At 48.4% G+C, this 270,358-nt stretch overlaps 12 protein-coding genes across 27 annotated transcripts; 4 read left to right on the forward strand and 8 right to left on the reverse strand.

Moving 5' to 3' along the window:
- Nucleotides 1–686: 686 nt before the first annotated feature.
- On the reverse strand, nucleotides 687–49,666 carry WDR59 (WD repeat domain 59). Of its 6 annotated transcripts, none has more exons than XM_069026755.1 (27): nucleotides 49,549–49,606; nucleotides 47,238–49,246; nucleotides 45,308–45,357; nucleotides 43,613–43,748; nucleotides 40,401–40,486; nucleotides 39,412–39,492; nucleotides 37,328–37,365; nucleotides 35,316–35,404; nucleotides 34,730–34,846; nucleotides 33,684–33,761; nucleotides 32,772–32,928; nucleotides 30,986–31,065; nucleotides 28,682–28,814; nucleotides 25,494–25,618; nucleotides 24,451–24,615; nucleotides 23,775–23,870; nucleotides 22,218–22,374; nucleotides 20,871–20,940; nucleotides 20,455–20,608; nucleotides 10,738–10,871; nucleotides 9,248–9,329; nucleotides 7,289–7,401; nucleotides 6,121–6,268; nucleotides 5,956–6,028; nucleotides 4,780–4,906; nucleotides 4,272–4,414; nucleotides 687–2,383 (listed from the first exon to the last, which is right to left on the reverse strand). In XM_069026755.1, the coding sequence occupies exons 3-27, from the start codon at nucleotides 45,346–45,348 to the stop codon at nucleotides 2,148–2,150; spliced, it is 2,859 nt and encodes a 952-aa protein (XP_068882856.1). In that variant the 5' UTR covers nucleotides 45,349–45,357; nucleotides 47,238–49,246; nucleotides 49,549–49,606; the 3' UTR covers nucleotides 687–2,147. The 6 variants fall into 6 exon arrangements, with proteins under 6 accessions (XP_068882856.1, XP_068882855.1, XP_068882857.1 ...); XM_069026757.1 differs by lacking the exon at nucleotides 47,238–49,246 and adding an exon at nucleotides 3,803–3,839 and having other exon boundaries at nucleotides 2,313–2,383; nucleotides 49,549–49,661; XM_069026754.1 differs by lacking the exon at nucleotides 47,238–49,246 and having other exon boundaries at nucleotides 49,549–49,660.
- Nucleotides 49,667–50,105: 439 nt separating this feature from the next.
- Nucleotides 50,106–70,636, forward strand: ZNRF1 (zinc and ring finger 1). Its single transcript, XM_069026500.1, is given in 6 exon segments — nucleotides 50,106–50,600; nucleotides 50,602–50,953; nucleotides 68,137–68,232; nucleotides 68,904–69,009; nucleotides 69,103–69,193; nucleotides 69,342–70,636. Coding segments are annotated over 5 exon segments (705 nt in total). The 5' UTR covers nucleotides 50,106–50,507; the 3' UTR covers nucleotides 69,161–69,193; nucleotides 69,342–70,636.
- LDHD (lactate dehydrogenase D) lies at nucleotides 70,617–74,435 on the reverse strand. 2 transcript variants are annotated; one of them, XM_069026499.1, is made up of 11 exons: nucleotides 74,322–74,435; nucleotides 74,082–74,194; nucleotides 73,655–73,796; nucleotides 73,430–73,571; nucleotides 72,998–73,157; nucleotides 72,721–72,920; nucleotides 72,514–72,642; nucleotides 71,697–71,824; nucleotides 71,528–71,618; nucleotides 71,328–71,439; nucleotides 70,916–71,251 (listed from the first exon to the last, which is right to left on the reverse strand). In XM_069026499.1, exons 1-11 carry the CDS (start codon nucleotides 74,433–74,435, stop codon nucleotides 71,086–71,088), a joined length of 1,497 nt encoding a protein of 498 aa, XP_068882600.1. In that variant the 3' UTR covers nucleotides 70,916–71,085. The 2 variants fall into 2 exon arrangements, with proteins under 2 accessions (XP_068882599.1, XP_068882600.1); XM_069026498.1 differs by lacking the exon at nucleotides 71,697–71,824 and having other exon boundaries at nucleotides 70,617–71,251; nucleotides 74,322–74,428.
- A 603-nt stretch (nucleotides 74,436–75,038) lies between these two features.
- On the reverse strand, nucleotides 75,039–77,153 carry LOC138116967 (chymotrypsinogen 2-like). The gene is made up of 7 exons (XM_069026839.1): nucleotides 77,082–77,153; nucleotides 76,865–76,968; nucleotides 76,688–76,767; nucleotides 76,494–76,572; nucleotides 75,802–75,982; nucleotides 75,291–75,424; nucleotides 75,039–75,216 (listed from the first exon to the last, which is right to left on the reverse strand). The coding sequence occupies exons 1-7, from the start codon at nucleotides 77,146–77,148 to the stop codon at nucleotides 75,055–75,057; spliced, it is 807 nt and encodes a 268-aa protein (XP_068882940.1). The 5' UTR covers nucleotides 77,149–77,153; the 3' UTR covers nucleotides 75,039–75,054.
- A 2,785-nt stretch (nucleotides 77,154–79,938) lies between these two features.
- Nucleotides 79,939–82,051, forward strand: LOC138116945 (chymotrypsinogen 2-like). Its single transcript, XM_069026799.1, has 7 exons — nucleotides 79,939–80,010; nucleotides 80,124–80,227; nucleotides 80,325–80,404; nucleotides 80,520–80,598; nucleotides 81,110–81,290; nucleotides 81,668–81,801; nucleotides 81,876–82,051. The coding sequence occupies exons 1-7, from the start codon at nucleotides 79,944–79,946 to the stop codon at nucleotides 82,035–82,037; spliced, it is 807 nt and encodes a 268-aa protein (XP_068882900.1). The 5' UTR covers nucleotides 79,939–79,943; the 3' UTR covers nucleotides 82,038–82,051.
- A 592-nt stretch (nucleotides 82,052–82,643) lies between these two features.
- LOC138116833 (probable D-lactate dehydrogenase, mitochondrial) lies at nucleotides 82,644–84,084 on the forward strand. The gene is made up of 4 exons (XM_069026578.1): nucleotides 82,644–82,770; nucleotides 82,898–83,010; nucleotides 83,296–83,437; nucleotides 83,521–84,084. The coding sequence occupies exons 1-4, from the start codon at nucleotides 82,657–82,659 to the stop codon at nucleotides 83,779–83,781; spliced, it is 630 nt and encodes a 209-aa protein (XP_068882679.1). The 5' UTR covers nucleotides 82,644–82,656; the 3' UTR covers nucleotides 83,782–84,084.
- Nucleotides 84,085–84,188: 104 nt separating this feature from the next.
- BCAR1 (BCAR1 scaffold protein, Cas family member) lies at nucleotides 84,189–91,042 on the reverse strand. Of its 2 annotated transcripts, XM_069026577.1 has the most exons (7): nucleotides 90,945–91,042; nucleotides 89,413–90,102; nucleotides 88,029–88,190; nucleotides 87,696–87,800; nucleotides 86,121–87,269; nucleotides 85,823–85,912; nucleotides 84,189–85,469 (listed from the first exon to the last, which is right to left on the reverse strand). In XM_069026577.1, the coding sequence occupies exons 1-7, from the start codon at nucleotides 90,954–90,956 to the stop codon at nucleotides 84,954–84,956; spliced, it is 2,724 nt and encodes a 907-aa protein (XP_068882678.1). In that variant the 5' UTR covers nucleotides 90,957–91,042; the 3' UTR covers nucleotides 84,189–84,953. The 2 variants fall into 2 exon arrangements, with proteins under 2 accessions (XP_068882678.1, XP_068882677.1); XM_069026576.1 differs by lacking the exon at nucleotides 90,945–91,042 and having other exon boundaries at nucleotides 89,413–90,481.
- Nucleotides 91,043–97,361: 6,319 nt separating this feature from the next.
- CFDP1 (craniofacial development protein 1) lies at nucleotides 97,362–159,759 on the reverse strand. The gene is made up of 7 exons (XM_069026462.1): nucleotides 159,483–159,759; nucleotides 159,309–159,417; nucleotides 158,324–158,555; nucleotides 156,457–156,557; nucleotides 142,160–142,264; nucleotides 103,073–103,231; nucleotides 97,362–98,101 (listed from the first exon to the last, which is right to left on the reverse strand). Exons 1-7 carry the CDS (start codon nucleotides 159,739–159,741, stop codon nucleotides 98,011–98,013), a joined length of 1,056 nt encoding a protein of 351 aa, XP_068882563.1. The 5' UTR covers nucleotides 159,742–159,759; the 3' UTR covers nucleotides 97,362–98,010.
- A 168-nt stretch (nucleotides 159,760–159,927) lies between these two features.
- On the forward strand, nucleotides 159,928–164,090 carry TMEM170A (transmembrane protein 170A). Of its 5 annotated transcripts, none has more exons than XR_011154431.1 (4): nucleotides 159,928–160,047; nucleotides 160,137–160,307; nucleotides 160,447–160,585; nucleotides 160,895–160,976. XR_011154431.1 is itself a non-coding variant. In XM_069026872.1 (4 exons), exons 1-3 carry the CDS (start codon nucleotides 159,930–159,932, stop codon nucleotides 160,533–160,535), a joined length of 378 nt encoding a protein of 125 aa, XP_068882973.1. In that variant the 5' UTR covers nucleotides 159,928–159,929; the 3' UTR covers nucleotides 160,536–160,560; nucleotides 160,895–160,980. The 5 variants fall into 5 exon arrangements, 4 of the variants coding, with proteins under 4 accessions (XP_068882973.1, XP_068882974.1, XP_068882970.1 ...); XM_069026872.1 differs by having other exon boundaries at nucleotides 160,447–160,560; nucleotides 160,895–160,980; XM_069026873.1 differs by lacking the exon at nucleotides 160,447–160,585 and having other exon boundaries at nucleotides 160,137–160,346; nucleotides 160,892–164,090.
- Nucleotides 164,091–164,734: 644 nt separating this feature from the next.
- Nucleotides 164,735–173,354, reverse strand: SLC12A3 (solute carrier family 12 member 3). 2 transcript variants are annotated; one of them, XM_069026461.1, is made up of 26 exons: nucleotides 173,031–173,354; nucleotides 172,621–172,779; nucleotides 172,320–172,395; nucleotides 172,093–172,188; nucleotides 171,806–171,945; nucleotides 171,494–171,604; nucleotides 171,195–171,306; nucleotides 170,810–170,940; nucleotides 170,464–170,548; nucleotides 169,953–170,107; nucleotides 169,519–169,626; nucleotides 169,157–169,280; nucleotides 168,964–169,065; nucleotides 168,714–168,869; nucleotides 168,537–168,636; nucleotides 167,999–168,110; nucleotides 167,313–167,453; nucleotides 167,024–167,130; nucleotides 166,792–166,874; nucleotides 166,539–166,607; nucleotides 166,258–166,359; nucleotides 165,974–166,085; nucleotides 165,592–165,678; nucleotides 165,366–165,501; nucleotides 165,188–165,255; nucleotides 164,735–164,894 (listed from the first exon to the last, which is right to left on the reverse strand). In XM_069026461.1, the coding sequence occupies exons 1-26, from the start codon at nucleotides 173,334–173,336 to the stop codon at nucleotides 164,753–164,755; spliced, it is 3,120 nt and encodes a 1,039-aa protein (XP_068882562.1). In that variant the 5' UTR covers nucleotides 173,337–173,354; the 3' UTR covers nucleotides 164,735–164,752. The 2 variants fall into 2 exon arrangements, with proteins under 2 accessions (XP_068882562.1, XP_068882561.1); XM_069026460.1 differs by having other exon boundaries at nucleotides 166,258–166,362.
- Nucleotides 173,355–179,418: 6,064 nt separating this feature from the next.
- On the reverse strand, nucleotides 179,419–258,313 carry NUP93 (nucleoporin 93). Of its 4 annotated transcripts, none has more exons than XM_069026709.1 (22): nucleotides 258,256–258,313; nucleotides 251,796–252,009; nucleotides 251,132–251,249; nucleotides 210,083–210,145; nucleotides 208,252–208,380; nucleotides 201,721–201,795; nucleotides 199,488–199,577; nucleotides 198,003–198,142; nucleotides 195,778–195,910; nucleotides 194,611–194,768; nucleotides 192,979–193,144; nucleotides 192,122–192,215; nucleotides 190,876–191,067; nucleotides 190,519–190,645; nucleotides 190,334–190,406; nucleotides 189,995–190,039; nucleotides 188,399–188,515; nucleotides 187,658–187,776; nucleotides 185,608–185,725; nucleotides 185,151–185,234; nucleotides 184,308–184,436; nucleotides 179,419–179,655 (listed from the first exon to the last, which is right to left on the reverse strand). In XM_069026709.1, the coding sequence occupies exons 2-22, from the start codon at nucleotides 251,972–251,974 to the stop codon at nucleotides 179,545–179,547; spliced, it is 2,460 nt and encodes an 819-aa protein (XP_068882810.1). In that variant the 5' UTR covers nucleotides 251,975–252,009; nucleotides 258,256–258,313; the 3' UTR covers nucleotides 179,419–179,544. The 4 variants fall into 4 exon arrangements, with proteins under 4 accessions (XP_068882810.1, XP_068882812.1, XP_068882811.1 ...); XM_069026711.1 differs by lacking the exon at nucleotides 258,256–258,313 and adding an exon at nucleotides 258,135–258,156; XM_069026710.1 differs by lacking the exon at nucleotides 258,256–258,313 and adding an exon at nucleotides 257,824–257,918.
- Nucleotides 258,314–262,558: 4,245 nt separating this feature from the next.
- LOC138116827 (metallothionein-2) lies at nucleotides 262,559–263,646 on the reverse strand. The gene is made up of 3 exons (XM_069026568.1): nucleotides 263,516–263,646; nucleotides 263,344–263,409; nucleotides 262,559–262,799 (listed from the first exon to the last, which is right to left on the reverse strand). Exons 1-3 carry the CDS (start codon nucleotides 263,544–263,546, stop codon nucleotides 262,705–262,707), a joined length of 192 nt encoding a protein of 63 aa, XP_068882669.1. The 5' UTR covers nucleotides 263,547–263,646; the 3' UTR covers nucleotides 262,559–262,704.
- Nucleotides 263,647–270,358: the final 6,712 nt, after the last annotated feature.

A 270,358-nucleotide genomic window follows, 5' to 3' on the forward strand; every position in this document is an offset into this window, starting at 1 on the left:
GCACAAACAGCCACGGCAAGGGCTTTTCCACCTTCCTCTGAAGTGCTGGCCCTGCTCCACCTCAGGGGCATTCACATACTATGGAGATGGACCGTAATGGACTGTAATAACACACTAAATACCACGATTTATCGGTCCGTCACCTTTAAATAACAAATCTCCTCTCCCTTCCAAGCTACAGGAGCACTCAAGCATGGAAATGAAAATACTTCCAAGCTGAATGGCTGTCACGCAGGAAGGCGGAGGGTGGGAGCCCTCTCCCTGCAGCTCCTGGCAAGCAGCACCCTGGCCCTGGGGCTGCTGTGGCGCCGGGCAGGACCCTGCTGCACCCGCCTGTTTTCCTGGGGGGCAGACGCTGCCCAGGGCCTCCCCACGCTGCAGGATGTGGGCTTTGGTTTGCCGGCAGCTCAGACACCGCCCGGCTTTGCTTTCCCAAGAGGAGCCTCACAACTGCGGGCAGTTCTGAGTCTGTTCCCAGGCTGCCAGCACAGCGTCCCAGCCAGGGCTGGGGGACCCAGCAGCCCCACAGCTATTGCAGGGCTCTGCTACCACCGAGCCCCCTGCTTTGGGGTGCAGGGACAGGGCCATGGGTGCAACATTCACCACCCACTGGGAGGGTGAGCTGCTGGGGGCTCCCGACAGAGGGAGAACCAGCAGAACAACAGCAAATTCTATCAGAACAGCACTTAAAAAAATAATTTTAATGTTTTAATTGTTTAAGATACATTATCTGTTTATTCCACAGCAGGATCCCACAGCCTGAGCTAGCACGGGTTGGGAGCGGGCATGGCACATGGCCCCACTCAGGAGGCAAGTGTGGGAGAAGGGATCAGTGCTGGTACAGGTGGGGGTAGCTCCAGCTGGCTCATCCCTGACCACACAGTCACCCAAATCCAAAGCTCAGGCTGAAGCCAGCCCTGGAGAGGCACAGGCTGCAAGCTCCAGGTGTGCACGCACTGCACAGCAGTGTCCCTGCACTGGGAGTGCCCAGTAGGCACGGCCCCAAACACACAGATCCATCAGTATATTCTCCAGTTGATGCTCCACAGAAAGAAAAGTCATAAACCTTTTGTGTCCATGGATCCCACCATTCTTCTAGACCCCCTTTTTCCCTAGAAACTGCTGTTCAAGAGCCTCATCACTCCAACAGCAGCAAATCTCAAATTATCCATAATTTTCCCCATAGAGCTTGGAGACAACAGTCAAAAGGAGCTGTATGGAATAAGTGTCCTCTTTGTGTTTTCTCAGTGAGGGAGCAAAGGCTTTCCAAAACACCTCATCTATGGAGAGATAGTGTGGATCCCAAACTCAAAAGGCAGATGCCTTTCCCAGTCACCAGGAAGTGTCACCAACAAGACAGGAACAAGTTAAAGTGCATTTTATCACCTGGTGAGAGCAGGAGATGCAGACACCTTAAAGCCTAACAGTACTAAAACTACTGGAAGCAACTAATCGCAGGGACCTTGGGTGCCTGGCTGAGCTTCTTATGCCAGCCACAGGTACTGACCAGTGAGCAGAAAGCTATTTATAAAGTAATCCTGAAAAATGCCATTTCCTTCTCTTGCTGTATGGGGAAATCTAAACAATGTAAACAGGCATTCAAAATAAGGACCCTGCTGCTTCCAAAGAAACTCTGAGCAGTTCCATGGACTATTTCCTCTTCAAGTGCCATTTACAACTCACCTTTAGAGCTTACTGTTGCTTGAGAATTATTTCTGCCTTAATTGTGTAAAACAACTGTTTTGCTCAGTATGAGCCCATGTGAGGAGGCACCTGGAAAAGACTCTACATTGCTGCAGTGAGTTTGGCTCTGCCAGGTTGGCCCTTTCCAGGGGAGCTTTCAAACACCTCTTCATCCCAAACTAACCAATATTCACACACCCTTCTGCAGGAGAGAGCAATTTTTCTGGTCTGGCATCCATGGCCAGCAATGGACACAGGGAATTTGGTCAAATTGGTCTGAAAGCAACCTGGGAAGCTTAGGAGTAATGGAAGCACTTGTAAACATCACCACAGCACATTACCAGGACATCCTGCTTCAGCTCCTTGTGGCAATCTCCTCCAGACAGAGTGGAGCAGGGCTGACTCAACACAGCTTAGGAATTAAATATCCAATCAGTTCCCGGGTGCCCCGCTGTCCCCACCGCTCAGAAGGTGCTCTCGAGCAGGCAGTGGCACCCACAGCCCGTGGGACAGACCTCCTGGGTGCGAAACCACTCCATCATGTGGCTGGTGTGGCCTCCGTGGCCACACGTCAGGCAGAAGTTGGAGGAGCCCCGCACGGCCACGTGGCAGATGGCGCACTGGAAGGTGAAGCCCTTGCAGATGGCGCACTGGGTGCCGCGCACCTCGCTGCGGCAGTGGCTGCAGTACACGCCAAACTCTGCCGGAGGAAACACACGGAGAGCAGGACAGTTAGTGCTGGAGAATTATGGACAAAGCAGCCCTGCATACAGCCCCTTGCTCAGCAGATCAGCCCCTTAAACTGCCCACGGATCTGCTTCAAAGCTCCATCAGGATGGGATGGCATTTAGAGATCTTGGTTTGTTCTCCATATGGCATTAAAGGAACAGGCAACGGAGTGTTGGGGCACTGACTGGCCCAATTCCTCAGCTGTCTGCTGGAAATGTGGGTTGGATTTCAAGCTTTGGAGACACTGACACATGAAGGTTTCCTGCTGGTCTCATCCACCTCTTACCACTAGGAAGTGTCACTAAGCAAGCAAGAACAGCCTCCATTTCTCATCAGAGAGCCCAGAGCACACCCAATGCCTCCTGTATCAGACTGTCAGCCATGGAGCTGCAAAGGCATTGGGGGTTAAGTCACCTGTTTTCACTTCAGTTACTCCTCAGAAGTTGTCCTGGATGACAAGGTGAGACTACTGCTTTTTCTCTGGCATCCCTTAGCTGTTTTTCTCCTCCCAGGTCAAGCACATCTGTTCTCAGAGGTCTGTGAAGAAGACAATCTGGCAGCTGTCCTTAAGCTGGGCATCTACTCTACTGAAAGTATTTTGGGAGAAAAGTCCTCTTTACCTATTTGCTGGCAAGATCTCTAGTTAGAGATCTTGCAATTTTAACATAAGGACACTTCAGTCCAGGATCAGAGATGAAGACAGGGCATTTCAGAGGGAATAATGGACATTCATCAGCACAGAGCTGAGCACTGCTGGCATGGCAGTATGTGCATTTCCAGCTTTGCTGGAGAAACGGTACAGTCTACAAAGCCCTTGAACCAACACCTGCAAGCCTCACCTCCACCCAGAGCTGTGAAAAAGTCAAACCCATTTACTAGCAGTGCTAACCTCTGTCAGAGGTTAAATGTCACATTTTCAGTGATGTTTCAGTAACCAATGGATACTTCCTCTATGTAGCAGGATGCTCTGCCTAAGCCAGAGCAAAACAGCTTGGATCTTACCTTACTTGCAAGCTGTCAGTGACAGATTGAGGGGGGGGGGCTGTTCTTAAGTGCTGAAGGATGCTGAAACCAGCTTGATCACACTACCCCAAATTAGACCCATCACATGGATAGGTAAGGCAAATGCTTCCTCACCAAGGCTGGCATCAACAGGGATATAAAAGCCCTGGTAGGGAAGGGAGAGGCAGATGTTTACAGAAGAAGAAACCAAAGAGCTGATAGCTTCTAACTCAAAAATAAAGCACGTTCTGCTGAGCAGGCAGGACAACATTTTATCTAAAATTGTGTGACTGACAGTCAATCACTTCATACCATAAAAGACCAGTTCCAATTTTAAATGGTGAAAACTTTTAACACACCTCCCTTAGGTGTGTGTGAAGATCCTTACCTTGGGTGGGGACACCCTCAAGGGTCACTCCTCAAAGCTGAGTGAGAGAGATTTGCCCATGATCATTGCTATGGGTGAACATCAGTGTCTACCTGATAATTATTAAGCTAGCCTTGCTATTATTAATAACCAGTGCACTATTAATTTTGTATACTGTGTGGTAAATAATTCTGATTAAGGTCTTTTTAGTCTAATGACTATCATTATATTCATCAATTTAAATAAACTCTTCATATTTTATTCATATGAAATAATTGGTTTGCCATCACTAATCCTGTGGAACAATTGGTACCAAGGTTCAATTACACCTATATAACAATTTTAAACCCTCATGACTCCCTTGGGTGGGTCTCTCATATAAACTTTGTCTATTCCATCCATGACACATCGCACCCTGCAGATTGCACGTTCCTAAGCTCCCGAGGCAGAGCTGTGGCTCTGCTTGGGCAACACTGGACCAGACACTCACCAATTCCCTTGTGGGGATCAGGAGGACATGAGACAAACTTCAGAACCTCAGCCCGCTTCTCTCGCAGGCCCCAGCGATAAAGGATTTCTCCATAGCACTTCTTAAAGTCATCAAATTGCTGAGTGTTGGCAGGATCCAGCAGCCTAGAGGAACAAACAGGCTTGTGACTGATTGACTCTCAGAGACTCTGGATGCAATCCTCTTTCCAGCAATGGCTATGCAACCAGCTCACATTGATGGAAGTAGGGTACTTCCCATGTGTTGCTGAAACATTGCTGAACACAAACTGCTCTGGCCTTGACTTGCTCTACGCTCCAGGGTGCACACTCTGTGGGTGGACTCGCCTTTGGGGCCCCCACCATGGCCTCTTACGGATGTATCATGTGTAATCCCAGCAGTGTTGATCTGCAGGATGAAGCTTCTTCAAGTAATTATGTAAATGACAAGGTCTGTGACTGAGACACAAGTAAGGCACCTCTGAACATCCCCAAGGCACGTGATAACCTACCTTTTGTTTTTCTCATGCTGGTCTTTCTCCCGCTCCCGATGATCAGGATACATTAGGTTTCCGTAGCGGAAGTCATCTGGAGAAGACTCGCACCAGGGAGTGGAGGTCTGCTCCGTGTCTTTGTTTGCTGCAAGCACCAAGAGGCTGTGAGTGCATCTCCCCCTTCAAAACTGGGGTCAGGAAGGGACATGAAAGACCACAGGTTTGGACACCCACGTTTCTGTCCTGTCTCTGTCCTACCACCCTTGCATTTCAACAAACACTGTCCCACCTCCAGGAACTAAGTGCCAGCCTCTACTTGCCAAGTGCTTCTACTACACTTCTGGTGACAAGACGGGAACGGGGATCACCAGGCAGAGAAATCTGATGTGGAGGAATCCCTTTTGCCTGCTGCTTTAGACAAAAAGTAACCAGGCAATCAATCCCATAAAGTTTGCTTGGGAACATTATTCTGGGCAGACCTGGGTTCCTCTTTCCGAGACAGGGAGGACTCTCATTACCTGGTGTTACGTAAAGGGGCCTCTGGATGCAAGGTACTGCCCCAGGGGCAGGGAGACAGATGACTGCTAATAACTGCTACAAGAGATTATCCACTCCCCTAACCCCCATCCTCTCCTCTTCCCCATGTTACAGGTACCTGGATATCACACTGAAACTTGGTGCTAATAGGGATGATGCTGCCCCAGGCCATGTATATCACTAGGAATCAGCCAAAAGCTTCAACTCTGACACCACAGCCCCTAGGAGTGACTGGTCTTTATCACCTTTGCAGCTCAGTGAAAAACCTCTGCAGATATTCATAGCACCAAGAACCCAATCTTTCCAATTGCTGCTGTTTTTCCAGTGAGAGGAGAAAGCACAGCACTGCTTTTCCCCCTGAACCCTGTGAAATTAGCTGGCTGATGACATTTTGAGGCCAGTTTCGATACTTGTTGAATGAAGTATCTACTAAAGTCAGAAGGTGCAGGTCTCCAGGAGCCTTGACATGGATACTGCAAGGCCTGCTCACTTCCAGCCATGGAGTCACACCTTGCTGGCCAAACCCCACAGAGCTGCTCTGGCAGAGCACATCTGCAATCACAGCCAGCACTAACTCTCTCCTTTCCCCACCATAGGAGCCATCTAAAACCTTCAGAAGGGAGGGAGATTCCTTTATTTACTAGCCAGGTCTCATACCTATGCTCCAGCCTCCAGTGCCAATTCCAGGATCTGACATGCTGGAACAGGAGCCAGAGGAAGTAAAGCTGGGCTGTTGAGAGGGAAAGGAGAATAAATCATGTCATCTATATGAGAGACGTTCAAAGATATCCAAGACAAACGGGAAAGAAATGGCAATCATACGTATCGGCTGTGGGAGGCCAGGTTGGAGGCACGCTGAGGAAAGGGAACACAAGAGTTGGGGCACCCCTGGAGCCTGGATTGGGCTTCAAACACACTGCAGAGCATGGCCAGGGTCTGCACGTCATGGAGCTGTGAGTAATGAGCCAGCCTGGGAAATGAAAAAGACAGTGTGAAACCAGGCAGAATTCAGTGGCAAAACCATTAAGACTCCAGGGCAGCTAATTTCAAGCCTGTTGCATACATGGGTTTGGGTGTATGTCTGCCCACAGGAGACACGTGCACTGAAGAACTGGGTTGGCTTCTCTGTCACACCTTTGAGGAGCCAGGTTCGCCTTCTGAAAATGCTCATGCCCTAACTGGTGGGAGAAGGATGGGAGCTCTGGGAATCCAGCAGTACTCATGCTCTGATGTAACATTGGAGCTATTAGATTCACTCCCAGCCACAACATCTTTTTGACAAAGCCCTCTGGGTGCAAGTGTCCTGCACCTATATCACAAGGAAAAAGCCCACTGCAAGTTTTCTGGAAGGCTAGGAAGTTTCCAGTTTGCTCTGAAGGCCAAGAGTGATAAAGAACAACCTGTGCTGTGCTCCCACTGCTGCCATGCAGCAGGAGAGAGCTCAGCCAAGCAACAGTATGGAAAGCACAGCACACAAATCCTGCACTTCCAAATAGCATGGATGGACAAATAATATCAATTACTAATTATGTGCCCTCCTGAGCAGATTCACCACCTGGAAGACATTTGTAGCTAACACCTGGCTTTGAGGCCACTGGAATGACTTCCCAGTAAAGCTGGATGAGAACAGGAAACCAGAAAGTGAAAAAAGGTGTTGCACCAACAGGCTCGTTTAGTGGGGAGCAGGAAACCCGAATCTCCAAGTCAGGCATTGTGGGCATAGAAAGCAGAGCTCCACCCATGTCTGGCCTATTGCTCAATGCCGACCAAGGAACACCTGAGTGATAGGTGGAAGGTCAAGGGCTGCTTCCTGAATGCCAGAAACACATTTGGAGCTTCCTTTTGTGATGCACTGCAGGCTTGAGACAGAAAAAAATCCATGCTGTGGCACTATCCCGAATCTGAAATGACCCCTTACACATACATAGTTTACGGAAGGCTCTGCTTCAGCAACCGTTCCCCAACCCCCCCCCAGCATTCAGACACGTACAAGGACTCCAGTAATTGACGTCCAAATGGATGTTGTGCCCAAGGTATCTCTAAATCTGGGTCGGACTTCGGTCCAAGACAGAGATCAGTGGCTACCATGGCCAGTGACCAAACCTGGCAGACAGGAAGGAAAAGCAGCAAAGCTACAATTAGGATTAACCACACTCCCAGGGCATAGGTGTGCACAAATTCACACACAGACAGACAGATAATAATGGAGCTTGTCTGTTTTGCTAGGTTTTTTTTCCTCTTGACAGCAGGGAACAGTTTCGGTCTCTGTGTCACAAATAATACAGAGAATAACACAAAACCAAAGCTTTCCCTGTCCCACTCACTTTGTGTTTGGGTTAAATGCAAAAGCAGAACAGTCTATAGTCTACTAGTGCATTTTATATTCAAAAGCCTCAAAAGGGTTTAGATTTGATACAGTTCTTGGGTTCAGAGATGTTTGGTGGCAGAAAGTTTACTAGTAAATCATTATTTGCATGAGAAATATCCTTTGATTAGTTGTGTCACTGAGCACTATTCTCCTAATGCAGACTGGCACAGACAGGACACAATTTGCCATTTCTGCTTCAAAAGTTTAACCACTTCACATGAAATTTCTCCTTCATTTATCATCCTCTACTCTGAAAACGGTTCCATCTTGTCAGTTTCTATACCACCGATCTAGGACTGTTTTTTCTGCTGTGCCTTTAAAAATGGGACAGAATATTCTAGGGAAAAGGAAAGCTCCTAGTTTAGCATGAAAAAAAAAAAGAGCAGGAAAGGAAAAAGAGCATGGTGCTAAAAAGACAGCAGAAATCAGAGAACTGACAACATGGACAATAAAGAAAAACCACATGCTCCAAGTACAAAGAACAGACAGAAAAAGCAGTCCCAAAGCTGCTCTCCGTGAAACCAGAGAGAGAAACAGGAGAGAAACCAAAACAAGGACTGAGCTGAGTAAGAGAGAGCACAGAAAGGAAACAGGAAAGATGCCACTTCCTACACTGCTACAGAGCACATGAAACCTGTAACTTGCAACTCAAGCCTCCATGTCTGCTATGAGCTGCACTACAGGCTGGAGTTACAGGAGACAGGGAAAACTAAGCAAGAAACTGAGTTATCTCAGAGAAATCTTGCTGAAGTTACTCCACCCAAACTCTGGTCCAATGTGGACAAACCAGACTGCAAGAGGAAGAACAGACAAAGGGGAACTAGACCTACTTTCTCTCTGCTGGTCTTGCAGAACCCCCCAAGAAGCAAGACAACAGCTTGAGTCAGCTTCTGCTTAGGTCAGGTAAGCCTATGCATGTTCCTTGTCCAGCTCTAGGAAGAGCCAAATGCTGAGGAGATATGCACAGCTCCTGTGGCACTGCCAGTTCCCATCTCTTTCAGGTGCTCCCATGTCCTGTCAAATGTCCTCCCTGTTGCAATGGACTAATCACAGAGGAAAGCATAGGCCACAATAGCCATTTTTCTCCTATTTTTAGCCAAAGGCAAATAGCCAGCCCCATTTTGGGGCCCCTGGGCCCAGGCTCTCTTGGGAGAAAATAGCTGCAGTTAGCACCCAGTGCCAGCACAGATGAATGCCAAACAATGGGAACAATTACATAAGTACCAAAAAAATTACGGATCAAAATGCTGACAGCAGCTAGGCAACTCTGTGCACAGTTACCCCATTTGATGACTCAAAAGCAGGCTGCATTCCTCACTTTGCCTACAGGAAGTCCCTGAAAAATGTGTTTCACTCAGTTTGGCAAAAGGCATAAAAGAATCTGTGTGTAGCCCTGGGAAGGAATCTCTTGATGCCCAGAGTCAGGGAGGTGAACACCACCTTGGTGGCTGTTCCACAGGTCTGGTTCACCAAGCAGAGACTCCTGGTACAGCTGCTGAACCCTGGTGGCCATTTGGGTGTCAGTGAGCCATTGGAGGGTAGCACAGCATGCTGAGGAAGAGATCTGATTCCATGGCATACCTGTACGAGATCCCTCCGCCCCACAGTCAAGGCTGAGGCAGCATTCTTCTGGCAAGTCTCCTGGATGTTATTCACGTTCAGTCTGAAAAGACAGGAGGTAACTCAGCTCACATTACCTACAAAGGTGGGGAGGAATGGGGGGAACGTGGTTCTGGCAGCAGTGAGCAGCCCAGAACCTCCAGATCAATGTAAGCCTCTTTGCATGGCCAAGATTCCATCCCATCCTTCTCTGTTATTCAGGGATCACTGCCATCCACCTCCCACTATTCATTTTTGCTAATACACCACACATCGAGTCCAGCTCCACACTAGCTGGGATTGATTCTAAGCAGCACCATTTCCAAGAGGGTATCAGACCAAACTTCTGCCAGGATATCACGAAGTCCGGAATCATTCTTGTCCCTAAAAGCTGGTGCCATTGGTTACATGGTCCTGCTCCCATTCAGCCCATCAATCTGCTCTGGCTGACTCAGAGGGAGGTGGGGGCACACTGGAGAGAACCAAGCCTTCAGCCTGTTCCCCAGGGGGTAACACACCCACTGGGAAGCCTCGACAGGCTGGCAAGGTGAACTGAAGAAACCCACGTGGACTTTTCTGCCTCTCATCAGGAATCTTCCGAACACTTCAACTGCTTGAGATTTTACAGTACATGGAAAAGGGTGAGGCTGTTTATACAAGATGTCCCAAGAAGAAAGGTCCAACGGGTGTTTTTAAAGAATATTCTTTTTAATAACATAGAAAAGGAAAGAAGGAAGGGGTTTTTTCCTCTCTTTCTTTCCTCAGAAAGGAAACCTGCTTCTTTCCCTGGATGTCCATAGACTGGAAATTCTGTTAAGGACCAGACAATATTACCAAAGCTAAGAAAGAAAAAATTCAGGAACAGAGGTTTTGTAACTATGTGATTTAGAAAGTCTGGAAAAAGGAAGCCCTTTGTTGAAAAAAAACACAAAACCAACAAAATCACAAAAATGCCCACAGAACTCCATCCTTTCCATTAAAGTGGAACAATTTGCAGTACAAATCTGACACGTGCAACCAGGACTTCAAGTGGGAACATATCAGATACTTCTGAAAATAAAAAACTTTATGAGCTATTAATAGTTTTACAGAATGAAAATGTGCCTTTACTGAGATTTTTAAGCCTATGCATTTAACATGAGATTTGAAAAGGAATTTCTACTGATAATTTCTCTCTTTAGCAGGTGAAAACCTCAGCCTGTGACATTTGCAGTGACAATGCTGAAGCACCACTTCAAACTCTGTTTACCACACCCCATCACAAATTTCTTCCCTCACACTTTTCAGATTTACGGGAGACAGGTCCCCTCTCACAGGCAGTGGGATACCAAAAAAAGCAGTGAGGCAAGAACAGAGGAAGAAGGTAGAGAAACATTCAAGGATCCATGCTGACTGATGTCAGGATTAAAGCTCAGCAATGCCAAAGACAGCTGGTTTCATTTGGGAAAGGATGAAAGCCTGTGTGTACTCACATGTAGAGCTCTCCCAGCAGCTTGTGGACAGGCAGCAAGCAGGAAATATCTTGGATAATAACTTTCCCAGCAGCTTTGATGGGTCGGTTGTTGGCATCTGTCCCCTCTCGTTTGCCTTTCCACCTCCTTGATTTCTGCAGAACAAATGGCAACGTGTTACTGGGGAAGAGGACTGCTTGGGTGGGCTGCTTGGGACAGGGAACAAAGCACTAGGGTCAGGAATAATGCAAGCAGCACCCAAACCTGCCTTTCAGAAGGCTCTGTGTTACCCTGGAAAACATCCATGACATGCCCAGGAGAACAAGCATCTCCATCTGTAGGAAGTGAAAAGCAGGTCAAGGCAGCGAGCTCAAGGTCAAACTCACTCAAAAAATATTTTGTGAGTTTTCCTGTGAAAGCCAATAGTAGAATAAATCAGCATCGGGATGCCAATCAAACCTGGGCAAATTTGGCAGGAGGACCGTTCAATTCTCATTCTCTGGGAACCCTTTGCAGATAGACCACTGCTGACTTCAGCCAGCGTCAGCATGGAGACATGCGGGAGGCAGCTGCTGCTTGCCCTTCACCTCAGGGCAAGCCCACAGCTCCAGTCTGTCTCTAGGTCTGCCCTCTCACGGTGAGAACAGCCCTGTTCAGCGCCAGCACAGGGCTCCCACCTCCTGCTTTATCAGCAGCTTCAAACAAACAACTGGCAGATGATAAAGCAGGGCCCAAGTTTTCCTAGCAAGGATCCCTAGCTACTGTGCTCATAGCTACTTACAGCTGCTGAAGAACATAAAAGGTGGGAGAAGAAAGGAGAGGAAACAACAGAAGGCAACAGAAACAAGAAGCCAAGATTCCCAAATACTCCCTGTAACAGATACAGAGGCCAACTTAAAGCCAAGCTGCATAAAGCTACCTTCACTATGTGAAACACCATAGAGTATTTGTCTGGTATCCTGACCTCTTCCAGCTCCTTGCTCTCGGAGAGTGAGGAGGAGGGATGAGAGGATGTGTGGCAGCACGACAGGCAGAAGGCACTGGTGCTCTACTGAAGGAAGCACTGGCTGCTACACAGGGTTCCAGTGCTTTGCAATGCTGCTCTCCTATGGCGTGTTCCCTCACTGCCACACAGAGCAGTGTTGGACCAACACGGAAGCGCCTGCTCATGCTGAGTTAGGGCGGCTCTCCTGGGGCACTCATGCTGGGGCTTCCCACACCTCATCGAAGCAGAACAGCCCCTCTCTCAAGGGGCCAGCAAGGCAGCCCTGTGCTGATGGCTCTGCAAGGCAGACATGGCTCACACAGGCTCACACAGGTGCTCCTAAAGAGTAGACTGGGATACAGGAAGAGCAGGACTTGGATCTGCAAGCAGGGTCACCTTTACTGTGGGTGTAAGGCCAGCTCTGGGATGGCTGAGAGCCAAATGGCTTTTGACCATGACCATGCAGTCCTGTGAGAATCTGGGCAGGCTTATCAGACACAAAATATCCTTAAAAAACTCCTCACGACCTTAAGAAATGCCACTGCCTGCCTGGCCCAAGCTTAGGCCAGTGTGCTGAGGAGGTCTTGCCATGCTGAGCATACTACTAACACATGCCACAAAAAGCAAAAAGGATGAGCTCCTAAAACTTCTCTGAACACTGCACAGCTGAGGATCAGACGGTCCAGCTTGACAGTAAATGAAGAAGGCATTTCAGCCTCAAAGGAGGTGAAGGTGGGTTTTTCTAGGGATGCCCATGTTACACAGCATCACCATTCCCCTGATCTTCCACCACTCCCCAGAGTAAAGAGGAGCAGAGATTGCATGGTGCCCAACATTCAGAGGTGTGAAACACTGGTAGAAACAGGGTTGTCAGCATCCAGTGCTCTGGAAAAGCTGACTGACTAGTTCTCTGACACATCCCCACAAACCCTAATTCATCCAAGAGGAATCCGCCTGCAATACTTATCTGTTCCCTGAAGCTGAAAAGCACTATGCAGTGGAAGGTGGCTAGAATGGGGTCAGGTGGGAGACCCACCTCTCTTCAGTCCATCCGTTCCTAATCAAAGCACAGTCTGGATCAGCTCTGCCTCTCTTGATGTTGGGCAGGCTAATCCTGTTTTGATAACACCTTAAAGTTTAGCTGCCCTTCCCATGCTGCAGGATGTGGGCTGTATTACAGCAAGGTTCCCAAGTAACAGTGGCACCTGTACCTCATTCCTTCGCAGGGCAGCAAATGCTGTCTCCTAGGTACGGCGAGGAGCTGCTGATGCTACCAAAATCAGGATATGAGCAAAGCTTGGGAGCCCCAGCACAATTACATGCCAGGAGGAAAGAGCTCAGGCACTGTCCTGGAAGGGCTACCAGGCTTTTCGCAGCAAAAACTCATTTGTGCTGTGTCTGAACAGATATTTGAGCTCAGGCTTGCAGACACAGAAGCACATTCTGCAGGGCTATCAACGACAGTTTCTAGAGCCTGGCAGGTAATTTGGAGAGCAGCTTGCCACCTCCTGACCATCTGTAAGCCAGCTACCCCCAGGACTCAGAGTCGATGGAGAGCTCCCTCTGCCCAGTCTTTGGGAACAGATTCAACCTGCTCCTGTCCCCTGCAAGAGCGGACTGAAGAAGCCTCCCAACAGGCATTTCAAGACTAGAAACATGGACAACACATATCACTTTCCACAGGCAATTGAGTTTGGTTTTTTTTTTTGGAGGAGAATGACAACAAATGAAGATGAGAATGAAAAAGAGCTCTCATGAATGGTTTCCACTGCTTGCTTTTAGCATATCACCAGACAAATGGAAACACTAAATGTATCAGAACACCCTGAAAACTTGGACTCAAAACAAAATTGTCCTGTTTTCTTCCTTTTAACACTGCTTATTTACTGACAAAAAGGGAAATCCTAATTCTTTACTGGTGCAGCTCCAGGAGTGGAGTTAGTTGGTAGCCACAGGCCCTGCTTGTACTACACTTCCATGCCCACCACTTCCAGCCCCTAAAGCTGTGACAGAAAAAAATCATAAAGCTACAGGTAGAGTCACCATTAAAAATGTCTGGGTTTTTTGCAATTCAGGTTTACCTCAGCTATAGCAAGTAAGAGTTAGAAAAAAACCCCCACAATCAGAAGTATGGGAACCATAATGGAGTGGGTAAAGTTCATCACCATTGACAGCAGAAGTTCTACTTTGAATCCAGGCATTGCTGGTGTTAATTACAGGACTAGCTCTCCACCAGGTGGTATCTGAGTGGTTTTAACAGGGATTACCAGAGACAAAGAAAGCTCTAGGCTGGGTTTGTCTGGCCAAGGTCCCTCCCATTCTGCCTCTTCTCCCAGGAGGAGCTCCCACTATGGTGTAATCAAAAGGTGCCGCCAAGGCTCAGGGGCATTAGGGTAGAACAGCAAACACATCTCTTCCTAGGGGCTTGAGCACAGGTCAGGATGGAGAGCAGGGAACATAACAGTTGGAGCTGAAGCAGAAATCAACATGCACCAAGCTAGCTACTGGCAGCTGAAGGACAAAGGCACAGGTCTTCTGTACTGCCCACGACATTTCTAGCTCTTTCTGAAGCCTAGAATCCATGCCAAGGAGAACTGCATCTACCCAGCTGCTCCTCAGTTTAATGAGAGGAAGATACGAAAGAAAATAGCTACAGTGATAAGTAAATTAAGACTCATCAGTTCCTCAGAGCACGAGAAAGAAAGAAACCAGAGCATTTACGGCAATCATGGGGTTGGAGGTGACAGCAGGGAACAGCACTGAATAATGACTAAAAAAGCCAGCCTGCACCTGCACTACTATACCCAAGGCTGTAATTTGCTGCAATCTGAGGTGATAACAATGGCAGTAAATGGGTTACATGTAGAAACAGATAGCCCAAGAATAAGCCACCAACTGCTTTGTAGCAACCACCATCATCGCTGCATACTCAGCAGCAGGAGTTGCGAAATGCTTCGTGCCTGCTCGGAAAGGATGCTGAACATTTGGGTGTGTGTGCCTTTGGATCCTGCTGAGGCAGGCAGTGCTCTAAGTAGGATCCTGAAATGTAAAGTGCCTGTTTCACATCAGCATATGCAAAATTTCAGGGTTTGTGGTATAAACTGGCATTAGTAGGGCAAAGGTAAAGGTTGTGAACAGAAGAGAACAGACTCGATGACAAGAAATTAAGCTGCAATAAGAGATGTACAAAATAGTTAAACCTGCTCAAGTCAGGTTCAAGCTGCTTCTCATTTTAATTTTTTTTAAGTAAAATGCAAAAAATGCTTCCTCCCCATAGAAAGCTATGCTCCTTTATTCTGAACAACTGCCTACAGATTAACTCCCCCGTGTGGCTCATGCAGCACTGCCTGGATTTTCTCTTCAAAATAATCAACATTTACTATTTGCAGCATCTCCCACAGTATCAGGCACCTGCCACAAAGGTACTAAAAATATCCAAGGCCCTTTTGAATCAAGTGCCCCACAGCAGGAATATTTCTTTATAGCTTCCATCAATCAATAGCTGGCACCTGCCCTGAAGCATGGGCACTTCAGAAGAGGAGGCTAGAAAGAAAGAGGAATTACTGCTTCTTGTAAACTTGCCAAGTTCTTGCTTCCCCAAACACCTTGAGCAATGCTGAGCTCTTCTTCCAGAAGGAAGGCACGTGATTTGCACTAATAACCTATACCTTGTGTATGCCCATGTCTTCACCCTAGGCACTGCTGCCCACTTTAGAGAGTCAGCTTAGCCTCTTCCAAAGGTTATCCACAAATACAATCAATCCTTCAAGGCTTGGACTAACCCCTGCATCCCTTTTAATTATACATTACACAGTATTATAACTTTATCACATCACTACTTGCTCTTCCTTCCAGGCCAGTGGTAAGGGAATTAAACGGTGGCTTTTGTGCTCTACAATTTACCACACAAGCTGGCAAGTTCCTTGCTTGATTTTCTTTCTTTCAGTCTGCTCCTGATTCAAGAGAGAACTTCATTTCTTGCCTCTGCTGCTCACATCTCCTTACTAGCTCTTTGCAAAAAGCCTTGATGGAGACAAGTAAATTACTTCTGGTTTCTTTCACCTATTACTTGCTAGTACAGTCTTAGAACTGTTGTAATTAAGAAAATTTGATCCTATTATACCAAGTTAAATCAGGTGTTACAGGACTCTATTTTATTCCCTGCTGTCTTATGAAGAGAGCATGAAGGACAGCAGCTGTGAAAAAACAGTTGTTCATGCAGACATTAAGACAAACAGACTTAAAAGAGATCATCTTTAAACTGAAATGGAGTTTTCTGAGCTTTGTCTATGCTTGGAAGATGAGTGATGAAATAGTAATTGCCCAAAGGCACAGCACAGCTTGAGCAATCCTGGTATCATCAAGATGTTCATGAATGATGTTGGAGCTTGAGGGACATGTGGACCTGGCTAACAGAAAACAACTGTCAAAGCAGACTCAGAAGGGCAGGTGCCAGGAGGAGGGAGTACCTGCCAGGGTGGCTGAAGTGCAACCACTCTAAATGAATGCAGGGTGGTGCAATTCCAAGGGCTGGGAGAAGATCACAAGTTAAGAAGAAATTCTATTTATTGATCCAGGAAATAAGACTGTGTGGTGGATTGCACTGGGAAGTGGCAGCTCATTTTAATGAGATGACAGATTGTTGTCAGAAACTCAACCAGTTTGTTTCTTCCACAGCTCTTACGTGATCTTCCCTCCCTCTCCAGCAAGGCTTTGTCTTTTCTGAAATTAGGTGCTCTAATGTCAGCCTCACCGGTTGGTTGATGATGTATAATAATCACTCAGCTCCTCTACAGTGAGCTCTGTTTCTTAGAGGTTGATCTTTTCTTACACTTCAAATTACCCGTTGGCATCCTTTCCTGACCACAAGGCCAGGTGAAACAGGCATCTTGTAGGTCAGTAATTGCACCCTGCAAACTACTGTCTGCCCTGCCCACTTACACGTGCATCTGCTCTTGTGAAGCCCTAGGCCCTGCATGGAATGCGAGTCCCCCAGCTCTGTGCAGGTTACTCAAAGGCAGGCAGGTGGCATTTTATTCTTGGGCCCTTGGGCAGAAGACAGGGTCATATCAAGGACAGTATTAGCACAGCACACAGTACCGGGAAGTCGTTAATTGCTTGTATGGACCAACGCCGCCGGGCAGAGCGAGGAGACATCTGTACGCGAAAACATTATACCCAGGAAAAGGGAAGAAAGACACCAAGAAAATTAAAGACAAAGGTAAATAAACTGAAATGAAAAGTGCCCTGAACCAGCAGAGTAAAAGATATTGTTCCCAACGGTTCTGGTACACAATGAACAGTTGCAAACCACGATCCCCACTTTCATCCTCATACAATTGTACTACACAGCATTACCTATGGCTCTGGCAGAGCAAGGGCTGCTATGTCTGTGCCCCACACCAGCCTCTACGAAGACTTTGGCAAACACAAATCTGAATAAAGTCTTCCACACAGAGTTGTATTACTGCAAGAAGCACTGAACTGTTTCATGTGACCTTGCTCATACCATGAAGTGAGGAAAAGACAACACCTAAGTGCCCCACATGCCTAAACTCCAAACAGTTTTAGTCCTCTTGCCTGAGGAGGAAGGCAGCTAAGTGTAAACTGCATCATTTTCATTTTTAACACAGCTGCCCAGTGCCATGGCACAGATACCTGCAGGAAGCTAAATAAACACTCCTGCTTACTCAGATTCCCTTTAACATCCAGCATCCTCCAGAACTTCATTCACTGGAACCTGCTGTAACTGTTCACTTTCATTTTAAACAATATGTCAGAATATTAGAAGGGATGTAGAGGCCTTGGCAGGGCCATGTGGAAATTGTCATAATGGGTTGAGAAACTCATTCAGATTGCTCACTCAATCAAATTCACTGATTGACTATGCTGAATAGCTCCAAAGTAGGCTTTCATTAGGAACTTGAAGATATTTCAGTAGGTAGTCAACACAGTATTATAGCAACAACAAACGGAATCTTTCAAAGCACATTACTGTACACTCACTTGAAAAAAAGTTCTGTGTACAGATCTAAGAGTCAACACAATAAAAAGGGCTATTTGGGTCAGGTACAATGTATTTTGCATTTGTTTTCAGCTGATGATAGACAGTCAGGACCATCAACCATGCCTTCAGCCTCTATATCCCCTTGCATCTCACTGCTGGGAGAGCTCTACAGCCAGAAAGTCAAGGCTGGCTGCAGGGCCCCATGGAAAAAGAGAGTAGAAGGCTGCAGCCATGTGCTACAGGTTCCTCCAGCAGGCCTCACAGAGAAGGAGAAAAGGGTTAGTTAAAGGAAATTCAGTATAGTGGATAAGCAGCAAAACCAAGCTCAGTCCCACCACCAATGCCCTGATGGGAAGCATAAGGACACCACTGTCACCATCCCCATGTACAGCAAGGCTGAGCTGTCCCCAGGTCCCCACTGGCATGACCCTCTAACTGCAGGGGGAAAAAACAACTCCATGGCACCTTCTTTAAGAGACACCCAGGTTCAAAACACTGACGGCATTGCCACGGTATAGATAAAGCTCCTCCTTTCTGCTGACTACTGCTCTTCAGCAGGGTTCTTTTGAGAAATGAAAAGGAGGGAGGAAGAAAGGAGGAGTGTGCGTGTGTGAATAAAAAGTGAGAAAGAGATATATATATATATGTGAGTGTATGTGTGTATATATATACATATATTTAAATGAGCACAGAAAGGCTCAGAGCCAGATTTAGTTTCATTTTGGCTTACTAAGGAGCTCTCTGCTGGAATCAGCAGCTCCCCTGCCTTTATGGGAACATGACATCTTTCCTGTCTAGCAATGGGCAAATTTCATTTGTTTGCTAATGGTAGTGATGCCTGTGGTTACTACATGGGATTTAAATACTTGGTTACAAATTCAGTTTTGGGGCTGAAGTTGTCTGACATCAGAGTTTGATGCACAAAATTGCAACTTTTATTTAATGCAAACATAAAATCCAAGCTTCAGAGCAAGGAGTTAACTAAACTCAGGGTCTGGGCTTTTTAAAACTGTCACAGTGAAATAACAAAAATATGTAGCATTGATCTAACAGAGGCCCTGACATCAACTCCTGACGAATCAGAAAACCTCTGCTGAAGGGAGATACAGGCTTTTGGGGGTTTTTTTTAAAGACTATTTCATCTGCAAGAACATTTGAACTAGCTCCCTGCTAAGGCTCTTACATTTATTCCAGCATGCAAGGAGATAGCTCAGCAGGGGAAGGGGAATACAGGACTTTCCCCTGGCTTTCAGCAGACATGGCTGCACACATGCTTTTGTTCTCTTGAATTCTTTTACACTGTGACAAAAATCTTGTTGCCATCAATACAAAGGCTGGGGAGACAGGTCACATGAAATTGCACCAAGCTGGTTCCACATGTTATTTTAAGCCTTGTCTGTCATCTTAGAGAGGCTGTGTGTCAGAGACAAGCCCGCTGCAGAGGACAGAGGTAGCTCTTTAAATAAACACTCCTACAAAGACTAGGACAGGCTGTAATTCTTGTACCAGGCAGCACCATTCTCTCTTTTCATCAAAAAAAAGTTTGTGTGGGGAAAAAAATTCAGAATGGGGACTCAGTCTTCTGGGGTCTGTATGGAAGCAGAACTAGCACTGGGGACAGGGGCTCTCCCCGCAGCTGGGAGGTGTAATGACATCACATAAGCAGGACACAGTCCCACAGACAGGGCTGGCTGTCACATCCAGCACCACCAGAAAAACAAGACTTCTTTCAGTGCCCAGGAAGGATAAAGGTTCAAGGCTTTGACGTCCTCTGCTCCTGGGACACAAGTTCTGAAACTCTTCTGCCAGCAGAGTGAAGACAGCTTTTGGCTTTCCCTGGGGTACCTGGAAGCTCTTCACTGCTGCAGGAGGTTCATGTCCTCTGCATGGGCAGTGAACAAACTACTCAAATGCCCCAAAGGCTCTCAGAGGAAGGTTACTGCATTTTTGCAAGCCACTTCACCCCCTGCTGAAGCACAGTTTGTTTCTAACAACCTGCTCAGCCTACTGCTCCCACAGCATCTGCTCCAGGCACATCAGGCCCTCACAGCTGCTTCACAACTACTCTGCTGCCACCCTACAATTACAACAGGTCTTCCTCAACCATCATGTCCCAGAAGGAAACAATCCCACTCTTTTCCAAAGCCTTGTAAACAGGAACGACAGCAAAACCTGCACCTAGACCAGAAGTATGTGGATCGGAAGAGAATGTGGATCTTTGGAGAATCATGCAGTAATTATTTTTGTTTAAAAAAACCAAAAGGTTCAAAGTAGCGCATATCCCTGAAAGAGACACCTGAAACAGAAATAGCCAACCACATCCCACAGTCCAGGAGAGGTTGACAGTGAGCTGCAGAGAGCCCCAACCCTTTGCAGTTATATTGTCAGGGAGTACCCAGAAGAGCAAGAGCTACCTACATGTACTTATCTGAAGACTACAACTTCCTAAAGGGTGAGATTTTAACCCTATATAATGCAAAGGGAGACAGTATACAAACACTGTACAATGCACTGAAGGGAACTGTGAAGGGTCAGCATAGAGAAATATCAAAATAAGCAGGTCAAATGCTAGAGAGGATCGGTAAATAAGTTACTAATAGGAGATAAATCCATTTGACAGAGCTGCCTGTAAAAAGATGTCTTTTTGAGAGGAATATAAAGCTTTTGTTACTAGCAATGCTAAAAGAAAGGAAAACAGATCATGAAAGTTGAAGTGTTGGGAGCAGTGCTTTGGTCTGGTACTTACCCTCTCTTTGTAGTAGAAGGAACTAATGGAGACCTGCTCCTTCTCGCTGCGTGTTGGGCTCCCACTGTACAAACGCAGGTTGCCCGGAGTCTCAGTGCGGATCTTCATTGGAGTAATGAGGCCACTGTGGTATGCTGATAAAGCTGACAGAGACCTGGAAAAAAGGGAATACACTTTCAGGGGCTTTTCCCACCAAAACATCCCGCAGACTCACACTTGACATCTCCACTAACCCAAGCTGCCAGCAGTGGTGCCACTGTCTCAACAGAAGTCTCTGCTGAGACCCAGTGGTGTAATGGCCCAGGCTCTCTGCACAGCTAACACTAGAGGGGAGTAGCTCCAGTGTAGGACCTGGTATTTTCCTGCTTTCCTGCCCATGACAGTAGCACATCTCAAAAGCCACAAAGGGCACTCACCTGGGTGTGGGTTCCATTGGGGACACGGCGCGGTGCATGGTCATGGGCCTCGTGAAATACACCAGGTACCCTGAAGAGACAGGACATGGCATAAAGATCATGCAACAAGGAGTAGATTACTCAGGGGTGGTTCAACTTAAATGACCAGATTTCCCCATGTATCAGAGGCAAGGGGCCGGGTTCTTATCCACTACCCTTAGTGATTTTAAACTGAAAGCAGACAACCACATTCTCTCAACCCAAATCCACTCCCTGCAAACCCACTACAAAGCACGGGGTTTTTGAGATGCTTCTCTCAAAACCACAATTTGAAGTGGCTTACAGCTGTTAGAGAAAACACGGGAAAAGAAAATGAGCAAATACATGCTGCTGTTTTAACTCTCCACCAGAACATGCCAAGCACTGTTACTCCAGAGGTAAGTGAGGTGATGTTTGGCAATGCAGAGAAACCACTGCAGCTTGTACAACTCTCTTCTCCAACAGGAGAGCCCCAGCCATCTAAGGCCAACTCCAAAGCACTCTCTCACAAGCCTTACCCTGTTTCTTAGCACCTCAAGTGTCTTCAGCCACCTACTCTTGCAAGAATTTCAGGACTTAGCAGGTTTCACTGAGCCTATTCAATACAGTATTATTCTGTTTTGCTTGAGAATTCGGTGAGGAAAGCAGCTTTCAAAATGTTCTCAAACTGGGATGCAGTCAGATCCAGAGAAGGCACGTGTGCATCTGAAACAGCTCAGTGAAACTTAATAGCTTACTCAGATCTTAACCTGGTTTTTAATGATCTTTACCCCATATATGCTCTCCTGGAAACCCGGGTGTGATTGTACCCCATCTCCCATTTAGGAGAAGTTTCTTAGTGAGCTTGGGAAAGCTATTTTGGACAACAGAAAAAGTGTGCAATGAGAAAAGAGTGGTTAATAACGTGAACAGGATTTCAGCAAGGGGTAAATTCAACCCCAAATCACAGGAATTTTGTGAAGACTGACTGCCAGAATACACCCAGTAATGTGATGATGGTAGGAGAGAACTAGGCAAGGAAAACAGCTATTCCCAGTGTTCTATAAAAAGAGATCTGTCAATACCTCTGGCATGCCACAAGCCAAAGGTTATCTCTTCAGCTAGCCCTGCATTTCCAAATCTTAAAGCCCCACATGCAACACCAACTGCATACAGTTGCTAACTAGTCTCATCTATAAATTTACCACAGTATCACTACTTTAACACCATTCCTTACTCCTTGCATGGCAGTGACCAAAGCCTCATCGTGTTCAGAGGCAAGTGTTCCCCAGAACATTTAAAGGACCATTCCCTGGGTAGCTGTCTTAATGTATCAGTGACAGGGCTGACCTGCACCACAGAACCTGGCTCCAGAGGTCCGTGGAAATGGGATGTTAGAGTCCTGGTAGGAGCCATAGGCATTGGAGACCCGGGCGAACGTGGGCAAGGGGGGTGTTACGGAGTTGGACAAAGCGTAGGGATTGCTGGACGTGCTGTCCTCTTGGTTCTGAAACAGAAGTTACCCAAGGTCACACTCCTGCTGCCACAGGAGAGAAATCCAGCCGGAGCACCAGACATGGCAGTGCCAAGCAGCCTCACAGGAGGTGCTCATCCTTTGAGCCACAGCAGACCAAGCTCAGAGCAGTTACTACCTTAACTGCAAAGGCACTTGCAGGCATATTTGCCTTTGAAGAAAAAGCTTCTCTGGCTGCTTGTCCAGAGATTTCTCTCCCACCATAACCATGTAGAAATGCAGAGCTTAACTTGGGGAGAAACAAGAGGAAACTATACAGAAAAATCTGACCTTCAACTCTGGATATGACTCTCAAGACAGCAAGCTGAGCTGAACATGATACCTCAGTGGTGCACAAAATCTCCTTGAGTGGGAATACCACACAACTGTGGGGTGTCAAATGCAGGTTGGGAGTCTTCAAGTGAGCAAGGCAGGTGGTGTAAACTACCGGGGGGACCTCAGGCCTATCTATAGGAATTTTGACAGAAATCTATTCGGATAAAGAATACTACAACTTTGGTCTAAAGGAATTCTTTGAAAGCAGTGGTGCCTTGAATCATCAGATTTCCATACAGAGCAGAGAAAGTTCTCACTTTTACAATATTACTGCTGAAACCAAGCAGAATTAAGCCCTTACATGTAAAAAAAAAATCCCAGCCCTTTATTTGTGATTAATAAACAAAACCTCTCAGAAAAGAAACTTGAGGAGACTCTCCAGTCTTTTCCTGAATGTTAAAAACACCCACTCCAGTACACTTCACCCACACAAAGACCTACTACCTGACACTGGGATGCTGAGTAGGTATCACAGATCTCTCAGTTAAGAGCAGAGTGTGGCTCAGATTTATCTGCAGTATCATCCCTATAAAACCTCAGCACAAGGCTGCAGAAAAAACCCAGATTTTCACAGTTCGGGGGTTTTATTCAGGGAAGAAAAGAAAAACCCTAGAATAGGACTAGGAGGATCTTTGACTAAAATTGAGGAGGTAAAGACATCTGCCACTACCTTTCAGAATGAATCCATCAACCTGATGCCTCTTATCTTCTCTCACAGATGACAACCATGCCCTGGCAGTCAGTGAAATATATTCTGAGATGGGAAGCTACCATGCACCACTAAGATGCTCCAATCTCCAGGCACTCCTGGTAACCTGGATATCAGAGTTCCCCAAAGCAGCAAACCTTCAGGGCCTCATTTGTGGAAAACAAAACACATCTAATCATCCACCCAGCTCTCTTCAACATTAACCAGAAGTGCTCACACAAACATAATGGCCGGTCACAGGGGTCTATTTACACATCTAATGAGGCCAGACTCTCACTGCAGAGTCAGAAGTGTGGGGCATGGGAAAAGACAACAAACTAGGGCAGAGAGCCCACGGAGTTCTCCATACCACGACAGACTCCAGCCAGGACACCAGCTGACGCAGGCAAGGCTCCAGGCAGCTCTGGTTCCGCTTCACTTTCTGCAGGGAGGTGTCTTTCAGTATCTGGAATACAAGATGCAACTTGAACTATGGTTACCTCCACACTTTGCCCACATCCTTTTTGTCTGCAGAACAGCTTAGATGCCAGGACCTGAACAGGCCACAGACATCCTCTAACATTCATTGGAGCCACTGGTGTGCTGTCTGCTCTGAGGAGTGGCTGGTCTGAATTAGCAGGGCCTGTGTAAAAAAAATACCCTCATTTTTAAAGAAGCTTATGTAGTAGAGCAGGAAGCAACATCCGAGCTCAAAAATAGTATCATTCTGCAGCTGGATGCTTAGCTGGTCATTTTGTCTATTATTGAGTTGAGGGCAACTGCATGAGGAGCAGGATGTTAGGGATCCTCAGGCAGTACACATCACACTGGAACACAGCAGCAATGAAGAAGCAGTTGAAAAAGGCAAACACTGGGCTGCAACATCAACAAAAACCTCATCCTATAGGTTTCACGATTTATCTGTTCAGCATGACCTGTGGTATGTCTTCAGCAAGGTCTGATGTTCGGTTATGTGTCAGGAAAATCCAGACATCAAGTAGCCATCATTTGTACATTTATAAAGACACTCTATACTTCTCACACACCTTCAGCAGCTTTGCCTTCATGGAAGCTGTGATGGAGGTTGGGTTGATGAACTGGAAGGACGGTGCAGCATTATTGGGATACTGGACAGGGAACATCACCAGCATCCTGACTCTGTGGTTGCCGCAGTGCACCGACACCGTACAGCTGCGACTCACTGCATCCATCTGTGAGGAAAAGCAATTGCTCTCTAGTTAGATCTCCCAGGACTTCCCAACTTACAGTGGCTTAAATTTATGCTGAGGGACTGATTCCTCTGCACATAAGACAAAATCATGCTGTTCTCAAGGGCAGGGAACACAGTGACAGCAAAAAGCCCTAGGCAGATGGGGACAGACTCAGCTCGCACCAGCAGACCAATATTCCAGAATCCCAGCATCTGGAGATCATGGCCAGCCCAGGTAGCACCACGAAAGGGGCTCTGCTCCCAACAGCCACTGCACCCCAGCCCACCTCAACTGGCCATGGAGAGCTCCAGGCCCAGTGCAGCAGTAACAGGTACCTTCTATGATCCTGCTCCATGGTCTCAGAAAACTACATCTGGATCGTGCCATGAGCTGTGAAACCACCAGGGTGGGGAAAGGAGACAGGCAGCTGCCTCGAATCTCCCAGCCCAGTTCAATGCTGTGCCTCCAGTCAGCTTCCACGCACAGAGGAGAGTTTGGAGTGCAAGGGAGAGGCCAAAACTGAGGGACAGAGTTCAGGATAGGGAGTGCTCAGCAGATGGGATTCAGAAACAGTTGAAATGAGATCAACTGCATGGAACAAGTCACCTTCCCCTCTCCAGTCTAGGCAGAGAGGAAAACACTATCCAGCCTTCTCAAGATCAGCCAGTATACCTACTCTGCTGAAACATTTCTCTCACACCAGTGTCTGGGATTATCCTCTTTTTTACTACCCCTGGCCAAGAGGATCTCTACAGCTCAAAATAAAACTTATTTACAGACAGCAGTCACTGCAGCAAAGAAGGTTCCTCTCTAAAGGCTCCAATAAGCCAGCCTGCCCACATCCCCTCCTAACAAGCCAGTAAAAGCAAACTCTGTACCTCCACATTGACATTTCGGATCTGCACATTGATCAGTGAAAACTCCTGCTGCAGTGTTTGAGGCAGCCCCAGTTGGTCCGTTTTCTTTCCCACCAGGGCGTCATTCAGGAAATCTTCTTTTAAGGCTGACAGGAAAGATGGAAAACAGGTTGAGACAAGCCATAACAGGCAGAGTTTTTCACAGGATGTCAGGAGGCAGCCAAGGCAGCAGGTTTTCCTCTGCTCTTCTGACACATGGAGGTATGAGTTTTACCTGGCAAAGACCTGAGAGCTGGAGGGTCTCAGCTGTCGTTTAGAGGCAAGTTTCTGACCCTTCTCTTCAAAAAACCAAACCTGTCTGCACACAGCGTTCCCAGGAAGGTTACAGAACCTACCTGTACTCTGTACAGTCCTAAATGGTCCTTCTCTTCTCATGTGAGACCCTTTTTCCTCCCTACACAGTGCTGCCAGAGTCACGATCGGCTGAAGTGGAGCGTCTCAGCTCAGCAGGAAAGAACTGCAGCCAAAGCAGTCTCCAGGAGGAGCTCTGGTCTTTGGGACTAACACTCCACCACTCCTGACTTTTAGGGAAAGCTTCCAAAGCATAATGCTTTGGGAGACAGCAGGGAGTATTTCTGGTCCTAATAGAAGCCTAATTCATTTGTAACAGCCGTTTTCATTTAATGTTGCGAAGCACTCTAGTGCTTTAACAGCCTTTAAAGACTCATCAAAATACTGGGTCTAACTCTCCAGTTGCAACAGTTTTCAGGAGGACAACAACCCCTGAAGGCCAGAACACATTTAAACAGCCAGACAAGCGCTGCAGGACACAAAGAATTACAGTTAACAAACTTCACTGAGTTTCGGAAGAACTGGACTCTGCCTGTGGTTGTGCCTGGCTTTTTCCTCGTTTCTTGCTATGTACCTCTATTGGGGCATTTTGCTGTGGCACCACTTCTTAAGAAGGCTAAATATATTTTTTTATGATGGTTCCAAGGACAGAAGGGAAGTCCTGATTTTTCAGCTGTTATTTTCACACTTGCAGTATCAAATTGCACAGACTATTCCTAGCAAAAAAACCCCAAAAAACCAAATGAAAAGAAATGCAAAAAGTTGACCTTTTACAGGCATTCGCCGAGAAGTTACCGACTTTGCTGTTGGGACAAATATCTGGTATTACCACTGCCCAATGGGTTGCTGGATTTGGTTAAGTAGGATGCTTAGCCAATCATTCTTGTTTGCAATTTTATTACAGTGCTTAGATATACTCCAGAAAAGGGAGCTGAAAAGGAGATTAAAGGAAGATCAGTGGCTCTCAGGAAAGATAATTATTTCTAGCTCAAGACAGCATATAGCTTACTGAAAAGCCATCTCTGAGGTTCCCAGTATGGGCAGTACCCTCCCTTTGTCTTCTCCTCCCATTCCCTTCCAATTAGTTTTTAATCCTCCAAAGCCACGCATTTGTACAGATTCCTAAAGCTCCTCTATAAGCAGCAGGGAGAGCTTGCACAGCGAAGGCACAGCTGGGGCTCTCTCATTCACCTGCAGAGTGCTGTTCTCTTCAAAGATCCCCCAAAGTGCTTTACTAATATAACATGAAGGCTTTGTCTGCAGCTTAAATGCAGCCATCCCCAGGGTGAAACATCAAGAGTCCACAATACCTTTTTGGCTAGAAAGAACTGAAATTCCTAGCTAGGGATTTGCTTGTACATTAATCCTGCAGTTGTGTTATTTGCAGCAAAATCTACCCTGCTACAGAAAAGCCATATTCATTCCCTTTGGCCGCAAGGAAAACCATACCAGTCTGGACCAAAGAAGAAACCACAGAGAAACCAGACACACACAGAAACCACATGGGATGTATGGATGTGCCTCATCAGGGACAGTGAAAGAGTTCACTCTCTCCTGTGGAAAAAAGAGAGATCAGGCAGCCAGAATGCTCCCAGCTGGAGCAAGAGAGGTTGTGCTGCCTCAGAAGTACTGCTCATGGTGAGCACAGGTAGCTGGGGCTTTTCCATCATCTTCTAAAACCCTGACATAGACAGAAGTTCTGATGTCTTTCAGAAACTTGTTCTGTTACCACACAGGACAGGAGGCAGAGAGGAACTTCACTAGCGATTGCTGAGCAGGAAACTTCCAGTAAGGAAGAGATGCTTTCACTAAGGGACCTCACAACTGCTCCTTTATTCAAATGACAGACATTAAACCACTTCTTCCCTTCTCTGCAGTTTATTGGCAAGCCAAAGGGAGAATCAAATTGCTTCCCCATAAACCCATCACGTGGGGATCCATTTGTGGCATGGCTACAGCACAGAAAGGAGCTGTGAATTTAAACCCAAACTGGCATAAAGGCATTGGTGCACCCAATTCTTCTTCCTCATGGTAGCTGTAGAAATCTCTTTAGATACCTTTTTTCCATGCACATCACCACCATGTGATGCCATAACCTCTTCTATTCTTGTACTTACACTGTTCAAACACTAACTCTGAATGTTTAACCTGGCCAGAGCCTTAACCACACAAACCCTCCTTCATGTTCCTTCCTCGCATGCCTTCTTTTCTGTAGGGACAAACAAACACTTTCTGTCAAAGTCTCTCCCATCCACCCTTCAGTATCTCTGAAGCCAGAGATACTATCCCTCCCGCTCTGCTCTGCCAACCTTCAGCCACCTCTCATCAATACATGACCAAAGATGCATGACCTGTCTCTCTATCTACTTCTGGTGAAGACACCAGCAAACACCTCCTGGTTAGATCAGTTCACACAGGGACCCCAGCAGAAGTGTTTAGGTACCAGGTGTGATGTAAGCAGCTTGTGTCAGAGTGCCTTACTCACACACTCCCTCTTCTGTGGGCTCATCTCTCGGCTTAAACTAATCTATCTTCTTAAAAGGCAGAACTTACTTCTGATTGCCTTACTTTTGGCAACAAGCCACAACTACAACCTAAAGAGAATGCAGTTAAATTAAAATCATGACAAGGAAGAGCTTCATTTTACAGCTAGAATCATTGTGTTAAAAGAGAAAATACTTGGGAGGACCATCCTGAGGAACCCCTAGTGCTTTTCCTCTGCCCTGATGAGGAATCCATTAACCTTTGAAACAACAGCAGGTTGCGCTTTGCCTGTGATGTTTTCTTATGCCAAAATGTATCTTCTTCCCAACACAAAGATGCTGGCGTTTGAGGTTCCACAAGCCATCACTTCTCACCTTCCTCATCCCCATGTCCAGAGTTATGCTGGGGCTCTGCATCCTGAGGGTGAAGGGTCTTGTCTGGCTCTGGCAGATGAGAAATCCCATCGATGAGGTCCTCGACTCCATCCAGGATATCATTAGCACAGAGCTGAAAAGAACAAACACACCCACATGCTGCACAACAGAATCCAAGCTGTGGGAAGAGCCACCACTAAACAACTCACTTCTCCAGACAGATGGATTTGCAAGGTAGGTCTGTCCACGCAACAGTCATGACTAAGACTGCATTGTTCCTGTGACAAAGACAGGTGATCTTCCACTTTCCAGCACCTTCAACTATGTCACCTCAGACAGCCTGGCCAAATCTCCTGCTCACTTAAAAAGCCACTTAATTGACAGGGCCAGTCTAAGTAATTGAGGTTTACCTTTAGTCAAAATTAAAACTGATATGACTTTAATTCCTTGAATTAATTTGTTAAAACTAGTTTAGTTTTTTAGATCAAATTTAATAGTAGCACAGTTTCGGCATTTGATATTTACACTCCAGTAGGATCTAGAGACCCAGGTGCATACGTGGGGCCCTATTGTTCTAGGTCCTGTATCAAAATGAGACTGTAAAACCCTGGATTTTAAGTTCAGCACAGGAAAACTGGGAAGATGAAGGGAAGAGAAAGGGTAAGGGTGTGATGTAGCAAATTACATCATTGATCACCAGCAACATGCCATCATCATGTGTGTAGTTTGATCCAGACAAAGACAAGGACAAAAGAGCAGGAGCCAGCAGAGGAAAAATAAAAGGAAAAATAAAGGCTCTGACATGAATGAACAATTGATTTAAAGACAGGAAAGAAATCAAATGTTCACAAATATATCAGGTAGGAGTAAAGGGTCATTTTTCACAGAGAAAGTTTGTTACAGACCTGCAGGACTCCTGCAGGATCTGTGCTGGGACACATGCTTCTCAAGATATTCATTAAAAACCTGGAATAGGAGGTGAATAGCGAAATGACCAGGTTTGCTGACGCCACCAAGTTTTTCAGGGCAGTAACAAGTGTGGCTGATGGCAAACAATCACAGAAGGACCTTACCAGAGTAACTGTATTAAAAGGTGAACTTTGGCTCAGGTAAATATAAAGCAACACACATTGGGAAAAAATGGCAAGTTCAAGCTGAGGGAACAACATGTAGAGAAGCCAGACTAAGCTGATGATTTCATGGAATTATGACAAACAATTTAAAAACTAAACTGAGCACTGAGAATTCTTTGGAAAGAACAAAGCTCAGATCCCCATCCCCAAAGGTATATAGTAGAATTGAAAAAGGGTCGTGAAAGGCAAAAGGACGATCAAAGAGAATTCTAGTACAAAGGACAAATTAAATCAAGACCTCTTGACTTGAAAAAGGAGGCAGCTGAGAAGGGATATGATGGAGGGCTGCAGAATCATCAGTAACACAGAGAATATGGCTCATTTAATCTTCAATGGTATGAAATTAGGTGGCAAAATAAACAAATGAGCTGGCTTTCCACACAACATGCAGAAAACCCTTGAAACTCCCTGTTGCTAAGATGTTTAAGGTGACAAAAATGTACACAGGTCCAAGAAAAGACAGAACAAATCTGTGGAAGTGAAACTCATCAAGCTTTACCAAATAACAAAGACGCCAGACTCAATGAGCCTCTAAGCTGCAAACAGCAGGAGGTTGACAGGGCGTTTGAGAGAAACATCACTCCATGCATGCCTCGTTCTTATCCCTTCCCAAGACATCAGCTGAAGGTATGACAGGGCTATGTGGCTCACTGTGGCCATATGAACCTCTGCTATGAGCCAGCACAGCTGTTCTAGTAATTGCATCAGAATCTGTAACTGCTGCAGATCCACACACTCACACCACTCACTCCAGGCTTAGAGGCAATGGACACAAGGTGAGGGAGAGGAGGGTACAATCCCTACATTTACCTAGCACCTAAACAGCCAAGAAATACAGCCTTGCAGCCACGGACATGGCATTTTAGAGGCAATGCAGGCAGCAACTGCCCTCTACCTTCCCCAAACAAAATTCTGCATTTAATGTTAGACAACAAAGCAGCTTCACACAGCCACAGAAACTTTTGAGACACAGGCTCAAAAGAGAAGCCCCATCACAGGTCTCCCTGGGGATGTTTTGGGGCTGGAGCAGAAGAGGAAAGTGAAGCAGCAGCTGGCTGCTGCGTCTGCAGGTCTAGGATATCAGAGGAGTGACTGGGAGTGCAAGGAAGGGGAGGTGAAGGCAGCCTGTAAGAAAACTGTCTACTGTTAAAGAGCCAGGGTGTTCACGTACCCTCTGTAGCTGAGAGTCAATCCGCCACATCCGCAGGGTCTGATCCCGGGACCACGTAACCAGCTGGTAATCTTTAGAGCCTAAAGAGGACAGAAACAATTAGAGACCCTGCTGGAAAACAGAGACTATCTCAGCCCTGTGTTTAGTGCAAACAGATTCAAACCAGCCAGCAGGCACATCCAATGGATAAGGCACTAAACTGAAAGGCAGAGCAAGTTCTTTTCTACTTGGAATTGACCCAGGTACATCAGCTTTGTGCCTCCCCACACCACAGTTACCACACCCCTAAACAGGCTGTGATTTACAAGCCAAAAGCACAAAGTATAATGAATGTGGCACAAGTTTTCCAACCAGGAATGAACAAGATCCACAACAATTTTTATTTAAATAGAAGAAATAGTATTGTAAAAATAAATGTTTCTCAACTATAACTGTAAAGTGAAAATGTATTTTAGTTCATCAAATCTGTTTCAAAAAGTAGATATTTTAAAACATTTCTAAGCTAAGAGAAAGTGGTTCTGCCCTTCCTCTTTTTGCTTCTGAAAGAGCTGGGTGATGCCAAGTTCAGGTTGTAAGGAAATAGATCTAACCACATACTATCTATCAACAGGCAGAGGCACACAGACCTATTTATGTCCATGTTTAGGTCTTGTGATACAGTTTTAAGTTTCCCTTGTCAAACAGCTGCCATGCTTAGGAATTTGCTGCTGCACAGCTGCTTCCTACACCCCTCTGCTGAGACATAGGGGCTGTCTAAATACAGCACAACGGACTCTGTGGAAGGAAATTTCTGCTATCTTGGTTGTCTCCACACTGAAGCAGACTTAGAATGTTTGTGTGATTGATTTACGTTGCTTGAGACAAGCAAGACATCCAGTCTCGGGTATGTATCTATTAACTCAGCTAAGAAAACCAACTGTAGCTCAAGCCTGTTTCAGTGTTCATTCACAAACTGTCTTAGACTGTGCCTCCAGATCCTAACATAGTTCTCCACTGCTCTCCTCTTTTTGAAAGAGGAAAATCAAGATATGGAGGTGACTTAACTGAATGGCCCCAGCAGCTGGTGGCCGAGGGCTGGACCAGCAGTTTTACACAGCATTGCAAAGTTGTAGCACAAGTGACACCAAAGCCAGACACACACATTCTGGCAGTGGCAGCCAAGGTGCTGGAAACAAAGCTGTGCTCTGTGTGGTTATGCAACCTCTGGTATGGAATCTCCTATTCTTAGCTGCTTACACTAGAAAATTTAGTCAGCACTGAACTCTAACAGCAGACTCTCTATCCCATGTTATTCCTCCCTTGCCTTGTCCAGCAAACAAGTAAGGTGAGCTTGCTGGGTCTGTGGTCTGGGATATGCTGGAGGCAGCTGATCCAGGCCATGATATGAGGGGTTGACTGGTTAGCCTGCAGCTCTGAGCAGAGGCAGGGTGCCTGCACTCATGCACCTATCTAATGATTTGCACAGTTTATTCTGAAAGATTCATTTAAAAAAAGACTCCCAGGAGAGTGGAAGCAATGAGAGTCACCACTGACCCATTCAGCATTTGTAGATTTGCTTTGTTAGCATGGAAACAAGGCAGTGCTTCCGTGGGCACTGCCATAAAACCAGTACAGAACAGCTGTAGTTTGAGGTGGGCAGTGGGGGCAGGAAGGTGAGCAGGAGCTACTCCAAAGAAAAGCAAGAGTCAAACAGCAACAGCATTGCAACCAGAAGCCAGGTCTCCACACCCCTGGTTAGCTGAGAGCCACTGCGCAGGGAAGAGAGCACATTCAGCCCTGAACTCACCTTCTTTCTGCTTCCTCCACTGAAACTCCAGCACCACATCATCATGTCCCACAAAAGTGTGGACAGGCGTGTTCAGGTCAAAGACATTCCAGAGGAGGAGACTGTTTTCCCGACGGAGTTGGGGGACCATCACCGTCACCAGCCCATTGCTGAAAGGCTTGAGAGAAAAGCATCCTTCCAGTTAACCAGGGGAGAGTTATGTTCCCACCCTGCTATTATACTCTCATTTTTCCCTTTTCCCACTAACACAAATACAAAGGTTTTAAATGAACTCAGCACAAAACAGAATCAGGCCAAAAACTGGGAAGGTCCAAGGCAATTGCAGTGCAAAAACACCGTATTTCAAGGGGTAAGATGTAGTACACTGAGATACTCAATGCAGCTTACTTAAGATGAGTAACTTCTTTCTGCTGCTTCCTCACTTTTCAGCTGTGAGGCTGGAGGGATTTCACCAGACTTTTCACTGGGGATCCTTACTGCAATCTGCCTGGAGCTGCAAGGACTGCTACCTGGGGATTGAGCCCCAGCAGCTCCTCAGGGTCACAGTGCTCAGAGGAACATGGAACCCAGCCCTACACCCCTTGCTGTCAGGACAGGGAAAGGCGATCAAAGATTCAAGGCACAGCACTGGCTTCAGGCCACATTCAGATCTCTGGGGAAGAAAACAGTTATGACTGATGTAAGGAGCCTTAGCTTCACATAGGTGGGTGCTTGCTCACTCCTTCTCCTGAATGCCCCCACTATGGATGCTGCTTTTCTAGGCCTTTTAGGCACCAAGAGGGATTTTTAAAATCAACTTAATAATGTCCACAAGTAGAACTGGTGAGAAGCTCTTGGGCGGTTCTTTATTTAATGTCTCTTTGTGCATTCTTCTCAGAACACAAGTGGAGCTTGTGGGAGTTTCTCACTCACCGTGTATCTTGCCTTCCAGACAGGAACCTGGCAGGGAAGGATATTGAGGTATTTCCGAGGCTGACGGTAATCCCAGAACTTGAAAAAAAAAAAACAACAAACCAAGAGAAAGGCAAGGAAAGGCAGGAGTCAGCTGGCTATACTTTCAGGCTGTAGTTTTCCACATGGCTTGCAGATAGAACAGACCAAAAAGCATGCCAGGGTGCCCACAGCATCATTAGTAATCCCATTCATTAACAGCAGAGACGGCCCCAAAGGACAAATACCAAGCTATCAGCGTCTGGCAGCATCCCTTAGAAAATGAGTGACTTGGGGTCATATTCACAGTGATCATAGCTTGAGTAATTAGAGCAGGGAGACAGGCAGCCTGCTTGGGCTTTCAGAGCTACAAGGTACCCTGCAGGCTGCCAGCCAGTGTGCCAGTCCAGGCTGGACGCAGGCCCACCCTGCTGTTACTGCTAATTTTCTAATGAAGAATCTAACCTTTTGCTTTGCTAGAATACACATCAATTGCACTCGCCTCAGAGCTTAGCTCAATGTGAATGAACTCCATTTGGCTGACATACAAAGCATGCTATTTCCCCTCAAGTAAGAGGCCCTGCACAGCAGTGCTTGTGGCAGTCTCTTATTGATAATCCTGCTCAATATGAGTTTGGAAACTCCAGGGGCTGAAGTATGTCTCCCCTCAAGTTGCTGTAATCAGCTTGAGGCTGGCAACACTGCATTTCGGGAAAAAGGCTCTTCTGGCTATTTGTGGTCTGTTCCTTTCTGGCAAGCAACAGGCAGAGGGAGTTGTTTTCAGCTTCAATACTGCCCTGATCACCACAGATATGTGGCAAACATATGTGCACCCATTCTTCAATGACCTCTTGGCCTGTTCTGAAAGTGCAGTCCTGGCTCAACACACCAGGTGGCCAGAAACCAAACAATGAAGATCCAGATCTTGCCAATGGCAAAGCACTCCCCCAAACTTCAGCAGCAGCAGCAGGGGATCTGCTCCACCATCCTTCCACCCCCCTAGCAGGAACTGCAGAAGCAACACTTACCCTGACAGAGTTGTCCTGGCTGGAAGTGGCCAGTGTATACTCATTGTCAGGATGCCAGTCCAGACCGTGGATTTTGGAGAGATGAGCTGCCAAATACTCCACTGCAGTGCTGGGTTTCTGCAAGGAGAGACATTGTCCTTTTCAGCGCAGGACTCCTGAAATTTGGTCTAGTTCTTTGGCATAAAAAGAGACACTGTAACAAGGGCAAGACAGTTAGAACAACCACTCCTGCTGGGGAACAGCAAATAGCTCAGCAAAAGTAGTTGAAGAAAAAAATCCTTTAAAGGTATGGCAAATTCCAGTCACCAAGCACACCTAACCTTAAACCATGCTTTATACTCAGTTTAACAGTTAAGTACTATGACATCAAAAGGAAAATGTTAATGGGCACAGTTTCTGAGGAAGGAGGCTACCTAGATACTCTCTTCAGGCTCTTGGACTCCCAATTCTCTCTAATTTAAACTGACCCATGAGAGAGATTTGGGATAAAGTAGTACATTTCCTCAGTATTTATCTGTCACCAGAGGAATGTCTGTATTGGGTAGGTGGGAATATGCACAGACTATTCAAAAAGCCCTCAGCTTACCCTTTTGTCCCATATTCGGACATCCCCATCATGGCTTGTTGCTAAACAGTTGGCATTTTTCTTGTTCCATTTCACCTGGGAAGCTCCAGCTGCAGCACAAACACAGCAGGCCAAAACAAGCAATTAAAGAGAAAACAGCACAGTAGTCCCATGGCCTGGGCCAAGAGCTGCTCTCAGCCCAGGAAAAGCAGTTCAGAGGAAGGGTATCCCAGAAGCCATCATAAAGGATGGCATGAAAATTATTAACTCCTGATTCCTCAGTGTATCATTTGTATCCTCAGGACAGCAAAGCAAGTGTTCCAGCTGCATGCCTAGAGATCTTTACCACATCTTCTAGCCAGGGGCTGTACCTGATTAAAATACTCATGTCCATTAGCTCCAATGGAGCAGCTTCCTCCAGACCAGAAATGTAGGTTCATCACCTCCTTCCCAAATCCCCTCTCTTTATTCAAGTTACTTCCAGGTGCTTAGTGCCTGTTTCATCTCCCCACCACCCTCCATACTATCAGCTGCTACACAGGCAACTAATGCCATTGATCTATGATTAAAATACAGGTGTAGAAGAAGGCTGCTGTGCAGGCGACCTTGGGCGTGGCCAGCTGGAGGTGGACTCACTGGGTGGACCAGAAGGCCCATCTGTCAAAATACACCACAGAAGTCAAAGACATCAATGATGGTGTAAAGAAACTGGATGATGGTCCAGATATGACTCATATGTGGTATTATGAGGGACTCAGTCAAATCAGAAGATGGGTAGTTATTTCTATGAAGAAACAAAGCACAGCTTCAGTTAATGTGGATTATTCAGATATTGTAAGCATAATGCATCTGTTCATCCTTATTCTGCCAGTATTTTCAAACCTTTTGAGCTATCAGAAAGGTGAGATCCATGAGAAAGCTAAACAGATCTCAGCCTGCTGCTATTCCCCACCTCCACTACCCACCTCCTGCTGCATGGTGAGCAGATTCATCCTGACAACCTGGCAAAAAGCTATTCTGGGGGATAAAAAGCTGCAAATAGACTGCCAGTTGATTGACTTGATCCACTCACTGAAGGGTACACAAATGTCTGGACCAGCATTAAACAGCATCAGGCACAGGAGGAAAGAAGGAAGCAAGGAAGCTTTCTGGGGAGCAGGCTGCTGGGCTGGCTCAGCCGTGAAACCTCACCCCAGACACCAGAACCGACCACTGCTTCTCTCTGACTCAGTAAGGTTTTTGAATTTCTGTGACAGAGAGGTTTGCTGGCTGGGAGGGGATTGGGAGCTGCTGCAGATGTGTAGCCTAAGGAGATGTAAGCAGCAGAGCACAAGAGTTACACATTGTGAGGACTGCTCCAGTACTGGGGACAGTAACTCAGTGAAAGGACGTTCTGCTCATCATCCGTGCCCAGTGCCAGCTCCAGCCAGCGAGGACGGACACGCAGCACCTGCCAGTGCGTGGTATTGCAGGGGCTGGACACTCACCCTGCCAGCAGCCAGGACAAGAGCACAGCCCAAAGACAGCACCTTGCATGCTACTTGCACGTTGCAGGTGCCCCAGGGAAGCGGATACAGCCAGCTGCTGTACCCAACCCTCAGTGAGCAAGGGGGACAGGCTGGCACAGTGCTGCCTGAGGTGTGGTTCAGTTCCTCAACTGATTCAATCAAACATAAAAGGACGTGAGGAAATTACAGACAGACAACCCAGGAAAAGCAGTGCAGCAGGGTGGTTAAGCACAGAGGAAGCTCCATGTAGCTGTTCACCAATGTCACGACAGCAAGTTCAAGGACCATAACTGCCCTCCATGCCTGGGAACCTCAAGGGGCTCCACATCTCTTCTGAATTCTGCTTCTCTAAAAGGAGTTGTGAACAGGAGCCTCTCAGGCTGCTCCTACATGCGACAATCACACATGGTGGCACTTCTGTACTTTGCCATGCCTGGCCTTGGAGCATGAAGGGAGGGAGGAGTAACAGTAGAGGCATGCAACAATAACGTTGTTTATTGCCTACATCATACAGGTCAGACTTACCAACTGCGGAGAGCGAGACTGTGGGCTTCCTGGTGTCTCTGAAATACAATGTGGCCACTGTGAGTATACACAGCATAGTCCAACCTTCCCAGTGAGCTCCCTGCTGTTCCAGTGCTAATGTTATTGCTGCCTTCAGACCTAAAGTACCTTCTGCTTACCAAAATATACCAGCATTAAATGGAATAAAGGTGATCAGCTGGAGGACAACAGCCATCCTGGAAGTGTTCAAGGCCAGGTTGGATGAGGCTTGGAGCAACCTGGTCTACTGGAAGGTGTCCCTGCACTTGGCAGAGGGATGGAAATAGATCTTCAAGGTCCCTTCCAACCCAAACTATTCTATGATCCTTGCCACCACATGCAGCAGGAAGTTTAGGACAGAGGCCAGAGCTGGACAGGACTAGAGAGAAGAGAAACATACACAAAGTGTGGCATATTGCAACTGGGTAGGCAAGGAAACAGGGCTCACAAATTGTTGCTGCAGGAAGCAACAAAACAGCCTTTCCAAGGAGGATTAAACGAACAAACAGAGCTGTGGAAACACTCGACAAAAGCCACTGATGCGTTTGTCGAGCCTTTGCAGATCCTGATTTAAAGCAGATGGAGCAGTTACTACAGAGCAAAAACTTCATGTCTAGCATATAATAACAAAATTAGTAGGAAATCAGCCCAGCTGTGTGCAGTCCAAATTCTGTCTGTCTACAAACCAAATTCCACAGCAGCAGGAACCAGTGAGGCACCACGACAACTCCTAGCAGCCAGGGCATAGATCAAGGTAATAATTTAATTCCTGGCCTGGCTCCTCAGGAATTCACCTGCTCTTTATGAAAAGTGCCAGTGAAAATAAGGAATATTGTCTTCAGCTTTTTCTGTTTGCTGAAAAGCAGAGCATTTTCTGGAATGGACCGCACCTCTTCCTCTAAGAGTTTCTGCCTAATCAAAAAGTCATTTTGTATGAAAAATTAAGTGGGGAATTTCCAGCTGCCCTTACTGCAGGACTACCTCCCTAGGGTGTCATTAGAGACAGTCACTTCAGCAGGATGTTAATTTGCTGGAGGCTAGCAGCGCCAGGACCTCAGTGCCACAGCAAGCTCAGAGCCTTTCCTAGCACAAGTGGGATGTAGACACTTTCAGAGACTGCCTAAGGAAGCATTTCTGGGCAAGTGATACAGGCAGACACAAAACAATGGAAGGGCACAACAGAGTTAAAGGAGGACTTCTGATAACAACCTTCAGAGAACTCTATTTTTTCTGCTTGGTGATAAAATAGTATCACAGGAAAACAACCAGCAGTTATTGTATCTACGTCTTTTAATTACACATTAATAATATATTGTCATTCTGAAGCACCGTTTAACCAAGGATCTAAGTGGTTGTTCACAGGAGCTAAGCAAGCCTCCAAGTAGCCTGGTGCAGGGGGGTTATATAATTATCCTCCTATTATAACTGAGTAAGGGAGGCAGAGAGGAACAAAGTGATTTGCTGGGGGTGATAAAGAGTTATTGTACAGCCAGCAAGAGAACCCAGAAGTCCCAGTGCCAGCTCCTTGCTTCTCAGGTGTAAAATATGGGGCTTAAATTTGGACATATAGTTGGAACTATCTGCTGAAAATACTCACGGCAGAAAGCAGCACCAGGAAACAAGGGAAGGTACAAACAGGAAAACCTTCCTGAATACCATTGTCAGTCTTCCCACCACTGAGGGAGAACCAGCAACAATCACTGAATTTTGCAGAAAATGACTACAGGACCATGAAATGGTGCTCATTAATTCAGCTAAAAAAACCCAACAGGTTGAGGAACACCCTTGGGCTCCAAGAAAAGCCTGCAAGGAAATATCTAAAGTGGGCAGGGAGTGAAGCCAGACAGTTATAGCTTAACTGTACCACTCTACTGCCCATCACTGACTCTGAATTGGCTTGAAAATAGGGGAGCAGAAGTCATCTTGGAGACAATGGGAGTAGCTGAAGCCCTTGCAAGTACAGCTAAAGAGCAGCACCCATCAGGGTGTGCGCTGCCCTGCAAGCTTATAATTATGGAAAGGAGTCCAGTGATTTCCCCAAAATGCAGAAACATACTGATTCTTACTTGATGTCCCAAATGTAGATGTATGTGTCCACTGAACTGGTGACCAGTAGATCTGGCTCAAACACTGCCCAGTCCAGGTCACTGCAAATGCAAAATCATAGTAGATCAGTAAAGAAAAGCACACACAGAGTTTGCATCAACTTCTCACAAGCCACCAGTACATTTTCCAACAAATTCACAGCAACTCCGTGACATCTACTGAAACTTTTAAAGTAAAAAGCAAGATCTTAATAATTTCTCTAAGTAAATTCCAAGAAGCAATGAAATGCTTCTAAGTAAATTCCAGTGAAGCATCCTCCTAGCCCTGAACTTTACAGCTACCGTGTGTGTGCTCTTTCCCCTCCAGGCAAAGGGACACTGTCTCAAAGAGTTCTCAGTAACCACACATCCTTGGCATCTACTCCTCACTCTGTGATGCCTCCCTGTTGGGTACACCAAGTGCACCTGGGACACAAACAGTCTCCAGCCAGCCCAAACAACTGTCCTTTCAAGGGCTGCAAATACTTTCCACAGTCAGAAGCTTGAGTAAAAACAGTCCTTCAACTGCATTTCCAACCCAGCATTGAAATACAACCTTAAAACATCAGGCAAAAATCTCCCCTGCACCATTGTAACACTCTCTAAACTTGGTCTTTGGGATTACCTGGTTTAATTAAGCTGCTATCACACAGAAACACAGCTGGGATTCAATTTAATAAACATGCTGCTATCTGTTTCCCAGACGATGGCTGCTGCTCTTTACAAGGATGGCAGCCTAAGGCAATGACACTCAAGCCATCAAGGGCTAAGGTGATATACTGAGGGAGCCATGAGAGGGTGAGCTGCTTCACACATGACATCATCACCAAATGGGAAGGCAGTCCAGTCTAGAGAAGTGAATAAAAACAGGCTCAGACAGTGCCTGAGGGGGCCAGGACCGAAACATTCCGCTTCTATGAAACGATGCATCATTTTCCACTCAGCAGCCCACAGCATTGCTTGTTCCTCACCTGATCACACGTGTGTGTCCTTGCAGAGATGTGCAGACTTCCCCATTACCTTCCTTCCACTTATACAGGTCAACGCGCTGGTTGCTCTGCAATTAGATGGAAGAAAAGAGAGACAGTCTCAGGCCAACAAGGCAGTACAGGGATCTGTGTGTTAGGACCAGGTTTCCTTCACTTTGAACAACCTCAGTTAACAATGAGTCATGCTGTGATTAGCAAAGTCCTTGCCCAGAGCAGGAGAGCAAAGATGAAATACAGGCTGCAAGGACTTTCAAAAGCTTACACTTTAATTATACCCACTAAAAATTGGAGATAAACTAGAATGAGAGGAAAAAAAGCCACATTGCAAAATGTATCCACAAAATTATGTTCTCAGAGCCTTTATTTCCTAACAACATGCCGTAACTGCAGGCAATAGGCAGATAAATTCTCTCTGCAGGAATACCCTGCCCGTCTGTTAGACTCACAACTGGAGTTTTTGGTGAGGGGGATGAGGGATTACCACTGGTCGTCCTCAGCTCTCTCTCAATTCCCTTCTGGGATAATCAGGGCCATTGCCAAAGACAAACAATACAGTCTAATGGCTTCAAGGTCACCTCCTCAAGTGTACTCCCCCCATCCCTGCCAGCCCAGAAGAAAAACCTTAAGTGTTTATCACTAACTGTAAAAAACAAAGGCAAACCAGATGTATCAATGACAACATTACTTAGGGTTCCTTCACTCATTCCAGGAATATGCAGCCACACATGAAGTTACTTGAAACTAGTTATTGTGCTGCAAGTTCATGTTCTGTCTCAATCAAGGTTCACTTCAGGCCAGGTCAACTCTAATCTTTCTGGGGCAGGAATTGCCTTTGTGAGTGCACAGAGTGTCAAGTACAGTGGATCATGACTGGAAATTCATGCTGATTTTTCAAAACCAGAAAGAACATAACCTTAAAATGTTATTTTCATTAGTTCCTCATTTTCAGACTTTTAGGCAGATGAGGGAAAAGATAAGAGACTTCACAGAAACACACAGTTGTTGAGGTTGGAAAAGACCTCTAAGATCACTGAGTCCAACTGTTACCTTGCAATTTTTGTGGCAGGTTTTTTTTGTGGTGGTGGATTTTCTTCCTACCCCACAGCTGCTTCATGTGAATTTCAACTTGCAGATAGATAAAACGTTACAGCCTTCTCTGAAATGGAAGGTCTCGTCCCAGCTCAGCAATAATATATGGCATTTCTCTAACTGCTCACAGCAGGGCTGCACAAGAGCTTAGGGCAAAAACCAACTCTTTGCATGTTTCTCATTGACAGAGGTATTTAAGGGGTAGAGTGAAATTACCCCATGGGCTTATCCAGTACTGCAGAGACAAGATACAAGACAACCATCACCAGAGAGACTGCTCCTCCCAACAGGAGCATTTTCTAAAAGACTGTGATTTTACTAAGTATCAGTATTCACTTCCAACAACTTCATCACCCCCTTGTTCAAGAATCTGTGGCCACACTAAAGAACAAACAAGGACCTAGGATTGAAAACAACAGCATTTCTGAAACAACAGCTTCGGAGTCCCCAGAAACATGCATGAGCCAGAGGGCAGACACAGCCAAGCACAGCAAAAGGATTTGCTCCAGCTCTTCTGGAAAGAAGCTAAACACAAGGACAGATTCCCCTCTGCCTGAACCACTTCCAGTTAACAGGATTGCATACCAGGCAAGGCTGCTAGCAAACAGGATGGCTGCCTTTTACACTCCTTTTCCATCCACAGGAATGAAGAGGGATAAGACCCTTGGGCTGTCTACAACACAGTGAAATGGCTGAAAAGGTGGTGGTTTTCACCCAAACTGAAAAAGCTGCCTTATCTCATCTTGGGGAATTCCTCAACCCGTGTGTGTCAGCAACTATCTTCAAATCCCCAGAGCATCACAGCATCTTTGTTTATAAACAGAAGCAGCAAGGTTTGATGCCAGCTACACCTGGTTTCAGTCTGAAACAAGATGGGTTCCTGTGTCCACTCAGAGCAGCAAGAGGCAGGAGTGTTCAGATGGGCACGATGGGCACAGCCCCCCTTTGCAGCACGGTCCTGCTCAGATCAGCATGAACTCATCGCTGGATATTGTCTTCAGAGTGTGTTTGAAAAGAAGCTTTCCTGCTCCACTTGTGGCCTGCCCAGTGCATTTCCTTACTTGGTTTTGATTTCCACAAACTGTACCCAGAAGTGGCACTGAAGGACACCTTTTTGCCAGTTTTACTAACTCTCCACTCAGAAGCAGACTGCTGCTGAAGGCACCTTTAAGATGTCAGTCATGTGCCAGAGCAGGGAAGAGAGAGGCTGGGGAATGTTAGAAAGCAAACAGGTAGAGGCTCCCAGCTGACAGCACCAGTCCACTTTTAAAACTGCCTTTAATTGAAATCCTAGCCAATCCAGAAAGCAAAAGGAACAAAAATCCTAAGAAATCACCTTCAACTAGGTGTTTTCTCAAAAAAAAAATAGATGAAATCTCTCCTATAAAAGCAGACACAACACAGCAGAAAAGGCAGCTCACCCAGAAAACAGTCTACACCTGGCTGGTGCAAATTGCCACGGTGCTGTGGGTGATGGCTGAGAGATCCACCAGCAGAGCTCAGGGCTCTGGGTGAACAAGCTGCAGAGCATGACAGACCAAGCATAGAGAAGAGCCAAAAACTGCACTCAGTCTCACACAGTCATTACTGCTTCTTCAGCCCAACCCACTGCCTCATGGAACTCCTCACTGATCCAGTCCATGCCCAAATGCTGCAAATCCCAATTGTTACAGCACTGAGCCAGTATTGACCTGTGCTATTTACAGGCTTCCTGGTGCACCACAGCTGAGCAGCAAGGCAGGGAGGTGAAAACAAAACAGCACAGAGCGAGACATTCAAGAAGTGCACAAATCTCAGAACGGAAATCAGAAAGAGAACACTTCCCTCCAGAAAAGGACCATTTGGATGCTTGATTTCTTTGCCAAAGTATTTTGTAAATGACATACAAGCAAAATTACATTCAATCCTGACTGCCCAATAACTGAGAGCCATCAAACCAAACACCTCGCTGGCAGTAAATCAGAGTTAGGCCTTGATCTTGTAATGTGACTTGCAGAAGCATGTCTGTGCCAGCTCCACACAGCCTTCCAGCTCTGCAGAGGCTCACCCATGAAAGAAAGACCAGGGAAGACGATGAGTTACAGCTTTTAAATGAGTGAACTTACTGAAGCTGCAAAGTAGTAGGCGTAGCTGTCGTGGGGGTTCCACTGCACCGCCCCAATGTCCCACTTGCTCTGCCGGGAGATCTTCCGATGACCCTCATTTGGTGCATCCAGGTTAACGATGTAGAGGAAACGGCGGCTGCAAGACACACAGACACAAAGGGGCTGCATCTCACAGGACTGATCTCAAAACCCCAAGCTCACACAGAGCTCACAGCCTTGTGTTTAGAGGCACAAGAATCAAAAGAGAAGCATTTCACAAGACAAGTGAAAACACTATTCCTGAAAATGCTACATTTGACTACATACTTCAAAATTGACTTAAAAAAAAAACCAACGCAACCCCCCAACAAAGACAAGACACGGTGAAAGCAGAAAGGACCTGCAAATGTAATAGATAGCTCACACCACAGGAAAACCCAGATAACTTGGATACAAAAGGAAGTGCTGGAAAATGGTGCAAACACATTCAAATAGGCTCTGCTGACCTAATGCTGCTGCTGCAGCAAAGTGCCACAGGCCTGGGAGTGCAATGCAACAGCTTCAGCCTGGATAGGTTGCTCTGAGCAAGAGTTAATGAGCCTTGACAAAGATGATTCTACGTGGGTGCTTCTTTCCACACCAGTCTGAGGGCTTGGTTCCACCAACAGTACAAGAACACCTGCACAGAGCTGATACTCAGCTGCAGCAGCTTGTTAACGTGGGTGGACACAGTCCTGCACAGATTTGGTTCCATTACTTACCTGAGCTAACTCTGTATGCCACAGAAATAATTCTGCATGACGGCAAACCTGAGCTCATACATCCTGCTGGATGTGGCCAACTCCCCGCAAAGCAAGGCATCCTGTGTGATTCATCTTACAAGCAAGAGAAACTGCCCAGAAATAATTGTGAGCCAGCTGAACCCTATGGAAGACCAGCATCAAAACATGTTGAACCCTACATAATTAACCACATGAGCATCATCTTTCAGCTGCATAATGACTATACAGCTGCTCTGAGCACTGGCCATTCCTCCTGTTATTCCTGTGCAGAGCTGCCAGTCTAAGAGTTTACACGGAAGCAAGCACCCCTCCGAGTTGTACCAAAGGACTTGGTTACTTGAAGGCTGACCAAAGATCAGCTACACTCACATGATTCTGAAGTTAACATCCTAATTGGTGTGGCAATTGTGTCACTGAGAGTGGGACAGGAATAGCTGTTAGTAATGAAAGGCAGGAGCTGGAAAGGCCCTGCCAAGCTGGTTGAAGACCTGCCCTGGAGGTGGATATGTAAGACCAAGCTCTCCTTGGAGCTTGGGCAACTTGGGAGTCTGTGGCACCGACTGCTCTTTGTATTATCCCACACTGAACCGGCAGAGAAGCACATCAGAGAGCCCCATGGGCACACTTTGGGGCAAATTTTGTTAGAAAATAATCTAATCTGTATTTCAGCACAATCCAAATAGGACTTCATGATGTTCTACCTCCCATATGGGGATTTGGGAAAGAATTTACCAGGAAAGCCACAACAGTATTTTACTGTGCTCTTGTTGCTGTCTCTCCACTCTGTATCCCATTGGGAACATGACCCAGAATCAGTTTCATTAAGCTTTGAACAGAATTCAGCTGCACCTTTCTGAAACAATCCATCAACAGCTCAGCTGAGGTCAGCCTGCAGGTTGCTGGTCTGACTTGTGGAAATGACTGTCACACTCACCCCGAGAGCACGGCGCGCTGTCCCAGGCAATCCACTGACATCGCAGTCGCCTGTTAAAGAGAAACACAGACCAAAACTAAATAATACCTCTCAGGTCAGCTGCTCAGTCAAACACATGGCTTCAGGGAGGAGTTCAGGAAAGTAACATCCTTTTAAAGTAGCACAGAGGGGCAATGGAGTGTAGTGGTCGATTTTGGGATGCAGGACAGCACATATAAAACATCTTTGTTAGCGTAAACTGAAGACAAGACCTGGCAGACGACATTATGAGCACTGAGACCTTGCTCCCTTCTCCCACTATGGCAATCACAGCTGCAGCCTTTCAATCAGCAATCTCTAATAATGTGTATTAATCAGCCTCTGCTCCTGCTCAGGAACTTTCTCAGTCTCTCTCTTTCATTGCAGGGCCAGATTTAATTATATATGTACTGGGAGATAGAAGTGCAACCATTTGTGTATGGCTGTTCTCCAAAAATGAGAGATGGCCAAGAGGCATCAGAATTTACTTTGGCATTGCTTGTAAAGAAGGCTATAAGATAACTTAAAGGCCATTAGAAAAAAAAAATTTAAAAAAGGACTGTTTGGATATTGTCTCCCCTTCTTTTTGTGCAGAATGAACTGGCTGATCAGCTTGTTTAAATGCCAAGAGAATAAAGGAAAATTTTACTTGGAAAGCTGAACAGTTCAGCCCATAAACATAGATATGACTTCAATAGAGTTTTGAGCATTCACAGTACAAAATCAGAATACGCCCCACATTCTTCACACTAATTGCTGTCATCTTCAAAGGTGCCTCTCTGAAGGCTCAGGATGTATCTCCTGCTGCTGTTCAGGATTTTAAGTGCTCTCAGCATGGATGTAACAAGATTTCAGGGTGTCCCACAGTTACTACTTACAAGCATCACTAAAACCTGACAGACAATACAGAAATCCCACTCCATTTCAGTCAGATCTGATAGTAAAATAACCATCACAAATTCTGAGCTTTTTCAGCCAGGGCCCATCCCCTCCTTGCAAATAGCCCAAGTAAGAGAAAAACATCATCACAGACCCATACTTCTCTAGAGACCACACGGCAAAGAGCTACAGTTGCCCACAGAGTTTCAGCTCATGATAAACCAAGACCAGTTTCACCACTTTTACTGTTCCACAAACAACCCCCTTTCATTACTTTTTACTAGGCAGCAAATCCAATCTGCTGACAAGGTTTCCCTAGTCCTAAACCTAATGCTGTAAATAAGGAGCTAGTTTTAAGATCTCTAAACGATAAACAATTCCAGCTTTCTAGACTCCTTGGCACCTTGCAAAACACAGAAAAAAACCTATGAAAAAAGTAGGTTACTAAATCCATTTAAAAAAAAAACACAAACAAACAAAACAAACCAACAGAAGAAAGAACTTTTCCCAGATGTTACACATTTTTCTTCTGAGAAATTAAAATGAGGATCACTAAAGCCATTATTGTAACTGGAGTTTTCTCATGTGATGAAGAGCTAGTCAGGAGATATATTTCATACAGTTGGGGCCATCTTTCCTCAACACAGAAAAAAAAAACATGTCAATTTGAAGTGATTGATAATTTTATATACAAGTTTATTTTTTCTGGTGTTGGCACCAGGATCTCATAAATCCTTACAAATTGTTTTCAATAGTGAACACTGGTAAACTGTTTTTTTCCAGGCACCAAACATCATCAAATGTAATGAACAATAAAAATGAAGTAAAAAGTTTCACATCTGTCAGACTGCTACTCTGATGGGTCACAAATTAAGTTGTTTTACAGCAACAAACAGTTCCCTAAGATACAAGAGTCTTATCTAGGCACAGGAAAAAACACCAAACAGCTGCCATTTAATGTGCTTGGCATAGCACTGTCAGTCTTCACAGCACAACCTTCTAGAAGGGGGGAGTTGAAACTGAACAAACCAACCTGAAAGCAGTTTTTGTCCTAAAACAACACTGTGGATAGCTAGAACTGCTGTTCATGAATAACAATGACATGAGTAAGCACAGGGAGCACTGCACATTTGAGAACCTGCTCTGAGCCTACAGCCCAGGTAGCATCTTCTCAGACTTCAAGCATCTACTTTGGCATTTCACTCGATTTCTGCCAGGCAAGCCAAGGAAAACTCCTTTTCATGTCTGAGCTTTCATTAGTTTTCAATTTAGCTTCATTCTCTCCACCTGAGAGTTAACAGACCAACCCAATTTGACATGGCTAGGCTGTTTTTCAAGAGCTGCGAACTCCTTAACAAGCAACACCAGTTCCCTACATACCTAAACCCCCATCCACACACTGAGTTGCTACAAATGGTTCTGTTTCAGCAGTGGATGAGTTTTACTCTCCTTTTTATAGTGCCAACAGCCCAAGAAGAGCCCATGGGTCTCATCTAAATCAGAAGAATACAGAGATTGCCACCTCTGTCAGCTTGTACAGAAAAATGACACTTGTAGGTAACACTGGCCCCAAAACACACAGTGATTTTCTGAAGTGTTACAGGTTGGGTGCTGTAGCTTTCTCATGACACACCCCAGCACGGTGAACAAAGACAACTGCAGTGCTTGCAGAAGTGTACTGGCTACAAATGTAACAGCTGCCCACTCTTTTGACTCATTTCCATTTAGGTTGGTTTAGGGATAGGGATTTTGGAGATAGTCTGGCCTACATGCAGAGCTCAAGCCTGGTACTGGATGATTTCAGCCAAGGTGCTCCAATTTCTCAAGCTCGTGTTTCCCACCTGCAAAAATGTTCCTGCAGACTCCTAAAAAAAAACCTCAGGCACAAACATATAAATGAGTTTAGCCTGAAGCAGCAGTCTGGCAGCCCCAGCAGTTCTCTGGTTTCATACAGGAGAGCAGGCAGGTCAGAACAGCTCCAGAAAGATCACACCATAGTAAAGGAAAGTGACCAAAACACCCGTGTTCACCCTCTGCCAAGGCTTGTGCCAGTGCAAGAGTGACACTGAAACCAACTGCTGCAGCAGGGAATGGCAACACCTGCCCCTTCTTCTCCCACACACCAGTCATTATGAGTAAGCAATAAAGTCATGGGGCCTCCTATCTCCTAAGCCAGATGCAATGTGAATCTGTGATGTAGGAAGATGTACCCTTGTATTTCATTACTGGTTTCCTGAGGGCAAATCCTCAGTAGCAGACGAGACTGCTTTAATGCTGCTGGGAGGAAAACTGATACAAAAGCTTTTGAGGTATAAAAGTGAAAAGCTTTGTGAGGTTACAGAGGGTAGGCTGGCAGCAGCACACAGGATTCAATGCCTCTGTTTGCAATGGTGAAGCTGCTACTGCTCCAGCACAAGAGGACAAATGAAACGAGAGAGCTTCCATTCTAGAAGAGCTTCTATTTATTTTAATCTTTCTGCATTTCCTGCTGAAGTAGTTCATAGTTCACCCACTGTATCTAGCTTTGTTAAGCAATTACCAGCACCTTAAAAACCCCATGTTTTTTAGAACAGAATCATAAAATCCCACAATGGCTTGGTTTGGAAAGGACCTTAAAGATCATCTTGTTCCAAAATCCCTGTCATGGGCAGGGACACCTTCTACTAAGCCAGGCTGCTCCAAGCCTTGTCCAGCCTAGCCATGAACACTTCCAAGGATGTAAGAACAACTTCTATGAAAGCATGGGAGCAAACTCTGAAGGGAGTTCTCCTGTTACCATCACCTTCAAAAACAAAAGCTGACCTTTTTGCTAATTACAAAAAAATATAACCCACTTTTCATTTTAATCCAGCAACACTTAGTAATTTATTTGGCAGTGAGACAGTAGCTCTAACAGTCTCCGGGAAAACTGACAGAGCCATAGAATGGTTTGGGTTGGAAGAGACCTTAAAGCTCATCTCGTTCCAACCCCCTGCCATACGCACGCAGTTTTCTCTAGACCAGGATGCTCAGAGCCCCATCCACGCTGGCCTTGAGCACCTCCTGCAAAAGGAAATGAGGAAAGACGCGTGGGAAGTGGCAATATCTTACACAAGGCCTGACAGTATATTTTAAAAATAACATACAAGACCTGATTAAGATTAGAAATTAAGTGCCCCGTAAATTAAGGCGTTATCTCCGCGCAAACGACTCCAGACCGCCTCAGCCCCGTCCATCGTCGGCGAAAGGCCCCGCGGGGCCGCCGAGCCCTCCCGGACCGGGACCTCCCCCCGCTCCGCTCAACACGGGCCGGCCGGGGGCTGCCCCCGCGGCGCGGTGATGCGGCAGCCCCCGGGCCCCCCGACCTGGGCGTCGCGGAACTCCACCACCACATTCTCGCTGCTCCAGCGCGCCGCCATCTTGGGCCGCCCCGGCGGAGCCCGCGCGGCGCCTGCGCACTAAGGGGAGCCGTGCGGGGGCTGCTGGGAGATGTAGTCCCACCGCTCACTACCCCACCACCCGCCCCCGTCCCGGTGAACTGGGGCAGCGAGTGCCGTGGAGCCGCTGGAGGTCCCACGGCCCGAAGCGGGTTCCAGGGCGGGTCCAGCCTCCCTGGAGGGGCTCTGGTCGCGGAAGCCTGCGGGTGGTCGCAGCCCCGCTGCAGAGCAAGATATGTGCGTGGCGTGGGTCGAGGGTTGTGTTCCGCGGGGCAGCGCCCGCCCGCCCGCCCGCCGGTGCAGCGGCGGCTCCGCGTCCCGCGGCGGCAAGCGCAGCGCCGGGCGGCGGCGGTGCAGGGGTTAAGGGCGGCGGGCCGGGGGGGCCGGGGGCGGGAGCATGCGTGCTGCCGGCCGCTATTGTCTCCGGCGCGGCGCCCAGCACCAGGCGGCGGCCGCAGCGAGGCCGTGCCCGGCGCGGCGCAGCGCAGCGGAGCGGGGCGCGCCGCCCCCGCCGCCCCCGCCGCCCATGGGCCGCAGCTGATCCGCGCCCGGCTCCCGGCCGCGCCCCGGGCACCAGCGAGGCGGGCGGAGCGACCCTGCCGGCGTCCATCCCCCCCCTCCCCCGCCGCTCCCTCCCCGCTCCGCGGCCCCGGAGCCCTCGGCGGCCTCCGCCGGGGGTGACGGCGGCGGCGGCGGCGGACTCGGGGCGCCCTCGCCCCTGCGGGCCCGGCGGGGGGAGGATGCCTGGGGCGGGGATGGGTTTTCGCCCGTAGCTCCCCGCGCCCCCCCGCTTCCTTCCGCCCCCTCTCGCCTCCCAGCGGGGGCGGCGCGGCCCCGTTCCCCGCGGGGGGCTGTCGCTCGGCTCCCTCCGGCCCGGCGGCGCCCACATGGGGGGCAAGCAGAGCACGGCGACCCGTTCGCGGGGCCCCTTCCCGGGGGTGTCGACGGATGACAGCGCCGTGCCGCCGCCGGGAGGAGGGGGGGGGGCCGCCCCCCTTCGGCCATTACCGGGCGGGCGGCGGCGGCGGCGCGATGGGGCTGCGCAGCCGCTCCGTCAGCTCGGTGGCCGGGATGGGCATGGACCCGGCGGCGGCCGGCGCCGTCCCCTTCGGGCTGTACGCGGCGGCGGCACGGGCGGCGGGGGAGGCCGAGCGGGCCCCGGGCGGCGGCGGCGGCGGTCCGGGCTCCGACTCCACGTACGCCCATGGCAACGGTTTCCAGGAGACGGGAGGCGGTCACCATAGAGACGGGATGCTCTACCTGGGCGCCAGGGCCTCGCTGGCCGACGCGCTGCCCCTTCACATCGCACCGCGGTGGTTCAGCTCGCACAGCGGTGAGTGCCGGCTCCCCAGAGTCTTACCCCGGCTTCCCCTCCCTCCGTGGGTGCCCGGGGGCGGCGGTGGGCGCGGTTCACCCGGGAAGGGGGAGCTGCCCCCATCTTGGACCCTCATCGCCATCCCCTCCCCGGCACAGACGGGTGGGTGCGTGCTGGAGCTGGCATCTGTGTCAAGGTCAAGGGAGGAAGGGGCTGTGAAGGGAGGAGGCTTTCTAGAAGGGAGGTGTTCTGGCTCTGAGATGTGAAGTATGTGGATGTGGTACCCCCACCCTACCCCCCTTGACGTGGGGGATAGTGGTCTTGAGGTCTCAAGACCATGGCTTTTGCAGACCAGGATGAGCACCTCATGTCTTTTCTGAAGGTGTTTGGGGGTTGCCAGTCAGGTATAGCAGTTCCTGGCCTTAGAAACTGGGAAAGAGGAAGCCTTTGGAAGCAAGGTGTGGGGATTTTCTTTTTCCTTTGTTTTGTCTGATAAAGGGCCAGGGAGAGGCCAAAGTGGGTTTTCTCTTTGAAGCCAGCTGGCAGTGTTGTGGTGCTGAGGAGGAAGCAGAGGAGGAACTGCCTGCCTCTTCAACAGGGCCAGCTGGGTTCTCTTGCAGGAAACGTGTCAGGCTATGGAAAGGGGCAAGGTTACCCCCTTCACCCTCCTGGCTGGACTCTTCCATGTGTCCTGGTGTCTGGAGAGGAGCTCTGGCTGTGAGCAGGGCTGTGTCACTGACCTAGTTTTGGCTGGGTACAAGGAGCGAGGTGGGAGGTCCTCCCTTCCCCTCCTGGCTGGAGGGGAAGTCATTTCAGGGATGTCTCCTTGCATTTCCTGGAATAGTCTGGGATTTCTCTCCCACCCGTCCCCCTCGCAAATGCTGTGTTCTCCTTGTGTGACGTGGTCTGGGAATTTCATAATATGCCTTGGGACAATGCCTCATTTTCAGGAAGGCCTGAAACTGAACCAGTGGATGAGAACAAAGTGCAAGAAGAATCTCATGGGGCCCATTTTCTTACTTCTTGGAAAAAAAAAAAAAAACTTGGGATTTTTTTCCCTATGCCCAGTCTCCAGAGGCTGCTCTTCTCCATTCAATCAAAGCTGTGTGTCTTGTATTGCATCCTCAGTGGCAGAATGCCCCAGGTCTGATTTCTATTGATCCGGATAAGCCAGGCACTTGCCCTCCTCCCTGGCAGATGGAGAGGGCTGGCGTGTGGCACCGGAGTTGAGACCAAGAGCTCCTGCAAACTTTCTTGCTCTGTGACCTTGCACAGGCTGCGCTGCTGCTCTGGTTTCTAAACACAGAGAGAAATGAAGGCGCATCATCCTTCCAGGTATTCCACAAGCCTCTGTGGGAATGAGGGCCATGGGGGCTTCTGCAGCGCCTGGTGCTGGAGTGAGGAGGGTCTCATTACAGAAACACCCTGCAGCTCACAGTGGTTGGTCAGAGAGTATCAGTTACATTTTAAACTGCAATGCTTCGAGGCAAAAACCTGTTCAGAAAAATAAACCAGCTGCAAAATGGAGTAAGCTGGTTTTCAGCCACTTGAGTGAGTTAGTGCAGTGCTGCTAAGTTAAACACAGTGCCCTTGAAAGATTGCAGCGTGAGCTGTGGGAAGTGCTGCAAGAGCTGGGTTTCTCTGGTGCCTCTTTTGGGGCCTTTTGAGAGCATTTGAGCTGAGCCGAAGCATACGCGGGCAGCAGTGAGAGCTGTTCAGTCTGTGTTGAAGCCTCTCCCGGTGGTGGTTCTTCCTCGTTGCTAATTAATAGCAAAACGTGTGGAGGATGCTTAAAAACCCTTCTGAAAACTTGTCAGAGCTCATTTAACTTTTGCACTCTTCTTTTCTTAGTGTAAGAAGTTAATGAAGGATTTGGAGACTGCAGGGAAGGGGGGAAGTAAGCCACCTCAAGATTGCTGAAATTCTTGTTAATCTCCCATTGCAGCTGGTTAACCTCCAGCAGGGCAGTCAGGAGCTACTCGTGTCTTCCCCGCTGCCTCCCCATCGACCTGCTCCTCTCGCGGTGCTGAGCCACTCCATTAGCCACTGGAAAGTGCTGAAGCAGCAGTGCTCTGGTAAATGGAGAGGAGCTTTGACATTGCTGCGCGTGACTGTCCCTGCTTCCTTTGAAGGATGACTTGAGGGTGGGTGTGAGGGGACCCGCCGACGTACCAAACCCACTCAGCACGAGGCATGCCTGGGGATCTCTGGGATCTGCCTGAGCTGCTGTACTACCAAGGAGAGGAGCCCCCCAAACTCTGTGGCTGACAGGGCTGGAGAGTGGATTCTTGCCCTGCCTGCCCCTTTCTGGAGACTCCAATGGTTCCGTTTTCTGCATGTGGGGAAGGAAGGTTGCATTCACGTTTTTCCAGGAGCATTTGGGTTTGGGGCATGAGCTGGGAGCTCCAAGTGCAACCTGAGCCCTGTGGGGTCCTCAGTGGGACAGGGAGGAGTCCTGACTTGAGGGCAGTGATAAGGTGCTGTTGTTGCAGCAGCATGCCTGTGATAAGGGGAGCACACAGTCTTGGCGCCTCGCCGCTCCCTGTATCTGCCATGCAGAGTTTCTGTGCCTCTCCAACTGCTTCATGGCTCATCAGGCCCCTCATCAGGGACCCTGAGGAGTGAGCTGGGGCAGGCTGAGCTCTCTTCCCTGGTTGGTGTCACTCCTTCTCCTCTCTGCAGTTGAAGGCCTGCAGAAGAGCTAGGTGTGCCTGCAGAGGAAGGGAGGAGGACTGTGCTGGGAAGCCTGTGCAGAGGGAGGTCACAAAGTGTCCCCAAGGCCAATGAATGCTGCAGCATCCCTGTAAGGTGCTGTGCATGGGGTTGGTCAGTGAGAAGAGCCCAATGCTGAATCCCTCTGGGCTTCACTGTGGCTGCTGGGATGCCGGGATGGGAGGAACAGTTAGATACTGATGGCCTCAGCCTGTCCCAGGATGAGGGCAGGAGAGCTGCTGCTCTTGTGAACAGTGAAGCCTACATATATCTTCCAAATGGGGTGGACCTTTATGGTGGAGCTTGTCCCTCCCTTTGAGAGGACAGCACCTCTGTGGATGAGTCTTGTTTCCTGATGGGGATTTTCCCAGGCATGCCCACCATATACACAAGCAATATAGCTGTTCCAGCACCACCTGAAACTGCTCTGGGATTTCCCTGTCTGCCCAGGGTTTCTGAGATCCACTTCCTGCCTCCATGAGTGGAAAATGACACATCTTGCACAACTTTGGAGTTTGCCTGTAGCACTTGACCCTGCCTCTGTAGGTTTATGACTATGAGGACTTCTCAGTAAAGCCAAGGCTAGTGGGAAGAAGGGAAAAAAGGGAGATGTGTGGTTTAGTGCTGCATGTTTCCAGCTTTGTGTGGTTCTCTTAGTATCTCTCATGTTATTCATCTTCATCAGAGGATCTAAGGGAGTTTGCAGAGGCTGTAAGTAGCTTAAAGTTTATCTGGAAATCCCACTCATCACCCAAAGCCCTTGAGTGTTTGAAGCTTTAATAAATCCATATCTCCTTGTCTGTTGGCTAGGCCAAGGAAACACCTAGCTCATCCTCCTGTGCAGTACCACCAGGAATGTCACAGGCTTTCCGTGCACTGACAAAGCAAACTGTTTGTCCTGGACGCTGGTAGCACCAGTGTCAGGAGGCCTTCTTTGCCATATGAGCTGCTGGGTTCTCAGCAGCTGGGTTCTCAGGGCAGGAGGGCCCAGCATGGGGAAGATGGGAAGGTTTTTAGTGCAGAGATGGCAGCCAGCATGCTGGGCTGGGTGCTTCTCCAGGCATGGTTAGAGAGCAAAAAAGGCTGGAAGTGCTCTTCAATCTGGCTCCAGAGTATGGGGAGGGAAAAAGGGGTTGTTGGAGGGTGAGCTGAGGATGTGTGAACACCTGTGTTGGGCAGCCCCAGTCTCTGCAAGCGGGGAAGAGGCCTGTCTGTGGTGAACCCTTGCTGTGCTCCAACAACTTTGAGTCCTCAGCCTTTTGTCACTGGTACCTGGCAATTCTTGCTCCTCGCATAGTCCTGCCATTGCAGTCTCTACACCAGAATGAGAAGGCTGAATTCTGGCTTGTAGTCAGAAAGCTGCTCTCAGCCCTGACTGTCCTGCCACCAACTTGTCACCAGTGTGTTCTGGCAGCCAAAAAGGGCCCCCACTGTGTCCCATGGTTTGTCAGGCACAGCACTGCCAGCCGGTCAAGGGAGGTGATTGTCCTGCTCTGTACTGGTTTGGCCTCATCTCTAGTCTGGTGTGTCAATTTAGGTACCACAACACAAGAAGAATATAAAGCTGTTAGAGAGCATCCAGAGGAGGAACATGAAGATAGTGAAGGGTCTAGAGGGGAAGCCATATGAGAAGCAGCTGTGGTCACTTGGCTTGTTCAGCCTGGAGAAGAGATTGAGGGCAGAGCTCATCATGGGCTGCAGCTTCCACAGGAGGGACAACGGAAGGACAGCACCAATCTCTGCTCTCTATGACCAGTGACAGGGTCCAAGGGAACATCATGGAGCTGTGCTAAGGGAGGTTTGCACAGGATGTTAGGAAAGATTTTTCATCCAAGGTGTGGTTGGGCACTGGAAGGCTCTCCAGGGAAGTGGTTGCAGCACCAAATCTGACAGCGTTCAGAAAGTGTTTGGACAAGGCTCTCAGGCACATGGTGTGATTCTTGGGGTTGTCCTGTTCAGGGCCAGGAGTTGGACTTCATGATCCTTGTGGTTCCCTTCTAACTGAATCTATGAAGTTTTCAACATGCAGACATCATATGTGCTTCCCTCCCCCCTTACAGGAGCCAGGCCAGGGGAAGGGCACCCCAAGGTCTGCACAAACTTGCCATTCTGAATCTATTTTTGCTAGTGGAAATTTCCAAAGATGACTGTCCTCAAACCATCTTTTTGTGGGTTTGGTGCTGGTTACTGTCTGACAGCTGGGTCAAGCACCTGCATCATTGCCAGGCCTGCAGATCATTTGGGAAGTGGGTGCAGAAGTGGTCCTGATGACTCCCCACACTGGTGATGTTCAGCTCTCCAGGTCTGGAGGGAATGCTTTTCTGCCTCTGCCTTCTCTGAGCCAGCTGCCAGGGCAGCATCCACCTGGGACGGGGGGAAGAGGCAGCAGCTACCTCGGAAGAGCAAAGTGCTGAACACCTGAAGACAGTAGACTCGAAGACAGCTTTAATGCACACCAGAGCTGGAGATGAAGTTTAAGTGCGTCAACGTTGGCGTTGTGCGTGAGAAGCCGGCGGTGGCGGCAGTTATCTTCAGTCTCCGCAGCGAGAGCTAGCGCAGGCTGTCTCTGCGCTGCCTTGCCTCCCCAGTGCCCTCTGAAATCCCGGCTGCTTTCTCCAGGAACAAGGCACTAATTGCTGTGCACATTAACTGGGCTGTCTCCTCTATAAACCTGTGCATAAATCAGCATAGGGTAGCTGGGTGCCCTCTCCCCCTTCTGCACATGTATCTTCCAGAGATGCTGAGAATGATGCTCTCGTGCTCCTGGGCTGACCCACTTCCCAGCCAGGATTGTCTTCCCAGCCCGTGACGTAAGTTTATCCCATGCTGGTTTGTTTTGCTGAGATGTTTGTTCCGGTGACTGGAATAAACGTAAAGGCTTCTCTTATTTATTAATGTGCTATTAAGGCTCCTCTCTCTCTCTCTCGTTTGCTGGCCGGAGGATCAATCAGATACAGACATCTTTGGTGGAGGAGCAGTATCAGGCTGGCGCCTGGCCAAGGCAGCCGCACAGAGTCATGGGAAAATGCTGCTAAATGCTGAAAATTAATTTCAAGAGCAGTGCAGGGAGGGAGAAAAGCCCACTTTGGAGGAGGAGAAAAAAAAAAAGGCTTTTTTTTTCCCCCCTCCAATGTAATCTCCCATGTGACAGATCAGACAGGCAGCAAAGGGCTCTTCAGATAAATTCTCTTTGCAGGGACCAGTGTTATGGTGCCCCAAGCAGACAGTGGGCAACCACGAGATGCATTTTGTGGCATCTGCTGCTGGTACACAAAAACCCCAGATATGCTGAGTACTTGGTTTTGAGTAAATGTGACCTGACTTTCTCCTGGTTCCCTTTGAAAATTGAAATCATAAGAGCTTGGGAATGATGTACATGAGCAGTCAAGTGATGCTGTAAAGCAGGAGGCCCTGATGGAGAGCATTTTGCCCACCTGCTTTGGCCTGGCTGTACACTGGGGTACAACAAGCCTCCCTCTGTAGAGACACCAATTTTTTATTTCAGGTAGAGCAAAAGTGGTTAAAGCTGGGCCTTAAATGTCTCCCCTGCACCAGTTCCACCAGGCAGGTTTCAAATGTGGGTGAACCCACTAGGTGCTTGAGTACCTTCCAGGGGTGCTCATGCTGTCCTTTGCAGGTGCTGCCTGACCAAATGCTTTTGCTTAGTGCTTTTTGATGGGAGGCTGTTGGAGGTGCAGCTTCAGGAAGCTGTGCTGCCTGGGGCCTCTTCTCGTGCTGTTGCACAGCATTTCCCGTGGGCAGAGCCTGCCTGCTGGCAGGTTTCCTGCCCTGCTGGCCTGCAGGCAGGGGAGGGGAGTGCCTGTGGTGGGGGACAGGGGCTGCTTCTTTCTCGTCATGGTTTAACTTTCCAGCCTGCTGCAGGTCCGTACAACCTGGGATTCGAGGAAGGTGGAAGGAAAGGCCAGGGAGGCAGCAGGCAGATCTTCATGGCTGGTCTCTGTGCTGCTGGCACAGGACTTGATACCTTGATGCTCCCTGCTGTGGTCCCTGTGCCTCCACACTGCCAGGTTTGTGCCATGTGCAACCAGCTGAGCCTGAGCAGATGCATCGCTCAGACCCAACGCCATGTCTGTGGGCAGCTGAGGGTGTGCTATCCAGGGTGTATTTTGCCAGGATGGTACCTCACCACTGGAGAGGCTGTGTACTGCACCTCTGAGGCGAAGCTGACTCTTCTCTCCCCTCCTTCCCTATAGACCATCAGCACCAGGTTGACCCTGGGATAATTGTGGTATCATGGGCTGAATGAGCTTGGGAAATCTGTGACTCCCTTGCTCGTGCATACTCGTGGCTGTGGCTTCCCATCAGTGGCATGAAACTAGACTGTGTGCCTTGGAATGGTCTTGTGGCACTTTGTAGAGAAGCAGAGAGATGCTGTGGAAATATTTGCCTTTTTGCTAGTTCTAGCAACCCCAGCAGAAATTTCCCAGGGTTGTATATTCCCAGTTAGCACCCTTGGTTCATTGAGTCTATGTCAAGTTATGGCCATAGTTCCTGAAAGACTGTCACCTGCCAGGCACAGAAGAGGGGCTGGGACAGATCCTGGTGAGGGAAGCACAGCAGTGCAGATGAAGAATGGAACTGAAAGCTGCTCAGAGCTGTTTCCTGACCCAAGCAGGCAGGACGGCGTGACAACAGTGGGTATTTTTAGAGGCCAGCTGCCTGCAACACAAGAGGGGGAAAGAAGCACTCAGGCAGGAGAACTGAGTGATGCTGACCCTGTCCCACATCCCTGCCCAGCATTTTATTTCCTTCCAGGATGAGGCCACTGACATTTCCATGTCCTCTGTGCCTCTTTGCCTGTTGCTGCCTCGAAAGACAGCTCTCTTCCTTCTTCCCCTGGCTTTCACCATGGCTGTGAGTTTCTCTGATCAGAGCTTAGCGATTCAAGGGTGGTGCTGGGGGCTCCGCTCTTCACATCCTGGATGGTTGCATTACAGCTTGGGGTGGTGGGCGTTTGGGGAATTGTTTTTTGGAGAAGTCTTTGTCACCAGTGAGGGGAAAACCTTCAGTTTCTCCTGCAGCTGGGGTAATTGCAGTAATTCACCTGGAAGCTCTTCCTACAAGGCAATGGAACTGCACTTTGTCAGAAGCGCTGCAGGGGAATTAGATCCACCTTTCAATCCATCCATCCAAGGCCTGTACATCTGTAGCTGGGGAAAAGGAGGAGGGGTTTGGCTCTAGGCAGATGGCTTAAATTACTGTCTGCAGGGAGGTCGAGTCAGTATGGGCTGGGATCAGTTTTGGGGTCAACCCTCTGTTAAGCTGGTGCTGAGCAGGACAGGCTGAGGCTGAGCACCATGCCTTGGCATTTCGGGTTATCCCCAGTCAGATCTTGTGGCTTTGAAACGACTGTCTATGTGCTTATTTATGGAGCCACTGATTCATAGCCCTTGAAGTCTGCTGTTTTCTTGGATCTTACCCTTCTGAGGGGGTTTGGAGATGCCTTTGATTTCTTTTTGCTCCCTGTAGGCAGGTACAAAACAAGTGGTACCCTGCACCTCGTCCTGGGTGAATGTTTCACGGGAGAATGCTGCTTCACAAGGCCCTGCCCGGCTCTGGAAGTGGGGTTATACTCTGCTCCTCTGGGTGTTGCCTTTTGTGATGGGGAAGAGAGATCTTCAAATCCCACAGCTGGGATTTTTGTCATCTGCAGCCCCACTATGTCCTTCCTCAGAAGGAGCCCTTCTCACGTTGGAGGTTGGCACATGTTGAAGCAAAGAGGCAGAGAAGGTGGGATACCCAGGCAGGGTTGTTCCTGCCTGTGGCACAGAGTGTAGCCCCTCCTGCCTCCTCCAGCAGGATCCAGCGTGGGCAGACCCTGCTGCTTGCTGAGGGGCTCATTCCTCTGAGACGCTGTGCTTTGTGTTTCGGAGGGCTCCCAGAGCTGCAGAAAGCTGGCTCTGTCTGCCAGCCGCCTCCATGTTGCAAAGGTAGCTGGGAAGCTCTGAAGTGGTGTATCCCCATCCTCAGCATAGATCTTCCTCCCAAATCCCCAGCCTTTGGCTGTCAAAGGGGAGTTCATGCTGCCTGTCCAGGCAGCTTGGTGCTGTGGAGAATCCCTCCCCTTCTGCACCATGTACGACAGAGAAGTGGGATCACCCCCCAGCTTCGCACCTGCTTTTTCCCCTTCCTGCTGTTCTGGTAGCCTGGGGCATTCACTGGGTATCCCTCAGCAATCACAGTCCCTCCTGGGGAGCAGGGAGATGCTCTGTGCCATGCAGCCCTTCCTACCCACGTGAGGGGCAGGTGAGGTCAGGGCTTGCTCTGCAGCGTGCTCCTCACTAAGATATTTTTTTTCCATTGGTGGAAAATTTTTTTTTCTATCTTTTTGCAGAAACAAACAGTGTGAACTGGCCACAAGTGTTTTCCAGCCATGAGCTGCTTGTGGGTGCAGCTCTATGTGCCTTTTATGCTCTGTTTGCTGGCCACTACATAAAAATTGCCTTTTCTCTACCCCAAAAAGCAATGTCCTTTCCATGCACCCCAGGGGTTGGGGGTGTGGCACTGATGAAAACCAATTGCCTCAGTGATCCTGCCACCATGGCCCAGGCACAAAGAGACACTCCTCCGTGCTCTTTGTGCAGTGCTGCTGTGGGATGCCTAGGGAGGAGGTGTCTCAGGAGCTGGTTGGGATCACTTCCTGGCAGGAAGAGGTACTTGGGTGCAATCAGTGCTTGGCCATACTCCCAGCATCACAAAGCCAGGGCATGTCATCATGTGCCTCTGGAGTGTCCCATCATCCTTCCAAGAGATCATCTGAAGCTGAGGTATGGTGGAGTCTCAGCAGCATCAAAGCACAAGTTTTCTGCTTTGGAAAAACCCAGGGGTCAGGAAGCAGATCACCCCATGGGGTCAGATCCGGCTGTGTTTGGGAGTGGCTCAAGTTGGGCTTTTGTGTTTCAACCTTTCCAAAAGCGGGAATTCCTCTGGCAGCTCTGCAGTGCTGGAGCCTGGCAGTGGGGACTCCGTGGGTGCCTCCCCAATGGATGTCTTAGTCAGAAGTGACTCACCCCACCAGTCCCCGCGTGACGTTGCCTCGCTGCCCCCTCCCAGCCCTTGCCAAGCCAAAGTGTCGAACTCTGCTGCTCTGATTTCCAAATGGCTGCGTCCCACTGTGCTGCCAGTGGATCCCCTGCACTCCTTCATTTCAGCACCTGGGACCCCCTCATTACCCTGCTGGCTCTGTGCATCTTGCAGATGATTGCTGCCCACAGCAGGGCTTTGGCTGGTCTTCCTCCTTCCTACAAGAAATATGTGGGAGGATAAAAACAGGCATGCAGGCAAACCCCTTGGAAATTCCCAGATCTGCCTGCAGGATCATTGTCCTCTCAGGGCAGTGAGTTTGAAAACCTGATCATCCCTTGAGGGGTGTGGAGGCAGCACCAGAGCATTCCTGCAGTTCTCCTGAGCAATGAGATGGCCCCAGACCTGTTTTGTGACTAGCAGGAGCCCTGAATGAGCTTGTAACTTGGTAAATTGGAGCCCTGCAGCCTGGCAGCAGGAGTTGGAGGTGTTAATGCCTTCACTGGGCCATCACCCAGGACCCCTCTGCTTAACTTCACTCTTCTCTGGGATGCTAAAATTAGCTTTGGGCTACACATTCTTCCTTATGAAACCTGTTCCCAGCAGCTGGGGGAGTGTTTCTGCAGTAAACTAGGACTTGCCAGAAGACAGGGTGACCCTGGGAAGTTGCCTTTTTCATCCAGGTCTGGGGGAACTGATCCTGCAGCCTGAGCTGTAGGAGGGAGATGATTTCTGCCTTAGCATAGATACTTCTGTTCAAAAATTGCAATTACAGCCATGAAAGGGGCAATAGTCAAACAATGACAGGCAAGGAGGGTACTTGGTGTCTGGATATCCTGTGACCAGGCCTCGTTGCCCTCCTGCTTCTCAGTGTCTGTGGGCTGTGCTGGAGGTGTTTTGTAAGGCTTTGGTGTGTCCATCTGCTGAGAATCGATAGCTTCGGGTGCTCTGGAGGAAACGTTCCTGGGGGGTTCCCCCTCCTGTGTCTCCTGCTCCTTTCCAACTCTCCAGCTTTCCTCAGCCCCAGAACTGCAATCTGTTCTCCTTCTTCCCATCCTCCCCCACCACCTCCATAAGAACCCAACTGGCTAAAAAAAAAATAGCTCTGCCTCCTGGTGATGCCATGAAGATGTTATACCAGATCTTTGGGGGGGGGGCATTGCGGTGTGCATTTCAGTGCATTCGACCTAGATGTAGTGCACCTAAAGATCTTAAAATAAATACCAAGGTAAAATCCCTTTTTCCCTTCTAACCGTGTTTGACTCTTGATTTTAAGACCAGGAAAAGGCATCACTGGCTTGCAGCAAGCCAGCCTTGGGCTTCTGTGACGTGGTGCCACCCAGCCCCTCCGCCCTGTGTGCTGCATCCCTCTGACCCCTATGGCTTCCCCACGTCCCACCTGAAGCACTAATGCCTTGTCCTTGATGTTACATCTCTTTGTGGTTTCAGTCACATGGGAGTGGACAGAGGTGTCTCCAAAACACAATGTCTTGAGCATTAGGATGGTGTGCTGGCCTTGGCCAGCTTCGTGTTCCATGGCACATCCCTGCCACCCTTGGCTGGTGTGTGACTGACCTGACAGCAGACACTTGCCACATGGGGACTTTGCCAGGAGCTACTGCACACCAGGGACAGCTTTTCTTAGACCTTGAAAAACCTGGCCTTGCACAGAACTAGCTTCTTTTTGAGGTGCTGCTTTCACATTACAAACATTTATTTTTTCCCTTCTCAGCAATCTGAACTGACTCAATCAGCAAGGAAATGCTGGGGTGGGATGGGGATGGAGCAAGACCATCCCTCTGCCAAGGCAGCAGAAAGGGTCAAGTTTCTTTCCAAGCGCTGCCATCCAGAGATGTCCCATCCAAGCCACATCTCCTGCTTGGCTGATCATCTGGGGCTGTTTCACTGGCCTGTCTCCCTTCCATCTCCAGAAAGGTGGGATGTCTTACTTCCACCCTGGAGCCGTCCTTTATGCTCTCCCACCTCTCTGCAGCCTTGAATCAGGAGGAAGGACGCTCGCTTTTTCAAAGCTGGCAAATGTGGCAGCCTAAGTACTTTACTCCTTCCTGCCTACGTGTCCCTGCTCGTGTCAGCCCTTGTGCTACACAATAACCCAGCACCATCCTGGAGTTCACTTGGTGCCTTGAGTCCTGCCGGAGCAGCAGGGCTGCCTTGGACCTCAGCTCCTGGCTCTGCCCATGCAGCTGATGCCTTTTCTTTCTGCAGGGGGAAGTGGGTTCTGTCCTGGTTCTGCTGGGTGCCCTGGCCTGCAGGCACTTGATGCTGCCTCCTGCAGCATTGCCAACTGCATCACTGAGCCTGGTAGAGCCTCACTTCCATGGTGGGCTTCCATTCGTGAGGAGACACTCAGCTGCCAGGTCCCTGTTGTGCCCCAGTGCTGGAGACGTGCTCTGTGCATCCATGTGCCATCTCCAGTGTGCTGCCCTCTGACCGTTGCTTTAAAAAAATGAGACTGCTTTAAACCCATAGGGAATTTATTTTCCAGGAGATGTTGGGTCTGAATATCTTGTCTCGTCAGGTTTCCTTCACTTGCTGGCACAGAGGACAACTCTCCCTGATCCTTTCTTCCCTCCTGGGGCTGTGCTGGAGCCTTTGAGGGGTAAGGGAAGGGGAGGACTTGGAGCCCCTTTGTGTCACCCAACCCCACATGCTTCAGATTGACCAACTGGTCTTTCAGTCTTTCCCTCCTCTTCAGTCACTAGTCTAGGTTTTTTCAAGGTGACCCATGTGTTCCGGCTTCCACCTGGTGCTGGTTCAGCTGGCAGTGTTAGGGAAGCCATGGGGGTAGGTGGGATGCTCGTAGGTTACTCAGCGAGGAAGAGGCACCAGGAGTGCATGCTTGGACCAAATATCCCCTGGTTTCATCTCATGCTTGGATGCATCCTCACCTGGTATAAGCCAGCTCCCTTGGCCAGGAGCCCAGGATGCTCTCTAGAGACATGGAGATGGGCTGTGCAGCCAAGGTTTCCAAATCTTCGGTGATCATCCGGCAGTCTGAGGCTTACCCAAAGCTTCCTGTTTCTCCAGGTGTCCTGTGAGATGGCTGGGCACAGAGAAGGGACCCCTCCTGGGGCAGGCACGTTTTGGGGAGTTTGTGTTGCCACTCCCACTCACAGGGCACTGGTTTATCCCATGGCAGTAGTGGGAGACTGGGTGACCAGGGATGCCGTTGGTGAATGCTGTATGGGGTGGGTTGCTTGCATTGTGCCTGAGCTGTTATTTCCTCCTGCCTTCAGGGCACGTCATCCCCACCAGTGTCTTCCTCCCATTGCTGGAGGTGCTGTGTAGTGGAGGAGCTGCTGCTCTCCATGTTTCAGCCACCTGCCAGTGACAAAGCCAGGGTGTCCTATTGCTGGGGCTACTCCTGATGGCACCATGGCCTGTAAGCAATCTGCATGGAGGCACACCCATCTGGAGGAGGGTTTGGCAGGTGAAGGTAGACATGGCACATGGATCCAGGGCAGGCTTGCAGCTCCCATGGACATGGTCTCACCCACTCCCAAGGGGAGCAGCCACTTCCACTCTCAGGACAGTGTGTGGTTGACCCTGTTGTAGCGCTCAGTAGACACAAGTGATGGGAATTTCCTATCCCAGCGCCAGAATCAGCTCTGTTTGGGATACTTAGAAATGGGTTGGAAAGGTGTCTCAACCCTCCCACCACCAAAAAATTCCCTGCAGTTCTGTGGCAGTGCTTTTGGCACTGTGAGGGTTAACCACCAGGCTTTTTCAGTGTGCATAGGACTGTGTGGAGATTTTCAGAGATTCCCAGCTCTACTTTGCCCAACTCTCTAAAATTAACCGTGTAACCTTCCTAAAAATACTCAGAGGGCAGTAGCCCCTGGAGAGCACCAGCACCACTTGCTCCTGGTTTCTAGACCAAGCCATTGGAGAGATTAAATCACCTGCCAGCCTGTGTCTCGCAGCCCTGGAAAGCCCTTGGCTTTCTCAAAGTCTCCTGCAAGAAACAAAGAGTCCAGGTCTTGACCTGAACCTGCCTTTCCAGGCCAGCCCCCTTCCTGCAGCACCCTTCTCTTCTTCACTTACTTTTGTCGGGCGCTGGTACCTGCCCACACATCTCTGCATGAGGTGGCAGTGCCAGCTTCAGGTTTAATGTGCCATGGGATAGGGGCATCACCAGCTGCCCCAGATGCCTAGGGAGGGAGGACGTGTCCATGGCCTTTCCCTGGAGCAACCCCTGGGCCTCCCCATGGGTGTTGGAGGCCCAGGCAAGGAGGAATAGCTGGGCCCTTCCTCTCTTTTTTTTTAAGCATGTGGGAGGAGGACAGAAAGGGCTCGAGGAGGAGGGAGGGAGCTGAATTTTCCATGAGCAGCTGTCAAAATGTAATCTCCTGCGTTGCTCCGGCTGGCAGCTTAGGCAGGATAAATTAACGGGGATTTCGGGGAATGTGGAAAATACCATGGCCCGGAGGGGGCTGGCCATGTGGAGAGCAGCTCTTTCATCTACAGGACAGGCTCCTGCCTGAACTGTGAAGGGATGTTCCAAGGCACTGGACTTGGTGCCTGCTGCTGTTGGGTGCTGGCTGTCCCCTGGTTCTCTGCCCACCACCTTCACCCAAAGGTCACATAGAGAAGGGGTGAGGGAGTTCACCTCTGTCTCCCCTTTCCCGCTGGTGGTGGGCTCCTGTGCCTTCCATGGAGCGAAACACAAGCAGTTGCTTTTGCAATGTCAAGTATTTGTGCCGACAGCTGGGGTGCAGGGCAGCCCCCTGCCCTGGGAGCCTTTCCACACCAGCTTCTTGCTCCTGCTCAAACTTGGGAATTTATACAATTGCTTATTTACCTTTCCTTTTTTTTCCCTCTCCATCTTGTGAAATGCAGAGCCAGAAAAGTGTGTGTGCTTCTGCACTTGACTCAGCCCCCAGACCCGTCTGGCTGGAGGATGCCACATACGTGCTGGGGCTTGAGCCTGGGCCCCTCCGTCTGCCCGATGTCCCCACGTCCTTGCCATGGGGCTGTGGCGGCGTCAGGAGTCCCAGTGCCCCAGCCAGCTGCCCAGGGAGCAGTGTGGAGCATGAGGAGTGTTCATGCCAGCTATTTATAACCGTGCTAAAGCTATCCCAGCTAGCAAAGAGGCCTGGAGATACAGCAACAGCCGCTCGCTGGAGCCTGCAAAGGGCCCTGCTCTTTGCCTGGCCCTGCTGCTTTGCTGGCGGCTGTGCCCTGGCAGCCACAGACCAGGCAGTTTCATCCGGGGCCTTTTCCCTTTACATCGGTTGCACGTCTCATAGGATCCCTTCGGGTGCTGCTGGAGCTGGCAGATCTGGGACAGCTGTTTAAAATAACACATTGGCACAGAAAAGGGGGGACCAGAGGAAACGAGGTCTGCCCACACACTGCACAGGGAACAGTACGGAACCTTTACAAATGCCTTGCCCTGACACAGAGTTTGCAGACAAAATGCCTTTTCCAAAGGGAGCCCTTCACAGCCGTTGCAGGCACTTGCTGCTGGAAAGCAGTCCCCAGAGCTCCCCTGGTAGGGACCGGTGCCCGTGGCGCTGGCACACCATCCGCTCCAGGCGGGATCAGTTCAGGCAGGGACGGGGCAGGCGGGCTGCCAGGGGAGCGGGGCACCGGGAGGGTGTCTCACAAGGGGAGGCCAGTTGGGTCTTGCAGCAGGCAGGCTGGGAGGCTATCCGAGCTATCCACGCTATAAATACACCGGGTGGGTAAACACTTGGGAGGAGGAAAAAATCAGTGCCTTCAGCTAATGGGTACGGCTGCCACAAGGTATAAATCGGTCAGGAGTAAAATTAGGCTGGAGAGGAGAAGGCAGATTGGTGCTGCTGCCCATGAGGCCCTGGCTGCAGCGCTGCCCTATCTCCTGGGGCTTGGTGCAGTTGGGGCCAGACTCAGAGCAGAGACCCCATGGCTCGGCCACGCTGGGGCTGGGATGTGTTCCCAGCGTGGCAATGCTGCAGGCCAGCAGGACAGCCCACTGGAGGGACCCCTGGGCTTGAGGGCTCCTTCTTTTAGCAGGTCCTTTTAGAGCCAATCCCATACCATCCATGGTGCTCATCCTTGCTGCGCCCTCCTGGGAAATACCACACTCTGGAGGGGCAGGGTCCAAGGACCTGGGAAGTAAACTGTATTTATCACTGCTGCTAATGAGCACTCGGGTGTTGAGCAGTTACCAGGGCTGTTTGCACAGCAGAGGTCTGAGCTGCCTCTCCTTAAAGCCACCCTGTACTTTCTCCCTTCCAAGAAGCAAAAAAATTGTCCTGTCCACATCCAGGTGGTGGCAAACAAGAACCTGATTCATCCTTAGATAATGTGTACATTCCTTTTCTTTCCTGAGCAGCCTTTGCATATATATGAAGAAAGCTCTTAAGCGGCACTGCAGTCAAACCTGATCTGCTTTTAGAAGGCAGATCCTTAAATTACCCTCTCCCTCTCTGCAGGCAGGGAATTGCGGGATATTCTGGTGCAAACCCGTGGTGGTGGCACACGCGTGTTCAGCTCAAGCTGCGCAGCTCTGCTGGGCAGTGACAAACCACATGGCCTGGAGCTGGCTGCAGTGGAAGGGCAGGGGGTCCCAGATGGGTGACCTACAGGGCTGCTTGGGGTTCTGCTCCTTGTGAGTTTGGGGCTTACAGAATGGGTTTGGGGCAGCCTCACTCAGTGGGGCTGGGGATGATGCCGTGGTGGTCTGCATGGCTCGAGCAGGTGACGACACTGGTGTGACACCACCCCAAGTAAGGTCGCAGAGCAGATCCATCTTCAGGGCAGGGCATCCCATCCATCTTCATCCAAGAACCCAAGTCACCAGGCAGGGCCAAGGTCAAGCTGCCTCATGAGCCTGCAAGGTCCCCCTGCTTCTGGGGAGGCAGGCTGGCATCGGAGGGGTGAGCATTCACTTCACTCCTGCAGAAAGCTGGAGAAAGCAGCCGTTTGTGTTTGAGGCTCCAATCTGCCAGTCTTCTGCTGCAGCTATACAAAAAACTCCTTCGTTGCAGCTTTTCTGGCTCAGCCATGCGATGCTGAGCTCTGGCAGCAGGGACAGCACTGTCCAGGCACAGGGACATGCCCCTGCACTTGCCAGTGGCTGGGTGCTGTGTGCCCCAGGCTGCTGCTCGCCCTTTAAGGCCCGGCAGCAGCTGATGGCCACGTGTGCACTGCCTTGGCACGCTCTCCGTGCCCTCTGTGCAGCGGGCACGGGGACAACCAGCGCACCAGCTCGTCGACTGTCCCCTGTTCGGTGGCTGTCCCCAACGCTGGCGCTGCTGGTGGCCGGCACAGGATGAGTGGGTGCCCAGTGGGTGCAGTGTGGGGTGAGGGTCACCATGCAGGCAGCAGGTGAGGGGCTGCCCGCTGCCGTGCCTCACCATGGCCCCAGAGATTCCCCAGGATGCAGCGTGGACTCCTGCTGCCCTCGCTAAGGGCTCATCTCTCTGCTCTCCTTCCAGGTTTCAAGTGCCCCATTTGCTCCAAATCTGTGGCTTCTGACGAGATGGAAATGCACTTTATCATGTGTCTGAGCAAACCTCGCCTCTCCTACAACGGTAAGGGACAGGCTGTGTTGGGGACATCGTGTCCTGCTGCCCTGGGATGGCTCCGGGCAGGCTGGAGAGACATTTGCTGCGGGCAGGCAGCTTGGCTGGGCTTCCCAAGAGGGCTGTGCTCTGGTGGGATGGTGCTGCTCCATTCCCCTCCCCTGTGATGGCTCAACCCTGCTGCTTTTGCTTTCAGGCTCCTTTGTAACACCTACGTCAGGGTGGCCCCCTCCCCACCCCTCTGTGCCCGAGGGAGCCCTGCTTGGCCCTGCATCCTGCCTGGTGGGGGAAGGGGACGCGTGTCCTCCTGGGCTACCCCCACAAAGGGGCATTGCCTTCCTCCCCTCCTCGCTGGCAGGCCGGCTCAGGAGGCTGAGCACTGGGCTGTAAGCTCCGGCATCTCCCACCTTTCTCCTGACCACTGGTGTGGGAGTGATGCTCACCCCCTAGTGGTTGGTGATTTTTTGGAAGCCAGGGATGGGGGCTGTGTTCACTCCAGATGCCCCAGGCCTGTGTCCCCCCTGTGCCTCCACGTGAGCCTCCTGGCAGTGTTTTCCAGCGCTGTTGCCATTCCACCCCATCCCGGCTGCCTCTGAAGTGACGCTGGGTTTCCCTCCATCCCAGGGAGGGGAATGCTGCAGTGGTCCCTGTCTCACTGCTGCCCTGTCCTCCCCTCCCAGATGACGTGCTGACCAAGGACGCTGGCGAGTGCGTGATCTGCCTGGAGGAGCTGCTGCAGGGGGACACGATAGCCAGGCTGCCCTGCCTCTGCATTTATCACAAAAGGTATCATGAGGGGACAGCCAGGCGGGTGGCAAGGGGACAAGCAGGGACACCTGAGGCTCAGAAGCATGGTGGTAACATGCTCTCCTCTTGCAGCTGTATAGACTCATGGTTTGAAGTGAACAGATCTTGCCCAGAGCATCCTTCTGATTGACCCGCCGGGCGTGCTTGCTGACTTCTCTCTAAGGTGAGCCTGTAGTGGACTGCTCAGAAGGGATATTCCCATGCCGCGTTTAAATCCAGGGCTGAAAGTGGAGGATGGGGTGGGATAGGGTGGGATGTGACAGCCAGGGCTCCTGCTCCTCACCCGGGACGGTCTCTCTCTGCCTTTGCAGGGCACCTTGCTATACCTGCTGTACCTCCTCTCCCCGTCCCCCCCGCCCCGCCTGGAGTTTTGGGCTGACTTTAAATTCCTCAAGAAGACAAAAATAAAACCCAGAAACTTGAATCCACTTGGGACAACGGCGCAGTTTTTATTTTATTTTGTTATTTTTATTTGTTCTGTTGTTTTTCTGCTTTTTGTTTTGTTTTGTTTTGTTTTTTAATTTAAAAGATTTAAAACAAAAAGAAACATCCAGGAGAAGACAGTGTGAGAAAAGCGGAGCGACCTGCTCTCCCCTCCACAGCCGCTGGTCACCAGGAGAGCTCTGCCCGCCAGGGAGGCCCCAGGGACGCCCTTGGCCAAAACCCTGCCATGATGTTTGGCTTTTCTCCCCGAACCGAAAGGGGAAAGCTGCCGGGGGACAGCCGGCCAAACGGAGCACGCGGCATTTCTCACCGGCAACCCCCCCACCTCCCACCCAGACTCGCCCGGGGGCTCTGCTCGGTTTTTTTGCACTGACTAAACGGGAAATTTCTCCTCTCTCCCATCTCCCTTTTGGAGATCTCCACCCCGGCCCCGGCAGCGTTGAGATGGGGACTCTGCCCCACGCCGAGAGCGGGGCCACTGCTCCCCCCTGCTGAGTCGCAGGGGTCCGTCTTTCAAGTGTTTACAACGAGAAAAAAAAGGAAAAAAAAAGGAAAAAAAAGAAGAAAAAAAGAGAAAATGGACAAAAAAAAAAAAACACCAAACAACAAACCACAACTGAAGCTTCGTGTTGACTGGCGTGTTCTTCAATTTGAGCTTCCCTGCCCCGGTGATGTTTACAGACTGGTCACTCTTTAACTCAGCTATAACCACTCAGAGACTGGAGAGCTGCAGCATCCCCGCCGCCCCTCTCGTGCCCCCTCGCCGGGCTCCTCTTGCCAAAACCACCCCCCCTCTTTCTTTTCCATCGGCTTTGAGTTGGACCCTTTTGAGGAGGGTATGGGGAAGGCCCCAATGGCCCCCCGGATGCCCCTGGCCACCCCTAGTCACAGGGGTGGCTTTGCTGGAGGTGCCAAGATGGTGTCATTTCATGGCAGTGACCCCCTCGCCCATCCCCATCCCCTCCTGGCGCGGCGGGCGCATTTTCGTTGGTGAGACCTCCCCTGCCGGTGGCCGTGCCCCTGCGGGAAACCTTTCTGTATTTATATATTAAAAACCGGGGGAAAAAAAGAGTTCAGAGCTTGGGGGGAGCTTCCTTCATTAGTCAAGGTGTTTTGATATGGTATTAAAACAATGTTCAATAAAATATTCACTGTTATTTTATTTCACTGGCTTTCTTGGTGAAGCAGATGGTGCCAGTGGGGTGCTGGAGCCCCCCACCCATGCCAATTCCCCCTGCCATGTGGGGATGGATGGCCACAGTGGTGCTCGGCAGGTCCCAGAGAGCTCCCACCTGGCACCAGCAGCACTGCAGCTCAGGGGAAGTGGCTGAAGTGGGATGCCAACAATGCCCTGCCCTGTGTGTGCTGTCTGGGACAGGGGCCTGCTGGGAAGGGGCTGGGCGGTCCTGTCCACCCAAACAACTTCACAGCACATGGACACTCTGAGTGAAAAGGGTTTATTGGGGCTTTGAGGATCCCTGACCCCCAGAAGTGGGGATGGGGGGATTTGTAGGGACACATACAGTGGCACTGGAGGGCAGCATGGCCACTCTGGCCCTGACACCAGGGGCTGAGGCCCCCTCACCTCCAGCTCAGTGCCGGTGCTCCCCCTCAGAGCACCTTGCCAGGGTTCATGAGGTTGTGGGGGTCGAGCGCAGCCTTGATGGAGCGCAGGGTGTCCAGGCCCTCCTGGCCCAGCTCCTCCTGCAGCAGTGCCCGCTTGCCCAGCCCCACGCCGTGCTCCCCGGTGCAGGTGCCCCCCGCCGCCAGTGCACGCCTGCAGGACAGGGAGGGGCAGGGCATGGGGACGTCTGTCCATCCAGCCCTGCTCCCCCAGCGTACTCTGGCCCCACCTGCCCAGGCGCTGGGTGAAAGCATGGATGCGCTGGGCCTCCTCTGGGTCCTGGGAGTTGAAGATGAGGAGGCAGTGGAAGTTGCCATCGCCCACATGTCCCACCATGGGTCCTGCAAAGCCACAGGTCAGATGGTGTGTGGCATGAAGGATGGTGACCCCCCAACCTCCTCTGTCCCAGGGGGCTGTGGCCCTGCTGACCAGTGATGCTGGAGGCCTGCAGGTCCTGCTTGGTCTCCACCACCACATCGGGCAGGCGGGAGATGGGCACGCAGACATCCGTGGAGTAGCCCTGGGACAGGGAGGGCAGAGCTGTGGCACTCACAGCACCATGGGCGCTGCCGCCATCATCCCCATCCTTGTGCCTCACCTGGCAGCCAGGCCGCAGGGCCAGGGCAGCGTACCAGGCATTGTGGCGCATGGACCAGAGCTGCTCACGCTCCTCCAGCCCCTCTGCCCAGGCCAGGCCAGAGCCACCGTTCTGTCGCACGATCTCCTCTGATGGTGACCAGGAGCTCTGGGACAGGACCCACAGCACCCCCGGGCACCCAGCCCAGGACCTCCAGTGCCCATCCTGGGCACCCATCCCACATCCTGGGATACTCCTGGTCCCTCTGCCCCTTGTCCCTGGGTCCCTGTCCACCACCCTGTGACACCCCTGGTCCCCCCCATCCCATGTCCACAAGCCCCTCAGCAGACCCTAGCGCAGACACCCAGCCCTCACCCTAGTGTCTTCCCAGTCCTCATCCCAAGCCTCCATCGCTGGTCCCCCTCTCCCAGGACCCCTGACCATCGCTGGACCCCCTCTCCCACTTATCCCCCTCCTCAGCACACCCCTGATCTCCCATCCCCTATCCATAGGCAGCCATCCATGACACCAGTCCCCCAATTCTAGGCTCTGGGCACCTGTCCCTCAACCTGATGATCTCAAGGTCTCCAATCCCCACCCAGCCCTGAGCACCCATCCCTCACGCCAGGACATGCCTGGTCCCACTGTCCCATGTCCTGGACATCCATCACTCACCCCAGTGACACATCATGGCCCCCTAGCACCACACTTCACTCCAGAACACCCTGGTCCCCGTGTCCTGTGTCCCATATCCCTGGGTACCCCTCCCTCATCCCTGGGTATCCATCATGGCCCCCAGCCCCAGACACCCTATCCTCACCCCTATTCCCAGCCATACCCGTCTGCTGCTGCTGCTCAGCCAGGCTGTGCCGGGAGCCGTGGAGCTCCAGGAGAAGCGTGGCTGCTGCTGGCAGCCCCATCCCACTGAAGCGGCCACAGGCATCTGCCATCACCTCATCCAGGAACTCTGGGTGGGAGGAAGCAGTGCTGAGCTCCACCACTGGCACCTGGACCCCCAGCCCCACCTCTGGCTGCGGGCACCTACCGATGCGGGCCACGGGCACAGCGGCCTGCAGCACCTGGACTGTGCAGGCCACAGCCGCCCCCACACTGGGGAAAGAGGTGACAGTGGCAGCAGTGGCCTCGGGCAGTGGGTGCAGGCGCAGCGTGGCCTGAGTCAGGAAGCCCAGGGTGCCCTCAGAGCCCACGAAGAGCGAGGTCAGGTCGTAGCCAGCCGCCCGCTTCCTGCACAGAGCTGGTGAGCAGGCGCCCACGCGGCACATGCCCAGCCCAGCACAGCCCCCCGGCATCCCAGCGCCCACCTGGGCTGGCGCCCGGGGCCGGCGGTGTGGAGCAGGCGCCCGTCCGGCAGCACCACGCGCAGGTTGAGCACGTTGGGGCGCATGGTGCCGTAGCGCACCGCGTTGGTGCCCGAGGCGCCCGTGGCAGCCATGCCACACAGCGAGGCGTCTGCCCCCGGGTCTGTGAGCAGGGGATGGGCAGGGGAGGCAAGTGGGGATGGTGTCCACTCCCACATGGACACCACTGGGACCTCAACCACAGCAAAATTATGGGCATTCCCAGAAGCACAGGGGTCATGCCACTTCCATTCCCATGGGAACCCCTGGGAGTGCAGTGCACCCATGAACACCACAGCACCTCCAACACTCCCAACATGCCCAGGCCTACAGGCATCCCCAGCACCTCCAGTGCTGTCACCCCCAGCCCCATGACCCCCCTCATGCCTATAGTACCGACAGGGAACCAGAGCCCGGTGCCACGCAGGTGCTTGTTGAGGGCCTTGCGAGTGACACCGGGCTCCACTGTCACCGAGAAGTCCTCGAGGCTCAGCTCTGCGATGGCGTCCATGCGGCTCAGGTCAAAGCAGACACCGCCCTGGCACAGGGGCACCCGGGGCTCTGGGCGCGGCCGGGCACCCAGAGCCCCCGGGGGGTCGGAGGTGCCGGGGGAGCCGATACCTGCACGGCATTGACGCCTCCTTCGAGGCCGGTACCGGTGCCAAAGGGCACCATGGGCACGCGGCAGCGGTGACAGAGCGCTGCCAGCTCCTGCACCTGCCCCACCGCCTGGGGCCACACCACGACGTCCGGGGGGGCACAGCTGAGGGACAGACAGCACCACTGACCCACTGACTTAAACCACTTGGTCCTCCCCATGGCCCTCCCCCAGCCCGGGACTTGCCATACGCCCCTTCCCCTCCCCACGGCCCCTTGTCTACCCAAACATTTCCCATGCCCACAGCTGGCCCCTCCCCGTATGACCCTTCCCCTTCCCGTGCCTCTTGTCCTCCCTAGATTTCTTCCCTTCCCTATGACCCTTCCCCTTCCCATGGTCTTTCCCCTCCCCAGAGCCTTCCCCAGGGGTCCCAGCTCCGGAGGCACTCACGGGTGCATGGACTCATCGTGGCCGTGCTGCTCCCGCACCGCTGTGGCCGTGGAGACATTGGGGGCCCCAACCACGGCCCTCAGGGCCTCCACGAAGTCCGGGGGCAGCGAGGGCTGCGGGGGGAACAACGAGGGCCCTTCAGGGACGCAGTGGGGAGGGTCTGATCGCGGCCATGGGCCAAGGGCACAAGGCCAAGTGGCCGCGTCAGGACCTGAGTGCCCTTCGGAGCCCCGGCCCCACCTTGGAGCAGCAGCTGCGGCGCCCCAGGGCTGCCCCGAGCGCCAGCACCCTCCGCAGGGCCATGTCTTGACGGGACAAGACCGGGAACATGGGGACTGCACAGGACCAGGACATTGCCCTCCCCCGCAGCCTGTCCGTCCCTCCCCCACCCTGACACCTTAAGGTGGCTCCAGCCACACGCGAGTGTGTCCCTGACGGGGGGAACTGGGTCCCACCCGTGCCTGTGGTCATGTTCCCCTGCTGTCCCCTGCCTGAGCGGAGTCACTGCATTCGCCGTGGCCCCTACCCTCCCACGCATCCCCATGCCTGCTCAAGTATCCCCACAGCTGGTCAGGGCTCCACGACCCCACAGGAGACCACACGTCCCCATGCTCCTCCCCTCCCAGCCAGGAGTCACCATGTCCCCCTGCCCATCTGTCCCCATTCCCAAGCAGGTGTCCCCGTGCCCCCCTGCCCCTCTGTTCCCCCGCGCAGTCAGGTTTCCCCATTCAGGGCCAGGAGTTCCCATGCCCGTCTGCCCATCTGTCCCCGTTCCCAGCCAGGTGTCCCCATGCCTCTCAGCCCTCCTGGACAGGTGTCCTCATGCCCAGAGAACTGACCCCAGCCCACGGCCCATCCCCATCCCCAGCCGGCCGTCTCCCGGCCACCCGCCTGCCCCATGCCCCGCTCCTGTCCCTCCCGGCATGGTGACAAGGACACAGTGCTCAGGGGGTGGCAGCGTTTATTGCTGGCCTCAGTTGGCCTCCAGGATGGAGTCGATCCAGTCGCGGAGCTTGGTGACGCGGGCGTACACGCCGGGCGTCTGGGTGTCGCAGGTGCTGCTGCCCCAGGAGACGATGCCCACCAGGTTCCAGGCGCCGTCCTTCTGGCACACCAGCGGGCCCCCGGAGTCGCCCTGCACGGGGCAGCGGGTGAGCGCCGGGGCGGGGCCCGGGGGCGCCGCGGGCAGCGGGGGCCGGGGGCACGTACCATGCAGGAGGAGGCTCCGTCGGCGCCGGCACAGACCATCACCTCGCGGATGCGGAAGCCCCAGAACTCCTTGCACTGGTCGTTGGTGAGCAGGGGCAGAGCCACCTGCTGCAGCACCGCCGGCGTGTTCGAGGCTGCGGGGAGCGGGGGGCGTCAGCACCGGCACCGGGAATGGGGACAAGGACTGGGACGGGGAGGGGGGGGGACGAGGAGGACAGGACCGTGGTGATGATGGTGGAGATGGGGACAGGACCGGGTCAGGGTTGGGAACGGGTGATGGAGATGGGGAATGGGACAGGGATGAAGATGGGCATACGGGAACGGGATGGGGATTCAGATTTGGATGGGGATCTGGATGGGAGATTGGCATGAGCATTATGATTCAGCTGAAGACAGGGACTGACAATATGGATGAGGAAGGGGACAGGGAAGACAGGGGACAAGGGCGGGGATGGGGATTTGGATGAGGCAGGGGACAGGAATGGGGATGGGGCCGAGAAAGTGCAGTTACCGCTGGGGTCAGTGAGCCCCCAGCCAGTGGTGACGCAGGTCATTCCCCCCGGGAATTCGTCAGTGGCCTTGGGCAGGCAGACGGGGGACACGCGATCCGACAGCTGCGCCGGAGTGGCCAGTTTGATCAGGGTGATGTCGTCCTGGATGGTCAGCATGTTGAACTTGGGGTTCTTGAAGACCTGGAGCAGGCAGCACTGCTCTCAGCACCTGCATCCTCTGCCAGGGTGCCGGGCACCGGGCACTCCACAGGGACCAGTAGGGACCCCGGGGAGCAATGGGGACCCCGGGGATTGCTCCTGTGGATCCCGTGCTGGCAGGGTGTCTGAATTGCAGAGCCCAGTCCCTGGGACGCAGGGGAGCAGGGACACCCCAGGTCACATCCCCTGCAGGGACGAAGTGGACCCTGGAGGCTGAACCCCCATCCCCTGGGAGTTCCCGGGAACATGGGGACAAGCCAGGGGACCTGACCTGAAGGTTGAATGGGAGCAGGGACAGACACCCCAGGGGATTGCAGTGCAGGGATGTGGGACACCACGGACACCCCAGGGAACCCTGACCCTCAGGATAAGGGGAACCGGAAACTCCTCAGGAACGCAAACCCCAGGACAAGGGGGACCCGGACATAAGCCCCCAGGCCACGCGTGGTGGCCGTGGGATCCCGCGGGCACAGGGACCCCGCCCCGGAGGTACCTTCTCGATTGTGAGTTTCTGCTGGTCAGGGCCCGGTGCGTCCTGGTCGTAGGCGCCCACCACCACGGTGTCGGTTTTCCTGGGCACAGGCAGGCGCTGAGCACGGGGCACCGGCACGGGGACACGGGGGGTTCCCTGCGCACCCCGTGCCCGTGCCCAGCCCCGGGCCGGCCGGCAGCAGAGCCGGTGCCTACCTGACGCCGCAGTGGGCAGCGGTGACCACCCAGTTCTCGCTGATCAGGGACCCGCCGCAGAAGTGGAAGCCGTTGTAGCGCTGGCGGGGAGAGCTGCCCTCAGCACCCGGCACCGCCGCCGGGGTGCTCCGGGCCCGGCCCCCCGCACGGCACCCACCCCTGCCCCCGGGCTCTCACCTGGAGGGACACCTGCCATGGCCAGGACCCTGGCACCGCCGGCTCCCCGTTGACGATGCGATTGTAGCCGCGGATGACGGGTGTGATGGCGGGCACGCCGCAGTCTGCGGGGCACAGGCAGCCGTGGGACGGCGGCTCCGGTCAGCCTCGCCCTCCCCACCACTCCCGCCTGCCCGAGCCCCGAGCCCGCCCCGCCGAGCCCCACGACCCCACGCACTCTCAGGGAGGGCGGCACGGGCAAAGCCCGCCAGCGCCAGGCAGCTCAAAAGCCACAGCAGAGCCATTGCCACTCGTGAGGACAGACCTGCCTGGCACCCGGCGGCTCTTATATGCAGCCCTGGGCACCTCCCCACTGCCTCGACACCGCGGCCTTGGGAGATAGCGTGGCACCTGGTATGCCTCCAGGACATGGCCTGAGAGCCTGGCACCTGGGGCCAGTATCCTTGGCTATGGCTGTGGGACAGCACTGCTCTAGACTAAGTGCTGGCTTCAAAATGTGCTTGTCCCAGTGCATTGGGTGAGCTGTCACTTGGTCATGGAATCATGATAGACTGATGATGGTGGGAAGGGACATCATAGAATATCTTGTCTATAAAGGCTCTGCTACCTTTTTTTAAATCTAGTGTGGAGAAAGGACTTGGAAGAAGAAAGATCCCCATTCAGAGCAACAACGAAACTTAGCCCAGATATCCACTATAATAGGAACAAATGGGAATTGTAGGCCCACAGGAACATCAGAGAAGTGAAACAAGAGTTGATAGAGACAGGTTATGAATGGCATGTGGGAATTCCAGCTCCAGCACTGAAATTAGTCCATGCCAGCCTGGGTCCTTATCATAGTATCACAGAATGGTTTGGATTGGAGGTCTTAAAGCTCATCTTGTTCCAGTCCCCACGCCAAGGGCAGGGACACCTTCCACTAGAGCAAGTTGCTCCAAGCCCCGCCAAACCAGGCTGTGAGCACTTACAGGGATGGAGCATCCACAGCTCCATCAGAACAGCTTCTCTGGTTCCTCACCACCCTCACAGGAAATAATTTCTTCATAATATCTAATCTAACCCTGCCCTGTCACTGTGAAGCCATTCCCCTTTGTCCTGTCACTCCATGCCCTTGACAAAAGTCTCTCTCCAGCTCTCTTGGAGTCCCTTTAGGCACTGCAAGTTGTTCTAAGATCTCCCTAGAGCTTTCTTTTCTCCAGATTGAACAGCCCCAATACTTCCAGTCTCCCTCCATAGCAGAGGTACTCCATTCCTTGGAGAACTGCTGTGGCCTCTGCTGGAATCACTCCAGGAGGCCCATGTTCTTCGTAACTGGGGTCCCACAGCTGGACACAGCACTGCAGGCATGGTCTCAGCATAGCGGAGTAGAGGAGCAGAGCCCCCTCCCGTGACGTGCTGCTCAGGCTGCTGTAGGATATGATGGGGCTTTCTGGGCTGCCAGCTGTCATAGGTTAGCAAGCATAGTCCCAGAAGGGATGTCCTTGCTAAGGGCTGCTTACAGTTTCCTCTGGGACCTGATAGAACCTATCAGCTGGCCAGTTTGAATATGGACAATTCTTTAAGCCACTTAAAGTTGTGACCGCCTCTGTGATCCACACTTAAGAATAGACAAACTCCCCCCCCAAGCTCTCTCTCGTTTCCGGCGCTGGGACAGGTGGCTGCGAGCCCCGTGTGGGGGCCAGCAGGCCCGGCCAGGCCCTGCTTGGGCCAGGCCAGGCTGGGCCACGGCCATCCTGGAATCGATGGACCTGTTCCAGCTGTGGAACCCCCCCACTGCCTTGCCGTGGGGAGCCGGAGCGGCTTGGCTCCCCCCCTCTCCACTTCGGTAAGAAAAATTCAACATTCCAGCTGCAAAGCTGCAAGGCCAAGGTGAGATTAACCCTTTTATTGCTGTGAAGAGCTGAAAACCTGAGGGAAGAGAGAGAGGAGATGCTTAAAGCTGAAATTCTGTTGTGAAGCTATGATATATCAGAGTATCCCATTGTAATTTCATGAAGATATGGGGGGTGGAGTGTTCAACTCGTAAGCAACAGCACCTGCACTGAGATAGGCAGATGCTGATGCAGCTGTAATTTCATGAGAAGTTTGGACAGGGAGAGATAGACCAGATGAGGACTTTTGCTCCAAACGGGAAAGGAAAAAACCTCAGTTCCTAGAGATAGTCCCTCAGCTCCCAGAGATAGTCCTAACGATGAAGATGAGGAAGACCCTTTGCTCCCAGGGAAGGAGGAGGGCCACTGTTTTTTTGTTTCTGAACGGCTCAACCTTAAAATTGTACCCCAAAAAACTTCAAGAGTGGACCCTCGAAAGCAGTTGTGGGAAAAGCTGCAAGTCGGGGAAGGGACTCGCATGCGAGCAGAGAGACTCCTCCTCCTAAATGGACTGAACAATATTTGGAAGTGGGTGGCTGTCTCGTTGTGATACTGTTTTCATAGCACGAGCAAGAAGAGACTTCTCTTTCTAAATGGATTGAACAAGGTTATTATGGAAGTGGTAAACAGACTGAACATCTTAAGGGTTGTCTTTTTACACTGTCAGTGGGAGAAGAGAGGAAGGTGGGGGGAGGAGGAGAGTTCTGAAGGTGGTATAATTTTTTTCCCCCTTCTTTTAGGTCTGTTAATAAACTTCTTTATATTCTTTCAAGTTTGGTGCCTGCTTTGCATTTCTCCTAATTCTTATCTCACAGAAGATAAACAGTAATGAGTATTTTAGACCAAACCACTACACTAAATCGGTGTTTCTGCCCGGTTACAAACCCAACCTGCTACACCAGCACACTTTGTCATGCAGTGGTGGAGTTTGAAAGGACCATGGCACTCACCTAGGGCTGGATCTGCAGAGTCCTTCCAGACTGCCACCCAGATAGGGGCGTAGGGGTCCCTGCTCATCCAGCGGTCCAGGGGCCCAGGACACCAAGGAGTTGAGTGACAAGAAAGTTTCAGGGCTGGCAATGTGCCGATGGCACCATACCAGGTGCCACGCTATCTCCCAAGGCCGCGGTGTCGAGGCAGTGGGGAGGTGCCCAGGGCTGCATATAAGAGCCGCCGGGTGCCAGGCAGGTCTGTCCTCACGAGTGGCAATGGCTCTGCTGTGGCTTTTGAGCTGCCTGGCGCTGGCGGGCTTTGCCCGTGCCGCCCTCCCTGAGAGTGCGTGGGGTCGTGGGGCTCGGCGGGGCGGGCTCGGGGCTCGGGCAGGCGGGAGTGGTGGGGAGGGCGAGGCTGACCGGAGCCGCCGTCCCACGGCTGCCTGTGCCCCGCAGACTGCGGCGTGCCCGCCATCACACCCGTCATCCGCGGCTACAATCGCATCGTCAACGGGGAGCCGGCGGTGCCAGGGTCCTGGCCATGGCAGGTGTCCCTCCAGGTGAGAGCCCGGGGGCAGGGGTGGGTGCCGTGCGGGGGGCCGGGCCCGGAGCACCCCGGCGGCGGTGCCGGGTGCTGAGGGCAGCTCTCCCCGCCAGCGCTACAACGGCTTCCACTTCTGCGGCGGGTCCCTGATCAGCGAGAACTGGGTGGTCACCGCTGCCCACTGCGGCGTCAGGTAGGCACCGGCTCTGCTGCCGGCCGGCCCGGGGCTGGGCACGGGCACGGGGTGCGCAGGGAACCCCCCGTGTCCCCGTGCCGGTGCCCCGTGCTCAGCGCCTGCCTGTGCCCAGGAAAACCGACACCGTGGTGGTGGGCGCCTACGACCAGGACGCACCGGGCCCTGACCAGCAGAAACTCACAATCGAGAAGGTACCTCCGGGGCGGGGTCCGTGTGCCCGCGGGATCCCACGGCCACCACGCGTGGCCTGGGGGCTTATGTCCGGGTCCCCCTTGTCCTGGGGTTTGCGTTCCTGAGGAGTTTCCGGTTCCCCTTATCCTGAGGGTCAGGGTTCCCTGGGGTGTCCGTGGTGTCCCACATCCCTGCACTGCAATCCCCTGGGGTGTCTGTCCCTGCTCCCATTCAACCTTCAGGTCAGGTCCCCTGGCTTGTCCCCATGTTCCCGGGAACTCCCAGGGGATGGGGGTTCAGCCTCCAGGGTCCACTTCGTCCCTGCAGGGGATGTGACCTGGGGTGTCCCTGCTCCCCTGCGTCCCAGGGACTGGGCTCTGCAATTCAGACACCCTGCCAGCACGGGATCCACAGGAGCAATCCCCGGGGTCCCCATTGCTCCCCGGGGTCCCTACTGGTCCCTGTGGAGTGCCCGGTGCCCGGCACCCTGGCAGAGGATGCAGGTGCTGAGAGCAGTGCTGCCTGCTCCAGGTCTTCAAGAACCCCAAGTTCAACATGCTGACCATCCAGGACGACATCACCCTGATCAAACTGGCCACTCCGGCGCAGCTGTCGGATCGCGTGTCCCCCGTCTGCCTGCCCAAGGCCACTGACGAATTCCCGGGGGGAATGACCTGCGTCACCACTGGCTGGGGGCTCACTGACCCCAGCGGTAACTGCACTTTCTCGGCCCCATCCCCATTCCTGTCCCCTGCCTCATCCAAATCCCCATCCCCGCCCTTGTCCCCTGTCTTCCCTGTCCCCTTCCTCATCCATATTGTCAGTCCCTGTCTTCAGCTGAATCATAATGCTCATGCCAATCTCCCATCCAGATCCCCATCCAAATCTGAATCCCCATCCCGTTCCCGTATGCCCATCTTCATCCCTGTCCCATTCCCCATCTCCATCACCCGTTCCCAACCCTGACCCGGTCCTGTCCCCATCTCCACCATCATCACCACGGTCCTGTCCTCCTCGTCCCCCCCCCTCCCCGTCCCAGTCCTTGTCCCCATTCCCGGTGCCGGTGCTGACGCCCCCCGCTCCCCGCAGCCTCGAACACGCCGGCGGTGCTGCAGCAGGTGGCTCTGCCCCTGCTCACCAACGACCAGTGCAAGGAGTTCTGGGGCTTCCGCATCCGCGAGGTGATGGTCTGTGCCGGCGCCGACGGAGCCTCCTCCTGCATGGTACGTGCCCCCGGCCCCCGCTGCCCGCGGCGCCCCCGGGCCCCGCCCCGGCGCTCACCCGCTGCCCCGTGCAGGGCGACTCCGGGGGCCCGCTGGTGTGCCAGAAGGACGGCGCCTGGAACCTGGTGGGCATCGTCTCCTGGGGCAGCAGCACCTGCGACACCCAGACGCCCGGCGTGTACGCCCGCGTCACCAAGCTCCGCGACTGGATCGACTCCATCCTGGAGGCCAACTGAGGCCAGCAATAAACGCTGCCACCCCCTGAGCACTGTGTCCTTGTCACCATGCCGGGAGGGACAGGAGCGGGGCATGGGGCAGGCGGGTGGCCGGGAGACGGCCGGCTGGGGATGGGGATGTGCCGTGGGCTGGGGTCAGTTCTCTGGGCATGAGGACACCTGTCCAGGAGGGCTGAGAGGCATGGGGACACCTGGCTGGGAACGGGGACAGATGGGCAGACGGGCATGGGAACTCCTGGCCCTGAATGGGGAAACCTGACTGCGCGGGGGAACAGAGGGGCAGGGGGGCACGGGGACACCTGCTTGGGAATGGGGACAGATGGGCAGGGGGACATGGTGACTCCTGGCTGGGAGGGGAGGAGCATGGGGACGTGTGGTCTCCTGTGGGGTCGTGGAGCCCTGACCAGCTGTGGGGATACTTGAGCAGGCATGGGGATGCGTGGGAGGGTAGGGGCCACGGCGAATGCAGTGACTCCGCTCAGGCAGGGGACAGCAGGGGAACATGACCACAGGCACGGGTGGGACCCAGTTCCCCCCGTCAGGGACACACTCGCGTGTGGCTGGAGCCACCTTAAGGTGTCAGGGTGGGGGAGGGACGGACAGGCTGCGGGGGAGGGCAATGTCCTGGTCCTGTGCAGTTGCCATGTTCCCGGTCTTGTCCCGTCAAGACATGGCCCTGCGGAGGGTGCTGGCGCTCGGGGCAGCCCTGGGGCGCCGCAGCTGCTGCTCCAAGGTGGGGCCGGGGCTCCAAAGGGCACTCAGGTCCTGACGCGGCCACTTGGCCTTGTGCCCTTGGCCCATGGCCGCGATCAGACCCTCCCCACTGCGTCCCTGAAGGGCCCTCGTTGTTCCCCCCGCAGCCCTCGCTGCCCCCGGACTTCGTGGAGGCCCTGAGGGCCGTGGTTGGGGCCCCCAATGTCTCCACGGCCACAGCGGTGCGGGAGCAGCACGGCCACGATGAGTCCATGCACCCGTGAGTGCCTCCGGAGCTGGGACCCCTGGGGAAGGCTCTGGGGAGGGGAAAGACCATGGGAAGGGGAAGGGTCATAGGGAAGGGAAGAGATCTAGGGAGGACAAGAGGCACGGGAAGGGGAAGGGTCATACGGAGAGGGGCCAGCTCTGGGCATGGGAAATGTTTGGGTAGACAAGGGGCCGTGGGGAGGGGAAGGGGCGTATGGCAAGTCCCGGGCTGGGGGAGGGCCATGGGGAGGACCAAGTGGTTTAAGTCAGTGGGTCAGTGGTGCTGCCTGTCCCTCAGCTGTGCCCCCCCGGACGTCGTGGTGTGGCCCCAGGCGGTGGGGCAGGTGCAGGAGCTGGCAGCGCTCTGTCACCGCTGCCGCGTGCCCATGGTGCCCTTTGGCACCGGTACCGGCCTCGAAGGAGGCGTCAATGCCGTGCAGGTATCGGCTCCCCCGGCACCTCCGACCCCCCGGGGGCTCTGGGTGCCCGGCCGCGCCCAGAGCCCCGGGTGCCCCTGTGCCAGGGCGGTGTCTGCTTTGACCTGAGCCGCATGGACGCCATCGCGGAGCTGAGCCTCGAGGACTTCTCGGTGACAGTGGAGCCCGGTGTCACCCGCAAGGCCCTCAACAAGCACCTGCGTGGCACCGGGCTCTGGTTCCCTGTCGGTACTATAGGCATGAGGGGGGTCATGGGGCTGGGGGTGACAGCACTGGAGGTGCTGGGGATGAGGCCCCATGACACTTGTGGATCCGTAGATCATGGGGTATACATAGGTGTGCTCTGATCCCAGGGCAGTAGCAGAGGTGCCTCTTGGAGTGATGGTGCCATACTTCCTGAGGTTCTGGAAGGGATAGGCAGCCAGTACCAGGAATAGTTGGGATCAGGGGCTACCATCCTCTCTGCCACACCAAACCCATAACCCCCGTGGTGGCCATGACCCATGGCAAGGTGCTGTGAGAGACACCCACCCCACACTGGCTCAGGGCCAGGGTAGCCCCACTGCACTGCACTGCTACCCCTCATTTCATCCCAGCCCTCTTATGCCCACCACCCCTTGTGCCCCATTAACCCTTTGTGCATCAGCAATCTCCGAAGGCTAGGAGATCTTTTAGGAGGACAGGAATTCCCCAGCCCTGCCACAGGGCCTCTCCCTCACCCCAGCAGGCACACACAGATATCCAGGAGATGGGGGGTGTTTCTAGGCAAATCTTTATACTGCTGGGGGACTTGGGGCCAAGTTTTGGAGGGGGCTGCCACTTGGTAGCTCCGGGAACCAGCGGAAGCTTCCCCTGTGTTCAAAAGGCACCAGTTTTGGTTCGCGTTTCAGTTACAGCTGGTACTGTAGCACAACCTAAGACGTGAGAACGCATAGCTTAGCCCCTTCCTGCCCCAGCAGCTCCCCACCACCCCTTACCCCCCTGGGGACCCCTATCCCCAGCCTCCAGCACACAAGGGGACAGTACAACCCATCTCTGTCACACTGTCCCACCATCACGGGGGATGGCTTCCACATCATTAGAATCTCCTGGCCACTATAGAGTGCTCCAGAGTGCACCATAGAGTCCTCCCAAGAGCAGAGCAGCCACAGCATCACCTCAAATTGCCAGGCACATCCTTGTCTCAACAGGGACATGGCCCCATGCCCTTCAGCCCAGGACTGACTGCCAGTTTTGTACGGAGAGAGGACAGCGGGGGAGGAGTGGGCATAGATCCACCTCCCAGCTTTGCTTCATTACGGGCACAGCTCAAACCATTCCTGGCCCCTGGCCAGAGGGAAGAAGGGGTATGCTGGCTGCAGCCCCTCACCTCTGTCCCCACAGAGCCCCAGCCACCCGGTGTGCATGGGAGTCTCTATGTACATGTCTGCTTACACCGGGCAGAGAGGACTTGCATGGAGGGAAATGCATGTCTGGGAAGGGTGGGGGCCTGAGAGAGGGGACAGTGGCCCTGAGGCCATCACATGGCTGCCAGCTGGCCCAGCACCATCCTGAACTGCTGTGTGCTGTTGGCAAGGTCCTTGACACGCTCCACCATGTCCTTGGAGGCAGCAGGAGATGGGTAGTGGAGGGCGGCCGCCTTGGTGGTCATCACAATCTCCTTGAGCATCTCACAGAGGAGGTTGCTGTAGTGCATCACCTTGTGCTGGACATCCTGGGCCTTGGCCTGGCGGGACAGCGTGTCCCCAATGAAGACGAGCTTGTGGGCGCTGAGGATGACAAACTTGCTGTGGGCCACGAAGATTTTGGGAGGTTGGTTGGTGCTGACGGCGGTAAAGAAGGCGTCGACAGCATTGGTGAGCGTGGTGAGGTTGGCCTCGCACTGCTCCAGGTAGAAGAGGAGGAGCTGGCGGTCAGCAGGACACAGTGTCCCACCACCCCGCGCGGGGCTGTAGTGCTGGGGGGGGCTCCAGTTGGACAGGTCGTTGTCGATGGGGCGCGTCACCTCCTGCTCCAGCCGCTCAAACTGCTTCAGCTGTGGAAGAGACAGGCGTGAGGCAGGGTGGCCATTGAGCCAGCACCTGCTCCCCTCCATGGAGCCACCAGCACAGATGGCCATGGCCACCAGCCCCAGGGAACACAGTGAGGGACAGTGTCAGCCCCAGGACAGCCATGCCAGGCTCCTCTCCAGGATCAAGGTGCCTACGCCCCTCTCCACTGGCACAGCACTGGTATGGAAGGCAAGGTAAAACACACCATGGGAACATCCAGGGAAGAGGGCTGTGGTCAGATCAGCAGCAGAGGTTACAAGGGAAGCAAGATGTGGGGCCCTGCCTGCCCCAAGTGCTGTGCCCAGCAGCACCCACCTGCCTGCTGCAGTGCCCTTACCTGCTGGTGCTCTAGCTGGTCCTTGCTCTGCCTGATTATGTTGCCTTTCTCCAGCAGCTCCTTCTGGGTCTTCTCAAACTCCTCCTTGCCCTGCAGGGGCATGACATGGAAGGGGTCAGCAACATCAGCCTTTCCAGAGAGTCCCCACCTGCCCTGGGACACCCCTGGTCCACACAGCCCTCAAGCTGGAGGGTAAAAGCAAAACATAGGCAAAAGCAGAGCAGCCTAATCCCCCTGTGCCACGGAGCCACCATCACAAATGCTCCCTGTGGGAAGCAGCCCCCATACCCACGCCCACCTGGAGATGGACATAGTCATAATCCTCCATCCAGCCGCTCTCACTGTTCTCGTAGGGCCCATCAGGTGACTCCTGGGCCAGCAACTTGGGGGGGGAGGGCAGGGGCCGTGACTGGATGCTGCTGGCCTTATCGGAGGGGTGAGGGGGCCCATGGCCACCGCTCTCCACTGCCGGCTTTGTCCGTTTGAAGAGGAGGGAGGCATTGCCATGCAGGAAGGAAGCCAACTGCTTGGTGTCATCAGGAACACCACGTGAGTGCATGATGAAGTGCTCCAAGTCATCTGTGCCCGGCTTGCTACTGGCCAGGGTACTGGGGGCCCAGTGGCAAGCGTCCAGCGCTTGGCCGTGCCGTGCCAGGGCCTGGTAGACCTCCTCCATCTTCTGCAGCTGCTTGCTGAGCTTCGTGTAGAGGGAACGGTCGGAGGCCTGGGCAGCATTGCCCACTGCCCCCCGGGCAAACTCCAGCAGGTCCCGGAGGGCTGTCCGGACGCCCTCGGCTGCCCCACGGATGTTGGCAGCATTGGCCTCCATGTACTCAGGGCTGCGCCAGTTGGTGCTGATAAAGGACATGAGGTAGGAGACAGCGCTGCCGACGCCACTCTGGAGCTTGGCCAGTGTCTCCATGGCGGCATCCAAGTCCAGGGAGAACTCCTTGCCGGCTCCCTTAGCCGGCTCCTTCACAGGCACCACGTCCAGCGAGGATGTGGAGATGTTGCTGCGGGTGCTGCCTGTGCTGGAGGCCGAGAGGCGCTTGGCATCGGCGCCCTTGGCCTCGCGGTCTACTTGTGGTGGGACATCGTAGATGTACTCGCCCTCCGTGTCCACAGAGCCCTTGCCTGGGGCGTGCAGATCCCGGGGCACATCGTACACCTCTTGGGAGGGGAAGGTGGATCCCCCCAGCTTCTTGAGGCTGGGGGGCACATCGTAGATCTCGTGGGAGAGCGGCAGCTCAGGAGCACCTTTCCCAGCTGCTGGGGGCACATCATAGACATCCTCTGGCAAGTAGGACTCCTGCTGGGCCAGGATGAGGGGGTGGCGGGACGGGTCAAAGGCTTTCTGCTTGGCAAAGGCAGGTGGCACGTCGTAGGTCTCCTCCCGCGCTGGGCCATCCGGCACGTCCTTGCTCACTGACGGGGGGACATCGTACACCTGCAAGGGCAGAGCAGTGGCACCGTCAGCACTGCTGGGAGAACTGGCCTGAGGCAGGTGTGGAGGTGCAGGCTGACTGCCCCAAACTGTGGGGCATGCAAGTGCCAGCACTGGGCATCCAAGACGGCACTGGGTGGGCACCGGGATGAAGCCGTGCACCCCAGGAGTTCTCCTGCCCTTTGGGACAGGAATCACAAAATCCTAGAGCAGCCCAGGTTGGAAGGGACTTCAAAAGATCACCTGGTCCAACCTCATCCCCAGGATGTGAACATCCAGCAACCTATTCCTGGGCATCCTGAAAGCCTCCAGTGGCCAGGGACATCACCACATCTCTGGGGAGACTGATCCAGTAAGTTATTTTTCTCCCTGTAAAAATCTGTTTGTCTTTCTTACACAGAGAAGCTTGGAGCTTCCAGCAGCACTTACAGTTTGGTGCAGGTTCTTCTCCACACTGGGGGGCACATCATAGATCTCCTGCCCCGGGTCCTGCCCACTGGGACCCTTCACTGCCATGGGAGGGGTGTCATAGACCTGTAGTGGGGAGGACACGGGACAATGTGTCAGAGATGGTGTGGCCACCCACCTCCTCTCAGGGACCAGCTGGGAATGGTGGAGGTGCTCAGAAGCAGCAACAAGGTCTGTGAAGTACAGTTTTGGGTACAATTTGGCCTGGTAATGGATCTCAGGCTGTGACAGATCATCTCCCATTCTTAAGGGCAAAAACCAGAGATTCCTCCTTGACACCTCAAGCAGCCTCACCTCCTGGCTGAACTGGCTTGGGACCCCTCCTCGGACAGGCGGCACGTCATAGATCTCCTGGGAGCCCGTGGAGATGAGGTGGCGAGGGAAATCGTATTCAACCTGCTCACCCTTGGGCGAGTCATAGACGTACACCTGCCCCACGCGGGTGGGCACCAGCACCTGGAAAGATGGAAAAGACATGATGTGGGCACTGCCGAGCATCTTCCACCCTGCATCACTCCCTCAAAACCCAGCCATGGGGCCAGAGAGAGGATGGTTGCTGGATTCTGTACTGGATTGCCTGAAATTAGGGTCTGGCCGGTGCCACGGGAGGGCGCTCCCCGGCCGGGCGTGCGGCGATGCCGGGGACGGGATGATATCACCGGTTATTTATAGCGGCGATAGAGTCTCAGCGAGAGACAAAGCCCGGCCGGCACGGCCGTGGCATGCAGAAAGCAACGGCCGATCCGCACGTCCAGGCGTGGGCCGGGGTCTGCCAACGCCTGGAGATCCCTGCCCACAGCTCCAAGCCTGAATGGGTCATTTCATGGTGACACCAGAGCGGAAAATAACCAAACCCAGAGGGTAACAGCACCCGGCCCAACCAGTGCCAAGGAGGGCTGAGGTGTTGGGCTGGTTCTTCCTTTTAGGATGTTCCTTGTGCCCTGGCTGTGATTTGGCAGTTCCCTCCCCTCACTGGCTGCTTCCCAGGGGTATGAGTTGGAGTAGCCTTCCCAGAAAACACAATACTGAAAGCACCTCACTCCTCTTCCCCAGGATGACGTGCCAGGGAAGAGGCAGAGCCAGAAGGAGGCTGGTGTCCGGGATGGAGCCGTTAAGCTCCATGCTGGGGACAAGCCTGGTGGCTCACCCTTGCCTCACCAGTGTATCTACCAAGTACTGGCAGGCTGCCTGGCACAGTTGGGAAATGCTGGCACTGCCTGTCTGTTCCTGTGTGCGCTCCCAGGAGGAACGAAACCTCATAGCATTGTACTGGGTACCACAGCTACTTCCACAGTTCCAGAATCTGGCACCCCAAAACAGCTCTTGGGTTACCAACACCCTGTGCCCATACCAGACACACTGCCATGCCGTGGGTGACACTGGCAGAGCCCACACAAGAGACCATCAGGACCAGAATGCTGAATGCTGTGCCAGCCCCAAGAGGGGCAGCCCATGCCAACTGGGGCACCTCAGTGACTGCAGGGACTCTCTCAGTGCACGCACTCCTGCCAGCAGTGCGGGCAAAGATGCCCACACAACCCCAGCAATGGGCACATGGGCTGCCGTCTTCAAGAGTGGCAAGCTGAGAAGCCCAAGCTGTGCCAGCCACTCACACCCGTGGACCACAGAGCACCCCACAACCACAACACACTCCCCAGTTCCAGTCTCCCCATCCTACCTTTCCCTGGGGCTTGTGCCCTTCCCAGCTCCTCATGTCCAACGATGGTGGCACCTGGTAGATTTCTTGAGCCTGACCAGCTGAGGGAGGAACCTGGTAGACATCCTGAGGGGGACTGGCAGACCCCCCTGGGTAAGCCTCTGCTGCCTGGCCCAGGGACGGGGGCACCTGGTAGATCTCCTGGCCAGGGCTGGGGAAGGTGTGGGGAGGTGCCTGCTTCGGGTAGGTGGAAGGCTGCTTAGCTGGGGCAGGAGGAAACTGTCCAGTGGGTGCTGAGCCCGGGTACAGACCCTGCTGTCCCTTGTTGGGGACCGGCATCAGGTAGACATTGTCCCCTTGGGGGGCATAAGCAGGGTGCATGGGTGTGTACTGCGAGGCAGGTGACAGCGGGGTGTAGCCCCCTTGGTGGTGGAAGGGCAGAGCTGGCTGGGGCACCGATGGCTGCGGTGGTGCCTGCCCCTGTGCCGGGCCAGGCGCTTGCTGCTGCGGCTGCTTCTTGTCGTACATCCCCACCAGGATCTTGAGGCGGTTCCCGGGAACGATGCCCTGCCGGCCATGGAGCGAACAGAGCCACCAGCCGTCCAGCCCCTGCGTGTTGCGCTCCAGCACCGTCATGATGTCGCCCTTGCGGAAGGAGAGCTCGTCCGGGGACTCGGCCACGTTGTCGTACAGCGCCTTGGCCAGCACGTTCTGGAAGAGAGCCCCGCGCCGGGGCGGTGAGCCGGGCCCCGCCGGCCGGTGGGGCGTCATCTCGGCGGGCGACAGCGGGGCTGCAGCTCAGCACCGGGACGGAGCCCCACGGGCCGGGGGCTTCGCCGAGCAGTTCCCGCCAGCTGGATCTCCCCGCTCCAGCCACCGCGGGATTCCCCGCTGGAGCAAAACCCACCCTTCCCAGAGGTGGTGCTGGGAAGGGGCCGGGCCCTTCCGCCTCTCCGGTTTCGGGGGGCCTCCTCTGCCTCTCCCGCCCCTTCCCTCCGCCGACTGGGAGGAAGTGCCGGGGCGGTGAGTCAGCCGTGGCCGTGGCCATCCCACGGCACCCGTCGCCGGGCCCGGGCCCCTTCCACCCCGCGGGGTCCCCGAGCCGGGCCACGGCAGCACCTGCCAGCGCCGCTCGGGGCCGTGGCGGCGGGACAGGTCGCGGCCCGCCCGAGATGGCAGGGCCGGACTCCCGGCTGTCCCGCGGCCCTGCCCGCCGCCGGTGCCGCCCCGCCCGCTGGGGCGGGGGGCGGAGGCCTGAGGAGGCCCCTGGCCCCGGTGGGCCCCCCGCAGGTCCCGCAGCGCCCTGACCCGCCGGGAGGGAGGGAGGGCAGGCAAGGCCTGGCCGCCCCGGTGCGGGGGAGCTCGGCCAAGGTCACGCCAGTGGGATCGGCCGCACAGGAGAGGCCCTGCCCGGGGCGAGCGGCGAGGGGGCTGCGGCCTTCCTCCTCGTCCTCGTCCTCCTCCTCCTCCAACGGGGCCCCGCAGCAGCCGTTCCCCCGCGCCCTACTTGTCCCCGCACACGCCCCCGTGTCCTCCCCTGTGTCGCCGCTCACCAGGTAGTTCATCTTCCCGCGGGGCCACTCCGGCCGCAGCGAGGGCGGCGGGCCGGGTGCGGGGCCGAGGGCCGGGCCGGGCCGGGCCGGGGGCGGCGGGGCCGGGGCGCGCGGGCGGCGGCGGCGCCGTAGGGATCGTTATAGCGCCGCGCGCGCCCGGCCCGGCCGCTCCGCCCGCCCCCATTGGCTGCGCCCGCCCGGGGGGCGGGGCCGGGGCTCGGGGCGGGGCCGGGGCGGGGCCGGGGCTCGGGGCGGGGCGGGCACCGGAGGGCAGAGGGGCTGTGGCGGGCGAGCGGCGCGTGGGTAAGGGGCGTGAAACGGTTGTGGCACATGCCACGGGGGTGTGACACCTGCCACGGGGGTGTGACACCTGCCACGGGGGTGGCCAAGTGCGACAAAGGGTACGGGTTGTGGAACCGGCGTGCAACAGCTGTGTACGGAAGGGTGTGCAACAGGTGTTGTAGTGGGCCTGCACTTAGTGTGCTGCAAAGGCTCTATGGGTGTGTAATGGATGTGCGAGTGAAGGAAAAAGACTCTGCAATGGGTGTGTAATGAGCAGAGGTCATCAAAAGTTAATGGGCAAGTGTGCAATGGTTGTGCAATAAAGGGTAACAGGTAACTGGGGTGTTCTGGGGGTGTAATGGGGATGGTGTGTAATGGCAGGGAGATATAAGGGGCAGGTAATGGGTAGCTGTAGGTGCAGTGGCTCACATGGCACACCCTGGCACACATGGGACACCTGGCACACAGGGCACACCATAGTACCCGTGGCACACCATGGCTGGCTGCCTGGCCTGTTCCAACAGCCGGGCCACATGGCCCATGGGTGCCCCCACAGCCGGTAAGCCTGGGTTTGGCATCGCTGTATGCTGTGCCACAGTCCCTGCCATCATGCAGAGAGCTGGGAGCAAGCTGGGAGGGCAGCTGCAGCTGGGAGCTGTGGGAGGCACATGTGAGCTGCATGGGGGCACAGGACCTATGGACATGCAAAGGCTGCACAGACACCTACGCTGCTCCCCAAGCGTGTGAGAGCTGGAGCACACAGGGAACCAAGGGAAGGGACACAAGTGGTGCCTGCAGCCAGTGGGCTCAGGGGCAAATGGGCAGTGAGTGGGCCTGTGTGAGACCATGGGCCAGTGAGCAAGTGGTGCATGTGGAGACAGGCCAGGAATGTGGCCCTGACTGTGCACGTGCCTCCCGGCCGCAGTCCCCATCACGGCATTCTCTCTCGCCCTCTGGGGTTACTTTCAGGTGACACCAGGGTATGGTGGCAGAGTTGAGGCCAGATTGCAAACACACGCCCTTCCCCAAAAAGCAGTACTTGAGCCACCACCACTGTCCCCAGCTTGGAGGCAAGTGTCCCTGTGTATCACTGGCAGAAAGGGAAACTGAGGCACAGCTGTGGGTTGGAGACATCCGGTGGAGGGACTGCGGTTGTGCCCACAAACCGCAGTTGCCCTGGCGGGCGCAGCCTGAGGACTGTGGTTTCCTCTTGGTGACAGTGGTGACAGTGCAGGCACTGAGCATCGTGGGCATCCTTGGGATGGGCTCCAAGCTCCCCAGCCTCTCTCCCGCCACTCTACAGCTGATCCCATGAAGCCACGTGTTTGCTTTGGAGACGCTGAGCCTGGTGTGGACCCACCAGGCCAGGGTCTCATGGGATCCCCGAGGTGTCCCCAGGGTGAAGCTGCTACCACATGCCTTCAGGCAGGTGTTGAGGGGCCAGAAGCTTCCTGCTTTTGGACTTAAAAACAGTGGGGATTTCACTTTTCCCTCTCCCTGTGTTGATGCTCAGTTGACAGTTCACTGTCAAACTCTATCCCATTTCCAGTCCATCAGAGCCAAAAATCACCGCTTGCATCTGCTGAGCACTCTGAGCTGGAAACAGCTCCTGCACATCCCTGCTTCCACAGCCAAGCGCCCATGGGGCAACAGGCACCAACAGGTCTCCCTTTGGCTTCTCCTACTTTCGAGAAAATGGAATGCCAAAGAGAAGATGAAAAGTGGAGCATTACAGGGGCCCTGCAGCACTGGGGATGCTCAGAGCTGAACTGGCTGCCGGAGCATCCCTGTACTGCTGCCAGTGGGGTGCAGCGAGGGTCCCACCAGTCCCATGCTGTGATTCTCTGCCAGCTCCAGTGGACACAGGGCTGGGTGTTTCGGGATGGATGGTCCTCGGGATGCAGGTTGCCCCAGCAACGGTTGCTATGGAAAACACTTCAGTGGCAAAATTTCCAGCCATATTCATGTGTCCGTCATTGTCTTCCGGAGAGTCCCTGGTGTATGGTGAGCCAGGCACGGCTGGCTCCGCACGGGCAGGCTGCTGCTGCGGCTGCAGGGGACTGGCTGTGCTGGGCCCAGCTTTTCCTGGCTTTTTGCAGCTTTTCTTGCTGGGTGTGGTATGAGAAGGTGCAGGAGGACTCCAAAGTGAGATTTGGTGGAGCATAGTAGATGTACAATGGACAGGGTGAGCAGGCTGTGCCATGCCATGCCATATTAATTGGCTAGCTGCCAATTAATGTCCTGTTGGCCCAGCCATGTCCCAACCATTGGATGAGATTCATTTTGGTGAATCAAATGCAGGGCACAGCTCTGGGACAGTGGGACATACCAGGAAATGGGCTGGCATTGGGATGTTTGCAGGGACCAGCAGCTTCGGCTGGGGCTTCCTGCTCCTGCCCACAGCCCTGCTAGGTCTGTGCTTCGGAAAGCCGCTCCCCACCTCCTGGAGCAGCAATAGGATTACACGGGACTGAGTCTCCTAGCAATGAATGAGGAAATAAATCCTATAAGGCAGGACAGGATTTATTAGACTTCAATATTCTGGAAATAATGAGGACATTTCTCTTGGCTTGTAATATCACGGGACCCAACAGGATCACAACCAGGATTTATCCCCATGCTTCTCCATGGCACTGGGTCAGTTCTTAGCTGTGGAGAGAAGATGCTGGGGGAGGCTGCTTGCCTTTCCGAAGAGCAGGATGGCAGGGCACACCCTCATCTCCAGCAAAGCCAAGGCGGGCTGCAGGCTGCAGGCTGCCCCAACAGTAGTGGCTCTGTTTGTGTCCCCATTCATCCCCTAGTGAGGGCTGGCGCTGATCCTCGCCCCCGGCTGGGGCTCACTGCTGGGAGCGGGAAGGGCTGACAGCGGGAAGGGCCGGCTGTGCCATCATCATCAGCTGAGTTTCAAATGCCAGTGCCAGCACCCACCACCAGCGCAAGGATGCCCTGGGCTTGGGGACCCTCAAATGGGGTGGAAGACCCATGGGCCACTCCATTACTCCCCATTACTTTTGAGCATGCTGCAAACAGAATCCCTCTGTGCTGCTGGGTGAGACATTGCTGTGCAGGAAAGAGGTGGGAAGAGGCTGAAAACAACATCTTGGAAAAGAGGATGTGATGCTGCCAGCATCACCTTCCCGGCACCAGCTCTGCCCTTTGGGGAATTGCTGCCCTGGCTGTGGGCAGATGCTCCTAGGACAGCTCCACACTCTGGTCCCTCCTTCTCCCAGCTGCCATGCTTTCCCCCATGGCAGCTCTGTCCATGAAACCTGTTGTGGTCCTTAGGACAGTCTGGGGCTATGGGATGCACCCCCAGGCAGCCAGCATTCAATCTGCTCCCATGTCAAGAGCCAACATTTATTCCCGCATCCCTTTCACTGAAGCAGCATTAAATGCAGTGTTACCTCCCTGTCACGATTCATGTGGCCCTGTAATAGCCCCCACAAACCCCAGCAGATCAGTGAAGCTGAGCCTGTGGGTGGGGGTTGGACACAGCTGGTTTTACCATGGCCTCAGCACACGGACACCACAGCAGAAGCTCCGACCATCAGGACACACAGACACAATCGGAGCCTTGTTTGGGGCTCCGCTGCACAAGGGGCCCCTTCAGGCAGCCAGGGAAGGGGGAGCTCCTTGGGGCAAAGTGATGCTCTGGCCATGAGGGACTGTTATAGGGCCAAAATTACCCCAAGCAAATGCCCAGGGCGGATCCCAACCCATGGATGACATGTGAGCTTCTCAGAGAAGACAGCTCAAGGTGGGAATGTCTCAAAAGACAGTCTCCTGAGAACATTGTTCCTCACAGAAAGTGTAGGGCTGCTGGGGACATCAAGGGCTGGTGGGGACACTGAGGGCTGGTGGGTCCTGGGGCTACCACCCTTCGTGGGAAGTTGACTGGGCAATGGAAATAGCAAGCAGAGAGGGGGTTTGGTTGGGTTTTTTTTTCCCTTCTGAAGCAGCCAAGCTGTGTTTTCTGGAGACCTGTAAATCACTCCTCGTCTTCAGGAAAGAAAGGCAAGGAATACATGATCCAACCAAGCAAAAACGCAGGACGCTTGGGAGCATGGAGGAAGTCAGGAATCAGCCCAAGCTGGAGGCTGCCTCCTGGCTGTCCCGCCAAGCCTGTCCCAGCTTGCTGGGCCAGGAGCTGGCACTGTAGTCCAGCATCCTCAAGCCGAGCTGGGCACACCATGCTGCCACGAGCTGGGGAGCCCAGCAGAGAGGGGAGTTGAGGCTCTCAGCCACTGCCTTAAACTGCACTTTTCCAGCAGGTCAGGTCGCTTCCAAGATTTCAAGATTTTCCACATTTACTCAGCTGAAGAGAAGAAAAAACTCCAGAAGAGAGGCTGGAGGGTTTGCGGACAACATAGCTAGGGCTGGCAGGCAGAATCCCATAAATTGGGGGTCATCAATTCTCCCAGTTCACCAGCATGCTAGGGGAGGTTTTGCTGGCCACATCCCTCTAACACACTGTTAGCGTGCATGTGAATCCAAAGCCACCCCTAAGCCAGCCAGAGCCCGATGCAGCTGCAGGACTCACTATGGACACAGCCTGGAGCTCTTTAATGCTTTCAAAAACAAGGCTGGGTTTGGTGCCTCTGGCTTTTGGGATCTCCAAGGGTACTTGTTGCATCTCCATTCTACTCTTGCTCATAATACAATGCACAGGATTATTTTCCATTTCTTACCTACTTGGTGCTGCCGAGCTGCTGGAGCAGAAAGGGCCCTAGAATGCAGCAGGGATACGCACTCTGTGGCAAAGGTTTTGGTTGTCAGCCCCCAGAAGCCAGATGCCACAGCTTCTGCAGGGGTGACCCTTCCTGCCTCTGTCCAGCATCAGGGTCATGGGGGACACAGGGCAGAGAAGTTCCCAAATATTCCCTCCTCTCCTCTGAGCAACAGAAGAGCAAAAGGCAAATAATTTCCCTGGCTGCTTGCTCAGCACTCACAGCAGGGCCAGCCCTCCCAGCCCTGCTTGTGGCTGCCTTGGCATCTCACCATCTTCGGGGGTCTGCAGCAAAACAAGCCTGGGCTGCCTTGGGGTCCCTGTTGGGAGGGACCCTGTAAGGAGGGCAGGACAGCACATAAGGAGAGAAGGTGCTGGAAATGGTTCAGCACTACCATTCGGAGCAGGAGAGCAACCCAGCTACTGCAGCAGCACCTGCCTCGCTCCACTGAGGTCCAGCCAGGGCCACTCACTGACACTCAGGAGCCGGAAGCTGAGATACCCCCACAAAAGTACCCTGCACAGAGATTCTGGTTGTTTTTGCAACCTAAGCCAGAGCAGCAACTGGCTTGGAAGTGTTTGGAGATGAAAACATGCCATCACTCTGTTGTTTTGTTTCTGTCCAATTTCAGGCTTGTTTAAGCAGGTCCATTACAGCTGATTCTGTACAGAACAGGGTGCCAAAGGCTGCAACTCCCCATAGCACGTGGTGTTTTTTCTTGTCTATCCTGCAGCACGGCCACAGAGCAGGGGCTGACTCAGCAGTGGACACATGAGCCCAAGGCTCAGACCGTGCTCAGAGCCGCAGGCAAGGGGCCATCGGCAGCAACGGCATCGCTCGCCCGGTGGGCAGGAAGGATGGGGCTTGTGCTGCTCTCCCCTGGCACAGCACCAGCGTGGGCTGCCCCACCAAGCAAGCCCAGAGAATCCTGGGGGGAAATGCTGGTGAGTACCTCTGTTCCAAGGATGTGCACAGGCCAGACATTGGGAGCTGCCCAACTCCACCAGAGCCAGGCCAGCAGGGATGGCCAGGATGATGGTGCGTTGCTGGTCTCCAGCTCCGGCTGCTCGTTCCACACCCAGGTGCCTTGGCCTGCCCTTCCAGGCAGCTGCACTTAGTCCCTGCGTGGCCATGCTTTGGATGGGTTTCCTTACTCCTGCAGCACTGCTACAGGACTACACTGACCTCGTCACCCTCAATTCTGGATTTCATTGCACCTCCAGCCCCAGTACTGAGGAGGGAAAGTGATTCAAGCACTTACTCTGACCCCCAGGCTGCTATCAGGGCACACACTGGGCACCTCTGAGAGAGGTTTTTATGACTGCAGTCAGACACTCCTTACTCTATGTGATCCTTAATTTCTTTGTCCTCTGCTTCCCACACAAACCACACTGTCAGCATGCAAGAGTGTTGGGATGGAATACTTTATTCACGTGAACACTCAGATCCTGGCCCTTCCTGCCTGCTGCAGCTGCTCCCATCTTCTTAACAGGGTGAACAAGGAAGGATTTCTTCACCAGCTTGCTTAACCCCCCCAGCATCATCAGACCCCACAAACAAGTACAGACAGTTTGGCTTTGTCTGGACAGGAGCAGAAGGCGGAGGGGCAGGGAGTGCTGCGGGGCTGGCAGAGCAGGGAGAAGGGCTCCAGCCCACAGCTTGCGTATGCACTGCAGCCATGAAACCTTCCTGCAGCCCCACTCTCACCACCAAACATGCCAGTACTCTCCCAGCCTTGGTGGTTCCTCCTGCTGCCAGAGGCACCTGGGATTGGTAAAGGATGGGTGCCACCACCTCTTCTCCTTGGAAAGTTGTTGCCAGAATTACACCAGTGTCTTCTATCACCTGCTGGGCCATTTAACCCTCAAAGCGCCCCCATTGACAAATACCCTCCCCAAACTATTACAGTAAAAGGAAAACCCTGTATATTGAGACATACAGGCTGAGTCTTGGGTAGAGAACAGTTTCTGTGCTTGGTGGTCGTTGGTGGCTGGCAGCCCCCAGCCAGCCCTGGGGCACAGAAGGGAGCAGGATCCCCCACGGCCACCCCTGGCACGTCAGGGCTTCATCCTGCTCAGTCTGATGTCACGTTCGATTTCGAACTGCCTGTGATCCACGCGCTCCAGGAACGCTTTCCTCTCGATGTACCTGCAGGGAGGCAGAGGCAGAGGCTGTGAGCAGTGCCTGTGGCAGCCTGTGTGGCTCCCACCGTGGGGCAAACCCCACCCGAAGGGACGAGCAGAGAGGGAAACCACCATCTCCCTCCCTCCCTCTCTTTCCATGAACTGATCACTCCACTGAACATCTCCTATGGACACCAAAACTGCTCTATGGCCTGCTGGCTGTCATCTGAGGGACTCCCAGAGGTCTGGTGGTTCCACAGGCTAGAGAACTGAACTGGCTGATTCTGGTTCCAGCTCTTCTCCTACAGCTGAGAAATGTCCTCCACAGACACCTTGAAGGGGATTAGAGTAGGCCTTTGCACCACCCAGCAAAGCATCTCAAACCCAACCACAACCCTCAATACAAGCTCACAGGCCCATGATAAAAGCCAGGAACAGACACATGGAGCAATAGGGATGCAAAAAGCATCACCCAGCAAGCCTGCAGCAGCTCAGGGATGCAGGCCAGGGGCTTCCCAGCCACAGACCAGCTCCTAACCACCACTGAGTATTTAGTGCTGCCCTTCAGCACAGCACCTGAGTGCTGCGAGGAAGAAGGCACGCCTGCGCCTGGAAAAGCACCTTGCTGCTCATTAATGGCATGCAGCTGAATTTTAATGTATTTTGCTGCAAACCCTTGCCACAGACAGCCCGGGGCTGTGCTACTAATTAACCTACAGAGGGAGTGAAATTGCAATTCAAAACAGGAGCTGTAACTGAATCATCACAATTGTTCTGCATTTGTTCCAAGGCGGCAAACACTGGACTGCCATCACAAGGTCATTAAACTCGTGTGCAAGATGCACAGGGAACCACTGAATTTGGCTGTTCTGTCAGTCGCTGCTTTTCCTGCTCACCAGAGCAGCCCACTGCTTGACAGCAAGACAAAAGCCTAAGGGAAGATGAGCGTTTCAGGCTCTGCGGGTTTTCCAGGCTGCTGGGTGGCTGGCAGTGTGCATGAAGATGCCCAAGAACTGCACAGGAAGGTTGAAGGCCTCTCCTATCAGTGGTCTCTCTGAGACAGATGGACATTTGGTGATGAGGTCCCTGCAAGGTCAGGCTGGATGGGCCTCTAAGCAATCTGATCTAGATAAAGAATCTCTGCTCACTGCTGGGGGTTGGATTAGTTGGCCCTTAAAAGTCCCTTCCAACATGAACCATTCCGTGATTCTGCAGTTCTTTATGCTACAACTACTGAACCAGTACTGAATGTGTTCCCAGTAGGGAGCATTTGCCCTTGCTGCAAGGGACAGCCCTGACACTCCTGCCCATCCAGTCATCATTGGAAATGAATTAATCCAGATTCTTTTCAGCGAGTGATTCCCCCAAGCGAGTGAATGGCCCTATGCATCCCTGCTGCCACCCCCTTCCCATCGCAGCTCCAGCCTGTCTCGTGCTGACACAACTGGGTCAGCTCATCTCTGCTGACTGTGAGGGGCAGGGACCAGCATGGCGCAATGCAAGCAAAGAGCTCGCTGGGAGGAGGTATTTTTGTGGCCCCTGCCCCTCACCGTTGGAGAAGGGTTGTGCAGAGGCCCCCTCCCCACACTGGTTCAGGAAAGGCAGGCAGGGGAGTGTCGCTTCCCTTTATCCCTGCAAGCGGGGAGGCGACCGGCTCCTAGGGCTGGGCTCAGAGAGGCCACAGGAAGGAAGCTGAGGGGTCATGCTGTATGTGCTCAGTGTCATATTGCTGGGTGTGTGGCTTTTCTCCCCCTCCACTGCTAAACACCAACCACAACCCCAGCTGGGAAGACAAGGACAGGAGTTACTGATGTTCATCTGGGAACACCCCAATGGCCTGGGCAGTGACAGCCCAACCTACTGAATCTGAAGCTCCTTTGGCCCCTCTGCGACACCCATCTATCAACCCCAGCAAGGAGTCAGTCTCTTTCTCCTCCTCTTCCTCCCTGACTGCTGTGCCTCTCTGGTGGGCAGGGCCTGGCTCCTGGGGGATCGATATGGATCATGAACCAGGAATGCGGTCTCACAGCTGCAGCCAGCAGCGCTGCATGGAGGAGGAACCGCGACGTCATCCCATGGCGTTGTCCTTGGCTGGTCACAGCAAAGAGCTGTAGGTGACAGAGCAGACCTCCCAGGCACTACCTGTGCATACACTGGGGCTTGTGGGGCCTGGCCGGCTTGTGCTGCAGGCACACAGGGGCTGGAGGTGCAGATGGAAGCTGCAGGGTCGGCACAAGCCCCTCTGTGCTCTGAAGCCTGTGCTGGAGCTGCAGCTCTCTTTGTGCTCAGCCAGCTCTGTGCAGCCGACAGCAAGGCACCACCCAACATGGTGCAAAGTGCGTGAGCGAGGCACAAACATCCGTCCTGAGCTTGTCTAAACAACCTTTGCTACCTGAATCAATACCTTCCTGTAAATTATCAACCTGCCTGGAAACAGGGCAGCTGTGATCCATGGCAAAGTAAGTCCATTGGGAGCAAGGCTGTCTCTGCTAACAAGGGCAGCTGCAAGCTGCTCTGGGGAGGGTCTCAGTGGTGCTGCCTGTCCCCTGTCAGTCACCATCAGTCACCCGGTGCAGGAGTGCACGGGGCCGGCTGCTCCCCCACGGGGCTGCCCTACAAAGGTGGCCCAATTAAGAGGCCACTACACATTTCCATTTATAAAGCACATCAGAGAGATGAACAGCAAAGGGGATAGCTGCCTCTGCTCCTTACTCCAGCCCCTCCTGTCAAATCCAGGACAGGCCCTCAGGACCTGAACAGCCAGGCTGTAAAAGCCCAGATTCTACTCCTAAGGAAATGCAAATCACTAGATGGGGACTGGTGGTACAAGGGGTGGAAAATCAGGCAAGGGAGGATAGAGCCATTGGGCGGCACATGTCCCCTCTGTCTTGGAAATTCTAGGCCCAGGCTGTGGCTGGCTGATAACCAGCACTGGCAGCAGAAAGATGCCACAGCCCCACTGCTCCACTGATTGCCAGTGTTCTGGCCAAGCATGTGCAGCTGCTGGAGAAGGGCCAGGGAGGTACGAGGAGCTCTGGGCTGCAGCAACTTCTACAGGGTTCGCACAAAAAAGAAGTTTAGCCTGTCTTCGCTCCTGAGCAAAGCATAAAGCTTCCTGCCTTCCTTGAGACACACATGGACCATCTCTGTAAGTGCACAGGATGTGTGGCATCAAGCAAACATCTCCAGGAGTGGGCTGTAGCTTTCCTTGTCAGGCAGACATTTACAGTCACACAGCAGAACACATGGGGAGCAGAGGTTTCTAACAGCACCAGGGATTAAAGGCAGTGCCCTGCTCTCGCCTGCCTGGGTTGAAGGGTTAACAACAGCTCATTACAATTTTTATAGAGATGTGTAAATGATTGCCCACTGAAGGGTGAGCACGGTTGACATTATTAAAGGAGAAGAGGCAGCTGCAGAAGGCACAACAGGCTCCTGTGAAATGACCTGAGGCTGGCAGCAGCTGTGTCTGTGTGACCTGCCCCCCAGGCGGGCTGGCTGCTCCGTGACGATACTGCACCCTTAACACTGAGGTGGCCTGTAAGCAGAAATGCAATGGGCTGTGCCTCCATTGGTGCTCCTCCCTTCTCCCTTTACCTTGAAGGTGGAAGTAATTCCTAGTGAGGAGATACTCCATTGATCCCCTCACATTACATGCCTGACTAGTATAAACATATTTGTAAGGAGCGTCTGAAGTTATCCTGGCATTATGTTCCTCATTTGTTTAATGACAAAAACTGCTTGCCAAGAGCTCAGCAGATTTTCTATCCTGGGATGTGACAGGCAGCAAAACCCAAAGCTGTCCAAGATTAAAGATGCTCTTAAAATTGCTGCTCTGCTTTGCTCATCTTTTCCATGTGCTGATCCTTTCTTTAGCCTTCAAGGACCATTACGTGAATCTGCAGAAAGGTTTGCCAGGCAGGAAGAGCAAGCTGTCCTGCTTGAATGTGGTGGGAAAGGAAACAGCACTGGCCAAGAGCAGTCGACATACTGGGTTTGGGCACACAAGAGATGACATGAAACACTGCTCTGCCACACCTGTATGTGGTGTAAATCATTCACCTCCTGGGACTTCAGGGATCTTGGAGGAACAGCTGCCCCTCTCCAGCACTCCGACTGAATTGCTCTACTTGTTCAAGGGCATGGAACCAGCAACAGGGGAGATCTGATAGAGAAGGTGTGTTGTGGAAGGGTGCAAGACCAAACTGAAAATATCTATTTAACAGTTATAAAATACCTGTTTAAAATAGAAAAACCAATCTGTTGGAATGCAGAAGCTCTGAGTTTTTCCTGTGGAGTAGAAGAACAGCTTATAATAAAATATACATTTTACGAGCTGTCCACTAAGCTGGTTATGTTTTCCCAGAGCTTAGCAAAGCATTTGTACTGGAAATGCCACTTCTGATCTCATTATCACTCCCCGCAGTGCATGTTATTAACTTTCTCTTTTATTTACAGCATTGCCATTTACTTTTATGATACTTCCATTAACTTCATTGGAGTGAACATTGCTTGATGCACACAACCAACGCCCAGCGCTGCCATAATCCTTAATGCACCTTGCCAGCTGTTCTGGGCTTACATAAATCTTTATGCGGGAGGAGGGAGGACAGATGCAGCTGAAATGCATCATTTGAAGAACAGAATAAAAACCTCCCAAATTCAAAAAAGAAAACAGGACAAAGGCAATAGTGTTTCCTCATGGGGCAGCTGCATTAGACTGGTTCATGCTCTGTGCCACAAGCAGAAGAGATGATAAAGCCAGACATTGGCTGGACTTAGAGAACTCACAAGGTTGTTAGCAGAGAGTGATAGGTGTTTGCAGACTTACCTGTCTCCCTGTGATGCTTACAGCAGCTACTGGCTTTATGTATCCCTAGAATAAATCCTTAAGAAATCCCATGGGTTTTTGAACTCTGTAGCCAGCAATGGGCTTCCCACATATAAAGGAAGTGGTGAAAACTGCTGGACTACTATTAGGTAAAGTCCCTCTTACCCGTCTTTCCCTCGGTTATGGATTGCCAGCTCCTCCACAATTCCCTCCTCCTCCTTGAAGTTCTCCCAGTCCAGTTTAGATTTCTCCAGTGTGCTCATCTTCTGCTTTTTGGCACCAATCTTCCCCAGGAGGCTACTCATACCACTTGGCCTCTTCACCCTGACGGAGATTAGGGAGCAAATGTTGGTTAAATTCAGCGAGATGGAAATAAAAAACAGAGATGAGAAATGTCATGTGTGAGAGTGGTGGCCTCGGTGGTGGTGAGCCACCGCCACCAAACAGGGGGCCACCAACCCCAGGCAGCCTGCAGGCGGCAAGGTCACGCTTCCTGCAGATCCTGCTCTGCCGTTCCCCTGGAAGCAGCAGAGTTCATTACACACATATCTCAAGTGCTTGGTTTTTGTGAAAGGGCTTTTTCATTTATCTTCTTAAGGGAACAGAGAGCTTTCAGGCCAAAAGAGAGCATTAAATCATCTAGTTTGACCCCTTGTATATACCAGGCCAAGCCATTCCACTGATCACCTCTGTGCTAAGTCTGGTTCTTTGTCTTCAGTTAAAGTGTTGTTTTCTGGAAGGCATCCAGCCTCAGTGCGTCACCACTGCTGACAACACATCTAGGAATTAACCATTTCATTGGTATTAATGCTTGATTTTCTCTAGCTTTAGGTTCTGGTTGCTGCTGCTTATTCTAAATCCAAGAACGCTTTGGTCTCCAGGCAAGTCTCATTAGTGACGTACTTGTCCACCACTAATGAACCCACATCTGAATTATTTTTATGCAAACAGATAGAGCTCCTTATGCCTCTCATTGAAATGCATTTTGTCCCAGACCATACGTCACTTCTAAGGTTTAGTCCCCCTGCTCGTGTTTCAGTGCTCTCTGAAGATGGTAGCACAGAATTGCCTGTAGCCCCCACCCTTCTCCTGATCTGTTTCTGTCCAAGCATCACCTAAATCCTCTTAGCTGCACACTGAATCCCAGTGCATGTGCACTGTGATCCCATACCATCTCCCGGGTCCCTGTTTGGCAGGAAGACCCCTTGGTCTTTCATCTCCTTGTTCTTAGAGGAGTGAAATCCCACCCGCGTGGTGGGGCCCCCTAATCTCCCCTTTATGCTGGGAAATGCATACACAGGGGCTCAGGTCAGCGGGGTTGCCCTCCAAGGAAGACAATTCTCAGGGATAGGAACCCGTAAAACAAACTTGTATTAACCCTTCTTAAACCCCCCCCCAGGAATGGGGGGCAAACAGCATCCCATTGAACTCGTGTTTACACACATTCCAGAGATAACTTCAGGTCTGCAGGGCCTTTGCCTCTGCAAGAAGCCAGAGAGGAAATGATTCTCGTTCCTGAGAGATGAAGGAATTTGGGAAGGGGGGCCCAAGGAAGGCAGCCAGGTGAGCATGGCAAATTGCTCTCCATCAGTGCTTTCTGAGCACACTCCTGCCCAGGGTTAGCCATTCTTGGGAACGTATCCAAAGTTGTCCTTATCGGATCATTAGCATGGTTTATGCTTCCGTAATTTGCAAGCCTCTAAAGGAAAATAATTCTGCAGTTTATATGGAATTAAATCAAAGAAAACGACAACTCTGTAAGCCTCAGCCAGAAGACTCTCAGTGAAAGAATGACTGGCTAGAGTCACTTGGGGTTGCAGCTTCCTGACATAGATATATTTGGGATTAAGGATATCTTGGCAGGCTCCATAGCAACTGGACAAGGCTGCCTATCCCTCCTCAATACTAGCCAGAGGAGCAGAAACATCCTAGGACCCGGCCCTTTTATTTCCTTCAGTCCCTGCCCACAGCTGGAGCACAGGCCAACAGCCAGCAGTTTTTCACTCTGCAGGTACACAGAACAAGCTGGATGCTCTCTGATTCACCTTTATCCCCAAACATCTCATCAACATGTCTAGAGCCCTTCACACCATGATCACACAATAAAACCTTGATCCTTGCTCAGCCCCCAATTCTCCCTTACTTTTCAAGGCATGATGGCTCTAGGTATCCTTATCTGCAGGTAGCAGGAAAGTGGTGTAAGGGGGCAAAATGGGCAAAGATGTTCTCAGCACAAGATAAAATTGGAGAAACTTGGTTCCCACATCTGGCTATCCAGGACTATACAAGCCTTGCTCAACCACCAAACCCAGTATCAGATGCGTGTTCAAGATGTAAGGGAGTCAGAGGAGAGGAGATATGACAAAGAATAAGGACAAACCAAATAAAATGTTGGACAAGCATCCCCCATGGGACTCCCTGCTGCGCAGCTGCCTGGAAAGCAGAGCCTGGTGGTCGTGCACAGCAGTTCCTCAGGCTGCACTGGGAGGCCTTAAAGATGCCCTGAAACAGATCTAGGGAAGTGCTGTGGCTGATCCAGCTGGCAAAGCTCCTCTGCCCCAAGCCTGGCAGGCAGAAGGTGCTTAAATTAACACAAGGTATTCAATAACACATTTCTCTGAATACACTTAACTTTCCAGACACACTTGGGCTTAAGATTTTCCTACCTTTGAAGTGGGAAAAGCAGGGATGTAGAAATGGAGGGTGTTGTTCCTTGTCCCTAGATTTCTGCTAAATATTTTTTTGGGGCAAAAAAAAAGTTTTTTGGCCAATGACCCAAGAGCCATCTCACCTATCCAAGGGCACCCACACTCATCTGCATCCACTGACCTTTCTGTGGGTGGAAGCCCACAGCCACTGCCAGTTGAAATACAGACAGGTCTGACTGCAAAGGACACAGCAAACCCCTGGAAAAACCCAAATGAAAGTTCTGGGATCTTTCCTGGGTGTTAGAGGAATCCCTGCCCTGCAGAGTGACAAGCAGGCTCAGGGGCAGGCTCACACATGCTGAGACTGATGCCTTTTTGGCTGAACCTTGAGCTGTTGGCTGCTGCTGGGGAAGAGCTGAGCTGGGACAGGGCTCAATCAGCCAAGCTGGGCTGCCGAACACGTCTCTGCATGAAACACAGACTGGGATGGGCTAACAGGCCACTGCTGTCCCCAAACCACAGTGGAGGATAGATGGGAGGGAAGGGAGCCAAAGGCAAGATAGTTCATGGCCAGAGGTGGAAGAAGAGGTGGTGCTGGCTTCAGGGAGCAGGAGCTGCAAACCAGATGAGGGCTGCTCATCATGTATCTTTTCTCCCATGGCAATTCCTGGCACATATCCATCTGTAATGGTGCTCAAGGCCTCTGTATATCCTCTTGGCCGTGGATCTCAGGAATATAGCTTAAAACATATAATTCACCCTGTGTTTGAAGCTACAGAGTCTGGGCTATGATATGATCCTCCATCAAGGGCATCCACATAATCACAAGAATACTCACAAGTCAACAGTTCCTTCAAGTCAAGGGAACCTCACAAAAAAGGGCAGGCTATGTTGCACTCTTGTGTTGATGACTACTCCAGAAATATTATTATCCAATGTCAGCCCCATGCTGGAAACTGGCTCTGGGCTGGATAGCCTGGTTCTGCTCCTGTCCAGACAATTCTGTGCTGCTGCAGCAGGACCAAGCTTGGGCCAAACAATGGGGCCAGGCACAGGCTGAAGGACATGTTTGAGTCTGCTGCTGAGTCTTCACTCCATGCTGAGCCTTTTATCACCCTGAATAAATCCAGCAAACCTGGGGGTGGGAATTCCTATGCTTGTGCCAAAATGAAGTAAATGAGAAACATTAAAGTCCAATTAAAAACTTGCTTGGCCTTAAATGCCTCATCTGTTTAAAAAGCAAGTAAAGGGGCCTGATTAATTGCATTCAGTGCCAACAAGAGGAATTATTACCCTTTTTGTACTCATTAAGGGTATCTGCTGTGGCATCTTTAATCACTAAGGCATTTAAAAGAGAGAAAGTAATTTGCTAAGACATAATGGATTCCAGGGATGAGGATCAGGACAATCGCCTATTTAGGACACAAAGACATGCTCTGAATTTTCACAATTAAAAAGCACAGCCAAAGTCTGCCCCTGAACCAGCAAAAAAAAAAGTGCTGGGGAGCTCTGCCTTGGTGGGGGGATTCCCCTGCACCGTCTAATGTCATCAGGACAAGGACTGTGCCTATGCCTCATCTGGCGTGGTCATACACAGGGACAAGCAGCAAGCCATGGGCTCCCGTGCTGTCCCACAACAGGTGAACATGCTCTGTATCCCTGTCCTTAACAATGAGGCTTCCCCCCACATTTTGGTGCAAGTCTGTAGCCTGACCAGGAGCTTGGAGAATTGCTGCTATAGCAGTGATGAAGTGTCACTGCCACATGTAATCCCTGATGGCTTGTAACACAAAGGTCAGCAGCGTCTGGGAAATGTATACCTGCTTAAAAGAGGTGGACTTCACCACAAGCTTTAGAAAGTAACATTCCAGCAATTGGGAACACGGCTACAAAGGTCTCATAGTGCATCCCACCAGCCAAAGCAAGATGGCTTTCCTCTCCCACTCACCCAGAGACGGGTGCTCTGAAGGTCTCCTGACACCAATCCCACATGCACCAAAGCTTCAGTAGTTCATCAGCCTTTCACTTACGTAAGTCTTCCCCAATGACTAGATTTCCTTGCTCAGCCTATGACTTGATATCTTCTTCCTAGTAGCTACTTAAGAACAGATAATTCCCTCACATTTTTGCAGCAGCCTTTTATGTCTTTGAAAGCTTTTCATATTGCTCCCCCTCCAGTTTGCTCTTTCCTAGACTAAACAATCCCAGGTCCTTTCAAGCTTTTCTCATTCCTCATGCTTTCCAGCCCTCTGACCGCTCTCACTGCTCTCCATGGACTCTCGGCCATTGGCCCATATATTCCTCAAAAGGCAGCATCCAAAATGGGAATAGCACGAGTGACGGATTTACCAGCACCGGGAGCGGGGGAATGCTTCAGATGCCTTGGGAAGCACGCAGCTCCTTACATGGCCCCTATGACGTGTGCCTTTTTCACAACCATGTGACAGCAGTGACTCATGTTGAACCTGTGATTCACCAAGATATCTGTCTGCTCCACTGGTGCCAAGCCACTTCCTTCCTCCATCCATGCAGAACATTCCTGCTATCCAAAGGCAGAGCTCTGTGCTGCTCCTCCTGTTTGCCCTCACATTTCCCTTGACACAGCAGATCTCGGATGTCTTTGCAAATCAACCTCTCTGATCCACAATAGCCATGCTGCAGCTGTTGAAGAAGAACACACTAGGGAAAGCACCTCCTGTCTTTGTGACATACCTATGGAGACTATTTAGCAGCTGAACCAGCACCAGTTGGCCAAAGAAGATCAAGGTGACTGGCCAGAAGCAGGCAGGGACCAGCAGGGTCTGACTGCAGGAGCTGACAGATCACATCCAACATCAATGAACAAACTGAGCCCAAAGGACACTTAATGTTGGCCAAGGAGCCAGCAGTGTCCCCAGCTTTAGCCTGACCTCCACCCTTGAGGATCTCAAACCCTCTGCTGCTCTGTTTCTGCTGGCTCCACAGACCACAGACCCTGGGCTGCTTCTCCATCCACCTTGTGGTATCCTCCTGGTTGTGGATAACAGCTTCTGTAGCAGGAAGGCCCTACTTCTATAATCTATCAATATTTTTAAGAAGTGCTCCATTTGTAAGAAGAAAATACTGAACACAAAACAGGATATTACTGAGTCTTAGCTAACACTCCAGTGCTCCCTCACCCCTCTTCTTGTTATGCCACATTTTGGGGAAATAGTGTGAGCAAACACACAGAAGAGGATAGTCACTGTTGTATGCAAATCACAAATGAGTTGCCTGTTTTCCCTGTTTTCCCCCCACTAATGAAACCCAGCCCCAATTAACAGTGGCAAATAACCTGTTCTGCCAATGAGGGTCTTGTGACAAAGCAGCTGCTGCAAGACTTGGACCAAGAAAAGTATTTTTTTAGATTATGCTGATTCCACCAAGGCATCCTGCACACCTTGCAGCTATGGGGTAGAGGAGACAAGACAACAGAGTGGGGCAACTTCTCTGGCCTGACTGCAGGGTTTTGCACCTCCCAGAGCAGCAACAATTTAGTGCTCGACACTCCATTACATTCTAGCATCCATCCAAAACATCTGGTGACTCTCCAGGAGGCACTGAAGAGCAATCTTTCCTTCTGCAGAAATAAACGTGGACTCACAGAGATGACATGATTTCATCAGTAGGAAATCTTGAAAGGTCAGGAAAGCCCCTGTACCTTCTGCTCCAGCCCTTGGAAGCAAATGATCAGAGATCACCTTTACCAATTACCATTTAAAAAGGCAGGTTACACCTACAACCTATAAAAATCCACTTTCAAGCAAGGTTCGGAACTCAGATGGATAGTTTTTGTTGTGTGTTAGATGATGAGACTGCTGCAAGGGATAATGCATTTATGATGTCTGGCTGAAGACGACAAGCAGGAGGCATCCATTCCCAGAACTCCAGTATGCCTGAATGGCTTTCCAGTGGCTTCAAGCAGAAGAACCCAACTCAAACATGTACTACAACACCAACCACGTCCCTGCTGGCTCCTTGCAGCGCTGAGCAGCATGTCAGATCCCACCATCAGGACAGGGAGCTGGCAAGTAAATGTCACCAAGTGCAGAAAGATGGCATCTCAGGCCCTGCAGCCTTTAAAGCACCATCCTGACCACCCAGCCCTGGCTCTCCCACTGCTCCTCTCCTGCAGCCCTTCCTTCCTCACTGGAACTTGTGATACTTACTTGCAGCACAGCAATGGCAGCTCTGTTCCTGTCACCCCAAGTGCTTTGATGGCAGGGATTCAGGTGAGAAGCTTGCCCACTCAGCAAAGAGAGGATTTTGGACATAGTAGTATCTCTTCCTTCCACGATCTGCTGTAAAGCTGAATAGTTTCCTTAACTGCAGGAAATGGTTCTCATGCAAACTAACCACAGCTGGGCAACTGATGCAGCCAGTAAATATTTTCATTTTAATAAAGTGGAAGATTCCTGCCCAGAGCACCACGGATCATTCGCCCTGCTGCCCTTCCTTCTGCGTGCAAGGATGTGAGACACTGCACAAGAAGGATGCATGCAGAGACCGGGGGGTTGGCCCATGTGCCAGCTCTGCTGTTCACTCCCAGACCATTTTCCTCAACAGAAGAGTGAAAACACTGGCATGGAACAAGAGTGGCACATGTCAGGAAGGCAAGCATGGTGCCATCTGCTCCTGAACGTCAGGATGGTCTGACTAGAGGGACCAGACAGCAGCAGAAAGACAGTGCCTGGTATTGCCAGCTTGCAGAAACCTTCCCCAGAACAGGTCTTGTTCTTCAGAACCTAAAACTGACCAGCTCTTCTCACCCCTCACCCCACATAACCAGCCAAGGACAGAAAGTCTCTCAGGAAAAACCCAGCTGCATTTCTACTTTCCCCTCCTGTCCCCTACTTGGCATTGTTTCCCAAACAGGCTCTCAGGTGGATGCAGAGAGCAGCCTGGCTTGTTCTCAGCTCTGCCTGTCACAACAGGTATTTAAAAAAGCAAACAAGAAAGCCTCCCTAACACCAAACAAACAAACATTGAAATCCCAGCTGGAAAAAAAAGCAAGCAAGGAGGAAATGAAGATAAAAGCAGGGTGGATGGTGCTGGAGGATTGGCGATGATCCTGTTTGGAGGGCACTGCCCAAGGCAGACTCTCAGGGAGAGAGGACTGATGGATTCCCACCACCCAGCCAGGGCAGTGCAGCCCAAAGAAATCACTGCCAACCCAGTCGTGCCTGTCCATATGCTCCACTTGCTGAGCTGGTAGCAGGTACCCAGCATTCACACCCTGAAGCACACACAAACTGAGCCAAAGAACCTGCCTGAAGTGCTCTACTAGTGGGGACTTTTGATGCAGGGTTATATCGTTGTGGTGAGGTCTGTCAAACTTCCTGCACTCTGAAGAGCAACATGCATGAAACCACTGTGGAAAAGCAGCTACGGCTGGGACAAAACCCATTGCGTGGTGCTACAGGCCACAGCAAAGCAGGCAGCTGTGTCCAAAGGCAGTAAGAGATGCAAGTGCAGGAGGAAAATGGGAATTATCTCGCCTGTGATCCTGCTAGCAGACCAAGGCAGACTGACTTCTGCTGCATGGAGGGCTTTGCTGACAGGAGTCAGTTCCTGGTGAAAATGCTCTGACTGCATCCCTGCAAAAGGAGGATGGTCTGACTGCAGCAGGACCAGCCTCAAGTACTTATAAGGAACAAGGAAATGGGGGTTTTAACTCGAGTTGATAGTGTGAGTTAACTTTTCTCAGGCTTTTGTTCAGGCTTGCCAACCCAGGCTGACCCCAAGCTGCTTTGTCATCACTGCTTTTCCAATCACAAGAGCTAAGCCGAACCCCAGGTCCTTTCTGATTTCAAATGTCACCCCATTCTCCCTGAGACCTCTGACAGCCTCACAGTGGAGACCTCTACATGAACAGTGATGTTCACAGCTTCTTTCTACTCATAGGAAGTCTTTGACACTGGATCCATTGAGTCAAGGAGGTAATCCTTGAGGAGAATCACAACTAAAGCACACTAATGTTCAAATAGCAGTGTGACAGAGAGACAGGAGGTGCAACCTCTCCAGAAGGGAGAGTGATAGCTCTCCTTCACACAGCCAGGTTCTACGTTGAAAAGTTTAAGATGGGGATAAAAGGCACAGTCAGGCAAGGACAGCCAGACCACTCCACCCCAGCAATCGAAGCCTGGCTGAGATGATGCATTTTCCATCAGCATGGAGACGCAAGGGCAGATACAACAGAATAAAAGCCCACGTGATGTTGCCCTGGTGAGGGCTGCTGCAGGCAGTAGCACAACTTGCCATGGGCACAGTTGATTCTGGATATATTTGTGTCTAAATATAGTCAGTGGGGGAACAAAGATTTGTCACAGGGGAAAAAAACATGTCACTCCCAATTCCCAGCAACAGCAGCATGCAATGGCCTGCTGAAGGGCAGTGCTCCAGTATTCCAGGTTTATTGTTGGATTTGTTATTAATCCAGCACGGTGAGTTTAAATGTGACTTCAGAAGTTGTGCAATGCTGCTCTGGCAGAGTGTACTTCACCTTGAGGAGGGAAATAAGTGTCATGGAACTGGCTTTTGAACAGCAAAATTGATACAGCAGTCGGTGAGGGGGCTTGCAGAGCACCATGCCATGGGCTGCCAGCAGAGAGAAATACTTCATCCTATCTTCATGTCATGGACTTTACTGGATAGGCCTTTCCAAAGTGCAAAGCTGGAAAAAGATATCTAAGAGCTTCCTTGCTCCAAAACAGGACAGCACCATATTCTCCAGTCCACTTCCCAAACTGGGGGACAACCTAGCAGTAAACAGACATAATACTGCACACATCAATACAATTATTCCAGAAATAAAACCAGTGTTGGGTCTCCATGTACAGTAAGAGGCAAACTTGCTGAGCAGGGAAGGGATGGGATGTTCCAGCTCAGGAATGTCAGAGAGCAGCAGCAGTATCACAGAGCTGGCCAGAGCTGTCCAGAGCTGGCCTTTCCTCAGGCAGGTCCCATTCTGTGGCACCCAGGTCTGCATCCACTTCTCCGGAGGGCCTGGAGTCTCATTTTACAGGCTCTGGAGGATGTGCTGATGTGATTAAAAAGCACATCAGTTCTTGGGGAGCTGACTGGCTCAGGCAGAGCCCCTGACCAGCAGGTTCCCTTATCAGCAGGAAGGGCTCATTAGGTATTGGACCAGGGTTTCCTGCTCAGGACCAAACCCTTTGTGAAGGGATTGCTGCCATGGAGAACCCACTTCCTAACAGCCAGAGGAAGCAAAATATTTCCCTTTGGCCTTTGAGATGAAGTTGCTATGGGGTGGATATCAACAAAATAAAGTTGCACTTGTGAAGCTGGGCAGCACTCAGCCATGCACAGGCTGTTACTGCAGGATAAAGGTACTCCCAGCAGCATCCCCGCCCGCCCCAGAGCCAGGGACAATTCAGAGCAGCATAAGGCCCCTCTGTACCAGTGTAACTGCAGCTGCCCTGCGGGCTGTACTGGCAGAACTATTTTAGCAAAAACAAAATCTCGCACCCTCCTAATCAGTATGGCATTGTGTGGAGCCCAGGGCTCGCTCTGGCTCCCCTCCAGCCTCAAGCACAGAGGCTGTTTCAGCAGCAGACTCTGCTAACACACTTGCAGCAGGCCAGCCAATTATATTACAATATCTGTGCATAGAGTTCAACGGGAGCTTAACTGAAAGAGCTGTAGCATTCAAATGACTCCTGATACTATGAAGACGTTAAGGACTCCAGGCCAGCACTAACCAGCCCTGTCTGATGCTCGGCTGACGGGTAAGGACCTGTTGTTACTTGGGCTTGGTCTACAGCCAAAGCTACGCCCCTGTTACACACAGCACTGCCACTGCAGCCAAATGCTGATGGAGCTGCCCCTTCCCAGCTGGAAGCTGCAGTCACTCCTCATGTGAGCTCTCCTCCACCCAGGGCATCCACGCAATACAAACCAGACCTGCTCCTGCCACTGAAGGCCTACATACATGCACTAGAACTCACCAAACTGTTCCCACATGGACTAAATTGTATTTGCAAAGCACTGCTTGTATTAATTAATTTTATTGAAAAATCTCAGGAATGCTCTTCATATATGTGTTATGCTGTTTTAAAGTTCTTCAAACATTTAGGGATAATCAATGTGTCAGTTTCAGATGGATTTTGTTACACCAGCACAGAACCAGTGCACCTCCCCCACTCCAAGGAGATGGGCTAGATTTAATCTTGTATGTTAGTGCTGCCACTGAGAGTGGCAAGAAATGCCACACTGTGTGGGAAATGTGCAGGGGTGGGGGAGGAAGGTGTCCTGCTTCTACCATTTTCACTTCTGACCCAATGGACAGAAATCAGCAGAAATGCACACATATGCAAGCTGCCAGTGAGCTTACACTCCTATGTGGCTGTGAGGCATCTCACACCCCAACAGCAGGTAAGAGCAAAAAATAAAAGTGAGAGAGCACGATGTGTTTGGCACTCAGGTCCCAACAGGTTGGTGACCTGAAAGATGTCAGAAGCTACTGCAGGCAGTGTCTGTGCACTTGCTGGGCTCCAACTTGGGTCACACGCTGGAGCATTTCAGAGTAACACCCTGCATTACGCCCATATTTAGCCATGGAAATAAGTGTGACTTGACTTTCAAACACTTGCAGCTCTCACTGACTTCACTGGGTTCAGTTGAGACGTTTCAAATAAAAGAGTAACGAGCACAACTCTGGGCTGGGATCAAGCACAGGCCATTTTTATCTTAAAAGGCATTTGTTTGAGAACATTCAGAGCTGCTAGAACCAGCAGCACTGAAGTTATTTCACCATGCAACCTTAAAAATGTTGACAGCTTTGTCTGCAAAATGACATGGATTAATTGGTGACCAATCCTTAAAAAAAGAGTAGCTAGAAAAAAACTGCTGGCAAGCAGAGGAGAAATTCTTCCTCTCTTCAGAGGCTCACTCCTTCCTCCTTTGTCTAACAGCAGATCTTTTGTTCAAGACTTCAGCTGCAAGCAGCCCCGAGGTACGCAGGGAATGTCTTGGTTATGACGAGCTCTCCACACTGGTGCACAGACTTAGTTTCAATCGGCAGAGAAACCACTCCAAATCAGGCCTAAGAAGTCCTGCTAATGGAATTGTTCCACTGCTAAAGGGATTTCAAAGTGAATGAGTGTGGATGGCGGAGCAGCTGGTGCAATTCCCAGGTTGCTCTTTATAGTGCAGTGTGCCATGCAAGGAAGATCCAACACCCTAACCACCCTTGAGAAAACAACCTCCAGTGTCCCCCCAGCAATGCAGAGCCCCTGGGTCTGTCCCTGTGGCTCCTAGACAGCCTTAGTGTTTAGTCCTGGTTAGCTTCCCACTGTATCAGATCAATGTCAGCCTTTGATCAAAATGAGGTGAGAATGGCAAGACAGAGGCAGGGAGGGACCCCCCCCTCCTAGCCCAGCAATTAATCTGACAGCTTTAAGAATAGATCTGATTAAAACAAATACACCGCCTTCCACTGGTAAATGTTCACAAGGCTCAGCAGCCTAGGAGAGGGGAAAGTTCCCAGGAAATTAAGTGAGGGTGAAGGAGAATCAGGGCTGCATACCACAAATGCACCACTACAACGAGCAACAAGCTAGAGCCCAGTGGAGCGGTTGCTTTGGAGTGTTGTGCAAGTTAACCAACAGGATAAATATAATACATTATCTTCCAGTGGAAAGCCTGGCCTGGCAGCATGTGGGACTTTGGGGAACCATAAATGTTTGGGCACTGCTACAAGCAGCCATAAAACAAAAATGAGGGTTTGATCACATTTAATTGCTTTTGGGAAGGGTAATATCACTGGGGGATCCATCACAATTACTTTCTCCTGTTCCAGCGCAGATTAAGAGCTGGCCCAATGATCCAGATCAAAGAGGGTATTTCGGGGGTAAGGAAAGAAGAGAAATACCCTAAAAGCTTTAAAGATGTTTGCCATATAAAACATGGTGTCCAGCTAGGAGAGAACAGACAATAGAAAGTCAATTGATGAAAGAAATGTACTCTTCTTCTCAACAACAACTTCCTCAGTTGTTTCAACAACTTTCTAAGGCTACAGAAAAGCTTAGTAACAAACCAGAGGACAGTGCAGAGCCCAAAATGTATGTAAGAGGAGATACTAAGATTATCCTCTGTTTTTCTTCCAGGGCTTGGCTGAAGTGTTTTACATGTCTGAGGCTGGCAAGGCCACCTCCCAGTGCCTTTCAGATTTGGCAGCACTCACTTAGAAGAGCTGCCCTTCCTCTTCCCAGGGACCCACCTCACTGGAAATAGATTTCAAGTCCCCAGAGGAAGAAAATGGAAACAGCTGACTTCTCCCAGCCACAAGCTCAGTTGTCACCTTCCTGCTGGAGGCAGGCAGAGGGCTCCCAAACAGATTTTGCAGCTAATATCCACCTACCAAAATCTGCTCAGAAAGCCAAAGCTCTCCTTGAGCATGGGGACTGCAACCCGGCAAGGCTCCCACTACCTCCAGCAGCCTCATGCAGAGGGGCTGGCAGGGCCAGGGCTTTCAATGACACATCATCTCTGGAATTCACTTTGAGTGTCCCACAGCCTCTGCTTGGTACAATGCCAGAGCTGTTTCTCAAATCCTGCATGACCTACCAGCTGTTGAGGCAAACCAGCAAGGCACACGTTACCCAGAGAGGAGACAAGATCAGGGGACTGCTGATGAATGCTGATGAACAGACTAATGCTTCACAAAACTCGCTCCACGCTCTTGGTTGGAGGGAACAGGTTCAGCTCTCTGGCTTCCCTAGAGGAGCCTGCATGATCCCAGGAAGGCCTTTAGTCCCCTTCTAGCAAGACCTTTGCCTCAGGAGGCAGAGAGCTATGCAGCAGCACTGAGCAAGGCAGGCAGGTTGCCAGCTGAGGACTCAAACTCCTTCAGGGAACTGTAACAGTTACGTGGTAAATGCATTAACCATGGTAACAGCTTCCCAAAGGATGTGGTGGATCCCAAATTGTAAGTCTTTCCATTGTGAGTGGATGCCTCTTTCAGAAATGCAGACTGTAGTTCAACCACAAGTGCTTGCAGGGAGCTCTCAGGAAAATGCCACGAGCCCAGAGCAGGCAGGGGCTCAGAAAGGGCACCCGGGCAGGCACTTTGAACCCTCAAGCAACTAACCTACAAGATTCCTGCCCTTTGCACTGTGCCATGGAAATTCAAGGCTTTTCTTGGCTATGCTCCTTTTCCATGTCTCTGTCCAGCCCAGTTTTCAGCTGTTTCTGTGATCTGCTTCAGGACAGCTAAATTTCCTTTAACCCAAGTTACTGAGCAATCCTCTGAACCTTGTCACCCTCTCAAGCTGGTTTTATTTCCTTGTTTTTCAATTACAGTCAGATCTCCTAGTGAAAGTTTTTCTGTCTCATAGCTTGAGATTCTGTTCCCCCAGCACCAATTTCTTGGCAAAACTTGAAGATAAGGACTAGTGAAAGCCTTCACAGCATGCAGCACCCAATGACCCACACTGCTAGAGGCAGGTCACTCACCATTCTGCCTACTCTCAGTTCCTGGAGAGCAGTCCTTGGCAAGAGAGAGAAGAGACTGAATCTCACTCATAGTGTAACTCCTCATTTTCTTTAACTTCATCTGTGACAACTGTACCAAGGCTGTCGCACTCTGCCTAGGAGCCGCCTCAGGATCCCCTGACACTGGTACTGCAGTGTGCTCACTGATGTTAAGCACCCAGTTATGTCTGTATTCTGTGTCCTCTCCTGTCAAACCAGATGCCTCAAGCTGCTCAAAACATTTGGTGGTTTCCAGTGGAGAATCTGCTTGTGAACAATTCTGATGCACTTCAAAGGCTACTGTTAGCAAAAGGGGAGAAAAATACATTTGAAGGGAGGGGAGAAGGAGATGCTTTGCCCTGCTCCAGACTTTGTGCTACTGGGCTCTCTAGCACCAGGACGAGGCTCTTCAAATAGCCAGGTACAAGGAGGTCATGCTGAACCTCCCAGGAGACCAGTAAGAAGCAGGAAGCTTTCTGCACGAACAAAAAAAACCCTCCCTTATCTGCCTCAATCACAGTAGTATCTGGACAAAGCGTTCTTGCCTGTATCTGGACTGTAATCTGGTGTTTCAGCAGGGCTGTTCTCAGGTCTCCAGCAACACTTAGCTGATCCACATGTAGCCTGGTGGAAGGTGTTATTCTACCATACATAAAGTTCCTCCTTTTCTTATCTCTTGGCTTTTGAGTTTCTAGTTCTCTTCAGGGTCTATAATCAGGGATTTGAGTTTATTTATAACCAATAAGAAGTCATAGCCTCCTCCATGATATCTAAGCTACAGCACTTCTTCTATGACTCTTTTCCTTCCATTCACAAACTTAAACCACTTCCATGAGCAGAAAAGGCAAAGCAAGGTAAAGTCTTGCCAAGGGAAGAAGCTCTCCCATTACTCTCACCCAAGAAAGTGGCACAAAGGGAAAAAAACCAGAAGGGATGGCTCACATCCCTGGGTCATGGCAGAGAGCTGGAAAAGGCTCATCTCCAGGAGGACAGAGTGCCAGCACTTCTTTTATTAACTCAGCCAGCAGCTGCAGAATTTAAGCTTTATTAAAAGCCTATTTTTCCCTTGCTGCTGCAAAGGAAACCAACTCCCTCCTCTCCCCTCCCAAATAAAAGGCCAAAGTCTGCAGACAGACATCCTGTAATGTCACCTTAGAAAGAGGTGGCAACCTGACTCATCTTAGTGGAACATGCATGGAGCAGCTATACTTCAGGTTACAACAAATGAAATATATTGCTCCCACTGCTGATCCTTCCTTTGAGGCTTTATTATGAGTAATCCAACAAACCTCCAATATTCTCTGATTACAAGTGCAAAAAAGGAAAGGCAGGGAAAACAGGCAGGCTGGATTTTGATGCTCTAGGCATCCAAAGTCTCCCACTTTGTGGCATTGCTGCATGCAGGGGCCCTCTCTCCTACAGACACATGCTGTGTGACGGGTCAAAAAGAAACCATTTAAACAGCCTTCCTATGACACATTTGAATATAACACAAAGAAGAGATTGCGTTATTTGTCAGGTCAGAACAACAAGAGATGGAGAGCACTGAACTTACTAACCACTTACTAAATATCGTTCTCCAGTGGCTATTCTAAGCCTACCTCAATTTATAGATTAATCTGCTGGATCGGTAATTTAGGCTATTTGATGATTAGCATTTAGAAGTACATATTTCTGGGAAGGCTGAAAATGTGCTTGTGATTTACAAAATTACTGCAGGGTCTCTAGTGGATTATTTGTCAGAAGCAGGTGTTCAGCCTTAGCCACATTCTCCCTTCTCTCCCCACATCCAGGTTTAATATCAGCAATGAAATACCAACTGTTCCTGAAGCATTTACTCTAAAACAGCAAAGCAAGTGTGAGTGTTGTCCCCGTTCCCATTTCTAGCCTGCTGCCACACAATGTTAAGGCTTTAGGATGATGTATATCAACCAACTGGGGTGTGGGGGGAAACGGGACCGGAAAGCATCCAAGTAATCTGTGCACTCCACACACCCTGGGGAGAGTTCCCAAAGCCTGCCATGACAAGGAACATTCGTCCCTTGCATTGATGCTTGTGGAGGAGGATGGTGCCAGCTGAACAAAACAGATTTGAAGAGGGAAAGAGCCAGTCTGCCTCTGTTTGCAGCTAGCCCCTCCTTTTGCCCAGCCCTTTCTGACTCTGACCCCAAGCTGCTGCTATCTTTCAGGCTTGGGTTGGGCTTTCCTCTGGAGCCTGTCACCAGAGCTCTTTAAAATGGCAATTGGAATCCTTGCTAAACACCAGACTAACCATCCTTCCTCAAACACGGCGTGCATGGGCTCCAGAACCCTCCTGAAGCCTGCAGTGTCTGCAAAGGCAGTAAGCAGTGCTTCAGCTGGCTCTCAGCGTGGCCCATTTCATAACACAAAAGGAAACTCGAATCCCCCAGGGCTCAGATTTTTTCCAAACTGGGTAAACACACGCAAACACACATTATTTGCATGCACAGCAGCTGGGACAAAGGATCTGTGGCCAGGTAGGTATCTAACTGGTGGTCCAGGCATGTGGTAACATGTGTGCAATCCTAGAAATCTTGAGCTAAAAGAGACTTATCTCGAGACTGACTCTGTGCTGCTTCCAAGTCTTGCTTTGAGATTAAAAAGCAGCCTTTGTTGTTTGGAATATTACCATATTAAAAAAACCCCCACCCCTGCTCAGCCCCCCACCCCAAAGGTTTAGTTTGTAACCCAAAACATCAGTGCCTTAATAACAGAAGGTCAAAGCCCTCCAGTCATTAGGCAGATTATATTTAAGAGCCCTATGTGCAGCTGATCAGAGGCTTATTCCTTAAAGGATTGAAATGGCAAGCCAGCGCACCTCAGCAAGCAATCTTGTTTAATAGTCAATTAGCAGAGATGTGCTCTTCTGAGCTAAAGATCACTGCAGACAAAAAAAAAAAGAAATGCACCACCGTCAGCTATTCCTCCACTTCTGCTATTAAATCAAGCCAGCTGATCTGCTCTTTGTTTAGCTGGTAAGGCCGGGATGCAGTTAGAAGTCACACAGCAGTTTTAGTCCAACCAGGATGGTAACATTCTTGACAATCAACAACTTTTTTAGACTAGAAGGGGGGCTGGATAGACTGAGAAGTCAATAGCAAAACTCCAACTTTTTCAATACAAAGTCTTGTCTCTGAGCATGTAACTAAACTAGGGCAAGATACAATCCTCCAGCAGTGACTCCCCTTGTAGCTCCAGATACCTAAACCCCACATGGCAGTGCCATACATCTGGGAGGAGGAAGGCCTAACTAAAGGCAGATTTGCATAGTGTTGATTTATTAGTACCCACCAAACTACAGCAAGGGCAGGCCACCTACATCCAGCCACATGTTGGCAACAAGAAGTGCTGCAAACCAGAGCACACACCCAAGTTCCACAGGCACATGGACATCAGTGTAACCAAGAGCACATGGGAACTCTTCTCTAGAGCTGCCAGCTCCAGCATTCAAAAGCGCAGTCAGCCTCCACACCCCCTCCAGATGACGTTTGCTTGAAGCCAGGCATTGCAGAAAAGAAGAAAATCAGAAGCAGCAATAATTTGCCTCCTAATTTCCTACCCTAGCTTAAGCCAGCCAGAGTGACTGTCCTTTCCTTCCAGCCATTAGAGGCAGAAACATTCTTTTCCTTGCTCCAAAGCAGAGATTCTCACCTGATCACTTTCCCTCAAGACTTGAGCTTTAGAAGGAAAATTTGCCAAGTATTTGCAGACTTGGCAGTTCATTCAAAGGGAGCATCACCCCCTCCCACAATCAGTCAAATGTGACACTGGGTGACTCAATTTGCAACAAGAGCCTTGGCTGGTTGGTTAAGAGTAGAGCAGAGCCGTTATCTAGAACCCAGTCTGGAGAGTCTGATGGAAAGGTTTATGCCACCAAATCAGTGCTCTTCAGAGTTCCTTTCTTAGGAGTTTCAGCAGAAAGACTGAAGGGTTAAACTGCTCATGGACTCTGAATGACCATGTTGTGGCCACAGACCATGTGAATGACCCTCTAAAATCCTCTGTGCTGGAGAAGGTGAAGTACAGTATCATGCTACAGAAAAACACAGTTACTAGTGCAATCTTCCAGGCAGCAGCAAGAGCAGGGTATGAAATCTGTCCATACTGGCCCAGAACCATGGAATTTTCAGAAAAACACTCTTCTCATGCAACGTGAAAAACTCACAGACATAGCAGACAGTCAATATGAAAGAGTCAATATGAAGGCACATCAAATTAGGGTTCCTCCTTGCTTGTGGGTTACCACAAACATCTCTGCAGGCTGACACCTAACCTGGGGACTCCAATTTACTCTCCTGCTTTAAAGAACAGGAAGAACACAAAGATGCCCAAAGCCTGATAGCCAGGCTGGTGACAATGTGCAGAGAGAAACTGAAGCTTACTTTCTGCTCTTATCATTGCCATGCTGACTCTGTACAGAGGGAACAAAAACAAAGCAAGACTGCCTGAATGACCTTTCTCAGCAGCAGAGTTTAAACAAGACCAATTCTGAATGGCAAAAGACTCTGAAGTTGCCACTAGAGACGATCATTTTTCAAAGTATACCCTTGCCTGAATGCAGCAACAGGAATAAATTCTGATGGAAGAAAAACTGACAGCTTTTGCCATTTAAATATATGCCTAAAGGCACCACTTAGAAGCGGGATTCTTAGTTTCTGAACAAAAACCCCCTTTGGTTTTCTTCTCCCTCACAGCAAAATCCTACAGGAGCATCTCCCAGGTGGGGTGATGCTTACCTGAACAGACCCTGCTGTGCTCAACTCCACAGAGAACAGAGCAGATGGGAAAGTCTGCATTGGTACAGTCCCAAGTAGCAACTTCAGAAGGCAAGTGTTTGTTTTACCTCTTTCCTCTCCTTTGAGTTAAGGCTGGCTTCCCTGCTCGCTTCCTGACCTTGCACATTTGGTTGAGATGAAGGTGGAAAGCAGCAAGCACTTTTTTCAAACTCAGGAACAGCAAAGGATGGCTGAGGCAAGAGCACATGAGCAGAGGGGCCAAAGTTACAGGTGATGGTGGTTTGTAACAGGAAAGATGACCTGGAGGTATTAACTCTCAGGGTTAAAGCACCACAAGGAATGATGGTGCACTTCAGAAGAGGACAGACACAACCTCTCAGTCCTCTGCGGGTGTGAGGCACACCCTGCAACTTGGGGAAGAAAACAGAAGTACACAGAGATGAAGTCACACAGCAAACTCAGAGGCAGAGCCAATGTGTATTGGCTCCTAGCAATGCCTGGCTACCAGGGTCACCTCCCCTTCACCTTGTACTTCTTTCCTTTGGATTGTACACTACCTGTGTGTGCAGCTTGGCTGAAAAAGCCTGGCTGTGCTGTGGAAGTGCTGGTAACTCAGCTGTGTGTCTAATCCAGATCAGGGATTTTCCTTGTTGTGCCATGATTCCTTTGCTTTTTTAGCTTATCCAGTTGTAACAGCCTCAGGGCTTGAAGGCCAGATAAGACAAATAACAAAGGGCACTTTTAGCTGCAGGGTTTCCCCCAGGCCTTCACCCTGCACAGCGCAGCAGCGCCCAGAGCCACATGGAAAACCCAAGCTGGTTTGGGGCACACCAGCAGCAGGAGGCACAGATTTACTCTGCTTCCCCAAAGCAGCATTGTGCCTGGGCTGCTCAACATCTCCACTATTCTCCAGACATGCTGTCTTTGCCTCACGTCCTCCTCATCCACATCGTGCACCTGGTGATACAAAGGGTGCTGGGTCTGGTGTGCCCAGCTCTCCCCCACATCCCCAAGCCTATGGATCATGAAGTCAGGGTTTTCTGTGTCCAGTTAAGCTACTAAAAAAAGAAAGGGTCCCGAGACACTGGGTAAGTCTGTTACGCCACACACAACCTGCTCACCATCAAATCCTCTTCAAACAACTTCATCACTTGTTTCAACCTGCTGACATAATGATGAATGGCTGGCAGGAGGACGTTAAACATGGTTTCAGGCTGCTCTTGAGATGGTTGTGTGGGAACAGCTCACACCCCTCTCCTGAGCACACGCTGGGGCGAGTGCAGTCTGTACTACTCATTTCTGAGATCATGCAGCTACAGCAAGGGGAACATCTTTGTTCCTGCCACATGTATCTGCCTTAAAGGGGATATGAAAGCTGCTGGCTTTGTTTTACACTGGGACCCATGCCTTTCAGCCCCTTCCCACAGTTTTAAATAGAGACAGCTGGAAGACCTTCTCCAAACTCTTTTCCTTGCTTCTTTCTTTGAGTTTAGGACAAGGTTAATCTGGTCCTCCCTGATTTTGCCAGATTATTTTCTGGAGATCCCAAGGATGACTATTAACTGAAGGGCTGGAGCATCACAAGCCTAATAAAGAGGTCCTTTTCCCAAAAAGTGTTTGATAGTCAGCAGAGAAAGCAAAAGCAAGAGACTACAGGAATCTCTTGGTGCTTCTCGCATTACATCCTCCCCTTTGTTGTTCATATTTAAAGCGTGCAAAGCCCCATATATTTAATTCCCTGTACATTGCTTGGTGACCTGCATTGCAAGCAAGGCTATGTCATGAGAACTGCAGCACAGCACATCCTTACCCATCAATTTTGGGAAAAAGGGCTGGGCTGTGGTAAGCAGTAGACCGAGAGGAACATTGTTTTATTCCCTGTAGGATCTCCACATGCTTCCCTACCCCCACACCATTTAGAGGAAGCAGCAGGGAAAAGAGGAGCACATTGGACACTTCAGTTTTTGGTCTTTTTCATATCTGCAAATACAAGTTTCTTATTAAAAGATAAAGAAAAACCCTTTCATCCTCTACATCCCGACCTAATCTTTAAATACCCAGTGAAATATAAGTAATTGAGAGATGCCTTTAGCAGCTGTGGGCTCAGTCATCCCTTTCATGTATGTAGGCAGAAGATGACTAGGACTAAGGGTTGCTTAACTTAAAACTGGCATAGTGTGATCGCTGTGCCTGGCAATGAATATTAAAAGCAATGACAAGATTGACATTATCTAGCTGCACTGTAGCTTCTACTTTTTTTTCCATTTAAATGCTCCATTCCTCAGTTCGTACTGCAAGGATCTGAGTCAGGAAAATACAGCTCAGACTGACAACTTCCAGAAGTGCCTGCTAAAGCCCAGCTCGTAGTGTGCCAAACTTAAGACACTTAAAAGAGCTCAGCTTACAAAGCAACACAATTTCCTGAGAACAAACATTAATAAAAACACTCCTTGTGTGTCATGTGCTGTGCACACGTTTGAGGTTTCAAAGAGGCACCCCTTGATTTCTTTTTCTAAATGTTGGGCAACGTTGCCAAATCCTTCTTCACCTTCACAACCATTTCTGTTCTCTCAGAAGTGACTGCAGAGAGGCAGTAACGAACTGGAGCTCTCCCACATGCTCCAGGGACCACGTTAGCTACAGTTTCTGCTCCCAGCCATGACAGATGTTTTCCTGAATGTGTAGAATTCATTTTTTTCCCCTAAAGAAATGCCTTAAAAGCTGCTAAGTGGCTCTAACTGAATGAGTGGTGGTTAAACAAGGGCATAAGACAGAACAAGCAAGTTGCCAAAATGCTTTCTCTCTTTAAATAGGAGAAAGCACCAGTGCTTGCACAGACTTGCTCCAACGCCCAAATTGCTCACACCACGAATATGTACCTTATTTCTAGCTTCAGCTTTCAGCCACTGCTTACAGCTGCTTCTTGGTGGGCTGGGTTAAAGAGCACCTCCTTCAACTGAGAATTACATCCTTGTGCTGAAAACTACAGGCTAAGGTCAAGTCATGATTCCTCCTACCCCAAAGGCTGAACCGGTTAATCAGAGCTATCACGTGATCCAAAAACTCATGTTATATTTTGTAGTGGAGGTGGGAGCTGTTTCCAAGCAACAGGGCTAAAACCTTGGGCTGCCCAAGGTCACAGAGGATATCTCTGCTGAGGAGCACACTTCGGCACTTCTGCAGCTGCTGCCCTGAACTCCACGGAGAGCATACAAAGCCTCCTGGGGGATCCCCTCATATGTTAAACATGGGCCAGCTGGTTCCTCTGCAGCTGTAGAACAAACCTAAGCATAACTCTGCCATGGGCTGACAGCCCCACCTATTCTGCAGCAAGGATGAAGGCAGCAACAGCACTGCTTGGGTCTCCATGGCAGAGATGTTTTCCTCCAGCTTGCTGGCTTTCCCCTCTCCACTATTCTAACCCCACAGTGATGCACAAACATTGCTGCCAGGCTGGTCCCACACTGCCATCAAGCATTGCTGTGGACTCGCCTCTTCAGGCTGCTCACAGTATCAATTTGATCATTACAACTCCATGAGGGGCAGGGACCCAATTCTTGCTACCTCCTTCCCCTCTCCCTGTCCTTCAAAGGAAAGAGACATTGCTATCAGTCAGCTAAGAGCAATGTTTTCATCAGCAGATGTTCCCCTTGAGCATCTTGTCATCACGGTTTGTCCTCTTAAATCTTTCTGAACTTAAAAGATGCTTGCTGAAAGCTGGTGGTCAAGAGCTCACACAGCAAAATCGAGCCCAGCGTGGCCACTTTGTCAAGTAGTTTGATTGTACATGGAAAAAGGTATGAAAGCCCTGCACAGGGCATAAACAAGCTGACTGTACATAATGGACATTGTTAGGTGTCTGAATAGGTCACTGACTCAAAGGAAAGTTCAGCTCCACAATGCAGGTCTTGAGCTCTGAATACAAGTAGAAAGCATCCCTGTGCACTCACACCCCATGCATTCAGCGCAGCTGGATCTTTTTGTATTTCTCACTGTCCGTTTCCTCCTGAATTTCCCTAGTTTCCTTCCATTCGTATTATGAGCCTTTGTTCTTTCTCTGCCCTCTTCCTCCTTCTATTTTGAAGTGTACAGATGGAGTCTAAGGGTAGGGAAGCAAGCAGAGTCACAGCATACTAGAAAAACAACTTTCGCAGCTTAGTAAAAATAGGATAAACCAACTCTAGCACTGTATGGAAGCAGTGACCCCTGTTGCAAGAGACAGAACCCTGCCAAACTGCAGCTACAAAAATTTTGTTTGTTAAGAAGTTAAAAATAGGGTCGTTCCTAGAATTAATTTCATCCTAGCATTTGTTAGTTGTTCAACCCTTGCACATGAGGCTTTGCACCAGGACACTCATCATCCATCATGGTGGATGGACATGTAGTGATAGGACAAGGGGAAATGGCTCTAAACTGAAAGAAAGGAGGTTTAGATTAGTCTCTAAGAAGAAATCTCTCACTGTAAGGGTGGAAAGGCATTGGCACAGCTTGCCTTGAGAAATTGTGGATGTCCTATCTCTGAAAGTGTCCAAGGCCAGGTTGGATGGGGCGTGGAGGAACCTGGGCTAGTGGAAGAAGAGGGGTGGCAGGGGGGTGGAATGAGATGATCCTTTTAAGATCCCTTCCAACTCAAACCATTCTAGGATTCTAAGAATGTTCTTCTTCCCATCAACAGGTCTTGAAGCATGACAAGCATTTGTGCAGTACAGTTCAACTTTGAATATGGCTTAATTGAGACATCCTGAGCAACAAATCTGGGTGTTCCTACAGTCTCCCAGCACAGGAGGAAGGTATTTGCACAGTGACAGCCTGGGTTTGGGTCTGACACGAACGAGCCTCTCCTCTGGACTCAGACAAGTCACAGATTGCCCACTAACAAGATTAATTCAGTGAGAGGCACCTGCTGTGAAGAACAAACCCAGAAGTGGGGTCACTGATGTACAGCTGAGAGGAACGAGCTGAGAAAGGTTCTCACCTCTAAGGACAGAGCCAGGAAAGTGCTGAAAATACCTACAGAAGTTGTCTAGTTGTTACCAGTATCACTTTGTTCCAGGTTTCACAATTAGGAGTGCCCCCCATTGAAGACACCCTGTGATCTCAGGGGCTGTTCTGGGACCAGGATATGTCCTGCCCCAACAGAGCAATGCAGACAAGCTTCATATGTTTTCTACAAGTTTTCTACAGCCTTTCCTTCCAAATATTTTTCAAAGACAACCTGCATGCATTAAAACCATCATCAGGACTTCTGCAGCACTTGAGACTAGCAGAGCTGTCAGCTCTTTCAGGGATAATAATCACCTGTCAAAAATGCAGATCAGACTGGAGAAGAAATAAGGGTTAAAAGGAAAAGCATCAATAAGTACCTTGAGCTGGAGTCAAGGCAATCAAGAGACTGAATGCAGCTGCTTTGGTAAGTATCTTTTAATTCAACATTCTAGTGCATTCAACATTCTAGTTCCTCCTCTAGTGCAGGAGCCTTAGGGTGACTCCACAGTAGTTTTGTGCCTGTGGCTTTAAATTTGCTAATAAATAGTCTATGCACTCATGCACACGATGGATGTGGGGGAGGGAGAAAAGAGAAAGATTTCAGATTACAACAAAACCAGCATTTGTCACTTGCTTTAGTTGGTGTGAGAGGCAGATTCCAGGCTCTTGGACTAAGGAAGAATATTTTCTGTTCCATTCCTGATGTGCTTGGCTGCCTTGTGTCAAAACCTGTTTTAAATCCATTAATGAAATTAGGTTGAGTCTACATAACTTCTTAATACCCCAGTGGAAAAAGGGCACTTGGGGCATATTTCCAAGAACAACAGGCATCCAAAATTCCCACCACTGTCACATGAAGCACCGCTCTCTGGCCAGCTCCCTCCTCAAACTCCACTTTCTCCCTGGAACATCACCCCAAGTTGTTACTGGTTGCTTTATGGAGAACACAAGAACTTGATGAGATTTGCTTTTCTCTTTGTAGTGGCACCTCAGTACCGGCTCCTCCAGCATTGCTGCCATGTTGGCATTCAGCTTCATACGCAGTAGTGAGATCACACACACAGACACAGATCAGACACATGGGTCAGGTTTTGACACCCATCTGCTCTGAGGTCACGAGTGGGGATCAGGTTTTGACACCCATCTGCTCTGAGGTCACGAGTGGATCTGCTCCAGCTAGTAAGGATAATGGGAATGACAAGGAAGTCTTTTTACTCCTGTGCTGCCCTGTGCCTGCTCTAAAGAGACCCACCCAGCACCACAACCATGCCCCCTCTCCTCAAGAGAGGATAAGCTGAAAGCCTTCAAGGACAGGAGCCACTGTTGGTAGAGATATGGTCTGTGCCTAGGAGAGAGCTTTTCTCCAGAGATCTGGAGAAGAGATGCCAAATGCTTCTTACAGAAAAATGAGAATTATTCCAGCATATGAAAAGAAAGTCCTCTTTTCCAGAGTGTTAAGGCACTAGTGGATTACATTTTTAAAAAAACTAAGTTAAAGGACACAGCAATAGTTAATAAAATGGGCAGCAGTATTTTTTGGCAGAAGTAATTTAAGGCTAACCTCCTGTTCCATGAACAGTGGCAGCCTAAATGGGAAGGATCGCTGAGTCAGCTTTTGCTTTGGACTTTACAATGTGCTCTATGTTTTCCAGCAGGCTCTAATCTACTAGGGAAAGCTGAAGTGGGGGGAAGAGGGCAAACATAAGAGCTTTGAAGAAATGTGGAAAGAAATATATGGAATTCAAGTCTCTGTTTAATTAAAAAGCTGAAGAAAATGGTATCATTATGTCTCTGAATGAGCTCTGACTGCAAAGACCACAGGCACCAGCAGCTGCATGTATGTGACTCCAGAGATGCTGCGCTGGTACACGAACTATTTATTCTTGCAACTCTATGCAACAGCACATGATAATCCTAATAACCTAATATTAGGTTATCCTAATAGTAACCTTAACACACATACACACAGAACAGCTTTTAAAACAGGAGATACTGCAAGTGAGCCGTTGTCCAAAGGGCCTGGTTTATCCAGGACTTTGCCTCTACCACTGCCCTAGAGCACACACCTAAGTGAAGAAAGTATAAAATGGTCCTTCCTTAGTCCATGTTTCCTGCCTTGAGAAAACAAGCTCTTTTTGGAAAGATTAAGTTCTTTAACTAAGAATGAAGTTCCTTCATTTAAATCTATCCATGTCTTCCATGACACTGGCTCCAGCACTCAGCTGTTCCAGGGCTATTTCAGCATGTGATGCTGGCAGTCAGGCCTAGTTTCAGCTAAGTGCACTGAAATAGCTCAGCAAAAAGATCCAACGACCATGGATGTGAGAGAAATAGGGGAACACAACAGCCAGTGGCCAGATCATCTGGCTGACGCGGCAGGAGCCTGAGCCTGAAAGAAGTGTCATGCAAAGGACCACACTGTTAACAGTATCTTTTGCAAGTAGCCATGAAAAGCTTTTATATTTAAATAAAGGACTTGGCAGAGAAAAATCACTTCCTCTCATTTACTCTCTCCACATTGAGTGAAACTTCAGTTGAATTAAGAGACTGGGTTGCTATTACCCTCCCTGTCCCCTGTAACCTCTCAGCAGTGTTTGCTTTTTTCATGAAGATAGTTATCCTAAATTTTTATAACCTTGCGTTTCCTTTACCAACTAACCATGCTGAGGTGCTCAAACTCTACAGGGCAGAGTGTACACAACTGCCATGCACACTAACTCACGACAATGTGCTCCCAGGATGCTCCCTGATGCATCAGGTGCTGAGATCCCTCTGGCACAGTACAAAAGGGGAGTCCCCTCCTGCACAGCCCTACCTTGCCCAGAGGAGTCCCAGTTGTGCTGGGATGCTCTCTGCTACCCCTCATCAATAGCTATCCCTTTATTTTGAAGGTTTATTGTAGCAAGAGCTACATTCTATATTGGAACAGCCTGCAAAAATTAAATAAGGAGTTACTACTAGTTATGTTGTAGACAATACTTACTACAACCAGTTAATGTGAAAGCCAGAAAATATCCTACAGCCAGCTCCCCACCTTCACAGCAGCAGGGGAGGGAGCAGGGCTGCAGTGCCCAAAGTGTCAGACCTCTGCTCACTGCTGTGCAGCCAGGCCGGGAGCCTCAACAGGCACTGCCCAGCAAATCCCACTCAGAGAGAGCTGATTAGACCACGCACAGGAAAGCACAAAGCCAGCTCAGATCTGAAAGCAGCACAGATCACCCTGCACAAAGCTACGCTTTGCTAGCAAGCCCTGTGAGAACTGGCAGGTACACTCTGTGTGGAGCCAGCTCAGGAGTCCCCAGGCCTCTTACAATTTATTCACAAGCTGTGGTGGGGAGGAGGCAACTGCACACGCCAGAACCCCAGCGTGTCTGTGTATTAGCTCCACACATGGCTCAAAGTCCTAAACGGAGTGAAGGGATGAAAACAACACTTAAAGTTATTTTTAAAAGTTTCTCAGCCCTCAGCATGCCTTCTGGATGAGTGTTCCACTTGATTAGCTGATGAAGAACCACACAGCAGAAGTACTTGATACTCTCTGAACTGAGGCTCTAGAGATGATGACAACCTACCACATCCACCTCAGCAAGCCTTGAGCATTTCCCAGGAACAGGGTCTTCACCTCTTCCTCCACAGCAATCAATCCATAGGCACCTATGTTTCTGGGCAGCTGCTTTCTTTTTAGTTACATCACAAATCAAAGTAAATAAAAAAACTGTCAGGGACCTCTTCCAAAGATTCAGCCTGAATCTCTCCCATTTTCAACCCCATAGCCTGTGGGCCCAAGCAGACCCCATCCGTTATTTCTCCATCTGAAGCATATTATCACTTTGCAAAGCTCTTTCTTTTATTTTGCACACCACTGAATTCCCCACGGCATTCAGCATAATCTCTGAGCTAATGCTTCAAGGCTCCCAGATTGTCACAGCAACAGCCCCGTTATATTGGTATCAATATTTAAAACCAGGAGGCCTCTTCCTCCCACACAATCTGCATTTCCAGGTTTATCACAAACAGTAAAAAATTCATGCATGTACGTTTGGCTCAAGGTGCACATAAGAAAGCAGATTCACTCATGCATCAGCCAGACAGCTGACATCCATCCTGACATTTATCTCCATGGATGAGGAAAGATGAATCACTCACAGCTATACAGCTCAGGAGCTTGCCCTTGGTCAAACCAGTAAATGACATAAATCAGCCACTGTGCATCCTCAAATTCAGAGACAGGCACCTAGAGAGACCTGGAGAGCAAGAGAGGCAGCAGCAATCTCTTCCACATGAAACAGGCATAAACACAACCAAATCCTAGTGACACCTAAATAAAACGCACAAAAGCAGAGCTCAAGAAATTTGCTGTATTCTGGGAAGTTCTGGCATATTTGTAACTGTTTCAAATTATTTGTTCAACAATTAGTTGCCACTGTTAATTAAGCTCAAAGAAAGGGAGGATTATTCAATTTTTGAGGTCTTATACTCAAAATTAGATACAATTCTTTACCAGAGAGGCCAGACAAAGGCCACTGCTTTGGCACAGGGGTGGCTGGGGAGAAGTGTGCCATGCAGGAGCTGAGGCAGATGAACTCCTGAGCATTTCTGGCCTTCAGCTCTAGGCAGTAGACTAAGGAGCTAGTTTGCAGGCCTGCCATGTTAGGTATGCCCCGGTTCAGAGAGGGTTTTGGAGTTTTTGTCCTTTTTCTGGTCTTATTGGAAACCTTTTTTTCATGCACAATCAGACTTTTCACCTAAAAGCAGCAGTATTTAGCCCGGCAGTCACAAAGGCAACATGGGAAGCAGGTGCTACAAGAAAGGCAATCCAGAAGCTCAGGGCCAGCCTCAGATCTGGGAAACTGCATCCGTCCGTCTTCCCAGATAACCTCAGGCACACCAGCCTGTGGTTGCCTTCACTTCTCCCTTTAACAGCCAGGATGAATGAAGACAATAACCACAGCACAGTGATGAGGACCAGGCAAAGGGCATTTCCAGGGGGTACGTTAACAGGACAGTTGATATTAAACATTTTCACCCATTCTAAATCACCAGGTTTTGGTACCTTCAGCACACATCACAAGCCCACTGGTTCTGACTCAAATTGCCTAGAAAATGGTGCTAAAACCTAGAGTCCCTCCTGCAAAGCACCGCTCCTGACAAAGAAAGAATACTGAAGGTTTGCATTTTCTCATTGTTACTCAAAAAAAAATAGCAGCAGCAAGAGGCCAGGGTGGGCTCATAAAGGTGCTGTGTTCCAACACAGCTGTACGTGCTGCCCAAAGCTGCTTCAGGCTGAGATGTTTGTGATGGTTTAGTCTGCCAGTGTGGACAAAACTGGATGGCACTCAAAGCCTTCCTTTTATTTCAAGAACAGATCTGACTCCAAATAATCTAGTGTGACACCTGCCACTGAGTCACATGCTTGTTAAAGACTACTTCAGTAGCTAAGGACAAAGCAGCACAAATACCTGCTGACCTGGCACAACATGAGCAGGGCAGGAGGTGGAGCAGGAAGGTATCAAAGCTGACCAGAGGATCCCTGTGCCATGCAGAGACAGGAAAGCACTTCTTGTAACAGCAATGCTACTTAATTCCCATCCAGCCTGCCTAGTGCTAAAGAAAGGAGGCAGTAGGAAACTTTTTTTCCAGGAGACATTTGTTTGTAACAAAGGAAGTAGAAGACAGACAGTTCTGTAGTGTCCCTCTGCAGATATGACCAACAACCTCTCACTAATATTCACCAATAAACTTTTATTTCCAAAGGGTTTGAGAAAAGTCAGGATGAAAAACCCCCCCCCATTTGTTTGAGGGCAGGTATTCTATCCCCATAAACATCCAAACCTTGCCCTGCAATCACAACTCTGACCAGGGGAAAGTTGCTAAGCACCCTGACTGTCCCACAGGACCTGTAAAGCTGCCACTATACTACTCCTTCAAAAGATTCTTAAGCATCCTTGTTAAACACAACAGCCATGAAGCCAAGAAGTGAGGATGCAGACAGCTATCCTGTACAGTCTTCAAAGTCAGCCCAAAGCACATGACCTGTTTTGTGCTCATCTGTTTGCAGAGGCCATGTAATTCTTGAGAAGTGCTTTTATTTCTAAAATAAATGCTACACACTCTTCTTTGACTTGGGGAAGTAGAAGAAAGTCCCTCCCAATGCAAATAGCCAAACAGTGCTGGCGAGGCTCAAAAATGCACGCGTGTGAGTGGGAAAGGAAACGGAGAGCCTTTCCAGCTTTGCAAAGGGTTATTGCAAACAGCAGGGAGGGAGAAGGGATTTCACACATTAGGAAAAACACCACGATGGTGCTTGTCCTTAAATCAGACGCTACACAGAAGGCCCTGGGTTGCACTGGCTGTTTAGCACTTCTCTAATAACAAACATTAGAAAGAACCCCTTGTCACAGGGAGCACATTGCAGCACTGTGCTGGCTGCAGCACAGGTCAGTGTGCAGAGTGCTGTACAAACCACTGCTTGAACCACCTTCATATTTTTCTGGCCTAAACAACTTTGCTATGCATCATCCAGAACCTACAGCAAAGCCAAGGACATCCCTGCATTCCAGTCTCCAGAGAGTCAGAGATATCTCATATACCAGCTGCTTCCTCAGCCTCCCTGCAATGGGAAATCTGCAGGTCACAGATGAAGAGGCAGACGTGCTGCATCCCAGTCACAGTATAAGCAAACGACCATGCTGGAAAATGACTCTTTCAGTGTTCTCCCAAGAAAGTTTAATAATCTCATCTTTCACACGCTTACACCTCTGCTGGGTTTTTGCTGAGCTTCCCTGCGCAAGCCGTACTGGCAGGGACACAGCTCCAGAGGAGTCAGGAAGGTTATCCTGCCTCTAGCAGAGGGGAGGGGGTGGGAGGAGATGAAGCCCAAGCCGGCTGAATTCCCACAGGCTTTGCATTATGAAAGCCATGAGCAGCAATCAGCCAGCTTTCACGGGTTCTCTTTAACCCCCTCCTTGCTGCTAAACAAGCATCTGAACTGACCTCTGAACAGCAAACACATACTGGTGACACACAGAATACACATACTCAACCTCAAGGCAAAGCAGGCAAGCATCTAAAAAACAGACATTTGCTTTCTTTCAGTATTTTCCAAGAGGTGCAAGTTTCCTCTTACTTGCATTCATGGGTGCTACATCCAGACCTGCTGCTCTCAAGCCTGCAGCTTAAGGGGAAAAAAAAAAAGTGTTACAATCCAACCCTGCACATGCCCAGGACTTGTTACTCCAAGAAATGCCATCATTGTTCTCCAGCCAGGCAGTTGGGTGATGAACAGGCGTCACTATTGTCCACTGGCTGCCTGGAGGCTTTTAGTAACAGCACTGGTATGAGCTCTTGAAAGGGTATTAAGGCTTTTGCACAAGGTCAGATCAGACTCATATATATCCTCTATTATTTGCTGATAATCGTAGAATCCCAGAATGGTTTGGGTTGGAAGGGATCTTAAAAGGATCATCTCATTCCACCACCCTGCCATGGGCAGGGACACCTTCCACTAGACCAGGTTGCTCCAAGCCCCATCGAACCTGGCCATGAACACTCCCAGGGCTGGGGCAGCCACAACTTCCCTGGGCAGCTGGTGCCAAGGCCTCACCACTCTCATGGGCAAGATTCAATAGTAGATGCTATGAGAAGAGATGCCACAAAATATATCTTCCCCTGGGATTCCCAGAAAAAAGGAGTGGTCTCCAACAGAAATGTCAAATAAATCTGTTCCCTCCCCTCCCTGCCTCAGCGGGTACAAGAGCATGTCACACATGTCCTTGCACACCCTGAGGGACATCTGCTGCCAACACAACACTGGTTATCTGCCTCTGCAGTGGGTCCCTCTGTACAGCAACTGCCTCAAGGACCATTCGCGCTCTGAAAAGCACAACGGCGAGGGCTCCGGGGCAAAGACAACTGGGCTGTAACCCAACACATTAGTAAGGCTTTGAAACTCCTTGGATAGGGAAACAAAGTACTCCATGGCTTGGCAGACTGGATTAGAGCACCCTGGAGAGCTTGAGACAGACTGGAGCATGTTTAAGGTGCCCTTTCAGCTCAGACTGTGTACCAGTTCACTTGAGGCTCAGCGTATCTGCAGGAATATGAGCAGTGCAAAAAATGGGGGGCTCTGCCACCCGCACACCAGGACAGCAACAGCTGAAGTGAATCCCAGACATCCTAACCATCCTCATGGCAGAGGAAATCCCCATGGGCCAGGCAGACACTTGCTCAGCCTCTCCTGGTCTTTTTCTGGAATCAAACAAAAGAGCAGTGGCAGAGACTGGTGCCAGCTGAGGAGGTTGCAGCTCTGAAGACAGACCAAGCACCCTTCAAGAGTTCAGAGTCACACCAACACCTCCTTTCAGGCAGGAAGGGAGAAAGCTGGCATTTTAGTTGGTAACCAACCCTAATTGCTTGACTTCACATCTTGATATCAATCCAGCCAGCCTGAGCATGCTCATTTTCTACTCACAGTCCTGCACAAGGCTGACAACACAGCACACAGATCAAAGTTCTGGCTAACAAATGTGCTGGAAAATACTGGTGTGCTGATTTTCCATGAATGAGGCCACTAGTATGAGATTTTCCATGAATGAAGCCACTACTGTGTGAAAAGCCTGGGGCAATAGGACTGCCTGAGAGCAGGGAGCATCACTCTACTCTGACTGCCACTCCAGCCTTACTTACTTGGTTCATATTTCATGAAGAATGATTCAGCTGAACTTGCTCCTTGACATGAGAAAAAGGGAGGAACACAAGTGTGGGAAAGCAAAAGGATGTAACACAAGCATCTGGTATGGGGGAGACACTCAAGGGACATGGTACAGCTCAGTTAATATGCAAGGAAGCACTATAAAAGCAAAATAAAACAGAATTGGAAACAAATCTTCTTGGTAGACACACCCCCAAGGCTGGGAACAGCTGGGAACAGGAGCTCTTAGCATCCACCTTCAATCCTAGGCTTTATCCATAAAGCAAGGCTGCCCTTCTCACCTCTCACTCCAACCAGAGCAAGTCCAACATGGGAAGATCCAAGGGCTTCCCTTCACAACTTTGCAAGGGGTATGGAATAAAAATACAGCTGGCTTCATTCCCCATTAGCAGTTAATTTCCTCAATCATTTTCACAGAGGGAGAAAGAGAAATGCTCACGATCCAAGAGATGAAAGCATATGAAAATAAGCCTCATAAAACCTGTACTGCCCTAAGGGAAAACTGCCCCACAACTTTCATTGGGGAATTATCAAAGGCCTCAGACTAGTGGGGGGTTGTTTTTATTTTATAAGACAGATGCTTTAGAGAAGTAAGTCCTCAAATAGCTGAGATTCCATTCTGCTGAACCTCCAACAAGACTAGAAAAAGAAACAGCTGATCCCACTTAGTCCAGCCCAGGGATCCAGCTTAGCCACATCAAGACAGAGGACTGGAGTAAGGCACAGAGTTGTATAGGCACTGCTAAACTTCTTTCCAATAAGATGCCATTGCCCCAAAGAAAGGCAACCACACACGTGGTAGCACGGCCACAGGAAAGCACAGCACAGAGCTAAAGAATCTCATTCATTTCTGTTGCACAACAGAGGCTGGGGTAGGAGGCATTGACTCATTTGGCCTGAGAAAAAGAAAGAACTGCTCCTGAGAGACTAGTTTAAAACAAGGATGTTTAGTGCATGTTTTGCTTTGAGTCTGGGAGACTGAGTATGAAACTTCCCACACTCAGAGCTCTGTTTCTTATCAAAATATGTTTAACATAAGCTCAAAAGAAAGAACTTTTCAGAAAAGGGGCAAAGTCCCAAAATGGCAGAGCTCACCCACCCATAGCTAAAGCTCAGAGGTGACTGCAGCCCTGGATAAGCCTGTCTGCAGGAAGCAGTCAGGTCCCTAGCACAGGATCCAATGGCAGTGTGGCCATGGCTCACAGCTCAGACAGCCAGACTCACTTGGCTCCTCAGCCGGGCTGTGCAACCCCTGCGGGTGCCCTCGCTGCTGCCAATGTGCACTGGCCAAGATGGACACCCTCAGTGCTGTGCTCTCATTTCATGTGGCACTAACTTCAAGAGGGAAGGCAGATGCTCAGAGGATGAGGTGTTTCACATGATTTACAACTGTGCAGCAATCACCATCTTATGTACTATGGCTGATGAAAACACTTCAACACTGAACAGATCACTTCCCAAAAACAAACTTCCCCTTCCTGACACATACAAACACCTTTCCACACTCATCCCTACAGAGGAATTAATTTCAGTTCCACTAGCAGATAAAACCAAGATATTCCAAAAACTCACCTAACCTTGTTACCACATTGACTCAAGGAGTGGATACATGTAAAACAGTAGACAGGCACTAACAATGAATAATTAAAGATAATAACAACATGGGATCTAAGACCCGAAGAGAAATTATTCCCTTGGAACAGCTATTGCCACATTTAATCTTTCACAACCAAACCATATGAATAGGAAACAAGTAAAACTAGCTCTAGGGCACAGAGTATTATTGCCCCTAGCTGGTTCATCATGTTCACAGAAAAGTATGTCGTGTGCTACTACACCCAGACGTTTGGCTGTGGTGCAAGGGGCTGGATCTCTCTGTCTGGGAGAACAGCACTCTCTGGAGCACAGTAAGGGAAGAGCAAGAGAAAGATGGGAAGCTTTGAATTCACCAGGAAGAGCAGAACTATTCAAGGGCTTAAGTGACTACTGAAAAAAACCCCACCTCCAGCTCCCCCAAAGGTCTTGATTACCTGCTTTATTGGCATTCTAACTCATCCTGTACAAGAATAATGTCCAAGAGTTTTAGCTAAATAATTGTTTGCAGTTGATGCTGAGCTGAAGACTGTAAATTCCTGCTTTCTGAGGAATAAAAGCCCATGGGTTTGCTATGAAATGAAATTGCTCCCTGGAGGCATGCATGTACTGCAGCACTTGCTCTGGATCATCTGAAGATTCCAGAAACGGAGAGCCTGTGCCTGTCTCACCAGTGTCCACATATGATCTCAAGTAACTAGTTTTGGTCATGATAGCAAAGTGATCCAGCCAACTCATGCAGAAAGAGCATCTTTTGCAAGAAAAAGCTTTGGATACAAAGTAGTTCCTAGGAGGGGCCAGGCTGGAGTGGTAGGTTGGCTTAGAAATTACAGTAACATGTCACCATGTTACATGTTACCATGTTACAGCAAACAGGCACCAGGTTCTCCCACCATGCTTTTCACACCATTTAATAGTCAGTCCATGTGAACTGCTCTACTGCTCCCACTGCTCTGGGAGGAAGGCATCCATCATGAACAGGCTAGAGTTTATCTGGCTTTCTTTGTTCAGGGCAAGTATGTGTCTCAGGGTCAGAACTTTCCTGCAGTGCTTTTTCCTGCTGGGTCTTGTACTGAGGTCCAAACCCTTGCAGTCCCAACGCAGCCCGGGGGTCGGCAAGCACAGCACCTCCTGAACTCTGTGAGAGCAGTGCCTGCTTGCTTCAAAGGCAAACTGTACCCCTGTGTTTATACCAGCCTACAAGGCATGAAAAGGCCTAGGAGGTCACACATCCACCACTGTAATTTCAGGCAGGATCAAACAGAAAAGCAACAGCTGGGCTGAGTGAGCAAGTCCACATTTAATTACAAATGGTTTCGGTAATAAGCAAAAGCAAGAACAAAGCCAGTGAAAAACCTCTCTTTTTCTTCCTGGCTCCTGTTCAGGCTGTGTAGAAACAGATGCCTAGAGGAGAATCTCAAATAAGATCCACCAACTAAATTTTTTCCATTGTCAGGACCGCTACAGCAGCACTGCTCCCCGTGCAATGCCGCCGTGCTTTGACAAGCACCAAGGACCGACGGGCAGATCGCAGCTGCTCCCACTGCAGGGCTGGGTCAGTGCAGGGCTTTCCCAGCCTGGAGCTCAACCCCGTGTCGTGTCTCACAAGTACAAGCACAGCACAGAACCATTTTGCAGTAAGCTGCTTGGAGGATTTCATTTGCTTTAACATCCTCTGAATATGAAATGCTTGGTTGTACAATGGGATTACTAGTGCAGAGATGATGGGCCCTGCTCACAGGTCCTGCCTGGCCTGGCGACAGGGCAAAAAAAATCTCTTGGAGTACCAGAATGACCACTGATCCCTCCATCAGGTCATGCATTTCATTTACAGCCAGGAGCTCCTCTTTCCCCAAAAGGTCCTGAAGCAGTGATTAAAGATAAGAAATGAACCCTAAAACACACAGACAAGAAGGCTTAGCTGGGTGGGTGGAGGGCATTTTTTGGATGCTGGGAGCCTTCCACCCATCTATTGGGGCAGTAAGTGAGAAGGGATCAGTGGGACCCTCACCATATCTGATACCTCTGACAGCATCAGCAAGAGCCTAACAGAACCCAAGAGCACAACAGAAACAACTGGAACAGAGTATCACAACCCCAAACCACTCCAACAAACCGATATCCTCTGCTGACAGAACACTGCCTAGCTGTGTGTCACAGGGGGACACGATGGGAATGATGTGAAGGCTGGGAAACCATCACATCCCTGGGAACCAAGGGCTTATGACCTTTCTAGCAAAGCCTGCTGAGAGAACTGGGTGGGTTGTTTTGTACTCCTGGCTTTAATTACAGCCAAGTGTTTAAGTTATTCTCCTCCAACCACCCCCATGTCCCTCACAAGCACAAATCTAGCTTTTTATAGCACATCCGGTATGGATGTTAAACACATTCAGGAAATGCACTTTCAGCCCCAAACATCCCCTCCCCTGGACCAGTTAGTTTGCAAGGGTTTGTAACATGGAGACGTGGAGCCGGATGTTTGGTTTTGTGCCCATTGCTTTTCTGGATTACTTCTGTCTGTTTAGAGAAGGGAAATTAAATAAATGCAGGGTAGGCTGGCTGCATTCAGAAATAATACATGCTGCTTGCAAGGTGAAGAAAGAAAAGCCAGATGGAGAGGCCGCTCTTAGTTGCTCAAATTCCCTGCACAGAGGGCAAGGCTTTTTTTTTTTTTAAGAGCTGACAAAGCTCCTGGGGGCTGACAATGGCTCACAGCACAGTGGGTGTCCATAGGCACAGCTAGGATCCCAAAATCACATTTTTCACTGCCTTGTGGCAATAGACTGGAGCTCTCCCATAATGCATAAGGGAAAAATGTACCCTCTCCCCAAAAACTTCTATTTTAAGTAGACAAAAGGTACCTGCAAAGAACTGTCAGGCTATGCCAGGCTCTGTCAGTCCCCAAGCACTGCTCTGGCATGCCCCCAAGGCTTGTGGCTTTTTGCTCCAGAGCAGCAGGGTCTGGACAGCTTGGCTCAAGTCTAAAATCTGATCTTTGTAATTTGCTTAACATAAGGGGCTTGCCTCTGGCTTTAAGGAATACCACAAGCCTGCTAGTAATTTTCTCACCTGAAAATGCCCTGGCTGGCTTCCCAGCTGGAAGTATCTTCCTAAGCCCAAAGGCAAGCATGTTTTCTGGCAGTCTCAGGGATCACTCTTGGATACTAGTCCAAGACTCCCTGGAGCACTCTCAGATCAGAGGGCCCATGCTGGCCAGATTGCCCCAGAGAACCTCCTACTAAAGCCTCAAAAGAACTGGGCTGTTCCACACATCTACCCAAACACCACTGCTGTTCCTCTGCCATAGGATCCCCATGCAAAGCCAGGATGCACTGCAGGAGGTTGTGAAAAGGAAGGCATTTGGGGCTGTGCTGGATTGGGGTTTGGTGCTCTCAAGAAAGGCAAGACATACAAGCCTTTTCCCCACCCTTCTCCACAGCCAGGTCACCTCATGTCCTGGGCAAGCAACTGTCAGTAGGACATCACACATCAGCAAGCTGAACGATGACCTAATTAAGCTGCTTCCAAAATAATCACACTGAAGGAAAGTTAAAGAAGTCCTTGAACTCATTATTTCTTATATTAATTTTTAGTCCATATTTTTCCGTATTTGATGTGAATTCTTCAGTATCTGCAACATTAACTCAAACTGGGCTCTGGCTATTACTCCTGAGCAATCCAAGCTCCAGAAAAGGCAACCATGCCCCTTGGTAATGCCCAGGCTGCACAGGCCCACTGGCCACCCAGCTCCTCCCCTGGGCCTGATCTCTGCAGAACTGGAAGGTGAATAGCCCCTGGAGCCTTCCCAGTGGGCTGCCAAACCTGCCTGCACTCAGAGCAGCAGGGCAACTGCTGGGGAAACTGGCAGGCAGGTTTGAAGACATGGGACCACCAGCAGTGTGCACGGTGAGGAGCTGCCCCAGCTTCAGCTGCCACTCGAACAAACTCTGGCCACCAAAACTGTACAAAGAATGCCAGCCCAACCCAAGGCAAGTTTTTCAGCACAAAACCCTGCACACACAACACTTAGGTTACTTAATTAATGAGCTCTGCAGGGACAAGCCCTTGTGCAGGGTGAACAAGAGCATGAAGACTATGCTCATCTATGCCTTCATTCAGCTCAGAGAACAGCAGCTGTCAAGGGTCATGCACACACACACATACTGTGCTTTCACCACCCTGAGCTAAGCACAAGCTATGCAACACTTAGCTGGAAAAATGAGTGACAATCCAGCTGCAGCAACTGAATAACAGCATCTCTGGGAAAGGCAGCCTTAACTCACACTGGAGAATTGCTCTAAGCAGATGGGAAGGACAATGTATTTATTTGATGGGTATTGTTTCTGTGTGATCAAATCATACGCAGCTTATGTCTTTCAAATATAAATGCAAACAACTGACTTAAATAAAAATCATCACTGGAACACAGAAGCATCTCCTCTATTCCTAAGAAGCTGGTGATCTCCCAAGCTCATCAAGAACCAGAGTGGCATGTCAGATGCACAGGGGACCCGACCTCCTTGTATCTTTTGACAAGCATTATGATAATCTCAGAATTAGGTGTTAGAGCTTGAACAGGAAGTGACAAATCCACATCAAAATGATATTAGAGAACATCAAAGAGGCAAAACCATCTCTCATTTAAATGCTCACCCAAAGGCTCTAAGAAGGCACAGCCCAGCCTGACATGGCTTTTTACAGCCCTGAGAAGCACCTGTCAAAGGAATGTAGGCAATCTTAGGCATGTTCCTTGGCTACCTGCAGTTTCATCAGGCTGCTCAAGACATTCAAATCACTATTTCCTTACTAGGAGGAATGATTTATGAGGATTAAGAAATTTGAGCCTGAACCTATGAAGTGAGTCACTGGAACTCACGAGTTCCTTCCCTCCAGCCCAAATCATCACACCTTCCAGGCCTAGTCTTGCTCCCACTGAAACCTTGCAGAAAACAAACACCCATTAAATACTTCAGAGCCTGTACTATTGGCTCGAGTGCCATCTTTCTCACTAAGGGCCCATACCCGGGCATGGAAATCCCACACTCACCCCGAGACTGTCGGCAAGGAAGTTGGAGCTGCTGACTGCAGTTTCTCTTGCTGCTTCAGAAAAGATTTCGCTTCTTTTGAGTTTGAGTCCACTTCTTTAGTCACTCTGTTGGAGGAAAAGAGATAAACCAGAGGGTATGAAAGAGCTGTACTCAACAGTAAAATCAAAGATCCATCAAGGAAACACAGAGAACAGGTATAAGAGTCCCCACATCCCCCACACAGAGATCACCAGTTGCAAGCTGAAGAACAGACATCTTGTTAAGATTTCATTCCAGTGACAAACCCTCTATATTCATGGCAGGAAAAAGGAAAAGAGTAGCTGATTAGAGCTGGGGGAGGAGGGGATTTTTTTCCTTCCAACAAACTGGAATGCTTATTCATTCAAATAGGCCTGTCTCACTAGCAGCTACTAAATGCTCTCCTCAGGTCACTGTGGGCAATTCCAGGCTCTTAATTGGGCTCTGGATTTTCTCATTTGTTGGTCAGTGAGGCAGCTCTTCTGCCACCCACGTCTTGCAGCCCACGGCACACAGGCTTGGCAACATCTGCAACCCAAACCAGAGCATGGAAACCAGCTCTGGGAATGGGGAACAGGAGAGAAAGCTCTGACAAGGCAGAATGCAGAAGTTTACTCTCATTTTCTAGTTAATTTTTGTTTGAGGCCCCGAGGGTGCAAAATATTAAACTTCAAAAAATTATAAATCAATATGGCATCTACAGCAGGGAATGAATTATAAACATGAGGAAGAATCTCTAGAAAACCACTCAATAATTAATTGTTAGAAAACCCCAGCTACTTTAGCCCTCTCATTTACCATGACCTGCCTCCAGCAACACACTTTTCACGCTCTCAGTAGCTCTTAATGAGGTTGCCCTGATTTGCCAAGCTAACAATTTTGCTCCCATGGAGCACAAGCCTGTGAGCCTCTCCAGGGCCCTGCAGCTCTTTGGGCACAGAGCCTGACCCACAGCTCAGTCAGCACAGAAGAAACAATCCTCCATTTCACCCTCCTGCAGCCTGGGCCTCTGGTTACATCTGCTCCAGCAAGGGTGTGCAGGTTCATCCCTGGTCTAGAGCATATGCTGATGAGAGGCTGAAAGCCTGGCTGGTCATGGGATCTTCTCCAGCTACAAGTCAGGCTAATCACTGCTTGCTTCCTACCCACCAACCTGACCCCACAACTTCCATGTAAGAACTGGCTAATAGTCATGGAGAAACCCCAGAAGCTGCAGCCCCAAACGGGTTCTGCTGGGCTGGCATCACAAAAGTGACACGGAGTTATCTGTTAACCCTGGAGGCACTGATGTCCTGAAATCTCATTTGCACACAACTAGTGCATCCATGTCTCCATCCTGACACTGAATCAACATCTGAAACTTCCTTCCTCCTTCTCCACAGACTGCAAGTGCAGTGGAAAAGGCACAAGAATAAATGCCTGTGCTGTACAACCGCTCAGCCTTGTTCTGCCAGCGCAGGAGGAGATTAACCCCATTTCCCCCCTGCATTGTCACATGCCTTTCAAACCATGGCAGTCATGCGGATAGAGACAAATCCCACACTATGAATATTTAGAAGTGTTTGCTGATCAGACTGGTAAGGGAAGGGGTGGGAAAAAGGGAAAAGCAGTTTAGGGAGAAAAAAAAGCCTTGCTACAGCATCATCACAATTTAGAACACCCCAAACACACCATCCAGCCACAGCCCTTGGCAACAGTGGTCACATCATGCAGCAGTCATACACCAAAGGTTACCCGACATAATCCATGGATTTCATTTGACAGGATAAACTTGGTGTCTTCATGCAGTAATAAAACAGAATTCCCCTCAGCCATGAGGCTGAGTTCAGATCAATGCAATCACACAGTCTCGTTTCAAATGCAGCATCTGAACAGCCAGCTCTGACCCATGCCAAGCTGAGAAGCAGGATCCTCTCTTGTGCACTCTGAAGTGCACTCCTGGCAGGGTCCCTCTCCTCTTGTCACCCCCTGCATTGCTGTGCCATTAGAGTGCACCCCTGGCATGCAAGGGAGCACATGGGCCACAGAGAGAAACATTAGGCAACCTGGAGTGTGCAGGAACCCAAGAAGTGTAGCATAGTAACCACGTGCCCTGGAAAAAAACCCCCAACTCTCCACTGGTCTCATTACAGCCATGGGACCTGCTCCTGGATTGGATCCCAGCTGTTGAACCCTGCACGTTTCTGGGCCTTGAAGAGTGTAGGACCAAGAGGAGGCAGGGGCTGGGAAAGGAGGCAGAGGTCACTGAAAGCATGCCTTCCCACAGGCTCTGCTAAGAGACGATGGCCCAGCTCAGCTCCCACAAAACTACAGAATCTGGCAGATAAGTAGCTTACAGGATCCGGACACACAATGGCGAGCAAGTCTTCACAGCCAGTGAAAGAGCTGGGATCACAGCACTGGGTCTTTGGCCTGAACCTCCTGAGTATCTTCAGCCTTCTCCAACACAGGGATAAAACTGACTGATGTCTCCCCTACCAGCTGAGGAAAAGAAAGGCGCAAGGCTAAAATGATAAATTTGGGATCTTCACTCCGACAGAGACAGCACACTCTTGGTTGGACCAGCACTACAAGCCACAGCTCTTGGAACAGGCAGATGCTCAATCCCAGAAAGGGCGAGAAAGCAGAAATGTCTGCCTGCTGAGGACCCTTATCATGAAGCACAGGGAGAGTCTGGCACAGGCCTTCAATGACAGACACTTCAGCTATCCAGGGGTACAAGACAGGTTGCTACCAAGGGCTTAGTTATGCTTTGATTCTCCCACCCTCTTCCACCTCAGGGTACCAGTAACAATGGCTGGGCACAAAATACAACACTTAGTTCCATTTTCTTTGCTCTCTTTGGCCTGCCAGCAGCTGCTCTAACAGATATTTTTGGAGTTGTCCGCTGCAGAAATTCAGCTGCAAAGCTGCATGCAACCTGTTCCACCAGGACTGCCCAGCTGGGGACAGAGGAATGCGACAGAAATGTAATTAAAAGTGACCTTTCAAGGCAATTCCATCACAAGACCCACTTACTGCCTCAAACTGAAACAAAAGCTGCTCTGAGGCAGGCTGCTGCTAGGCTGATGCCAGCAGCAACTCCTGCACCACTCCAACAGGAGTGACGGAAGAGTATTAAAGAGCTTTACAAGGTATTAATTCAGGTTATGCACATTTCAACCTTTCCCAGATCTCAGGCCAGGAAGGAAAAAGAAATCCTCTGGTCTGCATTATTATGGGAGACAATAACTCTCTCCATGTAGAAACCAAAACAATTCTTGTTCTTCATGGGGAGAAATGGGAGTCATTAATCCAGTCGGAAGAAATCACAGTCATTACTAAGGAAAATTACAAGACCTCTCACTTTTAAATACTTGATAAATAACTATTTGCATGACTGTTTACTGGGATGCTATTCAGACATTGTAATCCAGGAATAAACATGAAAATAAGTATATTGTCAGCAATAAAACAAGTAGCTAGTGTCTCGCCCACTTGCAGCCCCTGTAATTCACACACAAAACTGCTCACTCTCATCACTTTAACACAGAGATTTCATTACACTGCTATGCTATTAAATTGCATTATAAGACTTACAAAACACAGAACAGTTATTAATTTTTTGGACCATGCCGGAGCCTGGTAGCACAGATGATGCTACTGTACAACGTGTTGTGCAACTGTAAAATAGAAATGTCTTCCATATTTAGAAGTTATTATAAGGAAAACACACTGGAAACTGGGTCACTAAGTGCCTCAAGTACTTACAGATGTCCTTCTTAAGACCCTTCATCTCTGAACCAAGCTGAAAGTGGTACCCAAGCATTTAGGCATAGCCATACCCACCCAGCCTGCTGGTTTGGTGCCCAGTGGTGGGTATGTTAGTTCCAACTTCCACTGAAGAACTTATCACCCTTCCTTTTACAGTTATCAACTGAAATGCTGCAACCTACATGCATGGAAAAGGCCCCAGTTATGTACACTGGGCACAAACCACATGAAGACAACACCTGCTGTCAAGGCTGCCCCAGAAGGGGTTCCACAGAGTGCTTATAGTACTGAAATGTAGCAGATTAATTTAAGAACAAGTGCTTGATCTGCTTTCCAGCAGTGCCTTTAGCCACATAAACTGCTACAAGGAAGGAGGAATACATGCTGGAATGAGCATTATGCTGACAGCTCCAGCTAATCTGCAGAAGGGGATTAAACCCAAATTTTCATGCTTCAATTCAGTGGCAGAGTGAGTCTAATACACCAGTCTGCTGCACCCTTACACCAGGTGTAGAGTTACCAGGGTGAAGAGGAGGTTCTCAATCCACCACACCGTGGCACAACACAACACCCAGAGCCCAGGACTTGCCCCAGTGTGGTGCTCAGATGCCTCCACTACAGCACAGCTGAATCCAGTCCTGCTGGCCAGAAACAGAATTTGCATAAGGGATGCCAAGGCTGCAGTGTGTTAGCAAAGTGCCCAGCTCAGCAGCAAGCAGCAAGGTGCCCTGCAAGCCCTTGGAGAAGTGCATCAGCAGAGCTTCATCTCTGAACAAAAGGGAAACGGAGGCAGGATAAGGACAAGCTGCGAAAGACAAACAGGCATATCAAGAAGACTTGCAGGCTAATATCTGTAGTCTGCTGTGTAATAGCAACCTTATGCATCCCAAGTGCCAAAATCCCTCCAATTTACCCCCAGGTGGCTCAACACAGCTACATTCTCCTAACCAAAACACCTGGTGCACATCCGGCTGAGAAAGAACATGTTGGTATTTGGGTATAAGGGGACTTAGAGCAGAGAAGACAGTTAAAATCTTTACTCACAGCAGCACAGTTACTCTCTCCACTGATCTTCCTGCTGAGAAAAGGAAAACAAGAGTAGAAGCTGTGGAAAATGCCAGCTCTTTACCACTTGTACTCAGGACACACTCCTCACTTGGGAAACCTGCCCCAGTTTAGACCTGACACAGTTATAAAACTTTCCACACTATCTTAATGTTGTTAGCTCTGGGGAATCACAGACCAAGGGGGACAAAAACGAGGCTAATTACCCTATTTCAATATTCCCCATCTGTGTTTAGTCCCAATAAATAGTCCTCCAGCCTTCTGGAATGATCACTTGAGAAAGTAATACTCATCTACAGGGGTTTGTTAAAAAAACTAATCCCTTTTGAGCCAAAGAATATTTTTTCTGAATATTTTTGGTGGACTTTTGTGCTCCAGCTGCAATGTCCCATGTGCCTTCCACAGACAGATGCACTGCATGACGGCCAGATCCTCCAGCCTGCAAGGCCCTGAAAATGCTGGAAAGCACAGGTTCAGCACATTCCAGGAGGGAATTAAGTCCTCACACAAGTGAACCTCCAGGCCACATCTGCCTGCACACTGCACATGCATGTATTTTATGCTGAATTACCTGGTGTAGAGAGCTAAAATTAGTACACACCCATCGCTTTTCTAATTTCCAAGTAAAACATTAGTTTTCCCCCTTTCAGAAAAAAAACAGAATTCCTCTTCAAACCAGGTGGGAGAAGCTGTTTCCTGGGAAACTGAGCCTATTCCCTGAAGCAACACAGACAAGACCAAGCTGGAATAACTGATAATTTTGTAGGCTGACTAGACAGGCAGGAGAAGCTGGCTGGTTTCTAAAAAGAATCAAATGTGATGAGAGCTCTCCTGGAGTCAGGCAAGGGCCAAGCTGCCTGCCTGGTGCTGCTCCTCACAGCAGGTGTGTGCTGCTATCCAAGCAGTCAGCCCAGGCTGCATCTCAAACCAACTCACCTGAAAACAAGCAAAGGTGAATGGTATTTTAACATCAATAATGCATAACCTTGCAAGCCTTGAAGGAAACGACCGATTTTCTGTCATCTCCTGTATGACAAAGACTCCGTGACAGATGCAAAGAAAACATATGGACAGTGTTGCCTCTTGAGATGATGACCAAGCTGTCAGGCCCCTCTTGGACCTCTGCTTGCAGCTTCTGCAAGAGGCTCCCTAAATCCAGAGGGAAGTAGCGCTCCAGTTACAAAGCTTCCACTGGGGCTTGCAACAGGTAGAGCATGTCAAACATGGCTCTCTGGAGAAGCTGACCTGCAGCCAGGGCACAAGCCTTCATCATGTTATCATGTTGACTGGAGCTTTATTCACCCCAGTTTTAAGCACCTCCAAGTACCAGGTCTCTTCTTGCTTCTCTGGATAACTATTCCCTTGGCCAGCTCCACTGCACTGCCTCAAAATCCCCACCATGCATTAGCATGTCCATCTTTGAGGCATCCCTATATTTTCATTTGTACCTCTCAAAAGGATTAACTCCACATTAGGGAACACACCTCTGAGTTGAGCATTCCAGGTGAACAGATGAGCTGCTGCATGTGTGAGTGTGACAGTCCCCTGACCCTGTTAACCAAGACCTCCAAATACACTGAAAGCCAGACAGATCCCTGCAACCCTCCAGCTCCCACAAAGTAGCGCAGCACTTGTGTCATGGACGTCTCTCCTGTTGAAGGAAGGAGTACCATAGGTATCAAGAGCCAGGGGTTCCAAATTCACTTAGAGCTATGAATACTAGACAGAAAGGTTACACAGATCATAACAGGAGCCAACACACACTACAAAGCAGAAGCAGCCCCATGGGGGAAAGGCCAGACTAAGCTTGGCTCAGTTTGTAATGTGTTAATGAGATAGTACAGCAGCAAACAGCTCTGCCTCCCCTTCAGGCTAACACAGAAACCCTCTTGCTTCACCATCTCTTAGTTAAAGGAAAAAAAAAAATGCATCTTGCAAGCTGCACTTTCCAGCAGGGGAAACCCCAGGCCCACTGCCTGCAAAGCAGCCTCTGCCAGCACCTCACCAGACATCAAAAGCCCTTTTCTGAGCCTGGAGCTGTCAGGAATGAGCAGCAGCTTGGAAGCAAGGGCAACAGGCCAAGCAGCAAAATGCTGGGACTGCATCTGAGGCCCCTGAGATGAAGGCATGAACAGAGGGACCAAAGATCCCCATACTAGTAGCAGAAGAGCTATTGAAACTGTGAGACCTAAATAGGTTACTAAGCATGCTCTGTTTTCAGATTTTTAAACCAAGGAAACTACCTGAAAGTCAGATAAAGAAACAATGTCTTCTGCTGGGGAAGGGTGTGATTTTTACTGAACTACTTCCACAGTAACTTACACAGAACATAGGCAGAACACACATGGAAGAACCTGAGATGAGAGAACACAGTTTGTCATCCAGTTCGCAAACGCAGCACCCAGACACCCCAGGTCTGAAAGACCTAGAAATGCCCAAAAATACCTGGAGGTCAATCCATCATTTTGGAGATGCTCTGAGACTCCTCCTAACTCTGGAGATCCCAGCTGAGCCTTCTTTTCTATCACAGTGATTACCAGCAAAAACCACACAAATGAAACCAGCACACATAAATTATTTCCTTGAAACTAGCAAGCCACATTAGAAGCCGAAAATGACCTTCAGGTGGGCATCTGCTCAGTCACTTTGGGAGTTTCAAAAGCAGGGTGAGATAAAGGAAAACAACAGGGGTGAGCATGTTGGTGAGTGTAGCACTACTGTGTAACACTTTGCAACTTACAGTCCCTCTGTGCAGAAGCCTCACCTGCGTATCTACTAATGAAAAAACCCTGACTAGACACTGCTCAGTAGGCCATTCCCCTTCTCCAAGAACATTAAGCAAACCATAAAACGATTTACTTTAGAACCAAGTGCTCTGGCTTAGATTCACTTTAGAACCAAGTGCTCTGGCTAGGTTTGATGTTTATGAAGTTACAATTTCTGCAGCTGCCTCTGAGAAAGGCAAATGGCTCACAAGTGAACCAGCACACAGCACAGCTCCTGCTCACACTTAGTGACCTCAACTCTGGGCAGGTCGTGCCAGTCAGCATCGTACAATGTTAGTATTCCCCAAGGAAATTCTGAAGCATCAGGGAATGGATGCACACAGAGAAAAGGTTATCAAAACGTGCCCCTGAGACCCTGTCATTCTTGAAAGGTAACGTGTTTTCATTTATTAGCTTCCAAAAAAAAAAAAAAATCAATAGTTGTTTTTTAAATTGGGAAAAGCCAATATAAACTGTGGATAGCTGAGACATGCTTTGACCTCTAAGAAAAACAACAGCATAAGGGCAGAAACAGGCTGCTGCCTACACTCCATTATGCCAAGATCAGCATTTTGGTGCTTGGTAGTAGAAAAGCAACCACCCACTTTTTAGTCTGCCACCTCTAAACAGTGGTCATGTTGATATCTCATGTAATTCTGGATGGTTTGATTTGTCTTATGGTCCCACAGCATCATCCCCATGCTTATACTGTTCAGATTAAATTTCTGGGAAAATCTTAAAAGCCAAGGTTTTTGCACTGTGCAGGCCTCCTTCAGAAAGTGGCATGTCACCAGAAAGCGACTAGAACACATTTCTCTAGAACACCTTAGCCAAGGAGGACTGAGGATAAAACCGTACTGACATCTGGCACCACCAGTCAGCAACACAAAACAGAAGTCCTCAAGGAATGGCTTTTCAAAGGACCACTGAAATTAATTTGTCTTTCTAACAATTATTTGCTACTGCAGTCAAAGCCATTGCAAAAAGCACATCAAAATATGAGTGTTTTTTTCCTCTGCTCCTATTAGTTCAGTTCATTGTCTTCCATATCTAGCCTGGCAACACCCATCTACCTCATCTGGTGGAAGCTGTGTAGCACTTGCTATCTACCTGGAAAAAAGGCAGGGCTTTCCAAATATCAAGTTTCAAGATACAAATTCTGGTAACGCTCACCTGCCTTCTCAGTCACAGGTATAAGCAATACAGCAAAAGCTTTTTCCAAAAAGCACATACGGGAGATGTCAAGCACATTAACCTTGATCTGATGTGCACTGCACCACACCACCTACAACATCAAGAGATCCCCACCCAAACTCCTGATCTTTCTCCTGATTTTAAAAGCTACTGTGCTTCACTCAGCATTGCTCAAAACCCCATGAGCACAAAACAAATGACCAAGATTCACACCCAGCAAGAAGTGTGATCATGCTGCCAACCCCTTGCATTGATTCATCCACCGAGATCCCTGAAAAGCATCACAAGATAAGGAGAGAGTTAATGGTGTTACATGCTCTCTCACTGCTCGTTAGCCTGACAAGTCTGACTGGGCCATGCTGAGACCACAGAGCAAGAACACAGATGGACAATTACACGTTTTCAAAATTGCTCTCTGTGCCAGCTCTAAATCTTGAGAATTGTGGGAGTAGATTCCCTGCTCTTTTTACCCATTCCCCTTGAAATACATTATCAGCATCAGGATTTTTCTTCCACTCTTCTTGTTTTCCAGGAAGAAGCAGAAGCAGCTGCTATTGCTCAGACAGCTACCTTAACTGCCTTCAAAGCAAAGCAACAAAACAGGTGACAGTCTCCCAAACTCCTTGGCTAACACACCCTTTGTTTGCCAACTTTGTCACATTCGGTTGGTCTTACTAGTCATGTAAGGAGCAGAGAGGACATCACAGCCACTGATAAGGAATCAGAGCCTGAGCAAGGACTGTGGAAAGCTCAGGCTGTTCTCAGATGTCTGATCTGTTTCTCCTGCAGCCCTTTCCACATGCTATCTCCTAAAAAGGGTCTGGGATCAAGTAGTTGAAGCTCTGGAAGAGGACAGCAGATCCAGAGTTAAAACAGTGAGCAGTCTAGGACACAGCTGTCCATTCAACAAGCACACAGGTGAGCTAAAATTAATAACACAAAGTCAATATTTCAGTAAGGAGAGGCAGCATCAAGAAATCCCAAAGCAGCAGTACTGTACAGCTGCAGAGAACTGAATTATAACCTCACCTCCACTCTGAGGTCAGAACTTCTTGCTGCAAGGGAATAAATCAGTCCTTCACCAGCTCTGTGCAACTCTACTGAGGAGTTCACCAAGGTGAAGAGCTCAGCTGCCCAGACAACACCTCCAACTGGGCTCAGGACCCACCACCTCACCCAATGAGGCCTAAGTTAAACCTCAATGACTCCACAGGACACAAAAAAAAGAAACTCCGTCCATGGCCTGTAGCTCTGCCTGCACAATTCCCATCGTCAATGGCATTCTTGTACAGAGACTTGGGGTACTGGCCAAGGAAGGGCTTTCATTAGCACAGGCAAGCCTCCTGACAAGAACCTGCCCTCGGCCACCTCCCTTCACCTTTGCTTCTTCTGCTCAAAAAGTCATGAACTCCACCACTAAACCCCTCAACTTAAGGTCCAGTTTAAGGTCCTTGAATTTCAACTGGAAAACAATCTCCTCTGAATAATCTTTCTTGAACCCTTGATGTAGGCTGAAAAGCAGCAACACAGAATGAACAATGAGGTTTTTTCCAGGCACATCCTACATGATAATCACTTACAAACAGTAACAGGTGAAAATCAGGTTCTTTTTCACCCCGTACTTTAACTGCGGCAGATGAAGTATCAACTTCAGCCAGTACAAACCCCAGTAATTACTACAGTGATTTAATCTTAGAACTATTTGGTTATAAATCAGATACCTTATGTACTTCTTTAGGATTTTCAAGATGTAATAGCTGCACGGTGAACCATCATGTTCCCTCACCTGGAATACAAGCTGCCACTCAACTCTGCTCAGCATGTGTACCAGCACAGCTTGTTTCCTCAGAGCACAGTGGTCACACAAATAAAAGCAGTCCTACAGCAGCAACCCAGAGGCTATTCTAAGTCACAAATGTGGTCTCCTACACAAGTCAACAGCAGGGAGCCCTTATCCAGAGCTGGGAGTTCATGTCTCACATAGAACAGCTCAACAAATTGTTCTGACATGAGTTTGCCAATCACTTTCTACAGAACCATATGAACTTTAAGTACTCCTTGTATCCAGCAGCAAGTCACACACTCAGTGTGACACTGCTTGTTTGGCACTGGCCCTTCCTACTTTGATTTGCCCCATGCAATGCACCAGCTCAGTGTGGACCCCACCTATTCTTGTGAGAAAGTAAAAAGAGCTGTGACAGGAACACCTTGCCAGATTTCAGGAAAAGAGCAGGGCTCTCCCCATTGACAGATGGAGAATGGAGCCCTACTACGGCTTTGCTTTGGCTGCTTGGTTCACGCACACGAGGAAGCAGCCGAGTCACTGAAGCAGCACAAGCCACTGCTCTGCCAGCACAATACAGGACCATCAGTACAGCACAGCAACCCTGCAGTACCAAGAGAGCATTCTGACCACGAGAACAACCTGTGTAAAGCTCTGGCTCTAAACCACACAAACAAAGCATGTGCACAGAAATACAAGGCTTCTAGTCTGGAGTCCTTTACCTGGAATCTGCAGTGTATGAATGAAGCAGGGTGCTGAACACAGGCCTCCCATTCCTGAACTAACACCCAAGCCATTACTCCTTTGAACTTAGTTTTGCCTTCCACAAGCCAATTTAAGGTAGAGAAGATGTTTCAAAGTAAAATCGATTCTTGATAGCAATCAATAACTTGACTCTGCTCTTCCTTCATGTGTCGTCACACTGACACCACAGGGCTGGACCAGCTCCATGCATGTGAGCTCCACTCTGCTGCAGTCCCAGCTAGACACAAAGTTCACTTTCATGGAAAGAGCACAGAAGAACCATTTTGATGCACTGAGCACAACAAAGATTTAAAGAAAGCCAAGGACCAAATTCTTTTGGAGTGCCAAAGAGAAAACAAGCAATTACAAATCGCAACAGTTAAACCCTGGCACTAGGGATGCAATGCCCTATTAATGCAAACACACGTCCTGCATTGTGAGGCAAGTTCATAAACCAGAGGCTTCAAAGGAGAGTCAATCTCTTCTGCCAGGGAGAAATGGCTTGAACTTCCATTTAGATGCTGAAATGCCTTTGCAAATTGCTCTTGCTGCCCACAATTACAGCCATTTGGGTGACAGTCACCTGCTGCTCCTAATCTATTTAACATGAGGGAGGCAGGAAAAGCAGACAAAAAAGTTCCAACTAGAAAGCACTGCAATCAGTTTAAGATTCTTTCTAGTTCCAGGATTCAACAGCTTTAGTTTCACAGGGCAAAACTATATAATGTATTTTCTAAAATTCAGAGCCACTAAATTAAAATCTTCATTTGGTAATTGTTAATTTTTACACTCCGAAGCTAAAGTTCAGCATTAGCAACTGATACAAGAACGTACTCATCAAAACAGACATTAAGTGCAGCAAAAACCTACAGGGGGGTTGACAACATGAAGGCCCTTTACTATTCCAGTATATCCCTGTAGCTGGAGATCACTTTCAAGCCACTTTTGCTATTCCAATCAGGCAAGAAAAATCATACCATCTTCTTACAGGAGAAAATAAATTGTTCTGCAACAGGAGATCAGGGCTAAATGATCTTCTTTAAGAGCATCAGTGAGCAGACTGTGAAAATTTGTGCCCTGAATCTTTTACTGCTTAAATACTGATCTAAATTCTTCTCAAGCTTTCAAAAGAGCAACACTCAACAGTAGCCTCAAACCATTTAGAAAGGAAAGCAACAGAGACAGCTCTCATTTCAGTTCCTTCAGTCCAGAAATGCACGCACACACAACTACCATGTGTTGGCCTTTTATAACCAATGATTCGCCAGCTGCTTCCCCAGGCAAGGAAGACAGTGTTTGGTATTCAGAGCATTTGCAGACGTTGGAGTGGTGCAAAGACAACCTCCTGCTATTCTGAAGAAAAAGCAGCCCTCTGGGCCTCGCCTACTGCCATTAGGGGAAAGTACCAGCAGCTGTGAGTAGCAAGTACCCCCTTGTACCCTACACACAGCTAACAGTGTAACCCATTTAAAGAAGCAAGATGTAGCAAACAACACAAAAGCATCAGCTTTGCATATCACAAAAATCAAGGGGCAAAAAACATTGAAGGATTTTTCTGTTATCAAAGAGCTAAGGAACATAACTTTGTTGTAACTCTGGTACCAGCAGAAAATGGTGCTCCAGACCTCACTGCAAACCTTCTATTGCTGGCTCTGTAACCTATTGATACAATAACTGCTGTAAACAAAATATGCATTAGCCTTGGTGTATGCAGGGTCCAGCTGTTGCCTATTCCATCAAAACTTGGTAGAAATTTCTAGTGATTCCTCTGCAGTTGCCCAAGGGAAATAGTAAGCACTGAGCAGTACAAAGGACACTAAAAAAGCAACTGGTGCAAGACAACGTCATTTTCTTAGTTATCGTTCTTAAGAAACTACAGATAAGATACTGGTGTCAAAAGCATAAAATCAGTGTATTAGGAGCCCTGAACAACTTCTGTTCACATAAGGTAACCAACGTTTCAAAGGACAGTGAATGAAGTGAAGGAAAGGTATTCATACAGTCTGGCTTGCCCAGGGAAGTAGCAAAGTTCCTACTATGGCTCACAGCTCTCCTCAGATTTTTCGAACAGCTCAGGCAGCAGTGCTCACATGAAAAGCAAGAGCAGCAGAAGCCCCAGCTCTGCCTCCTCCTCCAGATTTAGGCAGGGCGAGTGTTACTGCTGGGAACTGCTGCCCTCTGCTGTCCCACAAAACAGGCCAAGTTAGTCTGACAAAACGGGTTTTCTGCTACATATAAATAAAATCCCACATGATAAGAACCAGCAGGTCACAGGGCAGTCAGATTTCAAGTGGGTTCACCAAGGCCCCTCAGTTCTGATCCTACACATTTATAAAAGACACGGCCCTTCTTGCAGCACAGCCTGAGAGGCCTCTTGTAAGCCAAACTCAGCCTAAAGCATGATTTTACCCAGCCCATCCCCTTTGCTGCAGCCGTTTCAGAGGCAAAAGTATTCAGCTGTTAGTCTGCTCAACCAAACATTTCTTACTGCCTGCACATCTTTGTCGTGGATTGTGAACATCACCAGGGAAAGTGCCAGCCAATATCCTGCCCCCAGCACAGAACCTGGACTAGCCTAAAGGAATAAAATGTGTTACCCTCATCCCTGTGGGACCAGAGATGTGCTTGCTTCCTTCCTTGTCTCAACCTTCCCAGTGACAGTGCCACCAGGGAGCTCTGCCAACCATTATAAACACTGGCCAGATGGGGAAGCCTAAGTGAATTTGAATTACATTTACAAATGTTTTGAATTTGAACAAAGCCTGAGGTCTACATATAAGGATACTCTGCAGCTCAGGCAGGAAAATCTTGGCCTCATTTTCGGTCTGTATGTGCTCACAATAAAAGAAAAAAAACAGTGTAAAGGAAAGAGAAGACCCACTGTGCTCCATAGCCCAGCTCCAGCCTGCCCCCAGCACTGCAGTACCCAGTTTGCACTGTGCCCACAATGGACATACCACATCTGCCAACTTACTTGACTTCCTCACCAGCAAAATCGAACGTTTTGGTGATTGTCACTTTTCCTGAATCTTTTGGCTTCTCCTGAGGCTTATTCCCACTCTTCTCTTCTTCAGCCTACAAAATACATGAAGGAGAAAGCAAAAGAATGCATTTGTGGAGCCAAGCCAAATTATCATTCCAAAGGGCCAAGGGCCCAACACAGATCTTGCATAGCACTGCAGTTTAGAACGGTGCTCAAAGCAAGTCACCCACAGACAAGAAAAAGGAAATAAATACCCCTTCCACCAGAATAAAATTCCCCATTTTGGTTCCAGACTGTCACTGAAACTCTAGGATCAAAACAAATTCAAAGCAAGAAGTGAAATTGCAATAAATGTAGGAAGGAACAAGAATACCCTGCAGTGGTTCAGAAAGCAAGCAAAAGCCTGGAGACTTGGTTCTCCCAAACTAAGCACCACCAAGCAGTAAAGCTGCCAAGGTGAATTCCACAAAAGTATGTTTATTTTTACTCAAGAATAGAGAAGAACACAACTCATCAGCAGAAAAATGCTGATCTCCCTACTTGTTAGTAACATCTCTTATATGAGAAGGAAAAATCTTTATTAAGCAATTTGTCAACAATGTCTCTTAATTTACTCAGTCACAGCTACAGCTGCTAAAAGCATACATAAAAACCTCCAAGTCTGTAAGTTACCAAAAAAACCCTCAAATTCTTGCTCTAAATCAACCACAGACCACAGAGATCTTCAAGCAGGCAATGCAAGCCCAAGTTAAGAAATTCACAAAGAGAACAGATGAACTGGACATATCCATGAATTATTCCAGGCTATGAAGGAACTTTCAAAGACATCTCACATTACAGCAACCTGCCCATAAAAGTAGATTGCTCAGAAGAAATGTTGACTCTCTTCTTCCCTCTGACTCTACAAGTAACCACCCCAGCTGCTCAGTCAGTAATAAGGAGAAGCAGGAGGGCTAAGATGAAAGGACTCTTATTCCAAGAGTTGCAATCAAATATTATACAACTATACTTGCTCTGCCTTCCAACAGTCATAGAAAGAATCTTCACACAGTCAGAGCTGTACTCACCAGGCAGACTCCAGACTTCTGTTACTGAACTTTTTTTTTTTGGCTGACCATTTAAAAAAACCCAAACTGAAAATTCTAGCAACAGAGGCTCAGCTGTGGTACTTGCTTCACTCCTACCACCTTAAGCGTGAAAGGCTTTGCCAGGCAAATATGTGCACTTAGTTTTACAGAGAACCAAATCCCTTTAAACAGCTCCCACACAGGGAATTCTCTCTCCAGAAAAACCTTTGCACACTGAGAGCACCTTACCGGGGCTTACAGAGGACACAAGAAAGCCAGATTCAATCTTGCTACAAACATGCAACATGCAGCACCTTTCAGACCCCCTCACAGCTCGAGGATGGAGGCATGGAGATGTCAGCACACACCTCTCTCGTTTCTCCATTCAAACACACACACACAGACTCCCTTTTTTTTTCTTTTAAGCTTCAGGAAAGGCACAAGCCTCGGGGAGACCTGTGCCCACAAGCACAACTCAGACCAAAGCTCATCATTCCTGTGTCACAAGAGGAATCCAGGACCAGCGAGGGAAACCAAAAGGGCTGTGTGGGACACTGAGATGCTGATGAAACAGCTCCAAAAGCAGCACCACCAGATCACAGACCTCCCCATCTGGAAGGAAACCAGCACCTTGCAGTCTGGCCCATCAGGGGATGCTAGTCTTACAAAGCAGAGTGGGCAGGGGCAACCCCAGCCTCTTCCCAGCTCTGATACTAGCCAAAACCAAGGCTGTATGCTCTAAATCTTCAGGCCCTTCCCATGCTCCCTGTGCATGCCCAGGCCCCTGTTACCTTCTTGATTTGTGTCACTTGCATGGCAGCTGCTGCTCTGGGTTTCTGTCCTACATCACTGAGGAAACTGGCCCAAAGAGCATCCTCCTTCTTTTTTTCTTCTTCTTCTCTGCTTCTTTCTACTTGTTCTACATTATCCACTTCCTCCTCTTTCTGCTCATCTCCATTCTGCTGGGCCTTTTCTTCCTCTTTCTCATCTGGCTCTAGCAAGAGACAGCCTTTCTTCCTCTTCCTGAAAGCAGAAGCCAAAAAAGAAGAAAAAATGTATATGGAGCTGCTGCAACACTGCTGCAACAGAGCCAAACTGTAAGCTTGGGCAAAGCAACACAATATTTCATATTTTTACTAACACATTCAATCTGGGAGGTTCTCTCTTAACCCTGGGGGTGTATGTATTTTATCAAGAGATGATGCTACTCAGAAAATACAACGAGACTGATGCAGACAGTGCCCCTGACGTGAACTGGCCCGTTTGCATGCGTTTCTGTGAGTATATAATGTGCTGAAACACTGGCACCGGTTGGCCAGGGAAGCTGTGGCTGCTCCATCCCTGGAAGTGTTCAAGGCCAGGTTGGATGGAGCTCTGAGCGACCTGGTCTAGTGGGAGGTGTCCCTGCCCATGGCAGGGGGATGGAACAAAGTAGTATTTAAAGTCCCTTCCAACCCAAACCATTCCAGGGTCCTGTGGTTCTGGGATAATGCAGGAACCAAGAGGGGAGGAGAACTTGGGCTAGACAGAAACCAACCTCAACTAAAGTATATATATATATACTTATATCAAGGGGAGAAACCCCCGTATATGCGTACTTTGCACTTAAAAAGGTTAACATAAACAACTCCTGCTGGGGAGGGTTTTCAGGCACGATGTCTGTCGGGGCCGAGGTTCTCTGCTCTTGCCACCAACCGGAACGCAGCGCAGCATTTCCCGTTCCTCCGCCCCTCAGCGCACCAGCGGCGGCACCAGGCCGGATCACCGCTGCCGTACCTGCTGGCGGGACGGCGGGGGCTCCTCCTGCCACGGGGCGGCCGCGGGCTGTCCGCCGGCTCCTCCTCCCGAACCAGCTCGCTCTCATCATCCTCGCTGTACTCCGCACCTGCAAGCATAAACAGTGAGCCCCGGGACCGCCGGGACCGCCGGCTCCCGCCCGCCACCACTCACCTGAGGGCACATAGTCGTCATCCTCGGCCGAGGAGTATTGCTCCGACTCCGACCCCGACATGGTGCGGCCCGGCCCCGCCGCCTCGCTGCACCTCCCGCCAGCCGCCGCCGCCCAGAGCGCCGCTGCCGCCCGCGGGCGCCCCCCGGCGGACAGGAAGAACAGCCGCGCCTCCGAGGCGGCGCCGCGGACAGGGAGCAGCGACGAGAGGCCGCCAGCGGGCCAGAGCGTCCCGCCAGCCCCGCCGGGAACTCCCAGCATTCCTTGCGGCCCACAGCCGTTCCCATGGCAGCGCGGGGCAGGGCGGGGCCCGGCCGCCCGGGGGCCGGTAGTGATTGGCTGTGAGCCCTGTCTGTCACCTCCCAAGGCTTCCCATTGGCTGCGGCGGGCGGAACGGGACGGGACGAGCGGAAGAGGCGGTGGCGAATGGCGGCGGGGCGGGTGTGGGGATGGAGGGTGGCGAAGCGGGCGGCGGTGGGCTCCTGCAGCAGATCCTCAGCCTTCGTCTCGTGCCCCGCGTGGGCAATGGCACCACCACCTACTCCAGCCCGCTCTCCACCTTCCCAGGTACCTCCCTGCTCGAAACGGGGCCCGCCCGCCGGGGCCGCTGGAGGCTCGCGGGCCCCGGGCCTCCCTCACAGCACTTCTCTCCGCAGAGATGTGGTACGGCGTCTTCTTGTGGGCGCTCGTGTCCTCCCTTGCCTTCCACGTCCCGGCCGCGTTGCTTGCCCTCTTCACGCTCCGACACCACAAGTACGGCAGGTTCATGTCCGTGAGCGTCCTGCTGATGGGCATCGTGGGACCCATCACCGCCGGCACCCTCACAAGTACGGCGAGTGCCTGGCAGTATCGGCCGGGGGGCTCTGTGGTGATCAGACGTTGCCTTCGGGAGTGCGTGGAATAGCGGTGTTTCCCGGGATGGAGATTAACGTTCTGGCTCTATTTCCCCCTTTGCCCTACAAACAGAGCTGGACCATAGCCCATCTCGAGCCCTGTGTCGGGCATACCAAACGTGCCCATCGGGTGTAGAGCCAAGGGGGCTTTCAGATTTCTGAGCACCTGGAGGAAAATCTCTCAGAGGTTTGGTGTCAGTGCCCAGAACTGGGTAATGTTTGCAGGCTGTGGGTGGGGGATCTTGTGACAAGGGTACGTCCCAAACCACCCCAACCTCCACAGCTGCTGGAGGCCTCAGCAGCGTTTCAGCACCAGTTCTCCTATTGCCACCAGCATGCATGGGTTACTGGCTGACGTTTGTCACACATCCCCAGCCCAGCATTCTTGCCTGCTGGTGTGCAGGGAGAGCTTCAGACCCCACTGTTCTCTGCCCCAGTCTCACATCCTGAGGCTTCCCCTTCATCCCTGTGGCAGGGCAGCTGGCTCACATTCACGTCTCGGCTTTTCCCCCTCTCTACAGGTGCTGCCATTGCTGGAGTTTACAGAGCTGCAGGGAAAAAAATGATTCCCTTTGAGGCCCTCATTTTTGGCGTGGGCCAGACGTTCTGTGTGGTGGTGGTTTCGTTCCTGCGCATTCTGGCCACTCTATAGCTCCTCTGGAGAGGCTGGAGAACACAAACCAGAGGGGGAGCGAAGGACCTGCTGCCTCAGAACAAATCACAGGGAGCACTGCTCCATCCATGTGCTTCTTCCACTGATTTAAGGAATTGGGAGGGCTTGCTCCTGCCTCCAGCCTGGCTTGAAATTTTAAAATTGTGAATTTTGTTACTTTTTGGTAACATTAAGTGCCAAGCAAAACTTTTATTTCTCTGGAGAGTAGGAAAATGACTTCCAGAGGAGGAGACCTAGGTACCTTTCACCACTGATGAATTGTGGTAACGGGACATGACTAAGATGTGACACCAGCTGTGCTGGAGTAGGAACAGGACCAGAGACATCATGTCCTCAGAGCTCACTCACCGCTTTGACCTGTTGTTGCTTGGTTTTCAGTGAACCTGAAGCTCTTTTAATGTCAGTTTTTTTAAATTAAAAAAATAATTTGTTTTCTTCCTGGCCCAAACTTCTTAATAGCAGATCACAGCCATAGTGGATTTGGTAGCAGCAAAAGGAAAACTCATTTCAGGTGGATGAGAGTGCAAATTTGTGTCTAGGAGCTTGGGCTGTCTATGCTGTGCAGGAGAAATGACTGGTGTAAAAAAGATAGCTGTTTTTGTGAATTTTATTACAGCAAAGCCCTTCTGGCCCTGTGAACATTCTGCCCAGAGACAAAGCACAGTGGAATGGGTGCTCCAGAAATCCCAGGGTGTGCAGGTGGGCATGCACAGCTTCTCCTCGGGCTTTGGAGGAGACTCGTGTTTTCAGACGTCCCCATTCTCCTTTGACTTGCTGATGCTGTTCATGTTGGTGTGGTGCAGCTGGGTGTCTGTACTGCTCTGGAAATGGCACTGGCCAGCTTGGATAAAATCCCTCATGCTGCTGCTGCGAGCTGCATGGCCAGGCTAGGTTGTGACCCGGGGCATCCCCGGTGCGAGGAGTGCGCTGTGTTGTCAGCATCCAGCCAACAGCATGCCGGAGGTTGGGAGAGCTGCAAGGCTCCTGGCAGGAGCCTGGGGGATTCCTGTGTCCATGTGAACACAGCCCCAAACCAACCTTTATCCACAGGCAGTACTGTCTCATTAATTGTTTTTGTTTGGTTTGGTTTTAAGTGACTTTTAACTAATTGGTAGCTCTGCACTTGTGCCCGGAGTTGTGCCACATGGTTGGGGCACTTGAGCAGCTAACTGGGTGCTTCCCGGGGCTTGGTTCTTTGGGGAAGCTGAGGTTGAATTCCGGGGATGTGACTGGGCAGTGTAGCCACCCCTAGGAGTTTGCTGTGGTCCGTGTTTGTAGCCAGCTCACACCATGTGGGCTGCAGAGGGAAAGCGCTGTCTGTGTCCAGCCTTTCAGGGGACAGTTCCCATCTGTGTCTTCATTGAATTCCTCTGGTTTCCAAATCAACTCCTTTTGTACCTGCAGCATTTCCTAGGGCCATTTATCTGCCGTGAGCCCATGCCCTCAGTGCTGAAATGACTGGGCGTGGCACTTAGTGCCATGGTCTAGATGATGAGGTGGTGATCAGTCAAAGGTTGGTCTCAATCTTAGAGGGCTTTTCTAAACTAAATTGATTCTGTGATCCTTCAACAGGGCACTGTGTTTATCATGGAAAAGGGTTTCTCTATGTATGGTGAGAGGAGCTACTTACTGAGATTACTCTAAATTTTAGCCCATATTAATTCAGGGAATATAGATGCACAGTTTAGGAAATAATTTAATGTGAATCCTTCTTCTTAGGTGGGTGAGGTCCAAGTGGTGTAACATGTACTAAATCCAGGATCTGTGGAGGGCCCTGTGTGCTATGCTGCTTGGAGAGAGCCAGTCTTCCTGCCAGGGCAGAAACAATGAAAAAGAAGGAATAAGCTTGCTCTCTTTTCCCCCTTCCCACTTTGTATTTCAGCATGTGTACAGGGTGCACAGTTTAATTTACAGGAATTATCCTGTGTTTTCCTGGATGGATTAAAAGTATCACATGGAATTTGGATGGGGTGGGTCTGGCTTTACCTTTCAGGTGACAGAAACCCGTGTCCTGAGCACCTGCTGTGCTCTCCTTTACCCTGCCCCGGTGCCTGGCACTGCTCAATAGCCATTAAGCTGATTGCAACTGAGAAAGCACTTTATCCATGTGCCCCATGCTACAGCACGAGGAGGTTTCCTTGCAGGAACAGGGCTGACAGATGCAGGACACAAATGGAGCTGTTACAGAGCTCAGAACAAGTGAAAAATTGCTCAGTAAAATCACTCAGTGGTGGGTGAACTGAAAAGCTCCTGTTTTCTGTCCCTCGGGATCTCCCAGAATCTGTTTTGAGGGGTTTCTGGTTTACTTGAAGAGATGGCAGCTTGACCCTGTTAGGAGCTGGCAATGTCTCTCTATGCCTGGATGCTGTGAAATTTTCAGGGGATTCTTGCATAAGAGGTGAACAATCAGCTGGTTTGTCTTGATAGATATTAGCACAGGGGGCGAGTTCTTTGTGTCACCTTGGTGGCCTCAGAGCATCCTCCACTCTGCTGACTGCTGCTGGCAACCTCCCTCTCCAGTAAAACCAGAGCTGAACGGGAAGGAGGAATAGCCTTGAGTTGAAGCACCAGATGGCAGTTGAAGCACTGGTGGCAGTTTTCTTCCCGCATTGGTTTGGCCTTCCATTTCCATTCCTTTATTCCAAGTGAGGCACGTGGAGGAATCCCTTCAGTTTTCAGCAGGTATTGGTAGACTTTGCTCAGTCAGACTTGCCAGAAACTGCAGAGCTGCTACAAGCATCAACACCGAGGGGTCTGGAGCTCTGCAGTGCTGTGAGCCTCTGCTGGGGAGCCCAGCCAGTGCACTGGGTAAGGAAACACCTTCTGGAGAAGCTGCCTGCCCTGGAGGAACACCTGCTTATGCTGAGGCTCGTGGTCCTGCTCCCTGTGTATGACATCCCCCCTGCTCCCACCTGGCTTCCTCTCGCTCACAGCTGCGGCTGTCACGAACAAATCTTTGTATGATTGAAAATTCTGTACATTTTATTTTTCTACTGACACTTCTAATCCTGGTGGTGATTATCAGTAAATTCTGTAACTCTTAAGGTGAATGAATGTGTTGTGTTTCTTCTGCAGCACGACAAGGGGGCCTGGGTTGTGCTTTTGGAAATGAGCTGCACTCCTGCTTTGCTTGGGGCCATCTGCACCAGAAATGTCCTGGTTCTGGTGGTTAATGTTGTCTCCATTAGGAGCTGGACCTGCACCTGCAACCAGGCACCACAGTGTGAGGTAACATCTCACTGCTGCTCAGTTGGTGGGGACAGGCTCAGCTGTTTTCCCATCCCTGAGGGGACATGCTGTGGCCCTGCAGCCCCTACGCTTGGTGCTGACCTGCTCCCGGCCCCTGGGGCTGTTCCCACCCTGGGCCAGTGGCTTGGGTGGGGCCAGCATTCAGTCCCTGCACACCACTTGTGCTCTCCTGGGGGTGCAGGTGCAGGACCCCACAACTCACCTGCCTGGCTCTGGCTAACCCCAGGCCAGAGCAGTGCCTGCACCGCAGGGCCAGCATTGCTGTTCATCAGTATGCAACCTACAGAGCCTGAGGTGGGCCAAACAAGTGTTCGTAAGAGGGTGGCAGCTGTGCCTGGTGGGCATTTCCAGAGGGCTGGTAACCACCATGCTCCCCCAGACTCCTAGAGGAGCATGCTCCAGGATCAAAACTGGCCTGAAAAATTCACATCCCAAGTCATCAGGGATCCAGGAGGTTTTATTGGCAGTAAAACGTTAACACATTCTCTTGGTTTCCTCGTGTGAGGATGACAGGGGGTCTCAGGTCCTGCGAGAGGGTCTCGAGCCAGGCCATGTAGAGGGAGCTGGGGCAGCGGCCCTTCCTGCCGATGGGCGGAGTGCTGCAGCACAGCGAGGGGCGTGAGGCAGGGCCGGCACAGAGCACTGCCACAGCCCCTTTCTCAGTCCAGTGCAGGCTACTTCCCTAAAAAGGGGCAACACCACATCCTCCCCCTGACGGGACGCAGGCTGGAGCCCTTGGTGTCTTCCAAGGGCTTTTCTCTGTGGTGTGGCACCGTCCCACCACAGCATTAAGGTGTCTGTACAGGATCTCCCTGCCCAGGGAGGGGTGAACATCCAGAGGGACCATTCCCACGGGGCAACAAATGGGTATGAGGGCATTGCTGGCACCTACATGGCTATGAGTGCTGCATCCCGTGAGTAATCCAGCAAAATCTCATTCAGCCTCACTTGTCGGAGTGACTGCAGAGCAAAGAGCATTGAGAAACACAAATTAATGGTTTCCAGAAAGATTGAATTTTGTCTAAAAAGCTGGAGACCCTTTGCAGGAGCTCCCCCAGCACTGGAGCTACCTTGGCTCTGTTTTTATCAACCTCCTCATCAGAAATCTTCCAGGGACAGCCCTGCCTCATCTCATTCACTGTGGCCTCATCTTTGAAGCCATCATTCAGCCTGAAGGGAGCGATGAGTTCATCGAACCTCTTGATGCTGCAACACAAGCAGACAGTGCCAAGGAAGAGGGTCTGGGCAGGTTTGGGGGTGCTGGGGGGGCAGGGGGAAGGGGAGAGGGCTGGTTACTTCTCTGGCCGGGGTTTCTGGTTGATGTCAGGGAGGATGTGGACCTCATGGAAGCCGAGGCGGAACTTGCTCAGCAGAGAGACAATCCTGATTGAGGGAAAAGGACACATTTTTCCCGAATTAGCAGGAAACAGTAGCTCTGACAGGGACCTGCCACAGCAGAAAACCCTGCTGCTGGCCTCAGTTTGCACTTCAGGTTTTCCCACTCTGAAGCCACATTGATTTACAGAGAAATGAGACAAAGCAGCCAAGTCAGAGCTCACAGATCCCATTATGGCAAAGCTGGGAGCGCTCAGCAGGATGGGAAGCAGCTTCTGTCACTACCCATGGGACAGTAGTGGTAGCCAAGTGGCTAAGAGATGCAGTGGCCACCAGCACTTACGCCTTCCTCTCCTCATCCATCCTGTTGATCTGTCCGCCAACAAACACCCGGATTTTGCACTTTCCCCACCGCTTCTTGCGCCCCAGGAGGTAGGGGATGAGCAGCGTGAGACCTGTCCCCAAAACACCCGATGGGAGATGCAGCAGTGACCCCCGGGCTCACCAGTGCTTGATGCCAAAGGCCAGGGATGCCCTGGCCCCATTCAGCAGGGACTGAGCCCTCCTGGGCACCACAATGGAGGTGCTGGGCTCGCATTATCTGGACAGATGGAAGGTGAAGGTTACCTCCATCATCAAAGAGCCAGTAAATGTCAATGGTCTTCTTGCCCTGCTCGCTCTGGAAGATAGTGCTCGCTTGCTGCTCACTGGCCAAGGTGGTGGGGTCCACTGCTGGGGCAAGAGGGTCCTGGTGTCAGCAAGGGGCACCACTGGCCACGGATTAAAGGTATCACTTCCTCCTGGTCCCAGCCCTGCTCCCCATCACTGCTTGAAACCCCCACCTTGCCTGCAAAATAATCCTCAGAGCTGGGGATGCTCTGGGCAGCCACAAGCCAGGATCAACCTACCTGTGCCTGGGGCTGCTCTGCTGCCAGTGCCATTCTTGGGGTGCTCTGCTGCCTCGAACGTGGGGTTAACTGAGGAGAGAGGAGAAGAGCAATGGAAACCGCAGCAGTTCCTCACTGTCCCCATCCCCTTTGATCCCAGCACAGGAGTGATATCCTGGCCAGGACTGTGACCTTTGTCTGGGGACATGGTGCTAGCTGGCACATCCCACAGCTCCATGCCTCTGAGCATCCCTGGCCACCCAAAACCACTTACCATGTGCCTGCAGCACTCGGGAAACATTCAGCCCTTCCTTCATCCGCATTAAGCACACACCATACTTGAAATCAAAAGCATCGCTGGAAGAAGGGAGAAGAAGGCAGTTAATGGGAGGGTGGCACTGTCAGCCCAGCTGGACCCTGCACACGTGGCTGCAGCCATCAGCAACCATAGGGCCACCACCAGGTCCCAGTATCCCTGAGAGGTGGAGGAGCCAGGGTGGCCGTACTGCAGGATGCCCACGTAGTCCTCCAGGCTCTGTGGAGACGCCGTCCGCCAGTTCCTCTTGTAGCCCAGCACTAAGATGTTAGGTCGCATCTTCCCGAGGCCAGCAGCCTATGGATAGATGTCCCCATGAGACCCCTCTGCAGGGACAGACGGACACAGGTGGTGTCAGTCCAATCCATGGGGGAGCAACACAAAGAGGGCTGTCTGGAGGTTGTGGAGGGGGTCAGAGCCCCTCCAAGCTGTGACAAAGAGGAGGGACTCTGCTGGTTGAAGGCCAGTGATGACTGTACCTGGATGAGCATTTGGACACCACTTCTCAAATCCTCAGCCACCACATCCGTGTAGAAAGCCTTGATCTTCCTCTTCATTAGCCACTTAGTGTGGCCGTCTGCCATCAGCCGGGACTCCGGCATCTTCTGCTTCCGTGGTCCCTGCAGGAATCGGGAGCAGGAGCTCAGGCAGCCCCTTCCAACTGGTGGTCTTGCCACCAAGGACTTCTAGCTCCTCTCTTCCCAAATCATTGGCAAGAGGTGGATGTAACCACTGCACATATGGGAGGTTGCAATCACAGCAAGAAAACCAGTGAATCCAGGGAGCTGACAGCTGGTGCGCACAATCCCAACAGTCCTGTGCGTGCAGATTAGCTGGTTCTTACTGCACCCAATTGCTTTGGAGACTTCAGGGCTGCAGGACCCCCCTGTCCTCTGAGCAACTATTTCATCCTTCCAAATCTTTTGCAATTAATTGGCAAAGGGAAGCCATAAGCCCACAGGAACATCCTGATGCTTCACCAATATTGCTTAACAACACAGAGAGGCTTCCAGTTGACACATTTCATCATCCAGCAGCACACAAGTGGGCTTTTCAATCTCCACCCTGTGAGCCCACCAGGATACAACTGGATTTCCCAGCCCATCACCCACAGGTGGCCAGAACCCCCAGGAAAAGGAACCCACCGGCTTCGACAGTGACTCACAATCAGCACGTTGCCACAGAGCATCAGGCTGAGGTTCTTGGTGAAGGTCCCTACAAAATCCACCAGTGCCGGGCGGAAGTTGGGTGGGCCAGTCAGCACCAGGCACTGCGGTCTGCAGGCAGGGGAAAAAGAGAGTGAGGGATTGTACTTTGGAGGCACAGAGCCTCTCTGGAATGAGCTGTGTCTCTTCTCCCATGCTTGGCCACCAGCAACTACAGGGAACATCTTTAGAATGAGAAAATGTTATGTGGCCTGAGGGTCCAGTCTTACTCTTTGGTCTTTTTATATCAGATGAGATCAACGTATCTGTGTCTGCCTGGTACAGGGAGGGCAGGGTTTGCCCTGCTTCCTACCTTTGCCGACATGGCACAGACATAGGATTTTGGAAACAGACACATTTTGCTGTAGCTCCTGGTTACTGAGGGTGGTGGCAAGGATGTAGCCATGGGCACAAAGCCTTCCTGGGTTTACTGGAAGCAGGAGCTGGCTCTTCATCCCACTCCCCTCCATGCCCTGCACTGCAATGAGCTGCCCTTGCCTGTAGTTCTTGATGTGCTCATCCACTTCACTCAGCCCCACTGAGTAGTTGAGGGCCATGTTGTAGGAGCTGGCTTGCATGGAGGAGCCCCAGTTGACATCTGCATGGGGAAGATGGATTAGCAACAGGGCCAGACACCTTCTGGGGCAAAGCTGGTGCCAGGTTACCACCACACACCTGGCTTTTTGTAGAGGACATATCCCAGGAGGAAGATGACGATGCCGAAGGCAATGAGGGCTGCCCACCAGGTCAGCAGGAACATGATCACCACTGAGACAGCGGCTCCAAAGAGCGCGGCCCACTTGCTGTAATACCGAAAGGAGGGTCGCCAGCCTGCACGCAAACACACACAGCGGCCGCTGCCGGGATGGGGAGCCGGACGGGGAGCTGGCCACCACAGGGCACAGCGTGGCATGGCACAGCCCACCTGGGGAGTTGGTGATGGAGGCGTGGAAGCAGCTGAAGTTGATGAGGGCGTAAGAGCAGAGGAAGAAGTTGGAGATGATGGGGGCGATGGCGTTGAGCTCAGCTGTGGGAGGAGAGTGAGCTGTCAGTGGCAGAGACTGAGCCACCCTGCTGGTGGCAAGCTCCAGGAGGGTGCTGGGGTAGCAAGCACCTACCGATGAGGATAAAGCCAATGGCAATGACGTAAGTGAGCATGTAGCCACGGATGGGCTCGCTGTTCCTCCCGTAGCCCTTCCCGAAGAAGCCAATGAGAGGGTAGAGCTGGTCCTTGCAGAGACACTGCAAGGAGAGACGCAGTGGGGACAGCAGGCTGTGACAGGGACGTGGGATGGCAGTGGCATGGTGGCTCTTGCATCCATTAAGAGCAAGGGCCGAACTGGACACATGCCCTGTGTTGACAGCAGCATTCTCCTTGCCTCAGGGCTGCTCACGGATGCAGAGCCCTGCACCAAGGAGCATCACCCACTGCTGAGCTCAGGGAGAGGAGCTGGGGTGTGCAGACACACCACCCCCTCACCTGGAAGACTTTGGGGGCTGAGACAAGGCAGGCCAATGCCGAGGAGAGGGTAGCGCCAAAGATCCCTGCTGTAATGAGGGGGCCAAATCCAGACACCATGCTCATGCTCTGCACGAAAAACAGGGGATCAGGAACCTCAGCGTCTCTGGTGCACCAAGCTCCACCCCAGCCCTAAGAGATTTCCAGCCCCAGGCCCCATCCTGCTGCATTTCCTTTAACATTATCCAGGCAGCAAAGTCCAGCCACATCCAAAAGCCCAAAGAAGATGCATTCCCTGGTGCCTCCCTGCTAAAACATGGCTGTTTTAAGAGCATGGGTGCCCCCCAGGATGCCAGGGATGTGCCAGACATGCAGCTGCCCTGGGAAACCCACCCACTGCAGCACAAACCTGGCCAGGAGCAGGAACCGGGGTTGGTGACGGTGTTGAGCAGTACCTGGTAGTAGTTGCTGAGCCCGTATCGGCAGCTCTGCTGTTGGGCACAGGCGGTGAAGTTCCAGCCGAAGCTGCAGGCCAGTCCCTCACAGCCCGGTGAGCCCACGGCCACGCTGTCGTTCAGGCTGCCTGAGGCGTCCCGGACCACACAGGCACCTGGGGGCCCACACAGGGCTAGAGCAGGGCTGGCATCTCTCCATGGTTTCACAAAGCCCAGCCCCACTTTCCATTGCCTGTAACAACTCCCAAGTCCCTGCCATGGGGCTGCCCCACTGCACGATGGCTTTGAGCAACGCCATGAGCTCCACTACCCATCTGGATGACTTTGCCCCATGTGGAGGCAGGGACAATGTCTGGCACCTGTGGCGTTCACACCGGGATATCCGTGCCAGTGTCCACGGCTTGCTCCTGACTCTCACCCACCTGCATCCTCCCAGGCCACTCATTTTGGGCGAGAGGCAGCCCACCCACCCAGCCCACTCACCCACTGCACCTGAGGACATGCTGCTTACCGATGGTAGCGGAAAGAACCAGGTAGGACACAGTGGTCCAGAAGATGGCCATCAATGTGCCCTTGGGGATGGCCACGGCAGGATCCTGCCCAAGGGAGTTACAGAGATATGTAAGACAATTCTCCAGCAGCACTGCTAACATGGCAGCTTATTTGTGGCTGCTGTACAAGAAGAATTTTAATTCACTGTATCACAAAGCCACAGAGCATTTCCTGGGTGAGCCTCCCCCAAAGTTCCCAGAAGAAATAAAATAGAGTCAAATGGTTGGATCAAAATGATAGGCCCAGGGAAAATAGGGCTTGAGCCCTGAGAAACACTGGCTCAGGCACCAACGGTCACAACCCACCTTCAGGTCACCTGAAATGTTGGCCCCAGCCAGGATGCCGGTTGCTGATGGGAAGAAAATGGAAAACAAGCCAAAGAACGAGCCCTCAGGTCCACGCCAGTTGGGCACAAAGTTCTGAGCAAAGATATCAGCTGGGGAGGAAGCAGAGGAGAAGAATTTGGGGCCTCCTGTCTGCTTTTTTTTCGTGGCTAAAGCACCTCAGCATTGGCTGGAGGCATAGTGCTGATGGTAGGGACCCCATGGGAGGGGACACTGTGCTTTTAATGACATCTCTCAGCAAGGACCACCTTCCCATAGCAACATCTCCCCCAGCTACAGCAAAGAGCCAGGCTCCAGAGATGCACTTGGACCTGCTGAGTGCAATCCCAACCTGTGGTGGACCCACCTCGGTAGCTGAAGAAGCCCTTTGCTTGCTTCTCAGCAGTGGCTGGGATCACTGTCCCCACCAGGTAGTTAATGAATGACACCAAGATGACCAGGAAGAACAGTATCTGTGCCTGCCAGACCGGAAAGAGCCAGCTGAGGACTTGGGGGTTTGGGCACAGAGCAAGAAGAATACATTAGGAGAAACCCATGCCCATTTTGGGGGAGCTACAGACATCCTCTGCTCCTCAGATGCCTGGTGGGCAGCAGGGACAGCTCTTAGCAGCCCAGAGGAATAATGTGAGCAGGAGTGAGGGTTACCTTGGCCTCCCACTCCATGCCAGCCAGGGAGATGCCCAGCAGCACCGTCACAGTGATGACCCCAATGATTCGGATGTCATTGGTGGGGTCCACGATGAGGGAATTGTGCTCCTGGGGAAGGGGAATGATTCACAACATGGAAACATCTCTCTACCTTACCAAACCACTGTTTTTAACATGAGTTTTAGCAGACACTGTTTGATTATCAGTGGTCCAATGGTATCACAAATATTGGTAATCAACACAGATTTTGCAAGGAGAAGGTGGGGATGGAGGGGTAGGCGGGGTTGGGACACAGAGCCACTTTCTTACCTGCAGCAGGTCCCGGACAGTTTCAGCAAAGCCCACTGTGTGCATGGCCACAGCCACCGCGTTTGCAAAGGCAAAGATCAGCCCGATGGAGCCGCCCAGCTCCGGCCCGAGGCTCCGTGAGATGAGGAAGTAGGTGCCACCTGAGGCAGGGAACACCTCATGGCATTACTGCTTCCCCCACGTTTTTGGGGTCCCCCCACACCTCACAGCCCATGCCAGGAGTTCACATCCATGGGGCAGCCCCAGGATAAAGAGATGCCTGGAGCGGCCGGGAGGGAACGTGCTACCTGACTTCACTTTGCCATTGGTGGATATGGCAGAGATGGACAAGCCGGTTATGGTGGTCACTGTCACGGACATGAGGATGATGAGCCATGTCAGGGCTGCGAGGAACGGACATTGCTTCACTCCTGCATCTCCCAGCCTTCCCTAGAAGTCCCACCACCCCCCAGGGTGTTTGGGCAATGATGGGCCCAGTGCCACTGTCCAGCCCACGGTGAACCGCAGCACCCACCGATTCCTGCCTGGGCGGTGATCCAGGGCAAACGCAAGTAGAGGATGACTCCCCAAATGTTCAGCATGCAGCGAATCTGGGGGGACAGAGGGGAACTGGCCATCAGGGCATTGACACGCAGGCCAAACCATGCCAGCTCTGCTGCTCCTCAGAGAAAACCACCCCACCAAGGAGGGCAGGGAATTGCTCAGAGCACAAGTGCTTGGAAAAAATATAGATATTGGGAAAAATGCAACAAGAGTAAAACGCTTCGGGGGTGGGAGGGCAGGAGGATGCTCCGTGTGGGATGGGTCACACTCACCATGACGCCCTTCACCCATCCAAAGCGGACAGGTTCTGGCATGGAGGCTCTGCCAGGCTCCCCTTCTGCCTCCTCCAGCCCAGCCTCCGGCCCGGCCTCTGGCAGGCCATTGCTCTGCTGCAGGTCAGACACTGGCGTGCGGAAGCGGCCTGGGTCAGGCTGTGGGATGAGGGGAAGGCAGGTGAGGGTGGACTGCAGGCAGCCATCCCTGGAGGCAATGCTCTGGTTGAGCACACAGCTGGAAACAGCTGGGTTCTCCGACTTCTCCCAGGGCCTTCTTGGGGATGTGCAGTCGGCACAGCACCAGTCATGGCACCAAGAGGCAGGAAACACAGTGACACACCACAGACACATCGCAGGGATCAGCAGCATGGCCAGGAGATGCTATGGATACAGCCAAGCCCCGTTACCTTGAGGATGGAGTGCAGGTCAGCCAGTGAGGGCCTGCCCTTCCTGAGATCGCCTACCCCCTTGCTGTTGGCGTAGTGCTCGTAGGCAGGCACCACGTCCACCGTGTTGTAGCCGAAGGTCCTGGTGCAGAGGGTGCTGCTGGACAGGTCGGTGGGCTGGGCACTCTCGCAGCTGGACCCTTCGGTGGGTGCGTAGGGACCCCGGTCCCCCTCCTCCATGCAGGGCAGAGGAGGCAGCAGGGTACTGATGGTGAAGCGGCCACTGCAGTGGGCTGGGGGCAGATCTGGGATGGACAGCTCGGCCATTGCCCCTGCCCAAGTGCCTGCCAGGTGGGGGACGGGGTGGAGAGGGGCTTGCCGGCTTTATACCCTGCAAAACTGGAGCGAGGCGACTGGCACACACCCACCGCTGCTGCTAATAGAGGAAAGGAATCAGCTTGAACCACCCCGAGCTGGTCAGGGGGAAAAAAATAGCTGGAAGGGATACCAAAACTGCAGTAATGTGCATCACTGCCTCCCAGCGCTCGATGGGGGCAGCGATAACAGATTTGAGATTAAGTCCCAAGGACAGATCAGCAGAGAAATGCAGCGTTGAGTTTGCCTCCGGCCCTAACCCAGGAACATTCAGTTCCCACAGGGATTTATTATGGAAAAAGGGAGCAAGACTCCCACGCACCCTCACCCTTCCCTGGGATACTGCCCCAGACCCGTCAGATCTCGTAAATCATCTTGGCTAGTCTCCAAGATGCTGCCTGTGGCATTGAGCTGGGCCGGATGCAGGGAGGGGAATGGCCCCTTTATCTCACAGTGAAACCATGGGGAAACGGGGAGTGTGACATCAAGGAATGTGAGAGATACCCCTGCTGGGACTCAAATTCCAGGGGGCTGGAGAAGCCAGGGTACACAGAGCAGTGGCAGTCTGTCTGTGCTTGTCCAGGGCTGGGAGCTGGCAGCTTTCAGTACCAGGCAGCAGAGATGCCCATGGTCCCACAGCCCCCTTCCCCTCCCGACCCAGGGACAGGGCACCACTGAGCACCCAGGGTTCAGAATTCCCCCCCAGCCCCATCCTTGAGTTAATAAGCCACTTGAACCCCTGCTCACATCACAGAAAACAGGAGCTGAGGCCGTGTGGCCGTACACCCCACAGCCACAGAGCCGAGGACAGGGGGAGGGATGGGTGCCTGTTACACCCCTGCAGCCCCTGTCACATGTGCCCCGAAAGCAGTTACAGATAAGATCAGCAAAGACAGCAAACAAGGCCGGCAATAAAATTCGAGGGCAGCCCATTGGAATTTCAGCTCGTGTAGCTTTGCAAGTTAATGGAAAATTGGGCCTGCCTGCCCTGCTGCCTCTGGCTGTCTTTACATTCACACACAAATTCTGACCTGATTTTTGAGGACTTGCTCCAGCCCCCTTGTTTGTGTGAGGGCAGACGGCTGTGATCACCCAAGCCCTGTGCACCTGCTTACCCGGGAAGCTGAGGACAGGCAGCCTGGTCTGCATCCGTGTGCTCAGCCCTCGCAGCACTGCAGAGCACCTCGGAGCCTGGAGAGCGAGGACAAGGGCGAGGTGGGGACGAGGAAAGTATCTCACCCTAGCCCCTCATGCAACACCCCCCCCCACAAAGTGGACACCAGCTTCCTCTCACAACAGATGCGCCAGCAGACTCACACCCAGCAGAAATGGTTTTATTTTAGAACCTCGTTGTTTCGTCAAAAACACTGATTTGTCCAAACCAGCGCAAATCAGCCTCTTAAGTGGGGGGCCTGTTAAACACAGCACAGTCAGAGATGCTCCAGAAGAGACAGGAGGGCTCCAGAGGCGGGCGAAGAGCGAAGCGAGTGGTATGATGCAACCCTGGTGTAGTGAAATAGCCGGATTGTAGGAAGCGCTTGTCGTCGGCCTGATTCACAACACCAGCTGCAGCAACAATACCGGGGCCGAGCGGCGCTGGGAGCTGCGGGCAGGGAGGGGAGCTCTGCAGCACCTCCCTCCAGCCTCTCCACTCACTGGGAAGAGGTGCCAAGTAGTTTCTGCAGGGCTTTCCCTCACTTCCAGCCGATTCCCCAGTTTGTTCTGGCTATTAAATGCATCAAATGAACCCAAAATCGAGTTAAGCAGAGAATGGTGCAGTGCTTTATACAGCTTCTTTTAAAGACTGCCAAAGTGTTATATTCCAACGGGCTTTAACGAGGCTTTAATTGATCTGCTTCCAGCCCTGTGGAAGAGGGAACCTACCACCCTGAGTGACACAGGACACATGAACGATGCAGGGGCTCAGCACTGCAAACCCGCCAGCAGAGCAGACTCAATTTCTCAGCACGGCAGCAAAGGAAGCCTGGGAAGAAAAAAGAGATGGTTATTCAGCCAACTGCCAGTAACCTTTCCCAGTGGGAACATAGAGGTCATCTCCCATCTCTTCCAGACACCATTTCCATCCTTCCAACTTCAGACCCAGAGAGAAAGAGTACAAAAATGCTGGTAAACAGGGACATGAACGGTGGAAGTATTTGAGTGCTGTCCCACCCCAGGGACACAGAACTGGAATTAACAATATCCCCTTCCTTCTTCCAGGCCAGAAGGAAAACATTTTGCTTCTTTGAGAGGCTGGGGTGACAAGGGTTGGGAGAGTAACAAAAACAAAAGAGGTTCATTAAATTCACTTTTTCTGAACACAATTTCTTCAGCTCCTGTGAGGAACAACGTCCAAGCACTGTTTTAGACAAATGCAGTAGTAGTAGGAAATGGAGGTGAACAGAGAAGACACCTCATTTAGCAGGTCTACTCCAGCCAGAGGATCTGGAAAACACAACAAAAAATCAAATTGAGATGCAGAATCTGCATTCAGTGGGGAAATCCAAGGAAAGGCAGAGTAGGAATGTAACCCACAGGCTGTAGGCAGTACCCTGACTATGACCAGCATACTTTGGGGTAATGGTGAAAATACTTAGAAGGATTCATTTTCTTGTGGGGACTAGAAAAACCTCACAGAGATGGCTGAGAAGACAGGGCCCACTGACACCAGCTCTCTGACAGTGTTTAGGAGGCCCTCGAGGCACATTTCAGCAATGCCAGTTCACACAGGAGCTGATTGTCTTCCCTCAGCTCAGTGTAGTTTTTACCAGGTTAACCCTGGGCAGAGCTTTAACTACCTTTTTCCCAACTGGACAGGTAACATAGAGCAGAAGTTACAGTGAGTATTTCCAGATTTCTCTGCAACTCCCCTGTAAATCCAGACCACATCACTCAGCCCTTGCTCCTTGGAGGAGGTGCAGCCTGTAAAGCTTTAGGAGCTGCTGCACTGGTAATGCAGCACGTGTGGATGTTTCAGAACCAAAGAGCCACACAAACTGTGGGAAGTAGGCCTGGAGCCTGCCTGCCTCTGCTGCATCCACGCCAGAACAGGATGGCACGTGCTCTCACAGCAAGCACCTTTTCACTTTTTCCTCCAACCTCCAGCAGCAGCACAAAGCTTCAGCTGTATTTGACTCAAACCAATGAGCCACCCTTCAGATGCATCTCACCTACCTGGAGGATCTTTAATGCCAGGGATTAGTGTCACAGTAGGAAAAAGGAGATGAACTATCCTAAATTTAATCTGTGCTTACTTCGTGTGTAAAGAGAAGAGCTCCACTGACTTAGAGAAGATTTGTCAGTTTTTACTCAGAATGAATTCAGCTCAGATGAACATCCCCAGCTCTGCTGCACCCTATGCACACTCCCTGTTGTAAAGGGAGTGCTTGATGGTACCACCTTTGAACAGGCGATACCAAACACAAGGCATGAGTTTAGTGACACCCCAAAAAACCCTTCCAGCACATAAGCTGTTTAGAAAAGGCTAAGCTTGTAAATTAGCAAAGTCAAAGCATGATGGTACAAAACCTGAGGGAGCAGAAGCTGGTTGTTCTCTCCAGCAGAATAAGCATGGGGTGGGGGGAAAACAGGGACATCTGGAAAACCATGGGGGTGCCTTATTCAGCAAAGCACCAGTATGTGCGTCAGCATCCACCTCAAAGCAGCAAAGCCCTTAAAGCCCAGAGGAGTCAGGTTTGCCAGAGCCAGGCCCAGGCACTGAGCTGGAACCTGCCACTCTGGGGAATGTGGGAAGATGGATGGGATGTAACATTCACCACCTGCACAGACCTAAGAAGAAATCACAGGGCAATCAACAAGTAATGAATTAATTCCAAGTATCCGTGGCACTTTCTGTTATACCCACAATCTCTTATCTTGACTGAAATGGGGCTGGTCTTACCTTTCCAGGGCTAGTCTTGGGACTTGGACTCCCTGGCATTTATTTCCCATCTGTCCATCACAGAAGGATCATCTTAGATTTTGAAAGCATGAAATAATTCAGTTTCTGATTAGCTTAAAAAGGGACCAAAGGCTGGAGTCACAACCACTGGGCACAAAGGGAGCAAACTATATACAGACATCAACCTTCCCTTTTACCAACACCCATGAAGGCTGAGAAGCACCAGAAAGCACCTGCTACAGCATCCCTGAAGGGCAGATGGAGAAAGGGCAATGTACTGCTTATAGAAGGTCCCCAGGTTCAACACTGGACATCAGAACATTGTTCTGAGGCAGCACAATAGCTCTCCTATCTTGCCCTCTCCTGATGGGCAAGAGACAGGAGAACAAGGTCCTGAAATGGCAGCAGTGAGACCTGAGCCCCAAAAATCTGTCCCTGCATGAATGACAGATCAGGGAGAGGGAATTAATTACAGCAGGGAAGGTGGCCCTCACCCTTCCAAACAGACTCCAGCAAACCTTGTCCCTCTCTTGCTCAGGTCAGTGGTTGCCTGAGGACAGGTGCAGACTTGCCAGACTCTGTGTATGGGACGTGGTTTGATGCTGGGAATAACTCAGGGACAGGGGCTGAGCACCAGCAAGGAAAACACAGGAGCAGGGTCACCCTGCAGGACTGCATGTGGGGCAGCCCTGGCCCCACCTTGATGGTGCACAAGCAACAGGGAAGGTGCCTGTTCTCTAGGGAATGGGATCAATCGTTACCTGAGACATGCCAAGAAGCATTTCCACACAAACACGCCAGAAACGTTAGCAGCCAATACAGCTTTCCACACTCACGGGTTGACAAGTTTGTTAAGCAATTCTACCCCACTCCCAGCCCCAAGTACTCCTTGGTAACTCACCAACTCCCCTTTACTTGCAGGGTGCTGTCCAGGAGTCTCTCAGCCTTCGGTTGGGACAATCCTGGCCATGCTACAGGAGCACTCCATGCCGCACACAGTCCCTAGCTCTATCCACTGGGAACCCAGCAGATGGTTTGCTAATGCTGAGAGACATAGACTGGGGTGGCTGGCAAGCCCTTTGGTTCCTGTCCAAAAGGTGGACAAAACTTATGCTACATTTCTGGTGAAAAAAGTAATCAGGAAATTGTCATCAAGTCAGTCAGATATTCTTCCATCCCACTAAACTTAGACATTGCAAAATGGAGATGAATTCTCTCCCATGATAGCTATTAACATACAAAGGCTGAAGTCAGCCCCTACATTTTGCTGCCTGGTATGCATTCCAAACTCCACATGTTCTCATATCCCAGTAACACAAGAGGGTGAGACAGCAGCAGAGGAGCAACAAGAGTAACCACCAACATTCCTCCCATTTTGTTTCAAAGATAGGAAGTTATATTAAAAGAAAAGCTTCTACTATAACATGCTGCTTGAGCTTTCACTATTATTTAATTTTAGCTCAAAACATTTAAAGGTAACCATTTTTAAAGCCCCTGGCTTTTGTAGGACTCAGGTTTCCCACTAAACCAACAGTAATATCCACCCATGCCCAACACACCCACACCTGGGCCTCTCTGGCTCAGCTTCCTCACTTCTGGTGAACTTGACAGGGGCCCACTTGGAATCCAACTGACTAAAAACTCACATGTTGCTCACAAAAAACTCTCCTACCAAAACACACCTGTTTCTAACCCAGCTGCTCCTGCAAAAGCTTCAGCAGAGCTCAAGGGCTGTGAACACCTGGTTCAGCATGGAGGGGTCTGTGCAGCACACAGAGCTCAGGGCACCGCAGCAGCACATGTGCCACACAAGACAACAAGATGGACTGATGGCAGTGTGTCACAGGTGGGTGGGGCATCAGACACATTTTCAACACTTAACATGCATTCAAAACCCCCTAAAGTTTCCCAGCTTTATGCTCATTAAGCAGTAAATCAAACTCTTCTTCTCCATTTCCTCTTCTGCTATAAAATCCCTTATTTGGGTCTCTACTGCAGAGCTATGACTTCTTTCTCTGCATAGCCTATTAACTAATTGAGAATAAATTTCTAAATGTAAACCAATTGAAAATAAAATTAATAAAAACATAAAAACACAAGAATCAGTGAAAATGAAAATGTCAAAAACAAATATCAAAACCAAAGAAATTTATTTCTGTCAACAAAAATACAGAATACAAAATGACACTGGTCCCATGGGCCCTCTGAACGTACTAAAGACAGGCACAGGCTGCTGCAACCCCAGCCAAAGCTGCTCTGCTAATTCATAAGGATCTCCATTTGCACCAGTCTTGCGTTTGTGTCTCCCGATGTTCTGTATGGGATCATCCCAGCAAACATTATCAGTGCACGAGCTTGAGACTGAAGTTGCTAAAAAACAGAAAAGCAAAGTACAGTTACCTTAGTATAAAAAAAAAATAGAATGGAAGCTAAGTTAGACATGAGTTAAACACTTGCCTCTTCAAACAAGCACATGTAATCTTTATTTCTCAGAGCTGCACTCTGGAAAATGAGTCTCTGCATTTCAAAGAAAATCCAATTATTCCCTTTTCCAAGCATTAAAAGCATGTCAAGTTACCCTTCTGCTTAAAAAATAATCCCATTTATTTGAAAATAACTAAGAAAAAACATTTTCAGCAATGTGGGGCATTGCTGTACTGCAACAATCTTGTAATTTCTGCATGAAGTGGCCTTTCCCAGGGCAACAGGATTCTTTCCCACCTTGCAAAATATAAAGTTGATCCTGTTGAAATGCAGCATTAATGTTCTCAAAGCAGCAGCAGTAGAAGTAAATCAGAGTTGTACACACACCTGGAGATCTCCAGCATTACCTAAAACATACCAATCTCCTCAAAGGCTCCTCAGGCCAATAACACAATGAAAGCAGAGGCACCAAGCCCACTCAGACCTCACCCAAAGCAACCAAACCCCTTCTTGCACACCAGAAGACTACAGAACAGCTGAAGGAATCCAGGAATAATTTGTTTCATTTGTTAAAACTGTTATTAAAGTAAAAGGAAAATCATTCTGATAACTGGTAGGAGTCAGGAGAATACAGAAAACCCAAATCTTTGTAGAAAACTGTTCAGACTGCTTTAATTGCTAACAGGTGTTTCTAATTAAATATTAAGCATCTCAAAATTACGGTACTAGAAGATCCCACTGTTCAAATCTTGCTTTCACCTACTGACTGCAGGGAAAGCCAAAGGTTTTTAGGTTGCCGTTGGCACATGGATGGTAAAACTGACAGCAGGAACTTACAAACTGAGAAGTGAAAAGCCCATTCCACGGTTGGGAACTGTTATAAACACCATCCCTGATCCCTCTTTGGGCAATTCCACCCCTTTTTCAGGGTGATATTAAATCAGTCTGTTATTCAACAGCCACAGAGCAGTTTTGGAGGCTGATAATGGAAAAGCTGGGAGAGTTTTCCCAAGACTGACCTAATTGCTAACATCTCCCAGGACAGTTTCCCTCTCAAGCCGTCAGTTACCACCAATGCACTGGCAACTTGACAAGGTGGCCTGGAAATCACTCATTCTGTCCCACTCACAGTCTCCCATTCTGCTCCCAAATGCATTACACAGTGAGACCATGTAATTTTGTCTAGGCTGCTGCTTTGCAGTGGAGATCAAACCAGGTGGTGGATGAAAAAAAAAAGCATGTCAAAATGTCTGACTCTTTGGAGTTAAAGTATTAAGAGGCAAAAACTCTCAGCATGACTAAGAAGGGCTGAGGAGCAGTGTGAGTTACTGTTCTCTTTCTTTACAGTTGCAATGATACCAGAGCTGGCCTATTTTTAAAAATCAAAACAATACTTTGGGAAGAACAAACAGAGGTTTGCAGAGGTTAAGAGCAGCCTGGAGGTCTAGATGTTCTATTGGCTGTAATTACTTAATGAATGTTCGAGTTACTTGCGATTTTAAATAAGACCATAGATAATAAAAAAAAAAAATAATTCCATTCCATTCATGACCTAATTTTGCCAAGATAACGCCCTTGGGCTGCTCCAGAGAGTTCACCACCCCTGACTGGGGCAAGGAGCATATGACATAGCTGTCATGCACTCACAGCATCTGGGTCAGGGCTGTCACCACAGCCATGGTTTCCAGCACTGCAGGCTGGGCTCCCTGCAATCTCTGCCTGAAATCTGACAAAATGAATCAGGCCAAGTGGGACAAGACTTTGCTCCCTCATTCTCAAAATGAATTAATTATATACATAAAGGAAAAAATACTCGAAACACAGCTTGGGTGATTTAATTCTGAAATAAACACAATGCAGAAATGCCAGCTCTGGCCCCAAACGTGATCTTTTCTAAATAAAGCCCAGTCCATCTCTGAAGTGAGACAGGAGATGTTTAGCAGAGAGCATTACTGGGTTCAGGGGGGGCTCCAGCAGTACTATTCCTCTCCATCCTGCCCTTGGTGCCAGGTCCATGCTGTTCCTTCCAAAGTCCCACCCATGGCAGCAGGGTGGTTGCAGAGCAGTACTTGGCACCAGAGGGCAAATTCAAGAGCTCTGCATTCCTCTCTGGGGGACGCTATTCCCTGCTATGTGGAATAAGCCTCAAAGTTACAAACAGCAACTATCTTTTCTTCTGATGATCAGAGGGATCTGAATCTGCCTGTTCTGATGGACCTAAAGAAAAGCCAGGGATTTCAACGACCTATTCAAAGAAAGGGAAATTTTCACTTGCATTGTCTACTGGGAAATGTGCTGAGATCATTAAAGCTTCTGAAAGGGCCTCATTTCCCCAAAAATTTGCTTCCCCAGAGAATATGGAAAAGCTGCCCTTCTCCCAGGGAAGTTCAGAAGAAAAATTCTTGTCACACACAGCCTGCTGAAGCTCATGTCTGCCATCTCTGTCCAGGTGAATGAGATTTTGCTAAAGAAACACTTCTCTCCTCTCACCTGCAATGCCTTCATTTCTTCCCACCATGAAAATTGCCTAAGTTTCCTCCCAGCTGAAACAATCTAGATTCCCTGCTCCTGCAGTCTTGGAAGAAATTCCTCAGAGTAAGAAAAAAGAGGAACACATGCTAAAGCCATTCTTACCCTACCTTCCATGCTCATGTCTGGTATTTTTTTGCACATGCAAATCTTTAGGCAGATGGGAGTTACAGGACGGTAGATTTTTTTCTCTTGCTAATCCTATATTAGCAGATTTATGCTCCCTTGTGACACTCCAGTCACATAGCTGATCTCTCATCCCCTCCCTGACAGCAGGTGCAGCGGACACTTGTCTCCTCTGATGGCTAAGCACAGCTTGTACTGCACATGGCAGCCAGAGATCCATGACTCAGAAATCCCGTGCTCCCAACATCACTGACACCCTGCTGCCATGAGATCCCATCACAAGGCCAGAAGCTTGATTAATAAAACTTGAAGCCTGAGGAAAATAAAACTTTCAAGGGCTTTTAGCAAGGTACATCATCAGTTCATCTCCACAACTGTGACAGCACGAGAGTGCAGAGCACATTTATGAAGCGGAGTTGACACCGAGCACGCTGTGGATATGATACAACATCATGGTGGCTTCCTTCCACATAAACCTCTGCCAGCAAAGCTGCTAATCCCATCCCCAATCAGCCCATGGTATTCATCCTGAGCCGACACCTGACAGCACTCCACCCCTATGGAGATGGTAAATCCTTCTACATGAGGCGTAAGACTAAAATCACAAAACCAAAATAAACAGCTCACTTGGAAAGCAAGGAGCTGAGGCACTGCTTGCTCAGTGCCAAACTTGTGAAGACACACAGCAGGTAACAGATTGTGTTAGCCTGGGACTTCTTCACACATGCAGAGTTTAAGGTGGGAGAAGTCCAAGCAGCATGTATCCTTCTCCAGTGCTGCTGATCTAGAGTATAAGCACCACTCTAAGGCAGGATCCTGTAGCTCTCACAGGCTGTGCCCCAAAGGCAAAAGCTGTACCATCACCTGAGCCTTTTATTTTTCTATGTAATTTAAAAATGCTACTAAGATTTTTACAAATATTACAATTTACAGATCAAAGCACTTCTGCAGCTGACTAAAGCCTGGAATAGAGCTGGCTATGGCCCAAGTTGGTTTTCACTCTCAAAAGGAGTTGATATTTGTTTTCTAATCTGTTAAGACAGGATGAATGGTTTGGCCTTGGTTTCCAAGTGCCTGCAGCAGCTTTAGCTTAAGAGTTACAAGACCAGACCTGACTGGAGTTTAGCTGTGAACCCTTCTGCTCAATTCCACATGTTGACAGGTGGGTGCTCACAAATCTGGCTGTGCCATTGAAATGCCACCTATTCTGCAGCTTGCTGAAGGTGGAGGCTCCCATCAGTGGCTTGGGGAAAAGCCTCTACACCAGCTCAAGCAGTGAAATCAGACCCACTGTTGTCAGGCATTTCAACAGCAGCCAGACCAAGCACTGCTGCAAGGTGCCCACTCCTCTGCAGAGGCAGCAGAACAATGCTGGCATTCATCAAGGGGATGTGCTTGAACATCTTGGTGCTTCACCCAAGAACACAAGCTGAGGGGAAGAGTCAAGGAAGGCCGTCCCACCAGAAATGGGCACTTACTCAAATGAAAGGAGCGGCAATCAGGTGCTTGAAAAACAACTACTCAGTTGTCAAGGCAGCAACATCAACCATCCTAGAGACACTGCATTGGCCCCATCTGCTTTACTATCAAAGATTCCACTAAGAAACAAAGTGAACACTTGTTTTCTCTTGCTAGGAGGTGAATATAGGTGCAGTATCTCCATTAGCTCAACGTCATTCAACATCATAGACTCAGAACAGCTTAGGCTGAAAGGGACCCTAAAGACCATCCAGTTCCAACCTTTCTTTACACAAAGCTGAAGGCATCAGAGACTAGCCTTGAGACTAAGTAACTGGACAAGCTCAGTAGTCCAAGACTCTAAGTAACTGAGCAAGCCAAAACCAAGACCATTAGAGATTCACAGTTACTTGAGGCCCAATCTCTTGAAACCAGCAGAATAGGATATAGGAAAACTTGTCAGACAGTGAGGATTATATTCTTACCGAATCTCTGTCTTCCATTACCCGCTGGGGTCTGGCAGGAGTGGTTGGGCTTGTGCCTTTCATCCTCTTATATTTGGTGAATAAAATATTCATGGTTGCAAGCAGGACCTCAGATAAATTGTGTTTGATCTACACAAAAGAGGAGAAAGAAAAAGACACATTGCAGCAAAAGGAGGTTGGCAGAACCATTAGCCTTACTATACAGGTTCCTGTAACAGTCATACATGTAATGGTTACCCCTGCTATGACTGCTCCATCCAGCAGAAACACTACCCAGAGCTTTGAGACAGACATGCCCAATGGCTGCACCTTCATGTTTGATAGCAGCAGGTCAGATAAAACGCAAAGCACCCAAGTACACACAACCACTGCCTAAAACAGAAGTGTCACCCTCCAGTTAAAACAGTTCAAGAGCAGTAACAGCTTTCCACTGTGCTTCATTTGATAATACACAAATCCATTAATTCCTGTAATTTAGAGGGAAGGAAACAAACACCCTACAAATGCTTAGCTAGCATTAAGAGCATGGAAGAACTAAGTCACCAGCAAGTTAAAAGTTTTCAATATTCTGAATTCTTGAATCAAACTCAGTAAGTTCAGGGAGGCTCAGATCTGCAGATGCCTTCTTCAAAATGGCGACAGGATTTCTGGGTAGGGAATTCTAGTGCTCAAAAGAGCAGCATTAAGGAGAAAAAGTTGCAAGCAAAGAGTCTACTTGTATGAAATCAAAATAATCTCACCCTTTTTCTCTGCTAAAGAATAAAAATGATGAGATGACAAGGTTTTAAGATCCTTTTAACAAAGCAAAAAGCTTTAGGAAGCTAAACCCAAGACACGACTTACTTCATCGCTGAAATTCCGGAAGGCAGCAACTCTCTCCTTGACACAATCTTGGCTAAGAGGTACGAGCTTCAGGCGTTCAATAATCTTCAAAAAGTAAAGCAGGAATCAGGACAGATAATCAGTGTTCTATGTACCATATACTAATAAAGGGTGGTTTTGAAGTATTAATGAAATGGTTCTGTTTCCATTCAAGAGAAATAATTTCATTGTCATTCACCGGTTTATCTCCTCACTTTGTTGAGCAACAGGAATATTTTGTTCAATGTCTACAAAATAGCTCCAGGAAGATCATCCTGTTTATCACACAACAGGGAAGAAAGACCTTTCTAAATTCCTAAAACATTGCAGTCCCTTCTAACTCATTAAATACAATTTTTAAAGTGATGTTATTTGAGACATTCTGGGCTTTCAAGGGCATTAGGAAGGCTACACTTCAAACAGAAATCTTGAAACTTACATCAAAGGCCCTGTCAACGTGACCAGCGTGATATTCATCAAAAAACGTGATTAAGTCTAGCAGAAGGTAGAATGTGGAGTCAATGGATTTCTTTGCACTTATCCCCTGCGCTTTGTACCTGAAAGAAATTGTGTTACAATTTTATTGTGCAAAATGGCAACCATTTATAACTGTGCCCTTCCAGTCCTTGGAAGTGGAGACATCAAACTCAAGGACAGAGGGCATTTAACAAAGGACAGCTTTCATTTTCCTTAACCAGGAGGTAGAATTTTCACAGGTTGTGGCTTTTTAAAAACACTGTTAAATCACTTCCAGTTTTGCATCAAATCCAGCATTTGTTTCCTTTAAAACATTGACATTTCCCACATTCATGGGGAAACAGTGCCAGGCAGCAGAGACCTGCAAGGCAAGCTCTGTACCAGGCATGTTTAACACGCTGTTTTACAGCAGACAATCCTCCAGCGCAACTGCCTGCTTCAGGCAAGAAGTTAGGACTTAAAGAGGGATTAAGAGCTCCTGCATGCTCCTGGGAGCTACACTGGCTATGGGATGAATTGGAAGGCTGCCTGCTCTCACTCCTAACTGCATGAGGCCACAAAGAAGCTCCTTCCTCAAGGTTTAACAGCAAGAGTGGTGCTGCAGATGAAGAAACCAAATAGCCTCTTGGCCTTCTTGTTGGGTGTCTCCCCTGTTCCAAAAGCATCACAAGAACACAAAGGAGAAATGCTACATCCCCACAGCACTGTCATCAGGACAGTACACAAGGAAAAGCCCTGTCTTACATTTAACTGGCAAGAAGATGTGCTAGTCAGAGCTGCTCTGGCTTTGCAATCGCTGAGGTTTGCAGCTGTGAAGCGGCATTATTGTGCAGTAGTATTTAGTGCCTTCAGACAGATCAAACCACGTAGCAAACCCAAAAAGCCCATTACAGCCTTTGCTGAAGCTTTAACTCAAGCCATAGATTTAATTCTCTTTAATGTCTGCCACCAAATCAGTCTCTCACTAAGTCAATACGGCACCAATTTTCACTTGATCCCAGCCTTGCTAAATGAAGGAAAGGCTGACTAGAAGCAGTGACTGGCAAATGCCACTTATCAAAACAAGAAAAGCAAAGGCCTCTGATGGAAATCAATACATTTCTGTATTTGTCTTCCCAATTTCAAAGTGCTGGCAAGTGGGCTTGGTTTATTTTTATTCTCTCTGCAGCCCAATGGTTGATAAAGACTAGTAAGGCATTTCTCACGTGGATCCACATTTTGCTCTAGCAAAATACAGGAATTGTCCCTGGCAGTCACTGTGACAAGATGCACCAAGAGGTGACAATTTTAAAAAATCATGGACATATTTTGCAAAACCAGCCTTTCAGAATCAGGTTATTCCTAACTTCTAGCTGCTAATGAATCTTGAGCACTGGTGTCTCTCAAGCACGTACCCTATTTAGTATACAGACATGGCAGGGGACATTCTTTTTAGTTGCTTCTTTTCTTTTCTGGACACCACACAGTACTTGGCTAATATAACAGGCTGTGAAAATGAGGTCCACTGCTTGCATTAGCCATCCACAGTTCATCTTAAATACTTCCTTTTTAGCTTTCATTAAAGTAGCAGTTTTCAGACAGCTACTGAGCTATTGTTACAACTCAGAATTACTGGGTTTGTAGCTCTCTCAATACTATTTTGAACAAGTGAATTGCACGCGGCTCTGCGACTGTTACAATATTTTGCTCTAAAAATAATATAAAACATACAATTCATGGTATTTATTGCTCCTTAACAGACTATCTCCAGCTGGCAATCCTGATTCACCTACAGATAAAACTTCTTGCCAAATTTACCTGACCTGCCCCTGAAGATTTCTGGTTTCAGTACTGCAAGCCATCATGAGCAGGACAGGGTAAATTCTGACCTCTTCTTTGTCTTTCTAATTATACTGCTGTGGATGCCTCAGTCCAGCCTGCAGAAACAATGTCAGGAACTAATACCCACAGCACTGTCAGTCCCAGGTCAGGTCGAGGTGAATCACCCAGTCCTGCCCTTACCTGAGTCTTACCTCTCAGCAATGGAATGGGCCATGTTCTTCAACCGCTCCTTGTTTGACTGGGGAGTGCTGATCTGGGGAACAACTGGACTAAGGAGCTTGTTCATCAGTTCTAAAACTTTGTCAGGGTTCTGTTGGCATTAAAGGCACACAAATAAAAGGAGCATGATGGAACTTGGTGTTTAATCTCACTGAAGAAGCAGAAAAGTCTCATGCAGTGGTGCCTAGTGCAAGCCCAGAGCCACTTCCCTCCCATAAAGAGTCAAGATTATATTAGCAACATAACGCTGCTGGCTCACGAGAAAAAGCATTTCCCCCTAGTTTTTCTCTAAAACAGTGGTTATGGTTGTATCCACTTTTATTTCAAAAGGAAACAAGAGTACTCAGTATAATGCCCAACTATTTTAGACTTCAGTTCGACATCTATGAAATTGGAAGAGTACATTCCAGGTAAATAACTTCACTAGACAGAATTAAATCAAGCGTGGAGCACTCTCTTCAAAAGAGCACCTTGATCAAGAGCCACAGTGTCCTTAATCAGAATCCCTGGAGCACAATCCATCTGGATTTCCTAACTAAAACACCTCTTCATGCAGCCTATGGCTCTGTTCTTCCAGCAGCAGAACTAAGCTCCTTGAATAACAGCAATTCAATCTCAAAGATGAAATTTAACCTCCTAATCACAGGGAGAATTGTTTAGAAGGTAAAAAGGTGAACCAAGTACATACTTAAGGCAGCACACTAGACATATACCTTTGCAAGGTCATAGAGTTTTGCAGCTTCTTCAAACAATCCTTTATTTTCTGCTGCAGAAGCCACTTTGTTAATAATGGATTTTGTGTCACTTGTAAACTTGTCTATCACTCCAGGCTAAAGAGGTGAGACAAAAATGAAAAGAGAAAGAGGAATCAGAAGGTTTAAACACTCCAGAATATTCTGTCAAGGCAATGAATATTTCACATGTTGGCTTATGATTAGAATGGCCTGTACATTTCCATGGGAATGTGCAAAAGTGAGACATTAAAAATAGAATGAGCTCTTGCAAGAGGGACTGTCTCCTAAATGGAGCCAGCACTGAGACATCCTTGGTTTCTAATTCATTCCAAATGACCCAGATAAAATAACTCAAGAGTTTGATCTGTTAATTGCTGATGACACATTACAGAGAAGAAAACACAAAAGACTTCAGCATATTGCATTCCAGGGGCTCCAGGGATGCAGTTTGTTTATATTGGCATGACAGGTTGTGAGTGAAATCTCACACAGATAAATGAAAGGGCAACAAGAATTTTAAAACAAATAATAAACATGTAGAATAAAAGAGGTGAAAGACTCAAGAATATCTGGAAATTACTGTAGTTGAGGATACAAAAATAAGACTATATAATCTAGAAGAAATTATTTTAAACTTCAAATTGCTGGTTTCTCACCAAAAAAAGGTACAAAACAACAAAATATTTGTAAAGATTATCAAGTTACCTTGCTCTTTTGTATGCAATCTCACTGCTTTTGAAATGACAAAATAAAGACATCTAAAAGAAATTCCTGCCAGAAATAACATTTCCCCCTATTTTTGACAGCAGCAAGACCCCTAATCTTAAAATTAAGATGTAAATGATTCTGCAGTCTGATTTACAGAGAAATCTTCCAAAGTTGTCACAGCAAACAGAAAAACTTAATTGATTATCTAAAATTTTCACCATTTGCATGCACTCTCCTCTTTCCAGGTAAAACCTTGAGGTTTCCTTTATCTTCTGACTGTGTAATCTTACATTTTACTTTTAGGTAACTGCTTTTACAGTGGCAGTAAGGTCCATCACATCTAAAAATGGCTGAACTTTGATCCAATACTTGTCCTCACCTATAAGAAGGTCAGATCAGCTGTGGCTATGGTTGTGGTCCAACAGCCCTTACTCCTTTAGTTATAAGGACTTTTCAAGAGCTGCGATACTTTTCTTCTGAGGTGAATGAGGATGTCATAGACAGTTTTCACATGCACACCTCAGTTAACAGAACACTCTCACACACCCACTTAAATTAAACTACATTTCCTAGCGGGAAGATGAAATTCTGATCTCACTCAAGTTACCCAATGCCATTTGCTTCTTCAGTTACACCAATTGTCTAGAGGGACATAGTCTGCCCTGCAGTTCCTGACCTGCCATTTGTTAGGGCAGGTCATAGATTATTTTGTAAAAGGATCTCATACCTGGAAAACTTGAATGTATTCAAACACAGTAATAACTTGGCTAGTGAAAAACAAAGAGAAGCAAGACTACTCATAACTACTTTGGGAATCATACGTAGGTTGTATTTTATGTAAAACAGAAACGTAAATTGTGAACTCACCTTCCTACTACCATCTTTTTCCAGCTTTCCAAGAATCATATCAAACTATATCCACATAGATGCAAAGTAAGAAAAAAAAGGAAACAAAAATAGAGATGAATTGCACATATTTAATAACATTTATTAAGTACAAAGATGCAGTCATGGAATGAAAAACAGTGACCAATGTCCAAAGCATTTGTAACTAAGTAACAGGCAAAAAGACACGATTACATAAGGCCATTCTGTCATCTAGGTCTGCATCTGGCAGAAAGAGTAAGCAACTATAAGACTGTCCTGACTAATAAAGATTTTAATGAAGAAATGAATTTCAGTTTAACCGAGGAAGGCAAAACATACCTCTCTGCTTTCAATTACTATTTCACTAACGCAACGCAAGAACATATTCTCTCCTTGGCTGTCCTTCTCGTTCCTATAAAAGAAGGAGAAAGAGGAAGGTATTCCTGTTTCTGAGAACTTTCCAGATAAGAATAATGAAGCAATAATAACCAGGAGAAAATCTAAAGACATGTATTAGCTCCTACCTGAGAAAGTAAAAGTACTGCAGAGCTTCCCTTGGATCTGTTGACTCAAACTTACGGGTGTAAAGCATCAAAAGCCGCACAAAATTTAGACGTCTGACACCAGGAGGGTCACCAGCTTCATGGCTTACTGCAATGTCAGAAACAACACTGTCAGAGAATCTAATGCCAGGAAAACTCTGATCTTCATCTCAAATTAGTCAGGACCATGATCCAGAGCTCTAATGCAACTAAAACAATTAACTTTTATGAGATTGTTCTGATAAATGTTACTTGTTCAATCACATAAACCTGCAGTTTCTACAGGGTACTCTGAGGGCTAAGAAAATGTTCCCCTATTGTAAAGTAAATAGGACTTACATAGCTGTGCACTCTGCCCAGATGATTTCAGGAGCAATTTTAACTCAAACAGGACCAAAGCAACATGAACAGCGTGACAGCGCAAGCGCTCTGTCCGGAAAAGAAAAGCAATTGCAGCTTCAAACTGTGCTGTCAAGAACAACACTTGGAAGTAGAGGAAAGGTGGCTGGTTCACTGCAAAATGTGATTCACCTGAAAGAAAACACAACACGTAGCATTTTTACATCATTTTCATGATTTTGCAATCAAAGATGACTGACAGTGGATGCTTCCTGTCACAGTGCATTGTTACTGTTTATTAGGTGCCAGCCGAAATAAACACGGTACACAAAACTGAATTCCTAACCACACATCAGCAGCTCACCTACAACTGTTCCACTGCAAATTTATCAGGAAAGACCACAGCATAAAGACATATTCAAAAAGTGAAACAGAATAAACAGTTACTCAGAAAAGTTTTCAGACAACAAACCATCAACTCTGATTGACTGCAACAGATTCTCTAAAGACCACAACTTTTTGTCTTCAGTTATACTTATGCCAAGTGGTACAAATAATGTTAAAAACCTGGATTTTCCTACTCAGTGACACCAACAGTAGCTTACTTTATTTTTTAACCACACGTTTTTATCTGAGTGATATTACAAACTGGAAGGCTGTGGAGAATCAAATTCGGTATGTTTTGGACAGTTACACGTGACTTAATTTTAATTGATTGGGAGACTACAGGAAAATGTATTCTGTAGATGTTCTTAAAACCTTCTGAAGTGGAAGGAACTGTGACTTGGGTACCCAGAAATTTGCTTGAAATACTAATTTAAGGGAAAAAATGAACATCAGATGCACACAGAGGAAAAGCTTGGAAATACATGCCTACATCAGGTAGTGACTGCTTTACTGTTCTGTATTCCTAAAGCTGGAAGTTCTGCTAAATGACTTTTGCATATTTATGATGAGAGAAAGCAATCCACAACTAATGGATAAAGGAGAAACAGCAGCAGTGTTGTTCACAGATGAGTATTAATCCTCTGGATTGCTGGGAAAACACGGGACTCATTCATCATGTCTTACTGAAGTCTGCCATGACTCTGGGGAAGCAGGCTTCCATGGACACCCCAAAGGTGCCTGTCACTAGTGGAGAGCTGTAGAGTTTTTGTGCAGTCTGAGGTTTGTGTAATAACAGCTAGAAAGTGTCCTAAGCACAAAAGCAGAGCCCCAAGTAAGACATCACTCTGTGGTTTCTCACCATAGTCTTCCAGCAGCTGCTTCTGGAACTGTGATAACGTTAGTCGGTCCTGTGGGGAGCTCGTGCCACCATCATCAAAACACACCTGGTTCAGCTAAAAAACACATCCAAAAAAGAGAAGCACAGATATTTCCCCTTGCACAAGCAATGCACTTAGAAGATATTTATTCCACCTGAGCCCCTCCTAGGCTTTGACCAACTGACTAGAAACTGCATCTAGTCACAACATCAGCTCCATCCACTGCTGGGAAGCAAAGATGCCTAATGCAGCAACAGCTGAATTCTCTGCAGATATAACCCCAGGGTTCCATATCTGTCCATGGCAGCAAACTCTGATGCTGGGACTCTGAATACTCTCAAGCAGCATTTTTTGCCACAACTACAATGTTAACAAATCCATCATTCTACCACCCTTTTTCTGATAAAGGAGAGAAACAGGTACCAACCAGTATCTATCATGCCCTCACCAAACCTGTAAGGACTTCAGAGACACTGACACCATTGTCTTTGGTTAATTGACACTGACATTTCAGCCATCCACCCAGGAAGGAGAATTCAAGGAATCCTCACTGTAACAAGCTAATAGTACTTCTAAAAACAGCTGACAAAGATCAGTGTCGAATGAAGAACATGACAGTTCCAAAGACAATTGTACCCAAACTAACACCTGATAGTACAGAGGGTTACAGAACAGCCCTGGGATTCAGGTTCCCAGCCCTACATTATCTTCAAGGTCAAGTCACATGCACTACATTGATGCAAAACACCAGATCTAGAAGCAGGAAGGGTAGCAAAGCAGTGGAGAAATGTGGTACCGTTTAGACTGTTCTTAAAAAAAAAACAAACACCAGACTTACTTTTAGCCAAAGATAATCTTCTGTTTTATCAGCAACTTCGCTCTGGTTGTCTGTAATGTCACAACGCCCAATAATACAATAAACAGCCCTTTTGTAGGGGTCAGTGTTATTTCTCAGAGCTCGTCTGTAATGAAGACGCAGTTTATTTTCTGTGGCAGGAGACAGTCTAAGGAAAAGAAAAGATTGAAGGAAAAGACATGAAACCCATTTTCCCTGTATGAGGAAACCTGGATACAAATCAATGTAAATAGGTCCATATCCACAGCAAAGGCATAATGACAGTAAGCACTGGCCAATATTTCTTGCACTTCCTGTTCATATCTGTAGGTAAAAATTTTGCACACATGAATTTAAACCCATAATTAATGTTATGAAGGATCATCTTCAAATGCTTACTGCAGGGGAAGAAAACACATATGACAGTCTCTTTAGGGGTACATTAATACTGTGGCAATGAGCTATTTTTGTCTGACTCTGCTATTGCATCACTTCAGAAAAAGAGCTCACAACATCTTTGGAAGACTTTGTGTTAGTAACTAACAAGTGAGCAGGTCATTGTACCATGAGATCTTTTAGGAGAGACTTTCATCATTATTAAACACTGTCATCATGTTCTTTGTCATTCTTTTTTTCTTGCGACCTCTTGTTGAGAATTTTACAGAATTTAATCTCCTAGACTAAGGCATTGTTTGTCAAATCCGTAGGCAGACCACCTTTTCAGAGCTGTAACAAAACCAAAATAAATCAATTATGTTGTATCTCATAAAAGTGTTTGTAATGAAAACAGTGACAGAACCTTCAATGAGGTTTCTGCAACAACCTTGATATAATGAGCACTCCTAGCTACTCTCTACAAAACAGGTTGATTTATAGAAGAATACCATGGCATACAATACTTGGTAAATGGCACTTGGATTTGTATCCTTTCAGTTTATTTTGTTAGCTTGGTTAGTTATATTTTGTTGGTTTGTTTGTTGGGGTTTTGTTGATTTTTATTTTTTAATTCATTGCAAGTGGAAAGATAGAAAAGAAAACCACTGTAGAGTTCAGAGTACGGCACTAACTCAACCACTTTGCAATCACATCAGCAGCAGTTCGGCCAATGGCCTCTGTCTAGTGCTGGACAGCAAAAACTGGAAGAGGAGAATAAACACAAGAAAGATTTGAGAGCGAGGCCTCTAAAGGCCTCTAACAAACACAGCTTGCATTTCCTGTGTAGCATTCTTATGAAAACAGGTGTAGTAAAAAGTGTTCCCCAAAGGAAATTCAGCTAAAATAAGCAACCGGGGAAATAAAAAGATACAGGACTCGTGAAAGCAGATTAAATCTGATCTACTACATGCCATATCCCACTGTTACACCAGGCTTATCCTTTTGTAAAAAAGTAAAGCTACACCACACTGTATTATTTTTGAAATGTAAATTTTTGAATATTTTCAAACAACTCTTTCTCTGTTGAGATTTCTTGACTTCAAAGCCACAAATTAAATATGCAAACTTCTACATGTAATTTAGGTAGGTAATATAAACATCAGGCAGCAATCACCACCAGAAGAGACCTGAGCTTCTTGTACCAAGCCACTGATTATTTCACTACTCCCCAGTAGCAGATCATTCCTAGTTCCCAATTACCTTCTGTCTTTACTGTGCATGTACTCTTGGAACCAGGTTTTGAACTCTCCCAGTTGGTGCTGTGCCCGTTTCACCACGTGCATGGCTGCAGTCAGATCTCCACAGCGCATGCAGTAGTAAATCAGTGCCCACACAGGATGTCCTTCCACCTCACCATCCTGAAAAGAAAGTAGGACATACCTAATTTTTTCATAAAAGCAACATATTTGAATGATTTTTCTTTATCCTTTGCCTTATTCATTATTTCTGCCCTTATACCCCCACTCTGATTTTGGTAAAAAATTCTGTTTGTTACAAAAGCCAGAGGTCATGAGGGCTAAGTCCTGGGAAAGCTCTGCACATCTCAGCAATGAAAGGTGTGATTCTCTTCTGCTTGCCCAGATTTCAGTTCGGAGGGAGGTTCTGAGAATCCCAGAATCAGCGTATGGTATCCTCCCCACCCACAGGGGATGGATTTGGATTAGGCCATCGAGGTATTAAAAACATTTTTACTGAAACAGAAAGATATTAAACTAATTGCTGATCTCAGCAGGTAAGGAAGAGACAGCTAGACTTAGCTGTGTGCCCTCCAATGTTATCATTTATTATTTCTTCATTTAACTTTTAAATTTAATTTTTCAACCCAGACTGCCTATCTGATAATTCTGTAGATGCACAGCTATGCACTTTCTACTTCATGCAGGTAAGAAGGGTTTTACCCAGATTCCTAAATAAAAGGCTCAGGCTACCATTCAGATGAATTCATTACACATTTGGTGATTAAAAAACTGGTTTCACCATCTTACAATAAATGTAAAAAAAGAGAAAAAGCAAAACAGGGAGATTAAGTTACTGCTTTTTTTGAACCTTCATAATGCATCTTAATTTTTGTTTGTTGATTTCTAAGATGACCCCCCAGAAGACACCATAATTTCTAGAATTTAGAACTCAAGCTACTGAGCACCCAACCATACTTTGGGACTAGGTCTGAACTCAGGAGTGATTTTGTCTGCCATCTCCCATTTTCCTAGTGAAAAATTCTAAAGAAGGAGTAAGAGTCTGCTGCCCTAAAAGCAGCTTAAACAATAAAAAAGCCACTGGAGGCTGCACTGGTTTCCCTCTGTACTGGGGCAACAAGATTTGTGTTATCATTTTAGCTCGGCTGCTGACTGTGCTGGCTGGACATACCTGGAGACCAGGGACAGACGCCGGGAGTTTGATGTTCAAGAAGCTGCGGACCAGTTGGTAGGTCCCTGGGACTCCACCCAGCTGAGCCTGGTGCAAGTTCCCAAACACTGTCACAAAAGTGTAATTTTTGTAACTGAAAAACAACACAAGCAAAACAAACATGAACCTGCCACAAACCTGCCACAAAAACATCCACTGACTTTCAGATGTGACAGAATTACCAATTTAAAGCAAATTAACTCAATGTTCAAACGTTATCATTACAACAAAATGAGCCAAATTTTCGGTCAATTTAAGAAGATCCTTGTATTTAGCAGTCTCAGAAGATATCATGTTTTGAGTCTGTGCTGGACTACTCCAAGTTCAACTCTCTATTATGAAGTTCCTCTTATTAGATTCTTGTAGTACAAAGTTAAGCTCAATTACATAACTGGCAAAAAGCCTTTCCATCCTAATACTTTAACTCTCAATCCTATCATGAAAGAACAATTAAATACCACAGAAGTGTTTGTCCCTCCTCCCTGCCCTGTGGAAAAATATCAGCCCTAAGGCTATGGACTTACCAGAAGGAAATCCCAGAGAAAAAGGGAATTTAGAGAAATATAACTGATAATGGCAGCTTTAAGAACACCTTTTATAATTACACATCAGAGCATATAATCAAGGCAGATCAATTTAACCAATACTCATGTTTTGAAGCCGGAGTCTCAAAAATTTGTACACTGAAGGAAGACCTATGTAAGCAGCATCAATAAATGACATTAAGTTCTTTTTCTTTCTCTGCAGCACATGCTAGACTTGTGCACCATCAGAGTATAAATCTGAAAGACTGTGTAAGCAAGTATCAGAGTATCTTGGTAACTAGAATTATAGCTGAGGCAAGTGCATGCTCCTCAGGGCTTAAGATCACAGTTGCTCCAAAGGAACTAATGCATGAACAGCTGTGAGTGGCATTACATCTCTTCCATATATGAGTGAGGGGCTGGCAAGGCATGGAAACACTCCAGTATTAGCCAATTCCCACTAGGAAAGAAAAGCCATGAAGCAAGGCACAGCGTATGGGCAGGCTTTTAATTAAAAAAAAAAAAAAAATCAAGCCTAAGAGGCCCTAATCTCCCCAGCTGGGAGCACTGGGGAAGTACTACATATAACTAATTCCTAACTTCAGTTAGCAGTTAATGGCACTGTGAAAATTTAGCAAGTTGGATATGTGGCAAATCAGGCTAAGAGTCACTGGCTCATCGCACTCTGCTGAGACCGAGGAGCTGGGAACAGAAGATCCTTCCGATGTGTCAGTTCCTCTGTGCACAGGCAGCAGCCACCACCACCCCCGGTGACACTGAGTGCTGATGAGGTGTGACAACCAACTGTCACGGCCAAGAAGAGGCTGTGCCAGGAGTTGAAGGCATCTCTTCCCAGAGTGCTGCGTCAGAGCACAGCGCTTTCTGTGCTCCGATGGCATCTCTATGTTCCTAACAAATGCCCACATACTACCCTGCAGTTATTGCTTGCATGGGCTGGAAGAACCTGCTGGTATCACATTGCAGCTGCTAGAAAAGAGACACTGCAATATCCACGTGTGCAGTTAACGGGCATTTGGCTTTGGGCAGCTTCACAGCTTGCAGTTCTCTGAGAACATTACTGGTCAAGGAGCTTAGGTCCCCATGGTACCTGCTAATACACACAGCAAACCACTTTATACAGTCTGGAAATCACTGCTGCATGTCTCAACTTCAGCTTCTTCACATTCTCCAAAAACTTTTCAGTGTAGAAATGGCATGATCAGAACTTGAGTCACTGCACCAGGTTTGTCCCCATGCTGTCCTCATGGGCGGCTGACAGCAGCCAGCAATCAGAAAGCGAGCATATAGAAAAGAGGATATTCTTTTGCAGAAGGGAAACAGTTCACTTTCCACAAGTGAAAAACCTTCACGTATCACCATGCATATATAGAATATTTATAAGCAACAAAAAAGAAAGAATAGAAGTCTTTGCATCTTCTAAACAACCTCCCCACGGATTCAAGGCCTTTTTAACTAGAACACTGTTAAACTAAAACAGTTTTATATTTAAGTGGCTGCTCTAAGCCCTGCACAGTAAAAAAGACATGCAAGAGACATGTCTGTGAGCAGCACGAGGTAGCTGACTCTTTATGTGCATTACAAAGTCATTCTGGCTTATCATTAGGGAACTCTATTAAACTGTACCCAGAGCACCCACCTTACCTTTCCTCCAGGTAGTGCAGAGCGTGCCTCACGAACTCCATGCGCACCTCCATGTTGGTCCGGACTTTCAGGGCATCACTGGCAGGAACCAGAGTGACGTCGGTCATTTGTTTCACCATGGCCCACATCTCGGAGATGTTCTATAAACAAGTCATTCCAAGCCTCAGCGATTAGTACAGAGATGAACAAGCAACACTGCTTTGAGCTACATGGTGTTTTGATGCTTAAGAAAAGCGTAAGAACACAAGAGTAAGTCAGTATAGATTTGTAACGGAGATAGTGGACACAGTCACGAAGGAAATCTGCTTCTGTCCTGCGGAATTCAAATTTCACAGGCTTTCTTGCATAATTCTTGTGGAAGAAGATGGCTATAAATGTTGTACCTGCAGTTGTTCCCAAGAATTGACAGCTATTTCCAAAACTAGGCTGGGTACTTGGTAATCAGTCTCTTGCTCATTTCTAGTTCACATTTCCCACTTAATAAATACCACAGCACCATCAGCTTTCCATGTAAGCAATGGCTCTAGCTGCTGCTGGAAAGCTGTGCGATCAGCTGAGATAAGAAGCATCAAAAGGACATTGATCACTTGGACAAAGGCTCAGTTACAAATAAAGGTTGAAAACCATCCAGATCTGCTTGTTTACAAGGATACAAGATCGTATCAGTGTCTACAGGACTAGGGCGTCCCTGCTGAAATGGTAAAATACTGAGAACTAACAATGTTCACTTGGGCAAGGGCAGCTCTTTGATCTCAGTGCTTCAAAGCAGTAAGAACACTGAAACTCCCCATGCTGCCCCTTGCAAAACAAACAGAGCTGTTCAGAGCAAAGATGCACACATCTGTAATTCAGATCTGATTGAAGAATTTGCCCCTCAGCTTCTGAGCAGTTTTTTGCTCTCCCCATTTGCACAAGTTTTTTCATAGCTTGACCCTCCTGCAGTATTCTCCTCCAGACATTTCTCCAAGGTTTGTGCATTTGTTTTCTTTTTTGGGGTGGATCAAGGCAACACAATTAAAGGAATAGAAAAAAAGAAAAGTAGACAGATCATTAATTTAAAGTCAATCCTAGGGGTTTTATGCTTTGCTATGGGAGCCTATTTCAGCTCTAGCAGAGATTGATTGAGGACCCTTTACCTACAACTAAATACCTTCAAAGGACATTAAGAGACCACATTTTGTAAGCCAAACACAACAGAATCTATTTAAAATTAAAAGCAATTTTTCCCTCAACAGCTTATCACTTATGATGGGACACCAGGTTCGTTTCTTTTTCGCTGTGTTAAGAAATTTTCACCATGACCAACTTCATCGCAGGTGGGGCCTGCTGTACTGGAGAAAATTCTGGTATTGCCTCTGTGTTTTCTGTAGAGCCATGCAATTTTTTTGGCAATATCAGTATTTTTTCCTCCAACGTAAGCATGCTGTTAATCACAGCCTGAAAACAGCTTAAATGCATTTCCTTATATTAACTCACTGGCAGTACCTTATCATCCAGGCCTGCAGTAGCAGCACAAAGGTCCACCAGGTTAGGCTGCAGATGTCCATTCACTATCTTCTCATTATAAATATAAATCTAAAACATAATTAAAGTAAGCATGTTTAACAATACATATTATGCTCCGTTCCCTCCCTAGCCACAGCAGCAAAATCTGAACCAGGCTTCAAAAACAGTGTTCCCAGAAAGTCCCTTTGCTTCCCTCCCACATCAGCCGCTTCCAATCCAATGGTAGAGGAACAGGCATCAGCATCACCCAAGCCTCCATAACTCCTCAAAGCCCCAGGCCTGCCTGAAGGCCAGCAGCAGCCCAGCTGTTCAGGGGTTCCGCATGGCAGAGCACTGTGCTGAATGCCCTGTTAGACTAATTGCAGCTAATTGCTGGAGGACAAAGATTCAGAAGTGACCTGACAAGTGGATGGCTGTGATATTCCCCTGCATGGCAGCCTCCTACCTGCTGATGTGAAAGAAACAGGATTTTGCTGGTTTGTGGCAGTATTCAGGGAAATCTGACATAGGCAAATGAACAGAAATCTGACCCTTCAGAGCCTGCCCTTAAACATATACACACACCTCCCTGTTTTAACTCTTGATCTTAACTGAGCTTCGTCTACTATTGTTTATTCTACTCTCAGTCAAAAGACCTTCCACTACGTCCAAAAATAATAATTCTCAGTGCTAGAAAAACAACGCCATTGTACTTTAACTCCCTTTGGCATGCTCCACTACAACATGCCCAGGGTGCAAACAAGATGTGGAGCTTAGGACTGCAAAGAGAATGCAGCATTAGTGAAATCACGTCCGTGGATGTCACCATGTTCCTGTGAGACAGTCTGAGCTATCCACGAAGAACAATTAATCACTTCAGTGTAATTAAAACACACTTCACGGCTGCTGATAAACTGAAGCAGCATGGATCTCCAGGTCTCCTGCGTGACCTGCAGGTCTCCCAACTCCCCAGTGAAGCCACAGGAGCCTCACACAGACTGCTGACACTTGGTTATTCTTGAACTGAGGCAGGCTGACATAAGGACAGCTCAGCCAGAGTTTCTCTGGAGCCCTTGGTGGGAGCACATGGTGACTGCACCAAGTGTTTTGGCAGCAGAAGGCTGGCCACAAACACCACATTTCCAGGGCACTTCGCAGCAGTCTGTGCACAGCCTGTGACCCTGACAAGGGCCCATAGGCCATGGTGACCCCACAGCTACCCCAGAGCCAGGACTGCTAGAGAGAATGGACTTCCTGTATTCAGAAAATCAGCACAGAATAACACTGATGGCCTCAAAACACAGATGCAATTATGCTTTAAGGAAGACCTTTACCGTGGGTATATTACAGTAGATAATAGTTTGTTAATTTAGTTCGTTACAGCCACTAAATCAAACGTACACTTTATCAGCACAACCGTGCACCTTTTGCCATTAGTTTCTTCCCAGTTACCATAACTGAATGCAGATGTAGGAAAACAGATGCACAAGCTGCTCTCTGCCTCAGCACAGACTGAGCCAAAGCACACAATAACAGTAATTGTGTGCAAATTAGGCAACATTTTGTCTATGTCGTTTCACATATTCTATTTTGAAAAATCAAGTCCTTTTCTATAATTTTGTTCTCAACAGTGCTGGTAAACAGATAATCTCAAATAACAAAAGTAACAAATTGGTTATGTAAAGGTTTATCAGTTTTCCCTGAAAATTTTCCGAGGGAGTCTAATGTTACCAGGCATAATAATTCATAGCTGATGCACTAAAGCTTCTCACAAGCAATGTCATTAAAATAGGATATAATTTGCCAAACATCAGGATTAACACTTCAGCATATTTTTCCTATACACATACACAAGAAAAATTATCATCCACATATGAAGAAAATGGGAATATAAAGCCTTCATATGTATACAATTAAGCATTGAAAATCCTAAAAGAATTACTGTTTTTGAAAACTTAGAATTTCAGTTTACTTTACAAGCATAAATGCTTTCTACAGCCATATATGGTGCTCAGGATCTCTTTTTGACAAAAATATCCTATAGCAAACAGGTGAGTATATTTCTAAGAACATCATGCAAGATTTATGTGTTTGCCCATTGTATTTTATCTCTAGGCAGATATTTTCATGTTCTACCTACTATATCTTCCTTTACACTAAGCTCAAATCTTTATTTTCCCCCTCTCTCTCCATGTAGAAGAGTGTTTAACAAAGTTTTTTCACTTTCACTCACCTGACGAGCATATGCCATCTCCACACTGTCCAAAGAGCTGCGACCTGGAGGACCCACCTCACCAACATAGCTGGGCTGTTTAATGAGAAGCATATAGGAAGGTACAAAGTATAGAATTACCACAATGCATTTTACCAATACATCTGCTCCTAAAAAACAGCAGAACCATGTTCCTGACAGAACTACAAACAGGGTTTTGAACCATCTACAGAGAAAAATGCAGTCTCACTGCAATACCCCATTATCTTCCCAATATAGCTTAAACTTTCCAAAGTGACATAAATCCTCCTTATTCAGTGCACAAACCAACCATTAGCTCTCTAGAATTAGGACATCAGCGTCTCTTGGTAGCATCTTATAATTTTAATTCTTTGCTTTTGTTTCTTGAAAGGTTGCTTCTTGTCAGTGTCTCGCTGTGAGGCATCTAGTCTGAGCCTCCATCACAGCAAGGACATAGAATTTCAATGGATGAGATGGACACAAAATAGGACTGCAGCATTCAATTGTATGTTAAAAATTACCCCACTGCTGGTCTGCTGCAGGAGGAAGCATGCTGGCAATATCCTGACCTGAAAAAAAATAGTCTTTTTACCCACAGAGACTATGCCAAGATTGAGACATTTTGAGTGTAGAGCAGGAAGAGACAGCCAATGGAATTGTGGCATACAAAATTCATACTCTTATAAAGAACTCCAAATACAACATGCCATAATAGTCTGAATCTGCATAAAGCAATTTCAAATGTTCACTACAAGGCACAAGTATGTTCTCAGTACAACCACCACTGAACACATGTTCAATGCTCTGGAGGAAAGAATATTCCCAACAATGCTCTCTGCTATTTCCTGCCTTCTAAAAAAATGTAATTCTTCATTTTAGCATCAGCATTGCAAGTTTTGAGTTTAAAAATAAAGTACAATCATTTTAAAGACAGATCCCTTTGAGGTAAACAGTCCTTTAATATCAGTTGCTTCAGAAGCCATGCTAGTCTGAAGATCAAAGCAAGATGAGCTCAGTACAGAAGCACAATATTTATTATGAAGCCAATTGACATAGTTGGGGCAAGCAAAAGGAACAGACAAGCTTTCAGCAAAGCAAGGTTTTCAGGTTTGTTACCATATAACTCAAGGCTGTCTATATTCATCTAAACAGGAATCATTAACTTTTTCCGAGAAAGAGCAGGTACATCTGCAGAGTTTAAAAATTAAGCTTTTTACCATCAAAGTCAGTTACAACTGGCTGCACATCCTCACTAGCTGTTACAGTGCACCTTAGCAATACTGTCCAATGGCTTTACTACTTCCTACACTGTTTAACCCAGAATGTCAGTACTTCACAGTGCAGACAGGATCACCTTCAAGGATTGCTTAAGGATGTGCTCTATGTTGCCTGGAAGAGCTCACTTAAATGTGACCAACTTGCTGCCTGTACAAACAACATAAAGCCCAAATGCAATAGGAAAATCAGTGTTTTCACTTCCAGTTTAATCAGCTTTAGAGTTCAGCTTTGCTGACACCTGTCAGACTGCAGCATGGCAGGAGCAATGTTCCTGCCATGACCTGGCCTGTGAGGATTTCAGGAAGAGATCCAGAAATGGAAAGCTTTTCTCTAGATGGTGCCATTATTCAGTTTCTTGTTTCAAATGAGGATGAAATGCTGGCAGAGTCTTCCAAAAAATCTCACTTTTTTTGGAAACTGTATCCTAACTTCAGAATGAAATAATACAAACATATGAACTTACATGTTACTTATCAGCTTTGCACTGAACATTCTCTCAGTCATTCCCAAATTAATTTTATTTTGGTATTAGTTTAATCTGGAATATCTTCTACTGTGTAAGACCTTTCTTACCCTCATGAGCATGTGTTATTGCAAAGACAATGGTTACTCACTGTTCCAGTCCAGGAGTTTTGATCAGGAGAATGTTCACAAGTTAAAATTTAAAACCAAATAAAGTTACACAACTGCAATGGCCAAGAAGCTGTTCTGCATTGGCTAGGAATTTATACATGAAGATAAGGGCACCGACTTCTATCAAGAAATTGTAAGAGATTTGTGATATCTGTGGTTACTGCTTTCTATGCAGCACCCAACAGTTGATTACAGAATAAAAAATACTCAGTAGTGTTTCTCCCTACTACAATTAAATACAAATGAATGAAGGTACCAAGGATGAACCTGAATAATCCCTTAAAATTGCTGAAATTAGTTTATTACTGCATTAATTCCTCACTAATAATGCTATTTAAATAATGTCCAACCTGATTACAAAACCAGGCAGGTGCATTTAGACCTCAGGCTGTATAAAAATGCCTTACAAAAAACTCAAAAGTGATTCCACTTTTTCATTCTGCAACTGAACTTACACTAAAAATATTCTTCACAGTCCCTCTTAATGGATACTGATATTCAGAAGCATCTGCATTTTTCTTTCAGTGCCAAATCACCTGACACAAATTCCTTTAAACCCACCTAAAACCCGACAAATTCTTTGTTCTAAAGAACAAAGAAGCTGTTAAAGCAGGTTTCCTGGGAAACAGACATGATGGCAGAAATAGCGCTTTGCAGCCTTCCCTTGTGCTGTGCCAGATAAAATGTAGAGTTATTTAAAGTAATGCTAAATTATGGACGTTGTCATTAATTACCGATGAGGTTTCATCTCCTAAAGCAAGTGAACACTAGTACATAGTGACTTAGTGTCACTTTTCAGCCAGTGCCCAAGCACCAGACACACAGGCACTGGGGCTTTGTTTTGTGAATCTATTCCTTTTTCTGCTTTGAAGCACCAAAGAACACCCACGTGGCTGCCACTCCAGAGAGTGGTGTGTGACTGCCAGGCTCAAACCAATTCAGGTAAGAATCAGAATTCAAAAGTGCACACCTGAAACTAAGAAGTAACTGCTCTGAGGGTTGGGTTTTCCTTTCCTTTCTCCAATTTTAGTTTTACCCTAACCATTATGCTTTAAGAAACACTTCTTAACTATCTGCCACAGCTGAGAACTGCCACATTGAAATTAAATTCTTTAAATTCTACTGACTTGGCACTTCCGGAAAAAAAAATCAGGAAGTCTAGAATTTGTCCTGATTTTCTTATATTTTTCTTTCCTATGGAAAAAAAGCCAGGGAAGCAAGCTTATTTCCTATTTTTTCCCATCTCGTATATGCATTCTGGCTTCATTTTTGAATTATTAAACTGTAAGAAAGCAGTAGCTCACTGAACTATCTCATGGCTATGCTAAAAGGAAAGTTCAAAAGGAAAACTAAAGCAGTGAGTCAGCATGGGGAAGGCCACTTCCACTGCTCCTCCTGAATTGCAGAAATGGAGTTGCGCAGGCAATCCTTCCCAAAAAGGGAGATCCCCTACAAATTAACGGGAGGAAAGTGGGGGGCAGGGAGGGTATCCTTTGCTGGCAAGTCAGAACTTACCAAATTTCAAACAAGGAAAAGATAATGAAAGATGTATTCAAAACAGCTGCTAGGAGCATACAAGAAGAATCTTGTTTCAGGTCAGGTTCTGAAGTTTAACTGCAGCAGCAAAAGGAAAAGCAGAAAAGCGGGGAATGCACAAAGGACTGCAGAAGTGTAAGTGCACACTCACATATCTTGCTGTATCTCTAACCTGATATTGCTTAAATGGCTTGTGCTGTTTTTCTCAACCACCTTTGCTTTTCCCTGCCCTGAATTCTGGTCTTTCCAAAACATTATTCAGAACTGTAATATTTATTCTGAATATTATCCATTTCTCAAAGCTGCAGTTTTGCTGTACTGCCATCACATTTTTATCTTTTAAATTCACATAACCAAACGATGCTGCTTTTCAAAGGAGTCCTCCTTCATTTGCACTCAGCCAAGCATTCAGCCTCACTTGCACACCAAACCCCGTGCATGGAAAGATGCATTATTCATCACCCTCATATGCATATGCACATTCCTCAGCAGAAGTCTGGGCAGACATTTTGTCAGCACTCCAAATGGCTCGGCCAGTAGACGCAGTGAGTATCTAGGCAGGAGACCAAGCTGGAGAAACCCCATCAAAATACACTGTTGTGGACTGGAAAGAATCTTGCAGTCCTTGGGATTTAAGGGGTATGAAGATGTGATACGAGGGGCAGAACAGAAACCAAGATGTGCCAGTGTCTCTGTATCACTGCAGGAGTGTGCTACTTGACAGCAGGAGTGGAAGAGCTTGTGGCAAGGGTGGAAGAAAGAAAAATTTGGAATAAGGAAAAACTTGGAAAAGGAAAAAGGAAATGCTTTGGCACCTCATGGCACAACAGTCATAACAAACACCTTCAGACCATAGGTGTTTGATACCTTGAAGACAAAACTCAGGCTTTCATCCCTTTCCAGACCTTCAAGAAGCACCTTTTTATCAGCTCTGGTTTTCCCTGACAAGAAGGCGGCCAGGCTGGAGGACAAGGGGGAACAGAAAACCTTATGGCAAGTCCTGCACTAGGTTCTTTGAATCATAAGCTTTGCCTGTTAATTGGTCTTATTTCCATGAATAATGTGTTGGTATTTCACTCTGCCCAAATTAGCTTGCCCAAAGCTTGAGAATTGGCTTGCAGGCAGACTGGCCCCCTGCTGTGTTTGGATCTGTGCCTTTTCAGCCGATTCTCCATCTCCAGAGGATATCAATTAAACCTCTACTATATTCTACAGGCTGTGTCTGTTTGTGTCACATACACACAAAAAACTTATTTGACTGGAACAAGGCTTTAGAAGAACAACCTGCTGTGGGGAGGTTAGATAACAGGCTTTTAACACAGTAGATGCACTTCAAACCTCTCAGACCTTTGACTTCTCGAGGCTAAGACTAGAATATATCAAGGATTTTAAATGCACTCGAAATGACATACTGCTACTATGAAAGCTTTGAAATAGAGAGTGGAGTATTACTGAGTGATAGTGTACATTGAGTCTTTAAACTCATTCATGAAAAACATTAGGAGCTGAGTTTTCTCCCCTCCTCCCTCACACCAATTTGATGCTTGGCATCTCAAGTGCCATGGACTGGGGGTAGCATCCATTTGACACTGAAACACCAGAATGGGGGTTTTACCTGCTCAGAGCAGGTTATTAAATTACTTCTGCTAGCAGTTAATATCCACACTCTCAAAGGAAAACCCCATACCAGTAACTAGCACACAAATCAAAGATGTCAGGAGCTATCAGTGTAACTGCCAAGTCTTCAGATTCACATCCTAAAATAATGGGATAGCTGTTCCTAGTTTTAAATTAATTCAGTCTGCATTATTTAGCATTTCTAATATTGGAAAGCTGGACAACCTTTGAGAAGTCCCAGTAAAGTATCAGTACAATATTTTCTGGCAAAGACAGCTTCTATAAAAAGAGGTATGCTAACTGGGATTAACCTATATTTAAAAGAACAGTAATCAGAAAGAGACATTTCATTAACAACTTTAATTATTTCCAAATCCCTATACAGGTCATACCCCACTTGCACCAAGGGCTTTTTTTATTTTAATATACTAGCAGGTCATCCCAATGAACAAGAATTAATTTTCATGGATGGAGAACGTGGCTATAAAAAATGTGTCTCTTTTTCAGCCTGAAAGCACAGCAACTTATATCCCCCCCACTCCCTGACCCCTCTCCTTTCAAGGTGAGCATTTTCATGGAGCACTGTGCAGCAGCTGTGATGTAACTTTGTGCTCCAGGGATCACAGCTGCTGTCTGATGCTTCCAGCTCAGAGGGGCTGAGCTCCCAACACTCTGCACGTAACTCTGCTTTGCGCTACTCATTTAACTGAAACATTTTCTTTAAGAGAATAAACTGTAAAGTTTTAAATTGTAACAGAAGATAAGTTATGTTCTAAGATGATAGTCAATATCTCTTTTGTTAAACATGGGGTCAGTCTTGCCCAAAGGATTTGGTCACTGCTGGATTAACCTGAACACTAGAGGTCTTAGCAGCACAAAATTCTAATCTGCTCTGAATGAGACAGTAAAATAAAAAGGAAAGCTTTTTTTTGAAATGTTTATTCATTTGATTTTGCCAAGAAACCTGAGAGACTTCATCAGCCTCCTAAGAAAAGCTATAAATCCAGGCTAGCACATAGTGATAAGGGAAAGAGACACTCTAAGATCTATGTGTAAGCACAACTGCACCTGAGAAACTCCCTGGTGTCACATTGCAAAGATTTCCTGAGGTGCCCCAGTGTGTTTTCTCTATGTGTGTGCTCCCCTGGGTGTATTGACCTACTATGTATTTGTGACTAAGTTTCCAGCCAGCACATATGTTGCTCAAAAAACAGCTTCAGCAATAGCAGCTCCATTGCCTGCACCCATCAGTCAATAAACAGAAATAATCACAAAGGTTTGATATTTTGCTAGACAATGCATTCTGCTAGTCAGAGCCATTCTAGAATTCAATAGGGATTTTATATTTCTCATTTTCACATAGTTGTAGTTACAGAATATTTCAGAGGTGGTTTCAGCAGTGCTGGAATGCCAGCTGTGTACTGTGCTGTGCGTGACTCTGCACAGCATTTAGAAAGACAGAGTTACCTCATTTTCCTGGGTGAAATCAAGAGCATCTTCCCCTGATGCAAGCAGAGAATGAAGAATCCTTTGTTTCACCTGTTCCCATTCAACCAGCATTGATTCTCGGTGATACTCCTCAGCCATGGCAAAAGTCTGTCGGTGAAGAAGAACAAGAGCTAAGGAACATATAGAAACACCCATCAACCTAACTCTGCTATTAATAGACAAGCCCAAAAATGAAACAGAAAATAGCAACTACATAAATCAACCAGGTCAGGCCTCAAGAGCTAATGGTGTGCTGCATGTTATTTTAACAGGCTTCCTGTTCAGGTACAAGGGGATTCAGAAACCAGGTGTATGTGGAATTAAGACAACTCTCACATACCCCCAGCTGGTAAAAGAGGGAAACTGTGTCTCTTCCATGGCACTGCAGCACACGAATCTGAGCAGGTGGTAGGCTTCCTCCTTTAACTTAGCAGCACACACAATATCCAGGTCATCACTGATCTCTGTGGTTTGTTGAGACTTAACTTCTCTAATGACCACTACCTTTTCACCTCCTTGGAGGCTACAAAGGTCTGACTTGCTGCATTCTTAACAAAGATGTGTGTTTATTGCCCATAATCATTTTCAGGTCTTTATCAGTGTGTTTTTCTTTCAAACGGGAAACAGGATAAAATAAAAATCTAATAGTAAGGGAAAACTAGCCAATGCCAAAGAATCAGGAAGCCTTTTTCATGAGGGACGAAACTCGGGAAAGCACACAGGAAAATCATATCCCAAGAAAAAACAACCTTTACCTTTAAAATGGCTGATGTGCTACACTGTCTTCAGATCCACTTGGGGAACATATGGGAGGAAACAGCTTCTCCCTCAGTAAGGAAAATATTCCCTCATTTTGGCAATAGCATTAGGATAGAGAAGATGCTTCACTACCTTTTCTGTTATTGTTGGGGTGAGACTAACAGCCTCAGGGATACCAAGACAGGAAATAAGAGAATCTCCACTAATTCTACACAGAGAATAAGCTATATTGTGTCTTCTTTCCTGTTCACACAGCTCCATGCTGCAACATACAACTATATGTCTTGGTTGGCTGACTAAGTTTTTCATTTCATTGCAGTTCACTGCTATGATATTGTCAATTAATCGGCAAAATGTTCCTCAGAAATAATGAATTGATAAGATACGGTGACATTTGGCAAACATTTAATTAAGTGCATGCATGCAACTAAGATTTCTGTTTCTTTGTTGCGTTATATAAATTCACTTTGTACTTTCATGGCAGGATATAGGCTCACCCGTACCTTCACTATAATAATTTCAACAGGGTTTTAAATATGCTTCAATAGTTACAGCATAATGTTATGTAATTGAAATAATTTAATAATGCATATGTACTATTTCTTGTCATTTGAAAGAAACACAGGCTCAGTTCTAAACCTGATGCCACCCATGTACATGGAGGGAAACAATCACAACATGAGCACTAGGAAGTATGAAATAACAACTCCAAGAAGGAGTTTTAAGACAAACAACAGGAAGCACTTTTCCATGCTGCATAATTCAATTGTGAAAATCACTGCCCCAGAACACGACAGATACCAAAAGCACAAATAGATTCAGAAACAGGATTAGATTAATTTCTTATCAGAAAACAAGTTGTTACTCAGATGATCTTCAAAACAACTATTTGTTCAGAGGTGAAGATACAGGAGTTGAAGAGGGAAAGGCTAAATCTGTCGTTTTCTTACAGATGAGTACTGATCCCTTTTCAAGGGAAGAAAACTGGTGTCCGCAAACCTGTCCTGTTTTTGTTTTTAGGAAAAAATGACAGTGCTTTCTTCCAACTTACCCTCCTCCTCGACTCTTCAATGGCAGACAGCAATGCATTATCTTTTTCATTCTTCAGGAATCCCTGCAGGAAACGAGAAACAGAGCTTCAGCCAAAAAAATCAGCCTTCCACTAACATCAGACACATATTGTAGTACTCAGCTCTTTCAGCTCTGAGAAGTGCTCAGAGCTCTCTCTGCAGAGAAAGTTCAGTCCCAAGAAGTTTAAAGGTCACTTTACTTCACCAAAGGTACAGTAAGATGCCCACCCAGAGCAATGTGAAAATGAAAATGCATTAATCCCCTCTTTTAATATGCATTAAATCCTAGTGAAATGTCCTGCTTCCATTCTCTTTTATCTCTGTGTCCCAGCATCTGCTTCCTCTTGCTCTCCATTTGAGGGAGCTAGGATGAAAGCTGGTAGGAGCGATAAGCCAAGATAAGATTGTTGGACTTGAGTATGCTGAAAAAAATAAAAGTCTTTGATTTGGCAGCTTCAGGCAGAAGTGGAGCTCTTGGAGGACCGATAGGAACTGTGAAAAAGAGCCTTAAAAATAGTCAGTTGAGGAAGGATGGAAATAACTAAACAGTTGGAAAGCATACAGAGAAAGTTTACCACACAGCTTCTCACCATGAATACAGCTGGAGTGGGTAAAAAGGAAGAACTGTATTTTTAATTTTCAGTATATCAGTAAATCTCAGAGAGGTCAGGTGTGCGTGAACAAACTGATTTAGATGAGCTGTTACCTCCTTATCCCAAAGGTTACTTTTATGACCTATACTAGGAAATACAAAATAGTTTTAACTTTAAACAAGTAGCTGTGGGGTAAACTGCAGTAACACACAGAGACAACAATCAGGACCCATCTATCACATTTCAACATGAATACCTTTATTTTGCATTTTCACTGTTACATCACCAATTAAATAAACCAAGTTGATTTTTACTCCCAGACTTCAACTTAATCATTATTCAGGTCATAAAAAAGAAAAAGAAGCCTTTGTCTCCCTCTGAAGTAATCAACTATAAATGATCAACTCCATTAAGTGTTAATATCTTAAAAGTCTGTACACTCACTTCACAGCTTTAAAACCAAAAGCTGCTAACAAACCCACAGAGTGGGAACTTAATGGACTGTGCTTTATGCTTTTATAAAGACAAAACACAATTGCAGCAGTGTCCAACTGAATTTGTCAGGAATCAGGCGGGTTTTGTGCCTTTTAGTCTCCCCGTCTTCCTGCAAAGAATTCCTGTGGTGACACAGGGAGATTTGGGCTGTTGGAAAAATATATCTATGGTACGTCTTAGAAACAGCCCTGCAGCAGTAATACATACAACCACAAGTATCACAGAGTGATACTCAGCTCTGGGAGGTGAGGAGCATTTGAAATCTCCTCAGCCTGAAGCAATCTGCCAGGAAACTGCCGCATACGTGTGCTACCTGCCCTCCTGCTCCTCAGCACCAGCATGTGAAATAAAGGGCATTGCACCCTCTCCTTCTGAAATATATAGAACAAGCATTTGAGGTACATGGGACAGGCTGTGACCTCCTTCAGCTGGAAACAAGAACGTGACCCCTTTCTGTACACCAGAGAGAGAACTAGCCGCCATCCTCCGAGAGACGTGCGGTGCAGTTCCCCAGAAACAGCCCTTGAATTACACATGGAAGAGAGCGGTCACTGCTACCCAGCCTATTCCTCATTTCACCAGCAGACAGGTCCTGCTTTATTTTTAGACAATGCCCACAGAGAAATCACAGTTACAACCTGAAAAAAAAAGGAAACTAAATCCATATCCTTGCACATGTCTGGGGACCAGCTATTACAGCAGCTGTCACTGAGCAAGGGTTGCCGCAGTCACCTAACTGGGCCAAGACCCAGCCTTGGCTCTGTGCAGGAGAGGGATGGAGATGTGCCTTGCAAGTCTTGTCCCTGCCTGCATGGGTAGAAGGACCTTGGGAGGGCAACAAGCTTTCTGGGTTCTTTTTTATTTTCATTTCACCACCTCCAGCCTAAAATGGAGAAAAATTATCTGGAATTAAAACAAGCAGTACTTCTAGACCTTCAAAGCACACACCAATACATGAGTGGAAGAGACAGAGCCGCTTCTGATGGTAGAGATCTGATGCTGCAGAGAACAGTGTGTTAGCTGTATTCTAACAACACTGCTAATTTTACAGGCAAAACCAGCCCACTGTCTCAAAGATGCAGACCTACAGCTATCTGGATGTGATGAAGGGTGTGAGCTTGCAGATGTCCTGGATGCCTGGCTCCCTGCTGTGAGCACCAGGCTCCTGAAAACCCCGAGAGATACAAGTCCTACCTTTCCTGCCCTTGGTCTTCCCCTCTTCCTTGCAGAAATGTGTGGCCCAGAGCTGAGCAGGTACCTGCCTAGAAATGTACACAGCAATGATAGTAATCAACACAATAATTTAAGATGTGCTTGAACATCCCTTGACATCAGTATATCCAGGCTGAGTATCTTAATGAAACCACCCAGCTCCCAGAGAGTTCTACTAAGTCCGTTTAAGGGATCACATTACACTGAATGCCAATTAGAGGATGATAACTGCCTTTTCCAATATCAAAAACTACTCCTTTAGCAAAAGAAAATCCCCACACATGCCAAATAATATCTGTAATGCCTCACTGAGGAGAGGTACATTTTAAAAAGGTTGCCCTATGTCTTGTGCTAAACATTATGACTCTAACACGACAATTGCTGCTTCAGTTAATTACAGGCTAATTGTTAAACCTCAGAAGAGGGAGTTTCAGTAACTGATGCTGGAGCTCCTGTTGCTGCTTGTGCGAACTGCTTCTGCTTAGTTAGGCCAAATAAGAGCTCCTGAGGGTGTCACTCCAGGCTTTGGTGGCCAGAATTCCACTCGTTAAGAAAGTGAGGTGTGTCGGGCTGGCTGCTTGGTTCCATGGATTTATCGCATTGCCACCTAGTGGTGCAGTACATTTTGATCACCAGACACGATTTCATGGACACACATAAATGCACACAAATGCACCTCTACTGCATGAAAAACCAGAGCCCCGGAACAAAGATGGGCAGAAAGACGGAAGAGATGCACTTTACATTAGAGAATTTTTGTTCTCAGAAATCCCAGGTCACAACTTTAAGGGTTGACACATCTCTTAAGAAGGCTGGGCTGTGAACAGTGCTGGTTGTGCTCACCAGTTAATCTGCCCTAAAAGCTTTCCGCAGTCCCAGAGGTAAGGTTTGACTGCCATGAACGCTGGCAGACCGTAACAAGGATACGGAGGTGCAGCGCTCAGCATGCACGGGGAGTGCACGACCGACAAAGCAGGAGCCGCCCTCTCAGGGGAGATGCTGCTGGGTGTACAATGAGTAACGAGACACTGCTTCATATTCAGCATCCAAAGACAAAAGCAGGAGGAGAACAGAGATTATTGTTAGGAGACAAAACGCTATTTTGCAGAGGCAGATGGCAAAGATAGGAACAGCCAACACAAGGATTGCTATAATCTCAGAGGTGAAAATCTCACCTTGCAGCTCTCCGTGCACAAGCTCTGCCAGTGGAAGGATCCCAGCGTTGCCTGGATTTTGCTTGAAAATGAAAATCTTACTTCCCTGAGGCAGGTTTATGCAAAAAGCTCACAGAGCCTTAATGTCACATCACTCTGCCCTGCTTTAGTGAGTGGCTTTTGATTTTCCTCTCTGTTACTGTCTGACTCCCACACATCCTTCCTGCATCTAGTTTGGAAGGGAAGCAGCATAACTCTTCTCCATCACCAGTTCTCTGCAACACTCACTGCTGAATGTTTCCCACACACCATTTGTACAACATCCGACGCGATGGTGTTTGCAAAACAGGGACACAGGCATAGAAATACACCCACTCTCACACCTTCAGGTTCCCGTTTCTCAGTCCCGCTTACACTTACATGTCATCTACTGACTCTCAGCATCTTTCCCAAGCACATTCCATATCCTCTTGGATCTCTTACACCTTGAATTTCAGCCTGATCTTCTCGTAGTCTCCTCTTTTTGCTGAAATCCAGCCTCACTCAACTATGGTTTGTAGAAGTGTCCTGCTTAAGGGCAGGACAGGACCCCTGGCAGCCTGTGCTTGCTCTACTATTACCTCTCATCTCAGACAATCGCTGACACAGGCTGATTTGACAGCAATCAGCACCTGCCTGGCTCCAGCCTGAATTCCAGCAAGAGAGTGTTCCAGTAGTTCATTATTGGTACAAAAGGGCACACGTGCACGCACCGATGGTCCCTTTTTGACAGGAGACTGAAAGTCTCTTCCATTTACTGTAGTAAATGAGGTTAGTAAACTCTCCTGGCTGAGAGAAGTCTCTTAACTACTTTCATCAGCCAGGCTATACTTTTAATACTTGATCTTAGTATTCAAGCTGTCACGAGAAGGCGAATGTTGCCAAATAGTATATTGAGGCCTTGGATGTTGACAGCGATGGGTACTTTTTCACTGGCACAGAAAGAAAGAAGAAAATGAACAATCTGGGACCATTTCAAGTCAACTGCTCTTTGATTAAAATATTTCCAAGTGCTGGATTTCCGGTAGATCCAGTGAATCCAGCAGGGACAGTTAACAAAAATTACTCTTTGGCAACGCCAGGTGAAGCACCTGAATTTATTATTTCTACTGGCAATTCTGCTAAATACAATCCTAATGAAAACATGGACACATCTGAGTACACTCCTGAGGTGTTGTACCCTGGCACAACCCTCCTGGCCATATTGTCTCTGAAAAGAGAAAATGAAGCAAAACTACCTGGCACTTTTTAAATCTAAGTTATTGTTTGTGCTGACACAAGCATCAGTGCTTGCTGGCTGCCTTTAAATAGATAGGCCAAAGGGTGAAGAGCCATGGGGTGCCCAACTACTGTATTCCTGAGGATGGGGACACACCAGTGTAGCATGAGCAGTAGCTCAGTCTATTCACTCTTCCTTTGTACGCGTGACACCAACATGTCTTGGAAGCTTCCATAAGTCTCCCATGATTTGTTTTTCAGAAAGCATCAGGTTTTTTGGGCTAAAGCCATGCAGAAAAGCAGCTTCACTACATACCTTGGCCTGTGCAATATTGTGCCCTTCAAAGCAACAAGGCAGATACCCAAAGATCAGCTACCAAGCACAACGAGCCAAGAGCATTTGTGAAATTGGCTTCCTCCTTGGAGAGCTTCAGATGGCAAAACTGCTATGAGGCCAGAAACAGACTGAGGGCCTAAGTGCAAAAATCCTTAGAGAGGGAGAGAACCCCAGAAAGGGTGATTCACCAGTCAGTATCACTTCAAAGCTGCATGAGAGGCAAGGAATGCATCACTGTACACAGACACAAAGGTCTACTGGAAAGGATGGTTTGATGAGTCTCATCCCATAGCTGTATATGTTGTTCAATTTAAGGATTTAGCAATACCAAGTTCCCCTAGCCTAAGACAGCTGCACTTGTCAAAATACAACATACATTTCTCAATTTCCTTACCATCATGTTTAGAGTGGGAAATCCTGCAACATTTTTAATTCCCTGTTGACTGAACAGGAAAAGCAGGGAAAAACCAGAAGGCTTTGCAGTTTGATAAGACCTAAGAGTCGGTTGTTGCATCAGAGACTTTCAAAGCAACAGCCATGTTGAAGCTGAAAAGGGAAAAGCACGTAGCAATAGCTAGAACAAAAAACTGTGCTAATGCAACCAAACCCAGGGCTTGGGGAAGACCTTCTGCTCTGCTACCTGCCTTCACAGAGGTGTCAAATCACATCCCTCTGTGTACAGTAACTGTGCTCCACACGTGTAGCCGATACTCATGCTCAGCTGGTTTGAGAGTCAAGCTAGGAGACTTTTTCCCCACCCTGCAAGCCGATAGCATTTGAGTGGCAGTAAGTCATTAAAATATGCAAAGCCTGGCTTCATCTCTGCTTCCTTGCGTGACTAGCAACAATTTAAAGATTACTTCAGGGTTTTTTAAGTGGCTTAGTGCTCCAGCAAAATCAAAATTTGCAGAGCCGCAATACTGTCTCCTTTCATGATGGAGAAGCAGCAACCTGGGCCTCACCCCAGCAGCAGCAGGAGTCAGTGCACACCAGGCTGGAGCCCACACGCAGTGGAGAACCAGAGGCACACCTCCACTTGCCCACAGGGCTCTCTCTGGGGCTGTGTGCACCATGGAAGATGCACAGCAGCACCTTTTGCCAGAGACAAGCCCTGGGGCAGGAACAGGGCTCCCCTACCCCACCATCGGTCCGCGTTGATGCAGTGCCCAGGTTCAAAAACAGTCTTTAATCTGTGTTACAGAGTGAGCCTTAAGCAAATATTTACAAAGAGCTCTCTGCCGCAGGTTAGTGCCCGCAATGCAAAGATCGAGTACTTTTTTTGTATTTTTTTACTGGTTTAGACTGTTTGATCTGTGAAACTCATGCAGTTTTCACAGTAATCTTAAGACAGTATCCAGGAACATTGGATTTTGCTGTGTTGGATAAATATCATTATTCTTCCTAGCCGTGACAGGAGAAACTCAAACTGCCGAAAGAAGCATTCATTGGGAAATCACAGATCAGCTCTAACATAAGCAGGGGCAGATGGTGCATGCTCTTTGACTCTTGCTGGGCCTGTTTGAATCTGGCAAGTGAAAACTGAAAATGTGTTCCTCAGACATACGGGCTTGAAGGGAAGAAATACAAACACCTCCTAGAGCTCACTTCAGCCAGGACACCATCCACTAAGCACAAAAGGCTCATATCAAACCATCAGTTAATATCAAACCATGCCCAGCACTGAGAGGCACCACCACATCCCACACCCAACTGCAGCCCTCTGAAACACATCTGCAGCATGTGGCCAGTAAGGACAGCACAAGATATCTGCAGTGAATAGAAGCAAAATTTACTGTGAAACATATAGGGAGCCCAGCTTTATCACACTGGAAATGTCTAGAAAAATACCACTGCTCAGATTTCCTGCAGAAATATTCTGCCAGGCACTCAGCAGCGCCAAAATCGAACTCTCTGCTATGTGGCACTGCTTGTTCCGTGTATAAATGGAGATCATCACTGCTGGCAAGAAACATGACTCTGCTCAATTTTAGTTTCTTCTAATTCAACACAGGATGCTCACTGAGTTCATGCACTATGAGATTTCAGTGTTTCATTTAAAACCGTACTTATAAGTGGCTTAACTCCTAAAAGTACATGAAAATTCATTGCAGTGTTCCTGTGTATTTCAGATTTTACAAAATATGTCAAAGACATTGACAAGATTTAACAAATCCAAGTGCAATTAAAATGAGTTAAGTAGGACACTTTAAAAATAACCACACAATATATCAACCATCGCAACACATAATTTATATACTACTTACACAGTGTACCTAATCATTAAAATATTAGTAATTATCCGTACTATTTCTTCTGTCTTTCCCTCCATCAGAGTGAAACCAAAATAACTTCAATTACCTAAGTTAGTTTCTCATTCTCAGACTCCAAAAATCCGTTGCTGTGTAATGTTGGGCTGCACAGTGCATGGGAATGCTGTCAAAAGGCAGCTTAGTAGGTGTTTTTCAAAGTCACAAAGATTTTAATGGCATAAAACTAAGATAATACATTTTTTAATCCAGAATTTTGCAGCAAAGTTGATTAGAATGAGGTTCTCTTTCACATACAATTACCAGCCTCCACTGCACAGATAATTTTTGACAGCAATTGTTAATGTAACACAAAAGTAGTGTAAACAACAGTGCTACTTTCTCTAGTGATCCTGTCTTTCTCCCCAGGCATATACTCATATTTTTCCTTCTCCCTATGATATAACTGGGAGTGGTTCAACAAGAATCCCAGGTCCTATCAAGGTACAAAGCACCAAGGAGATCTGTGCAATAACAAAACAAAGTCTAGAATAGCCCTTACCTGCTGAGACATTGTGCAAAGAATAGGAGGAGTAATAATGAAAAAAATGTATCTAGAATGAGGAGGCTATTACCATATTTGTATTCCTGAATATTACTGAATGTAATATAGAGATTTGTCTCAGAAATATAAGCATCTCTGTGTTCTACTAAATGAATAAACATAAAAATGGAAAACTAGAAAGAAGGTAGACAGACTCTTGCCAGCCAACTGTGGCAAGTAGAGATGTTACTCAAGAAGGAGCTTATTCAGCTGGCTAACCCTGGTACATTACACCTGAAAACATGCTCAGATAGTGTTTCTGTTTGTCTTAATCAAGACAAAGAAACCAAAATGTCACAAAGGCAATTAAACACAATGCTATCTCACTTGGAATACAACTTCCTGAGTGAGCGAAGCTCTCCACACAACCAGGCCAGCAGGACCAGCAGCAGGACCCACGGGAAGCCCATCTGTGGCACCAGCACTCCACCTTCAGCAACAGCATCAGCACAGAGCGAACAGACCACACAGTCTGAAACTTGAGCTCATTCATCAAGTTTCCCAGTACATGGCTACCTGTTTTTCTCAGCATTTTTAAATGCAGAAGGATGACCTTAGTGTGGGCCTTTGCTCAGCACTATGATGAGTAGCTGGAGCCTCTCTCCTGCATTATAAGAGTCCTCGCATTGGCACTGTGATTAAAAAATACAACCCTACAAAAATCAGAAACGCATCAAGAGATCCACAATCAAAACAAAACTCAAAGCTTTGCCTCTTTTTTGGAATTTATTTTAAAAAATTATGAGAATTCCAGTGGGCTTGAGATCTACAATGCAACCCCATAGTAAAAATATTTATAGCATGCAAACAAAAATAATTTCTGATCATCCACTAGAATAAGCTGTTATACCCGCCTCTCCGGTATCATGCTTTTTAAGGGAATACTGTGAAAAAACCTACAGATTTAAATGATTTAATACCTTCATTGTACAGTCATAGCTAAGGCTGTAATGTAATACCTCTTGCTGGAAACATCCTCTCATCAGGCAGGACGCCCTCAAATCAAGCCATCGAAACCAATCTCACTGATGACGCCATTTTCTTATTTCTTTCGCTGCCATTTTAGCATCGTGGTTACTCCACATTTCCTTGAGAAGTAGCTGTGCATTCTCCCTGCTCTAAGAGGAAACCACGCTCAAATAACACAGTGACAAATGAAACCTGTATGTTGAATTTCTACCCGTGTCACGTCCCTGCATGGTAGGGGCAGGGACGAAGCACAGTTGCCATTGCAGACCACACCTCAATTCCCTGTACCCGAGAGCTGGCGAGGAGTCTCCCGAGATGGTGCAAGCTGAGAAACCAGCCACTGGAAATCCGTGGGCACCACATGAAAAATTGATACAACTGAGGAAAGAGGAGTGTCCAGCCCTGTTACAGGAGATATCTCTCTGAACCCCACAGAAAACACTGGTTAGTTAGGGAGCAGTTTGAAAAGAGACGCAAAAGGCATAAAGGAGGCACAGAGACAAGCTTGCAGTGTCTGCTGCTGGACTAATTGTACATTAGCATATAGGCAACCACAAAAACCCACTTAACCTGGCAGCAGAAAATTCATTTCTCAGGATCACACTCAAAAGCCAAACTGCCAGCCCAATCAATCAATGAAGTATTCGCTATCCCAAAATGTCATTTCTGATGGATCACCAGCAAGAGGGGCAAATTATTAAACAAACCTGCTACTCATTAACACCCAGCCTCCTCTAACTCACTTCTAAAAATTTTAGTGAAGTCCTTCAGTCTCCCCCACTCCTTTTTAAGTGCTTTATCCTTCTGCTTGTCAGACTGGGAACATGCAACCTTGCTGTTTGCGAGAAACAGGGATGGTCTCAGGATTTTTTGAAAACCAAAACATGATTGATATTTCCCCATCTTTTCCTTCACAATTTCAAATGTGTAGGAACAGTTAAATGCCTTCAAGTTAGTCTGAAACTGTAGGTAAAATAACAGTAATGAAAAAAATTGGTTCTCTTTACCTCCTCTGGATTCAAGTAGTGAGCCTGGCAGCACTGAGTCTGACACTCTCCCTGTTCTCCGGCTGACTCAAGAGGAGAGATTTCGGCTGCTGTGCCCCCATCCCACAGCTGAAAGCCTGCGTACTGTCTTCCTGAACGTTCCTTAGGAGCACGAGTTATCTTTCTGCTTCATTAAAAGAATAGCCAAGCAGCATCTTCCAGCCTCCATCTGCATTTCAGACAGAAAGCGATGCAGGCAGCAAACGCTCATTGCCTTGAAGGGACAACGCCTGGTTCAGACATCAAAATCCTGTCAGCGCTGAAAATGCGACAACCAAGTTACACCAGGATGCAAATCCTAAACCAGCATAGGTGGCTTTCCCCAGTGCTGTACCTCCACAAAGGGGGTTCCTCTAGCATTTCTACTGCAATTTGAAGTCTCTCAGAAAAACCCACACAGGGAAAGAAAACCTTTCCCAAGTTAAATTTACTTTATTTCGCTGATAGTGGCTAACACGACAAAGAAAGAGACAAGATTACATTCACTGCAGTGTGAAGAATGTAAGCTCTTTTTTTTTTTCTAAATACACACTGGAACGTCAAGAAAATGTGCAAATTTGAAGTTCAGCACTCTTAAATAACGTGAGATGATTTGGCAAAATCATCCTCCTGAATTAAAAATATAAGCCCAAGTTAGCTACCCCATTCTTCTGCAATATTTGTAAATAAATCATAGCTATTTTGTTCACATAATAGCTATTTTCAACATGACACCTTATCCCCTGGAATAAATATAAATATTTTACTGACAGTGAAATAAAGCAATTTGGAGTTCATACATGTCATGATATCTTCAAATCCTCAATTTAAACATGCTATGGTCTTTAGAAATGGTTTTTCTTTACTACATTACTGATACATTTCCCAAAGTTAATTATTCAAATTACATATGAATTATTAATTGCAGATCATTAAACTAAGAAACACAAGTCTGGAATACGCCCGTTATAATTATACAATTTATATTTTAAAATGTTAGACATTATAGGGCTCAGAGAGAAAAGCATACATCAGCATTCTCTGCTGCAATAAATATGTTACAATAAACACTTTATCCTTTTTCAGCTTATTTCTCCTACTGTGTAATAAACCTAAGGTTTAAACTTTCCAGACTTGGAGCATGAGGCCAGTGTGCTGAGGATACACCAGAGACAATAGGTTTCCATTTTTCTCCTCCGGCTGTACTCCACCCTGGCTAAGGAACTGTCTAGCAGTGCATGCCTTTATTTGCGCTTTGCATTAACAAGGCACACAAGCTTTCGGACTTTAATGTAAATTAAATGTCAAGTCCAGATGCTGCCAACAGATATCACAGAAAACCCTGCTACAAGAGACCTACAGCTAATTATTCATTACAGTGGCTCAGTCATTTTTTTCATACATTAATTTATGGAGCTTAGTTGAACTCTGTCTCCCACCCACTTCAAACAAAGGAAAATAATTTGCCACACTGTACCAACTGCAACGATAACTGAGCCGTCTCCCCTATGGGGTCAGTGGGGATGGGATGGTTTCCTCCATATTTTTACACAGGCAAACCATACATTTCATTGTCCTTTACTTGATCTTTTGCTGAGCTGCTTTTGTGGCAAGACCTCCCCTTTGCTCAGGTAATCTGGTTGGAGAGAGGCAACTTTTTGGTCATGCTATGCCACTGTTCCATGTCTTCCCTCTGAGCATTTCTCAGTTGACAAAAGGAAGAGTGCAGAACATGGCACACAGGCACCTTAATATTTGGGGAGGGAGCCCCAAGTCACTCTCCACTGCAAGAGTCCAGGTGCCATCCCCAGCACAGTATGTTTTATTAAACTGCTTTCTTTCATATACAAAAATAGAACTGAAAGAAAAGGAGAAAAAGCAACTCACCCTGTACTTTTGTCCCCATACCAAAGCCAGGCAGAGCTCCCAGTTTCATGCAGCCTCTAAGTCCCCAGATCTGAGAGTACTAAATCAGCTGCCACCCACCCAGCTAGTCACGGCCACCACATTTATATAAATGTTAATTCCCTGACTGCTTCCCTTTACTATGATTTTACTGGATTAACCCTTTTCATAATGTTTCCTATTCAGTTGAAAGAGAGGTGGGATCTAGGCTGCCAACTCTAGTTGACTAAGCAAATATGCTTTACCACTTCATTTAAGAAATTAACAAAAAAAGCAAATCTCCAAGTAGCTTAATTTGCTTTGAAAGAGAAATATCTTCTCTCTTATTTTTGTCCCACATTTGAAATCCTTATTTCAAAAGAAAATTAAAGAAAGTTTAACATGTCTTCTAAATAAATCATAAGTGCATCTACAAGAACAGGGGAAACAGAGTGGACCAATATCTTTGCATCACAATGAAAACCAGGAGAGGAAAAAAAAAATCATAATCAAGTAGCATCTTTATTTTTTGTTTAAAATACTTCCACAGACTTTTCATAGTCTAGGGAAAACAGGAATAAAGGCATTCTGAAAGTTATGCTACTGTATTCTGCTTAAATGAAAAGCAAAGTCAGCAATGTCAAGAGGGTCTTTAAAAAGGCAACAGAAATGAAACCCAAAGCAGACGCTGGACTGCCCCACCCAACAGCTGTTCTAGCGAAGAATGTTGGAAGGTAAAGGCACAGACCTTCCCGTTTCTTTTCTGTGAGCAAAGGAGCTTTTCTCCAAAACTACACACCTGTTCTCTTTAATTACTCACCTACAAATTAAAACAACCCGCAGCAACAGTACAAAGAAAAACCGCCATACAAGATATCTGAAGGAAAACTCTCTTATCAAAGCAAGCTTTTTGCCCTCATTCTATACATTTTAAAAGATAGACATTCCTACCTGTAGATCTCAGTACTGAGGAGTTACAAACCTGTTAATGCTGGCTGTAACTGCCACACTTCAGTTGCCTGGTATTTAGGCTTACACAGCTACATCTACCTCTATTAATGTTCAAGTTTTCTCATCTTTAAAAAAATATATATATAAATCAAACCTGCAAGTCCTGAAATGGCTGAGACAGTCAAGAGTCCAGCAAGACAATAAGAAAGCAGCTGCTTTGCACGGCTGAACACCACTGCCTATAAAGCATCTATATTTTTTTTTCCAGTGGTGCTTTATTCAAATTCTAGGGAAAGCATCAGTCTGAAACCAGTAACTGATGGGAGTAACAGTTTATAGGTTACAGAAGGATATTTTATTGTTAACGGACCGTACCATGTAGGAATTAGGAGGGGGTGAGGCAGCAGGCAGGCAAGAGGAGAGAGATGCTAGTATTTTTTTTCCCTGAGCCACTGCAATTACTCTGATGTGAATTTTTGATGACTTCCGACATATTGCATGGTTAATAATCGTTTCAGCTGTCATGTTTGGTTAATGTGGAAAATGCATTTGCTGCATTGTGATGCAGCACTCCAGTCACAGATTGTAACACCAGTTGTGAAGCTATTCCCTTAACTGAGCTGCATGAATTTGCACATACCATGAGGCTGAAATAAATGGTAGTTTGATTTTTATACAGCAACAAAAAGCTTCTGCCATTTTAGACCTGCAGAGCTGTTGGTACAACTTGTACAGCCAGATAATTTTACTGCATATTAATTGGTGTCAATGCTCTTTAAAGGGGAGCTTTGATTCTCTATTGTTTTGCTGCGTTTGGTTATTTAGCAGTTAAAAGACGGAGATACTATTTACATTAAACATCACTCTTTTTTGTAGCTTTACACAGGTTATTTAATTGTAAGCATATATACATCAATGAAACTGTCAGCACTACAGAAATGCAGCCTTGTTATTCATACAGGCTCAACCTACTTCTTCCTCCATATGATACATAAGAGTGTGTATATATAACCTTGTCTTACAAATGACTGCATGTGAGGGGTGAAAATATGCTGCTTACAATCAAATAAAGAGAATTTTATTTGCAAAGTACCACTTCTTCACCTACACTTTAAACATCAAATGGCAAAGTATAAAGTTACATAAATACTCGCCTTTCACTGTCACCAATAGAAAAACAATGCTGCAAGCAATCATGCAATTACAAGAGGAGATGTAAAACGGCAGAGATTAAACCATGCTAAGAGCCAGTCACCCGATGATTAAAGTCAGGCCAGTGTATTCCAGCAGTCAGGTGATGGTGCCATCATTACAGTGCAGAAAGCCATAGAAAAATCGAGAAACAGACCACCCCCATCTTAAAGAAAAAAAATTAGAAGCGCCAAAGGAATAAAGAATGCATTTGCTAATATGCCAAATGTACAACCATGAAGAAGCGTTTCACAGAATGTGTGTGTAACACTTTTGGGAAGTTACTGTCACAGGTCCCAAGTGCACATTTAACCCACAGTGCCAACCCAGCTCCCAAATTCACTTTGACACTCCCAAATTCAAAGTTCGTTCTTTTTAAATTCCAGAACAACAGCCTTGCTGCCACATTACTTCATTTCACAGTTCAGTAATTCTGCTCACAAATGCACATCTTGGATATGCAAACACACAGAGGCAAAAAAATCCAGACTTTGGATGTCTACGTTTACAACAAAAAGCTACCAGGAGAGTGTTTTACTGTGCATGAACACTGATGTATCTGCAGAATCATCACCAACACCACCAATTCATTATTTCCACCTCTGTTTAAATTAAAACAACACTGCAATGTGTATGTTGGACATGAAATTTCAGAAAACATGGTGCAGGACATTTTATATGGAAAAAACAGCAGTCTGAATAACATTGCACTCTCTGGTGTGGGAGCAATTCACGTTAACAGGGTTATGTCTGCAGAAGGTGCTCTGTGGCTCAGGCTCACCTACCTCCAAGGCATCACTGCACCTTGCACAATTCAGAGTTTCACAGGTGGCAGAGTGATCTCTTACAGTGTGTTTTTGGCTTTGAAACTAGCAAACTTTATCCTAAAGGTGATTTTCCTCAAATGACTGCAAGGAGCAATCCCTCCCTGCTTGTGACCAAATGAACACCGAATATCTGAATCCTCCTACCAGGCATTTCATGAGTGGAGAAGACAGGTCCAAGTCCAAAATTCTTAGTGGAAAACTGCAGTCAGTTGCATTGCTGGGAAAATTATTGATCACAACCAGCTACACCCCACAGTGCAGGCAAAGTCCCTTTTGGGAGAGGAAGGTTAATACATTTGCAGGATAATTTAACTCTGGCATTCCTCCTGCATTTCTGAGCATCCATGTCTGGCACTATCCCTGCTGCTGTGCTTGCCTCAGTAACTTGCCACTCACCTCGCACACACTGCTCTGGTTTTGGATGGCTTCTCCCCCTACTCACGCCTAGTTTGCATAACCCACTAGTGGTGCAGAGACAGAAGCACAGCGGATACACAGAGCTTTTGCTTTCTAGCCAAACCTTTAAACAGCTAAATGTACCTGGAGAGACAGTTGACTCTTTAGGACAGACTGCAGCCTCCCAGGGGCTTCAGGAGCACAATCATCCATCTGGAGCTGCTAGCCACAACTTTAATGTGCTGCTTTTATCAACAGACATTCTCTGTTATTTTTCTGGCCATGTAAAGCTACTGCAGAAGCTACTTGCAACTGCAGATCTGTGCATTACAATCCGCACAATTATATATCTGTACATTGTTTTACACACTACATTGCCAGGGAAAGCCTTCCTGGGGTAGCTCAGTACGGCACCGTCTCCCCTTACCTATGGATTTCTTAAAGCAAAGCAACAGCTTTGAGGGATATGAACAGAAACTACCTACCCCAAATGGCTGTTGGTGTAAACAACTGTGAATGCTAACCCAGCTAAGATGTCGGAACTGCTATCTGTTTCACTGGCAATCAATTTAGTGGAGCGTTCAGTCAGCTCACGCATCAATCACTTCTGCACTCTGATGTGACTGTGGGAGGAGAAGAGGGAAAACTACCACTCAAGGCTGCTGGGCCACAGCTAAGGAAAACTGTAAAAGTCCTCCTTCTGAGTAGAAAGCATCATATCACTAAGAGAATGACAATGCAAAGAGAATGCAGAAGCCGTTGGAGTAAAAATATCCTCCTCTGGGTCAGGATCATTGCCTCACTCCATCTCTGGGTGTCCACAATGACCTCCTGCCTTGTCAGGTAAAGCTTCATCTCTGGAGTGAAGGAGATTCCTTCATCATGACTACAAAAATCAAAAGGTGCAATCACCCTTACCTTATTAAAAAAACACTAATAAACCATAAAACATGGTAGTCTGCAATCATCGTCTCCTTTTCTTTCAGTCTTGCACTGGACAGGAATAACGGTTGAATAGGAATGGCATCCCTGGATCTGCTCCTTTATTAGCTCCTTTTTGAAGTTCTACAGTTTCAATGTCTGCCATTGCCAGTGAGCATTAGCCAGCAAAATTGAGAGACATTGCTGGCAGTGAGTTTTAACAGTGATAGGTAGCTCGTTCCCAAATTTCTTCTCTTCTTAATCCAGCATGTAGCAGCAGCAGTAAATACTGCACTGTCATACTGGCTCCAGAGAAAGCCTTAAAGCATTAGTTGGTTCTCTCTGCAAGGCCAACAGAGTGATTATCCAGCATTAATGACAGGCGAGGTCTCTTCCTCTCCCTTCAGCTCTGCGCACTCATCCTACCTCTCCAGAGGGATGCAGAAAGAACTGCAAGAGAGTTCAGGAGTCCAATCCAAGCCGGTTGTGGTGAAGAGGAAGAAAACCAAGGCTAACATTTTAACATCAATACAGTTATACTCACACACAAGCAGAGCAGAGCAAAAAGTCAGGTTGAGTGTATTATGACACTACTGGCCTGTCTAGCAGGGAATTCAGGCTTTGTTGTGATGGGCTAACTTTCATGGACTAAGACAAATGAGCCATTCAGAGTCAAAACAAAAACGAGAACTGAGAAGTGACCAGCTCTAGTAACATCCAGTATCATCATCACAGAGAGCCATCCTCCTGCAGGGGAAAAACCACCAACACACTCACACTGGGAGTTGCTGGCTTGTTACAGAGCTCAAAGGAGACCTGAGTTACAACACAGCTTTGGAACTAAATTTGTACCAAACAAGAGGCAGGATGTAAAAGCAGAGGGTGGGAAACACCCCTGAGAGAACCGACTGAGAACCAGTGCTTTGTGTGACCAGGCAGATACAGGGGGAAGTGAAACACAAATCCTGTAAAATCAGAAGAGTGCCAGTCCCAAGCAGGGGAGAGGTGGGGGGAGCCCAGACAAGCAGAGGGGATTAGCACCAACACTGGCAGTGCTGTTACTGCCATCCACACCCCAATTAGTGGTATCATTTGTCAGGATGAATGGGGAACTTGCACTCAATTCGACAATTTGACAGAGTGTCACTGAACTACCTCACGTCCATATTTATCCAAGAGGCAAGTGCAGGAACCAGTTTTAATTAGAGCCTGTTTGACAAAGAACCGAGGGTATTACCCATGCTCTCACCATCAAGTGATAATTGAGATGTAATCGTTTAAACAAAGCGCAACAAGTGTCCATTTACCCAAAGCCATTGTTAAATATCCACTAGGAGATTATTTTCAAAATTATAATGTGCCATGAATATGCAAACCACTTTCCATCTTTAGCATTGAAAAGAATAATCACCTTTAAAAAAACCCAAACCATCAAAAACCACAACTGAAAGCCAAACAGTAATTTAGCAGCAAAATTTGAGGAGTGTTTCAAACATGCCAATGCTAATTTAAAAGGAGGGGGGAGAGAAGTGATGGCTCTGCTTTGGGGCCATTAAACTCTGTCTGGAAAGCCCTCTTTTGTACAGCATTAGCCTGCTGTAAGTCTGTAATTATGAGGAGAATGTGTTAATTTTTAATTCAGATTGCTAACCCCTTTTTTATGTACAAACCCTGCATGTCAATCCCTCTTGCAGATGACTGTAAGCACCGACATGACCAAATTCAACTCTCGGTGGTAAAAGCACACTCTCCCTGGGAGGTTTGGCACTGGAAAGCAACTCAACCTCGTAGTGAAACAGCTCTTTCATAAAACTGTCACCTCAGCATCGTGGCAAGCAAATCCTCTCGACCCACAGCCTATTAAACCAGAACCATATAGCCACTGATATTCACACCTTATTTCAGCATTCTTCTGTCTGGCTACTGAAATTCTAACACAGCTTCACAGGAAGCTGAATTCCCATGTCCCTCATATTCCCAAACACAGGGAAGCACAGGATGAGGAAGTTAACCCAACACTGCCTAGAGGCCCACATCAAGTTAGTGGCAATCAAACACTAAGCCCATCTTGCATCTCTTCTGATTCCTACTGATGCCGGCAATCCATGGAGGAACCTGAGCATGCTTTGACACAGTCCAGCAATGAATTATTAACTGGTGGAAGCCGCAAAGTGTCAGCTAGGAGCATACATGAGCCTTCTATGATGATTAACCAGAACGCAATTATCAATGCTCCTCCTTCTCACAAAATGTCTCCAAATTCTCCTTCATATGAAGCCCAAAAGGCACTACACAGAAATGCACACACATCCACATGTATGAAAGCAGAAACAATTCTGTGCTTTTACCTTTGTTTCTTCAGGGTTATATTATCACCTGTGAGTTGTCTGAAAGAAGAAAGCTCTGCCTTGCCACCTGCATTACAGCAATTATAAATGGACTTGCAACACTAACAAAGAGTCACATATGCAGAACCAACTCCATATTTTTGATTTCCACAGCAATTCAATCCACACAGTCACAGAAACTTGCCTGCAGATTCAGAACCATCCTTGGCCATGTTACATCATGTAGAGCAAGCTCTTTCTAGCCCAGGGCCTGACTGGGCACATAGAAGAAGCTGTGGCTCTCAGCTTGCTCACCGGCAGTGGACAGATGAAGATAGATGCATTCATCCGTTATGACAATGAGTGCTGCTGAAAAGGGTGTCCCCAGCCTCCCTCTGAAAGGCATGGGCCCACCCTGCAAGTTGGATGTAAGATATGGGCCTCTAGCAGCATCCCAACATTCAAGAAGAACAACTTGCTCAATTCTCTGCCAAAGGAATCCAGACAGCTCCCCATATGAAACCACAAGGTGCCAAGAGGCAACAAACACTAGTGATGGACCTAAAAAGATCTGCTGAATCCCAAAACGCACAAGGATGTTTTCTTGGGATGGGATGCCATGCCGTTCTGAAATTAGCAGTGAAAATCTAGGATGAAGACAGCATTTTAAGTTTTTCTTAGATTAGAAGCTAAATTTGTGCTTTTCCTTTAATTACAGCTGCCAGCTCTGAAGAAAGTGGCACTAGAACTGCTGGCCAGCATGAGAAATGAACACCCACAAGCACACTGGTTAAAGTGAACAACAGCAGTGCATGGCTGCTTTGTCAAAGCATCCTTGTATTTCTCACAGTGAAAATACAACTGAAATCAGTATTGGCATCTCAGCGGGCTTAATTAGAAGTCAGGTCTACTCTATTCAGGTCTTTATACTGTGCTCATTACATTAATATCCAAGTGCCTTCCAGTCCTGCATTAAGTGACATGACTAACATCTGTCAATGTTGTTTGTTCTCTTCTCCGTTTCCTGGAGGAGTGGAAACACGGTGTTCAAGCAGATCATGGAACACCCAGCAACTGGGAAGGGAGATTCCTCCAGCCCTGGCTCACACAGAGCATAGCCATGTCTGCTTGGTTAATGGTTTTATACCATAGTCATCAGCAGAATGATTAAGCAGCTACACATATTAAAAGCACCAGGTCTCCTCCCAGCAGCATTTCCATCCAGGACTGCCATGATTAAAAGACAAACAAAAATCTGTCCTTTGTGGACCAAATTAAGTAATTTGGAGTTTTATCAGTTCATTTCTCTGCCTGAATCTCCTTGCCTTGTCATCTTACATTAGATAATACTGAGGATACAACTTCCAGCAGAGGAAATAAAAGCATCCATCTGTTGAATTTGACTAAAAAGGACAACAAAGGTATGAGCAGCTTATCCTGCCCTTAAATCCCTCACAAAACACACAGCTTAAAGATACAGAGGTTTCACCGGGATATCAAAACTAGAAGACTGAAGTCAGTAATTACTTCTTTTATGCTCACGTGCCTTTCACCTTTCCAAATGATTATCCCTCTATATATCTCTATCCTTCTGATATTGAAAAGTACTTATGTCACCATTTCTTCTGAGTTATCACCCAGCAATTCTTTGCAAAGACATTGTGAGAACACTGAGCTGGAGAATGGGAAGAGCTAGAAGGAAAAGAACTGGAAGGGATCAAATTTTAGACTCAATCAAGATGATGAAGGATTAGCCATGCTACATGTCTTAAGGTCAGATAGCTGGGGTTAGGCAGATGCTTCTAGAAAAGCGAATGCCTAGAGAAAGGTCAAACTCAAGAACATAAACTTGGTAGAGATTGGGAAACAATGGGCTGCAGGGGATGAGACTCTCACCACCACCTTCTCCTCATTTGTCCAGCCAAACCTTCAAAACTGAAGGTAACAGAAGCCCACTGAAACTGAGTTACCAGCTGTTAGATTAGAAGAAAAGCAAGGACTCATTCCAGGCGAGTGAGGGGGAATACACAGAGCTTTCATTTAATGCAATGTGCATAGCCATACAAAATGGGGATTAGTCTTTCACAAAAAAAGAACAACCTTTTCAAGTGTGTAGATAAAGAGACTCTCAGGAAGGGACAGAGGCTGACTCAGAAAACTATTAAAAGGACAAAGTGACTTTCAAATAGAGGTCACTAGTTCAAACATGAACTAGATTAGTAGTGGCCAAGACTAAAGCATCTGAAGACTGATTAGTAGTGGTGTAAACAAAAATGTGTTGTTAATCCTCCTTGAGCTCCTGCTACACAGGAGCCCATACTGCAAGATCCATGCAGATAGCAATGCAGAATTTACTTTCTGTCCAGCCCCAGAGGAACAGCCAGGGCTTAGGTGGGTACCCAGACACCAAGTGCCTGTCCCCAGTCAATGCAGAAGCGAGACAGACGCACTGCTCCATTTGCCTAAAACGGCTAAGTTCCTTCTGGTTATGATACTCTACCACAGTGTGCTCACATGTTTGTTGCTGGATACATATTATCAGATACCGCACTGAACAACACCCACTTAGCATCTATAAACAAGCATTAAGATCACACTGAAGGTTTCTGGTATTATTTTGTCAGAGAATTTCCCTGTGAAATTACTTTGCTGATTCACTAGTGTCATACAACTTATATATTCATGAAAAACAGACCACCAAATGTCATTTATCCTTTCCCCCAACACAGATCAGAAGAGGCTCCAGTTATCCCTAGAGATCTTGCAGCACTGCAGACTCAGATGTACATTGTGAGAAACCTTGCTGCAGAACATCCTTCCAGAGGACATCCAAAGAGGGCAGACAGGATTCCAAAACATACATTTCAGTAATGAAAAGCAGTAAACACACAATGTTTACCACTCAGGAGATACATCCAGTAATGCAGCTGCTTTAACTTTGGTCATCAAGCACAACTTGGGTGTCTCTCATCTATCTTCACAGGGAATCACAGCTCTAATACCACATCATGCTGTAAAACACAGACATCCAGTGAAGCATTATCCTTCTCACTATTATTGGGCACTGTAATATAGGTTGCAGATGTATTTACAGGGGGGTTTACGTCAAACCACTCTTCACCTACTATTATGCAAACACGTCCTTGTAGACCTGCAGTTCAGTAGCACAGTCATTACACACATCAATGCATACTTTTATATAAAAGTATCTCTTGCTACTCAATTATGATAGCATATTATTCATGTACTATTACTGAACTAGGATCCTGCAAATAACATTAAATCCTGTGTGTATTTATTGGAAGTAAGGACCTGGTGGAGGCCAAGATATAGAAGACTTGATTTCCTTTTTAAAGAAAACTTTTATTAATATTTGTTCCAAACAAGATCCTCCAGCTGCTGAAGTTTAATACCACCCAAAATCTGTTTTCCCTAGGGTCCTCTATTATCAGCAAGGGCCTTCTTTGCAAGTCAAATCTTTCAAGAGATTTTCTTTGCTACCTAATTTGGGAGACACAGGTATTCGGCATTCGAGGAATGCAATCAAATCCTGCCCCTTCCAGGCCGTCTGGGGCACCTATTAATTCACCCTCCTGTAGAGAGGGAGTTTATCATCTCTTCCTATTGCTATGATCTAAAAAAGTGGAACGGAGCAACTTCAATTGGCATTGCAATTATTTAAAGTCTATAAATAGTTGTTGCCATAGTGTTAATTAAATTGCTATATGGTAATGTCCTTTCTTTTCTACCTTTTAAAGCTAAACTCTGAATAAGGCAGGTAGGCTGGGACCATGCCATGTAAGAGTCCATGGAAAGCGAGTACAAATGCTTAGACATTGTATTGTACTCCACACAAAGATGAGCTGAAAATCTGAAGTAGCTTATAATGTTCTCTCTTTCCCACTTGGTATGAAAGAAAAGAGACTAATTTCCAAACTGCTTTATCATCTGTCACCCAAACTCAACATTTTGAAAAATCATCATAAAATTTCACAAACCAGCCACAGTAATTGAATGGATATGAACTGCATAGGGGGGGGGGGAAAAGTAAAAAAAAGTTTTTTCGGAAAGTTTTTTTCCATCATCTTTGTACGTTTTGGGAAGATGGTGAACAATGGTGATGGCCACCTCTGCACAGAACTATCAGATCTGGCAGACTATTGAAACAGGGGAATGGAGGTCATATCACTGGGGAAACAAACACTAAGCCCAAGATATTCCATGGCAGAAAAAGTCAGTTTTAACACAAATACCAGCACAAGCTTCATCTTGGTAATTTTACCATGCACGCTGGTATTTGCTCAGAGATGGAGCAATTTCCACTACTTCCCAGTAAGAGAAAAACTTTTTTTTTCTTTCCTTCCAATACTATCATAATAATTTCTTTTAAAATGGTGGACTCTTAACAGGCAACAACTTTACCTTACAAAACTTTATTATTTAATGGGAAGCTGAAATGACAGGTAAGGGACTGCATCAAGTCCTGGCTACAAGTCTAAGCAAGAGAGATTAAATAACACTCAGGACAGTAGCCACAGGGCAAACTCTTGGCTCCTCACCTTTTGTCAAGTGTTTCCCCTCACATTTGGAAGAGCAGAAACCTTTCTGGTCTCCCTTAATTTCCAGTACTTCTAGCCACAGTGAAGTATTTAGTATTTCAGTGTCTCCTGCTTCAGAGGTTCAATTCAGTATGTGAAGGTTAACAAATACAAAACAAGGAAACTCGAAACTTGCCTATTTATCTTTTTTTTTAAATCCAAACCACATTAGTACTTTTGGATAGACAAATTATATTATAAATGTAGAATTTCAATATTCTGGCACCAAGCCACATTTTAATGGATGTTCAAACGCTAACTAAGGAAATGGTTGTGCATTAAGCCTATCAATAAGTCAACAATCAATACTTCAGTATTGCAGTAAAAATACAATGCACCCTTTATAACTGCCGCTGGCCTCATCCTTCTTTGTCAAGCTCAGCTCCTAATAAAAAAATAAAAGTCTTGAAGCAAGAAATGAAGCACATACTATTTCACAGCCATTAAGCATTTATCTTAAAGTCTAGACCTAATTGGTCCTCTGAACTGTACAGATTTTTGTTTTTCAACTGTGTTCTGACAGGGCAGAGGAGTCAGGAATAAAAAAGGACAGAAGTTCAGACACAAAATTAATCAAGCAGGTCAATAGGTAAGAGCAGCAAAATAAAGAAACCTCAAACAGCAAAGCCCCAAGCAACTGCAAATTAGGAGCTGGTTCCTACTTTATCTCCAAAAAGCATCTCAGTCAAAAGAAAACAACAACAAAAAAAATCCATCAAAGCATACTAATGTTTGGGTTTTAATCCAATTCATAGATTTTAATTGCCTGCACAACATCAGTCCTGCACAATCCCTCAACATATCCATCCTATCAGTTTCATCAAATGAAGCCAAAGGCAACCTCTGCAGAGCACAAGTTTGTACACCCTCTGGAAAGCGTGACCATCAGGCCATACTGCTCTGCAACAGAACAAATGCTTTAAATTTAGTTAACTCTGGCTTCCCAGTCAGAGCCATGGCCATAATGCTGAGCCACCATTGTATTTCTTGACAGTGGAAAAACCCCCCAGTTTTTGGATGCTTGGAGCAGCTGTGTATGTCTGCAGAAAGGTTCAGGGTATGCTTTACAGGAAGAAATGGTGGCAGACATTGATCCAACCCTGTGAAACCTGAATGTAAAAACAGGAAGACAAAACCAATCAAATTGATCATTTTTATCTCCACAGCCTAGTAAGCTCAGTACTGAAATGGAACTTTATCACGGAATGGCTAAGCCAGCCTAATAGCTTGGGTAAATAAGCCAACTGAATTCTCCATTTTCTTCTCTGTGCCCACAAATACACAGAGGGAAACAGAGCATGATTGTTTCAGAAATCCCTCCACAGATCCCTTTGCTAAAACCGTCTTGCATCCCTGGAGTTTCAGCTATAAACAAGCACAGAGCATGATTGGGAATTTGGAAAGACTTTTTGCTGGTATTTTGAAGTCAGGACATCTGCATCTTGAGGTTGAGCTCAGCAAAAGCAGCCAACACTGCAAGTCCGGCAGGGAAGGGGCAGGAATACTCAAGTTCTCACAGATCATGGAGCAGTTTGCCAGTGCACAATCCAAGTTCAGGAGCAGGGTATGCGCCCAGCAGTAGCCTAGGCCAGACCTCTGACCATTAGGTTTTGCTACTTCAGCTCACTCTCTCTACATCAGGCACATTCTAAATAATCCATCTCAAGTGATAATCACCACACTACTAAATACTGCTGCATAAAATGATTATATTGGGTTGCAGGCAATAGCTGTATGGACCAAAGTTTTAGCCTCCAACTCTGAAGCGCCAGATTAAAGGGTTTTTGTGTGGCCACAATTCCACCTCAGAGCAGCAACTAATAGCAGTCTTTGCACAATTTCAGCTCAGAGAAGCTGAAGATCTCCAGATCAGACTGGTGACAGCCATTGCGGCTGTCTTAATGACAAAAGGGTGGTTTCAGCAGAGCTGCCAGTGGACGGGTGTTTGTAGCACAGCTTCAGTTTCTTGTTTCATGTGGGGAAAGGAGCTCTGCTGACAGTCTGTACCACAGGGGCAGCCAAGGACTGTGCTGCTCAGCACTGCCAAACTAGCGAACTACTGATGGAAAGAAAACAACCTTATTTTTTTTACAAGGTCTGGTGGTATCTGAGAGACGGAAGTCAGAGGCCAGTTAAATGTTGTCCAATACTGATCAGGACTGTGAACAATAAAGAGGTCTGAGAAAATAGCAAAAAGGAAAACATCCATATAAGCTTCCACTACAGAATCTCACAGTCTTATGAGGGCCAGTGGCAAATGCAACTTTTAATTCTCAGCTGTCGAAACTGATGCATAGGAAGACATATCTTGAACTCAAAAGTCAAGCATAAAAATCATGACAAAAACTGGATCAAAATCCAGCTTTCCCAATTTCCTGCAATGAAAAGCAGCTGCCACAGAAGGCCATTTTCTAAGCAAATATATGGATCAGGGGGTGCCAGTTGGGCAAGGATCCAAAAATTCAAGGGTCAGGTGCTATTCAATATTTGAATCAGTACAATAAAACACTGCATAAATATTTAAACTGGCACTCCTGCTCCAAAATACTCTTGGAACATATTTCAGCCACTTGCTTTCAAAGTTTATAACTGACATTCCCTTCTCCCTACTGCCCTGTGGAGAACCTCTGAAAAAAAATCCATTCCCTGTTCATCCACAACACATCTGACAGCCGTTTGCTGGTTTGATTTGAATGTGCTGCTTTCAGTCAGCAAGTACAAATAGATAAATCCCAAGTGCTGAAATCCTATATCCTTGGCTCTTCATGAGCTCTTGTTCTAAATCTGCCCTCAGTTTCCCTAAAAAACCCAAATAAAATACCAAAACTTGAAACTCCAGAACGCTCTCCATTTTTACATCTCATTTATAACCTCTGTCTTCAAAAGCTAATTGCTTGGGCTCCATTTCAGTTTTTTTCACAAAGTGTGCTATAAAACAATGTAAGATGCAATTTGTCATTAGACACTTACAAACTATGGAAGACACACATTTATTTAGATCCCAGTATAGATCGCAAGAAGTCAAAGGCCAGGGACAAATGCTTTTGATATTCCACGTGCAGTTGAACCTCCCAATTGGTTTAGCCAGTCATTAATATAAGTTATGATCTTGTAGGGCAACATTTCCCTACTGTCAGTCACTACCGGTGCTGCCCAACCCAGCTCCTACTTTTAAACCACCCAGCATTCAATGAGCTGGAAGTTGCTGCAACTGGATGTAGAAGCCAAGCAGATGTGCACTGCCAATATGTGCACCTGGCTGCACACTCTAACAATTCAATACATTGAATTGCAGCTCTGCTGGAGATTCCCATCCTGAGATCTCCACAGTTACACTCAATACTGATTCGCATGAACTTGCTCCTATCTCGGCCTTCATTTCCCTTTGCTTCTATGTCCTAGGTCTGTCAATGTACCTAAGCTCCAAAGTAGATGAAGTTTCCCTTGAAAATAAAGTTAAAAAATCTTTTAAAAGATATTTCAATAACACATCCTAAGAATCACTAAGGTTTTTTTGTAATAAACACATTAACTACCGACCACAGAAATCTGACATTACATCTGACACCTGCAGAGTTTTGCTTCTACTGCTGGTAGCAACAGCTTGTTCAGCAGATGCTTCTAGTAGCACCTAGGCAAGTTGTTCAGAGATTAATAGCAAAAACAAACAAATAAAAATCCAGACCCAAACCATACCCAAAAATCAAGGGACAAAAGACAGCTCTTCCTCTTTCAGTTTTGTCGGGCTATCAAAAGTAACAATTAACTAAATCTTTGGTATTAATGCAAAAGGAAGCTCTGATGATCCCACAGGTAAGATTACTCTGATGCAATGTACCACAGTGTACCAAAAGGCTCTGAATTCATACACTTCAAAAGATAGCGCTATACTTAAATTATTTACACTCACTATGGCCCTGGAAAAGTCCAAAGGAATTAGCTTTAAGGCTGTCAGTCTGAATAAGCAAGGTTTAGTCTGTGAAGCTGTGCTCATCAATGAAAGCTACGTTCATTAACTCACGGCACGGATTTCACAAACGGTATTAGAAAGGCCAGGACTTCAGCCTTTCAGATCTGGCACTTCCCAAGGCCAGCAGCCTTACACTAAGCAGCATTACTGTCTGACTACCTGGAGCCTCTCTGTTGGAGGAAGAGCCACCTGTGGTGCTGATATGGTGTCACTCCTGATTTGCTCTGGAAGCTGCAAGTTCATTTTAAAAAAAAGTAATTAGTCAATACTGCACAGCAAGACAAATGATTCAGTGCTATAACTCTAGCAAAGGGTTGTTGCAAGACGTAAAAATATTGAGTAAAATAAATCAATAAGCTTGGGAGTTGTTTAAACTCTGAGGTCCTGCCTACCTACTCTCCCTGCACAAATTCCCATATTTTAACAGTACTCCTTAGCTTCTCAATGAAGTGCATTAACTACACATCCAGCTTACAAAAACAAATGGCAACACTCTCTGAAAAATAAATTGTGAAAGGCACAAAAAGACCTTTTCTTTAGTCGCACGTGGTAGATACTCAATTTTCATGTCTACTGCATGCATTTTCCATAAAGCAGAGGTACAGGATACTGGTCATGATAGTTTTCAGTTTATCATTGTGGAACTTCAGTTAGGAAGAGGATAAGATCAGCAAGCCATTGCCTTTGACACTAGAAAGAGCCTCACTAATGGGAAGGCACAGCCTGCAGTGGCATGGGCAACCAGATCATAACTCCTGCACCAGGAGCAGTGCAACAGTGAGTCTTTGCCCATATAAAGTGCTTAAAGTCAATTAATCAGCATATAAAAGAGCTCCAGCAAAAATCATTTGCATTTTAAGCAGCGGCCATCCTTCTCCTCCTTCAGCATCTGACCTTCCAGTTTCAAAGTTTCCATGGTAAGGTTCACGTAAAGTATCAGAAAAAACCCTGTTTTTTCTGGATGAGCATAACCATCCAGCATGCTTGCCACAAGACAAACACTGGTTTGCAAATGCCCAGTACCAAGGTGTGTTCCTTTCTGTAGATGACACCAACCAGGGGTGCTGAAGGCAAAAGGATCCACCTCAGAGATCTGCATAAAATCACAAGATTTAGAAACTCCTCCAAGATGGCAAGATGAACCTTCTCTGGATCCACAGGGGCACTTCCCACATGCAACATGTTCTGCTGAGCTGTCTCTGCAACATGAGTCTTTGAATTGCGCTTCCCACCTTCCTCTCGGAATATGTGGTTTCAAGCAACATTTGTTGCCAGGATGCATTGCTAATACATAATATATTGGCTGGAAATTAGTATTTCATTTCAGACAGACAAAATGTTACAGGCACTTCTTCAGGGGCAATGCATATTGAAGAGTTTGAGGAAGAAATTTTTTAAGAGAAACAGAGCAAACTTACAACCAAGAGAAGATAGATCTAGTTGAGACAAACAACTAAATCCTGCCCTTTAAGACACACTGCAGATTCAACCCCCTGCAGGAAGGAGATCTGTTCTGCTATTCTGCTGCAGAAGAATGTTATTTCTCAAAGTTTAGCTTTGGGTATTTATTATAGGAATAACTTCTGACTGATGAGCAAGACTTGCTTCTCTTTTCCTGCTGATGCTTTGCAAAAGGCATTCAATTTCTGGCATTCCGGGGGATAGACGGACTCCTAAATAATGTTTCCTCCCCAAATCCAGCATCCCTAAACATCAGCAAGAACTATCCAGCCTTCAAAAACAAGCCCCAGACTCTTTTCACACAGAGGATTGTCCCGCTGACTGGTGGACCCAGCATACACCAAGGGGAAGGAAGGCCTGGAGATTGCCAGCTGCCTTCAGACAGCTTTCAAGAGACACAGTGTAACACCCCTTACCCGCTGGAGAGACTCCTCTGAGAGAAAACGCCAAGCAAGGCAAAAGGAAATACAGTAACTCCGAGGAAATAAGGGAAAAGGAAGAGAAAGAGCTAACAATTCTGCTGTAGTGACTAACAGGGATATAACTGAGTGACAACTTACCATCAACTCTCAGCCAAAGATTTCACACTACTAGATGGGAATCATTCCCAGCTCAGATTCCCTCCCCCCGCCTCCAGCAACAAGCCAGAGGAGGTGTCCACTTTGAGTGCTTATTTTCATAATTCACTTAAAAAAAACCCAAAAAACAAAACCATAGTTTTCCTCAGAAGAGGAAAACAAAAAAACAGGAGGGCATTAGAAAAAGTAGATAATAAGGCATCTAAGAGTACGAAACCTCAAACAACAAAACATTTAGCATAACTTTAACTAATTATGCACAGCAATGTCATGCACTTCATCTTACTGGGAAATATGAAGCCAAAACATTAACCTCAAGTCAAACAGCAAAACAAAAATAAGAGAAGTGATATTGATTCACTGTCTCTGTTGAGTAATCAAGATTCTTACCATTAGCAATGAGCTGCAAATTTTCTGGATAAGCCATTTTCAACCTTGGAAAAATTAAATCAAGATAGAGGGGGACTAAAAGAAATACAGCAAGGTTAGATCTACGAGAAACAAATTAAAACAAACAAACCAAATGTGTAATTTCCACAGTGAGATGGATCACTGCATACAGCTTCCAGCATAGCTTTCACTGGGACCTAAAGATGGTCACAGTCTCATTTAGTCAAAACAATGGCGAGTCTTTTGACTACTGCATTAGCACTTATTTCACATTCATTAAAACCTTCAAGTTTTTGTATCTACTTAACAGACAGAGTAAAAGGATTTAAATATGCCATTTTCTGCTACAAGCCTTGGGGCAGGAACGAAATAATGAATGTTTCAGAGTTACTGTATGGTAACCATAGCAGGCAAAATCAATTACTGCTCAGAGAATCTGGAGATAACACACAGGTTTTATCATCTATTTGAAATGTGGTTTGGTTTTTTCCCCCTCTGCATTTCCTCCCCATTCTCTTCAGAAAATTCTTTTCTCATACATTAGAATCTGGCCCAAAGAATCCTACTGACTTGTGTTTACAGATACGGATTTGTCATGATACTGTACAGTATTCCCACCTATACACTCCTATTTATCTGAGATTAAAATCAAATCCTTCACAGATTACTACTTCTGCCTTTCACACTGAGTTTGGCTACACCAAACATTATCAGAAAAACCAAACAAACTGCTGTTATCAACAACATTGTGTAAGCTGGACAGACATCCTCAAAAGAGAAACTGCAGGACACACTTGGGGAATTGTCAAAAGCATGTGACATGGTCTGGGAACACTTTTGGGATGAATAACATTAAAAAAAGGAACCAAGTAAGAGCTGGTACTTTAAGTGAAACGAGTGTTCTAGAAAGGGCAGATCTTGAAATCCAGTTCATACAGGTCTGAGCAAAAAGGAAACAATGTCTGTAAAAATGATGCCAAGCTCAAAACCAATAAAAGGAAATAAATTTTAACATAATCTGTAATTGGATTGTGGAATTTACTGCCACAGGAAGATGGCAAGGCCAAAACCATAATGGGATTAAAAACCGACTCAGTATGTATATGGATATTGACAGTACCTAGAGCAGAGCTTAACACTGAAATTGTGGAAAGAAATATTATTCTCATGCTTCAGGATAACCAGTCTCTAACCATTAGGGAACAAGGTGAAGCCTAATAAAGCAAGTAGATATCCTCATGAACACTGCTGTGTTTCTCCTCCGAGTTATCGGTGCTGACTGTAAGCATGTAAAGGCAACCAAACACGTGTCCCAAATGCAATCTAAGAAATCAACTATGACAACTTTAGTATCAGCTAATCCCATATCCCTGAATCAAGCCTAGGATAGCCAACTGAAGGATTCAGAAAGGTTTAATAAAGCTGCTGAAACTGAAAATAAGCACTGAGGTGTTTACCACTGCCTTTCCTCATTCATCAGCCTTTGAACAGCACTTGTGTGACACTGGCAAACCTTCCCTTTGCTCCCTCAAAAATACCACATGTGACAAAACCTCTCTCCCCTTTCCCACCTCCATCCCACAGTAGACACTGAAGATAACACATAATCCAAAAATTGGTGCTTGTAAAGTATAGTCCAGAGACTTCCACTGCAGTCACACCACCTAGCAACACGATGTTTCATTCCTCTATAAAGTTATTTTAAAACTAAATCTCTCCAACCTTCTCAAGCCATTTTTATCAGGCAACAATTAAGCATGCTGTTCCAATTAAGTTAAAAAATGATCTGTTAACTGTGGCTCATAATGCTGCATAAACATTTTGGTACTTCTGGTGGAAGTACCATGCATCTTGCATGCTTACTGCAATACAAATAATGGAATAGTATAGAAAATTTCCAACTCATCTCCCTAAGCTTCTTTCAGTCATTTCCACATGTGTGGAAAACCAGTGAGACATCTCACAGTAACTGCTTTTTGTTTGAACAGTTTAATTTTTTAGCTCAAAGTAAACAAAAAACTCTTTTGCACCCAAAATAGTGTCAAAGCAGACTTGAGTAAAGTGTGGGGAGGAGGTAATACATGAAGAGCAGAAAAGCAAAGGGAATTAATACAACTGGAGTCAGAAAAAAAAAAAAAGAGAGTGGAAGAAAGATGAGAAGTAAAGGATAGGAAAGAAAACAGGAGACAGAACAGAAGTTGTGCCAAAAATCTAAATGAGCGAAACAAATGCATGTATCCTTAGTTCTACCTCAGAAGGCTGCAACTTTGTTTCAGGAACGTATCTTGGCAGGAATAAGAATTTCATTTTGACTTCAAAAAGGAAAGTTAAAAAACATCCCTGCACACAACCCAAACACTTCTTCCACAAACTGCCAAATTTTCAGGCTGCCGTTTTGCATGGGGAAGCTTAAGTACATCCACAATTTGATGCCCAGTCATTGATAAACAGTTGACACACTTCTTAGTTAGTGACTGTTTTAAACCAAAGCTTAATAATGCCTAGGATTAAGATTTTGGATGTGGAGTCAAACTGACTAATTACAATGGGGAAGAGGAGGGCATGCACAACAATACACCTGTGGCCTTTCCCAGAGTGCTAAATTACGCAAATGGTTTAGTAATAAACCCCAGTGGAATTCATCAGCCGAGTAACACTTTCAAGAGGCTTGAGTAAATGAGGGTGCTTGAGAGGAGGGGAGGGAGTTGAGAGCTGCAGCAGCAGCTGCTTTTCTTAATAAATTTGATGAACTGCCTCACTGAAAACAGCGTCCAGTTTTATGCTGTTTGTGACCACAGGAGTTCAGCAAGAGAGTCTGGCCTACTCACATTACAGATTTCCCTTGTGGAAGAGTGATTTGCTCACAGCACCATGAGGGATTAGTCAAGAAAAATGGTCAAGACAATGCTGATGTAATAAAGACTAGCAAAAAACCCCACAAAAACAATAGCTCAGGAGAAAGGTAACAAATTCACCTCTCTTACAGATCAGCTCCAAGCCCCGCTGTCTCATTTCAGACAAGTTTGCTGAAGATCAGAATTCTTTTTTCCTACTGTAGTTGGGAAAATTTCTTTACTCCTCTTTTTCAGAAGAGCTAAAGAGCCATAGTGATTTAAATAGGTAAATGTTAATTTTTTGATCCCACACCTATGGCTTAGCTCCATTAACCCACTGCAACACTGGGACTGAAAGTTTCTGCCATCTGTGAGTAGTCCTCTCAACAACACCTCTGAATGGCTGTGAGAAGGGCTTCCCAAAGCCAAGAGCTTCCATTTCCAATTTCCAGAGGCACTAGAAGGTCATTCCAAGGTCCACTGAGAAAACTGGATTGCTTTAAAAATAAATATGTAAAAAATAATAGCCTCCCCTCCAAATTATGGTCTTATACAGCTACTATACAAAATGCTGTTCATTTATTAGAAATCTCATTTACCTTCTTGTTCATTTTTGACAAATATTTTCCCCCTTAAATGCAACATAGATAAACTGGGTTTACTTCTGTGTATAATCAGTTCTACTGTCAAATTCCAGCACAGGCCTGCAAACTTATTTCAGAGCTATAATCAAGCTACTGGAAAACTCCAAATCCTCTCCTATAAGGTCTGTGCTTTATCTGTAATGGTTAAAAAAATGTTACAAAACAAAACAGGAGTTGTGCTTTGCAAAAGCTACATTTGTGCCTCAAATAAATAAATAAAACAATTTCTTTAATCCAAGTAAGTGCTCTATCACATGGTATGTGGAGGAGGCAAATTGCCAGGTTGCATCTCAGCATTGTTTCTTCTCACCGATCTGTATAAATGCAGAGATGAAACCATTCTACTAAATTTTTCCAGCACCATGAAAACACCAATTCCAACAGTTCATTTGCACATGCTGAGCACACACTGTCTAGGTCAGTAGTCAATACAAGACCTCAGCGAGCACTAAATTAATGGGACAGTGTGACACTAAGAGGTACCACATTGCCAGAAATTATGTCCTCCTGGTCAGATGCAACACAGATCCTGAAAGTCATTAATGATCCCACAGTACTTCTTGCAATAGTAACATTGCTACAAGCAGGGTATTGGGGAAATTCTGGCTCAGATCCTCACATCCAGGTTTGCTCCTGAGTTTCAGCTATGAAAGGATCCTGCACTGCTACCAAGAGAAGCAGAGATGTCTACACCTCAGCACAGGAGAGGCTGCATTTTGGATATGTGATTTCCAAACTGCCTTTTATTCTGTATTTGCTCCTTCATAGGAATACGAGTTAACATTCAACTAGAAATTGGAACCATTTTCAAACAAGGACAGAGCTACATAGCAAAAGAAGAAAAACAGGGGAGGGGGAACGAAGTCAAGAATTGTGATTCAACATCTGGTATGTTTTAAGATGTTTGAAATATCTATCACAAAAACATTTATTAGAAGTCTACACTTGTCCTGATTTGAGATGCAAAGAACATATCTGGATTAAGCAGACAGGAAATGTGAAATGTGCCAGGACATAGCAGAATTTAAATAGATCAATAAATACAGCTACTAGAACAAGGGCTCCCAAATTTTCCATCTCATGACCTTGTATTAGCATAAAGTTCTGAAATATCTTTCATACCCTCTTATTTACCCATGATGAAAGAGAAAGGCAGATCAGGTATCTTCTCTCCCTGTTCCCAACCCTTAGGGTTAGGAATCCATGATCAGAACCACGATGAACTGGAAAATCACCACATAATTACTCCAATTAGCATTCAACCAAGCAAACAAATGAAATTTAAAATAATTCAGTATCAGAGGATTTAGTGAATGACTGTAATATGGCCAACTAATGAAACACCTGAGTATTCTACATTAAAGGTACCACAGTGACGGTTTTTTGGGGGTGTGCATGTTTGTTTTTAAGGTTAATAAGGCCAGGGTAATTTAAAACTGCACGAAACCATGCCACTAAAGCAGTAATGAAAACTAGAGAAAATTGCTGGTCAGATGTAAATTACAAACAGGAAGGAAAAAGTGAGAAGCAAAAAAAAAATTCCCAAGATTTTGGGCTTTTTTTTTCTTCCTTTGCTCCTTTTTTTTTTCTATAGTTATTCACTCACCTACCTGATACCAAAAAGAAGGGGGCGTTTTGGTTTTGTTGGGTTTTATTTCTTTTAACTTAAAACCAAAACAGACCCCAAAACCCCATGCTGGCTATGAAACAGAGAAGCCTACACTCTTAAATCCTAGTCACATCCCAATCTATACACACCCTGGTACTTCCCAGGGCATCCTTTAATCAGCACAGGCCTTGGGAGGCTCTGGGCCAGCCTGTCCGTTCAGAGGGGCCCTGGGAGACTGTCAGTGTCAGGAAGGTGGCAGACAGGCCACTGATCCCTTGGCTGCTTTGCCAGGACTGTAAGCTGCCCAAGGCCCTGCAAGCCTCATCACCCAGGAGAGAGCACAGGCAGGCTGCAGTTTATGCAAAATTGTTACACATTACTTAGAAGAAGGAGACATCAAACACATCAGAGATGAGCTGAGGAAGTTTCTGTAATTTATATTTCCAAGGTCCACGTCCCTTAGCTCCATTTGCTGCATGTCGAAATACTAATTCATTCCCCACCACTGCTTTCTTCAATTGTGTGCAAACTGCCTCTGGCCACATTTAATTACCAGGATATTTATATTCTTGATTTACATGCCTGAATGTGTACATTAAGGCTCAAATCCTGAATGCAATCAGCGAGACAACCTAGGCAAAGAAGACAGCAGGGTTTGATATTAGCATGCACTAGTAAAGGGAGGACAAAAAAACAACTTCTAAGAACCTTTGAAGAGTGGTATTTCTGCAGCCAAACATTTCTACAGTTTTTGAAAAAATTCCCAACTACGACTACAAATGGTATTTTTCATTTGGACTGCAGCAATGCAAAGAAACCAACAGCTAATGGCCAACCCCAAAAAAACCAAGGTCAAAGGTTGTCCTCTTGCATTCAGCATCATGGCTCTGCAATGGTTAAAAGGTCCCCACAGCTGTGCTGGCATCATCGATTAGGGTGAACAAGGAAGCGACAGAAAAATAAAGCCACCTTAATTTCAAGCTCCATTAGAACTGAAGGACTTGGGGGCGGGGGGAGAAATCAATGTTTGGCAAATGAGAAAGGACAAAATCTGCAAAAGGAAAAACGCATTTTCAGGCTAAGCTAATGCAAACAATGGATGGTGAACAGCACTTGAGGTTGGCCCTTTAAGGTTGTGTCAGCATTTCCATTTATAAACTCTGATTTTAGTTACACTCTAGTAGATTACCACAGGCTTTGGTATTATTCTAGCAGATACCACAAAGTATATCACAAATGGTAACATAAAATAGCAATAAGAGCTCAATTGTTGAATAATGCACTCTTCCAGCACCTGATGTCAGAGTAAGAATTTTTAAATTACGAGTCATACACATAAATACACACACACAGAATGTACAGGGCTGGGGACAGCATCCTGGGACCCAGATTCTACCAACACTAAACTAGAAGTCAAAGCTACCTTTGATACAAAACCTATTTACAGCACTTTGAAAAGCTTCAAAATATCCCAGATACTTAATTTCAGTCTGTCTCTCTTGCCACTTGGAGAGATTTCAGTCTAACCCTCTGCCCTCATTTAGATAAAAGGTCTTATTTCTGTATCTGGACCTCCAGAGAGCCACTCAGTCAATACTCTGAATATCCATACCCAGGAATCAAAACCAAGCCCTAGTACGCAACCTTTCATTTCAGTTATGCCCGAATCAGAAGGCCAAGGTGAAACCTGTACAAATGAGATAATTCAACAAAATTTTTCTTCAGTGTAATGAAGCTGGGCCTTCACCTCGAACTTTCTAAACAGATATGCAATGCACACAAAGAGCTTGTGCCTGCTTCTAGCATTCATTGCACAAATCTGCACAGAGCTGGACTAAGCCTGAAAAATGAGAGCAAAACCATTTTTTTAAATTACCACCATGTCTTTGGGCTTAGATTTTTTCAAAACAAGCATACAGGGGACTAAATCTAGGATCAAGCCAAGTGACACGTTCAAAACACAAAGCCCACAGTAAAACATAACATAACACTGTAACCAGTCAAACAATTTTAGCAGGAATAAATCAGGCCTTGATCTGGCAACTAACTCCTACCTGGTACCCCAAAAATCAGTTTGACAGAGCAGCACTGAATCTCTCTCTGACCTCCATACATAAACCAAACAGCACAAGTGCAGGGGCCAGGTCCCACCTCACACGTTACAATAGCACAGCCGTCCCACAGTCTTGGAATAATTCCTCCTCTGGCTGCCATTACTGTGACCTGAGAGAGGATCTGCTATGACAGTGCTCATTAGAAGAGGACATCATAGCTTACATCTTTGGAAGAGTGAAGAAATACCTTTTCTGAACACAATGTCAATGTTATGTTTACATGCACGTACCCCATCTTTGGGATGCAGATTTGTATGATCAAGCCTTACCTTGGATTTTTAAAAGCCAAAAAGAAACAAACAAAAAGACCCAAGCACATAAATACATGCTAAATGTGAGATCAAGAATCACTTGACTAACACATTCAATTTCAAAAAGATTTTTACAAAATAGGGGATTTTGACAATTTAGAAAATTCTTGATTTTTCCTGACGTAAGAATTATTATAAAATGGACTTACTGCAAGAAGCGTTTGCTGTTCTGCATGCAATTTAATAACACAAACTTTGAAATGAGAGAGGAAAAATACAAATTCCTATAATTTAATGGCAAGCCTAGAATCTTTTACATAATCTTCCCAGCCTACTGCTCTAGTGGGAGACATTTCCTGGACTCACAACCCTTTTATGTGCAAGCAATCTACATTTTACAACTGATAAATAATTCAAATAATTAATTGAGCTGCAATTTGGTGCACTTTTTAGTCAGCACTATAGAGTACCATTTAAAGAGGTTCTGTACAAAAAAATCCCTCCTGCTTATTAACCCAAGCTGAAACTTCTATTAAGGTGAATTCCTAGATTGTCTTAACACTTTCTGAATGTCTCACACCAGCATCCTGGAACTTCATGCCCTAGGATGCTCCCCTCTGATTTTTCTTGCTGTGTTTTACTCTCTATATAAGAAATAGGACATTTCCTGGCATTCTCCTTTTGCAGTGCTGATTGCCATCATTTGAGAGATTAGATTCCAGCATATCTCTCTGTGCTGGCCTCCCACAGGCTGCTAGAACAGACTGCACTGGAAGAAGGAACAGAGACAATAAATAAATGCTTGAAGTAAGAATGCAGGAAGAGCTTAAGCGAACTGCCAGAGAAATCTCTAGATGCAAAGGAATGATGTGGGAACACATGGCAGGAAGTCATGAGTATTTTCATGCTGTAAGAGCTTTGATAGAATTTAAAAGTCAGCAGAACCCTAAAATTCATACAATAAAGATTTAATCATATTTGTAGCCTTCACACAACTGCAACAGTCAGCAAAGCTGTGCATTAGGTCTGTGCCTCTGGCACAAGTGCCCATATTCACCACCTTCTCCTGTGTTGTGGTGCACAGAGGCTGCGCCAATGCAGTCCCACCGCCGCTTCAGAGGGAAAAGGGCACAGCGCTGCAGTCTCAGGTGCTTACCTCAAAAAAGTTTCAGTATCTTTGGCAAATGATGCTGTAAAGTATTTATGAACAGATACGTGCTCAAACTGAAGCTTAAGGGACACACATGAGGAAGCACACAGACAAGAATAATTAAAGTGTTAAAGAATCAACAAATGACAATTAAGTTTCAGATGGCATTTAAGGCTAAATAAACTTGCTGCAAACCACAGGGTTGTGAGTCTGTGTTGAGCATCAGGAAAAGACAGGTCTGAGAAAGGATAGTTGAGTCTACAACACTGGTGATAAAGTGTGAACCAAGTCCATTAAGAATACGTGAAGAAGTTTTTGCTCATTAAGGAGTAATGGTAATATCAGAAGGCACAGGCTGAAGGCTTGATGCAGAACAGAACAGGCCTTCCCAATCCACAGAACTAAAGTTTAACAGTATGCCTGCATAAATACAGAGTAGCAGCAGAGGAACAGTAAAGTCCTGTAAAGAAATAAAACAGACCCCTCCCTCATATAACTCTGCACACTGCCTTCCAGATAAAATGGGAATAGCTTATGGAGGAAGGATTCTACAGTGCACAGGGACAGCTTCACCTGGCCCAAAACAAACACAACACATCTGAAAAAGCCTTATGAATCTATCTAGGAACAAGGAAAACAAATCCCAACAATCATCAGGAGGTATAAAAAAAAGTAACATAGAAAGAAACTTTTGTAGCACATCTTTATCTAAGGCATCAAATAATTTTAAGACCTTCCTGATTAATAGAGGTAATTAGAGGGCTATCAGCAGTGTCTAACACAAAGGTCCTCTTACATAACTAACAAAAACTTAATAAAAACTATTCTAAAAGTGTTGATGACTGCATACCAGAACCTACAGATGGGTACAGAGACTTGTCCATATTCTAAGCAAGTAACTTTCAGGTACAGACCACAGCTGACACCAGCCAGACAGCTTGAGATGTGACTGCAAATATCCTCAGAGCAGAGGATGATGTTCTGCAAGACAACATAAAATCCTTGCACCCTATTAACTGCAAAAACAAGCAGAGACAAAGCATTTAAAACTGACACTTTGCTCACCTGCCTCCAAGATGATCTAAAGTGGAGTCCCTTGCCATGCTTCCCCCTGCAAATCACTTTTAGCAACTGACTATGAATGTTTTCTGCACATGGCCTGAAACAAAACTAAGATTCAAAGCACACAAGTACTAGGCCTCAGAGATGAGTTGTTAAAATGATCAGTGATTAAATCACTAGTGTTAATCATGATTAAAAACAGCAAACGGGGAACTTTGATTTAAATGATTGATTTTAATCCTGTTTCTCATTTGTACTTTTTAGCTGTTTTCCTGAAGAAAGGGCTGAATCTCACTGGCTGAACTGGCCATTTAAACACATTGATTTGCAATTAACCACTGGTTTTACGTTATATTTGGAGCTTTTCCTGAACAGGAGGATACATTCAAATATTGACAAGTGATTTAAAAAAGGTACTGGAGATAAGAAAACATACCAAGATCACCACCAGATTATACCAGAATCACCATTTCAAATGAGATCTGGTATAATTAAGAAAGAAGAAAATCTCCACACTTTAGTTAGGTAACCAGCAATAATATAAAATGTGATTATTATGCAATCATATTCATTTTCTCATATGCCACAAATCTCAGCTCCAAAGAGTCAAGCGCTCTACTGCTTCTGGGCTTGAGAATCTACACTAAGATTCTTCTTACAGCAGAAAGGAAAAACAGTAGAAATCAAAGAATTAACAGCAGTAATAAACCTAAGGAGAAAAAAAAAAGGAAAAAAAGGAAAAAGAGGCAAGAGTTGCTGAAAAAAAAAAATCTCGACAGAATGAGGTCAAGAAAGACATGTACCAAGTTTAACATCACCGATTAGAAAGGCAACAACATCAGAAATTAGAACAAAGGGATAAAATGAGAAATGACAGAAAGTGAACAATGCCAGTGGTTTAAAGCTCTCACTCTATGATCAGGCAATAGATAAAGTCTCCAGAGAGCACTAATCTTTAGTAAAAGAGAGGCCTTAGAAAACTGGGGTTAAATAAGTCTGCCTGAAGACAGGAGACCACAGGGCTCCTAACACTAGCATGAGATTAAACTAAGAGCCCTCCACCCAAAACGGATGGTACCAAATGCTAAAATAAAATGTACATTAGATAAAATGGGGTAATTTCACGTGCCTCCCTTCCCCTCCTGAACTTAAGTAGTTTGGCAAAACAAGAAAGAAGAGCTTACAACTCTTTTGACCCTCCTAGGTGAGCCATCTGCCAGAAAGGAGAGAAAAAACAAGCTTCAAAATGATTAACCAGTAATCCAGACTGTTACCTTCAACGCAACCCACAACACCAACTCCATTACCAGCTCTTAACCGAGTAATGAATATTGCAGGTTTCATCATGAAGATATTCTATGAGGGCAGGCAACGATCAGAAAGCAAAACTAGATGGGTCACAATAATTTCTAAGACACCCAGGGAAAATTTACAGGAAACTTTACAAGATAAAATCATCTGGTAAAGCATTTGAACCATAGCAAATTCAGTCTACCACCAAGACAAGGTTATGAAATCTGAGATATAGTGAAAGAAAAAAGCTATACTCACCTCTTTTGCTTGTTGACTTAAATGCCCACTATTCCAACACTTCAAAATTGCCTCAAAAGTGGTTCCACATGTGTTTTTCCAATTAGACATAAAAAAAGGTTTCAAAACTATGAGACAGGTATCCCTGGGCAATTTAGGCTTGCAAAGCCAACAAAGAGGTCCACGAAGGGAGTAAGTATATGTACCTAGTTCCTCTTGACTTCAGCAAAAATTTGGAACTTAAAGTACTTCTGTTACCTTGGTACTTAGTGCTGCTTCTCATGGCTAACTCAAACATCTTTCAGCATTGAAAGCAGCATCTCTCCTCTAGCCAGTGAATTAAACAGAGAGCAAGACCATCTCCACAGAAGCCTTATAATAGCTCTGAATCACAAAACAGGAATGGCACTGGCAAGGGCAGTGTAATTCACATGTCAGAAACGTCCCTACCTGGATGTCAGTGTCCTTCACAGGTTCGAGAGGCTCAAATGTAGTGACTGCACTTAGACTCTCGAGTCGCTGAGAAATGTGGGATATATCAAGCCCTCTAGACCCAAGAAGAACTGATCTATAAGGAAGAAATTGTACAGATATGAAATTAGTATTGAACAGACAGAACCTTAAACCCAGACTCATTGGCAATATTTAGGTCAGTACAGACAGTGCTCCCAGATGTGTTACAAAAACTGCACAGAACCAAACTATGAACAGCCCTATGTGTCTGTGTAAACACCTCAGCCCTGCTGAACTCTTTCTGCTGTTCCACTGCAGTGCTGCACAACTGCCAAGTCCTTCCAAACAGAAAGAAAATGTACACCATGTTGGTAAACATCTTCAGCAGCAGCCAGAACAAGGTACTGCACTTTCTGGCTCTAGTGTCCAAAATCAAGAACAGTAGCTCCTCAGATAAATCCTTCAATTATCCTATTGTTTTTTGGAAGAAGGAGAAAGGTTGGAGGAAATAAACCAGAACACAAGCTTTGCAGTCATTCTGAAAAACAGCTTTGCAGTCATTCAATATCTCCCAGGAGGACTCCCCCCACGCTGGAAACCAAACCCATAAACAGCTTCCACCCTGTGTGCAGAGTCTCCAGTGTCAGGGCTCTGTACTTACGCCTTCACATCCGCAGTCTCCTGGGAGGTGCGGGTCAGGGTGCGGGACCGCAGCCGCTCCCCGGCCTGCTGGATCTCCTGCAGGTTGCGTTCTACGTGCGGGAGCTCGGAGATCCCTTCTGTCTCGGCTGCCAGCTGCTCTGCCTGCTGCAGCAGCTCTCCAAAGCCTTCCGTGTCCATCTCTGCTGCAGGCTTCGCTCAAGACTCACAGAAACCTTCAGAGAAAAAGGGAAAATTCTTGCTCAGCTCTAGACAGTTTCTACACTTGTAGGGTCACAGACAGACCAGCAAGAGCAGGTCTTCTAGAACAGGATACACTGTCTATCCTCCCCAGGCATTAAACATCAAATCCTTTCAAGTGGTCCTTCAAGAGAGCTTTCCCTTGCAGGACTAGTCTATGGATCTGTCAGAAGTGGGACACAGATGCCGTATCACAGTTCATATTTTGCCTTGATAGAGAGGAGGGTGAAAGCAGAGAAGTCCCTGTGAAGAATTTGGTATTACTTTAGCTAAAAACTACTTGCATACACACATAAATACAGTGCTTGGAGACCTGGACTCCATGATCCTTATGGGTCCCTTCCCATTCTATGATTCCATATTTTTATATATTATAAAGATAGATGCATACATGTGCATGCATAAGAATAGATGAGGGCTGAAAACACAAATAAACATGAAATTAAATTAACAGCAAAACAGTTGAGCTATAGATGCACACAGCCAGCCATAACTAGCTATCTATTAAAATGTGCTACTCCATATGTCATTAACCCCCAGACAAAAGAAAAAAGTGCATGTTGTTCCAGTGTCTAAATTCAATGCCTGCAGAAAGTTTTACCAGTGTGAGAATTCCTTGCATTGACTCAATGACAGAATAATTAAAGAAATTAAAGCACAAGGCAAGGGCTGTAACAGAAGAGGCATTAAACGCATTGTGCAGTTCTAAATTCAGAATGGAGCATGTTGTTTTTACAAAGGACAAAAGCATTCGTGCTTGGGATCACTACGGAAAAAGACATGCAGCTGCAATGGTGTCCACATTAATGATATATGAAACCCAAAGCCTCAGTTTCACACACCAAATCATGATTTGCAGCTAAACCAGCTACAAACAATAAGCATCAGGCACCTCTGTAAAGCCACAAATGATGACAAATCTGTGGTGCTGAATGGTGCTACAGAGATGGAAATCTTCAGTACAACCCCTCTCTCCTAGCTTTTGCACCCAAGCCCAGAGGGCCTGGGTTAGGGTTCTCAAGCATTAACTCCAGCTGTTTATCATTTACTCAAAAGTAAAATCAGTGGAGACTATCTTGTTCAAGGGAGCCTCCAAAGAAGAAAACAGGGATTTTTACTAATCAACAATAGCCTGCAATTCAAGTATTTCTTGGTATCCCTCAACCATACCAAAGCAATTTTACAGTAGAATTTGAACATTCCTCACGTTCTCAGTCTCACCACCATTTCCAAGTACAACTACCCAGCAGCAGTAGCAGTGCTTTCCTCTGTCTGGACAAATGATTTAAAAGCACTGCATGATGATTCATTCAGACATATGCAGTTTGAGAGAGAAACCGATCCCTCCTGCCTGGGTGCCAGGACAAACCCTTACAGCAGCATCCAGGAATGCAGAATTGCACAAGCACACCCCACACACTTCTGGAAAGCTGGGGGAGGGAATGATCGTATTTGCAATGACTTTTTAATCAGGTGAGATAGCAGAGACCGGATCTGTTTGAACAGATTAGCCTGCAACTGAGACAGGGGGAACAGGGAGGAGGAGGGTGGAAATCAGCAATTTCATGCCCTGCAATGCAGTACAGAACATCTTTCCAGTGTTTACTTGCAATAACTCACATGCACCCCTGCCAGGAACAGCCTCTGTTGGCAGACACTGACCAGAACAGCCACACCCCCGTACATTTAAGAACTGATCGGATCCTCCAGGAGCAGTGACTGCGAGAACAACACAGACATCAGCTTGATTTGATGCGATCTGGTCCACTTCCTCTTTTCATTACCAAGATAAAAAAGCTGTGAGTATAAGAAGCACCAACTTCTCAGAGTGCTAAAACCAAAAGAGTGAAAAATCAGTGCTACAGAATTGCACCCAGACCTGCACTTTTTAGCTGCAGACACCACGTTAATACCATGTAAGGTCTGTCACATAAGCTTGCCTGTGTAGGACAATTGCAACAACTCTGTGAGACTGAACCCAATTCAGCAAACATGGAATAAACTGGTTACTTTGGAGCAAGTTAAAGTATCTGTGATTATAACCAAGCACTGGAAGCAACATCTCAAAGCTTAGAGAGCCAACACTAAACAGATTTTTCTAAGTGACAGAATTCAAACATTTAGACTGAATATTCGTATACTCATAATAGCACAAACAACTTTGTCTCCACCCTGACAGAATTTACTGCATTCAAGAGACTGCAGTCTGACTCTTCAAGCTGCTGTGCAAGGTAGAAACTGCTACCACAGTAACGAGCAGTGTGATGGCAGATTTTCATGTCTGGCTGGGGAAGGAGCAACAACTGACACCTAACGGAAAGAAAATACATCAGAAATTAAATTAACTTCGGTGAAACCAGATTGACCTTGGGCTAAAAGCCAGGACTGAAAAGGCTCTTCTATAAAACAACTTTGATGACTTATCAATAGAAGCTGCTGCATTAGACTACGATTCCATTAAACCCCAGTTTAATTTCCCCAACATTTAAAACCACACATAAGCACTATATATTGTACAAGATGACTAAGTTTAAGCCAGAAAGAAACCACAAAAGATTACAAGTTTCTTAAGTCTATTCAGACTGATTATAATTGATGATTTCTTACCTAAAAAACATTTAAAAACTCCTCAAGAGTACTACAATGCTACCCAAGGAAGAAAACTGTAGCTATTCTACTCCAAATATGGCCATCATTAACATTTTACTGTACTGGATTCAGAAAGACACAAAGCTGAAATACTTCAATGCATGTGGAAGTGTCTGTTGTACTTCACACACTGACAGGGTTTGTGTCAACTAACCAATTAACTTTGAGAAACAGTAAAAAAATTAGATTTTTCCAGTGCTCTGGGAAAAGGAAAGGAAGATGTCACAGGGGAGAAGGAGAAAGAAAGCATCACCCACTCCATTCAGAGTAGCTGATGAACCAAGAGTTCCACAAGTTGCAGAAAGATTCTTCAAAATAGGAAACAAAAAGGAAGAAATCCCGTGTTGGCCTCTCGAAGAGGCTCCCACCTCAAAGTGCTCAAGAGACCCAGTCTGATGAGTCAGAATCAGCTTCTTGTGGAAAGAAAATATAAGAGCACAAGTGGTAAGAGCAAGCCAGCAATGCTCTACTTCCTACAGTCAAGATCTGATGTAAAACTGCTTCTTTGACAGGTTCCAAGCCTGGGCTGCTATAGAGAGTGGAGCAGCTTCTGTCTACTAAGCTAAACATGAATAATTAAAAGATCCATTTTGCAGGCCTGGGGAATTCTGTTTGAGAAGCAGCAATAATACCCAGCTCTTGCATGGCACTTGGCATAAGCAGACATCAGACATTTCAGAGAAGTCAACAACATAATCCCTGTGTTACGGACAGGGGAACTGATTAAGAAACACAGAGATGAAAATCAAAGAGCAGGTGGACAAATGTACAACCTAAGTATCTGCTGCACATTTTCAGCACACCATCCTCTTGTCTGTAAAACACAATAACATTTATCAAACCTAACAGATGGAAAACTACCACACCCTAATTACACCAAACCCAGATAAAATCACAATTGGCCAGCTTAAAAACAAATACCTTAAAGCTTCAATCTATATTTGGTACCCCATCTGGCACAACAGCCTGTTCCCCCACAACAAAAGGCAGATGCAGGAAAATCCTGCATAGACCACACAACAACCTTCCAAACCTATTATTTCTTCTACCACCGATCAATTAATGCTCCTCTGCCTCCTATAAAAAGGCTTTCAGTCCTGCCTATTTTCTTCTTCATCTCATCTGTAGGTAGATATGCTAAAGTCCAATCTTCTTATGACCCCAGAGAGCCCTTACAGTAGGTATGTTGAACAAAAATGGGTTTTTTCAAAGTTTTAAAGGCAGTAACATTGAGTTACTTGCACTGTGAGAAAGGACAAGAGAGGGCACACAACGCTTCTCTACATTGTTCATTATTTAAACTGGACCTGAAGAATAGGATTTGAAGTGATTTCTACCAACACACACTATCACACATTTGTCATCACTTCCTTTTACCTGCCATAAACTCCTCATAGCAGTCTCAAGTCCCCACTGTTCTGAGTGACTGACTCTGCTGGCAGTTTTGCAATCTTACCACTTTCCAAACACTTAAGTCTTTATTTTAAGCACCCAACTCAGCAGGGCACTAACTTCCACAGTGGGGCAAACTGACCCTCATTAGATAGAGATTCCATTAGAGATTGGTTTAGTATTTTAAGTTCCATACATGAAAACTCATAACCTTCCTCCTCACCAAATTTCCTGTCACAGCAGCACCACAGAAACATTATGGATTAAGATGACAGAATCACATACATTCTCCCAAGCAATTTTAAGCTTTTTCTATTTGTAAGTTTTCACAAGGAGTAGGAAAACTTTTTAAGACACAATGTAAGTGAAACAGCAGTAAAGCACACAGGAGCTGGTGTTCCTTTGTCACCATCACCTTGGCTCTCCATAACTACTGTCTCTAAAACAACACGACCAAATTGCAGAAGAGAAGCAGCCCTTCTTTGCACCTGGACTTTAATTCAAGCCCTCCCACTCACTGTTCATATATTCTGGGTTAGAATAACATTGGAATACAGATGGCACCTGATACTCCACAGCAGTTCCTCATCAGATACCAAATACTCAGTGCATCCACAGCTCAAGGTTTAACACAAAGGCAGTTCAACACCACTTCACAGAAATCTGGCTGTTGTCTGCAGCTAGGACCAAATAGCAAAAGGAAGTTACTCTGTACACTCTGTAATGACTCTGGGAAAACCATAAACAAACAGCATTCTTTAGGTTCAGGAATAGAATTCTGCAGCCAAGGTGTGCTGTAAGAAATCCTTATAGTCATTCTCACCGTTTTGCAGAAGTCAGTATCGCTGTTGGTAGAAAGGACTTGTGACCCGGGGTACTGGGCAAGGCCTATTCATAAGCTCATTCAAGGAAAGGCTGAACAGTCCATGTAAGTGATTAAAGACACCTATCCTCTCCTGCATCAAACTTGCTGATCTGAAAAGGACCAAAGCCCCAAATATCATGAATGGTTTACCTCCTGGACCCTGCCAGGCACGTATGAAAGCAATGCTTGGCAACTCTGTGGTTGTTTTATGGTATGATTCTTGGGACTGTCAAGTGCAGGGACAGGAGCTGGACCCGATGATCCTTGTGGATCCCTTCCAACCCAGGATATTCTGATTCTATGAACTGCAAGGGCACACAAGCTTACCAAAACCTGCCGTGAAACAGCAGTTGAGCCAGGGGCAGGGCTGCAAGCACTGTGCTTTTCATGAGTTACCACCACCGCACACCTGACAGCAGGCAACATTTCCTTCATATAAACCTTCCAGTATCTGAAGGGGCCCTACAGCAAAGCCAGAGAGGGACTCTTTGTCAGGAACTGTAGTGCGAGGACAAGGAGTAATAGACAAACATTGAGAGAGGGGAAATTTAGATTTAGTGCAAAATTCTTTACTGTGAGGGTGGTGAGGCACTAGCACAGGTTGTCCCGGGAGGTTGTGGCTGTCCCATCCCTGGCAGTCTCCAAGACCAGGTTGGATAATGCTTTGAGCAATCTGGTCTAGCAGAAGGTGTCCCTGCCCATGGGGGGGGGGGGGGGGGGGGGGGGGGGGTTGGAACTAGATAAGCTTTAAAGTCCCTTCCAACCCCTTAACATTCTATGAACTCCTAGGAACCAACCAGTAAACCCACAGTGGTGAAGAACGACCCCCATGCACAGAACTTGAAAAAGAAACCAAACACCACACACAAACACAAACACAAACCCGTTCTCCTGAAACCTTCCCAGACAACGAACTTCTGCTTCCTGAAGCACCAGCATGGCACTTCGTTTAAACACTAAATTCCCCTTTACAGTCGGGCTTGGCACTGCCGACCAGCACAAACCCGCTCGGAAGGAGACCCCTCCTCGCGCATCCACAGCCGGCCCCGCTGCGTTAGCGCGGGTTATTGACAGGAGCAGCTTCCGGGGAGCCCCAGGAGGGCCCACGAGGAGGCCTGCGAACGCTCCCAGCCAGCCTCCCGCCGCAGCGGCCTGCACGGGCCAGAGAGGGAGCCATGGGTAGGGGGCGGCTACCGGGAGCTCCGAACCCGAGGGGTAGCGGGCAACGATCACCGGAGGCGGGGAAGAAGCAAGGGAAAGAGGCGGAGTGACGCTGAGCCCCGGCCCGCCCGCCCGCACGGCGCCCTCACCTCACCTGCGCTCCGCGCCGCCCGCCGCGCCCGCCGTGCCCGCGCCGCGCGCCCCCATTGGCTGCCCTCTGGCCCTTCCCCGCGCTCCCATTGGCCGAGCTGCCGCGCTTCCCCGCGCCGCGCGCTTCTATTGGCTCAGCCGCTGCCGTCCGCCGCGCGCCGGTTCCCGCCCCCTCGCGAGAACAACTTCATTGGGGCGCTCGGAGGCGGGTGCGGACCGAATGTTGGGGGGGCGGGGGGCGGCTGCCGCCGGAGGCCACGGGTTCGAGGCTGCCTCCCGCCTCCCCGCGCTGCGCGGGCCGCGCCGCGGCGAAATCACTGAAAGAAGAGATTATCAGACAGAAATAAAGTGCATGGAGTTATTCCTCTCTATTCTCCCCCTCCCCTCTTAGTCACCGCTAACTCTTGCTGGCAAACCCCGTCTGCGAGCTGATTCCTTGGGAGGTAAAATGAGGATAACGAATTCATCCCGATTTTGCCTCCAATGGCTAAATACACCAACAAACAAACTCACAGCCAGCAGGTACTCTCAGCATCACCTGTACAATGGTGTCCTGAGGGTCCTGTGTTTGGTCCCCTGTTGGGCACACACACATAATACCCTTAAACCAGATACTGCCAATGTCACAGGATTTGTCGGGCAAAATCCGGGAACTGGGAATTTCATGGACCCACAAGAGTACATCCAACAGCCTGCTTGTGTAAGAGATGATGTCTGGACCTTGCCACTGTTCCAAAACATCATCTATCAAACCTTCAAAGCTGAACAGATTTCCCCATTAATACAGCCTCTATTTCCAAAAGTTCCCACGTAAAAAGGAGTTCCAGAGGCAGCGCTGGCACCAGCCGCAGTCGCTCCCCACAATTGCAAAGTGCATGCAGGGGGTCAGGGTACATTCTTGCCTCTGGCTTCAGTTTGAGGGGAGCACTTGTCCCCGGCAGGATGCCCTGGTGGAACGGATGCCCTGGGAGGAAAGATGCCTTGGTGGGACGGTTGTCCTGGTGTGATGGGTGTCCTGATGAGATGGGTGCCCCGGCAGGGTGGTCGTGCCAGCCCAGCTCTCCCTGACCCCTTCCAGGCTCCCGGGGCACCTTTCCAGAGCGAGGAGGAGAGTCCTGGTCCGCCCGGCGACCGGTGCTGGTGCCCTCCGGGGCGGGATGGGGAAACAACCACCCTGAGGAGCTGGGACCAGGAAAGAGCAGACAGGCGGGGACCGAGGGAAGCGGGGACAGGCAGGAAGCCGGGGCCGGGCGGGCGGCGGTGCTGCGGGCAGGCAGGTGGCAGCAGATCCCTGTGGAAGGGCTCGGCAGCACCGGGAGCGGAGCCGCCCGGGAGAGCCGTTCCTGTGGCGGGACCCGGGACCTCTGCACGGGGGGGAGGGGGTGCTGTCCCCTCTGTGGGTGCCTGTCCCTCTACACTGGGCGCACAGGGCGCCTGTTCCCTTGCACAAAATGCACAGGATGGTGTCCCCTCTACATCAGATGGCTGTACTCTCCATACTCGGTGCCCATCCCCTGAGCATAGAGTGCTTCTGCTCTCTGTGCCGGGGGGGTTTAGACTGGGTATCAGTAAAAATACTTCACTGAAAGTGTTGTCAAGCACTGGATCAGGCTGCCCAGGAAAGCAGTGGAGTCACCACCCCTGGAATGATTGAAAAGACATGTAGATGTGTCACTTGATTTAGGAGTGGGCTTGGCAATGCTGGGATAGCAGCTGAACTTGATTACCTCAGAGGCATTTTCCAACAATTCTATGACTCTGTAATGTCCCCTCCGCACTGGGTACATTTTCCCTTTGCCTTGAATGCACGTCCCCTGAGGGCAGGGTGTTATTTCCCCTGTACACACGCGCCCGTCACCTCTGCACAAGGTGTGTTTACTCGCTGCACGGGGTGCATGTCTCGTCTGCACACAGCGCTTGTCCCCTCGGCACAGGACGATGTCCCCTCGGCACAGAGGTTCCTGTCGCGTGTGCGCAGGGTGCTCGTCTCCTCTGCACACAGTGCATCACCGCTCCGCACGGAGCGCACATCCTGCCCGCACAGGGCACGTGTCCCTCCGGCACATGCTGTATGCCAGCGCCACGCAGGGTCACGGACACCCATCATCCCTCCGGGATTCACACAGAGCCAGAAAAAGCGGAACTGAATGCAGCCCCATGGGCAGCTGCAGGCTGATCCTCTGGGTGTGCACCCAGGAACCCCCTGCCCTGGCTCCCCTGGGTGCTCAGGGGGCTGCATGGTCACCTCAAACCACCTCTGCAAACTGAGCTGGGCTTTTCTTCGCGGGGCTGGAAAAAGCACATCAGCATCTACTTGCGTCAAGCAAAGGGTCCCCTCACCCTCCCACTATATAGAGCTGTCCACAGGCTGAGTGCTCTTCCGGCTTCATCAAAAAGTACTTTTTTACTTTTTTTTTTTCTTTTTTTTTTTAATAGAAAATACTCCTGAGGGAACCAGAAAGCCCCTACCCACCTCACTGAGAGCAGCTACCGGCAAGGGCAGGCACCGCGTACATCCCAGGCCAGCTCCTCACATGGGTGCCTGCACCCGTTCCGCTGGTCCTGTGGCTCTCCTCACCCCAAATCCCTCCTGGGGAGGCTGGAAAGGGCACCAAGGCTGGGAGTCCCCACCTCTGCCAGATGGGCGTGCAGGCAGGGCAGGCTGGCACCGGAAGGGTGCAGAGGTGTGTGCCCACGTCCCACCCTGGCACGCTGCTGGGAACGGGGAGCGGTTGCTGCCTGGGGCGCTTCCTGTGAGGGCAAACCCCATCCGCGCCCGGCTTTGTTTCTGGTGCAGCATGCGGGCGCATGGCCCCGGGGCTCAGTCTGCAGCCCCTCCGCTGCAGTGGCCGGGGTCGCAGCCCTGTTTCACATGGCTCCAGCAGCAGAGCCGTGCCAGTCTTCTTTTCCAGCAAAACGTCTTCCCATGGGATTTGTTGTTTCTTAAATGCATTTAGGGCAGGGCAGACCCTTAAAACCCATTTCCAGCACTACACCTCCGTTGCGACAAGCAGTGCTGGGAGGCTGCTTAGGCAAAGACACACTAATGCAATAAAGCAACACATTTAAAAGGCAAATGGGTGCTGAGCTGGGTGTTGCTTTTCTCACTGGCAAAGTTGGGTGCTGAGCAGTCTGGGCACCCCCTGCAGGGCCATGTGCTGAAGCTGGGCAGACTTTGGGGAAATGGCAAGTCTGAATCATCCCAGATGCCTGAAACATCTCTGGAAACTGGTATTGCCATGCTCCCCCCGTGCAGACACCCCACCTTGTGCCACCCAGCCTAGCAGAAAGGACTACCCAAGTGGCAAATTTTGTCCTTTAAATTTGTCTTTTCCCTTGTCCCTGGTGCCTTGTCACCACGGTCTGTAGGAGACTTTCCTGCCAGGTAGAGCTGTCCCATTGCCCGAAGAAGCACAAAGGGGGTGAGGGCAGCAGGGCTGGGAACCTACATCTGTGGTGGGGCACACCCAGGAGACATGTAGGGGCAAGCAGGTGCCTAAAAAGGTGACTCTTTCCCTTGGCAGAGACTTTAGGAAGCAAAATACATCCCATGCGTCTTCCCACTGCCCTCCCTCCCCCATCCCAGCAGCCACCCCTCATCTAGGCAGCCGAGAACTGCATTCATGGCTATGATTACCTGCTCTCCTGCATCTAGAGGTCATTGCAACTTTAAGCAAGGTGCTTCCCAAAAACAAGCTGGAAAAAACTGCTTGGAGGTTATGCCTATAGCAGGAGCCAGGCACTGTAGTTGCAAGTATTTGGCATGGGGAGGCTGTAGGGAAAGTGTCCCTTTGGGGATGGATCTGCTCTGAAAAAATTGGGGTTTGCAAAGTACAAGCTCTTGAGGAAGGGGGGTTTGTCCCCACTAGAATTTGTCCAAGTGCTCTCCAGCAGCAGCTCAGGGTGTGCATGTTGCCAGCACACATCACCCTCCCACCCAACATGCTTACTCCCACAAGCTTTCACCCGGAAGCCCCAAGCGTGGTGCAGAGGCACCTGCCATGAAGCCAAAGGAAGGCTGGACGGGACTGGAGCCCCTTCTTCCCTTGCTTGCCCACACCCCTGGGTATCTCACCTGTCCTCCCTGGGAGACCAGCACCTTGGAGATGCCCAGAGCAACCCGAAATGCAGGATGAGGTCCATCCCGTGCCCTGTGAATCTCCTTTTTTCCCCCAAGGAGGTGAAGAGCCCACTTAGGAAGTTTGTGAGCAGCCCTCTCCCATCCCGCAGCAACAATTCCCACACAGGTATCCCAAGTGGCGAAAATGCTCAGCCTCCAACCCAGCCCCAACAGCAGCACTCGTACCTCCAGACAAACTCCTTTATTTCCATCCAATTTCACCACTGGTACAGATCATACAAAACATGAAAAACCAAAAAAAATAGGCTTTTTTGTGCCCCCCACCCCCCATCCCTAAAGCGTGCCGGCTATTTACAGGCAGAGGCGAGTGGCTCAGTGGCAGCAGCTGCACTTGCTGCTGGTCGGCTCCTTGCACACGCAGCCCTTGGCGCAGTTGCTGCAGCTTGCGGGGCAGCAGGAGCAGCAGCCTGGGGGTGACACAAGAGTTAGGAGGTAGGTGGAAGGGATTGGTGTTCCATGGGGCAGGGGGACCCAGTGGAGAGTGGGGAACGCCACCTCTGCATGAGCAGGGCTGATGATACCAAAGGGTTGGAGTTCTCCCTGTAGGGCAGGGGCAGACCCCCAGAGGGGAACTGGGGTGGGGGGGTTGTCTCAGTGGGCATGGGGAAGAGGGAAGGATCCCATTAGGGTCCTACAGGGCAAGAGAGGAGTGGTGGGGTCTCCATACGGGGTCCAACAGGGCAAGAGGGGTTGTCTACAGGGCAAGACTTGGGAGGTCCCCATGGGGGTCCGACAGAGCAAGAAAGAGCTCCCTTGAGGGGCAGGAAGGTGTCCATGGGGTCCCACAGGGCAAGGAGGGGTTCCCCTATGGAGCAGCGAGGCGCCCAGGGAGTCCCACAGTACAAGAAGTTCCCCTATTGAGCAGAGAGGTGCCCATGGATGTCCCACAGGGCAGTGGCAGCTCCCTCCAAGGACAAGGCTGAGTCCCCCCTCCCTGAGCCCCCCACTCACTCTTGCGGCAGCTCCGGCAGCGGCAGTTCTTGCACTTGCAGGACCCGGCGCAGGAGCAGGAGTCACCTGGGGAGTGAGCGAAGGAGAGCGGAGTCAGCCGGGAGTCAGGCAGCCGGGAGTCAGGCAGCCGGGAGTTAGGCGGGAGTCAGTCGGGACAGGACGGGGCACTTACCGGCGGCACACGTGCAGTCCTGGGGGTCCATGGCTCGGCTCGGCTCGGCTCGGCTCGGCTCGGCTTAGCTCAGTCTAGCTTAGCTCGGATCACCTCGGTCCGGCGGGGCGGGCAGCGGTGCGGACGAGTGCCGGCCGCCCGCTATTTATGGGGCACGACGCGGGGCGGTGCTGGCGCTGCGCACGGTGCAGCGGGGCCGCCAGCACCAGGGCCGTGCTCACCGGGGGCGGTGCCGTGCCGTGCCGTGCTCACCCCGGGGCCGTGCTCACCGGGGGCGGTGCCGTGCCGTGCCGTGCTCACCCGGGGGCCGTGCTCACCCCCGGGGCCGTGCTCACCCGGGGGCCGTGCTCACCCCGGGGGCCGTGCTCACTGGGGGCCGTGCCGTGCCGTGCTCACCCCCGGGGCCGTGCTCACCCCCGGGGCCGTGCCTGGTCACGGACCTGCCCGCCCACCCCTGCTCCCAGCCCCCTGCGGGGAGGCCGGGGTGTCTCACCTGCACGCCCGTCCCAGGCAGGGTGCTGCACCCCGGGGGACCGAGCCGCTGAAATGCGCGGGTTGTGGGGGTGACAACGCTGGCATGGCACTGCCACCAGGTCCTGCACACCCCCGGGACAGCCCCGTGATGCTTCCCCATGTGCCCAGCGCTGTGGTGCAGTGGTGCCCCCCCACCCCAGGGGTGGCTATGGGGTGCATGGGGCTGTCCCTGAGGATGAGATTGACTATTTCAGCACCCCACTGGAGAGTGGGATGGCCCTGGGCAGCCCCCGTGGGGCTGGAGTGCTCAGATGGCCTCCCAGGAGGGGTGGATCATAGAACATAGAATACTATGAGTTGGAAGAGACCCATAAGGATCATCGAATCCAACTCCTGAGCCTGCGCAGGACATCCCCAAAAAGCATACTATGTGCCTGAGACTGTTGTCCAAACACTTCCTAAGCACCGTCAGGCTTGGTGCAGTGACCACTTCCCTGGGGAGTCTGTTCCAGTGCCCGACTACCTTCTGGGTAAAGAACCTTTTCCTAGTACCCGGCCTAAATCTCCCTTAAGTTTCATGCAGTTCCCTCGGGTGAGCATGGGGATGCAGTGTGGTAGTTTGGCATTGCCAGCTCTGAGCTGCTGGGAATTACTTTCTCATTCCCGTGAGTTTTTCACCTTGTCACAGGGTTTATGTGCCAACTGGCTTCCACCACCTCGCACGTGCCCGTGGCTAGTTCAACATCCAGCGTGGAAAACAGTGGCTGGGCCAGGGCCACGCCGTCCCCGTGCCTGCAGCCCCTGCTCTTGGTGGTGTCACAGATGGGGCAAGCCTGGGCTCAGAGCCGGTGCTGTAGACAGGACTCACCCCCGCGGAGCCCGGACCAGCGGGCTCTAGGACCAGGAGAGGTTCAGTGACCCAAGGAGACTGTGCCAGGGAACGGCTCGTGCTTGTTTGCAAAAGCACGGGGTTGTTTTTCCCTGGCAGTGTTTGCCGGTAGCAGCGAGGCGAAGCCAGCAAGCATTGCACACGCCACTGGCTGAGCGGGAAGGAGGAGAGGTGGAATAACCGAGCACGTGTGCTGTCACTTCAAATAAATACGGGTTGTGAAATCACTTCCCTCCCGGACACCCCCAGCGCCGTGCTTCGGGAATGTGCTGTCCCCGCGGGCCCCCCCGCCAGCGGGGCGGGTTCTGCTGCACCCGTGTTCGAGGAAAGGAGAGCCCCGATCACCCAAAATGGGATAGTGTGGGGGTGACTGTGCAGGGCCAAAGCTGCAGGGAAAGCAGGGGAATTCCCAGATTCCTGCATGTCATAAATGGAGGGGCTGTGCTGAATGCCGGGACACATTGTTCCGGGCCCACATCACTGTGAGCGGGAAGAGGCAGCACAGCATCCCCACAGAACTGTATGTGAAGCTAGGATGGGAAAAGAGCCTGGAAAATGCCTGATTTCCCAATTTGAGCATTTCTACTAAATAAGGAGGTCATCCTGCAAGCAGAACAGGGAGGAATGAATGAGTATCCCCTGAGCCATGGGCTTGCTGAAAGACCATGCCAGACATCAATGGGGAGAGGAGAGCTCAGAGGGGTCTCCTGTATTACTGCTGGTATTCCAATTTCCCAGGGCACAGAGTAGTTAAACCCAAGTCTGTTCCTATGTAAGAGGAGTGCCAGGTCCAACTCTGATTTTGTAGCAGCCATAAAGTGAGCAGCAGAGCCGCAGCTGCCCAGCACAGATCTCAGGGCTCAGAGCTGGGATGCTGGAACCCCCATTTTCTCCCCTCCTCCCCCCCCCCCCCCCCCGCCCACCACTCCCCTGAAGGCAGGGGACAGCATCCAACAGCTGCTCTCCATCACACTGCCATGGGGCACAGGGATGGGCACAGCACAGAGCCATGGGGCAGGACCAGTGCATATCCACAGGGGCCAGCAAAGCCAGAGGGATGCCATGAGCTTTGCTGGTTAAACCACATGTTTGGTGATAAATCCCGTTAGCAACCTCTCCTTCACTCTTGTTGTGGCCCACCTGTCTCGGTTTGAAAGACAGGTGTCTGCTAAGGAAGGCAGAAGCCTCCCTTGGAGTGGCAGATGTAACCCCTTTCCCTCTGAGTTATAATTTTGAAATCAAGGGTCTTTAGGCAAAGATGTGGGAAAATAGGAATAACAGTTCTTTACTATATATATATATATATATATATATATAACTAGTCAAACAAAACAACAACAACTGTGGCAGTAACAGCAAACACAAACCCAGTCCCAGCCTTCTCGGCTGTCAGGCTATTTCCCCTCGGGTGCAGTTCCGCTCGCAGCCGGCAGGGATCGCTGGCGGCTCCCGGTGAGCAGGGCAGGTGCGATGGTTCCCCCGCGGCTGCAGGGGGCGCTCCGGAGCGAGCTCGGGGAGCACGCGGCTGCTCTGGCGCCCTGGGATCCCGGGGAAGGATGGAACAAAGGAGCTTCACAAACCGGTGGGCAGCTGGTCCCGGAGTCTCGGAAACAGCCGGCTGGACTGGTAGGCTGGAGCGGCAGGCACAAACACAAATCCCGGGTGGCAGACGAGATGTATCCAAAAGGGGAACCCCCCCGGGGCTCCAGGCAGGCAGGGTAAGCACGGCTACAGCGTAGCGAAGGCTCGAAGCAGCAGCGGGGCGGGCGGCCACAGCCCAGCCTCCAGCAGGGCAGGGAAAGCAGCTTTGGGATCCCCGGTGTTGTTCCCAGCAGAAAGGAAAGACGCCGAAAACGGGAACCAGCAGCTCTTCTCTCCGCGGCTTCTCTCTCCAGACGCTGAGAGCGAACTGAACTGCCCGCCAGGGGAGAACAAAAGCCTGGCCGGGCCCTTTTTGTCTTTCTTAAGTATGGCTATCTCCTCTCAAGTATGGCCATTTATCTCCTAGCAACATGCTATGGGAAAAAATTCCTTTAACAGAAAAAAAACTAGGACTAAACTGAAACCCCAACATTATCCACCCCGAATTTTTTTCCATACTAACATGTTACATGAAACTTAACTTTTTAACCATATAAATACAAGCATCACCTAAATTATATACATATGTACATGCTGATACTGATACAAGTACAGAGCCATGGGTAGTTCACCCTAAAACAAGGTCCCCTTGCGGTATGCATCGGGTCTCTCCATCCCTTTGCATCACCCACCAGGTACAACCTGGTCCCTGAGCAAAAACAACCCCACGGATGGGTTTGTCTTTGCTCAAGGCAGACTTTACCCAAACAGTTTTTCCAAGCATACCTCTCATGTGCACCACTGGAACCTTATCCCCATCTGTTGTTTGTAGGGGTTCGGATTGGGCAGGGCCGGCTCGGCTGGTGGAGCCTCGGGTGTTAACTAACCAGGTGGCTTTTGCTAAATGCACCTCCCAGTTTTTGAAACTCCCCCCACCCAGTGCCTTCAAGGTGGTTTTAAGCAGTCCATTACACCGCTCAACCTTCCCAGCTGCTGGTGCATGGTAAGGGATGTGGTACACCCACTCAATGCCATGTTCTCTAGCCCAGGTGTTTATAAGGCTGTTCTTGAAGTGAGTCCCATTGTCAGATTCAATCCTCTCAGGGGTGCCATGCCTCCAAAGGACTTGCTTTTCAAGGCCCAGGATGGTGTTCCGGGCAGTAGCGTGAGGCACAGGGTAGGTCTCCAGCCATCCTGTGGTGGCTTCTACCATTGTGAGCACATGGTGCTTGCCTTGGCGGGTTTGAGGCAGTGTGATGTAATCAACCTGCCAGGCCTCCCCATACTTGTATTTGGACCACCGCCCACCATACCACAGGGGCTTCACCCGCTTGGCCTGCTTGATCGCAGCGCATGTCTCACAGTCATGGATGACCTGGGAGATACTGTCCATGGTCAGATCCACCCCTCGGTCTCGTGCCCACTTATAGGTGGCATCTCTGCCCTGATGGCCTGAGGCATCATGGGCCCATCGAGCTAGAAACAACTCTCCTTTATGTTGCCAATCCAGGTCTATCTGGGACACCTCTATTTTCGCAGCCTGATCTACCTGCTTGTTATTACGATGTTCTTCATTAGCCCGGCTCTTGGGAATGTGAGCATCTACATGACGGGCCTTCACAGATAGCTTCTCTACTCGAGTGGCAATGTCTTTCCACTCCTCAGCAGCCCAGATTGGTTTTCCTCTGCGCTGCCATTTTGCCTTATTCCACCTTTCCAGCCAACCCCACAGAGCATTGGCTACCATCCATGAATCAGTGTAAAGGTAGAGCTTTGGCCACTTCTCTCTTTCAGCAATGTCCAGAGCTAATTGAACGGCTTTGAGTTCAGCAAATTGGCTCGATCCACCTTCTCCTTCAGTAGCCTGTGCAACTTGTCGTGTGGGGCTCCATACAGCGGCTTTCCATTTCCGGCTAGCGCCTACAATTCGGCAGGAACCATCAGTGAAGAGGGCATATTGTCTTTCACTCTCTGGTAGCTCGTTGTATGGTGGGGCTTCTTCGGCACGCGTCACCTGCTCCTCTTCTTCTTCAGAAGATAACCCAAAAGTCTCACCTTCTGGCCAGTTCGTAATTATTTCCAAGATCCCAGGGCGACTTGGGTTTCCAATTCGGGCGCGCTGCGTGATGAGGGCGATCCATTTGCTCCAAGTAGCATCGGTGGCGTGATGCGTGGAGGGAACCTTTCCTTTGAACATCCACCCCAGCACCGGTAGTCGGGGTGCCAGGAGGAGTTGTGCCTCAGTTCCAATTACCTCTGAGGCAGCTTGGACTCCTTCATAGGCTGCCAAGATTTCTTTCTCTGTGGGAGTGTAGTTGGCTTCGGACCCTCTGTAGCTTCGGCTCCAGAATCCCAGCGGTCGGCCCCGAGTCTCACCAGGCACCTTCTGCCAGAGGCTCCAGGACAGGCCATTGTTCCCGGCTGCAGAGTAGAGCACGTTCTTCACCTCTGGTCCTGTCCTGACTGGGCCAAGGGCTACGGCGTGAGCGATTTCCTGCTTGATCTGGGCAAAGGCTTGCTGTTGTTCAGGGCCCCAGTGGAAATCGTTCTTCTTGCGGGTAACCAGGTAGAGAGGGCTCACGATCTGGCTGTACTCAGGAATGTGCATCCTCCAGAAACCTATGGCGCCTAGGAAAGCTTGTGTTTCCTTCTTGTTGGTCGGTGGAGACATCGCAGTGATCTTATTGATGACCTCAGTGGGAATCTGACGTCGTCCATCTTGCCACTTCACTCCCAGGAACTGGATCTCTCGGGCAGGCCCCTTGACTTTGCTCTTCTTGATGGCGAAACCAGCTTCCAGGAGAATTTGGATTATTCTCTCTCCCTTCTCAAACACTTCTGTTGCGGTGTTCCCCCACACAATGATGTCATCAATGTACTGCAGATGTTCTGGGGCCTCACCCTTTTCCAGTGCAGCCTGGATCAGCCCATGGCAGATGGTGGGACTGTGCTTCCACCCCTGGGGCAGTCGGTTCCAGGTGTACTGCACACCCCTCCAGGTGAAAGCAAACTGAGGCCTGCACTCTGCTGCCAGAGGAATGGAGAAAAATGCATTGGCAATGTCAATGGTGGCATACCACTTTGCTGCTTTGGACTCCAGCTCATACTGGAGCTCCAACATGTCCGGCACAGCAGCGCTGAGTGGTGGAGTCACTTCATTCAAGCCACGATAGTCCACAGTCAATCTCCATTCCCCATCAGACTTGCGCACAGGCCAGATGGGGCTGTTGAAGGGTGAGTGGGTCTTGCTGACCACCCCTTGGCTCTCTAGCTCACGGATCATCTTGTGGATGGGAATCACAGCATCTCGATTCGTCCGGTACTGCCGGCGGTGCACTGTTGAGGTGGCAATTGGCACTCGTTGCTCTTCCACTTTCAGGAGCCCAACTGCAGAAGGATTCTCAGACAGTCCGGACAGGGTGTTCAACTGCCTAATGCCCTCTGCCTCCACAGCAGCAATCCCAAATGCCCACCTGAGTCCCTTTGGGTCTTTGTAATAACCATTCCGGAGGAAGTCTATGCCCAGAATACATGGGGCCTCTGGACCGGTCACAATTGGATGCTTTTGCCACTCCTTCCCAGTCAGGCTCACCTCAGCTTCCAAAAGGGTCAACTGCTGTGATCCCCCAGTCACCCCAGCAATGGATACAGGTTCTGCCCCCACATGTCCCGATGGCATTAAAGTACACTGTGCCCCAGTATCAACCAATGCATCATATTTTTGTGGCTCTGATGTGCCAGGCCATCGGATCCACACCGTCCAGAAAACCCGGTTCTCCCGTGCCTCTTCCTGGCTAGAGGCAGGGCCCCTCTAGCCCTGGTTATCATTCTTTCCCTGGGCATACATACTAGAGGTACCTTCGAGGGGATCTGACATATCATCCTCCTGTCTGTAATAC

Source organism: Aphelocoma coerulescens, chromosome 11 (genome assembly GCF_041296385.1).
Source record: "Aphelocoma coerulescens isolate FSJ_1873_10779 chromosome 11, UR_Acoe_1.0, whole genome shotgun sequence".
In the NCBI taxonomy this organism is placed as follows: domain Eukaryota; kingdom Metazoa; phylum Chordata; class Aves; order Passeriformes; family Corvidae; genus Aphelocoma; species Aphelocoma coerulescens.

What these genes read in the sequence shown, in the direction of transcription:
- WDR59 (XM_069026754.1), bottom strand. Translation starts at nt 49,602, where the DNA reads ATGGCGGCGCGCTGGAGCAGCGAGAATGTGGTGGTGGAGTTCCGCGAC. An exon ending in GGACACACACGTGTGATCAG is followed by an intron (nt 39,493 to 40,400) that starts GTGAGGAACAAG and finishes TTGCATTTGCAG; the next exon opens with TGACCTGGACTGGGCAGTGT. An exon ending in AGCCAGGTTCTGTGGTGCAG is followed by an intron (nt 20,941 to 22,217) that starts GTCAGCCCTGTC and finishes CTGTCTCTTCAG; the next exon opens with GGTACCTGGTGTATTTCACG.
- LDHD (XM_069026498.1), bottom strand. Translation starts at nt 74,411, where the DNA reads ATGTTCCCGGTCTTGTCCCGTCAAGACATGGCCCTGCGGAGGGTGCTG. An exon ending in TGAGCAGCAGCAGCAGACGG is followed by an intron (nt 71,619 to 72,513) that starts GTATGGCTGGGA and finishes TCCCTGTCCCAG; the next exon opens with GGCTACTCCACGGATGTCTG. An exon ending in GCAGGCCTCCAGCATCACTG is followed by an intron (nt 71,440 to 71,527) that starts GTCAGCAGGGCC and finishes GTGGCTTTGCAG; the next exon opens with GACCCATGGTGGGACATGTG.
- LOC138116967 (XM_069026839.1), bottom strand. Translation starts at nt 77,148, where the DNA reads ATGGCTCTGCTGTGGCTTTTGAGCTGCCTGGCGCTGGCGGGCTTTGCC. An exon ending in CCGTGCCGCCCTCCCTGAGA is followed by an intron (nt 76,969 to 77,081) that starts GTGCGTGGGGTC and finishes TGTGCCCCGCAG; the next exon opens with ACTGCGGCGTGCCCGCCATC. An exon ending in GGGGCTCACTGACCCCAGCG is followed by an intron (nt 75,425 to 75,801) that starts GTAACTGCACTT and finishes CGCTCCCCGCAG; the next exon opens with CCTCGAACACGCCGGCGGTG.
- LOC138116945 (XM_069026799.1), top strand. Translation starts at nt 79,944, where the DNA reads ATGGCTCTGCTGTGGCTTTTGAGCTGCCTGGCGCTGGCGGGCTTTGCC. An exon ending in AGAAACTCACAATCGAGAAG is followed by an intron (nt 80,599 to 81,109) that starts GTACCTCCGGGG and finishes TGCCTGCTCCAG; the next exon opens with GTCTTCAAGAACCCCAAGTT. An exon ending in ACGGAGCCTCCTCCTGCATG is followed by an intron (nt 81,802 to 81,875) that starts GTACGTGCCCCC and finishes TGCCCCGTGCAG; the next exon opens with GGCGACTCCGGGGGCCCGCT.
- LOC138116833 (XM_069026578.1), top strand. Translation starts at nt 82,657, where the DNA reads ATGTCCTGGTCCTGTGCAGTTGCCATGTTCCCGGTCTTGTCCCGTCAA. An exon ending in GCCGCAGCTGCTGCTCCAAG is followed by an intron (nt 82,771 to 82,897) that starts GTGGGGCCGGGG and finishes TTCCCCCCGCAG; the next exon opens with CCCTCGCTGCCCCCGGACTT. An exon ending in GAGGCGTCAATGCCGTGCAG is followed by an intron (nt 83,438 to 83,520) that starts GTATCGGCTCCC and finishes CCCCTGTGCCAG; the next exon opens with GGCGGTGTCTGCTTTGACCT.
- BCAR1 (XM_069026576.1), bottom strand. Translation starts at nt 90,162, where the DNA reads ATGACGCCCCACCGGCCGGCGGGGCCCGGCTCACCGCCCCGGCGCGGG. An exon ending in CAAGCCAGTTCAGCCAGGAG is followed by an intron (nt 87,801 to 88,028) that starts GTGAGGCTGCTT and finishes TCCCCACTACAG; the next exon opens with GTCTATGACACCCCTCCCAT. An exon ending in AGAAGAACCTGCACCAAACT is followed by an intron (nt 87,270 to 87,695) that starts GTAAGTGCTGCT and finishes CTGCCCTTGCAG; the next exon opens with GTGTACGATGTCCCCCCGTC.
- CFDP1 (XM_069026462.1), bottom strand. Translation starts at nt 159,741, where the DNA reads ATGCTGGGAGTTCCCGGCGGGGCTGGCGGGACGCTCTGGCCCGCTGGC. An exon ending in TGACGACTATGTGCCCTCAG is followed by an intron (nt 159,418 to 159,482) that starts GTGAGTGGTGGC and finishes TTATGCTTGCAG; the next exon opens with GTGCGGAGTACAGCGAGGAT. An exon ending in CCCCGCCGTCCCGCCAGCAG is followed by an intron (nt 158,556 to 159,308) that starts GTACGGCAGCGG and finishes TTCTGCTTTCAG; the next exon opens with GAAGAGGAAGAAAGGCTGTC.
- TMEM170A (XM_069026873.1), top strand. Translation starts at nt 159,930, where the DNA reads ATGGAGGGTGGCGAAGCGGGCGGCGGTGGGCTCCTGCAGCAGATCCTC. An exon ending in CCCGCTCTCCACCTTCCCAG is followed by an intron (nt 160,048 to 160,136) that starts GTACCTCCCTGC and finishes TTCTCTCCGCAG; the next exon opens with AGATGTGGTACGGCGTCTTC. An exon ending in GTATCGGCCGGGGGGCTCTG is followed by an intron (nt 160,347 to 160,891) that starts TGGTGATCAGAC and finishes TCCCCCTCTCTA; the next exon opens with CAGGTGCTGCCATTGCTGGA.
- SLC12A3 (XM_069026460.1), bottom strand. Translation starts at nt 173,336, where the DNA reads ATGGCCGAGCTGTCCATCCCAGATCTGCCCCCAGCCCACTGCAGTGGC. An exon ending in CAATGGCAAAGTGAAGTCAG is followed by an intron (nt 171,946 to 172,092) that starts GTAGCACGTTCC and finishes TCCCTGCCTCAG; the next exon opens with GTGGCACCTACTTCCTCATC. An exon ending in CAGCCCCCAAAGTCTTCCAG is followed by an intron (nt 169,281 to 169,518) that starts GTGAGGGGGTGG and finishes CTCTCCTTGCAG; the next exon opens with TGTCTCTGCAAGGACCAGCT.
- NUP93 (XM_069026709.1), bottom strand. Translation starts at nt 251,974, where the DNA reads ATGGACACGGAAGGCTTTGGAGAGCTGCTGCAGCAGGCAGAGCAGCTG. An exon ending in CTGCACTACCTGGAGGAAAG is followed by an intron (nt 195,911 to 198,002) that starts GTAAGGTGGGTG and finishes GTTGTTTTTCAG; the next exon opens with TTACAAAAATTACACTTTTG. An exon ending in TAATGGAAGACAGAGATTCG is followed by an intron (nt 179,656 to 184,307) that starts GTAAGAATATAA and finishes TCTGTTTTTTAG; the next exon opens with CAACTTCAGTCTCAAGCTCG.
- LOC138116827 (XM_069026568.1), bottom strand. Translation starts at nt 263,546, where the DNA reads ATGGACCCCCAGGACTGCACGTGTGCCGCCG. An exon ending in GGACTGCACGTGTGCCGCCG is followed by an intron (nt 263,410 to 263,515) that starts GTAAGTGCCCCG and finishes CTCACTCCCCAG; the next exon opens with GTGACTCCTGCTCCTGCGCC. An exon ending in CTGCCGGAGCTGCCGCAAGA is followed by an intron (nt 262,800 to 263,343) that starts GTGAGTGGGGGG and finishes TGTCACCCCCAG; the next exon opens with GCTGCTGCTCCTGCTGCCCC.